This window comes from Gopherus flavomarginatus, chromosome 2, assembly GCF_025201925.1.
Source record: "Gopherus flavomarginatus isolate rGopFla2 chromosome 2, rGopFla2.mat.asm, whole genome shotgun sequence".
Taxonomy (NCBI): domain Eukaryota; kingdom Metazoa; phylum Chordata; order Testudines; family Testudinidae; genus Gopherus; species Gopherus flavomarginatus.
This window is the reverse complement of record NC_066618.1, coordinates 6,799,712-7,088,069: the sequence shown is the minus strand read 5'-3', so window position 1 is coordinate 7,088,069 and position 288,358 is coordinate 6,799,712. Positions and strand designations below refer to the sequence as shown.

Genomic DNA, 288,358 nt, shown 5'->3' with positions numbered 1-288,358 from the left:
AGTGGCTAGTATGTATACTGTATGTGCCATTGTTCTGGACAGAATCAGAGTGACTCAACTATGTGTCACAGGCCCTGTACTGCTAACAGAGATCTTCCTTCAGCTCAAGTGAGAGAGGCTTATGCTTTTGGAGCAGGAAGACCCTGCTGTTGTTGCAAAGTTCCAAACTGCAGTGGAGTGCGTCACAGTAACAGCCTCAGGTTCTAAGAAGCCACTGACTTGCTACCACACTTGCCTGCCTCATAGGGATTAATTCCTTAACGGCTGCAACTGTGTCTTCGCTGGCCAGAAGGGCAAGGTGAGGAGAAGACAGCAGGACGCTGCAGAAGGAAGAGCTCCCAATTTCTGAGGGGGTAAGATCTGCCCTCAGGAGTCTGCGGACAGCCTCGTCCCAGGGATAAAAATTGGATTCTGGAGGGAGGGAGTGAACTCACACGCTGTAAAGCAGCAAGTGCTTAAAGCCAGTGCCATAAATCCACCAAATTAGATGCTGGTGACATTATAGACCCGTTTTGTTAGTTTTTCCAGCTGAGCTGCCGACCACAGAAAATGATTTATACTCAGTGGTCCTGGCGGGAGGGGCGTGGGGCCCGAAGGGGAGTGGCCCACAATATTTTAATTTCTGATTAACTCACTTCTTCAGGAGGGAGAAACAGAGGAGCCTGTCCCCGCTGCCAGGGAGACGATCTCATCGGGGGTGGGGAAGAGGGGACGAGAGGTTTGCACTCGAGCCAACGTCTGAAAAGCAAACCCAGACAGTGGGAAGGGCGAGCCGGGGCCCGGGAGCACTGTCAATACAAGTGCTTCAGCAGACGAAACGCCTCCAGTGTTGCCACAGAAGGCAGCGCTGCTTCTGTGCGTGTGTGACTGGGAGCGGAGGGTGACCAGATGTGCCGATAAAATCGAGACTGTCCCGATATTTTTCCCTTTGTCCCGCGTCCTGATCAATGTACGATCCAGACACCATTTGTCTTCACCCCCTGCCCAGCAACAGGAAGTCACAAGATTGTGGCACCTGGCCTGTCAGCTAGAACAGATCCAGAGTCCTGGTTCCACAGCAAGCTCCTGTTTCAGTCTCCAAGCAGACCCAGAGCACCAATTTCCAAGTGGCTGTGGAGACCTAGGTTCAGAGAAGGCCCAGACCTCCCAGTTCCCGGGGGGCTCCAAGATTCTGGTTTTGGAGCAAGCCCATGTCGGTCAATGGTTCTGATCAGGGGTGTGCACAAGGGGGAGCAAGTAGAGGCACAGGCCCCTCCAATATTCATCTGAAAAAATATGTATTCCTACTCCAGCCCCGGACCCAGTCCCAGCCACTGCTCCAGCCTCGGTGGCTGAACACCATTCGCTGCCTCAGCCCTGGCCACTGATCCAGCCCCAGCCCTGGTTGCTGCTTCAGCCCCTGGCCGCTGATCCAGATCCCAGCCACTAACCCCGCCCCCGGCTGCTGCTGTAACATGCCCCTCTCCAAAAGCAGTCAAATTTAAGTCCTGTGCACGCCCCTGGTTCCGATCCCACATGCCGTGGTTGAGACTGAGTCTGACTTTGACATTTGGGGCCCGTTTGAAAACGGGGAGGAGATGGGTGAACCTGCCTGAGTGAGGATCACATGGATTCTGCCAAACTAAACCCATCAGGCTTTGCACAGCTCTTCTGATACGTACCGCGCCGCACAGGGGCCAAAGAGACAGGAAACCCTGGAAAGCACTAAGGACAGGAAAGAGCACAAGCCCCATGGCCGAGGCAGGGCAGCAGGTGTCAAGATTTTTAATGGCATCCACTGCACCCTTGAACTCAACCTAACAAGGTTCAAAGAAGCAACCACACTTTGGTACCCACTGGCTTATCCAAACTGCCTGAGGTCCATACTTCATTATGTCGTAGATGCTGCCCACTAGATCCCAATACACATAACGCCAGGTGCCACCCATAACCACACTCCTGCCTGGACACCCCAGGCACACTGCCTCCTCACTCCACTCCTCCCCAGCCAACCCTCCCAGTTGCCATAAAACTTTTCCTGTCTGGTGACCCATCTCCCTCTTGAGCAGGCAGAGAGCAGCCGGAGCAGATGCAGCATAGACCCTTCTGTTGACTTTGAGCAGCTTCCTCACAACATGCAGGAGGGAGACAAAGTCAAGATGACTTGCTCCTGATTTGATTGGGCCTACTGTTGAAATGATGCCATGCTTGTTATTTTCCACATTAGTCACCCTTTACTCCTGCCCACAGGTGTGGCCTTCATCATTGGCTGGGAATTCAGCTGCCCCTTCTCTGCTTTCTGCCTCAGGATTATTGAATGATACACTAGGCCCAGAAGGAAAAGGCATGAGGAGGGTGACTTCCTTTGCTCAGCTGCTAATTGTCAAACTTAAATATCCGAGTCACTTTCAAAACAGCTTTCAGTTCAAATGAGCTTTGGCAAGAGCCTCTCTTGCGCTGATTTTTTAAAAAACAATTGTTTTTCATTTATTGCTATACCTGAATCCAGATTAGCTACTTTTGCCGTCAGTTCATATTATTTTGGAAGGGATGGTAAACCTCGTGCGTCAGGGCTCAAGCCAATCTCTATCTACCAGGATGCGTCTTCACTTCAGAGTGAACTTGGGTGACTGGCAGGGGCGGCTCCAGGCACCAGCAGGCCAAGCGCGTGCCTGGGGCAGCAAGCCGCGGGGGGCACCCTGCCGGTCACCGCAAGGGCGGCAGGCAGGTTGCCTTCGGCGGCATGCCTGTGGAGGGTCCGCTGGTCCCGCGGTTTCGGCGGACCTTCCGCAGGTGGGCCGCTGAATCCGCCGGACCAGGGACCTCCTGCAGGCAAGCGCTGAAGACAGCCTGCCTGCCGTGCTTGGGGCAGCAAAATACCTCAAGCCGCCCCTGGTGACCGGCAACGGGGCTTGAGCCCCTGGTTGGTCTAACCCCACTGCAAAGCCCTCCTGGATCTACTATGCCCTCACTGGGGCTGTGCTCTCTTGTGTGTGTCGCTGGGACTTCTTTGCGCTGATTTCTTTGTGCTGCAGCAAGCTGAGCCACTCTGTGATTCTTTCCCAGTGATTTATGAGAGAATTTGTCTGTCCTTCTGGGCACATGGGGGAATTGTGGGAAGGTAATTGGAGGACTATTATCACCTGAGTGGTTTCACCTGCATCCACGCTGCAAAGTGGGTGGGCTTCCAGCTTAGGTGAAAGCAGGCTTTAGTCTAGAGCCCCACATGAGCCAGTGAGTCTGGTTTGAAAGCACTACCAAACTCCGGTGAGTGTTTTGTGTGTGGATGGGAAGGCCTATAGATGGCACCTGGGTAAAAGCTCAGGTCACCTCCGCAGTGAAGACATGCCCTATTTTAGGATAAAACTTTCATGGGGATCAGGTTAACCCCAACTGCCTAACACAGGGTTCTTTCACAATCATCTGAAGGATCAGGTGTTGACCCCAGTTAGACTGAATGGACTTCAGTTCTGACCCAGTGATGGCCATTCTAATGTTCCTAATAACGGTTTTGAATGTGGGATGGCTTGGTCATGGGTTGTCCTTCCAGGAGTCAGTGAATTGTGCCAAACAAAAAGCCTATTATGACCAGAAGAGCTGGTGCCAAACAGGTAATGAGATGAGAAGCTGAGCTTAATTCAATAAGCTAGACTGTGTTAAGCCAATTGCCAGCCAGTTTGAGATTGGCAGTCAGGCCAAACCCAAATGTTCCGAAATCATGAGTCAGGCTCCAGAACTCATGAAGTCAGCTTGAAAATTCTGAGGTTTTTTAAAAATAATAAATTGTCTCCTTTTTAGGTATGTCTGTGCCTTTAAGTTACACTCGGGTTGCATTTTCAAGGTGCAAAGGAAGTCATACTTAGGTGCAGAGGAAGTCATTTCCTGGGTGCAAAGGAAGTCACACTCCTTTTCTTTGCAACCCTGAGGGCTAGGAACATACTTGCTTTTAAAAGGAAAGCTGAGGTTCTCTCAGAATCACATGACACCAGAAGCTGGAGCAGTTCAGTTGAAACACAAACTATCATGAGATACGATCAGCTGGTAAAAGTTGGCAACACTGTTGCCAACTAACTCGATTTCAGTTGAACCCCAGCTCGCTTACATAAACAACGCCACCTTATCCATCACCCCCTGCCTTCTGTATCAGAATCTTTGTGCTTTGAAATTATGGCTTGACACTTCATCTTCATCTGTGTGGGATGGAACAGTTTTAATTTTATCACCCTGGCTGCTTTTCCTGACTCAGGCATCATCTGCCACTGCATATCAGTATCCTTCAAAGGCTTTCTCATGCTGTCTTAGTCCTTGTGCAAGGGACCATGGCCACGCACCCAGATACTACAGTCATCACCGAGGTTAGCAGGCAACATCTTGAGCATCACAAGCACAGACTTCCAGCCCCTGAGCTAAGAGACAGCTCCTTGAGTTGGGAGGAAGTGGTAGACTGTTGCTTATAGACACTAGAATGAGGCCCCTAGAGGGAATCAGGGTTGTGCACTAAGCAGGAAATTACACTTAAAAACCCATCAGTGGAACATGAGTGACTGCCTAGAGAGCACTTGCCACTAGCCATCTCCAAAGCACTAAAGCAAAGCCCTGGCAAGATCTTCACTCATCATTTAAATGTGGCACGTAGAGGTTCCGACCATGCTCAGAGCCCCATTGCACGAGGTCCCATACAGACACACAGGAAGAGACAACCCAGCCCCAGTGCTCTTGCAGTCTAAATGGCCATGACAGGCAAGGGAAGAATCTTTGTTTTACAGAACAGGGCACTAGAGCCAGACAGATAAAGTAATTTGCCCACAAGAAATAGAACCTAGCGTTCCTGGGTCCCAAGCTTTGGACACAAGACAGCACCGTGGGAAAGAGAAGGGATTGTTTTCCCTCTTCTTTTGCCAGATCTGTAACACAGGCTAATCTCTTGACCAGATTTCTGTGCAGGAATGTAATTTCCCTGTTAACTAGCTTTGCTCAGTTTAATTAAAAGCACAGTCTCAACCGCCTCTTATTTGACTGGGGAATATTGCCTAACCTAATCCTCTGTCCAGTGAAATCCCGACATTTCAGAACCCCCTTTCTTCAGGAATCCCACTCAACCTCCGAGCTTCAGCTTCACACTCAAACACACCCCCCCCTTTTTTTTGGCTCAAAAAAGCTTTAGAGGAGAGGAGATTTTCCTAAATCTCTCCCCTCCTCCACTCTCTCCCTGATCAGCAAACATTTCGTCTTCCACCTGCTTCTACCGAAACTAGCCATCTCCTCCTCACAGTCAAAGATCTACAACATTCAATTGATTACGTGTATTACAGTAGCACCAATTAAGGTCAGGACCCCATTGTGTTAGGTGCTGTACATATAATAAGAGGCACTCCTTGTCCCAAAGAGCAAACAGTTAAATAGAGAAGACAAACAAAAGAAGGCCTCTGACCTCCTTTTTGCAGGTGGGAAACTGAGGCAGAGAAAGAGTGACTTGCCCCAGATCACACCCAAAGTGTGTGGCAGAGCCAGGACTTGAACCTAATAAACCTAATACATTTTTGTGGGAATACCAAAAATTCACAAACATTTTCACCTCAAATTTATTTTCTGATGAAATTCAAAAAAATCAATAATTTCTGGTCATTTTGAATTTCATAAAATTTTAATCAGCTGGTCAGAAAATAGGACTTTTTTTTAAAAAAAAAGGACGAAAAGAATTTGTCATTTTTTGTCAAAATGTGAATTTGTAAAATTTCAGCCACTTCTAGACCCTACATTTATTTTGTCTCAGTCCAATGTCTTAACTACAAAACTATTTATACGCTCATGTAATGGTTTACATGATAGGGTCTCATCTGAGTCAGCAAGCTGACTCTGTCCAAAGCAAGCCAACCACTAGACACTGGTTTCAAATGTCCAAGTTTGATAGCTATATGGGGCCTGATCCACAAATTCCTCCATGCCTGTAGTTGTACGTTTAACAAATATATCGTATGCAATATACACAGAGAAACAGTCAATGAGATGCACAATTAGGTAAGACACATCCATAGCACAGAGACCAAATTTGCATGTGCAATTGTAATAATTGTGTGTGCAACTACAGGATCCTGCAACTGTCCAAAGAGTTTAAAAAGCAATCTTTTCCCTGCCTGTCTGTGCTTAGAGATGGCCAAAAATCAGGAGAAAACAGAGCTAAAATGTAAAAAAAAAGTTTCCATTTTTATCAGAATGTTGATACGGGAAAAAAATGCATTAAAATGGAGTCAAAATATTTCGGTTTGTTCTTTTTTCACAAAAATTCAAAATTTCAGTGTGATTTTTCATTGAAAAATCAATATTCAGAAGATTCTAACCAGCTCTTGTTGTAACCTACAAGCTTTGGGAACATGAGTGAGTGAGTCTGATGTTACCCTGTAATGCAAGGGTGTCAAACTCCTTCAAAGGACTGGGCCACATTCCGTGTCAATGGGCTGGGGTATAAACCGAGAATTATATACTCCCCACAGTTCGCTGCCGAAACCCCACTGACCTCAGAGGCAAATCTGGACAGTGATCAAAGGGACCATATTCGCCTTTATGTACTAATTAAACACACAGTTATTATTTGTTCAGTACTTTATTGCTACATTCACCACTCAGTGAGAAAACTCTGTTCCCCTTTAGCGCTCCATGGTATCTGCTTTGTTTTTTCTCTTCCTTCCCCATCCTTGTGTCCCCTCTCTGCCCTTCCCCTGCATTTCCTTCCCTGTAGCAACTCCCAATGCCCACCCCATGGGCTTCACATAAGAACATAAGCACGGCCGTACCGGGTCAGACCAAAGATCCATCTAGCCCAGTATCTGTCTACCGACAGTTGCCAATGCCAGGTGCCCCAGAGGGAGTGAAGCTAACAGGCAATGATCAAGTGATCTCTCTCCTGCCATCCATCTCCATCCTCTGATGAACAGAGGCTAGGGACAACATTCTTTACCCTTCCTGGCTAATAGCCATTTATGGACTTAGCCACCATGAATTTATCCAGTTCCCTTTTAAACACTCCTACCCCATCCCCATTCCATCCACCAGAATGATCACTGATTAAATAGTTAATGTTGACACTGAAGTGGCATAATTGGGCTTTCACGCTGTTACACGAATCAGCTGAAGAGTGAACAGGACAGTTCACACCTCTGAGTCATAGTCCTGGTCTACACTGGGGGGCTGGGAGGGATGTCGATCTAACTTGTGCAACTTCAGCTACGTCAATAACGTGAATAACGTGACTAACGTAGCTCTAAGTACATCAACTTCAGCTACTTACTGCGGAGTCTTCACTGCAGTAGGTCGACTGCTGCCACTCCCTTGTCAACTCCACCCATACTCCTCACCCCGGTGAAGTACCGGCATCAATGGGAGAGTGCTTGGTGGTTGATTTATTGCGTCTTAACTAGACGTGATAAATCAACCCCTGCTGGATTGATGGCTCCAGAGGTAAGTGTAGACATGCCCTTAGAATCATAGAAATGTAGGGCTGGAAGGGATCTCGAGAGGTCATCAAATCCAGGCCCCCAGTGCTGAGGAAGGACCAGGTAAACCTAGACCATCCCTAGCAGGTGTTTGCCCAACCTGTTCTTTAAAATTTCCAATGACAGGGATGCTACAACCTCCCTTGGAAGCCAATTCCAGAGCTTAACTACCTTTGTGTTAGAAAGTTTTTCCTAATATCTAACCTAAATCTCCCTTGCTATGGATTAAGCCATTGGTTCAGGCTGTCTGCAAATTCAAGCAGACACCATTGCCTGTTCAGAAGGTTCTCTCTGCAGCCATGAGGGCTAGAAAGTTACTTCAGAATAAAATTAAATTAAATTAAAAAGGAAGAAAGAAAGCTTAGATTGTGGAGAATCTGAATATATCTTATAGACTAAATAAATATATAATGAGGGCTGGATCCATCCTGCAGGCCACATGTTTGACACCCCAATCTAATGGCTGGACCCACAAAGAAAGCTAAAGGGCCCACTAATAGCGTTAACCAATGAGTTATCCTTTTGTGCAAATAGAAGAGACCAAAGACTGGGGTTCTAGACCCAGTTATCCCAGGGGATGGGTACAATTTATACAGTAATTGTGACTGTTGCCCAGAGAACATGGCTGGGTTAAGATCTGTCTCTGCTCTTACTCTAACACTTCCCCAGATCTGTGCTAGCAAGTCCAACTCATTAAAGGACTCTTGTGCCCCATAATATGCATCATTCATTAACCCCCAGTCCCATTTTAACCTGCTGATTTTCAGTAGAACTGGTTGGAAGGTGCCATTCAAACAAAAATGGGGGAGGGACACTGATAGTCTTGTGTCCCCCCCAACACACAAACGTACATGCACTTTCCAATCGTGTTCTAGTTCCCAGAGCCCCTCTCAAAAATTGGGTCACTCCTTTCTAATGGCAGTCAGGGGAATGGCTGCCTAGCTGTGAGTATGTTCACGCCTGCATGCCGTGCATGAATGTAAGCCCCTCTCATGTTATAAGCACACAGGCTGAGCCTACCTGGCCTTAACGGCTCTCCAGGGAATGCAGGGTAATAACTGTAACAAAGATCCTGCCATTCCCACTCTGTTCGCCCTGGTTACACATAACCTGACATGCTGGCCATTTCCCCACCATGAGCTTGGGAGGCCAACAAACCATTAGGAAACAGTGACCTCTGCTGGAGACCCTCGCTGTTGCAACACCAGGACATAAAAAAACGTGAAACCAGCCTCTGTCGGGTGGAATTTCCCTTCCAGGCTATTTGGGCAACAGGTTCTTGGTTCGGCTGCCAAGCACTGAAAATAATTTTTTAGGGACACTTTCTCAAAAGTACTAAGGGCTTGGGAGCTGCGAGGGCCCAGCCCCTAGTGGGTGAAGTGCATATGCCAGCCAAATTTTGGGTCCCCTGCCTCAGAGCTGTCTTCTGCTCTTTTCTGCATACCCTACCTCACCTTTTCTGCTCACCTTCCTCAGGTGTCTCTTTCCGGAAGCTGCATCTGTCTTTCTTCCACCCATGTGCATACTACTCAGGCTTCACCCGCCATCCTAAATTCTACCCCCAATCTCAAAAGATCTAATGTTTCTGTAGAAGGCCTTGTCTACATAGGGATGTTACATTGGATTTGTGTGTTTGCTCTAAATAGAGCAAATTAATGGTACTGAATATATCTGTTTATTATGCCAACGCAGGGTGCTTTCCTCATTAATCGCGGCATCCACAAGGCTCTGTGCTTGTTTAAACTAGCCCATCAGCATTTGGTGCAGATATCCCATGATGCAATGTTCCACCACTCAGCTCTGTGCTCTGAGATTTTTTTCTAGGGTTACTATCTTTGAAATGCCAACAACCTGGCACTGCACCTCATCCAATACACACACAAGGCAAGCCCACTGCAATCCCAACCACAAGACAATGCTACAAGCCAACCCACCCCCAATCTAGAGAGATAACACATATCGATGAGATTGGTAAAATCTCACATCTCCTCACCTGTCGCGTGACTCAAACCCTCTCTCACAAACACACGTGGTGTGCTTGGTGGTGGGCAGACAGCTGCTGTATTTTCAACAGTTGTGATCAGTGATCACTTAAACTGCGGAACTAGGAACACTGCAGCATCTTTAGTTGTTGGACGCAGAAACTTTTAACATTAGATCTCCTCATATAGTGTGATATTAATGCAAATCGTTATACCCACGTTAAAAACAAACAGCGGATTAAATTATTTTTCTGGTAAAGGGCAAATCCATAAGTAAACATCCAGGCTAGTCAAACACCAGTCCGGTGGCAATCTTATTTTTCTCACAGTGCATTGTGGGATGCCGACCAGAATGTACAGGAATTCTGGGGTTGGAGGTCAAACTAGAAACTCACCTGATTCCTCTCCTGGCATCCATTCACTTTGCCAATGCCAGTTCCAGAGGGCACTGAGGACATGCTGCTGAGCGCTGTGGTCATGGCAGTCATTAATACAAACAGGATGATGCATGTGCACTGACAGTCAGCCAGGTGGATGGATTTGGCTCAGTAGCGCATAGGGCTTTGGACATAGTGATATCCTACAAGTAAAAGAGGCGCAAGGAGATGAAATGAAGCATTTATGTCTGCAGAGCATTTATCTGGCTGGCTCTGGGCTTGGCCAACTAGCGGTGACTGGTAGGACAGCGTAGTGAGGCAGAATTGGGGCAATCAGCAGTGGCAGCAAAACTTCAGATGACAAAGGCCACTTTCTGGGAGACGTGTGCATTGCTCACCTCAGAGCTGCAATGGCAGAACACCAGCATGAGCATTCCCCTCAACATGGAGATGTGTGTAGTCATCCCCATCTGGAAGCTCGCCACCCCCCATTGCAACCAGACGGTAACTCACAAATTGGTAGCTTAGTTCTCAGGGCTGTTGTCATGGAGGTGTGCAAAGTTATTAAGAGGGGGCTACTGAGCCAGGTGGTAAAGCTTGGTAATGCACCAGAGATTATTGATGGATTTGCATGGACAGGGTCCCTGAACTGTATAGGGGTTAGCGATGGGACACAAGGGCCTGTTCTTTGTCATGCACACCAGACCAAAGACTTTATCAGCAAGAAAGAATATTTCTCCACGATGCCACAAGGCCTAACTGGTCACCAACAATATTGAAGGCTGAGCAGGAAAGGCAGGGGCGGCTCCAGGCACCAGCACGCCAAGCGCTTGCCTGGGGCGGCAAGCCGCGGGGGGCACTATAATAACCTTAGTCCCAGATTTGGACCTTAGCGTCCAAAATATGGGGGTTAGCATGAAAACCTCCAAGCTTAGTTACCAGCTTGGACCTGGTACTTGCTGCCACCACCCAAAAAATTAGAGTGTTTTGGGGCACTCTGGTCCCTCTGAAAAACCTTCCCTGGGGACCCCAAGACCCAAATCCCTTGAGTTTCACAACAAAGGGAAATAATTCTTTTTCCCTTCCCCCCTCCAGATGCTCCTGGAGAGATACACAGACATAAGCTCTGTGAAACTACACAGAGTGACTCCCCCTCTCTGTTTCCAGTCCTGGAAGCAAAAAGTACTTTCCTATTCCCCCAGAGGGAATGCAAAGTCAGGCTAGCAATCCAACACACAGATCTCCCCTTGACTTCTTCCTCCCACCAATTCCCTGGTGAGTACAGACTCAATTTCCCTGAAGTAAAGAAAAACTACAACAGGTCTTAAAAGAAAGCTTTATATAAAAAGAAAGAAAAATAAGTACAAATGTTCTCTCTGTATTAGATGATACAACACAGGGTCAATTGCTTAAAAGAATATTGAATAAACAGCCTTATTCCAAAAGAATACAAATCAAAGCACTCCAGCACTTATATTCATGCAAATACCAAAGAAAAGAAACCATATAACTTACTATCTGATCTCTTGGTCCTTACACTTAGAAACAGAAGATTAGAAAACAGAACTACTTCTCCAAAGCTCAGAGAAAGCAGCCAGCCAGAAAACAAAGACCTCAGACACTCAATTCCCTTTACCCAAAGTTGAAAAAAATCCGGTTTCCTGATTGGTCCTCTGGTCAGGTGCTTCAGGTGAAAGAGACATTAACCCTTAGCTATCTGTTTATGACAGGCACTCTGCCGGTTGCCACGAGGGCGGCAGGCAGGTTGCCTTGGGCGGCATGCCTGCAGAGGGTCCGCTGGTCCCGCGGCTTCAGCGGACCTCCCACAGGCGTGCCACCGAATCCATGGGACCCAGGACCTCCCGCAGGCAAGCTGCCGAAGGCCGCCTGCCTGCTGTGCTTGGAGCGGCAAAATTCCTAGAGCCGCCCCTGAGGAAAGGTCCATATTGCCCTGATTTTTAGAAACTCAGACTTGTTTGCTGGGACCTGTGAAGGAATGTTTGCTCTCCAGACCACACTGGACTTTAATAGAGTTATGATTCCTCCTGTCATGCTGGGAAACCCAGCTTACCCCTCTGTTTTCTTGGCTTATGAACCTTTCACTGGGCCCTTGGACAAGAGAAAGAAGCTGCTTAGTGTGGGTGGAGTGTGAATTTGGGAGATAGAAGGGAATGTGGTGGTGCCTCGTGACAGCACTGGATGCTTCTCATCCTTGTGGGGTAAGTACCTGTGCGAGCCAGAGAGCGAGTTTGGATGATGGGTGGGAGGTGGAGAGATTTTCTGAACAGTACAGGCAGCCGGACAGGGTACCACCGCAAAATGCCTCAAGAGGCCACGGTGACAGGATAAGGGGTGTATTGTGCTTCTACTTTGAGGCCTGGGGCAGTCATGGATGACGAGCAGCCTGTAACCAAGGAAACGCACTTATGTATTGATTTGATTAGGAATTGATACGAGGGAGTTTGGGGAAATGTTAGGCCATTTATGGGCTGAGCTGTACCTCAGTGACATTTTTCAGCCAAGTTATTCCAAAATAAATGTGCTGAGTTCACACAGCACCTAACTGTTTGAGGTGAAGTTGTGAATGTGTCTGTACCACGATACGAAGGAGACAAGATGGGTGAGGTAATCTTTTATGGGACCTTTTCTAGACCTGAATAAGAGCTCTGTGGAGCTCGAAATCTTGTCTCTTCCACCAACAGAAATTGGGCTATTAAAAGAATTTACCTCACTCACCTTCTCTCTTTCATATAACCTACTTAACGTCATATTTCTTGAATAAAACAATTAGCCCAGAATGTGGTGGAAACTTAAGATTGATGGAACTGAGGCCTGGCCAGACTATGGAGCGATCGCAAAGTCCCGTAAGTGACATGCTGGAAAGCATTCTTCCTCTCCATCCCCTGGCGAGCTGACTATGGTGCAAAGGGCCTGTAACTGATTGAAAGGGTATTATCAGTATGGTGAATTCTCTGTGGTTTGCAGGACATGGCAACACAGCATCATTCTTAGGTGCAGCGATGGCATCACTATAAATATGTGCTCCAGCTCCTCATGGCCTGGGCAAGTAGAGGGAGCATTGCTAAAGGTCCTGGTCTGGTCCCTTGTCTTCAGGTACTTCTTCTGGCGTGCCTTTGTTTGCTTCAGTACCAGGATCAGTTCCGGGAGATCCTCCTCTTCTTCATTTGCTCTGATTGTGTCTTGTAGGTGTCTGAATTTCAGTGACTCTTCTCCTGCTGGGACTGGAGGGCACAGCGACAGGCCTGTCCAGAAGGGAAGCGATGCAGTGTGGGATAGTAGTGTCATAAACTGCCAAAAGAGGAGTAGGAATGTGTCTACTCAAACTTTAAAGTGTCTACTCAAACCTCAAACAAACTCACTGCAAAAAGGAGTTACTCCTGTTCTAAGAAGGATTTATTACTGCGACCAAAGGGTATGTGTGGTGGGGTGGCCACCCGCTCCTGCCCTGAAGGGCATAAAACCAGCCCTGGGAGAGGGCTGTGGTAGGGGAAAACCTGGGCTAATTGGGGAAGTAGCCACAGCTGGGCCACGCCCCAATCAGGCCACAGCTGGCCCTCTAAAGAGGCTGCGGGCCAGGAGCACAGGCAGCCTCTCTCTAGGTGCAGAGAGAGAAGGGCCTGGCTGCCTGGGACTTGAGTAAGGCATCGGAGTAGAGCAGTGCTGGGGAATAGGGCAAGGGATCTGGGGAGCTCCTGCCTGGAAACCCCCCAGGCTGCAGGCCTAGCCAAAGGCCTGAAAAGGTACTAGGTTTTCAGGGGTACAGCCCGGAGGTAGGTGGAGGCAGCAGGTTCAACTCCCTCTTGCTGATGATGAGTGATATGGACTGCAGTCTGCCCCAGAGTATGGGGGCTAGATGAGGCCTGGCAGTGAATATTGAGGCAAGGTGGGGATAGAGGGTGGGGATTCCCCTGGGAGGGGAGCCCAGAGAGTGGGGGTACTGCCAGAGGACAGCACCCAAGGGAGTGGGGCACCGGGGTCCAGGAAGGACATGGGGCCAGCGACAAGTGTCTTGGCCTGCAGAGGGTGTTCCAATGGCTGGAACACTAATTCCCCAGGAGACCAGCAGGAGGCGCAACTGGGGTGAGTCTCGCATCGCTACAGTATGTCTACACTGTGAAAACATGACCTGCAGCAGCGATTCTCAGAGTCTACACATTTGGGCTCATGGGACTTGCACTATGGTGGTAACATTAGCCATATAGATGTTCCCTTTTGCACTGGAGCCCAAGCTCTGAAACCTGACAAGGGGGGCATCAGAGCCCAAGCTCCAGTCCAAGTGGGAATGTCTACACTGCCATTTTTAGTGCTGTAGTATGAGTCCTGCCAGCCCAAGTTAGTTGACCCTAAGACATCAAATAATTCACCTTACAAAAAGGTTATGTGTGGAAGCAAGGAGCTTTAAGGTAAGCAGACTGAAGTTACTGCAATTTAACATCCCCCTGCAGACAAGACAAAGTGCTAAGTTGTATAGTGATACACAGAGCAAGCTCACTTGTTACTGTTCCACTTGTCACCTCTCTCCTCCCCTTCTCTCCTATTGTTTATCACATTCACCCATTGCACCTCTTCTCCAACCTGAAATCCTCTCTTAGGGCTCTGAGTTCAGTGGGCTTTGTATCAGTCCCTACTGAGGCAACTGTCCATTGAAGTGGATTGAATTTCCAGTGAGGTCAAGACAACAAGGGGTCATCCAGTGAAGTGAAGATCTCATTGCATCTCCAACTCTTTGGAGGAGGTACTGTGTCCTCCTACGTGTTTGTAAAGTGCCAAGCACGATGAAGCCCCAAGCTGGATTGCAGTCTCTAGGCTCTACGGTTATACAAATAGTCAAAAATAATAACGAGTGAATGGAGTAGTTTGTGTTGACATTTAAAGAGCTCTAATTAGTCTTCAGAGTCAACAACCCCATTCAGGTTAATGGAGGCCGGTCACAGTTCTTGTGAGAATCTTATTTTTGTACATTGAGATTCAATTAATAATAATAAATAATTTTGTATATGGCAGAGTGCTGTTCAAATCCTCATCTATATTAATTGGATGTCTCCAGTTTAGGAGCCAGACTCTGAAATCCTTACTCATTTTTACTCTGCCTTTACTGACATAGGACCATGGGGATTGCCAGACTGGATCAGACTTGAGGTCCATCTACTCTAGTGTTCTGTCTCCCGACAGTGGCCGGCACCAGATGAAGGTGTAAGAACTTTGCAGTAGCAGATGTGGAATAATCAAGTCTCATCCTGGTCTCTCAGAGTTAGAGTTTGGCCTGAGCCATGAAGCAGGGCATTTAATCACCTCTCCAGAATTTACTGTTAGCATTGATTAGGAAAGCTCTGGATATTCTTGCTATCGGTAACAATGTGCAGTTCCCTTTGCAGCAGACTTCCTCTGTTCTTCGTCTTCAGGACCCCTTTACACACCCATTGCAGCCCTTCTGATGCATTCTATTGCCCTTTGCTTGGGGCTGCTTTAAAGACCGCAAACAGTTGCACCAATACAGTCCATTACTTCAATCCAAAGGTTCCTACTTACCTCTGACTTTTCTGAAATCCACACAGATCTTTTCCCCCACCATAGCATTGCTGCCTTTCCCTGGAGTTTAGCCTGCTGGCTCTGGCTTCCTTCTCTTGTCAGTGTCTCCCCTGTTTTGAGGGAGAAGATGCTCTATATACTGCCCTACTCCAGAAAGCTCCTCCTGATTGGCTGGAAGAGAGGCGACCTCTGCCCTGCTCCTGATCCTGCGATTTCCTAGGCCTTTCTTCATTCTAACTCCCGGTAATGGGGTCATCTGGCCTCCTCTCCATCTGGGCCAGTATACCTCATTGCACTATCCATATAAATGTCCAGTCCCTATTTGAATGTTGCTAACTTCTTGGCCTCAACAAATTCATGTGGCAATGAGTTCCACAGTCTAATTGAGCACTGTGTGAAAAAGGATTTCCTTTTATTGGTTTTTAATTTCCCACCTTTTAATTTATGTCATGGATCAAGACCCCATTGTGCGAGGGGCTGTACAGTTAAAGTGCTGTAGTATGAGCCCTGCCAGCCCAAGTCAGTTGACCTTAAGACATCAAATAATTCACTTTACAGAAAGATTATGTGTGGATGCAAGGTGCTTTAAGGTAAACAAACTGTATCATTATCCCTGGGGGGAGGGATAGCTCAGTGGTCTGAGCATTGGCCTGCTAAACCCAGGATTGTGAGTTCAATCCTTGAGGGGGCCACTTAGGAATCTAGGGCAAAAAAATCTGTCTGGGGATTGGTCCTGCTTTGAGCAGGGGGTTGGACTAGATACCTCCTGAGATCCCTTCTAACCCTGATATTCTATAAGCCTAAAGAATAAAGGCCCCAGTCCTCAAGTATATTTAGGTGCCATGAGGATCTGGTCCAAAAAGACAGTCTCTGCCCCAAAGAGCTTACAAATGTCATTGGATGACCCCTTGTTCTCTTGACCTCAACAGAAATTCCAACAACTTCAATGGACAGTTGCCTCTGTTCAAACTGATCCAAAGCCCAGTGAAGTCAGAGCCCAGAGAGAGGATTTCAGAATTTGATCCTGAGTGAAGAGAGACAGACTGAGCCTGGCCATCCCAGTGCATGGTTAACTTAGCTCCTCAAAGAGACCAATGGGCAACAGTAGCAGCTGGCAAAGGTAAGACAGGGAGCAAGAGCAGAGAGGGTGACAGCACATAGGTGTCCATCAGGAGAGCACAACCCATGCCCAGCAACTCTTTCCAGGCCAGTGTCCTTGATATTAAAACCCTGGGAACCAGAATATTTATTAGAACCAGATGCCAGAGAAGCCTTTTTCCACATGCCACATTACAAACGCACAGAGTGACTCACCAGGAGAGAGTTCTGTGTCAAGGAGACTGGGATCATACTGGGGCGATGAGACCGGATCATTAGCGGGGTTGGTGGGCGGGAGACATGGGAGCCATCGAATGGGAATGAGACCTGAGGAGGTGCATGGCTTCTAACTCCTCTGGTATCTATTGAGGGCTGTAAAGCTGCCAAGGCCACTCCGGAGGGTTCAGATAGGAGCTGGGCTTTAATCCCTCCATGACATGAAGGGGGGAGTACTGGTCCCAGAACTGGAGCAACGTCCAGAATTCTGACTCGGGGTAAACAAGTCAAACTGCCCATTGACTTTAATGGGAGTTACGTGCACCAGTGCCAGGGCTGAAATTGGCCTCTGGAGCCAGATACTGATCTCAGCGACCCTGCTGTTAACCTGGAGTAACTGCACTGAATTCAGTGGAGTTACACCACTGTCACTGAGACCAGAATCCAGACTCTGGTGTCTAAAATCCCTTTCATTTGTCCACAGCTGTTTCTGTTTTCTTCCATTGCAATACTGTGTGTGTGTGTGTATAAAGGAGGAGGACTTGTGTGATGGACTTGTGGCACTGATCTGAGCTAGCAGCCAGGGCACCGGGGAACAGAGTGTGGTTGATTAAAGCAGGAGCTAACTCCAAGATTGGGCATGATTGAAGCTTCCAGTTAGTTTTATTCCTGGCTCTTCCATCGATCTGCTGTGACACTTCGGGTCACTCACTTTACTGCCCCGTGTCTCAGTTTCCCTACTTGTCAATGGGGTTGAAAGCACTTCCTTCTAACATCGGGTGTTGTGAAAATGAATTAGTGCCTGCATGACACTTTGGGAGCCTACTATGAGAGGTGCTACGGCAGGCCCAGGCAGAGGTGAGGCAGACATACAGGCCTTGTAACTCCAATTTTAAATTCCAGTGGCTGCTTCATGCACCGCATGCTGGGTAAATAACACAATAAGGCTCCATTCTTAATGACCAAGTGAAGCAAGGCTCTGTACTCAACTTAAGGGCATTTCTCTGTAATGCACTAACTTGAAAGCTGCAACTGATCAATATCAAAATGTGTCACAGACCATTGATATGTAGCATTTCCTGTCCAAAGGCTTTAGTATGCCTCAAGAGGTCACCTGGGTATAACAAACAGGCTAAAAGTGGATTGCCATGCCAATATCCTCTCCGTTAGCTTCTCAACTCTGGCTGGTGCATCGCACAAGCTGAAAACTCGCACTTCAAATTGCCACAGGCCTCGAGGTGCTGTGAAGGCAGGTGCAGCGAAGGCAGTCTTTCCCCTGTCCTTTGCTGCCCTTTGCCAACACTCACTTTTAAGATTCTGTGTGGAACAAGCAGGCGGAACCTGCTACCGCATTTGTGGTGATGGATAAGAATCCTTCAAAGTGACTTCATTTTGTTTTCGGTAGCCCTCACAGAATCTGCTGCTGCCATCTTTTTTCTTTTCCAGCCCAAGGCTCAGTTATGCCTTCCTGAGACATTTCCTCAGTGACCTGCAGAGCCTCTTCCCTCTTTGCTCCTGCTAAATGGTGAGGTAGCCACTTAGTGGCCGATATTCTCCGGTATCCATCTTGTGCTAGACCTGTACACTACAGTCTATACATTTAATGGGACAGGAGAACAACTCCTGATTCCTAACCAGAAAGTCTCTTAGACTGTTCTACTGCTTCTCATAAGAACGACCATACTTGGTCAGACCAGTGGTCCATCTAGCCCAGTATCCTGTCTTCTGGCAATGGCCAATGCCAGGTGCATCAGAGGGAGTTAACAGAACAGGGCATTACTGAATGATCCATCGCCTGTTATCTAGTCCCAGCATTTTGCAGTTAGAGATTTAGGGACAACCAGAGCATGAGGCCACATCCCTGAGCATCTTGGCTAATAGCCTTTGATGGACCCATCCTCCATGAACTTATCTATTTATTTTCTGAGCCCAATTATACTTCTGGCCTTCACAACATCCCTTGGCAACGAGTTCCACTATGGGTTGGTTGCTAAATGTGTAGCATTGCACTGGAACAAGTCCAGCAGAAACTTTGGGATCTCACTTTCACTCCTTTCTCCCTTATAGTTTTCTTCTAGACCAGCATTTCCTAGATCCACTGGTTCACATTTTGCTGCTGGGTTTCCTTTTTTGATATTTGCTAGTTGTCAGAAACATTCAGCAGACAAACAGAATCCATTGCTGCTTCAGAGCCACAAGAACTTCAACAGCTGAGATTCCCCTGGGTCTAAAATCAGGTCTCAACCACTCCTCATCTTTCCTTTTCTGGAAAGCTGCCATCGCGTGTCGCTGCTAATAGGATTTCTGCCCCTGCAGGTAGGACGTCCTCACTGTAAAACAATTGCCTACAAACCATTTGCTTCAACTGGGCCACCCCTTTGAAGAGATTTCCACAGATTACATTTGTAGGACACCCTTTCTGGCACTGATTACACAGTTATTAGCCATAATGAAATCCAAGACAATTAACAGCTCATCCGCTATTTCGACACTCAGACAACTTGTGCCAATTCCAGATGTCCAATTTTCAAACACAGTTTTTGGATACGGCATGTTCCCCAGTCACTGTCTCCATTTGAGACCAATCAGATAGTTCAGTTTTAGAGCCTCTATTCCCTAGAATTTTTAGCAAGTTTGGTCTAGTAACTCTCTTGTCAGAGCCAATGTCCACTATTCCAGTGCAATTCATAGATCCTATTACACACTCAGTGGCCAAACACTCATGATTGTCGTCCAACTGCCCAGACCTAAACAAAACCTCCAGGCCTGACCCTTGTATCTCCAAGCTTTGGCCCCTTGGCTTGGTGTCCCTGTTTCCCAAACTGTGTGACGGGCTTCACACAGACACTCATGATTCTCTCTTCTGACCTGTCTTATATTTATAACAATCCTTTCTGTGGCCAGTTTTGCACAATACCAGCACTTAACTGAAGAGCTTCCCTTACTTTTTGCATTTTTACCAGTTTCCCTTATTTTACAAACTAGATTGATACTTTTCTAGTTGTTCAATAAGATCCTGAACCAGATTAGAATCTCTTCTTTCATGATACATATTACAGACAGAGCTGTACTTACTGGGCTCGACTTCCAGATTCCTCACTAGCGGCTGCTTCCTCTTCTGGTCCAATGCTGTAAGGAAAGCTTCAAGCTCCTGGGGAAATTCTACAGCTTCTCTTAATGTCTTTGGCCTCCTTTCCCAGTTCTTGATCTGCAAGTCCAAGCCTGGCAGAATGTCAATACATTGGTCCATTGCTGATGTATCCTGGAAATTCTTATTGGTAGCTGGGTGCACCAGGAACACAAGTCTACTCTCCCAGTTCAGCCTGGGTTTCTTCTTTCTCTCTCCTCTATAGGAAGCACTGATCATGCCCACCAGCTTCAATGAGGTTTCACCCAACCTCCATCATGTTCTATGACACTTACAGGGTCGCTATCACCATGGTGTCTGAGCACCTAACAATCTTTAACGTATTTATCCACACAGCACCCCTGGGAGGCAGGGCAGTGCTATTATCCCCATTTTACAGATGGGAAACTGAGGCACAGAGACACTAAGTGACTCGCCCATGGTCACACCGGAAGCTTGTGGTGGAGTGAGCAATTGATCCAGGTCTCCCAAGTTAGTGCCCTAACCACTGGATCATCCTTGCTCTCTATATTTAGTTCTCTTGCTGTCACTTAGGCCCCGACCCTGCAAAGATCTTGAGCACATGCTCCATTTTAAGCACGTGAGTGGTGCCACTGATTTCAGTGGAGCCACCAAACACATGCTTAAAAGTGCTTTTGCTGGAGCAGGTCCTGGAATCCCAAGAATCAAAGCTCAAGAAGGAAGTCTGGCTGCCTTAAAGACTTCTAGCCCACTGCAGAGCTAGCTAACCCACATTACCAGCTTTCTCAATGACATTGATACATCTCTTGACATAGTCTCCATTTTTTTCCTCCTGCCCCCCAAAATATGCTGTACAAATTTCACCTCCTTTTTGTGAGAGTGTATTCATTTTTATTTTCAATTGCTTTGATACGTTTCACGGGTTAGCTCTGCAGGAGATTTCACAAATTGGGCCCCAATGTTGTGGGATCTTTTTACTGACCCAATAAAAGTGCGTAAACTTCACCCCTGTTTTTTGCTCAGATGAAAGGCTGCCTGCAATTGCACCAATAACAAGCCGGAGTGGTGTTTCACTCTCCATTTCACAGCTCTCTAATGTCCCAAGACATGTTACCATCCCTGCACCATCTTTGGCATTGGTTAGAGCAGCCACAAAACTGCTCTTATTTATGCCAGCTGACTCCAGTACCCTACGGATTGTACACCAGCAGGGGATAAGCAGAAAGCCCTGTGTTCCGGGGGCGGCATGGGGAGCTGATCATGCCAACTTTACCTACATTGCAGTCCCCGGACTGGTGGAGTCCCCTCCGAGGGAGATACAGAGGCTGGCTTTCCTCTCTCTTTTTGCTGGAGGAGCAGTACAAGTGGAGCAGAGAAAAAAACAAGAATGGGGCCCATCACATTCGAGAGAGATTGGAATTCTCTCTGTAGGCTATTTTCAAGCCACCTATGGAATTCTAATGCAAGGCTATAATTCCCTATTTAATTATATAGGGTGGCTCAAAAACCAGTGCAAAGGGTTATCATTTTCTGTAACATTCTTTGGGACTTTAACACATGTGCTGCCCTCAGCGTCTGCTCCCAGCTGCTGGCAGATGTGATGAGAGACCAGGGGAAAATGGTTTCTTTTTTTTTTTTGACTAGCTCTTAAGGCTCAGCAATGTGTGTAGGAGTAGACTGCAAGGCTTGTGGCATTCTGTATTAAACTGGGTCACTCTTCCTTTAAATGGAGCTTATAACAGGCAGGGAGGTCACCCCCTAGTTCAGGTATAGCATGAATGAGGTTCAGTCCTGGGAGTGGCTGAGTCCCACTCCATCTGCTGCTGAAGTCAGTCAGGATTAGGCCCTGGTTCCATACAGCCTCTTTCACCCCAGCTAAGTAACAGAGTTACAATAGTGGAATTTAAAAAGAAAAGGTAGCAGCGGGCGAGTGAATTTTGAAAGAAGTTAAGGCAAGGAAAGAAAGCTCAGCTGAGATCTGGAATCCGGGTGAGGCAGAGAGAACCAGGAAGGACTTTGGTGGTGGAGGGAAAGGCAGAGAAGAAGGCTCTCACACCATGATGGTGGGATGGGACAGAGCAGAGGCTAGTGCTAGGAGCGTATTGCAGGAGCAAGGGAAGTTGCTGCTGATGGGTAAGACTAATGGCTAGAGTACTAGGCTGAGACTCAGGAGAGCTGGGTTCTGTTCCCAGTTCTGTCCCTGACCTGCTGGAGGAGCTTCAGCAAGTCACGTCCCCTCTCTCTGCCTCAGTTTCCCCTTCTGTAAAATGGGGATGCTGATGTTGCCCTGCTTTGCCAAACATTTGGAGATCTACTAATTAGGTATTATTATGGGGACCTTAGAAATGCCTAGAGCGTAATGGACAGAGCCACAGCTAAGCTCTGTGAGTTCGGCTGAAGCAAGCGGAAGGCTTGAAGAACCAATAGGGCCATTTTCAACTGGATCCTGAATGAGGATGTAGCCACTGGAGTTGCCCGGAAGATGAGGGAAGGGGTTATGTATTCCACAGTTCACATTTTGCTGCGGAATCTCAGCTTTCCTTTCAAACAAAAGACATTTGTGGTCCTTGTGCTTCTACAGAAAACCTTGAAAACACAAACCGAGTGTAAACCAGTGCAGTGGCATTTGCCTGAGTCTGCAGACAGCTTGAAAAAATAGCTCAGAGAGGTGCAAAGTGCCCCATACCTCTCAGTTAAGGCCTCCATGGACTCCACTGTTGCAGAATGTGGCCTTTTCCTGAATTCATCATTTTGCTGTTGATGGGTCCTCAGCACTTTGTCTTCTGTCACCCTGCCTGCCAGGACCAGCCTGTGGCTGCCTCTTACTTTCCAGCGTTCCCCACTTCATTACAGTGCATGTTACTTACACTGTTCCAGGAAGCTGGGCATCTGGGTGCTGCGGTACCAGAGCTGGAATCCAGCTTCCAGCTGGGAAGCAAGGAAGCCAGAAGCGGAGGGGTGCTGGGGAGATGAGTCACTGACGCCAGCTACAAGCTCCCCCATTCCCAGGCGTGGTGGGGAAGGAGGTGCTGAGCTCGCTACTAAGGTCTGTGGAGCTGCGTCGCTTGGAGAACATAAAAACCCCTTATCAAAACCCCCTCATCAGTGAGTGTTTCCAACTGAAGAGCCAAAGCAGCGTGTGTTTGCATTGGGATGGGGGAAGGGGAATGAAGTGCCCAAAGAAGTGAGCTTTGCTATGGAATTTAGGGGGTTCTTGCCACCCAATCTAAGGGTGTCTATAATTTGGGTCCCATTCTGCCTTGGGCCCCCCAGTTCTGTGCTACATATGAGATGGACAGCAGCAGTTTACACAGGCTGGGATATGGAGAGCTGGATGGTGAGGAGAAATCGGATCAGGTCAGAAGAGGGAATGGGAGAGCTTCAGAGAGCAAGAACCTTGCACTGTGCATTCCTTAAAATTCCGTGCCTTCTCGGCCAGGCAACAGGACAGATGCTATGCTGGGCCTGTCTCACTGGGATCCGTGTGGCAAAAGTGCCGACTCAAGGGATTTACAGTCTCCAAAAGGCATCAGAAGGGAGAAATTTCTGCAAGACAATCTGCTTTCTTGTTATTTAACATCTGTGGACACGTCCCAATGGCTGAGAGTCTGTGCCTCTCCATTTCATCCTTGGCCTGCTGATGAGGGTTCTAACAAATGCCAGTTGTTGGTGATGCAGACACCTGGGCTCAGTGGGCAGCTCTTTTCCCATAGGCCACTGACTGATTTGGGGATGGCAAAAATGTCCATTCACTGCAAGAGCTGATTTGAAAGCAGGACACCAGAGCTGAAAACCCCACCGAACTTTTAATCCAGGTAGGAATGTGGGGACTTAGGTATATTTCAGCAATGGGCCAAGACAGAAGTTTTGATGGGCACCACCATAGTCGAGAGGAAACTGAACTTGGAGTTAAGGAGAGCTGTGTTCTGCTCCTGACGTGTGCTCTCTGGTGAGCTATGCCTTCTGCCTCGGTTCCCCCATCTGTAAAATGGGGCTAACAATACTTATCTTCCTTTGTAAAGCACTTTGAGCTCTCTGGATGAGCAGATCTGAACTCCATCACTGGGACCCTTCTCTGTTCATTGTTGTGCCAATCTTTGCAGGGCAGAGGGGAAAGGTTTTCTGCCCCCATTACCTCTCAACCGAGCCATCCAGTCACAAAGCCATTTTATTTGGAAATCGTGACGGCTCCTGGCAAACAATATTTACAATTTATTTATTTATTTTGTTTATACTCCAGCTCCTGTGAAATTCCCTGACTTTACAATGCAGGTTTAATAAATGGGTTTCTATTCAGAACACGGGTATAGCTACTTCCTTTGAAATTTTTTTGGGTAGAAAATTTATTATTTCTTGGAGGTAAAATATTAAATACCATGGCAAAATATCAAGAGTAATTGGTCAAAATGGGAAGGCTTTTTTTTTTGTGTGTTCCCTAAACCACAAACGAAACAAAAATGCGCTTTATATTCATACCCATGTTTGTGTGTGTGTGTTTATAGATTTCTCTTATATTTGCCAGTTCAGTGATTTTTGGTTTCACGGCACTGCAGGTAATAACAATGTGGATGATAGAGCCCTTTTGTTTACTTTTGTTTTCCTTCCAGTCATGGCTTGAAGGGCTTTATTTTAACTAGGCTTTTATAATCCTTTAATGGGGCTTGTTGAAAATAAGGCCTGATGCTGCCAGGCACCGCTCGGAAAGAAGCTGCTTACTGCCAGATGTGCCTGGCACCGGAGAAGCTGGAAACTGGCTGATTTCACCTCCTGCTCTTTATTTGAATCCACGCCAGCATGAGCATGGGTTTCTCAGCTCAAGCTTCTGACAATGCAGAGCATGTCTGGCTTTAGAAGAAGATGCTGATCTTCCTCTGTCATCTCCGCAGCCGCCACAGCTGGACACTGGCCCCATGAAGATAGAGCAAATCCAGTCCACATCATCTGATCCAGATTAGGCTTTAAAAGAGGACACCTGGACCTGACAAAGAGAGACGCCCAGTGAGTCAGAGCTGGGAAGCTGCAAGAAGCAGGACTGCCAGAGTCTCTTGGGATGGGAGCTGGAGAGGTAAAGGTGAAAAGTCCCCTAGGGATTGGAGCCCAGGGTGAACTGGGCTTTGGTTGGTTGGTTGAAGTTGAGTCAGTAAAATTGCCTCTAAGAGAATGTAGGGTCTTTGTAAGTACTGCCTTGGGACACCCCTGTCGTAAGGGCGCAGGGGGCTAGGACGCAGCCTGGTGGAGCAAGGTACACCTAAAGTTCCCACATCACCACCAGGAGACCCTGCAATGCCACCTCCAAGGAGCACTGTGACAATCAGGCACCACCAATGGGGCCAAAGCAACAGCACCCTGTGGCCATCTGATTGGCCACTGCTCATTGTTTTACCCAGGATGGTGGACTAGGATGTTGTCTCAGCAATGGTGCAGACTCCTGGCTCATTGTGACTCCAGCCCTCACCTTGCTTCCGCAAGCCTGGTAACCCTCTCTGATCTCCAGTCTCTGACCCTGACTCGTACTTGTTGATCCCAGCTGCAGCAATTACTCCAATTGCTGCTCGATGGCTACTGCCCCGTGGCTGTCTTTGACTTGTGGACATCAGCCTAGCTGTGACTACTAGGCCAGACTGCCTATGCCCTGGTCCCTTACACCTGTTCTCTAGCGTGTGGCTTAGCTCATTGGCTCAAGCATGGGCTTGTGGTTGCAATGTTGGCAACTCATGTGATTTCCTGATGAGTCTAGTGTTTTTCTTAAAACCCAGTATCAGGTGATGATGTGAGGGAAAAAGGAATTTCTAGCTCAGAGCTGTGGAGAAAAAAAAAACCCCACACTGTCACCCATAGTGGCTCAGACACCAGGAGGCAAATCAAAGAACCCCAAACTTGTGACTTGGCTTAAAAATCATGATTTAAAAAAAAAATCTCATTATTTTTGAGGCATGACTGTTGAACACGTGGAGTTGGCGGTAACTGTTATAGCACTGGCTTAGCACTCCAAAGAGCTGGGGTCAGTTCCTGGCTCTGTTACAGATTCCCAGTGCACGTGTGGGCAAATCACGTAATCTTTTTGTGTCTCAATTCCTCAGCTGCCAAATGAAGATCATAAACTCCTTTTGGCTTGTCTACAGAGGGACATCCAGGAAAGTTAATCTGGATTAACTAAAGGTGTGAATTTGAAGTGGATTAGTTAAACTGCATTAAACCCCTGTGTGAATGCTCAGTTGGCTCCTCTAGGGAACATACCGCTCATAAGCGACCACCATATGTAAGTAGCAGGAGGTCAGATTCCTGAACTTTAGTCAAATGCTGCTAAATACGGATGAGAGCTCATCCCGGTGGGTGGAGAGAGGGTCTGGGCATCTGCTCCTAATTTCAATCCTAGCTATGGATGGTGACAATTAGGGGAAGAAATATGTTGGGTGGAGCCTGGAAATAAACCCCAGCCCACCACGGTGCCTCACTGCAACCCCCATCCTCACTCACTTCTCCCTCTCCTGTTGCTAATCATCTACCTTCCTCGAGGTATCACACTGTCCTTTGCCCAACACAGCCTCCTTCCCCACCCCCTTTCTTACCACCTATCAACCCCATCTCCAGCCTCTCTGTAACACTCATTCCTCAATGTTACCTCTCACCATCCCTCCTGGTTATGGTACTCTCTCTTGCTTGCATCATCCACTCATTGCCTTCATAATGTTGCCTCAACCCTGTTGCTCACCCCAGTGCGTAACACAATCTCTCTCTCTCAGCTGTAAAGCAACCTGCCGGCCTACAGACAAATGGTCTTGCAGTATAATATGGCATAAGACATGATAATAATGTAATGACTATAATCCAATGTCTGGGGTCAGGAAGGAATTGTGTTTCCTGATGTACAATTGCCCAGATGTATTCGGGGGGCGGAGGGTGGGGTGTTTTTTCATCTTCCTCTGAAGCATCCATGATTGGCCACAGCTGGAAGCAGGACACCGGATGGGATGGACCAGTGCTCTGAGGTGGTTCAGAGAGCCCTCTTTCCTAGTGCCTGGCTGCTGTGTCTTGCTCCCATGCTCAGGGTTTGCCAGATTTGGGATCAGAAAGGAATTTCCCCCCTCCCCAGGTCAGTCTAGCTGGGACCTTGCGGTATTTTGCCTTCCCCTACAGCCCGGAGTGTAGATCACCTAATCGCTTCCCCGCAATTGCAGAGGTCTCAGGCAATGGTGCACCTCAGTCTCTCCTGTCCTTTGCCTGTAGAACAACACTTTAGTCTCCTGGGGACTCTCAGACTTTATTTTAACTAAAGTCTTTGGACTCAATATCGGGCTAACTGGACATTACATGGCCTCTGTTATACAGACTAGGTGATCTGATGGTCCCAGCTGGTCTTCATCTCTGAAATTAATAAAATGTTCCTTGGCAAGTGTGTGTGTGTATCAGAGTTAACTAGTGAGTCTCTAGATGGAGTCCTAGGAGGAGATGGATCCTGTATTGGGAGCAGAAGGGCGGGAGGCAAGGGTGTGATGCTCCTTGCCCTGCCTTGTGCAGCCAGTGAGTGCAAATCATTACCTTGCTGATCTGGCAGCGTATTGTACCCACACGGCACATGATGCCACAAGGGGTGGACAACGGAGAATCTGCCCCTGAGAGTGGTATGGCAGGTTACAGAAGAGAGAACTGTCCTGACAGAGAGCAGGGTGAGGCACATGGAGGCTAAAGCGAGAGCTTGTGCATCAGCCACATCCCATAGTCGGCTGCCATAGTTTAGAGCAGCCTCGAGACTGCTCTGAATTATGCTGGGGACCAGATTGATGGAAAAACTGATCCTAGGACCAAAATGACGGCAGCTAGCTACTTTACACTCTCCCCAGCTGCCCCCAGTAGGCTAAGAATCACAGAAATCTGGGCCTGGATCTAGAGCTGTTCTGGTTCTTGCAGCCTACCAGTAACCGAAGCATCTGAGTGGTTGTAGGGGGTTAAGAATTATTATCGGGCTCAGTTCTGAAGTTCTGCCTCACTCAGGCAAACGTCCAATTGGAGTCAACGGGAATTTGCCTCAGTCCAGATCTCAGGATTGGCTACATTATTAAACGCACATAACGAGTGAAGATAATGATGAGCATGTCCCCCAGATGCTTGATAGCAGTTTGCACAAACAAGGCAGCATTCATTTCCAAGCAAGCACCTTTCTGAGTTGCCACTTCTGCTAATTCCCCTGAAGAGCACCTGATGGAAAACTCTGTTTACTTAAGCACATGCTGGCTGCAGTTCCATCTGGACCAGCACCCGGTGCGCACAGGGTTGGTTTCTGACAGCCAGCGATATGGAGACAGAAGGCTATTTGAGATCAAGGAGAAAGCACTCGCACGTCGAGTGGAAAGGTTAATCCATGAAAGAGAGCAGAACAAATAATTGCAGACCCAGGACTCTGCACTTAACCCCAGCCAGTGTGTGTGAAAGGAAGTTAACGTCGGCACATAGATACTCTTGTTTTTTTCATCATCGGTCACGAAAGCCCCACATGAGATGCAGCGAAGTGGAAGCAGCTTTGAATTGTACAGAGGAGAGGTAATCAGAGCGCAGCTCTCAAGAAACAGCATAACTTGTCACCTTATCAACTGACCCTTAGAAACCAGATGATCATTCCCTTCTAGTAGCGTTCGCTTTCTGTATGCACTTCCAATAGCCCGGATTTGTTTTTCTGAAGTCTACCCCAACTTGTACTCTGAAAAATGAGCACTGCCATCTGTATTTTGACATATGTGTTCCACGTCGGGACGGCAGACTCGACCACTGGTATTCTTTTTGGCCTCACTGGATAAGATTCAAGCCAAACACAGAACACTTGGCACATCCAATCTGACCCACTGCCTTTTGCAGTCTCACCATTTGAAAGTCACATTCTGTTGAGATTCTCAAACCTTATTTCCAGCTATCTGCAGAGAGGAAGATGCAAAAAAAAAACACCCAAAATAGAAAGAAAAACATTCTCATGAGCTCCCTATGGCCACTTCAGATGTTCTGTCCTCCTTTGAGTCATTTGGGTTCAAGGCATATCACCACGTCAGGGGACGTTTTGTCTACGTTAGAAAAGTTGTGCTGATTTAACTCAATCAATTTCAAAACAATCTAGTTACATTGAAGTGAACCTCTAACGTAGATAAATCTTAACTGGTTCAGCCCTTCTTAAATTGGTTTAGCTTACATCTGTAAATAAGCAAAAGCCATTTAATCCAATTTAAGTGTGTCTACAGCAGGGGTGTACAGCAGAGGTAACTACATTGATTTTTAAATCAGTGCAATTTTTCCAGTGAAGATCTGCTCTTCGAATAACCCTGATCCTGATGCTGTCCCCCGTGCTTCCACCGACCACGTGGAATTGTCACCTCTCCTGCATTTTGGTCTTGAGCAAAATGTTTAAATCCATGCTAGGTTCTGTTCTATCAGTGCAGTGTCTAATCCTGGAGGTTGGGTCTGAGCCTGTCTCTGTGGAACTGAATGGGAAATCGCCCACACGAGCAGGATGGAGGCTCTATCAGGTCACTTGTGTGTAATGAGCACAGCCGAAGAGCATTTGTGAAATCTAGATAAGCCCTCTCCACCGCTTCCTCTTTGCCTCTGAATTCAGCAGAGTGCTTGTACTTTCCATCCACGCCTGTCCAGTCAAGTGGGAACAATGACAAACCGGGGGGCCTCTGAGAGCTAGCCCAGCACACCTAGGAAAAACAAACAGGTGCGAGCGATAAAGGAAAATGTGAGGCCAGAGAGATAAGGAAAGGAGTCAAACACCCTCCCACACATGTCGCAGGGAGCCACAGAACTCCACAACATCCTACAGTACGAGCTTTGATTCAAGTGTAAGCTTATAGTTTCTGGGTGCACCTCTGTTATCCATGCTAATGCAATGTGCCTTTTCACACTTTTCACACTCGCTAGTGGCTGGATAGTCTACAGAAGAGGGTACGAGTTTACAACTCCTTGCTACGCCAGGGTATGTCTACACTGCAAAGGTAAACCCACAGCACCAAGTCTCAGAGCTCAGGTAAGCTGACAGGTTTGTGGGGCTCAGGCTGCAGGGGTAAGGATAGCAGTGTAGACATTCCAGCGTTGGCTGGAGCCCGGGCTCTGAGGCCCTCTCATCTTTGCCAGGCTTCAGAGCCCAGACTCCAGCCGGAGCCAGAGCACAGTGCACGGTCAACCTGTGGAACTCCTTGCCTGAGGAGGTTGTGAAGGCCAGGACTATAACAGGGTTTAAAAGAGAACTGGATACATTCATGAAGGTTAAGTCCATTAATGGCTTTGGGTAAGGAAAGGTGTCCCTAGCCTCTGTTTGTCAGAGGGTGGAGATGGATGGCAGGAGAGAGATCACTTGATCATTACCTGTAAGGTTCACTCCTTCTGGGTCACCTGGCATTGGCCACTGTTGGTAGACAGGATACTGGGCTGGATGGACCTTTGGTCTGACCCAGTGTGGCCGTTCTTATGATGTCTACACTACTATTTTAGCCCCTTTGATCTGGGCTCTGAGACGCAGCACTGTGGGTCTTTTATGGCAGTGTAGAAATACCCATAGTTACTACTGTTGCTCATGTGGTGGGGGTGTATAGTTCTGGTGCTGAAGATCCTGGGTTCAAACCCTGCTAATGGCCCACGCTGAGTTGTTTACACCATCCCGATAATTTTCCCTACTCAAAATTTCAACCTACTTCATTGCCCCTCCTAAGTACAATAAGGTACAGCAGCACCCCAGAGGGGACAGCATTTCATGCAGGGGAGGAAGGGATGCCTCTGTGAAGGTTTTAAGAATTCTTCTGGGGAAAAAAGGCACTTGGAGCTGATGTTCTGAAATCAGGACCCAAGACAGGCCTGTGATGCTAAATGTTGTACAAGCACGCAGCAAAAGCCAGTGACAATGCCCCACAGCTGCACCCAGCTTGTTGCTCCTCGCTGATTCAGCTAGTGAACCTGGCTTCCTGTGCAGCTGAAGACTTCAGCAGGCACAGCCTTAAACTTGGCAGCAGGCCTGGGTCCTTGCTAGGGTGACCCCCCTTTTCAAAAGGACACATGCAGGAGCCACGGCCCCTCTGTGGCCCTGCTCCCTGCCCCTCCTCTTCCTCCAAGGCTCTGCCCCTGTTCCTCCTCTTCCCCTTTGCCCAGGCCGGAAGCCGAAGCCAGGCCATGGTAAGAACCACCCAGGAAGCCCACGCTGCTGTGGGGAGCCCTGGACCCTCCATCCGCCCTTCTGGACAGGGGACAGGGCTACCCAAGAGCAGCTCCTGGCCCATGTCCTCACCCCCCAGGGCACCCCACAGCTGCATTTCTGGTCTTGCTTCCTGCTTCTGCTCTCAGCTCCCTCCTGCCTCTGGCTTCTTGTTCCTGGTTCCCACGCCTGGTCTCCTACTCCTTGCTCCCAATTCTTGGTCCCTGCTCCTGGCTCCTGCCCCTTCTTTGGCTGATACCCCAGTTCTGATTTCTGGCTCCAGCCTCTCAGCTCCATCTCGCTGCCTGGACTTGGTATTCGGTTCCTGACCCTGGCTCTGATCCTTGGCTCCTTCTTCCTGGCTCTCGACCTCAGCTCACTCCCTGGACTTGGTTACTCGGCTCCTGATTTGGGTTCTGGCCACTAGACCTGGTCACGCCTGTTCCAACCATTAGGCCAGCTTTCTGCCCTGACCACTAGGCAAGGCCATCCAAGGCCTGGTCTTTAACAACCAGTCCCCACTCAACAGAAGTCAAGAGGAGTTTCTATGAGTTAGGACTGAGCGAAAACCGGGGGCTACATTCTACCACCCTTTCTCTTGCCGTGTAGTACCTTATTCTGCAAGTAGTGCCACTGAAGAATAGTCAAAAAGTAAGGGAGTAAATGCTACTGATCCTATGTGTGCCTGTTATTCCCAGTGGAAGTTGCTGGTGCTTAGTAGCTGGAAAAGACCAAGGCTGTTGGTAATTATCACTATGTTTTAAAAATACATATCTTGGGAGGACTTACGTTGCCCACAGCCCCAGCACTGACCCTTCTGCACAGAGGTGACGTCCCTGTTAGTGTAGGCTGGAGCCAGGAGCTCCTAGAGATGGGAATGAATTGGTGGGAAAGTTACCAAGTCACATTTATACCTCAGGAAACACTCTGTTCGTGCTGGGGCCAAGCTGGGCGTGACAGCCTGTGGGGGCTTCTCTATCAGCTAGATCAGTGTGTCCATCCCTATTTGAAAATCAGGCCCTTCGGGGCTAGAAAGCCCAGGGACCACAAATTCGGCAAGTCCAGCCATTTAGGAGCATGAACTTGACATCCCGACCTATCTGGAAATGGAGCTGTTTGTATAGAGGGGGAGGGCTGCCATCTATTCTTCCTTAAATTGATCACTCTAATTAATATAGTATGTTGCAGAATAATAAGACTCCTATTAAGAAAGGCAGAATAAGTAAAGCCATGTTAACTCTGTCATTGCAGGACAAAATATTCACCCCTAGAATGCAGCCTTGAGTCACAGGAATTACTGGTGTAACCCTTCTGCCAGGCCGAGCTGATAGCAGCAAGGGCTGGGTCTTGTACATAGGAGTCCCCTCCCAACAACGTAATGCAAAACCAGCTCGAGCCCCTACCCAGTGACCTGGGAAAATCTTACATACATCCCTGAGTGCCTCAAAGAGGCAATACTTCCCCTCTCGCAAAGACAGAGTCTCAGTGTAGCAGAAAATTTTTAATAACATGAGGTAAACAACATCAGCATTAAATTGGGAAAACACCACAACTAGGGTTCATAGGCCAAACCATGAGCAAAGACCCACCCAGCAAATTGGGCTGTGTCCTTTCCTTTTGGTTCTTGAGTCCAGCAACCCAAAAATCACCCAAAGTCCCAAAAGTCCAACACCCCAAAAGTCTCTGTCCCTGGTCACTGCAGCCCCAGAGTTAAAAAGTTTATCTGCTGAGTTTTACTCCCCTAGCCTGGGTGGAAATGGAGAGGGGCGCACGGGGTGTTAAGGGGCACCTTACATGGTCCAAGGCCGACTGCTCCACCTCTCTGTGGGGTTCTGCTGCAGCCTTCACCGCAAGCTACTCCACTCCACCAGCCATCCCGCAAGCCAGTCCAAGCCATCCCATGAACTGCGCTGCTCTGCCAGCTGCTCTGCTCCACTCCACTCTTGGGTGATGTCAGCTTGTAGTAGGGGAACCCTACTGCTGCTACATCATTGGCCCAAAGTGAATTCAGCTCAGCAGCCTGTAACTAGATTCCTAATACAATCAAAATTAGGTCTGATACTCAACAGTAGAAAGAGGTGACAGTACAATTGGTGTTTCAGGCCCATGCCACCCAGTACAAATACCCATCCCATCCCATCCCTCAATTCACTGGGAATTGGAACCCATGTCCCTTGTCTAGCAAGTGCTCCTTAGTTGATGATGAGTCCGTCCGTCGTAAAACAGTTCCACTGGCCTTGATTCACACAATCAGGGTAGCAACACTTTATTCTTTCTGCCCCAATAATAGAGAAACTGGGGATCCCACAGCAGCGAAAGTGACCATTTGAGCTGCTGTGGGCTCCTGATAGGCGGGGTGGGTGTGCCTATGCAAACAAGATCAGCCCCTGAAGTTCTTTTGCACAACTTGCCACAATTCACCACCAGATGTCAGGGTAGAGCTCATCCTGACTCTGCTTACATCAGAAAGCCTTTTTGCTCATATAAATATGTAACTGACTCAGATTTCTAAATACACAGTGGTGCAACTCTGGAGTTAAGCCTATTGTCATAATTAGTTGGACAAGAACATAAGAACAGCCATACTGGGTCAGACCAAAGGTCTGTCTAGCCCTGTATCCTGTCTTCTGACAGTGGCCAATGCCAGGTGCCCCAGAGAGAATGAACAGAACAGGTCATCATCAGATGATCCATTCCTTGTCACTCATTCCCAGCTTCTGACAAACAGAGGCTAGGGACTATCCTGGCTAATAGCCATTGATGGACATATCCTCCATGAACTTATCTAGCTCTTTTTTTTAACACTGTTATAGTCCTGGCCTTCACAACATCCTCTGGAAGAGGACGGATAGTCTTGTGGGTAAGGCACAAGACTGGGACTCTGGAGATCTGCATTCAGCAAGATTTCTTGTGTGATGCTGGGCAAGTAATTTCATTTATTGTTTGTGTTACCTTAGCACCTAGATGCCCTAGCCACAGACCAGGATCTCATTGTGCTAGGCACTGTACAAATGCAGAACAAAAAGAGTTTAGTCTTCAGTTCCCCATCTGTAAAATGGAGTTCATAATTCCCCAGTATCTGTTTAGATCGCAAGTTCTTTGGGGCAGGGTTTGTCTACATGGTAGTGCCTAGTGCAATGAGACAGAATGCCATTCGTTGGTAAGAGTGCTCCTTCTGGTATCAGAAAAGGTGCTGAAAAAACCTCTGTTGGCAAAGAGTTCTGATCACTCGCTCTTGCTCTCTCTCTCTCTCTCTCTCTCTCTCTCTCGTGGTTTTTGGCAAACACATCTTACACTCTGCTTTCCCGCCACCAAAGAAAAACAAGCGCCGCTTTACTGCATCCAGCGTCAAATATAATCAGAGCAGGGTGTTAATAGCAAACAGGCACCACAGAATGAATGTTCTGCCTTGCAGATGGATCCCTGTGAAGCTGGCACGGCTGCCACAGGCCAGAAGAGAGCTGACTAGTGAAAAAGCACATTTTCCCCCCTGCAAATGGGACCCCAAGCCACAATTGAGCAATGAAGCAATTATGTTCTTTAAGCTGAGATTCTGACTCATGCAAAGGACTCTTAAAACTAGGAGAGGTTTTTTTTTTCCTGAGCTCTGCCAAAATCCCATGGTGACCCTCTTTATCCTTTCCTGCTTGTAGTTAAGTGGAATGACAGCTAAGGGTCAAGAAACATAAAATGATTCAACAAGTGGGGCTATGAGGAATAGAGCAGTGGGATCCAACAGAGATCACTATGACATGGGGAAATTCCTTACATTATTCACAACCATCTCTACTATCAATAGGGGTGCCACAAGGAAACATATTCACCTTTGCTTTAGTAATAGTAAGAAACATGGACCTGGGTCAAAATCTTTGGCTCCAAGCAGCACTTCGGTGCATTTGGATTTGGATCCAGCTCAGGCTTAAGAACCAAAGTCCAGCTCCAGGGCAGAGCACAAGTAAGATGGGGCATAGGAACAGGCATGCCAGATCAGAACAAAGGTCCATCTGGTCCAGTATTCTGTCTCCTAGAGCTGCCAGCATGAGATTCTTTAGAAAAAAGTGCAAGAAACTGCCTGGGAGATTAATTATACAGTAAAATGTCCAAAGAGAGAGAGAGTTTCTTCCCAACTCCGGTCAGTTAGTAGCTGGTTTACACTCTGAAGCATGATGGTGTCTATCTCTTATACATCTTAGACTATATAAAGTAACTGTGGAGCTCCTATCATCCACATAAATAGTTAATCCTTTAAAAAGTTCAACTACACTCTTAGTCTTGGCAATATCATGTGGCAGTGAGTTCCACAGTTTAAGCATGCATTGTATAAATGACAAAACAATTTAGACAGTAACCAGGCTGTGCACTGAGAATCCCCATGAGAGGTGTGGGGCAGTCCTCTCCCATGCTGGTACAGGGCAGGGGAACCGGTCTGCAGCTGCTGTGGCAGCATCAAGGGTGCAATGGCACATGGAGCACCTAGTGTGGGATTTAATGGCCTTTCTTACTTACAAAGTGACAGTGATCTGAAGGGTTTGGTTCACTTTGCCAACAAGATATTACAGCAGGATGATCCACCAGTGGCCTCACATGAATTTCAGGGCTTCCCTTACAGCAGCCCCTGGATTTAACCTACTCTGAAAAAATTTACAGACTTTGATAATGAGTGGTACCCTGTTCCTCCTTTACTGCAGCTCATGCCAGAATAGCAAAATGGTGTGATTGATTGAAAGTGGACTGGATGCATAGCTATAAGGTGAGGGTGAGTTAGTTACATCGGCATTGTGGGAGATTTTGTAGAAAGACATGGTATAGAGAGAGCAACTCCACTGGGGTGGGGGATGGTAGTTATTGTAGCCACCTGCATGGAACCTGGAGACAGCAGCACAGGTTGCAGAAGGAAAGAATTTGGAGAAGACATCAGAAGTCAGCCTGTGGGCACGTGAATACTGTCTGTAGCTGCAGCATCTTTACAAAAAGTCCTCTTACTAACGAGACATTTTGGAAACATGGAGTCCCCTCATGTTATTACCCAGCACCCAGTACATGGAAACAAGATAGTAGAGGTCAGCCCAGTGAGTCCCACAGCAAGGAAACGACTGTGATTAACAGAAAAACAAAGCTGCAACTAGAAACAGAGCAAGTGGGTAGCATGGAGGGACTCAGACTCTTGGGAAACCGGGATTTCCAGTCAAAACACCTTGCACAAGCATGGAAGCAAGAACTGAGTCTGTATATAGAGTTGACTATGGGGATAAAGATGAAAATATGAATGTAAAGCTTTTCTTTACTGTCTCATTGGGGTAAGAAGCATGAGTAGTGAGTGAAACACCGTTGCCAGGTGCCCAAAACACTGGAAGTGCTGATAAAAGTGTTTGAGTCGTCTGGGCCCAGATAAAATGAGACTGTAGAGAGAGACTGCTTTTTACCCAAAACTGAGAAACAGCGGAGGAAATGGTTATCTGACAGAGCTGTGAACTCTGGCACCCTCATGTAATTTCAGAGACATCACAGATTTTCTAATTAAAGACAGGATTGTTTGTGGGACGCATGACTGCAGCTTACGGGAGAGATTCTTGAAAGAAACAGCTCTAGCCCCAGAGAAACCCCTCCAAATAGCAAGGGTAGCTGAACTGCCCAGGGAAAAGATCAAAACAATGGCAAGTGCACCAGCTCAAGCTAAAGCAACCCAGGAACAAGACAGAAAGAGGCCAGTTGAGAATGGATGCATCATGGCCAAAGTACATACAGTGGAAAGCAATACGAAAGACAGAATGAAAAATACTCAGCCTCTGGGCAGTGCAGGAAAACAATCGTTTTATGTTCCAACGCTGCAGCTCCCCCAAAGGAGGAAAAAGCAACCATGCATGCAATGGTTGAGGACATGGAACTTCCAATGAAGAGGAAAGTATCTGGAGTGTGACTTTAGTGGATCAAAAGATGCTCAATGCTCACACAATGCAGAAGACGGTTGCCAGCCATTCAGCTGCCAGATTTGCAATTATGCTGTTAGACCAATGACCAATTTGATTCCCGCTGGATTGTGGTGTAAGTTGCAATGTAGCCCCAGCCACACTGAGAAGCAGTAATATTAGACTCAGTAAATGTGGTCAAGAGATGGTGATATACAATACAACCTTTCTGAGGCCAGTGAGCACATGCAGGCTGTTGATAAAAAACACATGGAACAAGAGACGTTATTGCCTGGAGTTTACAGTAGTTGACACCCAGAAGTATCAGCCACTGCTGGACAGCAGGGCTGCACAAGCCATGGATCTGATTGCAGTGAAACACCACAATATTCTCAGCATGAGAGAGGACAGAGAACAGTCACCCGGAGACCTGTCCAGCATTCTAACAGAATAGAAGGATCTAATTCAAGGAGATGGACATCTAGAGAGCAAGTTAAAATCAGACCTCAGCATGTACAGCCCACAAGATACCAAAACACAGAGTTCCATTAGCCCCAGAGTTGTGCCGCTACCAAAGAAGGAACTAACAGGCCTTCAAAGGAGAGACATCATTACACCTGTTGAAACTAGCACAGAGTGCATCAGTAGCTTAGTAGTGGTGAGAAAGCCTTCAGGTGAACTGAAGATCTGCACTGATGGAAAACCATTGAACAGAGCATTGAAAAGAAGTTGTTACCCATTATCGAAGACTGAGGATTTATCTAGGGCAAACGTTCACTGTTTGCAATGGCAAGAATGGGTTCTGGCATATTGAACTAGGTGAGCCATCCAGCCACCTGCCAACCTTCGCCACACCTCTTGGTAGACACTGCTGGGTATGAGTGCCTATGAGCATCCACTCAGCTTCAGAGGTGTTCCCATAAAAAGCAGGCACTAGAGGGACTGCTAGTCATCGAGACTGCAGCTTATGACATTACTGTTGCAGGAGAAGGAGATAAGGAAGAGGCAATCCAGGACTATAATACCAAGCTGTGACTACTACTAACCAGGTGCCAGGAGCAGCATATTAAGCTCAGTGCAGACAAGCTGAAGTTGAGAAGAATTGAGGTCCCCTACACTCAGAATCTGTTGACTTCTGAAGGACTCCGGCCAGATCTGAGAAATTGACAGCCATTAAGGAAATACCCAAACTCCAAGATGTATAGGGAGTCCAGATTCTGAGTACACTTATCAGAAGCCTGTGACCCCTTGAGAGAGTTAACACACTATGATGCAGCATGAAAATGGTCAGCGACCCAAGGACAGGCATTTGAAAGAGAGAAGAAAATGAGGCACGAGTCCTAAAGCACGACAACCGCGCAGTACAGTTAGAGCGAAGATGTGAGGCATAGGACGCAAAGCCAGTCACTCGTAGCATTGACTGATAGAGCCCTGACAGACACAGAGGCCAGGTCTACACTATAAAATCGATCCCCAATAGATCGATCACTACCCACCGATCCGGCAGGTAGCGTAGACATACCCAGAAAGGGGATGTACTCTTCGGAATGGAACAATTACATCCGTTCCCTTTGGGCATATCATCGACACGCAGTCCAATCACAAGCCTTTAGAAAGCCTCAGGAAGCCACTGCTGAATTCACCCAGGTGACCACAGTGCATGTTACTAAGATTCCAGTGCTAGCAGATGAGGATAAGGTACTGTCCAGGATTGTTACTACTGGTGGTAGATACACTGAGCAGGTTGCATCTTCGGAGTACAACACAGCTGGCCCTGTGGGACATGCTACAGTACCTTCGCTTCTGCATCAAACAGGAGAGGGTGCTGTGGGAAATAAAAAGATTCCTACTCCAGGGTTGGCCGAAGTGCAAGAAAAATATGTGGTAGGAGGACCCCCTTACAACCAGGAGAGGGATGAGTTGTGTGCACCGGGTGGGACTGTGTTTAAAGGGGATAGAGCAGTAATCCTAGCAGATTTAAGAGGTGACATCATGAGCCGGACACATGCCTGAAACCTGGCGATAGAGGTAAGGCTGAGATGAGCCAGGAAGTGTATCTACTGGCCAGGAATGAATGTCCAGTTGAGAGAATACAGGAAACAGTGCAAGGCGTGCAAAGACCATAGTGATCGGGAGACTCTACAACCTCATGAAATCCCAGCCCTACCCTGGGAAAAGGTCAGAACAGATCTGTTCACTTCTGATGACAGGCACTACATGGTCACAGTATATGACTTCTCCAATTTCTGGGTGGTGAATTATCAGGAGGACTCAGGCAAGAACTATGATCAGGGAACGGATGGCACATTTTCCAAAGTCTGGCATACCTGACAGTCTATGCTCAGACAAGGGACCTTAGCACGCTGCAGCAGAATTCAAACGATTCAGCACCTAATGAGAATTTGAGCAAAAGATGTCTTCCGCGGCGTACTTACAAAGCAATGGAAAGGCAGAGTTGGCAGTAAAGACAGCCAAGAGCCTGATGCTGAAGGCCACACACACAGGAAGGATCCTTACCTGTAGGGCAGATTAACACTCAAAATTGTTACAGTACAAAGCACATTTCAGAACCACTATGCACTTGACTCAAAGCTCAGAGAAGCCAGTGGACTTCTTTTCCCTGGGTTTTGCATCAGGCCTTCTTTCTTCTGGCTGGTTTCTGTTACAATGAGATGTCTATATTTATGGAAACAAGTAGCTAATAGATAAGTTGCCAGTAGATAGTGCTCAAGAAGATGGAGCATAGTTTCTGGGTGGTGTAGGATCAATAAAACATATTGTGCACCACAAATAGCTTCCTCTCTGCTGTCATGGGCATGGAACTCTTAACAACTTCTGCATTTATGCTCCAGAATCTATTACTTTTCCTGTCACACGTTGAGGGTCACAGGGGAAAAAAGAAGAAATATCAATAGAAGAAAAACGAGTACAAATATTAATGGGTGTTTATAATCAAATGGGCCCTCCCCAAGTTGTTTCTCCAAATTGTGTGTCATTCTTTATTAGGCCAATATATGGAACATGGAGTTCAAGATTAATGGAGTTATACGCCTGGGATGGTTTTGGTCTAGGGACTTTTCTGAAATGGATCCTGTATGTTGGATTGGCTTTTTTTGCTGTCTGGAAACAGACCATGTGCTGTGCTCGGTGATGTGATTTGGGGATGTGGGGGGACAGACCCAAGATTTGCTCCCAGGAAATCCAAGAGCAAAAGTCCTATTGACTTCAATGGGAACAAGAATGGACTCCAAATTTGCTCCCATTACCTTCTAAAAGGCAATCTTTTATCAGGCAAAAGAGAGTTAGGCCCAGATCCTTAGAAGTATTTAGGCATCTAACTCTCATTTATTTCCTTTTTGACCAGGGTTTCTCAAACAGGGGTCACCGCTTCTGTAGGGAAAGCCCCTGGCAGGCTGGGCCAGTGTGTTTACCTGCCCTGTCCACAGGTCCGGCCGATCGCGGCTCCCACTGGCCATGGATCGCTGCTCCGGGCCAATGGGAGCTGCTGAAAGCAGTGGCCAGTACATCCCTCGGCCTGCGTCACTTCCAGTAGCTCCCATTGTCCCGGAGCAGTGAACCGTGGCCAGTGGGAGCCGCGATCGGCTGGACCTGCGGACAGGGCAGGTAAACACACCGGCCCGGCCCGGCTCGCCAGGGGCTTTGCCTACAGAAGCGGCGACCCCTGTTTGAGAAACCTTGTTTTTGACAATCTAGACCAGTAGTTCTCAAACTTCTGTACTGGTGACCCCTTTCCCATAGCAAGCCTCTGAGTGTGACCCCCTCTTATAAATTAAAAACACTTTTTTATATATTTAAACCCATTATAAATGCTGGCTGCAAAGCAGGGTTTGGGGTAGAGGCTGACACCTTGCAGGGTTGTAGATCCCAGGCACCAGCCCAACCCCAAACATCTACACTGCAATTAAACAGCCCTGCCGCCTGAGTCAGCTGGCACGGGCCAGCTACAGGTTTTTACCTGCAGTGTAGACATACTTTGACTACATACCCAGAGTTCTGCGCAGGCTTGTGTAGCCTGTCCTCTGGTTTCACTGCTATTGTTATACGAGATAGCTATATCAAAGCCAGCTTGAGTATGTCTACAAGTGCTGGGGACAGGTCTACACTTAAAATGCTGCTCCAATGATGCTGTGCATGGGATGATTTAGTTGAGGATTGGCCCTGCTTTGAGCAGGGGGTTGGACTAGATGACCTCCTGAGGTCCCTTCCAATCCTGACATTCTATGATTCTATGATTCATAGTTAATCCACCTCCCCAAGAGGTGGTAGCGATGTTCAAAGAAGCCGTCCCATCGATAGCACTGTCTACATGGGGGAGTTAAGGTCAGTAGAACTACGTCACTTAGGAGTGTGGCTTTTTCATACCCCTGAGCAACACAGTTATGCTGACACAGGTCTGTAGTGTAGACCTGAGCTGAGTCACACTTTGATTGCAATGCCTGATCCTCCACTATCTGCTTTACCCAGTGTTCCTCCATTGACATCAGCTGGGTTATTCCAAATATACGCCAGTGCAGTCAAGACTATCAGTCCATAAACACTAAACCAAGGTAATCACCCTTCTCATTTCACACTTTAATGTGGTGCTGCCAGGAAGTTGTTACCCTGGGCGCACACCACACAGCTCCTGGTCCAACTACACCGCAGAGCGGCTTGCCCGATTATCACCTCATAAAAAGAGCGTTCTGCCTGATTTTCAAGGGACTGCCACCTCCTAAATCATACCTGCATCTGTGAGTGGATGGCTTGCCAGAGCCCGGGCATGATTATATCTGCTTAAAATAAAGAACCAGTGAGAAAGGCAGTTGCAATGTTCCACAGCCGGGGTGTGAAAGAGGCAAGCAGGAGTCTGCAAAGTATTAGTGCCGCTTGCTACTTACAGTGTCCTCCTTGTCAGAGCCCTGACTGTGCTGAGCTGAATTCTTAGAGTTGCAGTTGCCCCTAGAGACAGAGCTAAATCCTAAGAGCTGTAGAATATCTACAATTCCCACAGTAAAAGTACTGGCTTCGGTCCAGAGAATCCTGACACGAGTCACTAAATTACCCTGTCATAAACAGATAGTTAAGAGTTAATAGAACAAAAGTACTTCATATCTCTTTTGCTCGTAAAGGGTTAACAAAATCAGTGAGCCTGGCTGTCACCTGACCAGAGGACCAATCAGGGGACAGGATATTTTCAAATCTTGAGGGAGGGAAGTTTTTGTGTGTGCTGTTAGTTTTTGGTTGTTTCTCTCTGGGTTCTGAGAGTGACCAGACGTGCAACCAGGTTTCTCTCCAATCTCCCTGATACAGGTTCTTATAGATTCAAAATAGTAAGTACTAGGTGATAAGGCGAGTTAGGCTTATGTTTGTTTTCTTTATTTGCAAATGTGTATTTGGCTGGGAGGAGTTCAAATGTGTATTTGGTTGGAAGGATTTTAATTTGTACTTGTATACTTAGGCTGGGAGGGTATTCCCAGTGTCTATAGCTGAAAGACCCTGTAACATATTCCATCTGATATTTACAAAGATAATTTTTACTGTTTTTTCTTTCTTTAATTAAAAGCTTTTCTTGTTTAAGAACCTGATTGTTTTTTTATTCTGGTGAGACCCCAGGGGACGGGGTCTGGATCCATCAGGGAATTGGTGGGGAGAAAGGAGAGAAGGGGGAGAGAAAGGTTATTTTCTCTCTGTGTTAGGATTACTTTCTCTCTCAGGGAAAATCTGGGAGGGGGAGAGAGAAGGAGGGGGGAAGGTGAATTTTCCTCTCTGTTTTAAGATTCAAGGAGTTTGAATCACAGTGATCTTCCAGGGTAACCCAGGGAGGGGAAGCCTGGGAGAGACAACAGTGAGGGAAAGGGTTTACTTTCCTTGTGTTAAGATCCAGAGGGTCTGGGTCTTGGGGGTCCCCGGGCAAGGTTTTGGGGGGACTAGAGTGTACCAGGCACTGGAATTCCTGGTTGGTGGCAGCGCTACAAGCACTAAGCTGGTAATTGAGCTTAGAGGAATTCATCCTGGTACCCCATCTTTTAGACGCTAAGGTTCAGAGTGGGGGTTTATACCATAGACTCATAGATTTTAGGGTCAGAAAAGACCAATATGATCATCTAGTCTGACCTCCTGCACAAAGCAGGCCATAGAACCCTACCCATCCACTTCCATAACAAACCCCTAACCTATGTCTGAGTTATTGAAGTCTTCAAATTGTGGGTTGAAGACCTCAAGCTGCAGAGAATCCACCAGCATGACATACCCATATCCAGCAGTGAAATTCCTGGAGGGAGGACAGCAAGGGACCAAAGGTCCTGGAGCAGTTTGTACTGGGGGGGGGGGGCTGAGAGCCATTGAACCAAACTGTAAACCCTGCAGATGATGGAAACCACTTCAAGCCAGGGGGTGCGGCAGCACTCCCAGCACCCATGCAAAGGACCCAGAGGTCTCTGAGCTGCATACTGAGGTAAATTGCAGATTGGACTATATTTGCCAAGTGCTAATGCAGAGCCCAGAAAAGATAACATAGCACAAGTGGAAACAGATGGAGAATATCTTATTGCCTTTTTATGAATCCATGGTACACCCACATCTTGAATACTGCATACAGATGTGGTCTCCTCATCTCAACAAAGATATCCTGGCACTAGAAAAGGTTCAGAGAAGGGCAACTAAAGTGATTAGGGGTTTGGAACGGGTCCCATATGAGGAGAGATTAAAGAGGCTAGGACTTTTCAGCTTGGAAAAGAGGAGACTAAGGGGGGATATGATAGAGGTATATAAAATCATGAGTGGTATGGAAAAGCAGCAAAGAATCCTGTGGCACCTTATAGACTAACAGACGTTTTGGAGCATGAGCTTTCGTGTGTGAATACCCACTTCTTCAGATGCATGTGGTGGAAATTTCCAGGGGCAGGTATATATATGCTAGCAAGCAAGCTAGAGATAACGAGGTCAGTTCAATCAGGGAGGATGAGGCCCTGTTCTAGCAGTTGAGGTGTGAAAACCAAGAGGAGAAACTGGTTCTGTAGTTGGCAAGCCATTCACAGTCTTTGTTCAATCCTGAGCTGATGGTGTCAAATTTGCAGATGAACTGAAGCTCAACAGTTTTTCTTTGAAGTCTGGTCCTGAAGTTTTTTTGCTGCAGGATGGCCACCTTAAGGTCTGCAATAGTGTGGCCAGGGAGGTTGAAGTGCTCTCCTACAGGTTTTTGTATATTGCCATTCCTAATGTCTGATTTGTGTCCATTTATCCTTTTCCGTAGAGACTGTCCAGTTTGGCCGATGTACATAGCAGAGGGGCATTGCTGGTATATGATGGCGTATATTACATTGGTGGATGTGCAGGTGAATGAACCAGTGATGGTGTGGCTGATCTGGTTAGGTCCTGTGATGATGTCACTGGTGTAGATATGTGGGCAGAGTTGGCATCGAGGTTTGTTGCATGGATTGGTTCCTGAGCTAGAGTTATTATGGTGCGGTGTGCAGTTACTGGTGAGAATATGTTTCAGGTTGGCAGGTTATCTGTGGGCAAGGACTGGCCTGCCACCCAAGGCCTGTGAAAGTGTGGGATCATTGTCCAGGATGGGTTGTAGATCCTTGATGATGCGTTGGAGGGGTTTTAGCTGGGGGCTGTATGTGATGGCCAGTGGAGTCCTGTTGGTTTCTTTCTTGGGTTTGTCTTGCAGTAGGAGGCTTCTGGGTACACGTCTGGCTCTGTTGATCTGTTTCCTTATTTCCTCGTGCGGGTATTGTAGTTTTGAGAATGCTTGGTGGAGATTTTGTAGGTGTTGCTCTCTGTCTGAGGGGTTAGAGCAGATGCGGTTGTACCTCAGTGCTTGGCTGTAGACAGTGGATCGTGTGATGTGCCCGGGATGGAAGCTGGAGGCATGAAGGTAGGCATAGTGGTCGGTAGGTTTTCGATATAGGGTGGTGTTAATGTGACCATCACTTATTTGCACCGTGGTGTCAAGAAAGTGGACCTCCCGTGTAGATTGGTCCAGGCTGAGGTTGATGGTGGGGTGGAAGCTGTTGAAATCGTGGTGGAATTTTTCCAGAGTCTCCTTCCCATGGGTCCAGATGATGAAGATGTCATCAATGTAGCATAGGTAGAGAAGGGGTGTGAGTGGACGAAAGCTGAGGAAGCGTTGTTCCAGGTCGGCCATAAAGATATTGGCATATTGTGGGGCCATGCAGGTGCCCATAGCAGTGCCACTGCTCTGGAGATATATATTGTCATCAAATTTGAAATAGTTGTGTGTAAGTATAAAGGCACAGAGCTCAGCAGCCAGTTGTGCTGTGGCATCATCAAGGATAGTGTTCCTGACAGCTTGTATTCCATCTGTGTGTGGGATGTTTGTGTAGAGAGCCTCTACATCCATAGTGGCTAGGATGGTGTTTTCTGGGAGGTGACCAATGCATTGTAGTTTCCTCAGGAAATCAGTGGTGTCACGGAGATAGCTGGGAGTGCTGGTGGCATAGAGTCTGAGTAGAGAGTCCATATATCCAGACAGTCCTTCAGTGAGAGTGCCAATGCCCGAGATGATGGGGCGTCCAGGATTTCCGGGTTTGTGAATCTTGGGTAGTAGATAGAATAACCCTGGTCGGGGCTCTAGGGGTATGTTGATTTCTTCTGGTGTTAGTGTAGGGAGTGTCCTGAGTAGATGCTGTAGTTTCTTAGTGTATTCCTCAGTGGGATCTGAGGGAAGTGGCCTGTAGAATGGTATGGAGAGAGTGAATAAGGAAAAGTTATTTACTTGTTCCCATAACATAAAAACTAGGGGCCACCAAATGAAAATTAATGGGCAGCAGGTTTAAAACAAATAAAAGGAAGTTGTTCTTCACACAGCGCACAGTCAACCTGTGGAACTCCTTGCCTGAGGAGGTTATGAAGGCCAGGACTATAAAAGGGTTTAAAAGAGAACTGGATAAATTCATGGTTAAGTCCATTAATGGCTATTAGCCAGGATGGGTAAGGAATGGTCCCTAGCCTCTGTTTGTCAGAGGGTGGAGATGGATGGCAGGAAAGAGATCATTTGATTACTTGTTAGGTTCACTCCCTCTGGGACACCTGGCATTGGCCACTGTTGGAAGACAGGATACTGGGTGGGATGAATCTTTGGTCTGACCCAGTATGGTCATTTTATGTTCTTATGTGAGTGGAGCACAGGCTTACTATCACATCGGGGTATGCATTCACTGAAGAGTCAGCCCAGCAAATTAAACACACGTTAGCCACACTGCATGGCCCTATCCAATTTCCAGAGTTCTCACTGCTGCTGCTTTCCCCTGTGCGTGTTGCTAGGACCGTTGTGGGTACAATCCCACGGTTCTTTGTGTTGCACTGCTCCGTGATCGTTTCCCAGTGAGCTGTGGGAGAACTGGTCCCTCTTTCAGGCTATGTTGATGGGAAAGCTTTGGAAGACTATCAGCTCCCGAATGATTTAGCCTGTGTCCTCTCTGCCAAAGCGGGAGTGCCATCCTGGGCTGTAACCCACGTGCCAGCTAGTCCAGGTTTAAAACACCCCCACATGGAGATGAGTTGGGGTAAGAGCCTGGGCTAATGCTGCAGTCAAGGTGTACCTAGAGAAGACATGGGCTCAACTCCCGCGTTCACCACAGACTTTTTTCGTGTCTCATTGAATCTCTCTGTGTCTGTTTCCCCTCTGTGCTTCCACTGCCCTGAGCCCCCTCCCACACTCCAAACCCCTCATCATCAGCCCCACCCCACAGCCCTCACATTTTTACATTATTTTAAGAAATATATATTGGCTTACGATGCAGATGTGGGGGGATGGGACTTGGACCTGTTCTGGGCACCACCAAAAATTATACTAGCCTGCTGCCCCTGCACACTGACCCTGACCACTAGGCTATACACCCCAGCCGAACCAAGTAGTCATATTGACTCGGGTCATAGGTCCCACAGCCCTGTAGGCAGGGGCCGTCACCCTGACTCTGGCCATTGGGCCACACAACCTTGAGAGAGAGTGGCCATATTGACTTTTACCACTAGGCCACACTACCCCAAGACAATGGGTGGTCATAAAATTACAGCCATGGGGAAGTAATTACCCCCACCCCAGCCCAAGAGGGGATGGGGCACACTTGCCCCATGATAGCAAGGTAATGGGCTGGCATGGGTACTAGAGAGAGAATGTTAAATAAAACATCCACATCGAGTAATTGTTCTTAGAGTGAGAGAGCTCTCCAGACTTTAGTAGAGGAATCATATCTATGATTAATATTAAGCTGTTATATGAAGTGACTTAGGCACATTTGAAAATGGGACTTAGGTACTTTTGATCATTTTATCCACTATCTTTTTCACTGGGAACCATTTGCTCCATATTTACTTCATGAGTAAAGGCAGACTTGTCACCAGTTAGCCATCTTTATCCTACAGCTTTTATCCACCTCAGCATTGTCTCTTGCTGTAGTTGGAATGACACAAGACTTTTTTTTCTCTAGTGAAAATATTGTTTAAACTCTACATATATGTAAAAAGAAAATAAGCAATTCATAATCTGGTGCTGCATTAGAGAACGCTGGATTATACAAGACAGCAATTTCGTCAAAGTCCTCCTTTTTTATTGGATGAATAATGCAGAAGAACTTCACACAGGACGAGAACAAAAGATATTCATTATTCAGCTGACTCTTTTCATCTGTAAATCAAGTGAACTGGAGGTGATTTAATCATTTTATCTGAGGGGAAAAAAGCATGTGAAAGTATCATGTAAATTATGTAATTTTTTTGGGTGAATATACTTTACATTTAGGTCAAAAAATTTCTATTGCAATTTCTACTGCAACTTTTTTCTGGATGGAAAATTGCCTTTTCAAGCAAAACAAACGTTTTTGTGTCTGCAAAGTTCACTCTTCAAACTGAAGACTATTTTACTCTAATAGAAAAAAGGTTAGTCAGAGGCAATCCCCCCTGCACACACACACTAAACTAATTTTTTTTAAAATTATTTTGAGATTTTTTTCCATTGAAAAAACAAGAGTTCATGCAAAATGAAGAATGGAATGAAATGAAAAACTTTCATTTCTTTCAGTGTTTTCATGAAATATACTTATCAACCAACCAGCTCTGACTTTATTTTAAATTTAGAGAAGCCATCAGCATGAAAACACTAGCAAAGGCTGTTTCACCCTGTGCTGTCATGATAGCTTAGACAAATACCTGTCAGAAATGGTCTAGATAATACTTAGTCCCGCCATGAATGCAGGGGACTGGACTAGATGACCTCTCAAGGTCCCTTCCAGTTCTATGATTCATGGAATCAAAGATGTTCTTAAACAGGAGGCACTTATTAAAGAGAACAGCTACAACTACAGACCCAAGCAATCAGGCTTCCACTGTGCTTAAGCTCCAGCTTTGTCTCTCTCGTTTACCAGGAGTCACACCCTGTCTTCAACTGTACACACCACAGACACGCTGAATAATATACCTAATGGTTGAATAACATAACCACATCATATCTAAAATGATAGCATTTTCCAGCATACATCTCAAAGTGATTTCCAGATGTTAATGGGTTGAGTTGCAAGAACCCACTGAGGTAGGGAAGTAGTATTATCCCCATTTTTGAGGATGAGGAAACTCGAGTCCAGTAGAGTTTAGAGTCCAGTCCAACTCCCAGTGTTAGCCAAGGAGTCTATGGAAAAGACACAAATAAAAGTCCAGACCCTCAACTGCTGTCCTGACGTTAAGCACATGATCAGCCTACATATTTTTTTTTAAGGCTGCTTCAAATATCCAAGAATCAACACAGGAAAGACTTTTTCTTTCATGCTTTTAATTTTCAGTTGAATTCCATATATTTACTTACTGATAGTTGTGCCTCTCTCTCCCCAGGGAATTTAACACTGCTGAAAGGTGCTAGGAGTAAGTGAATTAAGTCCCCGAATCAGCCAGAGACAGGTAACGGCAGAGACTGCATCAAGGCATGTGTGATGCCCGCCACCTTGGCTTACACTGGGGACATCCAGAGAGAGAAGGATGAGTCTTTACAGCTTGAAGCTAAAGAGCCCTGTTGTGTGGCTATCACAGACTCCTCTCCTCTGCGAATCCCATGCAGAGAGGGACCCATAACACTCCCTGACCAGTGGATTTCACTAGATCCACCCCCCCACTCCAAAACACCACATATGTGCCATGACCTAGAGGGTCCAACTCTAGAAATGAGAGGATAATACAGTCTCCGCGCTCGGTCTATCCTTGGCCTCTCCCACAGTGCTTCTAACAGTGGGGAAAGAGTGATCTTGTACTTAAGCATATGACTGGAACTCTGGAGATACAGGTTCTATCTCCAGCTTTACTACAGAATGTTGGCCAAGTCCTTTTGTGCCTCATCTGTCCAATGCTTCCCTGCCTCACAGGAGTGTTGGGAGATAAAGCCATGAATGTAGGGGCAAAATCAGAAGGGCCAAGGCACAAAACAAGATTAAGCCAGCTAGGAACAGAAAGGTAATGAGACAACATTTTACAAATGCATTAGAAGTGAGAGGAAGACCAAGGCCAAGGTGGGTCCACCTCTCTCTGAGGAGGGAAAGCCAATAACAGAAAATGCAGCAGTGGCTGAAATGTTAAATGCCCTTTTTTGTTTCAGTTTTCATCAAAAAAGTTAGCAGTGATCAGATGACTAACATAGTGAACATCTGCGTAAATGGGGTAGAAGCTGAGGCTAAAATATTTAAATAGCAAATCAAGAATTACTTGGACAAGATAGATGTCTTCAAGTTGGCAGGGCTGCACAAAAATACATCCTAAAATATTTAAAGAACTGGCTGAAGAGATCTCTGAGCCATTAGCAATGCAATTTGAGAACTCGAGGCGGACAGGAGAGATCCCAGAGGACTGGAAAAGGGCAAATATAGTGCCTATCTATACAGATGCAAAAGAAAAGTGCATATCATTCTGGGATGTATTAGCAGGAGTGTTGTAAGCAAGACACAAGAAGTAATTCTTCCGCTCTACTCAGCACTGATAAGGGCTCAATTGGGTATTGTGTCCAGTTCTGGGCATCACACTTGGGAAAAGATGTGCACAAATTGGAGAAAGTCCAGAGGACAACAAAAGTGATTAAAGTCTGAAAAACATGAGCTATGAGAAAATATTGAAAAATTGGGTTTGTTTAGTCTGGCGAAGAGAAGACTGAGGGAGGGACATAAGTCTTCAGGTATGTAAGAATTTGTTCTAAACAGGAGGGTGATAAATCGTTCTCCTTATCCACTGAGGACAGGACAAGAAGCAATGGGTTTAAATTGCAGCAAGGGAGATTTAGGTTAGACATTAGGAAAAACTTCCTAACTGTATGAGTAGTTAAGCACTGGCACAAATTATCTAGGTTGTGGAATCTGTCGCTGGAGGCTTTTAAGAACTGATTAGACAACCACCTATCAGGGATGATCTAGACCAGGGGTGGGCAAACTTTTTGGCCTGAGGGCCACATCTGGATATGGAAATTTGTATGGCATGCCATGAACGCTCACAAAATTGGGAGCTGGAGTGCGGGAGGGGGTGAGGGCTCTGGGGTGGGGCCAGAAATGAGGAGCTCAGGGTGCAGGAGGGGGTGAGGGCTCTGGGTGGGGTTGCAGACTCTGGGGTGGAGCTGGGGATCAAGGGGTTGGGATGCAGGAGTGTGCTCTGGGCTGGGACCAAGGGGTTTGGAGGGCAGGAGGGAGATATGGGCTGGGGCAGATTGGGGGCATGGGAGGAGGTCAGGAGTGCAGACACTGGGTGGAGCTTACCTCAAGCAGCTCCCGGTAGTAGCAGAATGTCCCCCTTCCAGCTCCTATGTGGCAGTGTGGACACACAGCTCTATGCACTGCCCTGTCCACAGGTGCCACCCCTGCCGCTCCCATTGGCCGCGGTTTCTGGCCATTCGGAGTCACAGAGTTGGCACTTGGGGCAGTGTGCAGAGCCCCCTGGCTGCCCTTATGCGTAGGAGGCGGAGAGGGGACATGCTGCTGCTTCCAGAAGCCGCACGGAGCCATGGAATGTGCAGAGCAGGGAAAGCCCCTGACCCCACTCCCTGGCTGGAGCTCGAGGATCAGATGAAAAGGTCTGATGAGCCGTACCATAGTCTGCCCACCCCAATCTAGATAATAGTTACTTCCATGAATGCAGGGGACTGAACTAGATTACCTATTGAGGTCCCTTCCAGTCCTATGATTCTAATGTTTGCATCGTACTCAGATGTTAGTGATGGGAGGGACACATCAGAAATAGATGCTTTAGTCACAGTGATGGTACCTATGATCTGGATGTGGTGCTGGGGACTTGGGTAAAATTCTAGACCTATGTATCAAAGAAGAGTCTGGTAGGCTTCATGCTGGTAGAATGTTGTTAATAATCTGTTAAAATTAATATTGCGTAAGTAATAAAATTTAAATAGGTCATGTTTGGACTTTCCTAAATGCTGGTAAACAGATGATTAATACTCATGTGCTGATCTCTGCATTTCTCCTGTTAAGAGTAATATCTCTACATTTGTGTTACTGAACTCTCACTTGACTGGATCAGATCCCATGATAACAAGACACAAAAGTACGGCCATACTGGATCAAACCAATGGTCCATCTAGCTCAGTGTGCTGTCAGCTGACAGTAGCCAATGCCAGATGCTTCAGAAGGAATGAACAGAACAAGGCAATTATTAAGTGATCCCACTCCCAGCTTCTGGCAATCAGAGTTTTAGGGACACCCAGTTGCATCTGATGATGTAATAGTCACTGATGGACGTATCCTCCGTGATTAATTAATCATTGCTGAGATTCCTGCATAAAAAGGGTTACACATCTCAGGGGAAAGAAAGGTCAGATAATACCCATTAAAAAGCACATGTCCAGAGGAAACTTCTCAATAGAGCAGGAACAAACCTGTTTGCTGGACAATGGAGAAATGGAAACTTCCACCCAGGGATGAGTCGCACAAGATGACTTCACTGAAGACTTACCTCATGGATCACTCTCCCTTTTGCATCTGTGAGACTTGAAGAGTTACATGGCAGCGTTTTCAGATAAAACCTGTCTGGTGGAAGGAAACAGGGTTCTTTTTAAACAGACTTGTGCCTGAAGCAAGAACTTTGTCCACCTGGTAAAGGACACCCTAGCTGCTGAGGCTGGGATAAGCCTCAGAAGCTGAACCTATAAGACTTGATTATGTTAAACAAAAGTTGTATAAGATAATAACTTAAGTTTGTCTTTGTCCATCTGTGTCTTTAGTATCCTTAGTATTGTGCAAATATCTCTTTTCATTTTCATTTAATTAACAAAGCCTACATATGTTTAATACAGGATCGGACTGAGCATTGCTTTACTGGGTAAAAGAGAGATCTAAAGAGGACTGACCTAGGGGTTAATTAGCAGAGCAGTTAGCTGGTGTGTCTAAAGATCCACAGCGGGCACTGGGTTAAGTTCACCATTATTGAACTGTCTGCCCTGAAGTGAGACCCATGGGGAAGGCTTGTGGCCATGGCTGACCTGACATGTATTTGAACCAGCTAGCCCTGACGGGCTTGATGCCTATTCACTCCCGTTTCTCACATTGCTCCTTCTTGGTTCACTCCGGTGGCAACCTATCCTTACACCCTTGCTGCATGTTCTTCCCTACACAGCTCTAAGGCAGTGGCTTAGCCAGCGGAGGGAAGAGGGGGAGCAAGGAAAAAAAAAGGCGCCACCCGCTGCGGCACTTTTACGGACGTGGCAGCGCTCTGAATCTTCAGTGGTGGGACATTCGCTTGCTCCGCAGGTCTTTGGCGGCATTTCGGCGATGAAGCTTCAGTGCCGCCAAAGACACAGGAGTGAGGGTCCCGCTGCCGAAGTGCCGCCAAAGATGCAGAGCACCGCCCCATCAGTAAAAGCGCTGACTTTTTTCCGCTGAAGGGTGAGTAAAATTAAAAAGGTGCCACTTATGCTTGGTGGGGGAGCAGTTGCTCCCCCGCTACGCCACTGCTCTAAGGCCTGGTCTACACTAGGATGGGGGGATCGATCTAAGTTACGCAACTTCAGCTACGTGAATAATGTAGCTGAAGTCGACATACTTAGATCGACTTCCCATGGTGTCTTCACTGTGGTGAGTTGACTGTGGCCGTTCCCCCATCAACTCTGCCTGCGCCTCTCGTAACACTGGAGTACAGGAGTCAACGAGAGAGCACTCGGGGGGTTGATTTATCATGTCTAGAGTAGATGCAATAAATCAACCCTCGCTGGATCGATTGCTGCCCGCCGATCCGGCCAGTAGTGTAGACATACCCTAAGACAGTCACTCTGATGGTACTTAGGGAAGTAAAGCTGTTAATTATTGAAGCTGAGCGTGGCTCTCGAGTGGCCCAGCGGCAGCCCATCTGCTGGTGGTGAACACAAGATGCATCCAGGGGGAGAGTCATAGAATATCAGAGTTGGAAGGGATCTCAGGAGGTCATCTAGTCCCGAAGAGTCCCCCTACCTCAAACTTTCCCCCCTTATTTATACATTAGTAATTGAATGCCATGTCCCTTAAAGAAAACTTGTTAAGCAAGTAGTTTCAATGGTCAAGCAAGAGGTTCCTTCTGATTATTGATTAACCAGGTGTGGGTTTTTCCAGAGTTTGCAGCCTTGAGACCCTGTTAGACACATTCTTGAGGGGACATCCTGCTCCTTTAAAATGCATGTATCAGCAACTTCAACACAATTCTTATCAGGGAGGATGCAGGGTCAAGCTGCCCTTTCTGTGGCACCCAAACCCCGCTCCCCTCCTGCCTTGGTTAAGCTGAGCTTGCTGCATGGCCACTTTACGGTCTGCTGACTTGGCTGCTTTTAGCAATAGGCCATAGTGGCTCCAGGCACTTTACTGGTTTGCTGACATCTCCCTGTATGAAGCCAGCTCCTGTTTAGCCGTAAACATGAATCAGAGCCAGTGTGCAAAGGTCCCTGTTGCATTGTGCATTCTATTGCACTGCAGCAAATCAGTTTGACAGGCACCACAACATATTGTCTTGCTGCAGCTATGGGGAGCTTCCAATTGGTCTTTGTCTGTAGGTTTGGCTTAGAGAAACCTCCCACTGAATTCCTTAGGGATATCCCAGAATGCGTTAGAACATTTAGCATTAGATGGGTGAGATGGAAAAGAGCTATTACGTTGTTAATTATTATAGAATTGTATGACCAGAAGAGAGCTCAAGATGGGGTCTAGTCCATTGTCCCTGCGCAGAAGTAGGATTAAGAAACTGTCACGTTGAGCCCTACCAATAGATAGGTAACAGCTTCAGAGCATGCTGCAAAGCCACAGTCATCCTTCCAACTTTCAGAGCCCACTGCATACTAGCAATGGATCCTACACATTGAAGGTGGAGCTGGTGTCTCATCATGGTAACACCTGGGGGCCCTCAATCAGGGCTCAGGGCACCACTACGCTAGGTGTGTACATGCATATAACAAAAAGGCAGTTCCTGCCCCAAGGGGCTTATGATCTAAGTAAAAGATGAAAGACAACAGAGAGATACAGGTGGATTGGGGGAGTGCAAGGTGACAGTGAAACGGTTTTAATCCATGTGATAAGCAAGGTGAATCAGCTGCTTAAAAACTGTTAGGTATTTTGTGGGCATCGTGGGAGCGGCGAGTTTCAAGGAGAGATGTGATGGAAGATAATGTAGATACCTGGCGGATTTTTACAGGGCACTCTTCCCTGGTGTAAGGGATGGCCTGAGAGAAAACACAAAGTACCAACCCAGCAGGGAGAGATCGGCACCCCCTATCGAATCCTCAGCATTACTACCTGCAGCATGTAGTCCCTGGGAGCCACAACTGCTGTGAGGGGTGAGCTGCAGGGGACTCCTGGAGACACGAGGCATGAAGTGTGTGTAACTTAAAGTAAAGGGGTAGCCTACTTCATTTTATACCCATGTGATTGTTGCTTTTCTTTGTCCAGGCTCACTGCCAAACCCCTTTCTGTGTAAGTCACACTGGTTTTGCATACCCACAAAATGCCAAATCAGAGCATGTTACACTACTGGCTATTGGCCACACTTGCACCCACCTTCTGATCAACTTACACCCAAGGTATAATTTACAGCACTGCTGAATTTGGACTAGTGACATCCAGGAGGCTGGCCTCTGCTTACTCCATGCAGAACTGGGTCCCGATATTTAAACCTGTTTTTTAATTCCTAAAAATAAACGACATTCTCATCAGGTTAGTGCCAACATTATTATAGGTTTTTCAATGGATTCCACACTATGCCTTCAGTTGCAACATTAAAACAACCAGTTCGAAACAACAAGGATAATTGCAACATTCTGGTTCAGTGGTATCTTCCAGCTCATATCAAGCCAAGTTACTGTAAATATATCAAAATACATGGGATGCATAATGAATACAGCAAGGTCAAAACTAGAGTCATGAGGATCTATTGCTAATCATAGAACAGTAGGACTGGAAGGGACATCAAGAGGTCATCTAGTCCGGTCCCCTGCACTCATGGCAGGACTAAGTATTATCTAGGCCATCCCTGCCAGGTGTTCGTCTAACCGGCTCTTAAAAATCTCCAATGATGGAAATTCCATAATGTCCTTAGGCAATTTATTCCAGTGCTTAACCACCCTCACAGTTAGGAAGATTTTCCTAATGTCCAACCTAAATTGCCCTGGCTGCAATTTAAGCCCATTGCTTCTTGTCCTATACCCAGAGGTTAAGGAGAACATTTTTTCTCCCTCCTCCTTGTAATAGCCTTTTACGTGCTTGAAAACTGTTACCATGTCCCCTCTCAGTCTTCTCTTCTCCAGACCAAACAAACACAATTCTTTCAATCTTCCCTCATAGGTCATGTTTTCTAGACCTTTAATCATTTTGGTTGCTCTTCTCTGGACTTTCTCCAATTTGTCCACATCTTTCCTGAAATGTGGCACCAGAACTAGACACAATACTCCAGTTGAGGCCTAATCAGTGCGGAGAAGAGTGGAAGAATTACTTCTTGTGTTTTGCTTACAACACTCCTGCTAATACATCACAGGATGGTGTTTGCTTTTTTTGCCAGAGTATTACACTGTTGACTCATATTTAGCTAATGGGAGGGACTTTCATAGTATGCTACAAGGGAAACATTGTATCCTCTCCTCCTTTGCACATGTAAAGAAAACCAGGGTGGGAAATCAGACTGTGCAACATACCATAGAGTCCAGGATTAGTGTAACATACTGTCCAAGTGTGACTTTGTCCCCCTCTAATGTCTGGAGTATTAATCTGCTACAGCTTGCAAGGTAATGGAGCTGGTTTTAAGAACAGGAAAACACAACATTTGGAAGAGAGGGAGCTGCAACAAGAAGAGGCCAGAAAAATGACCCTTTGAGAGCTGTAGCTGCTTGACTCTGACAGATTTAAGGGGCCATACTCAAAAAGGCATGTTGGGGAAAAAAACAGTTCCTGCAAGATGCTACTCCTGCACTGGGACAAGGGGGTCCCAGAAGAGGATGCTCCTGTGGAAAGAGGGGCTTCTGTGTACAGCACAGTGTTCCTGTATCACAGGTACACACAAAACCTACTCTTACCAGGTGCTGACCCCTTCTGCTATGCTCACAGCAGCTGATAGCACTTAGCACCTTGCAGAAAAAAAAAGCCCTTGTCAAGGGTCAGCTGTGCACTCACGTCATGATATATGGAATCACAGTCCTTTTAAAATAGAAGGCATCTATTACTCAGAACAGCTATATGCTGCGCACACAACTTCACAGACAACGTGGACTTAAGGTTGCATGCACTCAGAAGCGCCTGGGCTCCACCAAACATGAGAGTTTAATGCCTATTTCGCAACACAGCTGTGCCACCTTAACGCTGCCCCTTTGGATCTTATTGCCATTCCACTGGGGACAGAGCTGAGGTTGCGTGGCTTAAACCCACTGCATCTCACTCCAGTGCATCAAGACGTTTTTGATGGAAAACTGGTTTTTCAACTAAACGAACGATTTTAGAGTCTGCTTTCCATGAAAAAAAAATTGATTTCCATGAACAAAAAATTGATTTTTCATCTAAGAACATAACATCCAAAATATTTTGGCCAAAAATGGAAAAAAATGTCACACAACTGTCTCCTAACCTCATTCTTCTGGACAGGCTGGGCTCCTTAGCCAAGCTACATTTCCCATGATGCATCATGGCCATGGACTCGCAGGATGTCACACCTCCCAAGTCCACCAGGGGAGAGCGTGGTGCCTCATGGGAGATGTAGTCTGAACAGAGAGCCAAACTTATCCAGGAGAATGGAAATACAAGCTAACTCAACTACAATTCCCTTGAAGCACTGCAGCAGATTTTCTGAATCAACATTTTTTTGGTTTTCAGATAAAACATTTCGATTTTTGAATTTTCACAGAAAATTTTTTTAAAAATCCATTATAAAAAATAAATGAAAATGCTTTACAATGTGCAGTAAGAAATACATCACACTTTAGATACCATATATAAATCTATGCGTGGGGGCATGGAGACTAAAGCATATGATATTCTGTGTTACTTATTTTGAAATAACTGATGTTTTTTCCCCTGTTTCCTTCCAAAATGAAATGATTTGTTTGTAACTCTTGCTGAGATTTGCGCCATTATAAGATTTCCTATGATCAGGTTGAACTATATGCTCCTATGTGATCTTGCTAGATTCATCCAAGCCATCAGCAGTCTTTTTATGGCCAGTGTTAACAACTGTAACAGAACACTTCTAATCATTTGATGGGGTTTTAATATTTCAGAAAACCTATGGATTTCTTTTTTTTTTTTTAAACAGGAGGGAGAATTTTAAAAGTGTCATAAATTTATATTGTGCTTGTAATAGACTTTGGAATTAATCAAGGTATATTCTGTGAGCCTGAAATATTAATTTTCAAAATTCTTAGCCCCCCCCCAAACACACTTTGGCATCAATCCTCTGTGGTGCTGAGTGCCTGAGCTTTCATTAGGCCTTACTCATATGAGTGAAGTTTGGGGGATCAGTCATTTTAATGGCAGAGCTGAGCACCTTCAGATGCTATTAAAGGACCTGATATTGCAGTCCTTGTACCTGTATGGTTTAGCAGGGTGGTAAGATGCAGGGTGGTAAGAATCATTCCAGTTTGTACAGCACCCAGCGCCAGGGAGACCCACTCCTTCAGGAGGCCTTTTGCCGATACTATAATATAAATCCATATTTACTAAGAATAATAATTAGCCCCTCAAGGGATCAGACCCTTAGCATCTGAACTGAAGCTCCATCAACCATGGTTTTCACCTTTGGCACTCCTTCCTCTCTTGTGCTTTAATGTTTCTTTTTTAACCAACCTTCCCCCCTCCACTGCAGCGTATAGCTATGAAGTGATGGAACAGAACTAGTTCTGAAAGTATTTTCTAGTGTATCTGGAGACTAGCGTCTCTTCACCTTAAAAGCTAAAATTAAAATCTTATTATAATGAAAGTGACTATAATCCTGGGGGAACCACATACCAAACATTAGCAAAAAACACCTTCTTAGGCATGCAAGGAAAATCATAAGGGAGAAGGGCATCTGTTATTAACATCCGAGTGCAAATTCTTTCCGCCTGTCATGGGCAGAGAGTCAAAAACCCTTCAACTTCTGCACAGCACTCAAGAAGCTGTAACATAGAGAGGACATTGTAAATACATTAAGTGACTTTCCATCATGGCCCGTATAGATGATATTTCAAAATCTCCCATCCACCAGTGCTAGAAAGGCAACTGGGGATGGTGGTTCAACTGACCACGTTGCATATTCCAGCAAGCGAGACAGAGCTGTGGAATGGTCTAATTTCCTGAGCAAAAATACATAGCGAAGCAGATAAGATCACTTATCAGAGCAAATGCAGCTGGTATATGGAAAGGAAAGCTAGAAGCAAAGGAGCAGAAATAAACCACCTTGCCAGCAAAAATGGCCTTTGGTCAGAGACCGAGAACTAGACGTTTGACAAACGTATTCATTGAGAGGCAGCGTGGTCCGATGGACAGGGCACTGAACTGGGACTTAGGAGCAGGGTTCTGCCATTAACCTGCTGAGCGAGTCTCTGTACCTGTTTCTCCTCCCACCTTTTGTCTGCCTTGTCTATTTACTTCTCAGTGCAGGGGCTGTCGCTTCCTATGTGTTTGTACAGAGCCTAGCAAATGGGCCTCAATCTCAGTTGGGGCTTTTAGGTTCACTGGTAACATAAATAATAGCACTCTTCTGTGTTTGCTGGAGGGGTTCCCAGCAGTGCTTGAGTCCTAGCAAAAGAAGAGCCTGAACTCACTTTTCCTTTGGAACCCTGCAGAATACCATGAACCCTCCCTGCTCTAAAACAAGGGGATGAAATAACAAAGCATTGACAGCACCTCAGCAAAACTCTAGGCAAAAAAGCCCTGCAAACTTTAAATCCCCCAGAAATTCGTAATCAAAGGGTAGAGAAGGCAGTGAACTTCTGTCCCAGGATCTATAATCTAGTGTTTGTTTGGTAGTTACAGCATTGCTAACGCCAAGCATTCAAAAACCCTAGTCAGGTCCCCAAAAATCACAAGTAGCTTAAAAATATTGGGATTTTAAATAATAATAAATAATAATAATAATTAGTTTGGGGTTTTTTTATTTGCCTTCTAGTCTTTCAACCTCTAGGGTTTATGTTTTCAAGCTTTTCTCTGCAACCAGGATTAAATATGGACTTAATTGTTTTAAATGGCAGCTGAGATTCTCACATCATCCCATGACTCCAGGAGCAGAGACTTTAAGGAAAATTCAACATATCATGAGATCTGTGAGGAAACTGCGAGCTGGCAACACAGTAGTTAGTAAAGTCTGCAAATGAGTTTCAATAAATGTCCTTTCCTGCTTGTAACTATAGAAAAAACTATATTTATATCTAAATTTGGGATACATGTTTGTTATGCTTTTATTCAAGCACAAAAGAGAAATTTTTAGGAGGTGAGAAAGGAAGATGTCTATTTATCTATAGCAGGGGTTCTCAAACTGAGGGTTGGGACCTCTCAGGGGGTCGTGAGGTTATTATGTGGAGGGGGGGGGGGTCGCAAGCTGTCAGCCTCCACTCCAAACCCTGCTTTGCCTCCAGCATTTATAATGGTGTTAAATATATAAACAAGTGTTTTTAATTTATAAGGGGGGGGGTCGCACTCAGAGGCTTGCTATGCGAAAGGAGTCATCAGTACAAAGGTTTGAGAATCACTGAACTATAGAGCTGGGCAAAATGTTCTGGACTAACAGTTCATTCAATGAAAAATGCAGTTTTGGTTGAGCCGAAACAATTCACAAATTTGACGTGAATCGTTTTGGCCATTCACAAAGCAGAGAAGAAGGAAGGGGGGCTGCTGACCTATCTCCTAAGCTTTTGTGGTTAGTGCAGTCACCTGGGATTTGGGAGACCTAGGTTTAAATCAGAGGGGTAGCTGTGTTAGTCTGGATCTGTAAAAGCAGCAAAGAATCCTGTGGCACCTTATAGACTAACAGAAGTTTTGGAGCATGAGCTTCCATGGGTGAATACCCACTTCGTCCTCACTCTGGAAAAGGCCTGAAATGGACTTTTTTCAATTCACCAAAAATTCCAAAAAAACTCAGATTCAGTTTGAACCATTTCCACTCCCAAGAACTGCCACCAAACTGAAAAATCAATTATTTGACCAGCTCTAGACTATCTAAGGTATGTATCTGACCTGCATTACTGTGGTATCTGAGGGCCTCACAATATTTAATGTATTTATCCTCACAACACCCTTGTAAGGTAGGACAGTGCTATCATCCCCATTGTACAGATGGGGACTGAGGCACAGAAAGACTATAGAGGCCAGATTTTTAAAGGTATTTAAGCATTTAAAGATGTACATAGGCACCTTGTGAGGTTTTCAACATTTTCATTAATGACTTGGATAATGCAGTAAAAAGTATGCTTATAAAATGTACGGATGACTCCACGCTGGCAGGGGTTGCAAGCACTTTTGATGGTGGGACTAGAATTCAGAACAACCTTGACAAATTGGAAAATTATCAACACTATGAACAATCAACAAGATGAAATTCAATAAAGGCAAGTGCAAAATATTTCACTCAGGAAGGAAAAATCAGATGCACAAAAACAAAACAGGGTTATAGTGGATCACAAATGGAATATGGATCACAAACCACATGATGCAACTGATGAAAAGGTTATCATCATTGTGGGGTATATTAACAGGATTGTTGAATGTAAGACATGGGAGGTAATTGTCAGTAATATTCGGCACTGGTGAGACCTCAGTTGAAGTACTGTGCCCAATTTTGGGACCCACACTTTAGGGAAGATGTGGACAAATTGAAGGGAGTCCAGAAGAGAGCAACAAAAATGATAAAAATTTAGAAAATCTGACTTCTGAGGAAAGGTTAAAATAATTTGCCATGTTAAGTCTTGAGAAAAGAAGGCTGAGGAGGGACCTACTAACAGGTTTCATATGTGTCAAGGGACCTTATAAAGAGGACTGTGTCAATTGTTCTCCAAGTCCACTGGAGGTAGGTCAAGAAGTGATGGGCTTAATTGGAAGCAAGGCTGATTTAGGTGAGATATCAGGAAAACTTAACTATAAGGATTGGTAAGATCTGGAACAGCCTTCCCAGGGAGGCTGTGAATCCCCATAATTGAAGGTTTTAAGAACAAGCTGGATAAACACCTGTCAGGGATGGTCTAAGTTTCTCTGGTCCTACCTCTACAGAGGGGGCAGGACCAGATGACCTCTTGAGGTCCCTTCCAGTCTGATATTTCTATGATCCTGTAAGATGATGTTTGTGGCAGAATCCTTACATCTGTGCAAAGCTCCATAGCCTTTAACAGGACTCTAATGGGCACCAGGGTCTGCCTGTGCAAATCCATTTGAAGGATTGAGCCCCAAGTCATTAAAAACCATTAGCTATTCCCATATCAGAAACCTTCTGGTAAACTGAAATGTATTTCATGTGCGAGCAATTCTGTCTTTACAACAAAACACAAGCTAGAGCTGGTCAGAACTGTTCAAACAAAAATGGTTTGCACTGAAATTTGGCCTTTATCAAATAATGGATTTTTTTTTTTTTTGGCTTTGCAAAACTTTTGTTTGTTCGTTTTAATGTTTTGTTCTTCAAAAAAAATCAATGGAAAATTGCGGCTTGAGTCTATTTGTTTTGTGACAGACAGGCAGACAAGCAGACTGATGGATAGAACCACGTTATTTTTCATATTGCCACTGTGTAACTTTTAATTGCTTACTTAGTGGTTCCCCCGCCCCCCAACTTGGAACTTTATGTTTTCAAATGATTGAGGTTACAAAGAGAAACGTTCTGTTTCTGTAAAGAAGTTCTGCAGAAAAACAGGTGATACAAACCACAGCAGGATAGACAATGCTTTTGACTTTGCCAAAACACCCATAGAAATTATTTCCTCCACATTTTCCACAATAAGCTCTTTAAAAAAAAAGGAGGAGGAGACCTCAGCAAAATCTCTCTGTTCAGCATATAAACAACTCGGATGCTATGGGCAGATGTTCAAAGGTTCTCAGAATTGGCTTAACTGTTCCCATTTGAAGTCAATGTCCCTCCTGAGCACTTCTGAATATCCTGCCCTACGTGACCTCCCCCTCAAAAACATCCCTCAGTGAAGAGCCAGATTCTGATTCCCAAGCACATGTGAATAACACCTTACTCCATGAATATTCCCATTAAAATCAATGCGGTAACTTACAGAGTTTGGCCGAGATTCTCAAAGGTGTTTATGCCGTGTCAAAGGGAGTTACGCGCCTAAATGCCTGGGAGGATCTGGGCCTTAGATGCTACCCAACATGAGTAAAGGGATCAGAATCTGGCCCTGAGAATAGAGATGGACCAGATCATCTGGGAATCAGAAACATCTGCAGCAGTGAGGGCCTCAAATGTCCCAGACACATACACTGGCCATTGTACTGTACCAGCAGCAAAGAATCCTGTGGCACCTTATAGACTAACAGACGTTTTGGAGCATGAGCTTTCGTGCGTGAATACCCACTTCGTCAGATGCATGTCATCTGAGGAAGTGGGTATTCACCCACGAAAGCTCATGCTCCAAAACGTCTGTTAGTCTATAAGGTGCCACAGGATTCTTTGCTGTTTTTACAGATCCAGACTAACACGACTACCCCTCTGATACTGTACTGTACCACACCTTCGAAAACTAACAGCCAGCAGCATGTGGTGGAAAACAATTCCATCCTTGAGGAAAACCTTTCACATCCACCAGCAAGGTTTTCTATATAATGTGACCAGCAGAAAAACGGGCCAATTATTTCCCCTCTCTTATTTGTGGTTTCCCACCTGACTTGTGGTGGTGAAGGTCATTCCTGGTTTTTTCGTAAGTATCAATTTGTTTCCCTTTTCTTTCTCTCTTTCCTTCCTAGGCATTGGCTCTGGATGATGAGCTAGACCCTGCGGTCAAAATTGCACATTCAGTCTTGCAAAAACCAAAGGCGAGCAAAACTGGAGATGCACTGGATTGGCTTAGATATGTGCAGACGTAAGGCGGCCTTGGGAAGCCTCCAGTGACCTGTGGGGAATTTACCACCTGTCATTATGGAGTTCAAACTCATTTATCGTCATCATGCCCACAAGGACATCGACTGGAAAGAACTATGCCATAGATTAGGAAATCTGTGTGTGATCACTGCGGGCTGAAGGGAGGTTTAAATCTGGAAAAGGGCCTGCTTGTTCATTGTCCAGCGAAGATGATTGTGTAGTCAATTGGTCTGAGCCTAGAGCACTGCTGCCTCGTTCCCTGCAGTTACTGCGTGGTCTCTAGTCCATGAAGCAAGCGGGGGGGAGGGTTGCCATAAGAGGAAGAATGGTCATATGGTTATAGTAATAGACTGGGAGGAAGCAGAAAGGGGTTCTGTTGCTGTTTCTATAGGACACTTCCTACTTTGGGTTTGATTCCCACCCGTCACCTCTTTCCCATGTGCCCTGGGGCAAGTCACTTTATGCCCCTGTGCCTCCACTCCCAGGCTGCAAAATGGGTATAACAGTGGTTCTCACTCCTGCGAGCTGGGTCCAATAAGTTATCCCGGTTTGTGAGGTTGTCTAGTGAGGGGTGCCATAGAAAAGGCTGCTCAGAAAAGAAACAAATTCTGTATGCAGGAAAAGATGTGGAGGGTGCATAACTGAATAGTGAGGATAGACAAATATCGAACACCTGCCTTATTCTCTAAGCATCGTCTGCCCTTTTCACTAAATGAGGCCGGGGTCCTGTGGACTAAGTAACCAGATCCTGTATATAAAGATGATCATAAATGATATGCATAAGAGGGTGACCTTTAATATTTGCCATGTTTTGCCTTTTGAATGCAATCTTAATGTTTTAAATATCATTTTTCATATGGAAAATACATTGATTTGTGCACCATGGGCTCAGTCCCACCCCTATTTCCCAGATTTTAAGTGTCAGTACGGACAGGTATCCAGACTACTCCAGGTATTCAGTGTTCCTTCTTGATGGGTGGGGAAGGTTTATGAAATTGTTTTGTAACCTGGCAATAATCCACCTAAGCCAAGTTCCAGCTATCACGTTCCTACAGAAATTTCCTTGAAAGATGCTGAATGAGAAATCAACGGTCACAGTTCAGGGCAACTGCACCTATGCTCCCCCTCTCTGATACAGCAAGGGCACCTACTCTAGCCTCCCAGCTTCTCAGTTATCACCTCTTTAGGGTGGAAACCTGCATCTCTCTCCCTCCAGACCAGATGTGATATCCCAGGTCTCGAATCCAGATCTGAGAGTCCCCAGACAGCAGCTGCATCCTGACCTCCACCCAAAGTCTTCTGAAAGCTAGTAGGCCGAGTAGCTAGTTCAACTATACCTCAGCCAAGGCACGACTCATGGGAGCCTTGATTGGAGGATTGCCCAGCTCCACTGATTGGTCCAACCATGCTATTTAAGCCAGGAGGCAGCACAGGAAAATTTGTCCGAGCAACAAGGTGATTTCCTATTGTGCCTGCATTGGACCCTGCTTGTGTCCAGAGCCGGCGCAACCCATTAGGCAACCTAGGCGGTTGCCTAGGGCACTAACATTTGGGAGGTGGTGACTGGATCTTTGGCCGCCCTGGTCGTCGTCGGTATTTCGGGGGCGGGACCTTCCGCCGCCTCTGTCAGGGGCACCATTTCAGGGACAGGACCTTCCGCCACCTAAGGCACCAAAAAAGCTGGCGGCGCTCCTGCTTGTGCCCTACTGCTGCACCCCACCCTGTTCCCGATTCCTGCTCCACTCCTGAGTCCTGCCTCACTCATAGACTCATAGACTCTAGGACTGGAAGGGACCTCGAGAGGTCATCGAGTCCAGTCCCCTGCCCTCATGGCAGGACCAAATACTGTCTAGACCATCCCTAATAGACATTTATCTAACCTACTCTTAAATATCTCCAGAGATGGAGATTCCACAACTTCCCTGGGCAATCTATTCCAGTGTTTAACTACCCTGACAGTTAGGAACTTTTTCCTAATGTCCAACCTAAATCTCCCTTGCTGCAGTTTAAGCCCATTGCTTCACCCCTGCCTTCATTTCTGTTCCCATCGTGCTTAATCCTCGCCTCTCCTCCAGTTCCTGCCCTTACACCTCACCTCCAGTTACCAGTCCTGGCTCTGATCCCGGTCCCCACTGACTCTGGCTTGACGCCTGGCTCTGGCATTTTGTATCTGACCTCGGCTCTGACCTGCAGCTTTGATTCCTGGTTCTGATTCTGGCTCGACCCCTGGTTCTGGCAATTGGAACTTAAACTAGTGCCGAAGCTTGACTTTGTTCACCAGTCTGGATATCTGCTCTACTCACTCGACTTGACTCCTGCTCTGACCACTAGGCCTGACCATCTACCTCCTCATCCACAACAGCAGCGTTTCTTCAGGCTACACAGCCTACACAGTTCCCTGCCTACACCATGAATTCAACAGCTAGTCAGCCTGCAAAAGCAGGCCTGCTTTGCTTTCTCCTTAGAGGCTACGAACAGGGTAATTGCCAAGAGGTACATGATACCACAGAACTCCATCTAAGCAAGCACAATGTAATGCTTTTACCTTAAGAATCAGAGAAAACATTAAAACAATAACAGAACCTACACACAAGCTGATAAGCTTACCAGAGATCACTCCAACTCCAGAAAGAGCTCTGGTAGGAGTCTGTCCTTCAAACCCCACAGAGGAGTTTTTCTGTTATTACAAGTTCATAAAAAGAACAAGAACCCCATGAATTGGAGAGCCATTCCTTTATACACTTTGGGTCGTTGATCCACAGAGGCAATGCCAGACAATGGTCCTTACCTCAGGGCAAAGCTTCAAAAGGCTGGAGCTTTGCATAACCGTAGGAGGTCATTTGCATTCCCCTCCCCTTAGGTATTTGCTAGGACCCCCACATAACTTTGAGAGGCTCATTGTTTAAATTAGTCCTTTGATGCTCATAACACTTCCCAAGGCTTACTTTGGTTATGTCTTCCCCAGAGAAAAGTTAAGAACATAGAATGGCCACAGTGGGTCAGACCAACAGTCCATCTAGCTCAGTATCCTGTCTTCCAACAGTGGCCAATGCCAGGTGCTTCAGAGGGAATGAACAGAACGGGTAACCATCAAGTGATCCATCCCTTGTTGTCCCTAGCTTGTTTGCCAGAAGCTGGGAGTGGACACCATCCCTGTCCATCCTGGCTAATAGCCATTGATGGGCTTATCCTCCATTCATTTATCTAGTTCTTTTTTTAACCCTGTTATAGTTTTGACCTGCACATCATCCTCTGGCAAAGAGTTCCACAGGTTGACTTTTGTTTGCTTTAACTCTGCTAACTATTAATTTCATTGAGTGACCCCTGGTTCTTGTGTTACGTGAAGGAGTAAGTAACACTTCCTTATGCACTTTCTCCACAGCAGTCAAGAATTTATAAACCAAATTACATACAATCCCACAATAACACATACACTTTTTATTATTAATAGAATGGACACTGAAGATACTTAACTTAATAAGGCAATAAAAATTTTCAGGGACGTTGCTGTATCTTTCACACCAGGGTTTAAAGGAAGTGAGGTGAGAAGGGAAATGTCAGAATGGAAAGCTGGGAATTTGTACACCAGTGTCATAGAGTTTACATTCAGAAGGGACCATTCCATCATCTAGTCTGACCTCCTGTATCTCACAGGGCATAACCACCACCTAGCACCTGCACACTAAACCCAACTAAGCTGAGTGATAGCAGAATTCTGGGGCCTTCTAAATTTGGCTTCCCAGTGGAGGAGAAATCAGTGACATAGAGGGTGAGGTATATTCTAAGTGTAACTTGCTTTACACACACCAGTTCCGAAATGAGACAGTCAAACAGCACACCAGGCAACCCCTTCTTCTAGGAATCTCAATCCAACACCAATGTCCAGTGAGCAACTCTGCCTCAAGAAATATTCAGAGCAGAGCCCAAGTCAGAGACCGAAGCTTCCCACTGCTACACCATTCCATCTCTCCCAAAGCCGCCAAGTCTAGGCAAATCTATGTGTAACCCAAAATCCAACACCTTCACCTCATGGCTTCACAGGAGTCAAAACTCCTTTGCAAACTAAGAAAAAGAAATTGGAAGATTGTGTAACAGCGCCACCCACTGACACCTGCCACAACACACACAAATTCTATCACTGCTCTCCACCCTTTTGAATTTCTTCCATTTATTTTAATTTTGCCTGGTAAATAAATCAGGTGAGGCAATGAACAACTCCTAATATTTTTGCGAAGTAACACTGTGTTAATACATCCGCCTTTCAACACAAACCCTTCTCCCGGGAACTAGTTTTGCACTGAGTCGAACAATACATGAGAATCTCGTTAAATACCAGGGATACAGGAGTCTTTGCTAAGTGAGTGGAATGTCTTTCAGGGGCCATATATTTTGATTTCCCCGCCTTACGTAGACAGGTGCCAAAGAGTTGCATGAAGTTTGAGGAAAGAAGAAATGAAAAATAAACTCAGAAGAATGGCTGTTAAAGGGAAGAGTGACCTTGCAGTTAAGGTGTTAACTTAGAAATCAGGAAATCTGGGTTCAGTTCCTGGCTCCGGCATTGGCTTGTTGAGAGAGTTTGGACAAGTCAATTCAATTTTCTGTCTCTCAGCTCGTCATCTGTAAAATAGAGATTATTATTGTTTATATTGCAGTAGCACCAAGAGGCCTCGACTGATATTGAAGCTCCATTATGCGAGGTACTGTACAAACACATAGTAAGAGAATTTCTGTCCCATACAGAATTTAAATAGACAAGGGATGTCCTATGACCCCCCAGTTAACTGATGGAGAACTGGGGCACAAAATTCTCGTGGAAGATCACACGAGGCGTCTGTGGCAAAGCTAGGGATTGAAATCAGATCTCTAGGGCCATAGTTACTTAAAGTATAAGCCCAGCCTTCTTCTCCCAGTAGCTAATACTTTCCTACCTCATTGGGGTGTTTGTGAAGCTTCGAGCTGATCACTGAGATCAACAGTGAGATCATTGGGTGGGAAGTATTATATAAATGCCAAGGACAGTATAAGTCAGATCCTGAAATTATAAGCAATAAGCAACAGCTGACTAAACTGTTTAGGATTTTCGCTATCTTTCCATTCATTGTATGAGCTGCAATACCCATATCTATGCCCAAACCGTCAGAGTAGGCAGCACGCACTAATTAGTCTTCAACAAAAATTAGCTGGCTAATACCATAAGTTTCAGCTTGGGGAAACAGTGTTTGAAGATTTAAAAACAAAATCTCCCCACCCCCAACCTAGTGAATACAGGAATTTAAAATAGCACCAGGTAATGACTTTACATGATCAGTCGCTTCTGGTACAAACAGCACCAGATTTCAGGTGCTGGTTATTGATATATATATATTTATGTAGGAAGATGGAGAATTGAGTTGATGCCCTGGGTAGCACATGGCTATGGCAGAATTTACCATCCATGAACATCCTCTAGCAAGTGGTGAGGATACAGAGCTGGGGGACTCCCAGGAAACTCTGTCATTTATTTTCTTTCCTCCTCTCTGTTCTTCTTCCTTTCATCTAGTCTTTGTGTCTGAGGAAGGAGAAACCAGATAAGAAGTGGCATTTAACACATGAGATGTGCCATGGCCATGGGGGTTGGACTCCATGCTTCCAAGAGGAGAGTATGAAGGTTGAGGGTCAGAAACAGTTCTTAGATCGTCTGTGACTCACAGAGTTCCTTGTTTCCTGTCACAGAGCCACAGTCTGAGAGATGTAGTTCTTCATTACAGGACAGGAAGGATGAAGTTATGGACAAAAATACAACACACAGGATCTGATTCTCATTCACATTAACACCATTTGCAATCATAACTGTTAATCCCATGTTACACAAACAACTGAACATATTTCAAGGCAGGTCTACTCTAGAGGCACTACACTGGTGCAGTTGCACAGATGCTTCCGTAGTGCATCTGGTGAAGACGCTCTGCGCTGATCGGAGAGCGCTCTCCCATCGGTATAATGACTCCACCTCCACGAGAGGCAGAAGTTATGTTGGCGGGAGAGCATCTCCCACCGACATAGCGTGGATGTGGACAGCACTTAAGTCACTCTAACTTGCGTCGCTTGTGGGTGTCTTTTTCACAACCCTGAGGGACACAAGTTACTGTGACTTAAGCGGTAGTGTAGACCTGCCCTAAGAACACAGTAGAGAGCTGGAATTTAGTAAAATCAGCTCTGAACTGGAATCTCCTTCTCAAGTCTAAAATATGATGGAAAAATATACTTGCAGCAGGATCACTTCCAATGGTCATGCAAGGCATGCGTATCTGACTGTTTCCTGGAAAGCGTCTAGTCAGACAATATACTGAGTACCAAGAAATGAAAGAACTAAAACTTAGATTCTAAGGTCAGAAGGGACCACTGTCATCATCTAGTCTGACCTCGGGTATAATACAGGCCATAGGACCTCCCTGAATTAATTCTTCCTTGAGCTGGAGCAGATCTTTTAGGGAAAAGAACACCCAGTCTTGATTTTACAATTGCCAGTGATGGGGAATGTGCTGCAGTTCTTAGTAAATTGTTCCAATGGTTAATTACTCCCACCTGTTAAAAATGTACACTTTATTTTCAGTCTGAATTTATCGAACTTCGGCTTTTGAAGTCAGTCTGGAATAACCCAAGGAGAGAATCAAAACTGGCTGGCACTGTGGGCCTCCCCAATCTGGAGACCTAGATTCTAAGCCTGGGGTAGCACTGACACACTTTTGGACGAGGGGCAAATTGCGCAGATTGACGTTTTCAAACTTGGGTGTCCAAATTTAGACATGCATCTAAGGGGTCTGATTTTCAGAGCTGCAGGTCCTCTGAAAACATCCGTTGGAATAGGTGGTGGATTCTTCATCACGTGGAGTCTTTCAACCATACTTCTTGATTCTGATTCTAGATGCCTTTCTAAGAGAGACACTCCAGCTCAACAAAGTTATGTGCTACTTCCAGGAACTACTTGGGAAAGTGAGTTATATTGGAAGTCAGGCTTGAGGAACTCAGTGGTCCCTTCTAGCTTTAAAACTGATGAGTCTGTGACAAAGCAGAACATTTATTCAGAAAACTACAAATTTAGATGCCTAACTTTAGGCACTGCCTGTGAGGATCCACAGGTCTTGAACCTGAGAATACAAGCAACTGCTGCATCCCCAACACCACCCGATGGCTCTTCTAGTGACCAGAGAATTGGGAGCTCTAAGGCCTTACTCTCCCCACCCACAGCGACCTGACTGGAGGGGCTCCAAGGTCTCTGATTGGGCCGGGTACATAATTTAAGACAGAAGGAGATACAGGAAGTTGTCTGTGCAGAAAGGCAGATACTGTCTTATTGCTGCTACAGACCCTGGCATCCATTATCTGATCCCCAGTCTCATCCCTGGTTCTTGACTTCAACCCTCCTGGTTCCAATCCCTCAACCCTGCCACCCTGGTTTCTGACTGCCCCGACCCTAGCCTACAGCTCTTTGGCATTCAACTCAGCACCAACCTTTGACTTCAGCTTGTTTCCTGATGGCCCTGGCTCCTGACCTGCCCATTGGCCTCTGGATCCTGACCACCATGCTGACCCGCAGGCCAGACAGAGCACCCATGTCTGGCCTCCCACAGACCCTGACTCCCCTCGATCTCTCTGTGCCTTAGTCACACCATCTGTGGAAAGGAGACCACACCTTTGAAAAGTGCTCTGAGACGGGCAGCTGAAAGTTGCTCTATTAACTACTATTCATATGGCCGTGGCACCTACAAGGCTCAGTCAAGGAGCAGGGCCCCATTGTGCTAAGCACTGTACATACATACATACACCCCCCCCCACCAATACAACATATATTTATACATTAAAAAAATTACAAGTTTGCGGTTTGGTTCTGTTTTTAACTAGACCTAACAGGCTAGGGGATGGTCATTCCTAAAGCAGCCTAATGGAGTCATTTCATAAGGAGTATTAGGGCCTGAAAGTTATTTTATTTAACACTGTTCCCTTTTCTGCCTCTGGCACATGGGGAGTTGGCAAGGCTGCACGCGCTGAACGGAGGTGCCGTAATGGAAGGGAGACCTTGGCACCGCTACCTACCCGCAATTACCTTCCCTGTCTCTATCTGTGACTTCATGGCCGTAAACAACGTTCACCACCATATAAAGCATTAAATTAAAAACACATGCAACGTGGAACAAATCAGAACATTTCCGAGTAGGCTTCCCTCCCCCCACCACCCTCAAAACCATAAGTCAACAGGACTAAAGAATTAATTCTTCACAGACGCTCCCACACTAAGCCGATAGACTCTTCGCCGCTCTAGATCAGTCCCACTCCGATAAACATTCATTTTCTAACCCCCCAGGTGCTGCCTGTGGACACGCTTAGGACAGAACGCTCAACTGAAGAGCTGAAGGATAGTCTCTAACACTTCGGCAATAAAGGTAGAAAAGATGGTCTAGTGGGCAGGGCACTAGAGTAGGCTGCAAAGGACCTCTGTTCAATTCCTCACTAAGCCTGATCTTTGGCAAGTCACTTAACTATTATGTGCTGCCCTTTGACCTTCTGTAAAATGGCGATACTGGCTTCCCTATCTCATAGGGTGTGGTCGGTGAGAATAATACCCATTCGTGGTTTCAAGACCCACAGATACAATGCTCATGTAAATACAAAGATGGGTCCTGCCTTAATTGGGTTATGGAAGCACTTACTCAAATGAGATTATTAATCTGTATTACCACAGCTCCTAGGAGCCCCTGGTCAAAGACCATTGTGCTAGGTGCTGTACACGCAGAACAAAAAGTCCCAAAGAGCTTACAGACCAAGTGTAAGACAAGGGACAACAGATGGACACAGACGGGCAGGGGAATATAAGGAAACAATGAGACAATATTGAACAGCATGACAGGCAGTGTTTTCCGCACACCACCAACCCAACCACTGACAAGTTTTTTGTAGGCTCCATTGTACTGGGCAATGCACAGTCCCATAGTAATAGATCATAAGCTCTTCTGAGCAGAGACTGCCTGAACGGATGTGACACACAAGGAAACTATTACTCCATTTTACAAATGGGCAGCTGAGGCAGAGACAGACAGAGAGAGCCACCTTCTGCGCCGGTGACTGGTCATAAGTAACTCACCCAAGGTCACACATGGAATCTATGACACAGTCAGAAATTAAATCCAGATCACCCATGCCTCCAGTCCAATACCTTAACTACAAAATCATCCTTCCTCACTCCATCCCACTCCCAGCTGCTGACCTTCTCTGAAGCAATCTGAGCCTATCTCCACTTTCCCATTAGACACCAGGGCTTCCTCCCTTTCCCCTTGACATCTCAAGACTGCTTTCTACCTCAACTCCCTCCTTGAGCTCCTGTCATGACTCACTTTCCTAAAGCTTCCTTAGAGAGTGTGGTCAGGAACCAGCCACAAAGGAATTAGTACAAACCGGAATTTAAGATTAATTCTGCTTCCCTGCTATGGGAAATGCTCCCTACATCGCAGGGGAAACCCCTACACCCCTTCCATGCATTACTCAAACCTCCAAGGTAACATCTTGATGGTTCAATGGCCAGCAGATAAGCTGTTATCTGAAAGGATGGGGGGACGGTTTCCAGCAGCACAGCTATTTCCTCTTGTAGGCGTTCAGATATTGCAACATGGAACAGTCACCCCATCTGGGGAGGATCCATGTCTAGTATGTAGGTGTCACAGCCATTTGGAAACGAGCCAGCATAAAGGCTAAGCAGCTGGCTTACAATGAAACCATCCAACAGCAACCAGATTGGACTGTTACATCATTAAACAAATGCTGCTCCACTTAAAACAGGAGGCAGGTTAGCTGCAGTGTGAACCCAGGTGCACATTCCGTCTCCAGCACCCTAGACCTCTCACAGCTGCACTACCAGCCTTGCTCATGCTGGGCTCACGAGCAACTTTGCCACGGTCCAGAGAGCAGCCTGATGGATGAAACCCAGCAGATCGTTTGTGTGGAACTGACAGCTTCTGTCCACATCGTTAAGGGAACATTGAAAGAACCCTGCTAGGGCAGAGAAACCATGCGCCTGGTCCAGACCCACTAGTTCCCAGGCCTCATGAGCTAGGCTAGCCAGAGCTTTTACTTGACAAACACTAGCGGTTGAACTTACCATTAGGCCAAGTTACGAAATTATTTTTCTTCACCAGGCTGAGGTTTGACATAATCCACACACGGTGAAAAGCAAGTGATGCTGCTGCTATGTTTTGCTATATTAAAAATGAATCAGGACAGTGATTTCAGCCAGTGTCTCCCTCAGCCAATGTTGTCATATGCAGCCTCAACAGCTGTGGGCAGACTTACTCCATTTCCTTCTACGGAGAACAACTTGGTGTTCTCAGAGCATGTAACCTTGGAAACACAGTGAGCTGTTGTGAGGCTCTAATTAACTGCTTGCAAAACTCCCTGCGATCCTCAGATAATAAGTGTAAAGTGTTGTGCTTATTACTGTAACGTTTCATTGAATCCATAGGAGTAAAATTAGTTTCTACATGAAAGCCGCAGGCTGTGGCTATATCCCGAAATCACTCAGTATGCCCAGGAACTTGAAAGCTGACTATTTATGCACCAAGCAATTAGGTAGTGTTCGAAGCGTGGTTTAAAAACCCGGCCGAAATAGAACAGACTCTTTTTCAGACTAGAACCCTTATTGTTCGATTATTGTTCTCTATTTAGATTAGGGATTTGGATTCCATCGTCTTTGGCATTGTACACTTAAGAAAAGAGTGTGTCTGGCCCCAAAAGTTTACAATCTATAAGGCACAACTTTTTAGAAATGTTTTAGACTATGTACAAAGGTTATTTCACTGAAGAATAAAAAAAATTACATTTCTTTTATGCATTGACCGCTGTATCTTTTCTCCTGTGACTTTATTATTTGCAATTTACATTAATTTTTGAAAAAAAAATGGCATTTTTGTCCAACATAAAAAACCTCTCTCACTGCTGGCAATGACAGCAGCTCAAGCGGCTCTTTTGTTGTTAGGGTAGCAGAACCTGATCAATAAAAATACATAAATCAATAATAATTAAAAAAAAACACATGCCAAGTAACCGTTCAAATAATTGAAAATTTGAGTACTGAGGCAGTTCTCCAGCCCACTGTCTAAGTATTCAGGAAGGTTCTGGGCATTACATCTGGGCAGAGTCTGCTCCTGGGACAGACTATTTGTTAGAATATATATATAGTGCAGATTTCCCCCCACAAATCCTTTGAATGGTCAGAAAGTGACGATGGCTGAACTCTGTATGGATTATGGTTCACTGTCAGGTATTTTTGCTGTTCTTTGGGTAGGAAGGAAGAGACCTGCAGTAAAGTAAAACCCTGAGGGTGTCTGAACAGGCTCGAGTGTTGCTTTAGGGATTACTGAAAAAGAGAGGAAGTAGAGATTTCCAAACTGCGGTCTAAAGACAGCTGTGATACACAGAGCATTTGCAGGTGGTCAGAAAAGAGCTACAGCGAGGATGGAATTGAAATGCAGAACATGAGAAGAGTGTGATTGACTTTTTTCCAAATGAGACAACACATTTATCGCACTAAAGAGACCTAAATACACATCAATTACTTTCCCATGTGAGCAATCACTGTAGTTGCCACAGAGATGTTATGTGATTACAAATGGGAGGGGAGGTGGCTGTAACTGGGTGGGCAGGCCTCCATGAGAGACACAATTAGTGGTCCATGCTACCAAAAAGACAATTGACAAAGCCCAGTACAAACAGAACAAAAAAAAAAAATTCACTATTTCAAGGTATTATTTTAATAAAAGTAAAGAACAAGTTACAGAATCAAAGTGAATTCCTGGCAGATGGAATTCAGCTAGACACAAAATGTACAGATCTAAAACTTTTTACTCTTATAATATTAAGGGTTTTTTTTGGCATGAACATGTTAGACCAAGGTAAACTACCGCATACAAACAGTAGTGAATTAAATGCCATAGCTAAAGCATAGCAATAAGTTATGACACAAAGAATGGTAAACTCAATCCAGTTAAGTGCAAGTTATTTGTTTTTGGCAACCATAGTCGAATTAATTAACGTTAGGAATCAGTTCTAAATCAGCACCTGGTCCAAATTTCTTCACACCAAAATGTGCATTTTGTGCAAAGTGTATTTCTAAACAAGTTTCATACAATAAATCGTTTTGTAAACATGTTTTCTCATCACATTAAGACAACAGTTACTTGGGATATTTCAAACTAAACCGGATGTGTGAGTTACACTGTGATACATTCTTTATGTATTTCATATAGCCTAAACATTACTACATTCAGAAATACTGAACAAGACACCAATGCATGCCAGTAACAGCTCAGATAGTGAACAAGTGACTTGCAGTGCAAAAAAACAAGACACTCAAAAATTATCCAGCTATTACATTGGAGAGATGTGCACTATATTGTTTTCAAGACTATTATCTCTAGGTCATTTCCCATATTCTGCTTCAATTGTAGTCCATATTACTCTAAAATGGAACAATCCCATGGCAGTTATCAGTGGGGTCCCCAGTTCAAAACTTCAGCTTTTAAAAAAGATTTTATCTGTAAAGTTACATGCTGACAATTCACTATCAGCTTATTATAAAACATTTTGAAATGACAAGGTTACAACAGTTTTCTTTAAAGCAAAATAACTAGTGAGCTGTAGTAGAGAAAACGAAAAGGGTAGTGGTAAGCAGAAATGAATCCCTGTCAAGTTCTCTGCTACAGGCTATCTGGAACCTATTCTAGACAATGGCTTTTATGGTAGGAGAGAAAAGTATACATTAAATCGTGTTTAACTGATATAAATTACATCCAAATTGTGAACTATGACTAAAATCAACGATGATAAAACAATAATAATAGTTTAGCTACATTTTTACAGCCACTCTCTTTTATTTTTGAAAGACAATGAACTAACCATGTAAGACTGGCTTTGAGAAGAAGTCTTGTCCCCACACATCTCATGATTTTTCTTTTAAATAACTGGAAGCGGGAGGGCTGTCTACCATGTTAGTTTCCATTAATACCAAGCGGCACACACAACATTTATAGTATTGATCAGGAGACACTCAATCCATAGGTCTGCAGTACAGCTACTAGGGTTTACATGGTCCCCGTGCAGCTCTGATGGAGTTCGTATCTGAGCAGTGCGAAGAGAACACCAATCACAAGTGTATTCCTCGGAAAATGAAGGAGTGCTAAGCAATTTATGGACCTGAGCCTCCCAGCATCCAGGAATGGTTACGGAAATGATATCAGTCATACCATGGAGAATCTGTGCCAGGTCATCATCAGATTTCTGAAGAGCTAAAACCTTTTAAGGACTTCAGCCAACCAGAGAGCATCTTATTCCAAAAATCTCATTATACATAAGCAAGGCTCTTTATGTATACAAGGTACTCCACGTGCTTTCAGAACAGACTTGTGTGCTTTAGGCAATCCTACTAAATCATCTCAATGACAGTATAGTGAACAACTAATCCTCTCCTGTACTTTTATTTCTACCACTGGTCATTCAGTATAAACGACAAAGCAGCTGCAATTGATCATCAAAGGATCAAGAATTCCCTTTTGGAAAATGAAAGTCTCCACTTTGCTTTGACACTTATTTTCAGTAAGCTACTTAAGTAGCAGGACACTTAGCCTGTGGCAACACTCAACTGCCCTCCTCACCGAGTGCAAATCTCACTAATTCACAGATACAGTGTCCGTTTCCATTTGCTTGCCAAAGATTTCACAACCAAAAGCTGTGGCAAGCTCTTGTATTACTAAGACTTCATTACATAAAACCTTTACTAGTACACTGTGATAGGAATCTTAAAACTACACTTGTACAATAAGTGAACTAAGTTCTTTTATCGTTAACAGTTAGGCATGTTCACTCAACCACTAATCAGTAAAATTCAGCAACTTGTAGTGGGATGCCTGGTGCTCAGTGTGAATTGGCCAACTTCTACTCTACCTCCGGTTTTGGAGAGAACTTGCAAGAATTTGGGGTACAATTATCTGGTATAAAGACAATTCATTGCTCCCTCATCTTCACTTGTTACGGAAAAGTTACTTTTCAAAAGCAGTAACTTAACATGTAGCATGGATGTCAACTCAGATGAAATCACAGTATTTTATATTTAAGGATCTTCTGTAGCAGGAATTTCGCAGTTGTCGTTTCCTCACAATTAACAGTTTAAGCCTTTTTAATTTTAAAATGCCTTTAAAAGTTATCCCAGTCTGGAAATGTTTCCACATTCCTTTCCCCACAATCCCCGCCAAAGTTCCACAGCAACATTCAAGACAGTATTAGAGATGGCTCCTGTACAATCAGAAAGTCTATAAATAGTCTGTTAAAGAAAAAATTGCACAATCCCTCTGGTTATCATCTTCGCTGGCTCATATTGGTGCTACGTTAGCTTCTTCATTCTCCGGTTCTGCTTGTCAATATTCAAAGTCGCCCGGTCTACAGAGGTGGTGATGACATCAAGAACTTCGTCCTGTCTCTCCAGTTCTGTGTCTGTTTCTAAGGCGAGGCTCTTAAGTTTCTTCAGGATCTGTCAGAAGAAGAAGAGATCAAGAGCTTTCGGTGAATGGCCTGGACAGACTTTTCAGTTATCTTCAGATGTGAAGAGCAACTGTAATATGCAAGTTTTGAATAATCAGATCCTACCTCCATATGTCCAGCAAAATGACAGGGCTAAGATTTCCACCATTTAATATTACAGTGCCCCAAAGTGGGCTCAATGCCTGATGGGACATGCAGAGATAATCTAATTGTAGACATGATGTAAATGGGGCTAGAACAACAGAAAGGACGGAGTGAGTAAGAGTGAGGGTTAGAGCAACAAGGTTACACTGTTTCTCAGTTTAGGCATTTGTGCTTCTAGCTGACTCAGTTATAACTGTAAAAAGCAACAAAGAGTCCTGTGGCACCTTATAGATTAACGGACGTAATGGAGCATAAGCTCACTACTTGTGAGCACTACGGAAGTAGAGAGTCTACAGGGACAATTTGAATGATCAGCACTGAGAAGACATTCCACTTGTGCAAAAAGTCCCAAGGTGGCTGCAGGAGAAGCGGACAAAGAGGGCACTAAAATGGGAATAGTCAGAGGAGCGAGAGAGGGGTCACACAGTGAAAGTTTGTATTGAATATTTGGGTAGAGTAGAGTTGAATAGGTCTTAGAAGGTAAAGGGACCAGTTTAAGCATGATGCAGTGAAGTAGGGGGACATGCAGGGATCTGAAGGGGAAGGAGGGTAACATGGTCAGAAGCAGTGGAGCAGGATCATATTAGATAGATGGGAGGGGAAGAATGTGGGTGTCAGGGATGTCAGAGAGACTACTTTGGGGTCATCAAGATGGGAAATAACAGATACACTGACTGCTACACTATCCCAGGCCACAAGCAAGAGGCCCACTCAAGCATTATATTACAAATAAACCAGTTAACACTACACTTAGCAAATTACCACTCCCTCATGTAACCATAAGCAAACACCCAGAGAGACTGCAAGGTAACTCCAGCGATCCTCTTTTATGTAGTGTTTGGAAAAGCCCATGAGCGTTGTTTTAGATAAGGAAGAAGCATCTGAGGTAAGTGTGAAAAAGCCAAATCAACACAAATTTAAGGCCGGAAGGTCCATTAAGATCATCTGCAATGACCTACTAGGCCTTTACCAGCTCTAATTTCTGTGATCACATATGGCTAACCCCCCAGATGGAGATCCAAATGGCGAAAGAGAAAGCTAAACTTCCTTGTGTGAACCTAGTGTGAACCAAAACCATTTGTCCAGCCTGGCTGATCTTCTGACAAGACTCAGCTACCTTTCCTGACAGATGTATAAGGAGGGGATTTGGAAAACCTGCCTCATATCACGGGGATGGAGAACTGCGCTTCTCAATTCCCCTCTACTAGAAAGTGGTTCCTTCTGCTGAGATGGTGGCCCATACATGTACTGATACTGAGTGCAACAACAGAACGTCACGACTCTCCTTGGCTAGAACAGGTGTTTATTCACGCCATCATAACAGAATCGGTGGAAAGACCACTCTCTTCTCTTTAGGTCCTTTTACTCTGCTTATCGCTATGATGTGGTGTACACCTAGACAAGACATTCCTATTTATGATTCTGCTGTCGACCCTTGAATGACACAGTGTTAATAACTAAAGGATAAACCATGCCTGTGTGGCTTCTGTAGTAACAAGAATAGTGAAGAGGAGGACAGTCGTTCTATTTTCTCTTCTAATACCTGGCACCACTATTATCTAGGGATTTCAAAGCTCTTTAAAAATATTAATTTATTAACCCTCTCAACACCTCCAGGGAGATACTGTAGGTAAAGAACATGGAGGTCACTTCACCCACACCTCAGATCAAATGCAGCAGCTGTCTAGCAGCATGCAACTACACTACACATCAGTCTGAAACAGGAAATGAGGATTACTCTATCCAATTGGAACTGGAGGAGAAATTTACAGACATAATTTAACTACCCAGACTGGAGATCAGCTAGGGCCCTTGGGGTTTTATAGATGGAGCTCCCATGGCACTTCTAGTAAATCACAAGTGGTCAGAAACTTAGTTTTACATCTGACTGGAAAGATGGCCTCTCCAACAGCACAGTGCCCCCAAATCCATGCTGAGGCACTGGTTTAGTGCAAAATCAGGTGGAGGAATTCCTCTATTGTCTCACCACCACTGTCTGCAGCAACCAGGCATTCAAACAAATCATCTTATTAATTTGTTAAGCATCAGTGAACTCAAGTATTGACCTGGCCTGACCTAGTTTAGCTTGTGAAATCAATTGAGATCACAGCACAAGGCAGTGGGGCTGCTGGTATGCCAAGTGGAGGCTCACACACATTTACAGATTAACAGGAGGTGGCACAAGAGAAGCCAGAAGGGAAAGAGAGGCACTTTCCCACTCCCCAAACAGAGTCACCAGTATAATTTACAAAATAAAAATGTGCAAAAACAAACTGGTTTATTATAACATCTGACCTATTAGTTTTAAACTTGATTAATATTGATGTGCTCTAGATTAATTCAAATGGGCTTAACATTTAAAATACCCAAGAAAGAACAATAGTTTTGAATAGTTTAAAATATGAACGCCACTAAAATGGAAACTGGGACAGCTACAATGCTCTGTTCATTTTACCTGCTCATTAGGGTCTGATTTGAAGATAAGGTGGTGATGTGGTTCCTGGTACAAACAAACAAAAAATTGCTAGTGGCTCATTTTCATCCACTAATTTCCTTTGTCGGCATACTGAGAGTCTGGTAACAATTTGCTTAACCCTTTGCCTGCTAGCTGCACTGCAAATTCAAGTTGTGTATGGGTGTGGTTTTCCTCGAAAGATGGTCTGACATAGTTAAAATGCTGCATCTACTGCTGCCCACATAAAGATGGTTGGAAAGATTACTAAAGTCAGTAGTCTGGCCAAACCTTAAAAATGGTTGCTACTTTTGCGGAGCAAAACAATGACAAGATGTCTAGTCATCAATGCACAAATTCTGCCAACCACTAAAAGATTGGATGCCTTCTGTGCCAAAACCTAATCTGGGCTGTGAATCAAGAGATGAAATCCCTCCTTTCTATTTACAACATGCAAGTACACATCAGAGGCAATACTAAGGACGGAAGTTATAAGACATCTTTCCTGACCACTTGCATTCAGAACGGATCAAACATATCAGTGGCCTCACAAATCTCCTGCCTTTCCAATTCCAGCAGTAAGAGGAAGCCACTGGCTGCAACTCAGAAAAACTGGTTCAACTCCCAATCCGGCTACAGATTTCCTGTTGGGGACTTTGGGAAAGTCACTTAATCTGTCTGTGCCTTAGTTCCCCAACTGTAAAGTGAGGATAATAATTCTTCACTTTCCCCAACTTTTATTTACTTAGACTATCAACTTTTCAAGATAGAAGTGTCCCTTTCTAGATATCTGTATTGCACTAGCATAACTATATTGTTCATTTGTATTATGGCAGAACATGCAGCCCGAACCCTACTGTGACAGCTGCAGTAACCTTTTTATAGCAGGGAGGAGGGATAGCTCAGTGGTTTGAGCATTGGCCTGCTAAACCCAGGGTTGTCAGTTCAATCCTTGAGGGGGCCACTTAGGGATCTGGGGCAAAATCAGTATTTGGGCCTGCTAGTGAAGGCAGGGGGCTGGACTCAGTGACCTTTCACAGTCCCTTTCAGCTCTGTGAGATAGGTATATCTTCATATATTGTTATATTATATTTATTAAAGTAAGACATGAGACAAATTTGGTCACACTGCATACAGGTATCTAACAGTAAAAACAAGCAAAATGCAGAAAGCGGCAGGTGTTAAGATGAACGCTCACTGCTCTGATATTGGCTTCCCTGAATTCCTCAAGGAGTCTACTCCACGGGCTCTGTGCGACAGAGAGGTGAGGCCTGACATCAAGGGAAGGATGTGTTTGTGTAAATGCACGTGCCCCTGATCCAGCAATGGCCCCTCCACTCAGCTCCTGCTCAGATAAATCTGAATCCTGGCATGTCTAAACTACATCCATGGGAACAGAAAGGCTATAGTATGTGGCTTGCCATTATACAGAGATTCATAAGGCTGCTTTTATGGGGATCATGTGCACCCATTTGGGGCAGCTGTGAAATGGGGCCTCTGGCATGTGCATGTAACTGCACAGTACCTAAGTCGTCAGGCACAAGTCACACGTGCACTCAAGCAGTGTACACATGTAGGCAGTGGTTCAGACTTCCTGGATACCCCAGAAGAGGATTTGTGGAGTTAGCGGAGTGCATCCTATGGCACAAAACTTCTGTGCATAGGACACAAATTAACAACACGATTGCTAGAATAGGTACACTAGATAGCACAGCAGGTGCATTCTGTCTGGCACATCTGACAACAATCAAGAGATCAGTTTTACAGGATTTGCTGGACTGGTTATTTGTTTCATCAAGCTTTAGGCATGCATAAGTTACAAAGAGAGCTATTCCAGCACACTCATGCTGTGGATGAATGGTTCCACAACTAAGCACTGCTTCTTTGACTTCATAACAGTTATGCTTTCCCAAGACAAAGTGTGAATGCAAGACAAAGGTAAATAAAGGCAGAGAAAAGTATCAGAGTGACATGACTAAACTAAACTAGAACAATCATATGACCAAAGAGGCACCGAGAAGCCACTGGAAAGATACACAATGAAATCCATGGATTTTTCACAAATGCTATGGCAATTAATTTCTTTATATAGTATCATCTGCTATATGGGATATGCAAACTGCAGATGTAGTAAACATAACGGTAATAGCTCCTTGGCAGGAAAGGTTTAACAGAGCGGAAATTAGAAAGCACTGAATTTATTTTGCCAAGCCAAATCTAGTGAACAGAATCCCACTCCCCCTCCTCTACCACAACCCTTGAGCTAATATTATCGTATCCCTTCCCACATCCAATGACATTATGTCAGCCATGGTCAGCCGGTAGACAGCGACTCAGCCACAGACCACAGGAACTCAGACTTCTTTCTGCAAATCTATAGCCCAGTTAATGGAACACTGCCCACACAACCACAAAATGCCATGTTTTAAACATGAACGCCTCATGGTGAAGTCCTGGCAAGTTCTTTCACTTAAGTACCCAATCACAATTCCAGACTATTAAGGGCTTCCGGCTCTAATGAAAGGTACTTAGTATTCAGTTCGCTGAGCTGCTGCTAGAAATGTGAGTAGCTTTGTGAAAGAACTTCACCTATGAATGTTTCTCCCCAGGCTTACCCTGTAGCTCAGATATTTCCCTATTAATTATCCATTCCCCTCGCATCTCACCGACCCTAAGATGGTCTGTTGGTCTTACTCATTCCACAAAGAGCTCTACAAAGCCCCGCACAGTCCGTACCAGTTCCAGTCCAGAACTAAAGATATTCCAAAAATAAAGAGCATAATCAATTTTCAAGAGAAACTCTTCAGGAAATACTGGTACTCAGCGCACAAGGGTCAGAATACCATGAAGCAATTTTCACAATGGTGGACACCACAGTTACAATACTGCCCTGCACACATTAACATTTTGTACTTAGTGCTTGTTTCGCCCTTAAGTCTTGACATGCTTGACAAACATGATCAACTACCATTCTTCTCATTTTACGGAGGGGAAAGCAGAGCCACAGTGAGCGAAGTCATTTGCTCAAAGTCACAGAGTCAGTCAACAGAAACCAAGGCTCCCGACTCCCAGTCCTACATCCTATTGACTAGTCAATGCTGCCTCCCAGTAATAACCTGGAGTACAGGACAAATCTAATGGAGATATTCAGGGCATTGAGAAGTTTGCCAGATACCTGCATGCCAGAAGCAAATATACGACACCCTGATTGCCTGCTCCATGACTGCAAGGTCCAGGAGCAGCACTTTGAAACACCAATCATCCTCAACAATAGTTGGAAGGGTTTGTACTGAATCTCCATGAAGGTGCCTGCGCCTGGACCCTAATACAAAGCTCACCCCACAGAAACAGATATACTTTGTACACCTGCCCCTTCAAGCAATCCTAGCAATTCTCTTCTTCCACATCCTCATACCTCCTTCCCTTCTAATCTATCCCACCACATTCCATCTCAAGAGGGAAGAAGGATGAGGTTTGCATAGATTCTCAATCGAGCTGTCTGACTCTGCTCCAGAGTTCTGGAGTAGACAGCAGATATGGTGCATGGAGAACTTCTGGGATCAGCAGCACTGAAGATGAGGCCCTCAATGCAGACAAGACAAATGTGGCTCTTCTTCAGCATGAGCTGCTGGGGGGACAAGCAGTCAGGATCACTTCTTAGTAAGGAGCGGCCTACACTCACCACTCATAACTGCACAGTGCCATACGAGTTTCCAGCCATTGAAATAGACTCATAGACTCATAGGACTGGAAGGGACCTCGAGAGGTCATCGAGTGCAGTCCCCTGCCCTCATGGCAGGATCAAATACTGTCTAGACCATCCCAGAGAGACATTTATCTAACCTACGCTTAAATATCTCCAGAGATGGGGATTCCACAACTTCCCTAGGCAATTTATTCCAGTGTTTAACTCCCCTGACAGTTAGGAACTTTTTCCTAATGTCCAACCTAAATCTCCCTTGCTGCAGTTTAAGCCCATTGCTTCTTGTTCTATCATTGGAGGCTAAGGCGAACAAGTTTTCTCCCTCCTCCTGATGACACCCTTTTAGATACCTGAAAACTGCTATCATGTATAGGCCATGTATTTGTCATGAATTGGCCCTGGAATAAAGAATTCCTCAAGAGCCTCTTCTAAGAGGTGCTGCAAAATATGTAGGCATCTTCAACAGCCCTCACAGCTCGTGGTCAACAGCCCTTCCTTTAACATTTTGGTTTTTATACTCTTTCTGTTACAACTGCAAAATCTAGTTCTGTAGTTATATTGCTGACAGATTAAGAGATAAACAAGTAACCCAGCTGAATGCATAAGAATTGCACAAGTGCAAGGTTGAACTGTAGAGAGGCATTAACTGCACTTATAAATTTCAGACTTTGCTTTTCATAAGCCTTGAAGTCCTCAAAAAAGGTCAACTCCATTTCAATTACTGCACATTTGGTCAGAAAGTTAAATGATTTGCATACTGATTTTGGGGGGTGTCACGGCATCCACTCATCGTAAGTGGTGCCTCTTGCTAGCCGTCCTGCGGATTAGCTATGCCAGCTTGCGCTCTCCTGCCAGTGTTGTCTTCTCCCATCTCGTCTCGTTCTACTGCCCTGCTGACTCGGATCTGCAGCTTCCTGCTGTGGCTTAGCCTTCAGGCCAAGTCACTAAAGTCCTCCCCTTCCAGGGAATTCATAGTCTTTCAAGACCTGTTGTCTGGCTAGTGCCTCCAATGCCCTTGCCACTTCCCAGGGGCTGGTGGGGGAACCCAGGCCCACCCTGTACACTGGGTTCCAGCCCAGGAACTCAATAACAAGCAGCCACAGTCTTTTACAGTCCTACCTCTTGCTTCTGTTTTCCTGGGCTTCTTCCTACACATCTGGCTTTCCTCCTTTCTGGGTTTGCCAGACTCCAACTCCCTCCACTCAAGGAGTGACTGCAGCCTACTACTCAGCAGTCTTTCCCAAGAGCACCAGCCCCGGACTGCAGCCACCTACCTGGCTTTATACAAGGCCTGCCTATTTCAACACAGGTGAGCCTGTTTCTAATTAGCTGCCTCCAACCTAACGCTCCCCTGCTTGCAGGCTAATTAGCTGACTGAGCTGGCCCAATGCAGCTCTTGCTGGGCTAGTATGAAGAGCACACCCAGTCCCAGGAGGACCATAATGCATTGTCCTAATTTACATTTCCACCTTTCCCCTCACCTTCTCTCAAAAGCAGACAGTCCTAGAAACTTCAATTGAGTTTAATGCATAAAGTCGTGAAATATAGTTTACAAGACCCATTTTTTTGTCCAGAGAGCTGTACTATGGAATTTATCCTTGGGTAAGGGAAGGAGGTGGGGTTATTTTGGGCGCCTCAATTATTGGGGGCACAACCTGAGGCAATTTACAGGGACCAGATTTTTCAGAAAGCAGGTGCTCAGTATTTCAGATTCAGTATCCAGGCCTCTCAATTTGGGTACTTGAAAATGGAGGTCTTCAAAATCAGACACTTTGGAAAATCTTGGTTGGGTGTATTAGGAATATTAGAATGGCCCCTTGAGGCCAAAGGGGCTCTGGTGAACTCTGAAATGATTAGTGGGACTTTCTCAGGGTTTTGTTTTGTTTTAAAAAAGATCTCTAGTCTGTTTCCCTGCAAAGACAACTTTTCAACTGTCTGGGTTTCTGTTAAGTCTAATCTTACTTCTGACATCCCTGAGGTGCTAGTAGTGATTTCTGTTAACTATAATGGTTTTTTTGCAAGGTTTTCATTTTTAGCCTCCTTAAAATTACTGCTGCGTACTTGTAAACTCAGGTCCAAATTAATTAAAAAGGAGTTCTGAGTCTGGCATTACGTGAGAGAAGGAGAAAGAACAACTACAGGCTGAAACAGAATAAGTGGCTATTTTACGACGCTATCATGAAACCACAAAAGCATCATTCAAGTGAGAGACAGGAAAAGGACAACGCCAGGAACACTCCCAATATATTCTTTACAAAATATTTTAAAGGGGAACAATTGGTTTGAAAGTCACATCTGTCTAAAAATATCGGGTTCATTACAGATATAAGTAACATGTAAGTTAGTGAAGATATATTCCTTTGGTTTTCCAGGTTGTTTACTTTGCGTACTTGACAGCACTCTGTGCATGGTCAGTCTCTCTGCTGCTGTAAAGGCAGCAACAACAGGAGAAAAATGTTTTATTTTATTTTTTAAGGAATTTAAAACAAATTCAGGACCTAATATTTTAAGGCAGCTGCAGTAGACTGGATTTTTTTTTAAAAAGTTAGCCTTTTTACTGCAACCTTGTCCCTGCCCCCACATTCCTCTGTCCAATCCACCAGTTGGATCTTGTATCTAAACTAGACTACGAGCTCTTGGGGGTAGGGACCGTTTCTACTATATGTTTTTACCACACACAGTGGAATGGCTCCCCCAGCTGTTACTGCAATACAGATAAATGATCGTTCAAAATCAAGTCAATGGCGTCTGTTTAAAGAGCTGTAAAACAGGGAAGGAGAAAGTATAAGTGGGCATAATGTGATCTGGAAAATCAGTATTGAAACATTTAATTTTCAGTGTAGCAGGGAGGTGGCATGAGCGTGCGACTTTTCAATGAATCAAAATCCCAGAGCTATTTTCACCGTGATGATAAATCCCCGATTTCTCAACAAAACAAGGCAAAAACCCCCAAACCAACAAAAGGAGGCGGAAAGCAAACTGAGGGTTGGATTTTTTTATGTTCATCCAGAGTTCCAGAGAAAGAGAGGATAAGGTGACCTAGGCTATGGTGAATGAAGAGCTTTGTGTATAAGACCTAGAGGTGAACCCTACCCCTCTTCAGAGAGTTTCTGTTTAGAGGGAGGGCCCAAGGAAAGGGCTTTGGTATATGCTGCTTTAACCTGGGCTCATTTTGACAGTACCTGTTTAAGTTCCTGAGTTTCTGACTCAGACACAATTTGTTTTTGCTTTTGCAGCTGAGCCTGCCCGCCTCCGCCTTCTCCCGATGAGGATCCAGGTTGCACCACGCTTGCTATGCGTCCAGTGGCTGTAAAGAGAAAATCAGACAGTTATTCAGTGACATCTGCTGGACCAGGTGGAGAATGCAGGATGTAAGACCAAGTGAAGAGTTTTATGGTTTGCACAGTGGAGGCTTCTGTTGGGATGCAAGAGGAACTCAAATGAGAATTATCACATTTAATGTGGGGAGGGACAGCTCAGTGGTTTGAGCATTGGCCCCTAAGGGAACGGGGGTAAAAATCTGTCTGGGGATTGGTCCTGCTTGGAGCAGAAGGTTGGACTAGATGACCTCCTGAGATCCCTTCCAACCCTCATATTCTATGACTCTTTCTCTGAAATAAAATCCATTATCTATGTAACACATCAGAGATCATGCGACAGTCATAACTACACAAACGACTTCTCAGGCTAGTCTGCAGAATGTACCAATTGGAAGGCCTGCTGTGCCCCAGACAAGCTACTTAGTACCAGGGGGCCAATTGCTAAAAGGTTAATTTTGGATCCCAAGCAGCCGTTTGAAGCAGACGACACTTCGGAGGCAAGGTGTTTGTTCCGTACAGGAAAAACGTAGGCTCTTTCTGCTTCCCCTTCACGCGTTAGTCAATTCAATTTGCAAAACACAGCTTGCCCTGGAGAACACCTGTGAATCCTGTCAGCTAGCCTCGGAACAAAAGGGCAATGCTGACGATAACAGCGCGCACAGAGCTAATCAGTGCACCAGCACGGATTTGACTTCTGAAGCAGCATGCCACCTGTCCTTTATTTAAAGCATCGGCTCCTATTGCAATATCTGATACCTCCTGTCCCAGAGAAGTGCTACGATTAAAGGCCATTATTTGTAATACAGATTGTCTCGGGTGTTTAGCACCACCCATATTTATGTATCAAGACACAACAAACATCCCAGAAGTGGTCCCACTGAAAGGGGCACTGAACGTCCACGGAAGTTGCCACTGCCTGCTATTGCACTGACCTAACACGGCACAGCGACAACAGCTGCTGGAGACATCAGGACAGAAAGCAAATAAGTCGGAAGCTGGAGCTCGCTCTGGATCCAAAGAACTGGTGCCAAGCTGGCTGGCTGCCTGACAGCACATACGCTACTACTTTGGATAGCGTTACTTCTTAATGAAAAAGGAGACAAAAGCTAAACTAAAAATACAAAAACCTAAATCCCTCACATGTAATTACTGCAACCTCATAATCCCCTGGAATGATTTGGTTATCAGGCTCTCCGTTACTTGACTCAGACAGTCAAGCTGTAAGATAAGCAAGTCATACACTGTGCTAGTACTATTTGTCCAACTTCCTCTTATATCCTCTCAGCCACTAAGTATCAAACACTATTTTTCTTTTAAAATACTGTTTGTAGTAAACTACTACTGCAATCTTGTTTAAAGGAACATGGAAAAACCTTCTGCCTATGGTTAGACAAGATTCTTTGGGTCTCTTACCAACTGAGTGCCATTTAAAACTAGTTAATTCATTAGAATATTCATATTCAGTATTCATTCACTACTTAATTCACTGGGAAATATACTCTGCCCTGTTTATCTTGATGAAAAGAGAAATAGGAAAGGACATGATAAAAGGTACACGAAATAATGAATGGACTACAGGAGGAGATTGGGCATATTTTATTTACTTAATAAAAAGGAGATTAATTAAACTGAAAGGCAGCAACATTTAAAGGCGATTAATGGAAATATGTTTTCTTCACCCAAATCACAATTGGCCCAGGGAACTCATTGCCACAAGTTATCATTGAGGTCAAGAGCTTAGCAGGCGTCAAAAAAGTATTGGACATTTATATGGATAACAAGAGAACCTAGTTATAATAGTAAGGATTAAAAATTCAGGAGTTTTGGAAGGGATGTAAAAAACTCTCATGCTGCAGGACATAAGCCAACCTCTAACTATTGGGGGTTAGGAGGACACTTTCCTTGGGGGAAGGCTACCCCATAGCTGTGCACTGTTGGATTTTTTGTACATTTCTCTGAAATAGCTTATTACTGGCCAGATAGTCTATGGGTCTGATGAAGTCCAGCAAAACCTCTCTTACATTAAGGCACAAGAACTAGATAATTGTAGGCTGTTGAACACCCTGTATGGGTTTGTCCAATGGGCTAAAGCTAGTAAGCAAATCTAGGCAATCAGACAATTTGTTTCAAGCAAACTAGAAGATACAGAATGTTTCAATGAGGGTTGTACTCGAACCCAAGTCAAAACTATGAGAAAAATATACATTCTGTATACATATATATGTTCTGTTAAAACCAAGGGAATGCCATGGGTTAGCATCTGCTGTTACAGAAAGTCTCAAATGTAAAGACCACTGTAGAAAAGATTATATGTGTCTTTTAGTTAGTGAATCAGAATTCAGCATCTGAAAAAAAAATTATTTTTTCCTTTAGAAAAAATCCATTTCCACCAGAGCTATGGAAAAACCCCATAGGTTAAATGCAGTCAGTGTCTGCCATCTTGTGGCAACAATATGTCACTGACACTGGATCTACAGAATGAACAAACAAGGGAAAGACATTTTGGTGGAGTCACAGACGTCATGATTTCCACAACCTCCAGTTTCTTCTATTGGTGTTTCCAACTTAAACAGTAAAAATGCAGGTGGGGATAGGACAGCAACTCGACTCACTGACTCAGCTCCAAACAGAGCAGAGCAGAGCACCGAGAAACGAAGCAAAATAAGGCTTTATAACCAATTATTTTATGTAACAAGCATTAAGTCTATCAGGAACTGAACACCAATTTGCTTGGATAATTCGGTGCTTGGAAATCAGCAGGTTGTTTTTCCTCTAAGTTGTTGTGCTTACATTTTAGTGCCAAGTGCCTAAGAGTTATTTCCTTAAACATTAACAAGCTTTTCCAAGCCCCGGTCCTTGAAGAGTGGTCAACAAGAGAACATTTTGTCCCTGCTGAAATCCAATTTTAGTTCAGTGCACAGAAAGCATGTTGGTTTCATCTGTTATTTTGCCATGTCAGCTCTCTATTGCTGCTCAGATTTTTAAATGCACTGAGAATATATCTTTTTAACTGGTTTGTTCCTCAGTCAACTGCCCATTAAAAAAAAACAAAAAACCATCCATATATCAGTACCAGTGTTGTCCTGCCACCTCTCACCATGCTATCTGAGTGCGTTGCAGGTTAAAATGGCAATAGTGAAATTCCGACTGGACTTCAAGGAAACACTAGCTCTTCTCCCATTGGGGGTTACGGAAAACGATGCTTGCAGATTTTTTTTTTATTATTATTCTTTTTTTGAGTGGATGGGGAAGGAGAATATTGATAGTGAATTTCATTCTGGTTGTGATGGAAAGGTTTTTAATTTTGCAGCATATCCTTAAAATGGCCATACTATGGATTCATCTACTCTCCTCTAGAACCAGTGGGTTCTCGTGCACAAATAATATGGTTCTAAAAACAAAATTACTTGGTATGGGAGCTGGGAGTAATAGGATTCTGCTGCTTTTTGGTCTGCTGTAATTTTAATCATTATTATTATTAATAGCATGTCCGTTGAAGTTGGTGTTTAACACCTTGGTCATTTGAAATCATGCAGGGATGAAAGTTAGCAGTTTTAAACAGGCTGTGATTAACTCAATGACAGGTTCAGTTCAGAACTACCTCTAGCTGTCATCAGCCACAAGAAAAAAAGCAATGACACACAACTCAAGCATGTGGGGGATGGGAACAGAAAGGGTGTGGATCTCAAAAGACCACTGTTAAAAGACAGGCACAAAATCCAATAGGGGCAAGAGAGCAAAGAGGTACTTAAAATGGAGGAAGGAACCTGAAGGAAACTCAGATCTAAACTAATCATTTTCAAAAGCTCAGCACTTTCTGAAAATCAGGCCCCTGTAAGATGTCTCAAGTTGGGCTCTTGCCGGAGGGCGGGGAGGAAGAGGGAGAGAATCAAGGTACTCATAGTGACTGACTGCTTTTGAAAATGTAGGCCTCGCGATATACAACCAAACCCAGGCAAAATTATGCTCAAGCTGGTAGGTAAATGCTTAACCCATCTCTCCATCCCCACCCCTTGCTCTCAGATATAGGTACCTGTCACTAGTGATGCTGGCTAATATTGCTCTCTTACGGTCAAAGATTACCTTTTATCATTTGCGTGGGCTCATCATCATTAGATTATTAAGGCAAGGAAGAGGACTTTCACTGTAAAACCTGCACAGGTTTTCTTCCAAATTTTGTGAAATGTTGAAGAACAGTTGCTACTCATGAACCAGCTTTGTGACTGATTGCTTCATTTCTGTCATTTACCTGATTGCCAAATGGAATTGCCCAGATCTGCCTGAGGAGATTTCCTTGCACCGAAAAATCCCAATGCATCTTCCAAAAACTGTATTTTCTTGCTAAACTGCATTTCCAAGACTGGGATTGCTTCTGGCATCTTTGCTGCCAACAGCCTGTAAGAGGTGTCTGGCTTCCCAATAAACCTCTGACGGATGCTGACCTCGTATGGCGTATGAACTTTGATATCATCTACGTCTTTCAGTTCAAACCGGTGAATGACCTGAGAATTGGAGTCACTGATTTCCAGGCCAGAAACCAGAAGTGTGAATTTTCCTGGCATGACATTAGAATTCGTTCCATGGGTGATGATAACTGGAATTTTGATTATTACTCCTTCCTGGTTCTTTGACCCTGAAATCGTGGCTTCTTCCTTCGGCTTTGCTTCCAATGGCCCTTTCCAGAGTTTGCCACGGAATGGCCACCAAGAAGGCGATTCAAGTTCCGTCAACAACCTAATGAGGAAGAGATGATATAAAAAGAGTGAAATCTAGCAGGAAGTCCCCACCATCCTCCTACCTCTGAACAAATTATCTTTCTTGATTAAGTAATAAACACTTGAAAACAAACTCTTCATTCCTCTAATCATTTAAAAGAACCCACTTTGCACTTCTAAAGCATATTGCATCCAGAGATCTCAAAGCACTTTAGAAATAGTAGGGAGAAACCCCAGCACCCCACTTGTTAAAGCAAGAGAAATAAGTGACTCATTCAAGCAAATCCAGGTCAGAGCTGGGAACCAAAACTCGGAATCAAGTCCCTTATTTTCACCATGAATATGCACCAGATGTTCAAGTTTATTATTTGTTACCTGGGCACTGAGGAAACATTGTGCTGTGTGCACAAATCTGGAACTTACTCATGGGGGAAATATGAGGGCTGATGTTCCTTGGTCATTTTCTGTCAGTGTCAGAAGCAATGTGAAACAGAGGATTTTGGGAGCTAGGAGCAATATATGAACTGAGCCTCCCCCCCACCACCCCCAAAAAATGACCACTAAGGAGAGGTCCAGAGGGAGTGAGGGAAGGTTGGAGAGCGAGCCCATCCCACATTCACTCTGCTGAGGCCAGCCCAGCTCCCTGCTCTGGGTGTTGCAACCTGGTTCACGGGGTCACAGCACGACTCGGGGTCGCCAGACCACACCTGAGTGGTACTGCGACCCTGTGAACCAGGCTGCGATGCCACTTGGTCTGGCGCCCTCTCTAATGGGAGGCCCATTGCATCCATCTCCCCCATCCCCCAAGACCAAACTGAAAAGTCTACAGCTCAACTGAAAGCAGAATGGGCATCTTTACATGAAAACTGTTTTACTTTGGATGTTACCTAGTAGTAGACGAGGGATCAGCAACCTTTGGCATGCAGCCCGTCAGGGAAATCCACTGGCGGGCTGGGCCAGTTTGTTTATGGGCAGCATCCGCAGGTTTGGCTGATCGCAACTCCCACTGGCCGCAGTTCGCCATTCCAGGCTAATGGGGGCTGCGGGAAGCGGCGTGGGCTGAGGGATGTGCTGGCCACTACTTCCTGCAGCTCTCATTGGCCTGGAATGGCAAACAGCAGCCAGAGGGAGCTGTGATCAGCCAAACCTGCAGACGCTGCAGGTAAACAAACTGGCCTGGCCCGCCAATGGATTTCCCTGACAGGCCGCGTGCCAAAGGCTAGAGATCCCTGTAGTAGACGCTTAGTTATTAATGTGATTTTCACTTTCTAGCTTCATTAGAAATGGACTTAGCAGATAAAGATAAAACAATTTAAAACAAACACCCTCGCACAACAAATGCCAGAATAGAGCGTCTTTACTTTTGTAAAAGCTCATTGAGAAATCTTGGCACAATAAGGTCCTTGTAGGAGTTTTCATGGTTTATGGGCATTTGTTGGAAAAGTTTGGCTTAATCCTGTTTGCATTTTCCATGCTCTAGAAAGGTACTACCCAATGCAATGATGCATCACATTGGCACGATCTTGCAAATAAGTAATTATAGGAGTATTAAAGCTGTTTTACATGAGATTCTGAGACCTCAAGATCCTGTTTAGTTTGGCTGCAAACACAGAATTTAATCTCAAAAGGAAGCTATACCAAATACACTTTCTTCATGAGCCATCAAAGTTCTGTACAAGGTTCAAACAGGCCTGCTAAAAGACATTCATCTACTTTGAAAAATAAAAGTAAGAAAGGCCAAAAAGAAATCAATTTGGGAACAAGCCAGTGAATTTATAATAATAGAGAAAAGCAGAATAAACTGCTTCAAGACCTTACTCCCAACTACAATATGAATATCAGTAATATCTTACATTACTCATGCAAGATGAGTAATGGCTCTGGAGCGGACTGCTGAGATCCTGTACTCTTCCTAAAAATGACAGGATGAGAATGATGGAGCAGAAACGTTTAAAAGAGAATTTTAAAGTGTCACATTATTGCTGCTTTAGGGCCCCATTCTGTAGCCATGAAGATCAACTGTAATTTTCGGGCATGGAGAAACTCTGAAAACCACACCCTGTAAGCATGCACCAAGGCAGCATTATGGGGCATGAACACCCTGGAGCAGTGGTTCTCAACCTATGGCCCAATCAGCACAGAGCTGCGGTCCACATGACATCTTCAGGGCCATATAGGTAGTATTGTATGCGGCCCACAATGGCAACTAGGTTGAGAACCACTGCCCTGGAGTCAGCTGAAAATGAGAAATTTAAAACAAATCTTTTAAAGCATTAAAAGTAACTAACTAGAAAGATGGGAACATATTTACATGGTCTGGTTTCTATACAAAGCACACTATGATAGTATTCTCCACTTCGTTTTTACTGAGGTTTATCCTTCTCTAATTCACTTCTTTACGCACCATGAGGCAGTGACATTTTGGTTGTGTTATCGGTCTGACTGATGACAAGATTTTGCAATTGCACAGACCCCTGAATGATCTTGCCAACTGACCTTGGCTTCCACGAAGCTCACAGGTCAAATAGCAGGATCAGGGTCTTTGGTTGTAAACTCCCAAGGCCAGGAAACTTGCGTCATGTGTATCTAAAGTGTCCTGCACATCAATGACATCATATCAACAGATTTATAAAACCGGGTAAGTCTGTTTTCATCTTAAGATTCAGTCGCACCAGACTCAATTTTGCTCATTGACACATCCATGCAATTCCAGTGCAAGGCAACTGGAAATGAGCTTGCAAACATGAGAGTAGGGTTCGGTACACTGTATATTAAGGTACACAGTACATATAGCATAATAATCCAAAACACTCCACAAGATAAGGCTATGCTGAGTTTTGAGCATTTAAAGATGTCAGTGTAATACAAAAGGTTACACTTTTGTATGTAATATTTAAATTTGTTTCTTAAATAAGGGGAAAATAGATTAAAACACTGATCTCTTGACTGATTTCACAGTGTACTTCTACCATCCCTAGCATGTACAAAAGTTTTTTCCACAAATCAGGTATGTTACATATCTTTAAAGGGTTTCTTATTAGTATCAATTCCTTTGTCTTGACCTATAGTTGAAGTAGCAAAAGACACAAGATTAACAACCAACTTATAATGGTCAGACTCCGTTCACACAGCCTGGCTTGAGTAGTGTCCACTGTATTTCCCAATCCCTTTGTGTACCATAGTAGGGGCTCAGACACAGATTCTCCTGCTTCTCAATTTAGGCATGTGTTTGACGTTTTGGCAAGGCAAGGGTGCACTGCAACCATGCCTGCCCTCAGCCCTTCCCTCTGGAATTTATTTGGGTTGGGCCCCAGCCACTTGAGAAGCTTCCCAAATGCAAAGATTTTCTTCCTCCTGCCTCGAAGAGAGAGTTTTATCTTTTACAAGCATAGCAGGAAGAGCATCTTTCAATGGAGTGCTTTGGATTGGAAAGACCCCCTCAGACACCTCACTCTCCCCTCCAGGACATCTGACCCCCCATTTTCCCTTAAAATCTGATCCACAGGTGAGGGGTCTGGCATTTCAGATGCAGAGCCTTCATCCTCCTCCTGGGGAAAAGCCTCCCTACAAAGTGTGGGCAGACCTTCCTGTTCCCCCTCACTTTCCGTCTGGACTTCCTCTCTGGGTTCCCTTCTGGGACAGACACTTCCCTGTCCCCCTACCACCGCACAATTGACCCTGATTCAGTCGTGGGCTCACAGCTACCAGCTATGACAGACCCTTCACTGGCCAGCAAAATCCCCCCCGCCCCCCATTTCACTCAGGTTGGGCTTGCTTCCAGCTACAGAGCCCTTGGGGTCTGTTCCCACCAAAGCTGTTGTCAGGACCTCAACTTCCATCTCCGGGATACATGTCTCTGTGCACCCTAGGGTAGGACTTGTCCCCTGCTGACCTGCAACTTTCTGGCAGCCAACAGCTGGGAAGGCCTCCCTGTTACAAAGTGGAGCATCCCCCTCTCCCAGGGAGATGATCACAGGCAGGAGCTGGCTCTATTCGGCCTTCTCGCAGGGACTTGCCTTGAGCCACGGGGCTACAAGAACTGGTTCCGACCATCCCTGCGAGTAACTTTAGATCATCAGGTATCGCAAAATAGAAAGCTGTAACAAACAAGTATGGTGAAATCGCTGTTGCCTGTTATTGCTAGCTTTGGATATTTTAGGATGAGAACATCAGCAGATGTTCCATTGCAAGAATGGCATGATAGCCAATTGGCACATATTGTAATAAGTTTGAGGTAAATGAAGTAACCTATGGGAAGAAACCCCCCAACCCTATTAGCATGAGGAAGTTAGGTTTTGGACAGAGAAGGCTGGACACTCTTATGAATATTCATGGCGGCCGTAAAACTCAATAACAGGGCTAACCATGGCCTATCGCATCGCAATCTTCTTGGCACACCAGATATAGGAGCCTCATGGATCACCTGTCCTAGGTCTCCGCAACAGACGGGGAGAGTACACAGCTACTCAGATGCTGGATATCTTGACTGTCCTGTATTACCTCTACCTACTTTGCTAGGTTGGAGAATCTGTGATTTTGCTAACTGTGCTCATAAAAACATTACAAGGTTAAGGGGCCTTTCCTAAGTGTGAGTGTCTCTCCTGCAGGGCTTTGAAGCGGAGCCTGGAGCTGGAGCGCAGAGCAGCTCTGGAGCAGTGAAGCTGCAGGTTTTTGCCTGGAGCAGAGCCCGAGCACAGCTCCAAAGCCCTGCTCTCCTGCGCTAATAATTCTGGTTCTGATTTGGCGGCAAAACTCTGCCAAACTTCAGAATGTTAATCTGGGAATTCTACCCAGGCTTAGAAGAGAAACTTTGCCTCAACCCTAACTGTAAAACATTTGCTACTGCAAACTAGTGCAGGCAGGAAAAGCTGGTATAATAATTTGTGGTCCTCTGGGCTATCTAATTGTAAGATCATGACAAAAATATACAAGCTAACATTTGACAGGTAATTAACAAGGTTCTACAAAGCCATGCTTCCCAAGCCTTTATAGAAAAGAAATCATACTACACAAATATCAACCAGCCAGGAGCGCAAGGGCAGTAAATAACTCCCAAGTATACAAATATACCCAAGACTGTATTATACTGCAGGAAGCCAAATGCTTCACGCACAGTCGCAAGGAATTATCTTCTACCCAGGGGTAATTTATTCTATTGCCATTCTATCAATTTCAGGTTGTAATCAGGCATCTATTATCGTGGTATATAATGGAGAGTCGTTTGCTATCCTTTTATTTATTTATTTTTAAATGCAATGAAGCCACTAGCTGAAGAGTTTAATGTGACTATTTCCCTGATCTATGCTAATTAAAGTAGGACTTTGGCACAATAGTTACAATAAAGTAAATTGATCAGTGTTCTAGTGCTATGAATTTATTTTTTTCCCCTCTGTACAGCAAATGTGACTTCAGCTTAAGAGGAGAAAGCTGTCACCATCAGCTGTTTGAAAAATAAATTAAAAATCCAAACAAGTAAAGTGCAAAGTCAAAACACCTCATTAAGCTAATGATTTCTGGGTACAGTTTTAGGCCATTTGCATGTCAGTTAATCCATAGATGCAGTGAATAAATAGAATCTCAATTAGCATTTGTCCAATGTCTTCCTTTATTCTACCCACTTGTAAATCAAAGCATCTAACTTTCTTCAGTTCCATGAAGACACATACTTCCCCATGTATCTGAATCTAAAACAAATGTTTCTTCAAAAAAAACAATGAATATTGACTTTCTGAATCATTGTTTATTGTCAGAGAACTTTAAAAGTTGCTACCGAAGTTTTTAGTCTCCTTGGCTTTTCATTAAAGGGTGTAGAAAATATAATCAGAATCATTGTAAAATCAACACCACTTGCTCACAGATGTTATACCCACTGAAAAATAGAAACTTTTCAAAAGAAATTAGTTTGAACTTCATTATATCTGTCCCAGATCCCAGAAGGAACCTTTCAGCTGTATATCTCTAACATATATCTATATTACAATATACTTACCTCTACAAGTCTACTTTATGCCACTGCTGGATTCTACTTGCAGCATCGAAACTCTTACAAAACAGATTACATTTGCCTTCCGTCTCAGTAACTGTTAAAAGCTTTATAGAGACAAAATGTTCAAATTTAGGTGCTGAGCTCCCGCTCCTCTCACTGACTTCAACGTGAGATGTGGGAACTCAGCATCTCTGAAAAACAGGCCACTTATTTTAGAGGCCTAAATACGGATTTAGGTGTATAACTCATACACCTAAATATCTTAAATGTTCTAAGATGAAGCACATGCAGCCTGGGATCTTTAAAAAAATCAGTATAGGTTTTCTGTTCCTTACAAGAAAAGTACTTTCTGCAGATACAGTTTAGCTGACATTTTGATCAATGTGGGCAAGACAAAACAGAACCCAGGAGCTCATGCTTCCACAGCTGTACTGATTCTGCTGGCATCTAATAGTAGGGAGCATATGTAATGAAAAGCAAGTGGTTGCACAATTTGAAAACACATGTAGAACAGAGAGGTGCCCTTTCTACAGTCATTTCCCCAACTACAGCTGCACTAAGGCCAAAATTCCCCCATCCAAAATTGCAGGCTGCATGCTCAACACCTGTGCAGGGAGGGGAAAGGACACCTCCTCTCATAGACTCATAGACTCTAGGACTGGAAGGGATCTCGAGAGGTCATCGAGTCCAGTCCCCTGCCCTCATGGCAGGACCAAATACTGTCTAGATCATCCCTGATAGACATTTATCTAACCTACTCTTAAATATCTCCAGAGATGGAGATTAGCTGCCCAGCTCTCACATGTCCCCTCTGCAGTGAAAAGATCCATCTAGCAGTGGATTTTCCATCTCTGTCCCGTACACTAGAGATGGGCAAACTACAGCCCGCGGGACCATCCTGCCCAGCCCCTGAGCACCTGGCCTGGGATACTAGCCCCTGGCCCCTCCCCTGCTGTCTCCTCTCCCCCGCAGCCTCAGCTCCCCGCACCTCCAGTGCTCTGGCCCACCGCTCCTGCCAGGAAGTGTGGCACTGTGGCTGGCTCAAGCCGAGCCTCGCGGCTGTGAGCTCCTGCTGCCCTGAGCAGCATAGTAAGGGGACGGGGGGGTTGGATAGGGGCAGGAGGTCCAGGGGCGCAGTCAGGGAGGTGGAGGTTCTGGGGGGTGGTGGTCAGGGGAGGGGGAACAGGGGGCGTTGGATAGGCATTGGAGTCCCAGGGGGCCTGTCAGGAGCGGAGGTGTGGATAGGGGTTGGGGTAGTCAGGGGACGGGAAGTTGGATAGGGGGTGCGGTCCTTTGGAGGCAGTTAGGGATTAAGGGTCTCGGGAGGGGGTGGTCAGGGGACAAGGGGCAGGGGTGGTTGGATGGGTCGGAGGTTCTGAGGGGGGCAGCCAAGAGGCAGGAAGTGGGAGGGGTGGATAGGGGGCAAGGACCAGGCTGTTTGGGGAGGCACAGACTTCCCTACCAGGTCCTCCATACAGTCTCACAACCCGGGTGTGGCCCTCGGGCCAAACAGTTTGCTCACCCCTGCCGTACAGGGGGGAGAGCTGAGCACAGTGCAATGGTTATGCAGCTCCTGAACAGACCCCTCCCTTATAGAGTAAAACCACAGCAGGGGTTCTTCACGTGCAAGGAGGAGGGGGTAAAATTTACCCCAAGTGAAAATTAGTTTGGTAAGTTCTCATGCTAGCCCTAGGAGAGAATTATCGACTTCACAAAATCACCAGGCCATCTGACATACTCAGCACTCCCTAATTAACACAAAACTGGAAGAATAAAAGCATTGCAACTTGAAAAAAGGAATATGGAAGGGAGTCACATGAGTACTGAACATGAAAATCTAAGGTTTCAGACATATACAACATGAACTATCAATTATTGTTCAGCTCCAGTTACGCTACTGTACCTGTCTGCTACATCCATTTCAGAGTCAATCTTGTTCAGTCCTTTCACGATGTTATCAAACTGTTCACCCTGATAGTGGAGCACCTTTGTTGTATCCTCCATACGTTTCTGGGACGCAGCCAGTAAACCAGTCAGTTCTTTCCCTTTCGTCATTTGCAGAGAATCTGCCTGGGCGCCAGCCCCTGGGCACAACAGCAGCTGCTCTCTCCAGAAGTGCTCAAGAATGTTGAAGACCACGTTTCTGTTGGGCTGGAGGGAACTGAACCAGTGCTTGGTGGTCTTCTCCAGAATTGTGAGGGAGCTGAATATTAAACTGGAGGACTCCTTCTTGATCTCACTGATGCTGGAAAGATGGAAGCTGACCAGAAGTTCTCTGGTCTTGTCAGCTGTAAACCTGACCGCAATAGGAGTCAGTGAGAGTCTGCCAGAGACCCATCGTTTCTCAGTGTCTAAGTAATAGGAACAGGGCCACGCATGGATACATATGTCTGCATTCATTAGCTCACTGTTAGACTCCTCTTCTATACTGATGACAGACCTGTCACCTTCAAAGTGAGAAAAAGAAAACAAGTAAACAAGGCAGAAAAATACATCTGAGGTGATTCTTGTAAATTAGGGTGCACAGATTAAGGATGTCCCCATAGGCACCATACTGGTGAGTAACTGATCTCAGGCACCAGCCATCTTTCAGTGTTGCCACTAGGTCATCTCAGGTATGCAGGTAACCAGGGTTTGGCTGTTGTGAGCTTTAGGGGGTAGAAGTGGCCACCTCTTCTGATCCATCTCCAATTTCACCTTGAAAAGATTCCTCTTTTAAAAAAAAAAGGTATTTTATTATTGTTTCCTCTGACAGCAACTCCAGCCTTCCCCAGCCTCTCCTCCCCATTCCCAAATGATCATATTTCACTGAAATACTCTTATATTGTATATTTATTATATTTGAATCATTAGTATATGGTTGTATTTTGATCATCTGTAGTGCTGTGGTGGTGCTTCATAAATAAAATACTTTTATATGCATGCTTTATTCAGCATTTTTTTTAAAAATGTACCAAAATAGAGTATAGTTAGTGAAAAATTCCAACTTTGTATAAACGACCCAGGCTTTCATTTCCATACACATCAATTAATAAATTATTGTAAACACATAAGGCATTAGCTGCCTATTCACCATGTCTCAAAGTGGTGCCCGGGGGCATTCAAAGGTTAAGAGAAGCAGAAATGATTTCTACTATACTAAGCACAAGAGACAACTTGTTTGATTTACCAAAAGATACCAGTGCAGCCCTCTGAACATTATAGAATTCTTCACTGTTTAGCATGAACATTGTATAGCTCTTTAAAAATCTTCTTTGGTCAAACATAAGCAAGTGGCCCTATAGCCTGCTCCTACCACAAAACACATGTGCTGCATAGGATCCAAACTCAAGCCATGCCTGGAGTTTCCTTTATTGTTGACATAAACATTCCGAGCTCAACTGTTCCTATGGCAACCCCTATGTCCCTAGTTCCCTTAGCCCAGAGGTGAGCAAACTACAGCCAATGGGTCACATCCGGCCCACCAGCTGATTTAATCCAACCCTTGAGCTCCTGCTGGGAAGTGTGGTCTGGGGCTTGCCCCGCTCCGCGCAGCTCCTGGAAGCAGCAGCATGCCCCCCCCCCCAGCTCCTACGTTTAAGGGCAGCCAGGGGGCTCCGTGCACTGCCCCTGCCCCAAGTGCTGCCCCTGCAGCTCCCCTTGGCCAGAACTGCAGCCAATGGGAGCTGCACGGGCGGTGCCTGTGGGCTGGGCAGCGCGCAGAGCCGCCTGACTGCGCCTCTACATAGGAGCCAGAGGGGGGACATGCCACTGCTTCTGCGAGCTGCTTGAGTAAGAGCCACCCAGAGCCTGCACCCCTGAACCTCTTCTGTGCCCCAAGCCCCTGCCCCAGCCCTTGTCCCCCTCCCACCCTCCGAATCCCAGGATTAAATCATATCCCTGAAAAATGGTTTGTTCATGTCAAAAACTCAAAGATGGAATCGTAATTTTAGTGCACACGTGTTTGGTGGAAAAGGAGAGAGGGAGACAAGAACACAGCTTCCAAAAAATACACTTGGACCATCTCCTGCTCTGGTAGTCCCCTGCTTCTTTCTTTTGTCCTGTGACCTACTTTGTTCCTCTAAATTCGTTTCATTTCCCCAGAATTTTAATGCTCAGATTGTATGAGTTTGTACATTCAAAAAGTTATATAACAGCGACATTGTGTTCCTTACTCATATTACATCTTGTGAGCAGGCACTGAATAATAGTGATTTAAATGATCATGGATTAATTATCTTATTGACGTCTTTGATGAATCATAACAAAAATTACAGATCCTCAGTGTTGCAACACAGGCTTAAGGTACTATGGTACTTTATTTGCTGTAAGCAATGAAAGGGTAGGTTATTTACACCGTGTGGCCTCCAAAGTCAAATTAATCTAGACAGCAATTTACGTTGTGACACTAATGACTAGTTTGATTTCAACTGTGATCTGCTTCCCCTTGTGAGAATTTTCAGGAATTCTAATACAAGCCAAAAAGTTCACAATCTTCTTGCTTTGAATGCCATCAGTCTGATTCTCCTTTGGCCCGCATGCTACAACTAGTCACCAGATCTTGTATATCTAAGCACATACATTCATATACACTCCTGGCACTGATATTCCTACCTGTGGATCTAACTTTGGTTACTCACACTACTAATCACTTTTATATCAACGGGCCTATTTGCATAAGGACTACTCACACAGGGCCAGAATCCGACACATTCAACTTCAGTACCTTACTCCACAGGTAGCCGCACTGAAAATAATGTGAGTAAGGGCACCAGAATCCAGCCCATAGCAGATGTTTGCAAGATGAATTGTCACTTTTTGTCCTAGCAGGATTACCATCCTACACACACATTACATTATCTCCTTTACAACAACTTCAAGTCAGCTACTTTTCGGGCTGAGGCAAAATAAACAAGGAAATCCAGTAAATCTAGATAGGCTAACACTATCGGATTTTTTTGATAAAATGTTTTTTGAGGAACAAACCTATCTAAAAATAGTTTTAATTAAGATATATCTTTGAGCTATAATGTCTTATCATGGAATAGGGACTATAAATTCTAATTCTATAGTATGAGACAACATATTCATGTAATGTTTAAGAAAAGTTTTGTAAATGAGTTCCAGTAGTTCATGGATTAGGGACCCAGTTTTATGGAGTTCCAGGGGCCTCTGTATAGATTATTTAGGTTAATCTTTCTATCTACCCAATGGGACTCAGTGCTCAGTCTAGAAGACACCGTCACTGAGAACTGCAAAACTAAGCATCAAACTGTGGATTTGTGTCTCTGGAGATAACATGCTTGTTAACAGCAAAAATGTTCTAAAATAAATAAATATACAGAGGTGAGAAATAACAGACCACAGTCCTATTAAAACAGCAAGGAGTCCGGTGGCACCTAAAAGACTAACAGATTTATTTGGGCATAAGCTTTTGTGGGTAAAAAACTTCACTTCTTCAGATGCAGCAGCCCTATTGTTCCTCTGCAAATCTGTGTACACAGAGTCAATCCCTTACCTCTCTCTGAAAGTGCAAAGTTTCAAAAAGTTCAATGAATAGAAGATTGGAGGGGGTGGAATAGATCTGGACAAGGAGAAGTCTGGAGATAAATGTCAGAAGGGAGGGATAGGCAGTAGAAACAAAACTGAAACTGGTTGAGCAGCATATTCCAGAATGCACTTTAATGTAGAAATCCACATCAGATCGAGTCTTCCTGACCACTAAATCCACACTGGTTAGCCAACAGACCAATCACAAGGCTGAGAACTAGGAGCAAGGAGTTCAAGCTAGCGATGCCATCGATTTGCTGTGTGACTTGAATAAGTTGCTAAAACATTTAGCCTCTATTTCTCCACCTATATATTGGTGATATTTCTCTACTTCACAAGAGTACTGTGAGGCTCAGAAAGAATTATCTCAAGGATTTTTTTTACTTACTATTGTTATATCTAATACATTACATTTATACCTGAAAGGTTTGAAGAGGAAAAAAAACCCAACTTATTTATCTGTTTTTCTAGTTTGTTTACTTTGGGCATGACACTACTTTGTGCTTAGTCAATTTTGTTGTTTCCTATGTACAGTCAGTCATTTTCTTTTGTTTGTGCGGGTCTTTCGCACAGAAAGATGGATGAGAAATAATTTTAAAGAACAGTGAAGTGTGACTGTAAAACAACAAAAATTAGCAGGGATACTCCAGAGCAGGTGCAGCACCTAACACTAAGGGTTTTGCAAGCACAGTTAAACCAGCAAAACCTTCCTGATACATAGAAGTCTTTATACAGGTATAGATTAAGTTGATTTGGCTAACAGACACAAGGTATGCTAGTATAAGCACAGTTCTAACATTATAATTATGTCCACACCAGGGCTTATAGCAGTATAACTTATGTTGGTTCCCTTAAGTTGTTTTTGTTTTTTTTAACTAATAACCCATTCCTGACTAGTAGAACTTTTAAGTGTAAACCAGACCTAACTTTTTGAAATGTACTAGATTTCAAATTGACTGTATACATTTAGTTACAGTTTGAACAACAATTTAAAGACCAATAAGTGTTTTTACCTTCTCTTTTATTTAAATGACTGAGATTATTTACCATTCTGGCATTTACCTCTAAGTACTTATTTAAAACAAATAAAATAGTTACACAGTACTTAGCTTCTGCCTCAAGAAACATTAACAATCATATCAGAGAGACAAGGTAGGCGAAGTAATATCTTTTAGAGGAGCAAAGTCTAGAAGATATAACAATATTAAGAAAATATATTATCTCAGTCACCTTGTCTATCACAAATATTAATACATTTCTCACAACACCTCCGTTAAGTAAGGGGATATCAGTCCCATTTTACAGATGAGGAGATTGAGGTACAGAACCATTAAGAGACTTGCCCAAGATCACATAGGAAGTTTGTGGCACAGCCTGAAAAATAACCAAGGTTTTCCAACTCCCAGCCCTGTGCCCTACCTACTGGAACAAGATGTTTCTCAGTTGTTAGCCCTTGTTAGTAATAATACATTCTCCTACTGTTTGGTATGGCCATTCTTCGCATTCTGTCTATAGGAACGTAAGGACAGTTTTGAATAAAGCAACTGATACTAAACTTTTGCCAGATCTCAGACTGGATATGAACCATTTCTTGGGTTTGGGAAAAAGTCCATAAGATCATCCTTCCTCTCACTGTAAACATCCAATAGCTTCCCATTCAAACAACATTTTCTCCCAGATCCTAAACATAATTAAACTAAAATCTCTGATGCAACCTTAACTATGGTCTTTCAACTGTGCCACCATAATTGGAATAATAAATATTATATATCAAGTTATTTACCTCTGTCTGCAGATTCAGGATTCTCAAGCAGCCTCAGGGCTGCCATCTTTGTAAGTTTTTCCTTTGTATTCAAGACAGCAGGTTAGTTTTTGTTTGTTTGTTTTCTCTTTCTATTTCTTAATGCCCAAAGCAAAAAAACAAATTAACTGTGGAAAGGGCAAAATCCTACTACACCTGATACCAAAAAGAAAAGGTCTAATGATAAATTTTCACTACTATCTTTATTCTTTAACTCTTGGCAGAAGGCAGACACCTGACGAAACTCCTCTCTCTCCAGTAGAAGAAAATAATCAGCTACTGGGGATTTACATATGCTATGTATTCTTGGGTCACATGACTTTTGACTCACTGAAGGCTATACATTCTTTATCTTGCTAGTCAGTTTCTCTCTGTGCCTGAAGACAGAATGCACAAGCAAGGATCTATTACTAATTGTGACTTCGGAAACTGTAATTGTCCATAGCTATTGCATATGCATTTTCCCCATGATATGCTTAATCATCATCTTCGTTCTATAGCAGGCTTTTTTGTCACAGAAGATCTCAGCGTACTTTAGAAATTGAAATGGTATATAAACTAGTCAGTCAGGAATCATTTAATTGAACAATGAAGCCACCAACCACACAGAATGTGGCAACTATTTAATAGCACGCAATACTACATAACAGTTGAAGTCAAGACGTCAAGAAGCATGATTAGCATAGGAGGACAGACCTGCCTCCCATCCCAAGCCTCCCCTCCCCCAAAAAAAGAGCAGGGAATGAATGCTGGAGGGGAAGGAATTAAACATATTTAAACATACAGTTCCAGACATAAACTGTTTACAGTGGTTATGCCAGTGGTGAGCTGTGATTACTTCTCCTTAGTTAAGAACCACCCGGATACTCCACCTGGTAGGACCAGAAGCAGCCAAAACAGAGACTGGGGAAAACAGAGCCCAGCCAGGGCCACCCTTGTCCTGGCACTCCCCTACACTCAGAACTGTGCAGCAGAGACAAACCGCTCCCCAGTCCATCCGTCCCCCCTGCACGCGCACACACACACACACACACACACACACACACACACACACTCCCTTGGAGGGAGGGGCTAAGACCTAAGCAGTGCTTGCCCTCCCCCAACCATGTGGGTTGCAGAGGACTCAGGAGCCAGCCAGAGACTCCACATGGTACAAAGAGAAGTAGCCAAATCAGGGACATTTGGACATTCCTGTCAAAACCATTGACTATTCTGACTTACTCTGCCCTGTGCACAGGGGCTATTTGCTTCACCTTCTTCTTCCCTCACAGGCCTGGTCTACACTATGAAAAATGTCACACTCTGTGCAATGTAGTTAAGCCAACCTAAGTCCCTGTGCCGATACTGTTAGGTCAAGGGTGGGTAACTTATGGCCCATGGGCCAGACTGGGCCCATTGGTTAATTTAATCTGGCCCACGGCGCCCTCCCCTGCTGGGCAGGAGCCACGAGCACCAGTTTGCCCTGCTGCAGGGGAAAGCCCTGAGCCCCCCTGGGCGAGTGAGTGGCTTGTGATTGATTTTTAATGTGGGTCAATGGCCCGTGACAGAAAATAGGTTCCCCCGGTACCCTGGTGTTAGGTCAACAGAAGAATTCTTCCATTGACCTAACTACCCTCTCTCCAAGAGATGGATTTACTACAGACCTTCCATCGCTGTAGTACATGTTCACATTTCAGCACTTCAGCTGTGGCGTTTCTAGTGTAGACAAACCCTGTTGCTTCACTCAGCTTCATTCCATTCCTGCTCTTCCTACCCTCTTCTCCCCTGTTCCCTTCCCTTTAGCTTATCCCCTCCTAATTAAACCCACTCCACCTCCCAAAAACATGGAATATAGATCCCTTTCCTCATCCTGTCTCTGTGGTCTCACTGTTTCCTTGTACTACTCCATCTAGCTATATCAATCTGATGTCTTATACTTGAATTGTACAGCACCCAGCACCGTGGGGTCCTAGTCCATACTAGAATACAAATAATAAATGATAATAAAATTATTTTGTTACCATCTCCCTTACCTCTATCACTGCCCACTTTTATCTCAATCACCAGTTATGTCTTGTCTTTTAGACTGTAAGCAATCTGAGGCAGGGACTGTCATTTACTATGTGTTTGTACATCACCCGATGCAACAGGGCCCTAATCCATTTGGCCTCTAGGTACTACGGCAATTTAAATGCAAATAACAATTGGTACAAATTAAATCATCATATAAGATGAAAGAGACCTATTATTTCATCCTATCTCCCAGAGTCCAGCTGTGATTGTTTCTTACACTGTATTTGCTAGTGTCTTGTCACTCTAGTTTTAAATATCCCAAGCAATGGTACTTCTGCTTTTACTCAGGGAGAATATTCCACAGCCAGACACATCCCACTGTTAGGAACCTTTGCTTGGATTCAGGCTACATTTTTGGGTTGTTTTTTTTTTAACTCCTGCCTCTTTTAATTTCAATACTACTAGTTATATCCCTGAGTATCAAACTAAATTCCACTCCACCCTCACGTTTTAACCCTTTAAATATCTGTACATCATCATGTCTCTCCCCAATCCTTTAATCACCACTTAATCAAGTCACATCTTTCACCCTTTCAATCTTTCCTGGCCCTCCAATTAGTTTTGTTGTTCTTCTCTGAACTCCTACCAATGTGTCAATATTCTTCTAGGATTGCAGCACCCAGAACTGAATTAGATATTCCAGGTGCAGTTGGACAAGACTTGTATGTGATCCAGGGGGTAGGATACCAGACTGGGAACCAAGAGACTTTGAGTCTCTCTCTGTCTCTGCCACCAATATTACTATGTAGCCTTAGGCAGGTCCCTTAATCGCTCCCTGACTCAGTTTCTGCTGCGATGATGAGGATGAGGTGATTCTTCCTCTTTTATAAAATGCACTGAGATCATCACCTGAAAAGCATTACATAAGTGACAAGTGTTCTTAATTTTTCCCAGTCTGTGACATCATGCTTCTACATATGCTGTTACATTACACATAGTTTAGCATCCACTTTCCATGTGCCTTCCCCCACCATCCCCAGCGTTAGAGCATCCCACTCTTGTTTCCCTCATTGAATGTCTTTCTCAGGTATTCCCCCATCCTGCAAGAATAAGCTGTATTTTCCAAGATAACTAATCTTCAGTTGCCCACTCATATTTCAAACCTCTCTTGGTACCACTATTTCGCTTCTGGCTTCACTGATGTTTGAAGCTTCTGCCCAGGTTAGTATCATGGACAGGCTAGTCTGAAATGCCCTGCACCCCACGTCCAGCAGTGCCCTCCCCACGCCTAGGGGGCCCTCCACACCCTGCTACTCCCCCCCTCGCAGCGGCCCCCACGCCTAGGGGGCCCTCCACACCCCGCTGCTCCCCCCCTCTCAGAGGCCCCCACGCCTAGGGGGCCCTCCACACCCCGCTGCTCCCCCCCTCGCAGCGGCCCCCACGCCTAGGGGGCCCTCCACACCCCGCTGCTCCCCCCCTCGCAGCGGCCCCCACGCCTAGGGGGCCCTCCACACCCCGCTGCTCCCCCCCTCGCAGCGGCCCCCACGCCTAGGGGGCCCTCCACACCCCGCTACTCCCCCCCCTCGCAGCGGCCCCTACGCCTAGGGGGCCCTCCACACCCCGCTGCTCCCCCCCTCGCAGAGGCCCCCACGCCTAGGGGGCCCTCCACACCCCGCTGCCCCGCAGCGGCCCCCACACCCCGCTGCTCCCCCCCGCAGCGCCCCCCACGCCTAGGGGGCCCTCCACACCCCGCTGCCCCCCCAGTGACCCCGGCAGGGATCTCTGCGTTCCCTCCCTCTGACAAAGCGGCCGTGGGGAGGGGGCACAAAGCACGAACGACTCACCTCCCCCAAGGAAAGGGGCCGGGGTTCACTCAGCGCCCACTACGCCGCCGCTGCCGTCCGCGCCTGCGCCTGCCGCGAACTTCCATTGGCCGAGCCGCCCCCACCCTGTCCTCCCCGATTTCTCTCCCCCCCGGGAGCGTGCGACCCCGCGCTCCAGGTTCCGGCCCTCGCCAGGCGCAGGCGCAACCCGGGTTCCCCCTCCTCGCCTTCCCCGCGCCCGCACCTAGGGAGCCGGGTCACGGGGTGCGTGCGTTGCCATAATGCGTCCGGGTAGCGGCGGGCGCACGGTGCGTGACCGGTCGGTCCCCTCACCCCCCCCCCCAAAGCTGGGATGCCGCATCCCCCTTCCCTGGTCCCCTCATCCCCCCCCCCAAAGCTGGGATGCCGCATCCCCCTTCCCTGGTCCCCTCATCCCCCATAGCGGGGAACCCGGACCCCTCCTTCCCTGGTCCCCTCACCCCCCCGCCAAAGGTGGGATGCCGCATCCCCCTTCCCTGGTCCCCTCACTCCCCCCATAGCGGGGAACCCGGACCCCCCCTTCCCGGGTCCCCTCATCCCCTATAACGGGGAACCCGCCCCCCCTTCCTGGTCCCCTCACCCCCCCCCAGCTGGGATGCCTCATCCGCCTTCCTGGGGCCCTTCACCCCCCCCCATAGCGGGAAACCTGCTCCTCCATCCCGGATCCTCTCACCCCCCATAGCGGGGAACCCGGACCCCCCATTCTAGGGCCCCTCACCCCCCCCCAGCTGGGATGCTGCATTTCCGATCCCGGAGGCCCTTGCCCCCCACCCCCCAGCGGGGAGCCCGAAGCCCCTCCAACTTTCCCGATAGCAGGAGCCCGGATTCCCCCTCCTCTCCAGAGGCCCCAGCCCCTACCCCTGATAGCAGGGGCCTGGACCCTGATCCTCTCCTGGGGATCCTCACTTCGTGTCTGCTGGGTCTCTCTCAGGGTGGGGCTTAGGGGTGAGTTTCAGGCTCTCGGGTTTCCCTTTAGATGCTGGGATTAAGGGGAGTTTGGGGATATGGGGAGGTGCCTTCCCTGCCCCATCATCTATCTCATTTCCCCCAGGCATCGCTGCTATCACTCCCTGTTCCCTTTCAACTCCCTTATTAATTTTTAATGATTGGGAGCTGCCTGTCCATTTGCAGCAGACAGAGCGGTGCAGGGAGTATGGAATAAATGCAGGAGCCCAGCTTGATTCCTGCAAGCTCTAACCTTTTAAAACTATCCTATTTAGTGTTTTCTTTACAGTCTGATAATCTTAGAATTGGACACATTTTATTTATTTGTTTGCTTGCAAAAGAAGCTTCTCTTTTTATTCACAGATCTGGGGAGAGAACCCCACCGAAATGAACATATCTGCTGTTTATTTCTAGAAACAGGCAAGTGGCCCTTCTCTTCTGCGACCTATTGAGAATGCCAAGCAAAAGCATGGGAATAATTTAATATGAACATTTAACTAGACTATCTACCATTGACATGAAAGATCTACAAGAATAGAGGCTTTGGTTACTGTGATTTGTTTGTAAAGTAGCCATTCGATCAAGGTGCATTGAAGGATGAAGAGCATTGAAGAATATTTCTAGCCCTATATGGTGAAACACAGATGGGAAGAACAAGGCTTTTCCTGCAAGATTTTATCTATATTTTGGAACTGGACATTTTTTTACTTGTGAGTTAATTTTCATAGATTTGAAAGATCCACTCAGATTAATGTACTGTACAACTGTTTATTTTATCTTAACTAAATATTGTCTGATCAGCACCTTCTCAGCTAAGTACCAGGAAAGTTATATAATCTGAATGGACAGAGCAGCATTTGCCTGCTCCACTGCATTCTTTCATGATTACAGCAGCGCATCTCATGATGCAGTCTGCCTGCCCCAGGGACATGTTGACTATATTGAAAAGGTAGAATCGTTCAGTTACTCCGATTTTTTCAGGGACTATCTGATTCCCAACCACCCATGTGTTTTCTCAGCTAAATTCACTGAGGGCTGGGGCAGCAGGAGGAATTGGGTGACTCGAGATGGGAAGCCTAACTTTGATTATCTACTGCAGCATTTTGGTAAGTGATTAAGTTTTTAATATGTCATTTAATATGAATGATAAAAGTCAAAGAGTTGTTAATAACAGGGCCTCTGCCAGTGACAACTATCCTCTGAGCCTTAAAGGGATCAGCCTCTCAGTTGATACATTAATTTATAAGAATATATAAAAATGGTGCATCTAGCCCAGTATCCCATCTTCTGAGAATAGCCGGTGCTAGATGCTTGAGAGGGAATGAACAGAACAAGACAGTTATCGAGTGATCCATCCCTTGTCATCCAGTCCTTGCTTCTGGAAGTCAGAGGTTTAGGGACATCCAGAGGATGGGGCTGCATTCCTGACCATCTTGTCTAACAGCAAATGATGGACCTATACTCCATGAATTTATCTAATTCCTTTTTTAATCCAGTTTCACAGCATCACCTGGCAATGAGTTCCACAGGTTGGCTGTGTTATGTGAAGAAGTACTTCCTTATGTTTGCTTTAAATTTGGGGCCTATTAATTTCATTGGATGACCCCTGGTTCTTGTGTTATGTGAAGGGGTAAATAACACTTCCCTATTCACAAGTTTCTACCCTCGTTCGTACCCTTTGCCAAGCTTTAATTTAGTATACAAATAAATCTGAACTCATTTAGGGCCCTATCGTGCAAATTTACACTCCTTCTTAACTTCACACACGTGGGTAATCCCAGGCACATGCTCAAGTCTATAGGATCTCTATTGGATGGATGCAAGCTTTGGCTGTTCTGGAAATCTAAGTCCCTCTTTATGCTGAGAGAGATTCTGAGTTTTGGCTACAGGCCATATCCCATTCCCAACACACTTAGCTTTGATGCAATTTGGGTGGTGTCATTGCTGCATGGCCTCATTCAGTTAACACTTCCATAAATCATGCTATGAATAATGTTGATCTAAGGTTTAGTGAAGGTATCAGGAAAGCGAGGCTGGCTAGAGACCATGTTTTCATAAGTGTGTGTACAGCACCTAGCACAATGGGGCCCAGATACTAGATGCTAACATACTATAAATATGGAAGGATTACAGTTTTGGCACCAGTTGTTCTGCTTCCCAATTGGCTCAAAAAGTTTATATTTCAGGGAAGGCTGTAGTACCTGTTGCCAACTGTGATGTCAAGGAATACAATTCTAATCCAAAGGAACAGATCCCTCTCAAGGAGTACATAAGTTATTGGAAAGAATACATTAAAAAAAACTACCATTCACCCCGGGGATGCCTCTACCTCAAAGATTGGCACTTGTACAGGTAAGAGAGCACTTTGGAATCCTCAGCATGCTGTAATACAGCAGTGAACTGCTGCTAAACCGTGACACTGATCTTTCGTTACCTGATGGTTTCACTGAAGGCACCTATCCACTGAAATATTTTTATTGCACTGTACTGATCTAAATGTGCCCCACACCAAAGAGTTCTTAAACATTTTCATAGTGTTGGCTCCAGAGGTGAAAGTAACTTAAGGGACTTACCAGTATACAGGGAGGCCAGGGTCCTGAGCAAGGTGTGTGTGTGTGGGGGGGGGAGAGTTGGGGGCAGAGGATCTCAACCAAAAGGGGCAAGGCCACAGGCAGAAAGAGTGGGGCTGGGCCAGATTCCCCTAGCTAGCCCTTCAGCATGGCATGGGGGCGATTTAAAGAGCCCGGGGCTCCCAGCCGCTGCTGCTAGCGCTACCGTGAGGCTCTGGCAGTGATTAACGGTGGCCGGGAACCCCAGGGCTCTGGCGGTGGTTTAAAGGACCAAGGGGCTCTGGCCACTGCCGGGAGCCCCGGGACCTTTTAAATTGCTGGGCCCCTGGGAAGCTGCCCACTGCTGCTGTGGTCGGCTGTGTACCACCTCTTATCGCTATACCGGTCCTGACCACTTACTTTCACCTCTGGTTGGCTTTTGCTTGGGCCTTTGGTTAGTAAGGTAAAAATCTTACCATTTTTAATTGTGTTTAATGCAATAAGCAGTCTTTCCTCTTTTAAATCAAAATAAATCATGAGAACTTTGCTCTTCATTTAATCTTCCCCTCCCATCTGCTCTGTTCCTATCTCCCGATGCACAAATTTCCCTGCTCCGTCTCTGCCCCGTGCATGCTGCCTGGATGCATCCTCCCCTTCTTGTCCTGCCCACCCATCTAGTGCTCCTCTCCCTCTGCTCTTGTATCCCATCTTCCTTGAATGGCTGCTGCTCGTGGCTGGCAGCTCTGCTGCTGATTCAAGTTTGCTACGAGTGAGTTCTGATTCTCCATCGGTGTGGCAGTGACTTCTCACAGAGGCATCTAGATAAGGCCTTTGCATATGTCTGTTTGTTTGTTCAGACATCTAGATGTTACTTTGCCATGGAGCACCTGGATGCCTGTAGAAGCAGCTGGACGGGACAGCTCTAGGTATTTTGCCGCCCCAAGCACGGCAGGCAGGCTGCCTTCGGCGGCTTGCTTGCGGGAGGTCCCCGGTCCCATGAATTCGGAGGCAGTCTGCGGGAGGTCCTCCAAAGCCGCGGGACCAGCGGACCCTCCACAGGCATGCCGCCAAAGGCAACCTGCCTACCGCTCTCGCGGCGACCGGCAGAGTGCCCCCTGCGGCTTGCTGCCCCAGGGACGCGCTTGGCGTGCTGGTGCCTGGAGCCGCCCCTGCAGATGGAAATGATGCGGCATCATAACATCGCCCAAACCTCCTCACACCTCAGTTGGAGAACCACTGCCAAACGCCATTGAAAAGCCTACGATCCAGCTTTGGCTTTTTTGAATGTGTTAACCAAGTGGGACGACTGACTAGTTGTGCAGACTTCTTACTGGAGTGGACATGTGTTTACTAAGAGGAATTTAGTTAACGCTCACAACTCTCCTGTGAGGTAGGAAAACACAGTTGCACCCATTTTGCAGCACCTAGGGCTAGATTCATGAGGGGGACTTAAGCATAACTGCCCCTTTAGATGCCTACATCCAACATTTAGATGCTGTTGGCATTCACAAAATCACTGCTGAGCTGTCACCTAACTCTGTAGGTGTCTAAAGTCCATAGGTTCCGTGAGATCCCACCCTACTCCGCATTTCCTGCTGGCTAGCTTACGTGGCTCCCTGCTCAGCATGCCGACTTTGAAAATCCCTTTTTGGGGTGTCTGACTCTTCCCAGGCATTGTATAGGGCTCCTGGACACCTGACGCAGGGTTGGGAATTCCACCAGGCGGCCTAAAAGTCGGGTGTTGCAAAGCCTTGTGACTCTAGCTCCAGGGGGGTTGGACTAGATGAGGGGTTTGGACTAGATGACCTCCTGAGGTGCCTTCCAACCCTGATATTCTGTGATTCTGAATGGCTTGTAGCGGATGACATAGCAAGGCAGTAATGGCCTCAATGAGACACTGCTCCAGCCACCTGACCAGTCTCTGCTGCTGAGCTTTGGGAAACGAGATGATGAATGTTTCTTTTCCCTGAAGCCTTTTTGCAATACTTTGTCTTTTTAAGGGCTTTCCCAGAGCAAGATGTTTATACAACCCCCATCTATTTCACTTCTGACTGGCTGAATGAATACTGGGATGCCATAGGTCTGGATGATTATCGATTTGTCTACATGGGACCTAAAGGTTCATGGTAAAGTAACTGATTTTTTTAAAATTCCGATGCACTGTTTTAAATAATTATTAGCATTACAGTAGTACTGCAAGCGGTGAGTTGTGACCAGGCACCACACAAGTATAACATAAGGCAGCCCTTTTCCCCGAAGGCACATGCAGTCTAAATAGGGACAACGTGTGACTGACAGGTATAAATCACAACAGGGGATGGGGGTGAGAGAAGGCGGCAGTGGGGACAGTCATAGGAATACTAAGGCTGCACGTATTACCTAAGTGTATAGTAAATGTGGCTAGATGATATTGCTTGATGGCACCGTTCTGTCCAACATCTCTCGCAATGACTCTAGTCATAAAACCCACAGAGTGAGCTGTGAAAGGGGAGCAGCCTGGCCAGTACAGGTCCCCATCCTGCATCCTTAACAGGAAGAATCTGGGGAGATTTGCCTGAGTGTGGGCTGCGGAATCTGATCTAAAGGTTGCAGCCAAGGCTAGTAAGGGATATACAGAGGTGAGAACTAGTCACTCACATTAGGTTCTCTGGCTCAGTGTATCCAGGGAGAAGAAAACAGGAGGGAGAACTTGGGAGTATTACTTAGAACTTGGACGTGACTGTGGTTGTATAGCACCTATCACAATGGGGTGCTGTTCCATGACTGGGGGTTCTAGGCACTACAGTAATACAAACAATTAATGATAATTGAACTCAGTATTAATGAAAGCACAGTGTATAAGCATCACTGGAGCTCCTTTATTTAGAGTACAGTACTGAAGGAATTCTTCAAACCTGCAGTGCCAGCTGCAGCCTCACGGGGGTGCTGACTAGTTGAGTGAGCACTTCTCAGATGGAAATCACTAAGGCCTGGTCTACACTAGCCTGTTATTTCAGAATTAGCTGAGTTAATTTGGGGAAAAAAAAAAATGATTCCGTCCACACGACCAAACCGTTTTTTTCGATTTAAAAGGCTCTTTAATCTGATTCCTGTACTCCAACCGGCAAGTGGAGTAGCGCTTAAATCGCGATCGCAATCCTGGGTTAAAGGTATTGTGGACACAATTTGACGTTATTGGCCTCCAGGAACTATCCCAGAATGCTCCCTTGTGACTGCTCTGGACAACACTCTCAACTCCGATGCACTAGCCAGGTGGGCAGGAAAAGCCCCAGGAACTTTTGAATTTCATTTCCTGTTTGGTCACCATCAGCACACTCCACCATCACAGGTGACCATGCAGAGTCCACCATCACAGGAGATCACGCAGTCCTGGATTCGCCGACGAGCTCCAGCATGGTCCGAATGGGAGGTACTGGATCTCATCACATGTTGGGGAGACAAGTCTGTTGTGGCAGAACTACGTTCCAAAAAAAGGAATGCAAATACACACGCTAAAGTCTCCAGGGCCATGACGGAAAGAGGCTACTCCAGGGACACAGAGCAGTGTCGTACAAAAATCAAGGAGCTCAGGCAAGCGTACCAAAAAGCCAGGGAGGCGAATGGCCATCTGGGTCACAGCCCCATACATTCCGCTTCTACCGTGAGCTGCATGCAATTGTAGGGGGTGATGCCACCACTACTCCACCACTGTCCATGGACACCTGCAAGGGGGGAGTTATACAGAGCGAGGAGGAAGAGTCGTTGGAGGATGAAGAGGAGGAGGAGGACAGTGCACAGGCGGCAAGTGGGGAATCCGCTTTCTCCCCTAGCCAGGAACTATTCTGAACGCTGGATCCAATAGCCTCCCCCCACTCAGACTCCCAGACCATGACCCTGGAGAAAATACTTCTGGTGAGTGAGAGCCTGATCTGAGCCACGCGGTGGGGGGCAGGAGGGAAACCGAGCCGTGCTGGGCTGTTCGCGTTTAAAGGGCTCATCCCTGCTCAGAGCCTCATCAGAGCCACGCGGGGTGTGTGTGTTGTGTGAAGCGATCATCCCAGAGAGCCTGCAGGCCCTCCTTTTATATGGCAAACCCACCAGGCATTGCTTGCTGTGGGAAAGGGGGCCCAGCCGTTCGGAAATATTGAAATGAACGTAGAAGCAGCAGAACCCCACGTGCCCCTAGGCTGCCTGCAAGCTGAATTCTGTTGCCCAGCCATGTGTCATGGCTCATTCACACCAGAGTGTCCCCTTTGTTCTCTGAAATGTATCTTTTAAAATGCTACCCTCCCTTTTTCTCCTCCCGCAGGTGCAAATGTTTCAACGCAGCCCCTATCTAGTCCGTCCCAGAGGCTGGTCCAGATTAGAAGGTGGAAAAAACGAACTTGGGATGACATTTTCGCCGAGCTCATGCAGTCCTCCCGCACTGATGGGGCCCGCTGAATGCGTGGAGGCAAACAGTTATGGAGTCCCGTAAAGCATTACAGGAACAGGAAGAGCGGAGGGAGACGTGTGATGAGAGCAGGCAGGACGCTATGGTCAAGCTCATAGGGGAGCAAACTGACATGCTCCGCTGTATGGTGGATCTAATGTGGGAAAGGCAGCAAGACCGCAGACTGCCGCTGCAGCCGCTGTATAACCGCCCTCCCTCCTCCCCAAGTTCCATAACCGCCTCACCCAGATGCCCAGGAACATGAGGGGGGAGGCTATGGGGACCCACACACTCAACCCCAGAGGATCGCCCAAGCAGCAGAAGGCTGGCATATGCGAACTTTTGATTTGGTTTCTTAACTTGTCCTTCTCTCCTCCTCCACCCCCCTAACCCAACCCCCCTACCCCCATTCTGCCTTCGGGTTTCTCTCAATGTGCTGTGCAACAAATAATAAAGAACAGTTTTTAAACAATTTTGACTTTATTTCCTTTCATATATATAGGGGGCAGGTAACTTCAAGAGAAACAAATACAACTGTCACACTGTACCTTGACCAGCCATGAAACTGGCTTTCAACGTTTCTCTGATGTGCAGCGTGCCCTGCTGCGCTCTTCTAATCTCCCTGTTGTGTGGCTATGTGAAATTGGCTGCCAGGCGTGTTGCCTCAACGTCCTACCCTGCCATAAATGCCTCTCCTTTACTCTCTCAGATATTGTGGAGCACACAACAAGCAGCAATTACAATTGGAATATGGTTGTGCTGAGATCTAAGCGAGTCAGTAAACTTTCAAACGTCCAAAAGCACATTCTACCACCATTCTGCACTTGCTCAGCCTGAAACCAATGATCGAAGGGGGGAGGTCAGTTGACTTACAGGGAAGTAGAGTCAACCAAGGGGGCAGGTTTCCTTCAAGCAGAAACAAAGAAAACTGTCACACTGTAGCCTGGACGGTCATTAAACTGGTTTTCAAAGCAGTTTAATGATGCGGAGGGTGCCCAGCTGTGCTATTCTATTTGCCCTAGTGTCTGGCTGTGTATAATTGGCCACCAAGTGATTTGCCTTAACCTCCCATCCTGCCATAAACATCTCCCCCTTACTCTCACAGATATTGTGGAGCAAGCAGCAATAACAAGGGGAGTATTGGTTTCGCTGAGGTCTAACCTAGTCATTAAACTGCGCCAGCAAGCTTTTAAATGTCCAAATGCACATTCTACCACCATTCTGCACTTGCTCAGCCTATAGTTGAATTTCTCTTTACTACTGTCCAGGGTGCCTGTGTATGGCTTCATAAGCCATGGCATTAAGGGGTAGGCTGGGTCCCCAAGGATAACTATAGGCATTTCAACATCTCCAATGGTAATTTTCTGGTCTGGGAAGTAAGTTCCTTCCTGCAGCTGTTCAAACAGACCAGAGTTCCTGAAGATGCGAGCGTCATGCACCTTTCCTGGCCATCCCACGTTGATGTCAGTGAAACATGCCTTGTGATCCACCAGTGCTTGCAGCACCATGGAAAAGTACCCCTTGCAGTTTATGTACTGGCTGCCCAAGTGTGCCGGGATATGCTTTCCGTCTATATTAAAGCCATCCACAATAGTCTGCACATTTCCCAAAGTCACTATCCTTGATAGCATCTAATCAGTGACTGCGTTGGCTACTTTCAGCACTGCAGCCCCCCACAGTAGATTTGCCCACTCCAAACTGATTCCTGACTGACTGGTAGCTGTCGGGTGTTGCAAGCTTCCATAGTGCTATGGCCACTCGCTTCTCAACTGTGAGGGCTGCTCTCATTTTGGTGTCTTTGCGCTTTAGGGCAGGGGACAGCAAGTCAAAGTTCCATGAAAGTGGCCCTATGCGTACAAAAGTTTCACAGCCACTGGGAATCATCCCAGACCTGCAACACTGTGTGGTCCCACCAGTCTGTGCTTGTTTCCCGGGCCCAGAATCGGCATTCCACGGCATGAGCCTGGCCCGATGCCACCATGATCTCCCAATCACCACGTGCTGTGCTTCTAGGAACGTCTGTGTCCATGTCCTCTTCAGTATAGTAATCGCACTGTTGTCGCTTCCTCGTCCGGTTTTGCAGGTACTGCACATACTGCTGGATAATGCACGAGGTATTTACAATGGTCAAAACTGCAGCGGCGATCTGAGCGGGCGCCATGATTGCCGCGCTATGGCGCCTGCGCGGGTAATCCTGGAAAAAGGACGCAAAATGGAGGAGGCCTGTTCGGTTCAAGATGGCCGAAAAAGGCGGTAAATGGTTGTCTCCTGTAGCTTTCACGGAGTCGGGAAGCTCACTAGAGCTGCAAGAGCAGGAGAGCAGAGTTTGCGGCGGAAGCTGTGCGGCTCAGGTCATGATGGCCGAAAAACGGCACGGAATTGTTGCCATCTGTAGCTTCAAAGTGAGCCCAGGGCAGAAAACATGGAAAAATTAACTAGCGACGCAAGAGCGGGAGAGCAGAGTTTGTGGCGGAAGCTGTGCTGCTTCGGTTCACGGTAACTGAAAAAAGGCGGGAAATGGTTAGATAAAAGAGTAGATAGAAAGACGAGGGGACATGCAAGGTGGATTCATAGTACCAGGAGACAGGCAGTGCACCGTACTGCACCATCTGCTGGCAGTATGGCGTCTGCTGTAGCTTTCACAGAGGGAGGAGCAAGTGACAGCACACACCCAGAAACAGTCGTGAGAATGTGTTTGCCCCATCATGCACTGGAAGCTTAACCCACAATTCCAATGAGCGGCAGGGACTGCGGGAACTGTGGGATAGCTTCCCACAGTGCACTGCTCCGACATTCAATGCTAGCCTCGGTACTGTGGATGCACTCTGCCGAATTCACGCACTTTAGTGGGGAGACACAACACCGAATGTATTCCGAAAATTCGAATAGAATAAGTTTGAATTAATTTCGTACTGTAGACGTACCCTAAGACTCAGAGCCACAAAGGTTTTTAGGCTTCTAACTTCCATTGAAATCAGTGGGAGTCTTTGTGGATCTGGGCCTGAGTCTAAAACGTTGCCATTCGGTGGCGATAAACCCGCCCTTTCAGTCTTAGCTTCAGCCTAAACTGCAGAATCTGTTGCCTTTGAAGTCTGAGGTTCAAACTGAAAACTAATACTTTAGCAGAGAAAAGTGTGACAAGGGGGTGTAGCTGACCTGCTCTCCCCCTCCCTCCAGTTTATTAATAGGGTGCTTTCTTGGCCCTTAACACATGACAATTGAAAACAGACCGACAGGGCCACACTCTGCCTTCAGCTATGCCTGCACAGCTCAAATTGATTCGTGTGGAAATATCCAAAGCCAGAATATGCCCACAGTCTTAACTTTACTTGATTTGTGCTTGTTTGCATCATATTTGCCTTTTGCGTCACATATGCTTAAACCTTTGACTTGGCCCGTAGGACTCCTTTTCACGCCGACGTCTTCCGCTCCTACAGCTGGTCTGCCAATATCTGCGGGAAAAAGAAATGGCTGCTCTATCCCCCTCGGCAGGAGTACCACCTTCGAGATCGCCATGGTAACTTGCCCTTCGATGTCACTGCGCCTGGTCTGCAGGACAGCAGCATTTACCCACGCTATGCCCAAAGCTGCCCCCCCGTTGAAATCATCCAGGAAGCAGGGGAGATAGTCTTCATCCCTAGTGGATGGCACCATCAGGTGTACAACCTGGTAAGATAATTGACAACTTAGATTTATATCAGTTAACTTCCTGAGAACCATCTGAAGAGTTGCCCTAACTAGCCAAGCCACCTCTTTGCAAGTGACAGTTGCGATCTATGGGAAATACACTCTCAGAACAGCAGCTTATGACCCCAAGTGTTATAGGATTAGCCTTATACCTGAAGCAGCTGGTCTGCTGAAAAGTGACTTGTGTAACACTAACAGCAGAGGATTCTAACCTAAGCAGACCAATTTCTAGATGTAGATCATCAATATACTTACACACTAGAAGCAAGAGAGAGACCAAGGACAGGGTGGGCCCATTACTGAATGAGGAGGGAAAGACAACAGAAAATGCAGCAGTGACCGAAGTGTTAAATGCCATTTTTGTTTCCGTTTTCACCAAAAGAATTAGCAGTGATCGGATAACTAACACATTTATATGATTCGTTAGCAGATCAAAAGGTTTTATGAAAGCAGTAAAGTTCTGCTGAGTCTTTAGCTAATTCTAAAGCAGGAAAAAAACCAGTTTACAATTTCTCACTGGGTTCCCATACTGTCCTGTCACAGGTTGCGTTTCTCAGCCTGGTCATGCCGGGAAGAAACTTCGAAGTTAGACCCAGGAGACCTAGTTTGCGTTTTGCAAAACCTTGGCCTTTGGATTTTGCAAAATCAAGGCATATTGGGTATATCAGATCAGTCTTCTGTTTAATCCACATCACCAAAACTTCAGCAGCTCTCCTAAAAACGTAATTCTAGGTTTGACCCATCTTTGGAAATTATAGCTTCTGCTGAAGCAAAACCTGCAAAATATAAGGAATGATAAGGGAAAGCCAGGGTAAATGTTTGGTAGCAGCAGAGAGAGACAAAGGCCCAGATCCTCAAAGGTGTTCATTTCAGTGGAAGTTAGGAGCTTAAGTATCTTTGAGGATCTGCATCAGAGTTCATAAGAAGAAGTTTAGATAGGGCTTTAAGAAACCAAGACCTCAATCCTGCACTCAGATCCCTTGTGCCCATGAGGATCCACTTGCAGGAGAGAAGCCCTGGAGGATAGTTTTGAATGGGATCCTGACATAAGTTGGGAGAGTTTTTTTGTTTTGTTTTGTTTTGTTTTTTTTTTGATAGTAGAGGAAAGTAACAGTATATCTGTGTGATGTTTGGTTTTAAATGCATTTCACAGTTGAGGGTTTGGTGCACATCAGAATCGATAGGCAGGTGCCTTTGGGGTTAGAGTCAGTTCAATCATTTCTGTACTATATGCACTGTCTTTCTGTTTGCACTGAGCAAAACAGTGTCCCAAATGATCAGTCTCTGCGGTAACTATATTGAAGTAACAGCAGGGAGTAACCCTGTCCCATTTTTAGACATAGCAAAAGATGCTTCTTACCACTTGATCATTTAGAAGACTAAGCAAAATAGCTAATTCTCATCTATATCCTGCACTGGTTGGGAAAGGATTGGATGACATAGGGGGATCTCAAACATCTGACTTACACTGCCACATACATTGTCCTCTTCAATATCAATAGTTCAGCTAATTTAATCTTCATTAAAGGTGTGGGCTGCAGTAGGGCACAGTACTGATTGTAGATGTGAGCACAACTGCCTAATGTCCGTGAGGAGGACTGAGTATGGGGGAAGCTTAGGAAGCAGATTTTGATTAGCAAGGGAGTTAAAAAGAGGTGGACACTGAAGATAGTTGAGGCCCAGAGAGGCCTTTCCAGTCATTGAGGATGAGGGATTTACTCTGGTTGGCACCAACTTTGTGGAATCAGTAATGGGGTCAGAGACATCACACCACACGCTCTTCTAGGCTGAGATGAATAATCAGTTGGATTCTGTGGTTTCTTCTAGGAGGATACCATTTCCATCAACCACAATTGGGTGAATGGCTGCAACGTGGCTATCATGTGGAGCTTCCTGCAGGATGAATTAGCAGCCGTCCAACGGGAAATCAGCGAATGGAAAGACACTATGGAGGACTGGCATCTACAATGCCAGGTATAACACCCAGTCAGTCAAGTGATGTGAACCCCCCTTTCCTTGGGCTACTGTAGTTCCTATGTAGTGCATTTCAGTGATACTGGACACTAAACTGATCCGTATTGAGAGGTCATGCTTTATTACAGGCTGGGAAATGAACAGTCCAATTTGTTAGGTGATAGCGAGAGACGTAAGGGATAATCCATCTCATTGATGCAACACTCAGTGTATATGCTACTGCTTGTACTTATTTGCTGCCTCCGCCAGGTCCTAAGAACAGAAGAATGGCCACACTGGGTCAGACCAAAGGTCAATCTAGCCCAGTATCCTGTCCTCCAACAGTGGCTAATGCCAGGCACCCCAGAGGGAATGAACAGAACAGGGAATCATCAAGTGATCCTTCCCCTGTTGCCCATTCCCAGCTTCTGGCAAACAGAGGCTGGGGACACCATCCCTGCCCATCCTGGCTAATAGCCATTGATGGACCTATCCTCCATTAATTTATCTAGTTCTTTTTTGAACTCTGTTAAAGTCTTGGCCTTCACAACATCCGCTGGCAAAGAGTTTCACAGGTTGACTGTGCGCTGTGTGAAGAAATACTTCCTTTTGTTTGTTTTCAACCTGCTGCCTATTCATTTCAGTTGGTGACCCCTAGTTCTTGTGTTATGAGAAGGCATAAGTAACACTTGCTTATTTACTTTCTCCACACCAGTCATGATTTTATAGACCTCCATCATATTCCCCCTTAGTCATCTCTTTTCCAAGCTCAAAAGTCCCAGTTTTATTAATCTCTCGTCATCTGGAAGCTGTTCCAAACCCCTAATCATTTTTGTTGCCCTTTTCTGAACTTTTTCCAATTCCAATGTATCTTTTTTGAGATGGGGTGACCACATCTGCACGCAGTATTCCAGTGCAGATGTGCCCTGAGGATTCTGGTACTGATGTGATACAAATATATTAAATAATAATAATAGGATTGGGATGAAGGTACATTTGTATTACTCCTGCTTTTATTTTTTCCTTGTTCCATATGTGGCAGCACTCTTAGTTCTCCAAAGGCAGGACTTTGCCATTACTTGCACAACTGTAATTTGCTTGGCAACCACCCTTTGCCTCTTGGTAACATGATTCCTGGTGTTTGAACCTACATCAACATCTGGTGTCCTACATGTTACCCAGGATCGATGGAATTTCCTTCAGCTGAAGGAATACCTTATTTCCATAAAGTTTTATAAAGGAAGTATCTTAATTATACCATAATAAAAGATGCATTATGGGAACAGGGTGGTAAATTGTGATTGTTTTCAAGGTCCATTTTTGGTAAGCAGCAGGTATATGACTGTGAAACCCTGATTTAGCTAGTCATCTTTTTATATGTTACATGATTCACAAATATTGGGGACGTTGAAATGTTAATAGAAACTCATTACTGATTGCCTCGCTAATCTGCAAGTGCTAAAGGTTAAAAGCAAGCCTGTGTGTCCCTTGTTTCTAAAATAGAGTTCTCAAGCTGTAAAAATAAAACCTTTCATATTCCCTCACTTTCTTGCTGATAATTGAACAATAGGTCTTTGAAGAACAAAGGGCCTCCAGTCCGATTATGATTGTGTAGAATGTGTGACTGAAGAAAATTGGTTTGTTAATCTGCATCTATTAAGTCAATTAGTGCTTGTTAGCTGTTTGTTTCATAGGAGATGCTGGGTATATTTCCCTGCGTGAGATCTCTCTACTGGAAATAGTAAGATCCTCTCTTACTGAGCTGGGGGAACCCCAGCCAGAAGAACTGGTCAGATAAAAGTTTAGGGGAAACTCTGGGGATACTGGGAAGGGTTTTGTTGGGACTAGTGAGATTTCCTGTCAATTAATGGATTTTACTGTTATTAGGCATCAGGAAATAGCAAACAGGAGTCACACACTGCAAAGAGTTTTCAGTTACTTACTGGTTTGATAAGGCAGCTGCTTTTAACTCTAACTATTGCCGTAAATAAGGAGTCAACGTTTAATGTGGTTTTTTTCTCCCTTAGGTAATCATGAAATCTTGCACAGGCATAAACTATAAGGAGTTCTACAACTTCCTTAAGGTAATCGCGGAGAACAGGATTTCTGTCTTAAACCACGTTCTAGATGAAGAAGCTTCCGCAAAGAACACTCACAGAGCTGCCACCTCCGCTCTGGGCATGCTCCACGCGGTGTTTGATTTAAAAAGGACTGTGCAAGTTTTAACATCCTTAAATGCTAATGAAGATTTCAAGAAACTGAACCCTAAATCGCTGTCCCCACCTCCTGAGGCATTACTACACCACCTGAAAGCCGCAATAGACACAGCACTGTTATAGTTCCATATTTATTCAAGTATTTGTACCTATTGCAACATAGCTGCATGTAGACAAATCATAAAAAGTCTCCCTATTTTCCCCCGTTAGAATTTAAGCACAATGAGCCTTAATGTGGATGGGGAGGACGCGGATATAGAATCAAGAGAAAAAGCATGTTAGGAAACTGAGTACACTACATTAAATTTCCTGTTTATATTGAAACCACTCTAAAAAGGGAAGAAATCTCCAGCAGAGTCAGAGATTAGATTCATTCCATGTAGCAGAAATGCAAGCAGCTCAACTGATCATAGCAGGAAGAAGTTATGCTCCTGAGAATCAGCCACGGAGGAAATTCAGCCATTGGAGTTGTCTAGAACCAAAAAGATGAACTTTTGAGATGTATCCTCTCAATTCTACACACCAAAGCATCTATAGTTCAGCAAGTTCACCTCTCTGTACTGAGATCACCTAGAGCCTGAATGAAAGAGAGTTCTAGAAAGGCAAAAACATGGAAGTCTGTATGGAGCTGTAGACAGTGTGTGAATGAAAGGAAGGGTATTAACACACTAAGAGCAGTGCTGTGTGGTTACATAGCACAACCTAGGAACTTAAGGGTAATACACATTGAAAATGACTGCAAGGGAAGTAGCCTCACAAGCATTTTCAGTTAAACTATAAAAAACACTCCCATTGCTGTTAGGGGTTTGCAGTAAGTTGTCTCCTAACAGAGAGTATGAGTAGTTTAATTCTAGCCACTAGTGCTTCTATTCAGATTATAGTTGAAGGTTTTTAAGCACTGAGCTGAAACGTAATCAGTCATTGACTTATGAAGTGACCAGTACAGGTGACCACTTAAAATTGCTGTTTTTAATATCGCACATTAAAATGTTTAAAAATGTCAAGGAACCTCTCATTCTTTCAAAGGTTGAAAAACTACACTTCAGAATTAGTATGTTAAACACGTCTTGCATGTGCTATTTAGTAATAGATGTTCTGGACTGCCACTGGGAACCTATACTCAATTATCCCATCTTCCATGCGAAGCTCTGAACATTTCTGGAAGAATCTGACTTTTCTTTCTTGGCTATGAAAAATGACTGGAAACTGCACAGGCTCAAGCAGGTGTTCTGGGAGCCTCTCTTTGGATTGGAAAGTTGCCACTTTTGAGCAATGATGAAAGTAGAACAATTCACAGCTGGTACTGAATAAGTTTTCCTTTCTCATGCAGCTAAGGGCAACTGTTTCTGCCCTTCATACTACTTCCTTCAGGGGCCTGACTGGGATCTGTCACGGTGGTGGCATTCCATTGGCTTCAGTGAAGCCATGCCTGATTTACACTAGTGTGAGAGCCAATTTTGGTCCACTAAGTCCTGCAACATACCAATTACTACCTTAGCTACCCAGCATTTCTAGCTCCCATTGAGTGCAGTGGGTGCTGAGCATCCAGTGCCTCCATGATGCAAGGCATATATTTGCCAAGTATCTTGGAAAGTAATGCTTCAGCACGAGCACCGATCCTCCCTCCTACAGTCTTTACCTTTGGTTGTGTTGTTGTTCTGTTCTACAGAAGTTCTTATTACCACGCTCACAGTAGCATGCAATAAGTGACATGACTAAACCCAGCTAGATTCATTTGCTATGGCTTAGGTGTGGATTTTCTTCACCCTGCCTGTGGGAATTAAGCATTCCAGGGAAGACTGTCCACACTAGAACTTGTCAGCTGCGCACACAGGGCTGTTCTAGCCACCAGAACCACAAATGCACCCCAAGGTCTCTGCTGGCTCCTGCCACAAGATGCTTTCTCAGCATGCCCAGGCCGCTGAGTCATCTTGTTATCTTCATGCCTCCAGAGAGGAAGGAAGCTTTGTTGGTGCTTAATTGGGTGTTAGCTGTGTGACACCACCAGTTTGTGAGGCACGCAAAGTATCTCTTGAAGCCCATGCCAGCCCTCACTTTGCTTTGCAGCTTAACAGGTGCAGCCTAGTCCCATTGAAGCATGCCCTGTCACCAGCTGTTCACAGAAATACCAGAGTTGCTGCACCCAAGGAGACAGCATGTACACTAGCTTGGTTGATTCAACTGAGGATCAGCTGTATAAACACACCAGCACTGACCTGTTTACTGTGCAAACACGTTTATCAAAGGCAACGAGTTGATTGTAAGGATAATGGAAACAGAAAGGTTACTAAACTAAATCAACACATGCTTTCTAGAGACTACACTTAACCATCTGCTGAAACACAGTCTATTCTTGCCTTGCAAGGTTTTCAACCCAGAAATATAATCATACTTCCTGACATGTAGGATAAAGAGGTCTTTGTGTCTTCCCCGTATGGTCCCCAATGTCAGTTTGTTCTCACAGTCAAGATGGCACCCTATGGTTTATTTCCTGGTGTGCTGACTTCACACCTTTCTGTTGAGTTTTATATGCAAACAGGGCTTCCAGTGTGTTGGCTCACAATGCTTAGTTCACCTGTTTGCCACGGTTCATAGGGCAATATACCGATATGCCCGTTGCTGCCAGAAACCTGTCAATCCTGCCTTGATTCAAACTTTTAGGAACATATTTGCAGTATCTCACACATGGTATTTGTGCATATAATTCACAATCATAGTAATGACAAGTGTGACCCTGGCTTTTATTGAAAACTTCTCATGACATGCTTTATGGCTAACTACCATGAAAGCATTGTGCTAGGTGGTGTGAGTTTGTCAGGCCTGTTAAGAGTTGCTATTACAGGACAGTGAAGCTGGTGGGATTTAGGTGTTCTTAGGGTCACGGTCTCCCAGACAGCATAGAGATTCTGCAATTGGCAGCATGATGAGTGATATACAGCTGAAGGGACTCCATGGTGGAAGTCACAGTGGCTTTGCAGGAGTAAGATCTGTGTGGTGTTTAGATGTGCTTGTAATTATTAGAACTGGGAGCACTGGCTGTTGGGAGGCTGAAAGGACAGCAAACAGGAAGGAAAGGGGAGGAGTTGAGGCTGAGTGAGAGTTACAGAGGGTGCAGTAGCAGCAGCTTGGTAAAGCGGGCCCCTGTACTCACCTGCAGCAGAAAGTGAAGTACTGGGGCTGGGGGAGGGGGAGCAGGCTGGGGCTGAGCTGCTCCACTTCTGCCACTGCTAGTGAATGGGGGGAGGTGGGGCAGGCGGGGGCAGGAGATCCCTTCCAAAGGCCCCTGCCCCCAGCAACACAGCTGGGGCAAGGGAAGCAGAGTGGGCTGCTCCCAGCCCCCCACTAATTCCCCAGGCCATTCTGGGACTGCAGGGCCCCCAAAAGTGCCCTCCTACAGCTCCTGCCCCCTAGATCCTGGGGGGAGCCCCTGACCACCTCCAAGCCCCTCTACCCCTTATCAAACACCCCAGGCTGGCCCCTCCCCTTTAACACGCTGTTCAGAGCAGCATGTCAGAGCTTACCACCTTGTGTATGAACCTGCTTTATGTCGGGTTACGTTATATTGGAGGTAGAGGTGTACTTCAAATGGTCCATTAGAGGTGGCTGAAAATCTCTGAACACTTCATCAGAAAATGCTGTTTCATTCAAATGGCTACTGGACCATGTCCATTTCAATAAAATTTAATGTGAAAGAGTCAAGTGAATCATTTCAGTAAAGTCAGAATGTTTTGACAGCCAATATTTGATGTGTTTCTGCATTGTCAAAGATTTAATGGTCCCGATCTAAATATTTTTGAAATTTTTCTTCTGCTGGACCCTGACCTTGTTCCAATTCAGAGTAAGATTTTAAAACGTCAGAATTTCCTGCAGGTTGGAAGTTGTGGTTTCCAACCCGCACTCGTCCTGCTCACAGCTGACTGACCAATGGCGCTCAGGGTCTATTATTAGATGACAGGGAAGCTCTTTCCCCATTTGCGGTGAATGTGGTGCCCACACAATACAACAAGTCGAGGGATTTTTCTATGAACGTGCCCCATTTCTGTAGTGCAAAGTGAACAGTGACCATTCTAACTCATCGCTGGAGGGATACTGAGGAAAATGAAGGCAATGCAGTCCAGTGGTTAGAGCACAGGACTCGGCCGAACTGGCTCCAATTGTCACTGGATCACCGTGACCAGCCCCAACCTCTTTTGTACCCAAGTTTCTCCAGCTTTAGACAATGGGTAATACTTACCAGGCTGCACAAAGTACGGACATGGGGAGGGGAAAACAAATTAGCATTTCTACTGCCTTACATTGATTACACTGGTACTGAGCAGGATCAGTTTTCTCCATATCTATTAATTATAAACGGGTGTTGATGATGGGTGCAAGAAAGACTCTTAAGGTTGCACTCTGGAAACCTTTAATCTGCAAACTGAATCCCTCCATACTTCTGCTCCAGCATGAAAATGAAGTCAGAGGATCTATTGGTTTTTGCAAAATAAAAAGTTGGATTCTGATCGGAATAATACAGCAGCAGCAATGAAACAGAACACAGAAGAGTCGAGAAATCCTGTAAATAATTTTGGGAGGCTTTCCGTTTAAAACAAAAGGTAACAGGTTTATTTAAATACAAAAGTTACTGTAAAAAACACAGCCCCAAATCGATATATTAACAATTGCATCCAGTGTACTCTTTAAAACATACTTGTGATAATTAAGTGCACTCTATAGTTTTATGTAGTTACAATATCAGACCAGCCCATATCTTAAAAAACAAAAAACAAACAATCAAGTTAAAACCCACCATTAAATTACTCTAAATTCTATAGCTTTTGTTCTCATATGCACCCCAGACAGACATCCATATATAGTGTATTTCAGTTTGAGTGCAACATTTAGATACAGTTTACCTTTTTAATAAAAAAAAATCACCACAGAAATAATGGGGTTGGAGTCTGTCCTATTTACACCCCATTGAGTCAGTAGGGTAGAATGTCAGCACCTAAAGACCATTTTAAGTAGATCCTGGCTTTTCCACAGGACCCGTAGTGCAGGACCACATTTGTTTTTGATTAAATTGCCTTGCAGCATTTCAGAGGTCTTTCAGTGCAAGGCAGTTCTAGTTCCCCTGATGCCATGTACGCCAGGTGAACTGAGTGGCCCTGATCTGCAACAAGGCATGGAAGTTTACAGAGTAACATCCCTGAGATTGAAGGATTCAGCAGGGTGTAAAAATATTGATAATTTACAGTTGAAGTAGTCTAAAAATCAAGTTAGTAAATAGCAGCTTTAAAATGTGACAGTGATGGCGCAGAGGGGATTTGGCTTGGCATGTCTAGCAAGGACAATGGGGCAAGATCCGTCACTCTGCATCTTCACTTCTCCGGGAAGAGGTTATTGGGGGGAAAATGGAAAAGAATTGCCCCTCTGTGCAGCTGATTCCATCAGACAGGACCATGCAGGCAAAGCAGATAGTTACATTTTGGTTTTAAGGGTTTTTATAAAAACATCCATCCCAGGGTATTTTGGCCTTGAAAAATAAATGCAAACAACAAAACAGGAGGAAGTTAAATGAGGTCATTTTACAAGTCTGCCACTGCTCCATGCAGAAAAACAGGATTAATCTGCAGGGTGGGAAGTTTTTGGCAAAGGCCACAAAAATGGTTTATTCTGAAAAATGGAAGCAGGGGTTTGCACAGAACATTAGCTGAAAATTGAAGATTTAACATCAATATCCAACTGTGATTATTCTAGTTGGGCTGTAATTTTATGCATATCATATCATAAAAACCAGATTTTGCTTTATTCACGTCAGAGCAGTGCAGGGCTATGTTTCGTCAAAGGCAAAAGATGTTAGAGAGAGGTTGAGGAAGGATCTTGCTCCTTGTAGATTGCAAGTGTCACCACAAGTCCAGACACTAGCTGTTTTGTATTTTAAAAAAAGCCTGGGTCTAGGAAAAAAACAAACATTCTTCCCATTGGAAAGTGAACTAGAACAGCAGTGACTCAATTCTCTTTTCATCTCCTAACAGTGTACAGTTATCAAAGTGCATGAACAAGACGTCTCTGGATTGTGAAGGTCAAGGATCACGTGACACATACCAGCTCTCCCTTTGATGCAGCCTCATATCTTTTTGAATGTGCTCGTAACACGACTGGAGAAGAAAGAGCAGAATCAGTAAGGAGAAGTGTGTGTGTTCACTGGATAGAGATCTTTTGGACAAAATTATGGTCTCATGAATGTACACAGAGGTCAGAACATCTCCCTAAAGTAAACAGACTAGAAGTGGAAGCTACAAAGAAGCACATTAAAACATGTCCACGCTGGGGCTGGTCAACAGGGCAAGGAGGGAAAATTGTTTAATTACCAACATCTACACATCAAATTAACGTACAGACCGTGGTCCACCAACACTTCTCCGGCTCAATAATAGCCAACTACTCCTGTGATCTGTGCAACTCACCCTGACGGCTGATCGGTCAATGCTCCAGGAGCAGACCTCCCCCCACAGGATTCCTGGCAGTGTGAGAGGAAGTTCTTTCAGACACCAGTTTTGAGGAGAAAAACTCAAATAACTCAATTCAGCCCCATGCATGTGAGCAGGAACCACCTTAATCTGATACAATAGCTGCCAGTCAGCTATCACAGTAAAGCTACTCTCACAACTTCTTTGGTCAAGAGGGCCATTACTTAATAGTTTCTTACTATTTAAGCAAGACTTGCCTGCTACAATCTAACTTAATTGTTACAAACCTCTTCCTTACCTCCAGTGCTGTTAACAGAAAGTCATACATCCCTCCTTCATTGGTAGGGTCCATCAAATCTCTGATCAGATGTATCTCAGCTCCTAGATGTTGTATTCTAGAGAACAAAAATAGTGGCCATCCTTCGAATGAATCTTCAGACATGAATACCTTGGATTTAGCATGCACCTTCCCCACAGGGCAGTGATGATCCAATAATCAGGGTCTGGTGTGAGAACTGGGATAAGAACCCAGTTCTAATTCACAGAACCAATTTCCTCTGTGGCCTTGAGCTAGTGGAGTCTGATTTCTGAAGGCGCAAAGCACCTGATATTTGGATGTTCAGAACCTAAGAAAATTCAAGCCCTTAACATTTGTGCCTCGGTTTCCCCATCTGCACTTGGAGACAATGCTTATCGTACCCACTTCAGGTGGGGGCAGCCTTATCAAATGTATGATCCTGTTTTTTCCCATCTCTAGGTCTCAGGACCAGAAACTGAGGTTCCCAAACCTTCTTGCTTTTGCGGCACACAGCACAATAGGGACCTGTAGCGTAACCAGGAAGCACAGACGTGTGCAAGGAGTGGAGAGAGAGTTCACTCGCAAACCTCCCAGAAAAGTGCAGCTCCATTCTTACCGAACCTGAACTGGTTCATTCAGCGCTAATGAAGACAGCGCAGGCAACAAGTGTCTCTTTACAGAAAACTAGTAATTTAAGACTTATTTCTATACCAGTAAAGCTTAATTTCTAGGCATTTCAGTGACACTTACCAGAGACAGAGTCCCTCAGAGCCATGAATTAGACCATAACACCCCAGTAAAGTAGGAAGTAGATCTATTTTACAGATTGGAACAGAGTCCCAGAAAGAGTTGGACTGCCCAAAGTCACACAAGAACTCAACTCAGTTCTCCTCATCTCTAGTCTGGTGCTGTAACTACAGCAGTCTTCTTCGGGCTCTTTCGTACCAGTGATTTTTGCTACGGAAGGCATGGGCTCTGAGGGTGAGCAGAAGGCCTTTTCCATCTGCAATGCAGTACGGGTTTTCAGTGGCATACAGAGACACTTCATAATTACAGTTGGTCAAAGCCTTTCATTTGTCAAAAAGTTTTCCTCTCACAATTGAATTTTTCTGTTTGGAAATGCTGTCAGTGCCTCATGGGAGTTGTAGTTCACATGCTTCATGCTCCCATTCTCCTCTATGGGTCAGGCTCCCTGGTGCATTATGGCAGATGTAGTCTGACCATGGTGTTCCCTCTTCCAGAGGGAGGTTGTCCATCATGCAAAATGTAGTCCAGCCAGAGAACCCAGCCCATACAGGAGAGGGACATGAGGTAACTGAACTACAACTCCCATGAGGAACTGCATCTCCAAATCTCAGTTTCAGGATGTTGGCCAAAATATTTTCCATGGAAAATTGATTTTTTTCCCAGTGTAAAAATAGACTTTACAAAATACTTCATTTAATCAAACCCCCAAATTTCCCATGAAAACGGTTTCAGCCAGCCCTAGTCCTAATGGAGCATATGTAACGCCAACAGACCCCAGCTGTTACAGGGACTTTTGGAGCTTACTGCATGAGCCTCTTCAGCATGAACTAAAATCCAACTAGCTGTTAGCTAACACTGTAGCGCAGACTCATTTTCTCTCTTAGCAGTCTCAGTGCCACCAGATGGGACAGAACAGCACACCCAGAAGGTGTGTGGGTTACACATACGCAAGAGATACTCTGCTTTATATTAGCAGTGGTAAACATGAAGCTCTCTCTTACCTGGCCCGCGATACAACATACATCAACAGCGGCAAGAGGTCATCCATTGGGAGTTTATAGTCCCTCTCCACTACTCGTGACACAGTGCTCTCTATCTCCTCATAGGTCTTCTGAAGGATCTCCAGCTTTTCCCGGGGGTCCACAGTAGTGCTGCCAATATAAAGATACACTGAGAAAGAAGCACAGCGCTACCCAGCTAAGAAGCGAGAAGTGGCATTATGGATATACCTCAAAGCAGAATAAGAGTGTCAGTCTTTTGAATGGATAAGGCCAGTTGCCTTAACTAAGACAAGACTTATAAGGGCTGTCAATCCTCAAGCTTCACGATATAAAGGGATCACCAGGATGAGGTCAGGAAGGTCTCTCCACTGTGTCATTGCACAAATAGAGCTTATGTCTTCTCAAGCTCTCAGCATTAGTCACTCGTCCCGTGTCTATGCTAATATTTTTCAGGAAGGATTTCCCCTAGGGCTAGCATAGACTGAGAGGTCAAGTATCTTAACCACCATGTCATCCAACCCTGCTTAGGTATGAGTAAGACATCGCAGAAGGCCACTTACATCAACTTTTGCAGACATTCCGTAGCAGAAAGGAAGCACTTGTCTTTGATAAGAGAATGTCTCTGAAAGGTAGATAAGTGTTTGCATTAGTACGCATGTAGTTGTGGCCGTGTCAGTTCCAGGATACTAGCAACACAAGGTGGAGGGAGGTCATATCTTTTGTTGGACCAATGTCTGTTGGTGAAAGAGACAAGTTTTTGAGCCACACAGAGCTGTCTGTGCTGGTACAGATATCTGGGAAGCTTAAGATGTCTTTGAAACCCCATGATTCAGCAAAGCACATGTTATAGAATAATTTCTATAGATTGCTGCTGATGAAGTCCTCTGGGAGGAAAGGCAATCTATTCACTAATGAAATGCAGTGACCCATGGAGCAGACATTGCAACATGACCTGACCCCAGCAGGACCCGACCCTTTGTGCGCTGATCAGAGTGCTATGGAGGGGAGGCACAGTGACTGGTCAGCACACTCACTCTGCAGTGCACAGTGCCAGATGGCAACAAACAGCTGGAGCGGGGCATGCAGCCACCAGCCTGACCCCGTGGGCAGAAGGCATCTGGAGAATGACTGTGGGCACAGGGAGCCCCCATCAGGCCAAGCCTCAAGGTCAGGTCAGCTCTGAAGACAACTCTCAGGTCAGCTGTGCTTGGCTCAGGTTTGGGTCCAGGCTGGATTTTAACATTTGGACCAAGCAAAACCTCTACAGAGTGGAATGAAGATGTTCAGCATCATACAGCAACCCTGTGCAACCATTTAGGACAGGAAGGAAATTAGTACTTAGCACTGGAGTATCTATGAACTGTCATAATACAGATAAATTCCTGCAACAGTGGCGCAATGCCTTCTACTTATAAGATAGACGTTTTATTGATAATACTGGAATATCTTTTGTGTATCCGGCATCTATTGGATCCAATGTGCTAGTGTCCATGATCTGCTACTGGTGTGTAATTTGAAGCATCTCTAAATACAAAGGCCCAGAACTTCACTGGATGTAATTTGGCCTGGCCCCATTCGTTTAAGCGCTTTCACTGTAGTTGGAACAGCTACTCCAGTTTACTCTGAGGATCCATCCCAGCACTGCTACTTACCTGATTGGTCGTTAGGGTGAGATCTTTGAGGGGCCACAGGTGTCTGAAATGAGATGGAAGACAGAGCAGTTACTTCATGCAGATCTACCCCATCCCCATGTCAGAGTCTAAATTCTCACTCACCCATTTGCCCTGACCAAGAGCAAGGGTTTGTGGAATCACCACCACGGACATAGGCTTATGAGTTCTGATTCTCCACTCTAGCACTGGCCTGGAACCAGTAACGGTTGGATTAACTGAACCAAAAGGAATGACTCCATTTTAAGAACTGGTTTTAACAGAGTGGAGAATCAGGCTTATGCCACAGCATGTTGCTCTTTTCAATTCTGAATCACCATTCTCCATATGCTGCTGTGGGACCCTTCAAACCTGAAGTAAACCATTCACTTGGTAAAGCAACTGGAAAGATCTCTTGCTCAAGAGAGACATCCAGAAAGGAAGGGAACAAGATCAGCATGGGAAATTAAAGTCCTGGCCTTTTAAGAGTACTCCTGACCTGTAAGAAAGTACTGTATATTATAGGAACTCCATCAAGGAATTGACATTGCTGCTCAGGAAGAGTTTAAGCACTAAGACTAATAACGGGTCCTAGAACCATAGGGTCCATTGGCGAGTTCTTGCTTCCCACCCCTATCAGAACTTTTCCCTGCAGAGAGCGTTCTCCCAGCTGTTTTGGGGATTCGTTCAGTGCTGTGTTACTCACTTCTGTACATCCAGGAACTCTAGCAGCTTAATGTCAGGAAATAAACTCAGGTCCACAATCCCCTGGCAGTAGAGATCGTCTTCCTTCTCATGATAGAGCATGTACAGCATGAAAAGCTCCGGATAGAAACAGGGCAGGATCAGAGGCAGAATCACTCCGTATGCATTCAGGTCACTGAGTTAGAGAGGAAAGCAAGAGATGAGCCCTACTGATTGTTGATGTCTGTCTGTCTGTTAAAGGTTGTGTCCACACAGGACACAAGTTAAGGCTCAACACCTTAAAAGATGTGTCCATCTTTCTCCCCACTCCCATCTTCCTAGAGTCCAATGCTGCAACTGGATAATTTTGCAACCAATATAGGATAGAGCATTTGTAGTAGTTAAGATCAGAGTAATGAGATCACAAGCTGCAGGACACAGTCTACAGAAGTCAGGAAGGAATCGTTCATCCCTTTTGCCCCACATAAAGCAATGCTCAACCAGGTGACTCATTTAGGTGTTGGGACAGGTTTTATTTCCTCTGATGTTTCAGAGCTGTCTCTCCTTCAGTGGTTTCTGAGCTCACATCCAATGTCAGAACTAACACAGCGTCTAATCCCTAAGGTAGGAACGAGTGAAAATGTGTTAGCACAGTTTTCCACCTAAGTGCAGCTACATCAGCTATTTGGATTTATTGCCACAACCAAAGGCTGGGAAACAGGATGGTCTCCATGCCCAGTGTTTCTTCAGAAGAGGTAAAACAGACATGGATTTAGAACCAAATGACCATTAATCCCAGCCACCTTTTCTCTCCATCTTCTGTCTTTGCCAGCGGTTGGCCTTTCTGCTCCAAGGCCAGATGTAGTAAACCCCTGAAAGGCAAGTAGAAGATTTAGCATCTCATTTTCAAGGGTAACTCAGTCATTTACTAATTAGCATTAGCCAGATCTTCTCTCCCTACAAAATTGGCAGCTATAACAGTTAACAGTACAGGAGAGGCAAACAGATTACTTAGTGCATTCAAAATGAGTGGATACTTTGTTTAAGGTGGAATAACTTGTTCTAGAGAATTATTTTAGCTCTTTGGACTAGGGGCACCCATACTTTGCACAGAAACCTCTGCTGGGAAGGGATTTAATACTTGAAGATACTCCGTAGGCTTAAGTGTCAGCTCCCAACAGATGAATATATTATATTGCTAGAATGAGTTTCCATATCACCAGCATCCATAAAGAATCCAACTGGAAAAGGATTAAGTCTCTAGAAGAGACAACATAACATAAGAACGGCTATACTGGGTCAGATCAATGGTCCATCTAGACCAGTATCCTGTCTTCTGACGGTGGCCAATGCTAAGTGCTTCTGAGGGAACAGACAGAAGAATGCAACCATTGAGTGATCCATCCCCTCTCATCCACTCCCATATTCTGGCGAACAGAGGCTAGGACACTCAGAGCATGGGGTTGCATCCCTGCCCATCTTGACTAATAGCCAGTGATGGACCCATTCTCCATGAACTTATCTAGTTTTTTGAACCCACTATACTTTTGGCCTTCACGTCATCCCCTGGCAAAAAGTTCCACAGGTTGATTGTGCATTGTGTGAAGCACTGCCTTGCGTTTGTTTTAAACCTGCTGCCTGTTCATTTCATTGGTGACTCCTAGTTCTTGTTATTTACTCCTCGTAACATTTCCCTTATTCACTTTCTCCACACCAGTCAAGATTTTATAGGCCTCCATCATAACCCCCTTAGCAGCCTCTTTTCCAAGCTGAAGAGTCCCAGTCTTTTTAATCTCTCCTCATATGGAAGCCCATTTTAGTTGCCCTTTTCTGAACCTTTTCCAGTTCCACTTCAGTGCTTTCCCAAGGCACTTTAATGCCGTCTAAAGCGATCCTACGTGTAGTGCTGCCACAGTGGAAAGTGCAACACCTCTCTCAGATCAGCAATAGCTCTGTGTTTCCCTAGACAGTATATGGGCTCAAGGAATAAGATGCCCCAAAGCTTCTTGTTCTGGATAATTCCTCAGTTCACCTGTCAGCCTAACAGGTCCATTGCAAAAGAGACACATTTAAAGTGCAGTTCTACTCTGAAAGGCAACTAAAAATGGCATCGTGGGACTCCTGTCTCAATATATGTCCTAAGCCAAGTCGGTTCCATGTACAGTTAGAGGGTTTTCAAGTGGCCAGCCCTGGATACAGCCAACCAAGGTTGTTCCTCCTCACCCATCACCAGTATGCAAGGTTCTGAAGATGAAGTTAGGCCATTTTCTGTTCAGTGGGTTCACACAGCCCTATCAGAGTGGATCTTAGGAAGCCAGCCTGCTGACGCACAAGGAGGAACAGAGTCCAACCCATTCTGCAAGTTGTGTTGGCTCTGCCAGTTGCAAAGGAGTAAGACAAAAAACTGCTTTTCTGAAGGCATTAGGGTGAAGAGATACACCCTCGAATACACAAAACAGGTCGGTTGATTAAGACAGAGCTATTTTTTTCCCCCATTGCCATTTTTCACAATAGTACTTCCTTCAGCTATAGTTCATGAGACTTCATGGGGGCAGATTACCCCACATCTGCCCACTATGGCATTTCTCACCCCTTCCTCTGAAGTATCTGTTGCCAGTCACTGCCAGAGAAGAAATTGTCTAGATGGACCATGCATCTGATCCAGGCTGGCAAGTCCTATGTTGCTAAGATTGTATATGGAGTAAAAGGGAAGAAGTTTTCCCAGCTACTACAGTGATGAGGGTCATCGGCACGAACACCCAAAGAGAGAAACCTTGGAAGTAAGCTTTTGGATGGAAAGAAACTGAATTGCATCGAAGTACTGGATGCAGTAATCCAAGGCCAAGCCCTCCAAGGAATGAATTCGATTGCCTATCTAGCAAGTGTTCCTCACTAGCATACAATTGCATGGAAGCCAATTACACACTGGACTTACTGGTAAAACTCCCATATTTTCTTGGCATAGTACTTGACCTCCTCTTGGGCCATGTTCAGTAGGTGCTTGTTTGCCCCGATCCCAGAGTATGTAGCCTGAAAAGCGAATGTCAGGGCCTTCAACAGCTTTCCTAGCGGGTGCAGAGAAGACTTAAAAGCCTGCAAGACAGTAGAGGAAAGTTCTGCATTTAAGGGATGAATCGCCAGGGTGTGTCCTCCCTTCAGACTGGCAGGGGAAGACCTTCAAAACCAAACTGTAGATTAGGCAGTAAGACAGTTCAGCCTAGGGAAGATGAGCCAATGGCCTTGGTCCATATCCGGGCAAATCCCAAAGGGACGTAGCCTCCATGTGGATGGAGAGCCACCCAGCTCGATCTCTAGGTAGGGCTTTCATATAGCCTGGCAGGATACCGTTTAGGTCCATATCCTACTGGAAAATGCAGCTATTCTCTTGACCCAATCCTGCTCGCACTGAAGGGTAGCAATTGGTGCCTCCAGGCACCATGGCTATACAAATGGCATTTTGCCATTGACTTTCAGTGGGAAGCAAGGTCAGGCTCTCTCAGCAGAGATCAAGGGATGGAGGAGACTGAACTGGGCTGGTCCTTCTAGCACAACAGTAGACTTGTACTGCCACTGCCTGTGCTGGGATTTTAGATGTGAACCTTCAGTCTCCAAGGCAGCCCAGCTAACCCTTTTCTTCACCAGCACCACAGCTCGCATAGCGCTCAGAAGAGAAAACGGTCTCTTACTGGCTGCGGATTGGTTAGAGTTCCTGGTTTTCCCAGTCGCTGGAGAAAAGAGTGGTTGTTTCAGGGGGAGCTACATAAGAAGGGGTCTCTAGGTACTACTTCAGGCATGGCCGAGTTATGTCTTCACACTCGGCTCTCAGGTTGCAGGGACTCAGCAGCCAGCGAGCTGAATTTTACTTGAAGGGGAGGAAAAACAACCGAGTGATCATAAGCCTCTGAAACGTGTCTGCACCTGACACAGCAGCCACAGGAGCGAATTGTCACCTCGTCCTTCCTGTCCCACCCCCACCCCAGCTCTTCTGTTTAGGACCCTCACTTATGTTACACTAGCTCCATCCCAGCTCAGTGTAGATCCAGTGACACTTCACCTGCATGGACAGTTTGCAGGACTGGAGCCCTAATGTGTTCTACAGGACAGGGACCATGTTCCTTTTGAGTGCTGGGCTCCTCACATTTCTGGGTGCTTCAGAGCTTTGGCGCACAGTGCATTTTGAGGGGTACCTTTTGTAAATAACATTGGAGCGACTCCAGCTCCCGATGCTGAACTAGTTCTTCAAGGACATCTTCTATCTTCCCGGAGACATCCTCTGGCCCCCTGCGAGGGAGGAAAACAAGTACAAGGGTGATGACGGAGTTGTTGTTCACCCCTTGCGCTCTGTGTAATCATGGTGTTACCCTTCCGAGTCGGTAGCCCTTGGCACAGTATGAACAGATTCACAAGGCAGAGGAGAGTCAACTCCCACCCTTTGTGTTCATGGTCTCTCTCAATGACTCTCTTCCCAGATAACTCCATGTAAACAAAGTAATTTTTCCACCTTTCCCACCCCGTCTGAAGCATAGTCTAATTGCTAAGCCATTCTTAGGGGGCTTAAAGCAGCCATTGAGGCACCAGGATCCCTCCCAATACCATATCCTGCAGCCTATAAGACAAACTTGACCAGCTGAATCTCTCGAATTCTCTCCCCTGAGAAGCACCGTTGTGTTTGGTGAACACCGGCATTGGACAGTATAAGCTGCACAGTCATCATGAGCAAGTGTCAGGTTCTAGCCTGCCGGAACACACCTGCCCCAGAGAGGCACCACCACCCCCAGACAGGCTCGCAGGAGCGACTGAACAACCCAAGGTCAAGACTTGAACCCCAAAATTGAATGCACTAGCCCAGGGGTCGGCAACCTTTCAGAAGTGCTGTGCCGAGTCTTCATTTATTCACTCTAAAGAAGGTTTTGAGTGCCAGTCATACATTCTAACGTTTTTAGAAGCTCTCTTTCTATAAGTCTATAATATAACTAAACTATTGTTGTATGTAAAGTAAATAAGGTTTTTTTAAAAAATGTTTAAGCAGCTTCAATTTAAAATTAAATTAAAACGCAGAGCCCCCTGGGCCAGTGGCCAGGACCCAGGCACTGAGTGCCACTGCAAATCAGCTCGCGTGCCACCTTTGGCATGCGTGCCATACATTGCCTACCCCTGCACTAGCCCATTGCACCACCACGCCCCTCTGCACTGGCACAAGCCCGTTGTCACCTTTGGCAGAAGAGGTACTCCTGAGACTTGCGCAACTCCTTGCTTGTCTGTATATGGAACCCGGTGAAGGACTCCTCCATTTCTTCTTTGCAGCCAGAGTGGAGGAAATCCAGGAACTGGTCATAGATACCCTGCCACCTCTTCTCCACCGGGAACTCATCAAGACCCAGCTGACTGCACAACAAAGATGAAGTTATTCCTCGCTTCCATCCCCACACCTACATTGCCACCGACCGCCCCTTCTAATCATGTCATGAACGTGTTTTCTCCCGCCCCAGCCACCAGCACAAACACCACCGGGGCAGAGAAATTTAGGAGCATCCTAGAGGAAGTAACAAGGAGCAAAGTTCAGCAGAGGTCAACTTAGAATTATTCTGCTGGCAATGAGGTGCATTTGGCCAGGGGGTCCCAAAGCGTGGGACATGGACTATTGGTGGTCTAGTGTAGACTAGGCATGTGTTGGGCGCTCTCCTTGCTCACAGCTGCTTCTGCAGAAATAGAGGCTCTTCACTTAAGACCCTCAAGAAGCAGCTGGTAGCAGAGCCAGGCCAGCTACCTCTGCTAGTAGCTGCTGCTACACAAGCAGAGGAAACAGGACTGGCTCACGTGGCGTGGAGGCACCAGCCAGAAATGGAGAGGAAGCATCCTGGGGAGAAGGAAATGGTGTAGCTGGGCTGCATGTCCAGGAATTCATCTCAGGGGAAGGTTGGCGAAATTCCAACTGCTGCTGTAATTCATGGGTTATATCAAGAGAAGTCAGCTTGGGAACCGTGTGGCTGAGACTGATCCAGAACTTCTCTCCTACAATGTGCATCACCCAGCTGCCTCAGCCACTCCCAGTTGGGATGCAATGGCTACATATGGGTCTCCCCGGTGGAGAGGGAGGTTGTGGGCATCTCACACCCCTCTCCAGAGGACTCTGCTGCTGGGGGCCTTGCAACAGGCTCTGTGCTATAGGAATCCAGCCATTGGGTTCAAGTCAGAATTACTTTCGCCTGCTTTCATGTTGTCACCTGTGAGAACGCGACTGCTGCATAGGAAAATAGAGCTCTGACCACCCAGTAAGATATTTCAGCCTACCCATAGTGCTTCCTAATTCGAGCTAGCCATGCCCTGCTAAGCAATTCACGTGCTGTCGGTCTGTCCTTGGATCACTGTCCCTTCTAACTCCTTACCACATGTGGCAATACACTGCAAGCCTGAGCATCAAGAATATTGGACCCCTCCCTCTTTTTTTGTGAATCATAGACATGCAGTGGGGGGAGGGGAGGAAGGGATCCTCAAGACCTCACCTACTCCAAGACCAAGTATACCTAGGCCATCTCTGCCAGGTGTTTAGCATGTTCTTAAAAACCTTCAGTGACAGAGATTCCACAGCCTCCCTAGGCAACCTGCTCCAATGCTTAACAATCCTTCTGGGTAGCAAGCTTTTCCTAATGGGATGTACGACTAGAAACTGTGCCTCCAAAAAACCCTCACGACTTTGAGGAAAGGATGCTCTTGTGCTTAAGGCACTGGATTGGACTCAAGAAGGGATCAAATCCTGGCTCTTCCTCAGGTGCCGTAGGTGGCTTAGGAAAGTCAATTCATCTGCACATCAGAGCCTCATCAGTAAAGTAGGGGAGGGTTCTCTTTCTCCTTTGGCCATCCTTGCTTATTTAGACTTCGCTCTCCAGGGTAGGGGCTGTCTTATTTAGATGTACAGAGCCTAGCGCAGTGGGGACTCAGTCAGTGCTAATGGAACACAAAATCACAGCCCACGGAGTTATTTACGGCCACTCACACTTTGGTTATCGAGGCATCTTGCTGGTCACCGGAAGTGTTCAAGATTCCTTGCGTCTGAAGCCCTTGGCTTGATTTGTTACTAAAAGTGCCCTCCAGAGTGAAGCCATTGGAAAAGGTCAGCTTTCCCTGAAACAAAAAAATAAAGGGGTTATTTTATCAAACTCCCACTTGTCAGGAGGTTGGATAAGGTTCCAACCCCCCTCTCGTGAAGCCCACAAGCAGGAACAATCTCTAAAAGGAAGTCTAAGGTGGTTATTTCCACTAGAAGGGCTCTACACTGAAAGCACTCCCGATGCCAGAGAACGTCCCAAAGACGGGAGATCCCAGGAGCCAAGACACAGAAGTCCATTTGACTTGAGTGACGACACTGCCCCTACTTATAGGGCTCTGGATGTGGAAATCCAGCTAGAAATGCAAAGTACAGGTCCAATACAGCAAGCAGGACTAGGTGTTAGTCATTGCGTCTGTGCCCTGAAGTTCCTGGCTTAAACCTAGAGAGATGGCTCAATCACCAAGATACAGTGAATATACAACCTGGAAATGTAATTCTTGTTGAGTTTCTCCCCTGTTCCTTAAGGCACCAGTGGGCTTGGCATCATTGGCGCAGTGGGGCGAGCACAGGAAAATGCATACATGTGCGCCTGGAAAGCTTGCAAAAATGGATCCCTTTTGAATGCTTTTTACTACCCAGGTAAGCCCTGTTCTGTGAGACAAGGTCTCTGGATTCTGCAGCACTCTGGGATGGCAGATGGGAAGTTCTGGATTCAAGCTAGGAGGTTTAATGAGCTAAGAAACTAAGTAATTCAGTAGAGCCAGCCCTTCTTAGGATGTGAACCAGGGACCAAGGCCTGCTGGATCCCAAGCATGGACCTTTTCAAACCCAAGATTAATTTCAGTGGTACTTGTGCCTTAGGAAAACTCAACCCTAGTACTCTAGCTGTAAGATGTGGCAGATCCATCAACCTCTTGTGGACTAGCCACTAGGAGGACACAAAGATCCATGCTTAGCATGCGTTATTGAGCACCACTATGCGGATTGTAAGTCACTATATTAAAATCCTGGTGATACTACCCTCCCATTCCTTGTTTGACCTGGCACTGACTTGTATAACAAGCTGGAGGATTCTGGAGAAGCGCATTAGCTGTATATTTGTTCATGCTCAACAGTGAAATGCTTTAACGTGTTGATTTAAATGGTCACCTTCACATTTCAAAAGTGAAGCCATTGAAACAAATGGGGCGGCTCACACCTCTGAGCTATTGTTGCAGGCTAGTGCAGACTCTGGTACCAAAGCATTGTGTTTGCACTGTTCCAGTTTGTGAGGTTCTCTAAGCCACCAGCAAGGCTAGGGACTTAAAAAAAACAAAAAGGTTGCATCTGATTTTGCAGCTGTAGAACCACAGAAAACATGGGGCCATGCTAACCCTTTGTTGTAAAATTTCTAGTGTGATAAAAGGAGCTGTAACTAATAGGAAAAAAAAGGTATGAACTTTGATGGACAGGAGTGCCAGCTGTCCTGAAAGTTAGCAGTAACACAGCAGGGTTGAGCATATGCAAGCAGCTCACCTTTCCAACAAATGTCAGATCTCTTGTGAAGTTGCCTTCATAAACGGAGTCATCTTCTAAGAGGAGAATCCCAGAACCCTAAGGATCGAAGAACAGACATCGAGTGCAGAGTGGGGAATGAGACAGGTTGGCTTCTGTTAAGTTATTTCATTTTGTTCAACACATGGGCACACCGACACATACCATTTGTGGAGCGCAGTGTGTATGGCAAGTTATAGTGGGGAGGGAGATCATGTATTAACATAAGTCTAACAGGCACTAGGTGGGAAAGGAGTTTTCTTGCAAGGAAGTGGGTGTAAGAAGGGTGCTTCATACAGGAATCCTGGTTACAGACTGATTTCCTATCCCGAGCATCTGACTGAAGTGACCAGTGAAACAATAGAAACCAAGGAATTACCACACATATCAAGCCAGTAGTCCTAGTTCCGGATTCCTTCTCTGACCGTGGCCAATAATGTAACAAGCATGACTCCACTACATATCCCCATACCCATTAAAGACTGGTGTCAGCATCGACAAAATCCAAAGGTTACAGTGGTGCATGCTTTAGAGGAAGCAGCAAGAAACTCTGGAGTGACCAAACATTGAATACTGTGCCCACGGGGAAGTTGCTTCCTAACTCCTGTCACTGTTTGTTTAGGCACTGAAACCGAAAGGACGGATGGACGTGCACACGAGATCATTTTTAGAGCTGGTTGGGAATCTGCCAGCAGAATGATTTCCCCATCGAAAATGCTCTGTTTGCAAAATTAAATATTTCTGAGGGAAAAAGTGAGGTGACAGCTGCCCATCTAATAGGGTCTTGTCAATTTCACTTTCAAGCATCTTCCAGGTTTGGAAGCCAGGTAGCGTGACCAGACATCCCGATAAAATCGGGACTGTGCCGATATTTAGGGGTTTGTCCAGCTTCCCGACTGATATTTCGCTCCGCCGGCAGCAGTCTGCTTTTTTTTTTTTGCGCTCCGCCGGCGAACCACCCCCATGTGTCCTGATATTTTCTCCCTCTCATCTGGTCACCTTACAGCCAGGAACAAATTCCCTTTCAGTTCTCAGGAAAAAGGGTCATGTTTTTGGACTTTGTCCTGATTCAGGATAAAATTGCTGTGTTAAGAGATTTGTGTTTTCTGCCCCTCCAGTCAGTCATTTGCTAGTGAAACTGGTTTCTCATTATCCATACAACTGGACAGTCCTTTTATTAATATTACTAAATGCTTGGCCTCTATGGAAAACCTTGTGGCAACAACTTCCACATGTTAATTGTTACTTTGCCTGCACCCTGAAGAGTTTACAGGTCAGCTTGTTACAAGCCTGTACAGCACTTAGAATAATGGGGCCCAGTTTCATGGTAGGGTCTCCTAGGGAGTGCTGTAATACAGATATGTAGGTTTCCTTTCAATTTCTCTTGTTCTAGTATCACCAGCAAGTAGTGATGCTCCTTATGTACCAGTACAGATGTGGGTGCACTTTAGGGAGGTAGTGAAAAATGCAAAGCCTGGGGCTGCAGGTGGTTATGAGGTAGTCCCATCACATGAAGTGTTCTGGGCTTCCCTTCAAGTTAAGTGATGATCTTGTGGTAAGAAACCAGTGCTTAAGTCCTACTGCTTCCTACACATCTGAAAGATTCTTACTTTAATAAGAGAGTGTTCTCATCTTTTTCTCATTCCCTGGATAAGCGATTCTGTAGTCTATTGACTAACGTATCCACAGGAAAGTTATTTACTCACCACCATTTTATCCACATGAAATGTTCTTTGGTAGCACACGCCTGACTGGGTCACCACAATGCCTTGTCCATGCCTGTGGTCATCTTGCCATATCCCAATGTACCTCTCCCCTCTGGAACACAAGACAGGAGGCCCTCATACACCACCATTGGAGAACTTTGCACAAGACCATTGAGAACTAAGACAATGAGCCAGCTTCACACCAGGTAAAAGAAGGTGCTTGCTTACACCTGCTGTGAGTTTGATCCTTATACTGTGGACAGCTTCTGAAAGACGTCAGGGATTGTTTGAACGTCCACTTCATTTAAAAGTGTGAATTAGAGACATATTTAGTAAGTTGGGAAAGGCAGACTGGATGGCTCTGGTGACTCGCTATCCAGAGTGGTGCCACCGGTCAGGTCTCTTTATCTCATGTGTGTCAGACCCTTCCCCCCCAACCTTTTAATGTTAGCCCAGATGTCACCCATCAGTGTAGCTGCACAGGTGAAAGCCTCTCTACAGTATATACAATGGAAGCCACTATTTACTCTCCTGATGCTTTCCCCTGTTTCAAAAAACTCTACTTGACAGCAGAAAAGCAAGGCTAAAATTCCAGCATAGATAAAGCCTGAACGTCCACTAGGGCATACATTTCCTGCGATGCAGCCAATGGGGTTGTTTCTCCTCCAGGCTTCCCCCCAGCTGTCACACGGTTCTGTGCAGACTGGGGCAAAAGGAACAGTTTCTATGGGTTAAAAGCATTGGTAAGGATTTTGATATCCCCTCCCGGTTAACCACACCCAGCCCAGAGACAAGGTAGAATCTTCTAGAGAGCTCTGGTACCCAAGGAGGATGATCTGCTCTGAATGAGGCAGCTCTAAGTCTTACATCTTGGTAGGAAGGCAACAGGGACCAACCTTAACCTGAAGGAAGTACTGACTGGACTATGATCATGGCCTACTCAACACTCCTACCCGACGAACAGCAAAAGACTAGATCCTAGTGTCCCCTTTGTAAGTGGAACCAGAGAACATCAGCTTACAAGCCCATGAGTGACTGAGGGACAGGATATAGTCCAGCAAGCTAGAGCTGTCCACACATGGCAAGTCCTCCCATCTTGGCGACATGCTAAAGATTTCCTACACAAACCCTTATCAGCAGGTCAGTTGATTGTGCAGGAAGCCTTTGGAAAGCCAGGGAGATCTTTTGCTGATCAAAGCTTGAAGCTCAGTCCACATACTGTTGATCTAACAATGCCACTTTTCAATGTTCGTTGACCCTACATCAGTAACATACTTAACCATCCAGCCACAACACACAGATATACATTTCCATTTTCCAGAAAAAAAGTGTCATGCATGCAAGGAGCCCCCACTTTCTACAGCCATCCTGCACACAACTTGCAGAACATTAGTCGTCCTGACATCATTGCAACTCAGACACTGCTATTGCTGCAAGGGATTTGGCTGCAAGGGGCACTCATGGTTCTAAACTTGATATTCTCACATCATTACATTGTTCCAAGGCAGTCATATGGGTCAGCACACCCACATCCATATCAGGTCATTTCAGGTGTTACCGCTAGAGGCTAAACTTTGATGGAACCCTTTATCTGTTGGAAAGTGCAGTTCCATCAAAATCTAGTCACCTTGCAAACTTGAGTCAATTTTCATTTTGGAGAACAACTAGAAAGGAGTTCCAACCACCTCTATGTCCCACTTCAGGATTTTCAAATGAAGGATTTCAATTTTTTGCTTTGAAAAAAATTGGTTTGGAAAATTTTAGTTTTCAAAACAGAAATAAGGTTGAAATCAAAATGATGCGTTTCAATCGACCCAAAATTAGGGTTTTCTAAAATGTTTCTTGCATGGAGAATTTCAAAGTGTTGGGGGTTTGTTCTAAATTGGAATGAAACCCAGTTTAAAATCCTTTGTGAAACAGAATTCCCAACCCTCAGCACAGCTCAAACTTTGCATAAACTTTGCCCATCTCAAGCTCACGTTGAATATGCTTCAGACCAAGGAATGCTGAAAACCCAAGTGTTGTGAACATTTCCTCAGCTCCCTTCCATAGCATTACCTGTCCTTGTCATCCCAGACTCCATATCCATTCTTCTTGTCATTATCCCATTGCCCTGTGTACTTAAATGGCTGCTCCGCTGAAGCGTTTTCCAGGATGCCAAATCCTTGACGCAGATTATCGTTAAAGTACCCTTTGTAAACCATCTCATTTCCATACCTAGAGAGAGAGAGAATGGACAGCATCATCATCTTTAAGATCAATAGGCACTACCTATTTCTCTTGCTGTTGCCCTTGCTTGGTGCTAGAGGACTTCAGTTTCCTGGCAGCAGAGTAACAGCGGTGCAGGCTTTCCTAACAGCATGCGTCAAGCCTGCCCTATGAGGCACCACTTACAGCAACAAGAGTAGATGGGCCTAGACAACCGGAACCCCAAATCTAAACCTTGAATTTGGATGCTCCTCTAAGGGGGGGTAGTTCAGTCCTTAACCTCTCAATGGAGACTGCCAACAAGGGTACCGGAGTGTGTTATATCAACACCTGTTCGCTAGGAACTGGGATTGAAACCCACCTGGTTTCACTCAGGTTCGCAGCCAACTAGGCAGATGGCAACTACTGGGTCTCTCCTATCCTCAGCTGGATTGGAGATAGTATAGAGCCTCTTATGTTTTGTTTCTAAACCCACCAGCCACCCAGGCTTCAGAGAACATAGGCTGGGGAATAAGCCAGCCCCTAGTCCTAATTCTTATACATGCCAATGCTTCTCCCTCTGCCTCTAGAAAGGAAACAATGAGGAGAGTTACAGGGCTACTGTGAAGGTTAGATGATGTTATGCTCTGAACATGAGATACACTATGCAAGTGGTATAGCTGAGTTCCCCTTATATGGCCTATTTGTAATCTAAAACGATTAACCTTTGAATGTAGTTAGAAAACTGTTGCTATGTGTCTCAGTCCAGTCAACAATGCAGGTATATTCTGCAGAACATTATGAACCTAGACATTAAAAGCCAGCATTAAAAGAGCCTACCATAGTATTTGCCACTTTCGCTCACTCCATCAACTACCCTTTCCCCAGAAGGGGCAAGTACTTGCTGCTTCAAATGCTGGCAAACCCAGAATGCATTTGGCCAACTGAGCAGTGTTCGACATGGAGACGCTCCTTGCGGATTCCTGGGAACGTCTTTCATTCTAAAGCATGATTTGATAGCCCAATTCAGCCTGCGTAACTAGACGTCATCACAGGAAATCCAGCAGAGTCACACAATAGGTCTGACTCCCACTCCAGAGACCTAAGTTGTATTCTCTACTGCCACCAATCTGAGAGGGTCAGAGCAAGGTTGGCTAGAGCTGAGACGGCAGAGGCATTGGTGGGTATTTAAAAAATTAACTATGTCAGGATCAGAATAGCCAAGTTTGTATTACAGAAGCACCAACAGCTCTACAGCAAGGATCAGGGTTCCACTGTGCAAGGTGCTATACAAACAAGAGAATATGGCCCCTGTCCCCATCAGTCAACCTGGGCTGGAAGTTAGAGGGTTATGTACAACCACATTCCAGTTGAGAAGGCCTGTTTTGGAGTCCTGTGTTTGCTGAACAAGGATGACGGGGCATTACGATGCAGAATATGGGTGTTTCCCTTGCTTGGATCCTTTTAGTCTGGGGTCCACCCAGCTCTCCTATAGTTCAGGGACAGCAAACCCTGTAGTGGAGCAGGAAAAGGGTGGCACGAACCTAACACCTCTCAATGGGAAACACTTATAGGAAACCCAGTCAGAACTGATGTTACCCTCTATTCCAGTGTTTCACTTGACAGGACTCCAGGTCCGTGAGTCCTCCCGGAAACCAGATCCAAGAGCCCACTGCTACGCCAACCACCCTGTTTGCTTCAGCGGTCTGGGAGAACAATTACAGCCCTGCCTTCCGAAGGTGAAGGTGCACATTTAGCCCACACAGCATGCCAGGCAAAAGAGACAGGAGAAAACTGTGTGTGTCATTAAGATCATCAAGGAGTGATGCTCTCAGTGATGCACACACAGCACGCACAGGCTAAACAGAGGACAAGACACCAAGATTGTTCTAGAAAGTAGCTGACAGACCCCAAAACGCTAGTCCTATCATGGTACAGAGAACCTGCAGTGTCCCATGGCCGCTGCTACCTATGTTAAGGCCCACAGGCCGGGAAACCGGACCAGGGCCCTGTGATATTCCCAGGTCAGGGTGGGCAAACTTTTTGGTCGGAGGGCCACATTTGGGTTCTAAAACTGTATGGAGGGCTGGGTAGGGAAGGTTGTGCCCCCCCCCCCACCCCCTATCTGGCCCCTCCCATTTCCTGCCCCCTGACACCCTCCTCAGAACCCCTGACCCATCCAACCCGCCCTGCTCCTTGTCCCCTAACTGACCCCCTGGGACCACACCTCCTATCTAACCCCCCTGCTCCCTGTCCCCTGACCCCTATCCACACCCCTTCCCCCAGCCAGGCCCATGGGACCCCACCCCCTATCCAACCCCCCCTGCTTCTTGTCTCCTACCTGCCCCCTCCCAGGATGCCCTGCCCCTAACTGGCCCCCCGGGACCCCACCCCACACCCCAAGCCCTCTTTCAAATGCGTCCCTGTGAACGCGGGTGGAGGACTCAGGAGGAGCAGGGGCAACCATGCAGCCGGAGAGAAGCAGCGGTTTCCCCTTCAAAGCGTCGCTTCTCTCAGGACGACACCAGGCGGCCGCACAGCCGGCCAGACAGAAGCAGTGGTTCTGCCGGGGGTCTTCCTGAGTCTTCCAGCCATGTTCCCACCACCCGCACCGCCTGCCTGCTCCCTGGAGGCTGCAGGCGAGCCTCCCTCCCTGCTCTCTTGCCCAGCAGGCCCCCACGGTATGGCAAGGTGAGGCTGTGGTGAAGGGGGGACAGCTGGGGGTGTGGGGGGCTAGGGGCTAGCCTCTCCGGCTGAGAGCTCAGGGGCCAGGCAGGACAGTCCCATGGGCTGTAGTTTGCCCATGTCTGTCCTAGACATAAGATTTTAGATCTGTGAATCAATCACTCAATCAGCCACTCCACCCTGCCCCTCCAACCCCATGCTGCTGCAAAACAAGGCAGTGTGGAGCCAGGCCTTGGGGCAGCAAGAACGGTAGATTCCTTTCATGGCCTGCCCTGTGGTATGTTCTTCTGTGACTGAGGGGTGAGCAGCCACCCGCAAAGCAGTCAGGAACGTGTGCTCCCTGGAGGCCGTGCTCTGAGCACTACTTACTCACAGATTCCATAGCCTCTCATTTTGCCTTCACACCAGTGGCATTTGTAGCAGTCATACTTGTCTTCGGAGATGAGTGGGATAAGGCAGATTCCAAACCTAGAGCGCAGACAGGAGACTTCAGCATAAGGGTGGTGCGAGAGGGGGAAGAATAGCTACAGCAGAAGAATTTCCATAGAATCTCAGGGTTGGAAGGGACCTCAGGAGGTCATCTAGTCTGACCCCCTGCTCAAAGCAGGACCAATCCCCAACTATTTTTTTGTTGTTGCCCCAGATCCCTAAATGGCCCCTTCAAGGACTGAACTCTCAACCCTGGGTTTAGCAGGCCAATGCTCAAACCACTGAGCTATCCCTCCCCATTTTTTTTTAAACAGGTGTCACTCCACTACCATCTATACCAGGGGAGGGCAAACTACGGTCTGTGGGCCAGATCCAGCCCATCAGAGCTTTCAATCCAGCCTGCGGGACTACCAGTCCCGTGGTGCAGCAGGGCTAAGGCAGGCTCCCTGCCTGCCCTGTCCCCTTGCCACACCCAGAAGCGGCCGGCACCTTGTCCCTGCAGCCCCTGGGGGAGAAGGGGCAGAGGGCTTCATACGCTGCCCTCGCCTTCAGGCAGCGCCTCCCGCAGCTCCCATTGGCCAGGAACAGAGAACTGTGGCCAAGGGGAACTTCTAGGGTGGTACCCGCAGGCAAGGGTAGTGTGCAGATGGGCCACCTGCCCCACCCCACCCCCAGGAGCCACTGCCGGACATGCTGATCACTTCTGGGAGCCTGCCTTAGCCCCACTGCATGCTGCTGCCACCCCGGAGCCGCTCGAAGTAAGCAGCGCCAAGCTGGAGCCTGCTCCCAGACCCCCTCCTGTACCCCAACCCTCTAAGCCCCCTCCTGTACTCTGCAGCCCTCCTGCTCCCCAAGCCCTTGCCCTGAGACCCTTTCTGCACACCACACACCCCTTCCTGCACCTCAACCCCCTGCCCCAGCCCTACATTCATGGCCCTACATACAATTTCCCCACGCAGATGGGGCCCTCGAGCCAAAAAGGTTTGCCCACCCTGGATCTACACACACAGGGTCAAATCCATCTCTCTAAGTTTCAGTGGATTAACCTCAGGGATGAACTTGGCCCAGATCATCTCCCATTACTCCACTTCATAGGTGAGAGGGGAAAGTGACTGACGCCCGCCCCCAGCTGTAACTATTTGAGCAACAACAACATGTGTTATCCTGTCAATGAGGCAACACATTCCACGTGGGTGCTCTGACAGCTGGGGCTCTAACCCAGGACTGTCTGCGCTAAGTATTGCTTGGCTCAAACAGGAGCTCCCATTAGCTGGCAGCTGTAGTAGACTCTTATTCTCATAACGCCATGTTTCTCTAGAGAGACTGGGCGAGAAAACTCATGCTTTAGAGTTCCACGTCCGCTGACCCTTTAACAGCCAGTCCCCCTGCACTTGTGTTTATAAGCAAGGGAAGCCAGCTTTATAAAAGCTTACCCATGTTCCAGGCCCTCTTTGAAATCCCCAACATGGTTCCGGCCATCAGGCCACTTCAGTGTCCCCCTGCAATTCAAAGCAAGTATAATAAGAAGCAGATCAAGAACAGTTGCAGTTTCTCGAAGTATGCTAGAGCATTAAGAGTTTTTAATACCCATGCTTCTAGCAGAGTCCACTCCTCAACTAAGGTCAGGAAATCCTCCACCCCGGCCCCATAGTATAATTGCATGGAGGGAGTGTCCTAGACCCAAGAGGTGATTGATTGTGCTCCTGGGCATGGATAACGATACCAGGTATGTCTACACGCACAAAAAAAACCATGTTCTTAACTCTGGTTAGCAGCGGAGGTCGACCGCAGGCTCCCCTATAGACTAACAAGCCGCTAGCCCAAGTTAAAAGCAGAGTTGCCGTGTCTTCACTGCTATTTTAACCCAAGTTAAGAGCACCCTTTTTTGTGTGTGCGCAGTGAATACATACGCCAAGTCTGTGCACTCTGGAGCAGAGTTAAGGAATTAATGGGGGATTTATATTAATTGAGGCATTTTGCATAGCCATTGGTTCGTTCAGCTTTGGCAATTCATACAGTTCTATTCCAAGCAGAGAGAAACAGGTCATGGAGATGGTCAAATAAAATGAAGTGATTGTGTCTTCTGACTGGTGCAAATCTGACCCTCAGAATGAGGTAGTTGTGACAAAGCTGGTATCCTGTTATTTCAACTTTTTCTTCCCAAGGTAGAACTAGCACTGGGTAGAAAAGAAAGGTTTTGACAACGTATTTATAAAGATAGATTTTTTTTTCAGAAACTTGTCCACACTAATTGGATCAAAAACCACCCAACATTGCAAAATATTGGAAAAAAGGTTTTCTGCAAAATCTTTCGCATCAAAATTTGGACAAGTAAAAAACGGGTTTCAACCAGCTCCAAGTACTGGCCATGGAGCCAGATTCACTCCATGACTCCCAGGAGGGCACATTCCCCTTACAAGTAGTTCACAAGACTTCAGTGTCTGGCCAACATATCCAACCCACAAAGCATACGCAAAACCCTTTGAGATTTTTCTGCCCTACAAATTAACTGCTCACAGTAGATTACTACTGAGACCAGGACTAGGAGAGCTGGGTTTATTCCTGGTTCTGCTACTAGCCTATAGATTGACCTTGGACAACTCACTGCACTGCCTCGTGCCTCAGTTTTCCCATCTGTAAAATGGGGGTAATGGTACTGACTTCCTTTGTAAAGTGCTTTGAGACTGTACAGCTCCAAGGTTCCCAGTCATGAACCAGGACCCCCAGAATGCTAGGTGTTATACAAACAAAGACAGCCCCTGCCCCAAAGAGCTGACAATCCAAGTATAAAAACCAACACATGAAAACAGACAGGGATTCTGGGTTCCAGCCCCTTGCTAGGTGGGAGGGTCCTAGAGCCTGGATCCATCCCAAGCCTGAATCCCTACACTGCAATTAAACAGCCCCTTTGCCTGAGTCAGCTGGCATGGGTCAGCCACGGGTTTTCAAACTGCAATGTAAACATACCCTCAGTGTCTGTGCCAAAGTGACTCCTGGGTAACACCAGGATAATACTTCCCTTCCTCCCACCTGTGTCTCATCTGGCTAGACGAAAAGCACACTGGGGAAGGACAGTGTTTTACCGTGTGTAAGTAGCACACTACCGTCCTGATCTCATTTAGAAGTTGTGGGTGCTACTAACACAAATCTCCCATTTGGTGCAATCCAAGGGAAAACCATTTGCTCTTCCAAAAGCGACTCATGAACCCAGGGATAAGTTCTCTGTCAGGGATGATTCAGTAATACCCAGGTGGCCGTTTTACCAATGAATCTCCCAGCACCTCACCACCCCATTCTACGATCACTGGCAATATAGTCCCCGTTTTCTGGTGCAAGTTTCACGGCTTCTGTCATTGTGCAGTCAGACAAGGGAATCTATGAATTGTTAGATGTGTAGACACAAAACTAGGGCAGTGTTTGGGGCTCGTAACAAAAAGGGCTTGTGAGTGGAGAGGACATCAATTCTACTGACCCACTCAGCCAGGGCAGGCCAGGTCCAGTCAGCATGTATAATATTTTCTTGTTACCCAGAGGACGTGTTTGCTGATGGAGTTCAGGTCTGGTAAGCATTCAGGGCTCTGTCAGACACGTGTCTTTATAACCATGTGATGCTTTCAACAGCCCTTAGCCACATCCCTAGCTTAGTACCCGGCAGTTTACAGCACAAGCCAGTACTACTAGTAGTACCTAGCGAAGAGGCCCAAGATGGGTCACACACCAGGACTGACTCTGGCAAAGCCAGACGAAGGGAGGCGGCTATATTGCCTGCCTGGTCCCAGCCAGCCTCACTCCCTGAGAACGATAGGTGGCCTCAAAGTTTACACACAGAATTGGAAACACAAGCTGAGGTTCTTACTTGCCATGTGGTTTCCCCCAGTACCATTCACCTTCGTACGCGGCGTTCTTGAATCTACCCTCTGCTCGGAAGACGTACTTGAAGCAGCGATGGAAAGGAGGCTCGCTTCCCTCCCCGGCCTCGCCCCACAAGGGGAAATCTCTCTTCCCATTCAGTGCCTGGCGCACGGCTTGATTCAGCTTCCATTGCCAGACTGCCTGGGGGCACAAAGGGACCAGAGGATTCAGGCAGGAGGTGGGAATGGGAGAAGAACAAATGGCTCCTGACAAGTTAAGTTCCAGGGAAACAGGCAGGCGGCCACCAGCAGGGTCCAATATTACTCGTTTATCTACCCACCACCATGTAATCATGTTGGATCACTGCTCCCACACTAGGAAATTCCTGCCGCCATTTACTCATCTGGGAGCTCAGGTTTCAAGCCGACGGCCTTTTAGCACAACATCCAATAACCACAGTGGAGCATCCCAATCTGGATTTAGGCAGATACATGGCCACCTAATACTTCTAATCAGGACGTGAGCAAGGACTGGACATCCCAAGAATCAGCCTACGAACAAAAGGTGGCACTGGAGTGTTTTGCATCAAAACGTAAGTGCAGTTTTTAGCATTTAAAGCTTTGATGTCTTCTCATTATTCCAACAGCCAGGACGGCCCTGGTATTGCACACAATGAATCTACAGAACGCTGCTGTCACTTCAACTCACCTTCATCTGTAGCTCCTTGGCAGAGAGGAAGAACGCTTCTTCTGGTGTGACGATATGGAGTGCATGCCTGCTAAGCGGAAAGGCAATATTAGGGAGGTGGGGAAAAGCGAGAGCTCTCTCTACAGGCAGTCCAGAGCAAGACTTTACTGCCCTTTTCTGACTACTTTGTACTCAACTTCTGGTTTATGTGCCTAAAAACTCATGGTTCAGGGCATCAGCCACCCACCCACAGGGGTCAGGAAGGGATTTCTCACTCTTCCTCCCCCCAGTGTATTCTGGGAGGTTTATCTCCTTCCTCTGAAGGATCAGGGATGGCCACAGCTGGAGATGAGACACTGGGCAGGGTGGGTCAGGGCTCTGGGGTGGCACTGAGCATTCTTTCTCCAGTGCTTGGCTGGCTGGTTCTTGCTCATATCCTCAGGGAGTAACTGAACGCCACGCTTGGGGTGGGAAGGAACGGTCCCCCAGGTCAGATTGGCAATGATCTTGGCAGGGTTTTTTGCCCCTCTTTGCCACATGTGGGTGCAAATCACTTGGCAGGATTATCTGAGCATCTCACTCAACTCCGCTATTGCAGGGGGCCTTGGGCACTGGTGCACCGTGGTCCCTCCTATTCTCTGCCGGTGGCAGATGACAATCCAGTCTCCTGTGACCTATGATACTTGGGTTGTTGCGTTTGGTGAGGAGATGCTGGGCACGTTAGTGGCCTGTGACAGACAGGAGGTCAGAGGATGATCTGATAGACCCTTCTGGCCTTCAACTCTATGAACATATTTCAGAGACTGACCCATCAGCCAAGTAATTGCCACTTGGATTCAAAGATTTTTAAGACCAGAAGGGATCATTATGACCATCTAGTCTGACCTCCTGAATCACACAGGCCAGAGAGCTCCAGTTGCTTACCCCTGGATTGAGCCCAACAACTTAGATTTGGCTCAAAAACGTCTTCCAAAAAAAGCCACCAGTCTTGGTCCAAAGACATCAAGAGATGGAGAATCCATCACTTCCTTTGGTAGCGTGTTCCATGGGTTAAATCACCCTCATGGTTAGAAGTTTGTTCCTTGTCTTTAATGTAAATTTGTCGGGTTTCTGTTTCCACCCATAAGTTCCTACTATACCTCTCTCCACTACTTTGAAGAGCCCTTTAATGCCTGGTATTTTCCCCCCAGGACAGTACTTACACCCTATATCCGAGTTTTGTCTTTTGAGAAACTAACTAGATAGTGACCGATTTAAGGAGTTCAAAGACAGTTTGAGAATCATCAGTAATAAAATATCAGTAAAACCAGCAGTACACATCTGAACTTCCTGAGAAGGGTCTAAGACAGGATCATGAATAGCCCATAAGTCAACTCCTGCTCACGCAGCCATCAGTTGAGTGACCAGACATCCCAATTTTAGGGGACTTGCCTGCGTCCCGACCTTACATCGGTCAGGATGCCCTTTGTCCCGATATTGGGGACCGTCTGGACCGCAGCCATGGCACCACCACTTGCCACTGCTGGGGCAGCTCCCGGCACCTGCCCGCCAGCAGGATCGCTGCGTGCTGCAGGGGTGGGGCTTGCAGGTGTCAGGAGCAGGCAGAGAGCCCTCCACTCACCCAACCCACGACCCTAGGAGCCAAAAGGGACCAACTTGCCAGATGCTTCCCAGGATAAGAGCCGCCCCAGGTAAGCACCACCAGGACTCCCCACCTTGCCCCCTGGCAGGTCCCTCTGGCTCTTTGGGTGCGGGGGTTCTGTGTGTTGCCAGCGCCTGCAAGCCCCACTCCATGTCTCCAGCAGCTCCCATTGGTGCTTTTCCTGGACAATGGGAGCCACAGACCTCACGCTTGTGGTGGGTGCAGCACGTGGAGAGTCTGGCGACTCCCCTTGCCGCTCTCACCCTAGGAGCCAGGGACCTCTCAGGAGGGCTGGTGAGTGGAGCCAGGGAAGGGGGCAGGGTGTGATGGAGTGAGTGTCTGGGAGGTATGTGGGGGGTGCTGGGAAGTGAGGGTGTGAAGGGCGCTGGGCAGTGGGGGAGGTTTGTGTGTGTCAGGGCACTGGGCAGTGCAGGTCTGTGTGGGGCATTGTGTAGTTGTGGTGGGGCTGTGGGGAAGGGCACTGGGAGGGAGGGGAAATCTTTGTGTAGTGGGAAAATAGCGAGTGGGGGGTTCCGTGTGGGGTGCTGGGCAGCTGTGGTGGGGCTGTGGGCAGGGGGGTGCTGGGCAGGGTGTACGCATACAGCACTGTGCATTTGTGGTGGAAGGCTCCCAGGGGTCTCTGGGCATTGTGGATCCCGGGGGTGCTGGGCAGGGGAGCTGTGTGGCGCAGCATGGGCCCACCCTCAACAGGAAGGGGCACGCTGGTAGCACAGGGCCAGATGGACCAGTGTACTCTGGCTCTGGTCGGGGCTCTGCACCTGTGTCTGTCTCTTCCCCTGCCCCCACTCGCCCAATATGTCCTGATATGTCACTCTTGCGATCTGGTCACCCTACCATCAGTAAGGGGAAGGAGACTGATCCCAAAGTGAATGATTTGAAATATGTGGAGTTGAACCTGTTTTCAAAGCGAAAGTATTTCACATACTTCTCCGGGTCTGGCTTTTCACTGCCGGATCCATCGACCCACACAAGCTTCAGATCAAAACTCTGGCAGTTGTTCCCCTAAAAAGCAGACAGAAAGATGAGCAGTTTGAGAAGAGCAGGTATTACATACCCAGATATTAGCATTGGTCAGGTGATCCAGGGGACAGATTTTTGCATGTAGAGCTGGATGATGACATTTTTTGGCTGAATTTGGGGAGGGCGGGGGGAGAAGCAAGGCAGATTTGGTAACTCCAAAACTTTGAGAATGTCTGTCAGTGTCACCAAATTATTTGTGTCAAAACAAAAGATTCCAAAAGTCTAAATATTTTGTTGTGATACCTTCTAAACCAAAATGTTTTGATTTCCCAGTTTTAAATGGACCGTTTTGACATTTCCTTCACATTAAGAATTCAGAATCCCTTAAATTGCTCAAAATTCAAACAAAATGTTTCACTCAGCCCAATCTTTTTTCCATTCCAGAATTGCCAGCAACCCAAAATAACTGTTATTCACACAGCTCTAGTAGCATTTGACAGCAGTGCATGCATCCCGTGCGGCCCATCCCAATACGATTCCAAGCTGAGCCCCCATTGCTCCCTGCACTGATGTGGGGTAGGGGTGGCAGCAAGGGATGCAGAGAAAGGAAATGCCTTTGAAAGGTGCAGTAGTTCTGGCTACAACTCTGTTCCATGCTTTATTACTTAAAATTTTCCAAACCCTTCTTCCCATCCAGAGTCTATTCGGTCCTGCAAGCATGTAACCACGTGCGTAAGTATTGGCAGGTTGAGGCTTTAGCCTAATCCCCTCAGTTCAAGGGCCTCTCAATCTCATAAGAAAAAAAAAAAAGCTAAGTACACTTCCAACCATGGACATTAAGTAGCATGGATTTGTTATGATGGCACAAGTGTACTAGGAAAGAAAGTTATGCTAGGCCTCTTCTCCCTCCCTACCCAGCTTTCTTCTCTTAATCTCCATTGAAAGTCAAAAACATACATGGATCTGAGCTGGAGCATTTCAAGCTACAGCCAGACTCCACTATGGTATTTGAACCAAAGTGGTGTCACTTTCAGCAGGACTGAGCCTTTCACGATGACGATGTTAGCTCTTTATCCTTCTCCCAGGACCGACTCACCTGAATCAGCACTAGGATGTCATCAAAGAGCAGAACCCGACTGGTTCGGCCCACGCTGGCGAAGATCGGAAGGTTTTTGCTGTCTTCCAGCAGCCTGCGCTCGGGAACACAGAGCCACTCCTGCCAAGGGAACCAAGGAAGTATGTGATGGTGAAAGAGCTCATGGATTCCCAAAAAGAGAAGCACCTGAAGGAATGGGTACAGTGCATCTCACTCTGATCACCTCAGAGAGAGACTAGCTGACTGCCAACGTTAGAGAGCTATAGGGGCAGAAGAAGCCAAACAGAAGTTTCCTCAAACTAGAGCTTCAACCACGCAAGGTTTCTAGTGGTGGAGAATCCTGGGAAGCCTCCAAGGATGCACCCTGGAAGCAGGAGACCTAGATAAGTCTTCATTGAGTCTACGTCTGTTTTTGTCCCCAAGAACATTTGGGTTCCATACGCTTGAATGGGGCCTGGTTCAAGTAAGCTTATAGTCACGTCTGAACCAGTCAGTCACACACCCCTAAAGACGACTGGAATGTAGGAGTAATACTAAACTTTGCCTCCCCAGGAAGAGAGGGGTGGAAGGAAGCAGATAATGTAGGAAGCCTACTGAACTCTTGCCTACTTTTGGAACAAAAAACTGAAGACACTGCAGTTGAGGTGTTTGGATAAATGTTCTCTCACTTCTGGTGGGGACAAGCACTTGGGAAGTGCCATGGAAGAGGAGTTATAGCCAGAGCTGGATGCTGCTCCCAGGTAAAGGAACATGAGACAGACCCCTACAAGCCTCAGACTGGGGGACCAGAAGGGTTGGTCACCCCCAGGTAGAGGATTAGGGAGGCAATGTATATTTTGTAGGCTTCAAGACACCAACAGAAGCTTGGCCACTATTACTTGCACCTTAAGGAGAAAGGATGCTGAAGGAATAGCAGGCAGCAGGGCCCCTGCTCAGAGATTACAGTGCCACCTCCAGATAGGCAGAACACAGGCCTCCTAGGGCGGGAGGGCAGTGGGGATTTGTACAGACTGAAAAGGCAGTGTTTGGGGATCTGATCGAGGCAGTTGTGTGGTGGTCTGAGGCAGGAGTGAGGGTTTTGTAGCATTTGAGGGGGGCTTAGAAATTTGGCTAGTCAATTAAGACACACTGACCCCTGAATATTTTAGGGGTCACCATTCTTTGGTGAAGGGGATGTTGAACAGCCTCTGTGAATGAGCCCATTATGGAACCTAACCTAAGAATACAAGACCTGGGGCCCGCTGTATGGCTCTCCAGAGCCACGGGGGAGGCGTTGGAATGGCCAGCCCTTTGGTAAAGTGGATCCATGAGGACCTGTCTAGTTCCCAGTACAATGCATGCTCTGGAATCTCTTGTCCTGGGCCATCAGCATGACCATGAAGGACCGCAGACCGGAGGGCCACCGAGGTGGCGTTTCTGACTCACCGTGAGTTTGTTTCCCAAGGACTTCCACAGGGCTTTGGTCAGGCAGGCTTCATCCAGCACTTGGCTAATGAAAGACTGCAGTTTGGCATATTGCTTGGCCACACTGGTGACGAGTTCTTGGTCAGGGCACTGTCAACAGGAGAATGCGCTTTTAGGAATGTTTCAGTTAGACCTGTACCAGATCTCCATCTCTTCCTACATCACAACTGTAGGAGAGACATGGCAGATCTGAATTCATTGTGCTGGCCCTAAGTACTAGTGTGTCAACTGCTGATTTATTACAAGCTCTGATCTAGGAATTATTTTGGGGGAGTTCTCTGGCCTGTATTATACAGGTAGTCACAGACATCCCTTTTGATCTTGGCATCTGTCATTCTATTGTCTAATGCAGGGGTTCTCAAACTGGAGGTCAGGACCCCTCAGGGGGTTGCAAAGTTATTACATAGGGGGTCGCAAGCTGTCAAGCTCCACCTCAAATTCCGCTTTGCTTCCAGCATTTATAATGGTGTTAAATATATAAAAAAGTGTTTTTAATTTATAAGGGGGAGGGGGTCGCAGTCAGAGGCTTGCTATGTGAAAGGGGTCACCAGTAAAATAAGTTTGAGAGCCACTGGTTAGTGGTTCGAGCATATTACAGCTTCAAGCCTCTGAGATCTATTCCTCTGCTTACTGGGTGAATCTGGGCCAGTTACTTCCCCTCTGTATACCTGGCTGTATTATGGGTGGCCTGCATTATGTTGCCATTTAAGATGGACAAATAGTGGATTTTTCTATACATGGGCAATTCCAAAACAAAACAAAAAGCTTCACATCAAGTCAAACCAAAAATGAAATTGAGATTTTTTTGGTGCATAGGAAAGTCAAATAACTTCAACTCAGGTCAAAAAAGTGTTTCATTTGGACATTTCCAAAACACGGATTTTTTTGATTCAGGTCAACCAAGAGCACACTTTTTGGTGAACAAGCTATTTGCAACTAGAGCTGGCAGAAAGTTTTGGCAATGCCTAATGATTTTACAGAGAAGTGTTTTAGAGTCTTTAGATGAAGGAATCTGCACCAACACGGCCCCCTACCACCGCCTGCCTGTTACACACATTTTCCTTACAGCATACGGTGGTTTCAGTATCACAATACTCCAGAGCTCTGTGTATGGAATACCAAGACTGGTTGTCAAATACCAGTATGAACAGTCTAGTTACCTTGCCAATGGCCTCGCTCAGCCTGGTAAGGATGAGGGCATATTGCTGCACATGATCCCGGAGAGGTTTATGGAGTACTGTATGCAGGGCCACCGGAATGGAAGTCTCAGATGTGAAATCTGCAAGGAATTGCTTCAGTGCGGTCTTGTGTGTCTTCCAGAATTCACTGCAAGGTTTCCAGTCAACAAGACACAGTTCGTTACTGGGCACGTGTCCCCACGCTTAGTGGTGTCTAACCTGCTTCTCTTAATGAGGCAGCTTTTCACAACTGCCCATCTGCTCAGCCAAACAAACGTTCAGTCACACCCATGCTACACAGCAACTTTGCTGACAGGACACAGGTGACTCCCAGACAGGGATGTCAGTAACTATGGCCAATGCAGAAGTGTGGTCTAGTGGGGTAGTCATTGGACTGGGAGATCGTATACCAGAGCTTGATTCCACACCTGCCACTGGCCTGCTACGTGACCTTGGCAAAAACCACTCACTGTTCTTGTGAAGTACACATAAAGGAGTATGGTGTTACAGTCACACTGCTGGACTGACACTAGACACAATACACTAGTGGACCGATTCAGATAAAAGCCCCAAACTACTGTCTTGTCTGTTCAATATCCTTTTCCACAGGACTCGTTACGGTAAGGACCGGCAACAAACAGTGCAAGAAAAGCTACTGAAATGAAGTTCCTGGCCCAGTTTTACAGACCCAAATTTGGATGAAAACCGCAAAGTTTGAATATTTACCTTAAACATGTGAGGTTCCCCTACCACTAAGGCACACAGCCCTCGCCCCCAACTCTGTCTTTATATTAATATCATTATGTGCTGGCTACCATCCAAAGCCGTTCAGTGTTGAAATGCAGTCATTGGACTACAGATCTGTTACATGTAGTAACTCACTGAGTGAAACTGATCAGGAATTAAGAGAAGGAAGTTACTTTTGCAGCATCTAGGCCAGTGGTTTTCAACCTTTTTCATTTGAGAACCCCTAAAAATTTCAAATGGTGGTGTGGAGCCCTTTGGAAATCTTAGGTTGAAAACCACTGATCTAGAAAGAGCAAGCTGACAGCACAGCCAGCAGCTCTGCTATTCTCCTTGGCAAGTCTACAAAAATCTTTCAAATAGCAGAGAAAACGTTGTGTATAGTATGTGCAAATTTCCAGGCCTTCCAGTTCTGACTGGAAATTAAATGCTTCTCTGAACACTTCTAACAGGACAAATCCTCCAGCAGCTCTGATTTTATCTGCTCTTTACTTGAGCTATTTTGCAATTCGGCAGTGGTTACTCGTGCCTAATTATGAGCAGGCTTTTGAATGTTCTATTCAAATGGCAGTTTGCATAGTCTGTCTCCACTACGCACCCGAGAAATTGCACAAGATGTGATTCCGTGGAGCTGAAATGGAGCTTCTGCCAGATACTGAGGTCTCTGACCTTTTCAGTGCTTGCCTCTCTTTACCTCAGTGACTCTCTCCCCTCTTTGTTTCCCAGCAAGATCTGCTGGAAGGGGCTGGGAGAGCAAATCACATGGAATCCCTCCTCACTTTGAGTTAAGGACCATCTCAGAATCCATCAAGATCATGAGAGAGAGCAGCAGCGGCTCTGGTTCTAGGAGACTACCTAACCTGAAATTGGTGTTCTGCTCAGATTGCTCCAATCCCAAAGCTATGAAGCCGTGCCAGTGCATTTCTGCACGGGTGGGTCCTGGGGGGGACAAGGTTCCAGGATGACTTGTACAGCCTGCCCTACAACGCATGCTACTGCAGATTCACTGCCATTAGTGCTCGAGCTAGGTCAGGCCTGTTTACACATGCTGCCATCACACCTCATGACTTCAGTGTAGACATACCTTAAAAAGTAGCTGCACTCTTTGGTTTACATGCTGCGACACACAAAGCAGCACATTCTGGTCCTGTTTTGCTCACCTTCCTGCCAAGGATCTAAGCACTCAGTTCAGTCACTATTAGAGCTGAGCAAATCACCGATTTTTTGGTTCACCAGCAGTTCCAAGACGGGGTTGGGTTCAAATCCAAAAAAGCAGAGACATTTCAGCAGTTCAACCTAACAGACACCCCTGCTTGATTTAAAGAAGTGGTTTGACGCAAAGCCTTTGTTTCCTGGCATTTTTAAAGGGCCAGATTCAAAGTCAGTGAAGGAGGTGGTGGTACCTCCCCATATAACTTTTAGCCTAGTGGTTAGGGTGTAACCTGGCATCGTGGCCTCCACTGAAGCTGGAAGCAGCCTGCATTGTAGGTCTGCAACCCAGCCATGAAGTAGAGATTACTCAGTGCCGTCTTGTTACCACGCTGGCTGGATTACTAGAGCGATGAGGCACTTTCTGGCCAGCATATCACTGTAGCAGGGCCAGCTCCCATAAGCCAGCGGACTCTAGGACCTGCTTGAAGCCTCACTCCTTTAGCTTTCCATCATGCAGACAGGGTTATTCCCTCAGGCTGAACAGGACACTGGAGGGTCTGAAGCCACTAACCTTTTATTCTTTGCCGCCTGGTCAAAGCCCTGGACCACAACACAGTTTGCAAAGGTGACAAAGTATCTGTAGGTAAAGAGAAAGAGGCTGAGTTTGGGTCAAGTGGTAGCTACCAGGTTTAAGAGGCACTGGGAGACTCTTGTGGCTCGTTTGAAAGCCTATCATGTCTGTTACCTTTTTTGCCCGGGGTGTCAGAGATGGAGACTAAGCCCATAGACTATTCCCTCCATGCATGTTCCCTACAGAATGCTCTCCAATGCCTTGTATAACTTCACTTGGGAGATTATCAATAGGGAACATTCTCCATAGGCTGTTTACCAGGAAAGTACCTTAAGATCCACTTTGCTTAGGCAACAGCAGCCCTGGAGGGTCAGTCTGCAGGGACTGAACCCAAGACCGGTGATTTAACCCTATGGGCTTCTACTGACACACAGAACCAGGTCTGCTAGACAAAACCCCGTACATGATCTCACCACCAGAAGCAGACAGCCCAATGTCAGCATGTGCTCTGCTCCATTTTGTCTAATTCCTTGAAACCATCAGGTGTTCTGCTGGGGGCAGGTTGTTATATCATTTGTAACCCCCCTGCCTCGCCACCCACAGGTTGCTTCTCCCCGGAACCATAAGAGAGAGATGGCTTTGGTATGGATGTGCCTCTCTCCCCCACCATTAACACAACAGTATGCACCTGCAGAGTCAGATCACCCTGCATGCTAAACATGTGACACTGCAGGATGGGGACTAGGGTGTGTAGGCAATCCAATCTGCTAGCACAGGACCTGACACCCGTGCGGAGGTCAGCCTACACAGAGAGCAAGGTGTGATATCCAGCATCCCGAGTTTGGGATGATTGCGTTTCTAAGGAACGGCAGAGCAACTATAAGCTGCCGGTTATCCCAGATTTTAAGGGGTCTATAGCACACCAGAGCCCAATCCTGAAAACACTCCTGCACAGGAGCAGTCTCCTTGGCAGTTGTGCTTTAATAGATTCGAATGACTGTGACATGTTCCTTTTTCCACTCCGTGTCCAGTGAGGTCTGCTTGCTTCCCCGCACCCCACCCCGATCTAGACACAAGTCCTCCCATCCTGATCACAGCACAAACTCGGGTTGCATATAACCCAGTCATGGCTTATAGCCCCACCCTCCACTCCTGTAAAGCTTCTAAATATCAGAGTGCACCAGTCTTCTTCTTAAACCTCTTCAGAGGAAAAAAAAAAAAAATCACAGCCACAGGTAGGGAAACGATACCAACTAGACACCAGGGGTTCTCAAACTTCGCTGCACAGTGACCCCTTTTGACATCACAAATTACTATATGACCCCAGAAGGGGGGACCGAAGCTTGAGCCTGCCTGAGCCCCACTGCCCCAAGTGGAGAGGCCAAAGCCCGAGCCCCACCGCTCCAGGCAAGGGGGCCAAAGCTGGAGTCCAAAAGCTTCAGCCTCAGGCAGGGGCCTGTAACCTGAGCCCCACTGGCCAGAGCTGAATCCCCGGGCCCCAGCAAGTCTAAGTCATCCCTGGCGACCTCATTCATATGGGCCCCTGACCCACATTGGGGTCCAGACCCACAGCTTGAGAACCGCTGAGATAGACGAAGATTTAATCCTGATCCTCTAATAGGTTTGCTTCAGTAATCAACATTATAGTGTCTTTGTACTTACTGGATGTAGATACTGAGAAACAGGTCTCCCTTCCATAGGATGTAGAGGTCTTGGAGGCAGAGCGACGGGGAGATGCTGAACTTCTCTTTCAGCATCCGGTGGTTTTCCTCAGTCAGGTCCCAGAGAGCGTGGAAGCGGTCGTTCAAAAGCAGCAACAGTTTCAAGTTATCCTTTCCTTTCTGCTCATAAGGCTCTTTGAAAGAGACCAAGAAGAGATGACACTACAAAGTCACAGAACGATAGAAGTGCAGGACTGGAAGGGACCTCGAGATGTCTTCTAGTCCAGTCCCCTGCACTCAAGGCAGGACTCGGTGATGAGCCTCAAGTAGTCTCCTGGGAGACACATGGTGCAGTGCATCACTTTGGTATTGTATTTTCACATATACATGAATCTGAGACATTCTACAGAGAGAAGAGCTGATGGCTAGCATGTGTGGACACCCTCTACCTTAAGAAGTTGTGTGGATCACATACTCAGCTGATGTGTATTGGTGTTGCTCCATTGAAGTCAATGGAGCGGCACCAACATACACCAGCTGAGGATCTGGCTGCACAAGTTCTATTTGCTAAGAGCTGGGTGGTCACTGCTATCAAGAGGAAAAGGCAGGAGGAGCACAGCAGCTTGGGGGCCTAGGCAAGGGAGTGAGAACCATTCCAACTTCACTCCTTCGTGCTGAAACAAGCTTGCAAGTGGATACAAGATTGGAGGCTTGGTTTTCAAAGAATGGAAAGTAGCACCAGTTTAGGTCTATTACGGGTCCGACTCTCTTCTCACACCAGTAGGAATCTGGATTTACTGCAAGGAAACAGCCGTCAATGATCCAAGCCGACGTCTTGGACGAGAGGTCACATGCAACCTCGTAGAGTATGTACTAGGATAGCACCCTTTGCATGGGGTTAAGTAGCAGTGTAGACAGCAAGGCACAGCTTAGGCAAGTAGAGCATAGACACACTTGAAGAGTGTGGTTATGCCCCTGAATACAGGCCCTACACGGCTCCCTACTTACCCAAGCCTCGCCTTCCCCATTTAACATTGCTATTTTAGCCGTGTCGTGTTCTGCCATCTCTCAGCTACTTGTGCCCTTCCCCCTCTGTGAGGAAAGGAGCCTTTCCCTGCTGCCTCCCTCACCTGAGCTTTTCGCTGACACATGTATCTACATATCACAGGATGGACACAGCTTGTTTCTTCACCGTGCCAGGGGTGCTACACATCGCTACACACCGCTTTTGGTGGTGTGTAGTGTAGACGTAGCTTTAGAGCTCCGATTAATCTGAACTAGGTTTAGATTCCATTTCCCCAGGTTAGAACATCTTCCAATACGCCTGCCTCAGTTCCCACCGAAGCCTAAGGACTGCATCGATCAGATGCCGGGAAGCAGAGATTCACAAGCAGGTGGCTACATTCTCGTCTGTGGGCTTACCCGCCTGGAGCAGGGGCTCGAGAACGATGGTATTGATACGTGCTAGACATGCAGAGAAGGTTTCTTCTGATTGTAGGAGCGACTCTGCTGCTTCAGTGGCACACATGTCCTAGATGCAAACAGAGTTAAAGCCATTCACTATAAAGAACCCTACACCACAGCATGGCCTCCAGGCCCCCAAATTGGGCCCTCCTGGTGCTTGGTGCTGCACACACAGCGAGAGACGTGCCCAGTACAAAAGAACAATCTAAAGAGAGAAAAGTGGGAGGGGAATTAGAGGGACAGAGGTGAAGTGACTTGCCCAAGGTCACACTGCAAGGTCAGTGGCAGAGCTGGGAACAGAGCCCAGTTTCCCTTCTCCAAACACTAATTCTCAGACCACTGCTTTTGTCAACAGACCATGCTGCCTCCTTACAAGACTTCAGCAAGCATCAGAGCTTTCAGAAGAAGTCCTTGAGCTTTTCTAATACTGAATTAATGCCCCAAGAGCTGGACTCGCTTTCCTGAAGGAAGCCACTTTATGCCAAAAGGACGTACGGCAAGGACAGGGTTAGTTCAAACTTCCTCCACCATTAGCATTGTGCCAACGAGCCTCAACGAGCCCCCAGTGGCAGCAAAATATGTTGTATGCTGCCACCAAGCTACCCACCATAACAGCTGCTCTGACCACATCCACCCCAAGGGAGCAGAAAGTCGTAACTGGACAGCCAGGGCAATCTATCAGCCCTCACTGCTGCACAGAACGGAAGTGCTTTAGTAATATTGCTTGTGTTCACAGGCCAACCAACAAACTCCTATTGCTTCCTCTTTAAAAGGAGAAAAAGATACTAACCCAAGTGCAGCTAGCGTGCGTCACGGAGAGCCACGGTGGAAAGAACCCAAGCAGTGAAGAAAATCAAGGGCAGGGTGAATGTGGTTTGGAGATCCCGCTAACAGAAAACGTGCCACTGTAACTAAGACTACAAACAAGACTTTCTGAGGCTCTCTGTGATAGCCGTGGGCACTTAACTTCCCTAAATTACAGGGTTATGAAATTCCGTAACGTTGGAACAGTGTGCATGACTTAAAAGGCTGGTTTTTGCAAGAACATTGGGACAGGAAATGCCTGCGCATCACAATAAAAATCAAGACAAGACAGGCATCTTAACCCCACTCACCTTCCAAGTTCCAGACTGCACAAGTGCACAGGATAATGAACCAGAAAGCAGAAGTGAAAAAAAGTCAAAGACAGCAAGAAGACTGTAGGTGTCTAAACAATTTTGGTTTTAGGTGCATTTATCCCACTGCCTGTGGACATGAAGATGAAATTTCTCCTCACTCAGATCTTTACAATCTTACATGCTTCCCCCCACCCCAATATTGGGATTGGCGCCTTACCATTTAATGCAAGGATAAATGCAACACCTCGATGAACTAAGGAAATATCATTCCTACTTTACAGGCTGGCAAATGAGGCACAGAGAAACAGAGATAGATATCCAAAGGTAGTAAGAACCTAACGATGCTATAGGCATCTAGGGCAGGGGTAGGCAACCTGTGGCACGCGTGCTGAAGGTGGCACTCACACTGCCTGGGTCCTGGCCACCGGTCCGGGGGGCTCTGCATTTTAATTTAATTTTAAACAAATCTTAAACATTTTAAAAATCTTATTTCCTTTACATACAACAGTTTAGTTCTATATTATAGACTTATAGAAAGAGACCTTCTAAAAACATTAAAATGTATGACTGGCACGTGAAACCTTAAATTAGAGTGAATAAATGAAGACTTGGCACACCACTTCTGAAAGGTTGCTGACCCCTGATCTAGGGAAAATTTTCAAAAGCACCTAAATGGGTTCTGTTCCCAGCTAAGTGCAACTGAAAAAAATCCACTAGGCATCCAGCATTATCTTTAGAGGCCTTTGAAAATCTAGTCTTAACTGACTTGGCCAAGCTCACAAGAAATCTTTGGCAGAGCAGGACTTTGAACCCAGAGCTCCAAAATCCCAAGCTTGCAACCTGATCACTGAATCATAAGCATTTAAACATGTTCCCTAGCTGTAGGAAGAAGGGTTTTCCTTAATCAGGGTTAGCGTGCAAGCTAGCTGGTGCATGGCAGTGTCAACTAATCTGATAGCATTCTTTGATAGGATAACGAGCCTTGTGGATGAGGGAGAAGCGGTGGATGTGATATACCTAGACTTTAGTAAGGCATTTGATACAGTCTCGCATGATATTCTTATAGATAAGCTAGGAAAGTACAATTTAGATGGGGCTACTATAAGGTGGGTGCATAACTGGCTGGATAACCGTACTCAGAGAGTAGTTGTTAATGGCTCCCAATCCTGCTGGAAAGGCATAACAAGTGGGGTTCCGCAGGGTTCTGTTTTGGGACCAGTTCTGTTCAATATCTTCATCAACGATTTAGATGTTGGCATAGAAAGTACGCTTATTAAGTTTGCGGACGATACCAAACTGGGAGGGATTGCAACTGCTTTGGAGGACAGGGTCAAAATTCAAAATGATCTGGACAAGTTGGAGAAATGGTCTGAGGTAAACAGGATGAAGTTCAATAAAGATAAATGCAAAGTGCTCCACTTAGGAAGGAACAATCAGTTTCACGCATACAGAATGGGAAGAGATTGTCTAGGAAGGAGTATGGCAGAAAGAGATCTAGGGGTTATAGTGGACCACAAGCTTAATATGAGTCAACAGTGTGATACTGTTGCAAAAAAAGCAAACATGATTCTGGGATGCATTAACAGGTGTGTTGTAAACAAGACACGAGAAGTCATTCTTCCGCTTTACTCTGCGCTGGTTAGGCCTCAACTGGAGTATTGTGTCCAGTTCTGGGCACCACAATTCAAGAAAGACGTGGAGAAATTGGAGAGGGTCCAGAGAAGAGCAACAAGAATGATTAAAGGTCTTGAGAACATGACCTATGAAGGAAGGCTGAAGGAATTGGGTTTGTTTAGTTTGGAAAAGAGAAGACTGAGAGGGGACATGATAGCAGTTTTCAGGTATCTAAAAGGGTGTCATCAGGAGGAGGGAGTAAACTTGTTCACCTTAGCCTCCAATGATAGAACAAGAAGCAATGGGCTTAAACTGCAGCAAGGGAGATTTAGGTTGGACATTAGGAAAAAGTTCTTAACTGTCAGGGTAGTTAAACACTGGAATAGATTGCCTAGGGAAGTTGTGGCATCTCCATCTCTGGAGATATTTAAGAGTAGGTTAGATAAATGTCTATTAGGGATGATCTAGACAGTATTTGGTCCTGCCATGAGGGCAGGGGACTGGACTCGATGACCTCTCGAGGTCCCTTCCAGTCCTAGAGTCTATGAGACAGCTTATTTTGCCTTCTAATTTGGTATGGCTGAAGAAAGCAGTCAGAGACCTATTATATCCACAGAGAACACAAAGTTAGATCAGGCTGAAATCTGACATTTTGAAATTGATAGAAATGTTAGGGTTTTTTTTGTTTTGCTTTGTTTTTGGGGTTTTTTTTTGGGGGGGGGAGCGTTTCGCTGAAATGTCACCCTTTCACCAGCTTTGCTCTTCACAAAATTCCCACCCTGGGCTCCTTCCCACATTCCTAATCACCTACTCACTTCTGATGCAGGCAGTGTGCATTAGGAATGCTTTCTTCTGACATCAGGGTCAGGCCACTAGAGACAGGATGAATGACTTCTCTAATCCAGTTCTCTCTCAACCCCTATGCCACACACTGCCTTGCTAAAAGCTTTTGTGATCGGTTTTCGCTTTCACTGGAAGGCTGCCTACTAACTCCAGTACTCAAAATTACAGTCATCGGTTGACATCACTTATTACATAATCAAGCACTCAGACTTTTAAAATAGCATTTGATACAACATCCATGACATCTTGCTATACCACATGATCCAATGAGGCATAGTGGGGTAAGGGCAGAATTTTCTCCTGATTTCCCTGCTCTGTTGACAAGCTCTTTACCCAGACAGTTCTTTGAATAGATAGCGTGTCTATACACCCAGAATCAGATAGCATTAAGGAGAGGTAAAATCGGTCACCTATTGAACAAGGTTGATGCTGATTCAGGGCTGCAGGCTTTAAATAACCCACATGAGGCAAGGGCAAGCACAGGTCGCTGCGTGCGCTCATGTGAGGAACTGAATGCAAACTGCAGCAGTGCAGTAGAGTGGGAGGACTGAACTTTACCAGTAGTCACAGGGTCCCCCTGGACAGCAGTTTCACAAGACTCAGTTGTTTTCTCCACGTAAGTTTGTTGGATCCATAAAAACAGCACAGGTACAATCTGCCCACTCTGGAAAAAAGTCTGCTCCCACTCTTAATACTGAGCCTATGCACACACCGATCTTTGGCACCCCTGGATCAAGACACTTTAAAAAGCAAAGCTGCCAAGTTCTGTGCAGATCTGACATTATGTACAAGTTAACTTCTTAGTTTGCATTAACCATAATCTCTAGCTTTAAAAGCTGTGTGGATTTAGCACTGGCAAGAGGAGTCAAACAGGCTGCCTGGAGAAACAAAGCCCTCTGCTAATCTACAGGACAGCCATAGGACAAACTTCCAACACACTGCCCTGCCAGCATGCTTAACATCCAGTTTCAGAACGCGGGGGTGGGGGGCTTGGAAAATGTCTTCTAGGGAAGTGTTTCTCAATGACTCATCCATGGACTGGTGCCACTCCCTGAAACAGTTCAGGAAGGCGGCGAGCCGGTCTCTGGTATCAAAAAGGGCGAGAAACACTGCTCTAGGTAATGAATAATTGTCTCCATGGCCCCACCAAGATCTAAGCCTCCACCAGGTAGCCCAAAGCCCAGTGATAAGTGACATGTGAAAGCCAAATCCAAGATCTTCCCACTCCAAACTCATCGCACACAAACCAAACTTCCATTAGAAGGGAACCACCTTTAATCCCAGCTGAGTGGGCGGATTATCTGTGGTAACAAGGCCTAAAGCATAAAAGCTGCCAAATAAGCACCCCACAAAATGCACAGACCTAGGCACGTCTTTAAGAAATGAGAAAGTATAATTTCCATTGGACGATAGGAATGAACAGACTCCACAGGTTAGTTGACTTGTCCAGTGTAAGAGCTGGGAATTCGGCTTGGTAAGCCAGCTAATTGTCTGGTAAAATAAAATTCAGTGTCACTACAATCAAATACTGTCAAATATTAAAGCAAGAATGGTCTGACATAGGTGGCAGCCTACCTTTTCCATGGCTTCATGGTGCCATTCTCTCATTTTCTAGAACGTCATCGTTTCATATTTTTCCTCAGTGAACTCAGTTAAGGAATTTATGTGTAACAACAAAATATAAAACCCAAGTATCTAAGGCTAAGCCTATTGGAGGCCAGTCTTCTTTTTTGTTACCCTTCTAATAAGTTAGTGCTTTAAAATATTTGACCACTTATTTTTGGACTGGTCAAAGGCTCAACCCAAGTGGGAGTAGAACCCAATTCTAACTTGCAGTCCTATGCCCTACACTCACTTATTTAATCAGAATGACCATTGATGGAAAAGTCTCTTACATGTTAGGCATGACTCAACGTCTCCTGTAGAAGAGTGGGTTAGATCATGGCCAGTTTACGAAATACATTGCAAATGAGATGGTAATGGAACCTTTAACATGACTATTAATTTCCAGCAGGAGATACTGGGTTAGAGCTTAGGTTTTTCTTTTACGTAGCTCAGTAACCAACCAACTCTGCAGTGAGGATGCAGGCTAAGTCACTCAAGTGCTGACAGTCCCCCAGTGCCTTCCCACAATTCCCCTGGGGACCTAGATGGACCAACAAGTTCTCCCACAATTCCCTGGGAAAGAAAGAATACGAGAGTCGTTCAGCTTGCTACAGGACTAAAGATGTGCCCCCAGAAGTCCTAGCAACACACAAGGGAGCACAGCACCAGACCCAGGCTAACTCTGCAGTGAAGACACCCCTAATAAGGGTACTTTTGGTGCCTTTCACCTCAACAGTTTACCATGGGGCTCCATCATTTCATCTCTGGCACGCTTCTCTCCAGAGGCGGCTGCAAACACGCCATCAAACGTCAAGGGAGACAGAAGAGTTTTCACAAGAACATTGGGGCTGACCTTAATTTTCAGGTCCATGAAATCTTTAGCATCCACGCAGGAGAGACAGGAGCCCCTCCATCTCTGTACAACACAATCGGGAGTTGCTGAGTGCAGCAAAGGGCAGCAAGAAATATCCCTGGTAAATGTAGGCAAGTCCTGGTTTTTATTATTCATAATACTATTGGGAGAATGGGTGGGGCAGGGATGCTAAGAAAACAGATCCTTATATTTTTAAGCATCATGTTGGCAACCCTCCAAAACGTTCTCAAACACAGTGGTGCACTTTGGAAAACCAAGTTGGTTTTGCACTTGTGGTGCTGTGGAATCAAGGCATTTTGAGGCCAATATTCAGGCTGCTCGGGCTCGTACAGCATTTCTAGTGGAGCTGAACACCACAATGCAGAATCTTGGGTAACATAGCAATGGGTGGCATCAAAATCTCAAGATCAGCATTTCAGAAAAGTCTGGTTATTAAGGGACTTAAGCAGCCCTACAAGTACCACTAGTGGTTGGATGGATACAAGTTTGAACCATAAGAACGGCCATATTGGGTCAGACCAAAAGGTCCATCAGCCCAGTATCTTGTCTGCCGACAGTGGCCAATGCCAGGTGCCCCTGAGGGAATGAACACAACAGGTAATCATCAAGTGATCCATCCCCCGTCGCCCATTCCCAACTTCTAGCAAACAGTGACCAGGGACACCATTCTTGCCTATCTTGGCTAATTGCCATTGCTGGACCTATCCTCCATGAACTTATCTAATTCTTTTTTGAACTCTGTTATAGTCTTGGCCTTCACAACATCCTCTGACAAAGGAGTTCCACAAACTGTCTGTGCATTGTATGAAAAAAATACATACTTACTTTTTTTGTTTTAAATCTGCTGCCTATTAATTTCATTTGGTGACCCCTAGTTCTTCTGTTATAAGGAGTAACCAACACTTCTTTATTTACTTTCTCCACACCAGTCATGATTTTATAGACCTCTATTATATTTCCCCCTCACTCCCATTAGTTTTCAGCTTGCAAAAGAGACAGGACCCAATCTTATTAATCTCTTCTCATATGGAAGCCGTTCCATACCCCTCAATTTTTGTTGCCCTTTTCTGAACCTTTTCCAAGTCCAATATCTATTTTTTGAGATGGGGCGACCACAGCTGCACCATAATGGAACTTTCTAGTAATGGGTTCTGAGATGGTCTTTTCTAGTCACCACATGTTCTGAGTTTTCCACAGATGTATTTAAGACTGGTCCAGAAAGCCAATTCCAGGAGTCTTGGGAAAGGCTCTGATTTGGTCTATTGTTCTTTCTTCTTTAAACATTAAGCCACGTTTCTAGTCCATGCAACTGTGATAAGCCACATCCCAGCATTGTAATATGCTGCAGTGTCTGCATTCAGACTAGAATCCCAACAGAGATCTTTTCATCTCATGAGGAAAAAATAGGCCCAAGCCTTATTTTGGCCAATAGACACTCTGAAGCAAGCTCTTCACACCAGACTTTCACACAGCATATTGTGTTAGTGTCGGGGTGGATTTGATTTAAATCATTAGTCAAGACGACTCCATTTAATCATGGTTTTCTACATAAAAGTGCATTCTTGTTGCTTGTTATAACCTTAAAACATATTCTTCACAACTCAGAGATAGACGTAGGTTTCATTTTTAGAAGGTATACACGATACATTTTTAAACAATGATTTATTTTGAAAACTTTTCAGATTATTTACCAGAAAAATGAATTATTTGGTTATTTAATTTACCAAATGTAATTGAACCAGATAGTTCCACCTCCCAATGACTTCATGAATATCTCCAGTTCAACAGGTTAATCATTAATATTTGGAGGATTTTCTTGCCATGCTGTCATTAAGTGGTCTGGATTTTTTTCTTCAACAGCAAACATAATAATTTTAACAAAACAAGCATGTGTCCCTTGCCTCTCACATACATTTCCAGATTTTTTTCTCCTTGCCCAGATCTATCCTGCCCCCAGCAATCTTCAATTCATTGAACTTTTTGAACCTTTGCATTTTGAGAGGTAAGGGATTGACTCTGCATACACAAGTTGCAGAGGGACAATAGGGTTGAGGTCTGTTTTTTCTCACCTCTATATATTAGTTTATTTAAAAACATTTTTTCTGTTAACAAGCATGTTACCACTGGAGAGACAAATCCACAATCTGAGAACTGCAAAACTGACGGGATCTTCAAAACTGAGCACTGAGTCCCACTGAGTAGATCAAAAGATTAACCTAAATAATCGATACAGAAGCTTACGGAACCCCATAAATTGGGTCCCTAATCCATGAACTATTGGAACTCATTTACAAAACTTTTCTTAAACATTACATGAATATATTGTCTCATACTACAGAATTACAATTTATAATCCTATTCCATGATGAGATATATGAGCTATAATGTATCTATCTTTAGATATGCTTTTCGAGGAAAAAGCGTTTTATAAAAAAATCCAATATAAATAAAAAAACCCAGAGTTTTATCCAGCCTGCTTAGTGTACAATGGATTTAACGCCAGGGAAGCAGATGGGAACACAGTAAAGAAAATAAAGAGAGTAGAGAGAAAATGAAAGAAAACCCAAGACAGTCCTGATTGGCAAGAAGGGAACAGGCAAAGGATTTTGCTTTGTCATCTATTTGAATCAGTTTTTACTGTAGTTATAAGAGGAGTCTCCAATAGGAGTGTAACTTTAGCGCTCTCGTGGCTAGGATGGAGTCTGCTCTGCAAGCAGCTCTGGCCAAGAGAAGGCGCGCGCAGGAATGCAGCAGGAGAAATCCTTTCCACCCCAGGGGCACCTGTTCCAAACCCCTCAGAGTGAACACACCCACCCACTGGAAAAGTACAATGGATGTAACAAAGGGAGATATTTATTTACAGAGGGAAATCAAACAAGGAGAAATACAGGGGGAGCAGTAGAACAGGGCTGCATCCAAGCCAAGGCCCCAGGGGCCCAGTGGGAGCACAGTCTGGAAGGGCAGATGTCAAGCAATGTGTCTGCACACAGAGTTCAGGAGTCCTGAACACAGTTCCAGTCCAGTGCTGAGTCTTGGGTACTCCTGGTCGTCTTCGGTGCCAGTGAACTCTCCCCAGCAAACCCCTGGGGTGCCCTCTTCTGCCAATCTCTGCAAAGCCACACAGAGCGACCACCTCCCACTTAACTAGCTACAGCCTCCCTCCTTGTTCCCAATGCAGAGTCACAAGTCCCAGTACTCTCAGCCCCATGCAGCTCTGGGCAGCCATGAAACTGGGTCCAGCTCCGGCCTGTCCTTCTCGGGCAATTTCTCCCTGGCCCAGTGCTCCTCCTGGCTCCTGTTCTGGGGTGACCCCGATCGGCCGCCCTGTCCTTCCCAGGCTTCAGGCAGGTTCTCTGCTGCTTCCTTTGCAAGGGTCTGCAGCCCTTCTCTCTCCAGCTCCAGAGCTACCTCCTGGAGTTTCCCTCCATTCTCTCACTGCTCCCCCTCTCCTCTTAGGAAAAAGTTTTAAAGGGGCCCTGCTCTCTAAACCCCAAAGGGGTTACAGGAGATTGAAAGCCTGTTGAAGGAATTTAAGGGTCCCCTCTTGGAGTTTGTTCTAATAGAGGGGGAGGTTGTAGGGGCAGAAAGGCCTACAAAAAACATGACAACAGCAAAGCTGAGACGACTATCTATTCTGCTGATTGACATGGTCTCACTGTTTCCTTGTGCTCTCCCATTTGTCCGTATCCATGTGTTGTCTCTTGTCTTCGATTATAAACTCTTTGGGACAGGGACTGTCTTTTTGATTTGTGTTTGTACAGCACCTAACACAGTGCGGTCCTGCTCCATGACTAAGGCTGCCAGGGCTTTACATTAATATAAAAGTGAGACAGTAAAAGTGCTGAAGTCATGTGAACTCAGGAGAATCAGGTAAGTACTATTATGGACCTAGTAATAGTTAAGGAGAATTAAAGGTCAGGTTGGCAACACTTTTCTTGATCTTGACCTATCAAGTTTGGTAAATCTAGGAGAGAGATGCTAGGAAGGTTAGCATTGCCTAGAGCTGGTCCCAAGAGTGGGCAGTATTTTCTGGTTTCAGAGTAGCAGCTGTGTTAGTCTGTATCTGCAAAAAGAACAGGAGCACTCATGGCACCTTAGAGACTAACAAATTTATTTGAGCATAAGCTTTCGTGGACTAAAACCCACTTCATTGGATGCATAGAATGGAAGACACAGAAAGAAGATATTTATACGTACAGAGAACATTTTCTGCAGTGTCAAAAGCACTTTCTTTTCAAGTGTGATGCATCAAACCCCAGAGAGATGATCGGTTTTCAGATTTGTCCTCCCCAACACCACCAGAAATGGGGGAGAGGAGGGAAGCCACAAAAACCACGTGTTTATTTTGATTTGACCAAAAGAAAAAAAAAAGTTTTGAAAAACCCAAATGTTTTCTGCAGGAGCATTTGTATTATTTGAACAGGCTTCCTTCCAAAAAAAAAAAAAAAAAAAAAAAAAAAAAAAAAAAAAAGCTAAGGGGCAAAATTATGATAACTAACTGAGCTACTTCTATCCCCTTCAATGCATAAGTGAAATCCTGGGCCCACTGACAAAAACTCCAATGGTCTTAAAAGAGGCAGAATCCTGGGCTCTAGGAGTCTAATGAGGAAGTTACAGATCCCGGGGGTAGGGGGAAGAGGGTCAAGAGCAGTAAATCAGCAGGACTATATGGCGCTTAGTCAGTGGTTTCAACACCAGTGACACATAAGCAGAGTATGTGGGGGAAGCACAACCAGTCCAAGTTGGCAGCATCTCTCTCACTTTGCATGGAGCTAAACAGGCAACAATGGAATCTGAAATGTCTAGTTATGGAGTTATTGGATGAAATCCTCTCAGGCTGATCGTTCCCCTCTATTCGACATTGGTGAGGCCTCATCTGGAGTACTGTGTCCAGTTTTGGACCTCACACACCAAGAAGGATGTGGAAAATTGGAAAGAGTCCAACGGAGGGCAACAAAAATGATTAGGGGGCTGGAGCACATGACTTATGAGGAGAGGCTGAGGGAACTGGGATTGTTTAATCTGCAGAAGAGAAGAATGAGGGGGGATTTAAACAGCTGCTTTCAACTACCTGAAAGGGGGTTCCAAAGAGGATGGATTTAGACTGTTCTCAGTGGTTCCTGATGACAGAACAAGGAGCAATGGTCTCAAGTTGCAGTGGGGGAGGTTTAGGCTGGATATTAGGAAACACTATTTCACTAGGGGGGTGGTGAAGCACTGGAATGTGTTACCTAGGGAAGTGAATCTCCTTCTTAAGAGGTTTTTTAAGGTCAAGGTTGACAAAGCCCTGGCTGGGATGATTTAGTTGGGGATTGGTCCTGCTTTGAGCAGGGGGTTGGACTAGATGACCTCCTAAAGTCCCTTCCAACTCTGATATTCTATGAACCCCAGTACACAACAACTTCTACGGGTTCACTGCATGGACCACGGACCTCTGACACTCCCCAGGACTTGAGAAATAGTAGGCAGGTCAGAAGAGCAGGAGATCACAGCAACTGCCATGATTGCTCATGGACTGCAGCTGGGGTTGTCAACATTGTATTTCAAAAATAACGGACTTTTTTCTGAACACCCTTATGGGTGAGGAGTACCCTGTACCCAAAGGTGCCACGGGTGGGGTGCCCAGTACCAGAGGGGGTGGGGAGTACTAGCCATGTGGAAATTGAGGAAACCTTCTACTCCATGCAGCAGTCAGGCAGTCTTGGCTACTGGGACCCAGCTCCCTGCCCACCTGGCTCCTCACCTGCACAGGGGAAGTGAACAGGGCAGCACTACAGGGCCCAGGAGGGGAGTGGAAAGATGCACCCGGGAGTACTGACCCCCTGCTGGGCAGGTCCCCCTCCTGACTATAGCCCTCGAGTATGGCCCGGTCTGCTTTCCCTGCACCAGCTCTGTCTGGCAGGGTAAGTGGATCGGGCTGCATGCCCTGGAGCTGCACTGAAGGGCCAGTTCTCAGGAAGGGGCTATCTGGCAGAGGGCTCGGTACTCCTGGGGTGTTGTCTTCTGTTCCCCACTCACAGAGTGCCCACCAACATCCCCAGTAGAGGAGCATAACTGCTAGTTGGTGGCTGCTGTGGCAGGCAGGGAACATGGCGGGCAGGGCAGGGCGCCTGGTCCTGTCAGCTGAGACCACCAGCACAGAGCCCTGTCCATTTCCCCTGCCGGACAGAGCCCGGTCCCGACTCCAACCTTTCAGCATGGCCCCATCAGGTCTCCGTGCCCCCTGCAATAAACTTATCTCACACACCTGGGGGTGGGGGTGCCCCATAGTTTGAGAACCACTGCCCTATAGGTACATTGGTTCAGTAAGTCACAGGACCGATTCTGCATTGTACAATTAGACAGTGCAGTAAACTTTATATCCTTGGACACTATGTAATAATAAGACTGACTTTACATCAGGATAATAGTTTTAATATATTGAAATACAGGATAAAAGGCATCCGGTGAGGATTTAGTACAGGAAAAGCAATTTTCTATTTAAATAAGTGACATCCCTTGTAATACAGGACTGTTGACAACCCTAGAGCCTGCAGTCCACCTGCCCGGATACCAGGGTCGAGCTTTTGTGTTGGACAGTGGAAGGAGAGGATTCCAACCCCCCTCGAGCCAGGCCTGCTCCCCATCTGGTCCCTACACAAAATTTGCCTGCGCTGCTCTTGCTGAGGGAACTAGGATCTCAGCGTAGCCTTTGAAAGCAACATCTGTTCTCAAAGGCTGGAGAGAGGCAGAGCGTCTGGGCCAGAGCCAGAGCCCGCTGAAGTTGGTTGAAAGTCTTTCCATAAACAAGATGCTTTGGATCAGTCCCTGAACGACTTCTCTCCAAAGAATGAAGCCTGTGAACTGCAGATGGGCGAGAACTTCCCCTGGGTGCCACGGAAAGCAATTCAGAGCAGTTAAGCCTATTACAACAGTGGCCCGTCTCCCCTGCGCCTCACGCTATATCTTGGCTTCTCTCCTGTCCTTAAAAGGAAGGCAGGTAAGATGAGCACGAACCTTAGCAGCAGCAGCAAGTGCCAGTCAGGTGCCAGCAATCTGTGAGGCAGTGGTCTCTGCTGCCCATCAAACCCCACCAGTGACCCATGGAGGGGCTGCTAATCCACCTACCCTGAACTGCCTTCTTCCCACAGCTCTATCTCATCTCTCCGCTGTTCGTTCCTGCTATAGCAGGGCTGGCCAAACTGGCTGACAAGCCACATGCGGTTATTTTACAGTTAAAAGTGCAACTCACGGCACCCCCGCCCCCAATTCTCCACCTACCAAGCTACAGGGGGAATGGGGGAGCTCGGGACACCTGCCTTGCAGTGGGGTGGTGGGCTAGCGGCTTCTACCCCGTGGGGAGTAGGGTCTGAGGGCTTCTGCCCAGCAGGGCACAGCTGCCAGGGCTTGGGACTTCAGCAGGAGTGCGGCTGAAGCCATGACCCACAAGACTGCCGTATGTAAGTTTGGCCAGCCCTATGCTATAGCTCCAGAGCATTGAGTCCATGACACAGAACTGTGCTACTTAAGATACTTATATGGCACCCATCACCATTGCATCCCCGTGCTTCATAACACGGAGTATTTATCCTCACTACCCCACTGTGAGGCAGACAGGGAATGCAGACCCCAAGAATAAGAAATCTGCCCAAGGTCCTGCAGGAAGCCTGTGGCATGAACGTGAACCCAAGTCCTAGGCTAGTGTCTCAACCACTGGGCCATCCACCCTCTGCTATGTGTCAGACCTCTAAACTCATCAGCACGGGAACGAGCCACTTAGTACAGGACTAGTAACACCGATCCCCTTCTTGTCCAGAGAAGAATTAGACCACCCTCCATTTGGACGAGAGCTCACCAGGTGTCTATACAGCACCTAGCACAACAGGCCACTTTGGGGTTTTGAGGAGACCTCAGAGCTACTGGACTGCAAATAAAGTCAATGCAATCGAGCAAGACAGTTTACCCACAGTCAGCATTTGGAGAGGCTTTTAAGATACCAAAGTCCACCTGCATTCCAAAATGCTCCAGCCGAGCTTGCAATCACACCAGGCTAGTCTAAAACTCTGCAGTGAACTCATCAGGAGAATGACAGCAATTGTGCCATTTGCAGAGCACCCAGGCATGCTCTTCCACCGTGACTAATAAGCCTGGTATGTTTTTTTGCTCAGCCAGGGAGGCTCCAAACCTGAGCTGCACGCAGAGTTCTGAATCTGGCTTCACCAAGCTACTGATCCCAGGTAAAATTGGTGCTTCCTGCCTTGTCCGGGTCTGTCTCATTCGATACAGGAACAAGTTCCCACACAAACAGGCTCCAATCTGCTGAGGAAAGGTGGCTCCAGCTAGATTCTCCCCCTTCCTTTTGCCAGGGTCATCTTGCGTTTCTCCTAAGAGATCTCAAGGCTCCTATTTTAACCTTGGGACACTGCTGAGGATCAATTCTCTCTCAGTGCTTCTATATCTCACATTCACCAGTAGCACCAATATCCACCCCATTCCCCCCACGCCCCTAATTAAGACACCTTGAGCCTTCCCTCCCCTTGATAAGAAAGCAGAATGCCCATAAACGCCGCCTGTGGCAGACAGATACTCCCAGAAAATGCACTGAATTCTACCACCACGGGCACAATTGAAGGGCTCTCCACTTCAAAAAGTTTTCAGCTGCATTGTACCGTATCTATTTAATCTGGGGAGAGTAGCCTTAAACACTCCCTCATGCAATCTGGCCATTTAAGGTCAAGCGTAGCCAGCTTCAACGTGCACACTGGTGGCTAAAATAACTTACTTTACATAAGATGAACAATCATGTTTTCCTTGGGCTGCTGCGGCTTCAGTTCCTCTGGGCTTCTGAGCGCTGAACTACCAGTCTCTCTGATCACCACACCCACAGCTCCCTTCCTCCCTCCCACAGCAAGTTGCCTACTTGGCTGAAACAGAGATCCAGGCCTGTGCACTGGGCGAGAGACACAGGGCCCAGAGATAGAATTACCAAACCCTCCAAGGGAAGCTAGGCATTGGCTGCTCATTACCTTTGTTCTTCAGTTGCTTAGAAACAACCCCCCCCCTGTCGCTTCAATCCAATGGGTCAATTACTGTTACACGCATGTTAGAAGCATGTAAAATAGAAGTAGGATTTAAAGGGAAAGTCATGGAATGAATTCCTCTCCATTAGGTTACATCCCCAGAATCACCACATCCAATATCTCCCCAGCAAGGTATTGCTCCCTCCTCCTGTGTATTTCGGGGCTTTCCATGAGCCTCCACCAGCTGGGTTCCTTGCATCATTTACCTTGTGCTGCAATTTTCACACTTGCCTGGCTTATGCTGTTAAGAACAGCATGAGAGTCAGATCAAAGCACTGGAAAACAGGAGAGCCACTGCTACTCAAAACACACAGTGCACATAGCATGTTTAGCGTGCAAACGACTATAGATATGTGTGTTCCCCACTGCAGCACAGAAGCCACTACACTTTCATGCGGTCACAGGCAAGGGAAGATGTTTTTAACCACACCTCCTCACCCCACCAGCCACCTGCCTCCAGCTGCCCTTCAACCTACCAGAGCCCTCTGCCCAAAAGCCCTTCAGCTTTTCTAATCAATCCACCCATAATTAACAAATCCCTGCAATCCTGCAGCAAGCCTACCCCATGAGTGCTGCTAAACAAAGCCCCGCACTGTCCCAGCCTGCTTCAGGGAGCGCCGGAGAGCAGGAACAAAGCCACATTCTCTGATTCCCCAGACGCACCGACACTACAATTCACTGGCTTTCCTCCCCAGCTGGACAATTTTGAGGAGCTTTACACGCTGCAGGAACTTACTAGCGCAGGAGGTTCAGGGCGCATCAGGCCATCGCTCAGAGGATGCTCACTGCACAAAGGAGAGCAGAGGGGTGTCCAGGCTGGGGGAGCTTTTGTTGAGAGTGATTTATTACACTGACTTTCTCCCTGCATCCCTGGAATTCCATGGCCCTTTTCAGCATGGCACCTGCACCATAATTCACTGGCCACTTCAGCAAGGGTGACTTGCCCAGCTCGGCTGTGCAGCAAGCCAGTCCAAACAAGGCATGCAGGTATATACACAGCAGGGAACAATCCTATACAACAAAATAGGCCCCTTCTCTTTTCCAGCCTCTTAGGTCCTTAATGTCACCCTCAGATTTGATCCATAAGCTTATGGCAAGATGAAGCGGCTTGTGGTTCAATGTAGGCTCCAAACCAAGAAATCTAGGTCTTATTCTTGGCTCTGCCATGTTTCCTGTTAAGTGACTTGACCAAGGTTACATCTGTGCCTCAGTTTTCCATCTTTAAAATGGGGAGAACACTCCTAATTAAAAGGTGGATAAAGAGATTTTGCTGCAAGGTGCAATGGGCCGACAGGGTATCATAAGCAGCATGGCTCTTCTTAGATGGAAACTTGTTTCCTGTTTTCACTTGCTCAGGAAGTCCAAGGCTGGAGCGTAGGGAGCTACATTTGCCTTGGACCAACTTCTAGGAGCTGCTTTTGAAACATTCAACTGACCTTTTTGGTCCGCGGCTTGAAGATAAATCACTTTCCCTGGTGGTACACCACAGAGCAGAAGTCGTCTTTCTGGTACACAGCACAAGGGGTTGCTTTATTTACAGGGCTGTTGTGTTCCATGCTCCATGTATAATCACATTTCTCTCAGGCAGGGCTGGGCGGGGATCTGAACCCAACAGAAACCAATCTAAACTTCCAAGAGCAGAGCCAGCTGGTACTTTTAATCAGAGAATCTCAAAGCTCACAGCATTAGCATGCCCCACCACTAGGGGGGCCGCCAACTGTCTAATGGCACAAACCCAAACATCCTTGCCCTGCCCCCTTCCTCAAGGCCCCGTCCCTTCTTTGAGGTCCTGTCCTCGCTCGGTCCCCACCCTCACTCACTTTCACCAGGTTGGGGCAGGGGGTTGCGGTGCAGGAGGAGTGCGGGCTCTGGGCTGGGACAAGGGGTTGGGATGTGGTGGCGCTTACCTCGGGGGGGCTTGCGAAAGTACCTGCACATCCCTCTGGCAGTGGCTCCAAGGCGGGGGGGAGGGAGCTCCACCCCATACCCCTGCCTGCAGGCACTACCCCCGCAGGTCCCAATTGGCCAATGGGAGCTGTGGAGTTGGCGCTTGGGGCAGGGGCAGTGCACAGATACCCCCGACCCTCCCTTTCTCAGAGGCTACAGGGATAGTGCCGTTGCTGGCTGCTTCCAGGTGTGGAGCGGAGCGAGGGCAGGCAGAAGCCTGCCTTAGCCCCGCTGTATCGCCGGACAGTTGGTGCCCGGTTTGGCTGCAGTAGCGTCTGGGAGATAGGGCCTGATTCTGGGAGACTCCCGGGGAAACCAGGAGGGTTGGCAACCCTACCCACCACACCCCCTAGGCCCCAGGGGAATCATTCTCCGCTACTTTACAAGCAGATGTTAGGAACACCCATTCTCTTCAGAGCTCAATGAACTTTGGACTCATCCAGTGCGCTAAGTGCCTCAATAAACACATGGGTGCAGCCAAAATACCTGCAGGTGCACACTTCCAAAACAATCAGGCTACAGCCAATCTCAGTTCTCATTTTCAAAGGGAACCAGCAAAAACACCTTAAAAAGAATAGCCTGGAAGCTTAAACTCATAACTCCGCTAGACACTAAAAATCATGGACTGTTTAGAGATACTGATTTATGGCTTATTACAAACAAACAATCTAACAGCCCGTCCCCACCAAGCTGCCTTCCCCCTCCCCCCTATCACTGGCAAGGGTGTTAATAGGCCACTTCCTCTTGAATGGTCCCGTGAAATGTGTTAACCACTTATGCAAAAGAATCTGTTCCACCCTGTACTGAGCTGTGATGCTGTGGGTAGGTTTACACTGCAGTTAGGCACCTGCCACTGACTCGGGCTAAGGGGCTTTTTAATTTCAGCATAGACCAGACCTGCACAACTCGTAAAGCGGTGAGGGCCATATTACTCCAAAGAAAACAGCTGAGGGCTGAACCCTCCTGCCAGCACCGCCCAGCCCCCCCAAAACACAACCGCCTCCAGCGCTGCCCGCCCTGCGAAAACATCCCCCCCCCACACACACACGCCACCCAGCCCCGCTCCCCCCCCGACCCCCAAGCACCTCCCACCCTGCGGAAACAAACCCTTCTTCCCCAGGGCCGCCCTGCCGAAACAGCAGTATTGAACCTTGGTAATATGTTATAGCGGGCCTCTAAGGTAGTATAATTAAGGTAAAAGAAATGGCTTTTTGCTAGAAGTAGAATAAGCTCTTTCCCCGCACTTTGTAGTCAAGTGCCCCGTTGAATGAATGAGGAAGGCAGCACCTCCAGACAGCTGCAACCCTTGGAGAGGGGATGGGAGCCAGACCAGCTCAGTAGAACGGGTCAGCCAGGGACTGGTAGCTTGTCTCCTCAGCCCTCTACAGCCAACTCGCCTCCCAACCTCTGCCACCACTTCGCCCCCCCACCGCCCGCTCAGCCTCCCTCTCTCACCTGCGGGCCGCACAGTGGCCCATATGTTGTGCAGGCATGGCATAGACAGAGACATTTGGGCTGGGGTTCCGGGACTCTCTCCCCTCGCAGGGTCCTAAAGCCCAGATTCCTGCCTGAGCCTGAATGTCTACACCACAGTTAAACAGCCCCCCAGCCCAAGCCAGCTGGATGACTAATTACAAAGTGGACATAACCTGGGAGTACATTTCCCAGCCCTGAAGAAGACCAACAGAAGTTGGTCCAATAAAAAAAAAAAAAAAAAAAAGTTCTCACCCACCTGGTCTCTAACATCTGGGACACTGGTGCTGGAACAGAGGGTGAGGGGGCCATGGCCCAGGCCCTCCCTCTTTTTGAAAAGGGATGGGCCTGTCCTGTCCATTTTTCTCCACAGCAGACCCTGCTCCCTTCCCCACTTCTTCCCCGCTGAGGCCCCAGCCCCTCCTCAGCCCAGCCAGCAGCTGGTGGAACCTGTGCAGTTGTGGGAGCCATGAGGACCCTCTGCCTGCCTGTGGTGTGGGGGGCCTGAGAGCAGCTCCCAGCCCGTGTCCTCATCACCCAGGGCGGATGGAGGGTCTGCACCACGGCTCCCCACAGCTGCTCGCATGGCTCTTACCATAGCCAGGCTGCAGCTCTGAGCCCCTATCCTCTAGCCAGAGCCGGGTCAGGGCAAGAACCATGTGAAGAGCTGCAGGGAGCCTGGGTCCCTCCATGTGCCCTGGGCAGTGGGCCGGGGGGGCGGTAGAGAGACAGGGGGCTGCTCTTGCACCCCACCACCACCTAGGGCAGGAGGCAGGGCCTCCAAGGGAAGAGGAGGGGTGTTGGGGAATGAGGAGGGGGGCCCCTGACCCCCCACTTTTGGAAAGGCTCTGCCACCCCTGCTCTGGGACCAGCACTGCTACAACACTGCATCCAAAATGAATACGACATTCTGATGTTCCAAATGGAAAACAAACAAAAACTACTTCTCAGCAACATACAGATGTCCATCATTCCTGAACAGCTCATGCAGGAAGTTGATGGCACAGCCAGAAATAGACCCCAGACATTCGGATTTGACCTGGTCCTGTCTTTCAGCCATGAGACTCACCATCCACCCTGTACGACTGGCCATGGCAGACAGTCACCACCATGACACAACACTAATTCCTAGTACCCTCCCATTAGTTCTCAGCGGTGCCTTTACTCCCACTGTCCACCTCCCTTTCTTCCCCAGGCCTGGTTTCACTCCTCTACCACTCACTCCCCACACATCACCACGCCACAGTTACACAAGCTTTGCACCCACCCATCCTCCCAGGTCTTCAGCCATTCCTGGATTTGAAGACTCCAGGATGAAGGATTTAATGTCGTCCTCACTCCAGGCCTGTACTCTGGTATCGTGGATAAGGCCCTGGCCTGTGTCCTATCCCTGGTTCTGCCACTAGCCTGCTGTGTCACCTTGGCAAAGTCCCTTAACTTCTCTGCCTCTGCTTCCCCTCCCACCTTTTCTAGCTAATCTCTTCAGTGTCTCCTGCTATATGTACATTCATTTCCTAGCACAACAGCACTCTGCAATCTCAGTTGCAGTCTCTAGTCATAATACAAGTAGCTACCAGGCTCCCCTCCTCGCCCAGCCAGATGGGAGTGCAGGAAAACAGGGAGATCCTTGCTAAAATGCCGCCTAGTTCTGAATCCTTTTCTATCAAGGCCTTTGGAGCAGCACATTTGCCTGGAACATCTCCTGCCTATCAAAGGGCATCCCAGGGTACCCAGCCTTCAAGGCACCTTGCTGCACCTGCCTTAAGTGCGGGGAAGTGTTACCTGTAGCTGCCAGGGCTCAGCTCTCTGGCTCTCCCAGCCTCCTGAAGCATAAGCACCCTCCACTTAGCCTAGCAGGCTTTGCTGTCCCTCAGGAAGGCCAGATACAGGGACTGGAGTGTGCTTGGGTCCTCCCAGCACCTCCCTGTGGTGTCCAGCCCCTTATCCACTGGGCACAGAATTATCAGGCTTGTGGTTCCCCAAGGAACAGGACACCGCAGCCTACACACCTTAGCACACAGCTCCGCACGCAGTACTTTGAGCTGTTTATAGAGAAAGGAAGAGGAAGTTTATTCAACAAAGAACAGATTCATACGATTGCAAACAAATACTTGGAACAAAGGAAAGGTTTGAAAGAGCAAATTCACAACACGGGCTAGAGCTCAAACTCAGCTAAGATGACGCCTGGTTGTCTAATAAGGCTCTGCTTACCCCCAAGTCCTCCTTCACAGTGTCTTTCCCCCAGAATGGCTAAGACCCTGGTTTTGTGAGGCCAAGCCCCCTGGCAGCTTGCTTCTCCCTGACAGATGGCCACTGCCCAGGTTTCTTTCTGCACCCTCAGAGGTATCAGCTGAGAGCTTTCGTCTCCTCCCTTCTGCCCTCAGGCTGTTTACCTCTTCTGGCTAGTTTTCCTTTTCAAGTCTCCACAAGCTGTAAATTAGCATTTGACTTCATATGCTAATAGACTTCTATTGTAGGACACACAATACACAACCTTCCAGATGAGGGTCTCCCACCTCTGGTCAAGAGAAGTCTGTCTCAAATCATGGTACCTTGAACTACAAGGCCTTTAGCATATACATTTCCTACCCACATCTTAGGCATTCTCCACATATACATTTTGCAAAGACTACGCTGACCGGTGCGCTGAAAACCTACCTGACACTCTTTGGTGAGCTAACACCCACCGGATCCCTGTACCTCATATGCCCCTCACCAGTTGGCATCAAGGAGGTCCTTGGGTCACAAAGGCATTTACAGCTCTAGAAACATGGGATGGCCTCTGAGCTTGACAGCAGGTAATGGAAAATCTGATCCAACTGCCACATGTTCATGATTTTAGCAACGGACACCACAGGCCAGAACCTCCAAGGGAACTAGTCTGATTTGCATCCGCTCAGGATGTGGCTCTGTGGCCCCAAAGAGGGTTTTCGGTAATGACGGAATTATTTTCCCCTCCATCTCCAGTTGGGGCTTTAAGGAAGTTGGTTTATAGCTCAAGTTCCTCTGTTCTGTAGGAGTGTAGAAACTCATTCTTCTCTGCCCTGGGACAGGGGGAGGGAGGGAGAAAGAGGTGTCAAGGCGGCTGGTGACGTGCTGAGTCAGCACCAGAGGGAGTGGTTTGCAGACAATCCAGGGGCAGCGCCAACTTATCTTACAGAAACTGTTGGTTATTTTAAGTTTTAGTTCGGGGTGATTTATTGGTTTCTAGGAATAACCTTCCCTTAAGACAATGCATCACTGCTTCAGCTGAAGGCAGCACTGAAGTCTAGAGCTGTACAGAGCCATCCCCAGCAGCTCACACTTGGGATTACCTCAGTGCATTCACAAAGCCTCAGCCCTGCTCAGGTCACAACAATGGAGAAGCCTTGCCGCTCCTCACTATAAGTAACGTTTCATCATCCACCCTTCCCAGGGCCGGTGCTTCCACTAGGCGATCCTAGGCGGTCGCCTACGGTGGCAGGATTTCGGGGGCGCCATCTTGCTGCCCTCGGTGGAAATTTGGTGGTGGTGGTGGGAGTCCTTCTGCTCCAGGTCTTTGGCGAAAATTCGGTGGCGGGTCTTTCACTTGCTCCGGGACCCACCACCGTAGTGTCCCAAAGACTAGAAGCGGAAGGACCCCTACCGCCGAATGCTCAGAGGAGGAATGTTGCTGCCTAGGGTGGCAAAAAACATGGCGCCGCTCCTGACTCTTCCTTCCAGAATGCTTCTGAAGAATGAGGGGTGTCCCCGGAGTATCTAGGGATGGGGGAGAAGAGATGTCATTCCCGTGTCAGATTATGAATCCTGCCTGGTTAGTGTAATAACCCATGCCAAGAAGCTTATGCGAAATAATGCATACTGGAAAAAACAATCCCCACTATACGGACAGAATGATGGGGTCTAAATTAGCTGTTACCACTCAAGAAAGATCTTGGAGTCATTGTGGATAGTTCTCTGAAAACATCCACTCAATGTGCAGCAGCAGTCAAAAAAGTAAACAATGTTAGGAACCATTAGGAAAGGGATAGATAATAAGACAGTAAATATCATATTGCCACTATATAAATCCACAGTACACCCACATCTTGAATGCAGTGTGCAGTTCCGGTCATTCCCGTCTCAAAAAGCCATAGTAGAATTAGAAGAGATGTAGAGAAGGGCAACAAAAATTATAGGGTCACAGAATAGCTTCCCTATGCAGAGAAGCTAAAGAGACTAGGAGTGTTCAGCTTGGAAAAGAGACGACTAAGGAGGGATATGATAGAGGTCTATAAAATCATGACTGATGGGGAGAAAATATTATTTACCCCTTCTCATAATACAAGGACCAGAGATCACCAAATTAAATTAATAGGCAGCAGGTTTAAAACAAACATAAGGCAGTACTTCACACAAAACAGGGTCAACCTGTGGAACTCATTGCCAGGGGATGTTGTGAAAGCCAAAAGTACAGTGGGTTCAAAAAAACTAGATAAGTTTATGAAGGATAGATCCATGAATGGCTATTAGCCAGGATGGTCAGGGACAACCCCATGCTCTGGGTGTTCCTAAGCCTCTGACTACCAGCCAGATGCTGTGACTGGATGACAGGGGATGGATCACTTGATAATTGCCCTGTTCTGTTCATTCCCTCGTACCAGCTACTGCTGAAGACAGGATACTAGGCTAGATGGACCATTGGTTTCATCCAATCTGGCTATTCTTACGCTACTGCCTCCAAGCGAATGGAGTTTGCTTTTAGATCCAGGTGTCTCAGGTTCAGTTCCCACAGAGGACCTGCCAGGTGCATTGTTACATTAGCAGAACCTTAGTGCACACCACAGTTCAATAATACTGTATTTAAGAAGACAGGGATGAACTCATTCAAAGAAAACTAACCCACACCTTGGTCCAATGTTTTTTTCCAAATGAGCTACCTCCTAGCCTTGCTGAAATGTATCTCAGGAGGTTAGGCTAAGTCCCAGTGCTTCCCTGTGTTTTTAATCAGCCAGTGCATTCTGGTTCATCTCTCATTTGAAGCAGCCCCAGAATGATGTGGCTTTGAAGACAGCAGTTCTCAGGGGACTTGAGATCCCAAGCCAGACCTTCTCCTTCACAAATGGAATCAGATCTCAGAAATACGTGCAAAGGAAAGGGGAATTATCGAAGCCCCTAAAGTTGTTTACTTGTATTCCTGTTTTATGCAAACCTCTCTGTCCTGCCCTTGACAAAGAAGAAGTAGTTCTTCCGCTCTACTCCACACTGATTAGGCCTCAGCTGGAGAATTGTGTCCAGTTCTAGGCACCACATTTCAGGAAAGATGTGGATAAATTGGAGAAAGTCCAGAGAAGACCCACAAAAAATGGTCTAGAAAACATGTCCTTTGAGGGAAGACTGAAAAAATTGAGTTTCTTTAGTCTGGAGAAGAGAAGACTGAGAGGGGACATGATAACAGTTTTCAAGTACATAAAAGGTTGTTACAAGGAAGAGGGAGAAAAATGGTTCTCCTTAACTTCTGGGTATAGGAAAAGAAGCAATGGTCTTAAATTGCAGCCAGGGCGGCTTAGGTTGGACATTAGGGAAAACTTCCTGACTGTCAGGTGGTTAAGCACTGGAATAAATTGCTTAAGGAGGTTGTAGAATCTCCATCTTTGGGGATTTTTAAGAGCAGGTTGGACAAACACCTGCCAAGGATGGTCTAGATAATACTTAGTCTCTCCTTGAGTGCAGGGGACTGGATTAGATGACTTCTCAAGGTCCCTTCCAGTTCTATAAAGGGATGTGCTGTGAATTTCCTATCGCAACCTGAAGCCAAGCCAAGCAAAGCTTAAGTGCGAACTGATCATGAGCCAAGTATGAGGAAAAGCTCCTCATAACATCAGTCAACTGGGGGATGCATTTGCACAAGTCAAGTCATGTTCTAGGATGCTGACAGAATTTGATGAGTTTGATCCTAATGAAGGAGCAAAATTTGGTAGTTTTCATTGGGTTCAGGAGATTATTTTTAGTTCATTCAAATGCAACCCTTGTGAGATTTAAGGTGAGACAGGAGGACAGACTCCAGTGAACTGAAACAGCAGTTTTCCAGGACTGGAATTGCTACCTGGCAGAATATAATCCAGAGCATAGGTAAATCAAATCAATAACAGATCTATAGATCCCAGGGCCAGAAGGGACCATTGTGATCATCTAGTCTGACCTCCTGTAGGATGCCGGCCAGAGAACTTCCCCCAAACAGTTCCTAGAGCCCATCATTTAGAAAAACATCTAGTCTTGATTTTAAAATGGTCAGTGATGGCAAATCTACCACAACCTTTGGTAAATTGTTCAAATGGTTAATTACCTTCACCATTAAAAGTTACACCTTATATCTGTCTGAATTTGTCTAGCTTCAATTTCCAGTCACTGGACAGTGTTAAACCTTTCTCTGCTAGACTGAAGGCCTAGGTGAATACACTTACTCATCTTAAAATGCAAGTTGTTTGCTTTTGCCCAGTTTACTGAGCAATCCAGATTGCTCTGAATCAGTGTCCTGCCCTTGACATTATTTAGCAATTCCCCAATTTTGGGGTCATCTGCAGATTTTATCAGTGAGGACTATGTGTTGCCTTCCAGGTCAGTGATAAAAATATTGACTTGCATATGGCCTAGAACCAGTCCCTGCAGGACCCCACTGGAAACATACCTGCTCAATGATAATTCCCCATTTACAATTATATTTTAAAGACCAGCCAACTGTTAATCCATTTATTGTGTCCATGTTAATTTTATATCTTGCTAGTTTTTTTTAAATCAAAATGTCACGCAGTATCAAGTCAAGCACCTTACAGAAGCCTAAGTATATTACATCAAACACTATTACCTTCAATCAGACTTGTTTTAAAAAAATATATATATCAAGTTAGTTTGATGAGGTCTATTTTCAATAAACCCACATTGATTGGCACTAGTCCTGTATCAGCTGCTCCATTATCTTCCCTGGGATTGGTGTCAGACTGACAGGTCTAGAATTACTCAGGTCACTCCAGAACTGGGAACAGAAGCAGCCATTTCAGCAGAGTTGAGGGTTTTAGGAGATTAGAGAGGGGCCGTTTAAGGAGCTCACATGCACACACATACTGGCAGCCTGGGAGAAAGCATGAAATACAATGGACTAGTAACTAGTGGGCAGCAGAGGCAGAAGGGATGTGGGTCAGGACTCGCAGAAGGCACAAAGCCTGGTCCACATCTCCCTCTGGCACAGGTCAATGTTACATGCATCTCCCTGCTTCTCTTCTACTGCTTGCCCCCATGCCTTTTGTCAGGCAGAAATCAATAGGGCACCAACTTGTGTAAAAGGAGAGTGTTAGTTCCTGGTACAGTATTTATTGTGAGGATGGGCTGGATGGACTAGCGGATAAAATACTAGACCGGGGCTTAGGAGAGGTGTGGTCTGTTCCCGGCTTGGCCACTGTCTTCCTGTGTGACCTTGGCTACTGTGCCTCAGTTTCTCCTTCCACCTCGCCTCCCCAAATCTGTAAGATATGTATAGCACTTCCCTACTTCCCAGAGAATGGTGAGGTTAGAAGGCATTAGTGACTGGGAGGTGCTGAGCTTTTATGGTGTGATCATACAAGTACACAGAGAGGCAATGCAAGAGAAAAAGTGTATTATTTGACAAGATTATTATCAAATTACTATGTTACTGCCTTCCTAGGCTTTTGAAGGGCTTTTGGAACGTGAGTGGATTTCACCTCAACACACCCAGGAAATAAGCAGTGTCCTCGTTTTATAGTTGGGCAAATAAAGATGACAGTTTCCTCAAGGCTGCAGCCTGGCTGACAGAACAGGTTCTATCCCTGACTCCTTGTCTTGTGCCTGATGTAGGATCCCTCCCACACAGCACCACTCTCCCACACAGCTGTAAGGAGATATTTGGCCACAGGAGTGACCCAACCCTTCTGAAAAATGTAGCTCCCTCCTGGGACAATCCACTCTGTTTCCTAAAATATCACTTGACTAGCAGCCTAGCTAGATTTTGTCCTAAATCAGAGTCACGCTAGCCGAAATGGAGCGAGACGCATTCCTTACCAGGGTGCGGGTTATCAGCCTGACCATGCAGCTCCATGGACTAGAGAGAGAAGTTGCTGACAGGAGCTGCTTGTTTTGATTTTTCAGCTACTTTATTTACTAGCTTTAAAAAAAACAAACACAAACACATACAACCAAGAAGTCACGGTCTTATCCCAAGGTGCACTGCAAAACATTCCCCGTCAACATGGAAACCGCTGGCAGGCGGCCCGAGCTTGGCAGGACTCCACATTAATGTTTAAACAAGTAACTTGACGCTCGAGTTGCTTTTTGGGAATTTAAAAGGAAAGCGTATCTACAGGACACAGAATATTTGGGGTTTCTGTATAAATAGACAGGGAAGTGATTCTGCCCTGACACAGAGATGTTATCATACTTCTGTGGTTAGTTAGAGAAGGAAACTGTCGCTGTGGTATAGATAGCTTAGCAGGGTCATAATTTGACTAATGAAGACAAGCAATACGATGTACGGTCGCTATACTGCTCCTCCAGCGGACTCATTTCAGGTTAAATCCATCACTGGGGCACAGCCTGCCTTCAATTGCCAATACTCTTCCTCCTGCATTTTAATTATGTAATTGCCATTTATTTCTGTTGGTCTAGAGAGCATACTTTGCTGCCCCTGCCCCAGTGCCTGAGCTCCTCTGCCTTTATTCTCACAGTGCCCGTGAGAGAAAGCAATGCTATTATCCCCACTGCTCAGAAGGGAAACTGAGGCACAAACAAGCTAAGTGGCTTGCCCCTAGGTCACACATTTAGCTAGGCTTGGCAAAATTTGTTTATTATTTCAATAAATATCAATGTTAGGGAAAAATGCTTAAAATAATCTATCAATTTAAAATTTCCAAGTTGCAAGAGATTATGAGTAGGGTCTACTACAGCTGTGAACACAAGTAATGGACCAAGACAGCTGATCTTCTGTGTATTTTTACCCGATACAATGGTAAAAATACACAGCCTCTCTGAAACCGGGGGTCTTGACCCAAAAGAGGGTTGCAAGTCTATTGTGGGGGAGGGGTCACAATATTGCCACCCTCCCTTCTGTACTGCCTTCAGAGCTGGGTGGCAAGAGAGCTGTGGCTGCTGGCCGGGTGCCCGGCTCTGAAGGCAGCACTGCTCCCAGCAGCAGTGCAGAAATAAACGAGGCCTGGAATATACAACTGTATGAACACAGCCGCAAAATCTGCCATTGATGCCCTGACCAACTCGCGAAAAATGTGTTATTTCGGAGATCTAAGTAGACCCCTAATTATGAGTCAGACAATAACTCATGACAGTAGATGCTGACATTCAAAGTTAAAGCCTTATAGCCATTAAAACACGTCATCATCACATGTCAAAATATATAAAGTAAATATCCTTACATCAAACTCATAAGTCCTCAGCAGCATTTTTCTTACTTTGCTGATCATTAAATTTCTATCCTCTTCAATGGAAATGTCTCAAGGTGGGTACAACGAAATTGGCATTTGCCAATAAAAATCCAATCCTATCTACAGCAGAAGAGGGACTTGACTCTGGTCCAGACTGCCTCATTTTCTCTTGAGGGTATCTAAATCCCAGCTTAATCTTTATAAGATAATGTGGTATTATCTGGTAGGAGGTAGAGCTGGCTGGAAGATCGCCAGTGGAACAAACATTTTTCGATCAGAGAATAAAAAAGTGTCAGAAACCAAAACATCACACACAGACTGCCAGCTCAGCTAGTTCACATGCCCAGCTCCTCAGCAGTCCACCTGGGAAAGTGACTGGACTTCCAGGCTCTCCTCCCAGGCTTCTCCTCCATTCACCCTGTGGGCTGCCAAGCTCTCACTCCCCCAGACCCTCCCACCCTGGGCACACCGATCCCATGGCAGCCCCGATTCCCAGTGTCCACAGCTCTGTGGCAGCCCACCAGGTGAACTACCCCGAGCTGAGGCTCCAGTCCTTTTTGTGACAGATTTCAAAATCTGGGTTTTATTCAGAATCGTATTGAAACCCAACTTCGGAAATATTAAAATCCTCCGTGAACTGGAATTCCCTTTCTCTGCACAGTGCCAAGGCTGGTTGGTAAATATATTTATTTGGTAAGATGAAGGCAGAGTGACCAGACAGCAAGTGTGAAAAAAATCAGGACAGGGGGTGGAGGGTAATAGAAGCCTATATAAGAGAAAGACCCAAAAATCAAAACTGTCCCTATAAAATCAGGACATCTGGTCACCCTTGATGAAGGACATGTCCTTTATTTTTTCAAGAGGTTACCAAAGATTCAAGATACAACAGCAAGTTGAGTAGCCTCTGTGGTTTCACTAAAACAACATGCTACTCATCTTAATGAGGGCTCCCAGAAGAGTTCCCATTGGGCTGTGATAAAGCCCAGTCAAAGGGGGTGGAACGAGTGGGAGATCTATACCTTTGTTTTCCTTAGTTACATAAAGCCACTTTCTCCAAACTCACACAAGGAGCTGGAACAACTTGTATAGTGGGTGTACCGAGAGCCATTTAACCAAAGTAAACCCTGGATATAATGGAAACCACTTAAGACCAGGGCATGTTGCAGTTCCAGCACCTATGAACTCACAAGTCCTGCAATATTCCCCAAAGCTTCAGCTTCTGGAGTCAGGGGATCCCATAAGAATCAGCTCTCAGGTGAAGCAAGAAGTTTCTAGCCCTCAGGGCTGTACAGAAAAGCTGGAGAATCATGAATCCTCTAAAGACTTGAAAATCAAAAGGCAAATAAGGAAAACCCCAACTTTTTTTTTAAATCTCATTTTGGGGGCCCTAGCTTGTTATTTTGGAATCTTTGGAAATGGCAATACTGCTTTTCAAAGACCGCAGCCAAAGGCAGCCCTTGGTAAACAAGCGTCCAAGTGCATTTGCTGCAAAGATCTCAAGTTTGGTCCCTGAAAACTTTACCAGTGTACGAATACCACAAATACAGCTGTGGTGGCGAAGATCTCGACTAGGGAGTATGCTCTCCAGGAAATTTGAAGATCGCTGCCATTCATCAAGCTTTCCAGGAGTAGGCCATCTCTTACAAAGTTTGTACAGCACCAAGCACACTTGATGTTGCTTGTCCAGAAGCATTTTTAGGAGTCCTGAGGATACGTTCTCTGGTGGCAGGGCTAATTTAACAGTACCCAGGGAAGGGATAACTCCCTGAGACCCCAGCAAACCAACCTCACACTCCCTTCAGTTTGGAAATTGGGGGGGTTGCTGGAAAAAGATATGAACTGCACTAAAAAGGGCAGCTCTTCCGTGCCATAAATAAGACAGTAGTAGGTGTCTATTGCATTCCACCTGGGTGTAGCAAAACAAAGTTTGATAAAGATACATACAGTAGGTCCATTTTATTGTTATTCTAACAGATTTGGAGTCTAGCTGAGACTTTTTTTGTCCCTTTTTTTAAAAAAAAGGGATTATTAGGACTAGTTTAGTTATTCTACCCCAAGGGTTCATAAACCCCATTTGGAATCTGGGAAAAAAGGACGAGCCTTTGACCACTGCCGCAGCTCCTGTATTATTTCCTGCCTCCTCACTGCCACCTCATGGCTTCTCTTTGTAAGGCAGGGAAATGTACGAACAGAGGATTTCCCACTATTACTATGTCTGTCCAGGACACTGAATCAGCTGGCAGCATGGGAAGGGTCAGCATTTAGGCTTTAATGGGTGGTTTTCTCTAATGTTATACTTAGAGATTTCCCTCCTCCACTGCTCCCAGCGCCATAGGCTGATCACTAATGGGGACACAGGCAGACCAGCTTTGCCTAGACTGTTTGTAACTCACCATATATACAGGAAATATTTCCTTTTGTGCTTGATCTATAATCAGGGACTTGCGTAAAGCAACTAACCCATGATACACGTGGCTACAACACCTGGGGAGAACAGCAGATTTGAGAATCTCCACCTTCCTCCCTGTTCTTTATTGTTGGGGAGGTGATCCCACAAGGTGATCCCGTCCTCCAAGAACAAGCATATGTCCTTGCCTGACTCCTGGCCAGACATGACCGGATCCCCTCAGAGAAAAAGAGCTACAGAGGGCAGGATGTAGCTACTAGTACAAGCATTCAAAAATCGTCATAGGCCCCATAAAATCCTGAGTGACTTAAAAATATAAAACAAGTTTGGGGTCTTCATTGACTGTTTCCGAGCTGGGGGATGGAGGTGTGGGGGAAAGGTGGGGGCACAGTTTAAGCTTTTCCTCACAGCTCACATGTTAGAAGCTTATTTGAAGGTGAAAGCCTAGATTGCCCTATACAACATGCCTCCAGGAGCTGGGGCTTCAAGATGACAAAATATCACAAGACACAGGATTAAAAAAAAAAAAAAAAAAAAAAAATCACTTGAGCTGGTAAGCCTGAATTACCCCGAGGGAACGTGTCTAGAGCATTGGCTTTTGACTACTGCTGGTTGGGAATTTGTCCTGGAAGTTGTTGTGTTTTTTTGTTTTTTTTTTTAAATAAACTGGAAAATGCTGATTTGTTGAAACAAACGTGTTATGGGACCAGATTGGTGTCAAAGGAAAACACTTTCACTGGGAAGGTCTCAGGTCCAGGATGGAATTTTTGGTCAAAAATGAGACTGAATGGCCAATAGGCTGATCGCAAGGGAGAGCCCCCTACACCCAGTCAATCCCTGCTGGCATCAGAATTTCTTACCTCCCATCACTCTGAATCAGGAGGAGAAGGGAATTGAGCCTGAAGCTCCCACATCCCAGGTGAAGGCCCTGATCGCTGGGCTATTTGCTATTGCAGGGTGCAGTCTGCACCATTAAAAGGTATCATTTGTTCTGCATTAGAAAGAAGCCAAATTTGTCATGAAATGGAATTCTTCGTTTTCCCGCCAGCCCCAACTTTAACAACCTTATTGCTAACACACCTTGGTATCCCTTTCATCTGCATGATGGGGCCTGTAACAATCCAGCACCCCAGGGCGTTGATTTAGTATCAACTCCTCCGATAGTTTCCCCTACTAACTCAGCAGCCCGCCCAGCTTCTTGTAGTAGCTGGGAGTTCCGGGAAGGTTTTTGGTCCAAGTCATCTCTTTGATCAAACCTACTTCAGGCTCATTTACATCAGAACGTTCACCAGCAGCTCTGTACTCCTATAGTTCTACCTAGACAACACCCGCTGGGGATATTCTTAGTCCAGAGTAAGTGTCTTTTTCCAGCTTAGTTCAAACCGCTTTCAAAGTGGCACAGACTTGAGATCAGATAAGGCCTGATAGCATGACTGCAAAGCCTTCTGGGATGAAAGATGCCTGATAAATGTAGCACATTAAAAACTCCTCTCTGCAGTTATTGACCCTGCCGGTATTAGCTAGCTACAACATGGATTACACATAGCTTGGCTTGCTGCCAGTCCCGGGTTTACAATGGCTCCAGCGGCACCACAGAGTCGGGCCCATGCTCAGAGGGCACCCTGGCCTACTTCGCTTGCACTGCGCCCCGAGACCCCTCTGGCTCCCCCATGCCCACCACCTGTTCCTCTCGGCCAGCCAGTGGGCAGGCCAAGGGCTCCTCTCCACTCCCAGCCCCACCCCGATCCTCTCAGCCCCCTGGCCGGACGCCAGTGCACCTCTGGCTCTGGGCAGTCTCTATTTCCCCACCATCTGTGGGGCCCTGCCTGTCAGCTGAGTGGCCCAGACTGGTGCAGAAGCCTGGCCAGTCTCAGCCAGGCGTGTGTGGGGGAGACAGCGTGGCTGGCTTGGCTGGGCCCCTCCAGGCAAATGCATCTTGAGGGACCCCAGTCAGGGCAGGTCCTGGCCTAGCTGATTGCGCCACTCCTGAGGGGCCGGAGCAATTCCCGGCCCTGGGACCGGCACTGGCTGTGCTGCTGGCTCAGCCTGGCGGACAGTCACCTCCCAGCAGGGCCGGTCAGTGCAGCCTGGAGGCAGGGCTTCGGGGATTGGGTCTGTGGGGCGTATGGTGTGTGTGTGGGGGGATCTGGGCTGTGAAGGGGCAGGGAGGATGTGTGTGTTGGGGCATTAGGAACTGGGGGTTCTGTGGGGGGTGCCGGGCACTTGTGGTGGGGCTGTGGGCAGGGGTGGTATTGTGCAAGGCGCTGTGCATTTGTGGGTGGGTCCGGGGGAGTCTCTGGCCATAAGGAGTCAGGGGGCATTGGGTGGGGTGGGGCGGGGCTGTGTGGTGTGGCATAGGCCCACCCCTGAAGGAAAGGGGCAGGCTGGCAGCACAGGGCCAGGCAGGCCACTGTGTGTCTGGCAACGGCCAGTTTGTAACTAGTGCCCTCGCATTGGGTGGAGCGGGGACGCCCCTGCCATGCCCCATTCCCCCTGGCTGGCCCCTCACTCCAGGTACCAACCCCTTCACGCCATGCTCCATTGCCTCCATGGGGGCCCACAAAGATGTTTGGCACTGAGCCCACAAAAGGTTAATCCGGCCCCGCTTGCCACCCTTCTGGTTAGGGAAGAGATATTGCTATCGACCAGCCAGGAGAAAACAAGAGAGGAGAGCTGGAATCAGTCATTAGCTGCACGGATGCAGGGCTGTAATAAGTAAATAGCTTCTATTTCCGGGGAGTGGGGTCTGGTTTCTAGTCGCCACCTTGCTGGCAATGTTAGAGCTCAGAGCACTGCCACCCCTCGGCCCAGAGCATTCTGTAAGCGACACCGATCTAATTAATTAATGACTCCCCAAGGCTGGCGCTGTGACTGCTGGACTGGAAAGCAAGGAGTGGAAAGGACCGTACAGGGTAGCTTCTGGCAGATGCCGAGCACGCTGCTGGAAGCTAACTGGCTATCAATCACCCTTCCTGCTTGGGCTCCAGTACAGACAGCAAGCAAGAGAGAGAGACAGACAGAGGAAATAAGATGGCGCGGGATCAGCATCCTCTCTGCCGGCAAAGGTGCTCTGCCCTCCTGCTGTCTTACTCCAGAGCAGCCATGAGCCAGTTAATAGAGGTAAGAGACCTCCCCTACTTGGACTGGGAGAAGGGGGGCTACTGGTGGTGCAGAGGGCAGGTGGTATGTAGCTTGTTTTCTTTGCATGTTACCCAGAGAGGACCAATGTGGAAAGTGGCGAATTTAAGGTAGCTTGGAGGAGTTAGAGGTTTGCTTAGCTGAAGCTTGTTGCTTGCAGCAGGCCTGTGCTCGAGGGATGCATCTGGATACTATTGTACATTTAAGGTGGTTAACAGTCAAGTAAAGGCAGCCAATAGTTAGGAGTCATTTTACAGTGGCTAATGGCTATGACAGACTGTACCTCTGACTTCCCTTATCCCCTCTCATGCATCCAAAGTGGTGCTACCAAGAGCATCTTTCCACACCCATCCTCCTCACTCCCTCCACTGGTTTCCTCTCCTGCATCACACGCTAGCGCCTTCTCCTTCCCTTCAGCCCCCTGCACAATTTCACCCTGCCTGCATCTCATCCCACTAGCCCTAGCCACACCACCCTCTAACCCATCTCCTTGGCGCCATTCCTTCTCCTCTGAGGCATCACACCTTCCTCCATGTGGCCCTCTCCTCTGAGCCCTTCACAATTCACCCGGCCAGCTCATTCGCCTCTCAGCACCCAGGGGCAAGTCCCCCACGCTGAACCCTTCCAAGCTCTGTCAGCAGCCCTCTGCTAGGCCCTTGGGCTCCCTGATAGGCCTCCCTTCTGCATTCAGCCCTCAGGCTGTTCACAGCACCTTCTACTGGGCAGGTATTCACCTGGGCAAACGGCCCTCTGAGCTCCCTGTGGAAGACGCGGTGTCCTCTAGGTCACCCTCAGCCCAGCTGAGGGGGGAGGAGAACACATCGAGGAAACTTCATGGCTCATTACTACAAACTGGCAGGCAGTGGCTATAACTTCTTAGTTCAGAACAGAATCCTGCACTAAAGCAATAGCAAAAAAACCAACAACTACTGCCATAATCACTGTATCTAGCCCAGCAGTTCCCTCCCAGACCTTAGTCTGGCCAGAGGCGACTGGGATCAGTCTATGCCTACTGCCTCCCATTCTCAAAGGATGCTGGGATGCAGAGCAAGCCAGTTTCCCCAGTGGGTCAGGCGATAGTTGCTGTGGAGGTGGTAGCCTAACACACCAGGGACCTCTAAAGCTTTCAGGCTTGAGCTACAAGATCTAGGGTCCAGACCGGGGGGCTGTTACAGAGGGACACATTGACTAGTGGGTGACACCTCACTGAGTGGGAGATTAGCAACACCAGCACAGCAGAAGAAAGAGAAACCCGAGTGCTGTATCAGCATGACATGGGAGCCAGCGATTAACAGTCTGTTTCTATCCTCCAGGTCACCTTGGCTGGGAACTTCACAACATGTGGGCCGCAGGTTTTAGTAGTTAGCCGCTAGGTGACAGCTAGCTTGAGCTTTAGATCACAATAGGGACTCCCAGACTGTGACCTGAGCTTTGCCACTGACTCACTATATGCCCTTGGTCAAGTCACTTAGACCAGTGTATTCGAATGGGTCCACTAAACTTCACATGTCAAGCTGGACATGCCTAGGGCTATTGCACCTGCAGCCTCCATTGAAACCAATGGGAACAACCACCCCATCTGAACACCAGGCCACAAGGGTCAGACTCTTCAGAGTGCTTCGCACTCAAAGCTGACATGTTTCACAGAGATGCAGCAATTTCCAAGGGAAGGTTTTAATGCTTCCAGGTCACTTCCCCAGACAGACACCCCAACTGAAAGCCAGACATCTCCAAACCAAAAACCAGCCATTTCTGGCCATGCCGATTTCTAAAGTTTTTGTCTCCATGTCAGTGTGGAGCAAAGACACGTTTCGAAACCTTGAAATTTGCCCTAAGACTGAACTGTCAGCCTCCAGCCAGCTCTTCTCATGGCAACACATGCGGCCGGATGTTCAGAAGCCTCAGCAAGCAACAGTCTGAGCCCTCTGGAAAATCTGACTGCATATGGTGCCTCGAGAAGAGCAGAAGTCTTTTGAAAGCGCGACCTCTGTTGTGGGTGCTGGATTCTTAAAACTCTGGTACTGTCCCCCCAAGTCGGGCACCCAGAAGGCAAAGCACTCAAGCTCCGTGAGCACATTTCAGCTACTGGCCTTACCATGAGCGGGTGGCGCCTCTCTTTGGCCAGGCTAGCCCCCAGCTCTTTCCCTTCCACCTATGCCCCATGGCCAGAGCCCCAAGAACCCCCTGCCCCTGGGCTGGAGAAGCACTGAGCACCCCCTTCCCCACCCCCCACCACCAACGGCCAGACGGGCATCAAGCCTCCCCTCCCCAGACCCAACCCGCCCAGGGGAAAGCGTTTATTAGAAGATGTTTTTAATATGTCCCATGCAGGTTCCAGGACAGCTGAGGAGGGGATATATGCCTCAGCCACCCCGGAACCTGCATGGGGCATAATAAAGCAAAATCTTTGCTGACAAACCCTGCAACCAGGGCTCCCGTGGCCACGGCACAGCCTCCCCTGGCCTATTATACCCACTGCCCATGGGCCTTAGTCTCAGTCTCCGTTTATAAAGGCTGCGTAATTACAGGCTGTTCCAAACCCCCGCAACCGCTAAGTGGTGTTACCTCAAATGACTCACTGGGCCTCAACGGTGCGATCGAGAGATGGAAAACTGAGAGACCCAGCACCTTTAATTCATGCTAAGCTAAGCTGTTTGAATGAACCCTGCAAAGATGAAAAGGATTAAGCAGCAAAATGTTTCACCGAGCGCAAGAGAGCCCCTTATGCAGGGGTGGCAAGTTGTACGGGCCCATGTAACACCGACAGATCCTGGGACCTCTGGCGCTTACCGCATGAGCCTTGACTGTATGAGCTAAAAGCCACCTGGCTGTTAGCGAAGGCTGCAGAGCAAACTCATTAATCTCTTTTCAGAGCAGTAGCCCTGTTAGTCTGTATCAGCAAAAACAACAAGGAGTACTTGTAGCACTTTAGAAACTAGCAAATGCACATGTCCCATGAAGTGGGTTTTGGGCATAAGCTTTCCTGGGCTACAGCCCACTTCATTGGCTGCATGCATTTGTTAGTCTCTAAAGCGCCACAAGTACTCATTCTTTTTTCATTAATCTCTGTCAAGACAGAACCCCCATACCCAGAACGCGTGTGGGTTACACCAGGGCTCCAGCAAATTCAAGGCCCGGGGGCGGGGGACCCAGCTCACCAATATTTGGGGCCAGGTCTCTCCCCCAGCCCCACCCCCATGCGCCTCTCCTGAGCATCTGCCCCCTGCAGCTCCGCACTGTGCTCCCTCACCGGCCGCTGCTGCAGTCGGCTACAAGGGAGCGATGCCGGGGGCAAGTGGAGGCAGTGCCTGTGGAGGAAGGAGGTGCACGGCACACCCCTACACCCTCCAGCAGGCAACTGAGTCATCTCCGGGGGTCTTATCCTGGCTGGACCTCCTGAGCAGCAGCTGGTGGGGGGTTGGGTGAGTAGCATGCCGGGGTGGGGAGGCAGGGAGGCCCCCATTTGCTACTGCCAGCAGAGAGAGGGCTGGGAGTCATCGTCCTCTCTGGCCCCAAGCCCTGGGACAGCCTGCCTGCCACACCCCAAACCCCCTCCTGCACCCCAGCCCTATCCCAGCCCAAAGCCCACACCCAGCACCCAAACTCCCTCCCAGAGCCCGCAGCCCTACCGCACCCAAACTCTCTCTCTCTCAGAACCTGCACCCCAAACCCCCTCCTGCACCCCAACCCTCTGCCCCATCCCAGAGCCTGCACCCAGCACCCAAACTCTGTCTCAGAGACTCGCATCCCTCCACCTCACACCCCTCGGGCATGCAAACTTCCTCCCAGAGCCTCCACCCCAAGCCCCCTCCCAGAGCCTTAGGTAGGTGGGGGGGGGGGCGGGAAGAGACTTGGACTCGATCTGGGCACCACCAAAAATTATACAAACCTGCGGCCCCTGCCCTTATGGAAGGGCAGAAGGATGGTCTGGGGGTTAGTGAGGCTTCCCGAGGCTTTGGAGATCTCAGTTCAAGTCCCTACACTTGTTAATTCCCCATATGCCTTGGGCAAGTCACTTAGCCGCTATACTCCCACATGCAGGGATAATAGCACTGCCCAGCCTCCCAGGGCTGTTGGTAGGATAAATATATTCCTGGTTGTGAATCACTTTGATCCTATGAGAACGAGGGGGGACAGATGGAGACCTCAGCTCGATGGAAAGGCTGTCTTCAGAACACAAGACAGGGGTCCAGAAAGAAAGTCAAGACCAAGGCCTATGGGGACACTGGCAATTGAACAACAAAAGATGTTGTCGCTCAGAGCTACTTATTCCCCCAAAAGACAAAAATTTTGTGTCAGCACAAACAGCATGATGCCATCAGGAGTGCTCTCCTGTCGAGAGCCGGTCCTTGGGGATGGAAGTAGGGTGACCAGACAGCAAATGTGAAAAATTGGGACTGGGGGGGGGTGGTAATACGAGCCTATATAAGAAAAAGGCCCAAAAATCGGGACATCTGGTCACCCTGGCTGGAAGTATTTTGTCAGCAAAATAGCAGCTACACTGCCCGACTATTAGCAACACAGCTGTCTCTCTAAAAGCTGCATAGCATAGACAAAGCCTGAAGGATTGTCAGGATCGTATAGATACTTTCCTACAGCCAGGAGAGGAGCTCAGATAGCTACAGTGAGTCAGCTTCCATGCAAATATCAGGGTTGGAAGGGACCTCAGGAGGTCATCTAGTCCAACCCCCTGCTCAAAGCAGGACCAACCCTCAGACAGACTTTTCCCCCAGATCCCTATATGGCCCCCTCAAGGACTGAACTCACAACCCTGGGTTTAGCAGGCCAGTGCTCAAACCACTGAGCTATCCATTACACTGCACCCATTTAAAGCCACTTTGTGTCTGCATCATTTCTCCATCCCCCTGGTCCACACTTACAAGGGGCAAGCTGGTAACAGCCTGCCCCATGGTGCTTTGCCTACCAACATGAGAGGCTGAGAGCACTGAAGAGACCCTAGAACAGGGTGGGGCAGGCATGCCTTACATCACTGCCTACAACCACCTCAGGGGTCTGAATCACCTCTCAGACATCAGCATTAACATCAAGGGAGTCAGTCCACATTTATACTAGCACAGAGTGTCATCCCCTTTGTGTTTCAGGGCCACTCACGGCTAGGCTACGAAAACATAGCTAGTTGTAGAACAAGAGACTCAAAGCTTTGCTTCAGAAAAAGTATAGAGAAGTCTCTGTCCTAGGGTGACCAGATATCCCAATTTTATAGGGACAGTCCTGATATTTGGGTGTTTTGTTTTTTTTTAAATATGGGCTCCTATTACTCCCCACCCCATCCCCATTTTTCATGCTTGCTATCTAGTCACCCTGCTATCCTTACCTGATCCTCTTGCTGCTACAAACTTAGCCTACTCAAATGCTAGTGGATCAGTCTGTGTGTTTCCCTGATCACTCCCATATTATCCTGCTGTTACATAAAGGATTTGCACATTCACCTTTTTATTCCCCTCCCAGGGCTTTTTCCACCCTCTTATTCTTTTTACCTGGACTTTGTCTTCTGCTAAAACACTTCCGTCTTGTGCTCTGGGCCTGCGTCCTTACACTTTGAAGAGGCAAAGCAGCCCAGATGAAAACAAGAACTGGCCTGAGAAACAGAACCCTCAGCTCTGCTTCCTTTTATTGAAGCACCCTCCCCCACCATTTTAGGGTGGAGTTTATAGCCATCAAACCAATGGTTGAAGAGTTTCAACAGCAGGTTTAACTCCACCCTAATGAGGAGAAGCAGTAAGAAAGACCTCCTTAAAAAGGCCTGGGTCGGGTGGAGGTGTCAGAGGGCTAGAAGGTTCACCAGGTGTTTTGCATTCAGTGGATGGTTCAGTCAGTTCAACCCCTCTTAAAGTGTTGGTGTTGTGTTGTTTGAGGAGAGTCCTAGCATTCTTGGTGTGAACTCTTGCCAATTCAAATACACACCTGGAGCTGAATTCTATCCTGTTTAGTCTTCAGGTGTTTAGAGCCAGAGGTACAAAGGGATTTAGGCACCTACATCTCAGTTTTAGGCACCTCTGCAATCCAAACCCCCCCTGCTCAGCTGCCACCTAATCCTGTAAAAGCTTACACTCACTGGGCACCTAACTGCTGTAAATGTTGCCCCACAGCTTAAGTTTCTGCCTCTGCTCATGCACCCTGTCTCACCCCTAAACACCAGCACAAACCAGGAAAGATGAACATTTCTCTGCTCGCCTTCCTCAATGAGGAAGGAGAAGAGATTTGAACAGGGATCCCCCCTGCCTCTCAGTACAGTGCTCTAACCACCGATCTACAGAGTGAGTCTCGTGCTGTGTCTGGCCCAATTACTATTTAATTATTTAATTGGAGTAGCCTGGCTTCAACAGGAAAAACTGATAAAGCCCCACCAAAGAATACCAAAGTGTTCACCCAAGACGCGGGGGGTTCTGTATCCAAATCCTGTCCCCTCAGCAGGTTGAGGGGAATTGCACCAGAGTCTCCTACAGTCTAACTAGCTATTCTAACCACAAGGCTAATGGTTAGACACTAGGGCAGGGGTGGTCAATTATGTTTTGTCAAGGTCCAAATTTCTTGGTCCAGGTATAGGCAAGTTGCTGACCCCAGAGACAATTTGAAAAAAACCAAAACACACCACCACCAGTAATGGTAATGGGTAAATAAAAAGACTTCAGGGTCCATTCAAAAGCATCTGGCAGTCCAGATTTGGCCCCCAGTCTGCCTAGTCACTAACCCTGAGCTAGGGCTCCTGCTTCTTTCTTTTCCCATCCCCTGCTCCCAGCAGGAGCCTAACTCATTCTCACAAGAAGCAACTTAGGAGCCCAAGTCACCTGCCTCCAGGGGAGGGTTTCCCAGCTAGAGATTGCAAGAAGAACAAGGCACCTTGCTGCAGTCCGGGCTTAGACATCAAACCAGGGGAGCTGAAGCCCTCCCAAAAGTGGGGGGAGGGTGGCTCACCCTCTGAGGCCCTGGCCCTGGCCAAACTAGAAGCCAGAGCAGGGCCGGGAGCCCACCCCATGGTGGGCAAAAGCAGCTCCCTGCTCATGTCTCAGGCCCACCATCCAAGGCAGGAGGAGGGACCTAGGCTTCCCACAGCTGCCAGTGCGGCTCTCCCAGACCCAGTTCCGGCCAGGTGCAGGGATGCCTCAGAGCCACAGCCCAGGTTAGGTGGAGGGTCCGTGACTCCCCAGCTCCTCGCAGCTGCCTGTGCAGCTCTTCCATGACCGGGGTGCAGCTCCGAGTCCCACCCCCTGCCAGAGCCAGGTCAGGGATTGCTGTGCAGGTAGCTGTGGGGACCAGCATGGAGTCGTGGACCCTCCACCTGTCCTGGGCCAGGTGGGGACACGGGCCAGGGGCTGCTCTCAGTCCCCCCTGCACTGCGGGCAGGTGGAGGGTCTGCCATGGCTCCCCACAGCAGGGGTCCACTCTGGCCTGGCCGGGGAGTGGGGCCTCGGGGAAAAGAGGAGGTCCACCCTGGGGAAAAGTGGACGGGCCAGTCTACTTTCAAAAAGTGCATGGGTCCTGCCCCACCCCAGTTCTGTCACCATATACCCAGGAAAGGGGCAGGATTACAACACAGCCCTCTCAGCAGCATTTCCCATTGGCTGCCCTAGTCAACCCTCTACCTAGCATGCTGCCTGTTGGGGATCCCATAGTTAGCCACCTCTCTCTCCCCATTCATCTCCCAGATGCCTAACTCAGGCGTTAGAGATCCCAATGTTGCTCCAGTGATTTTTCCAGGCTCCTAAAAATTAGGAACGCTCAGAGTTGCAACACCAAGGTCCCTTCGTGGATCCGGGTCTTCCCGTCTGTTGCTTTTTGCTGTTACACTCTGTTTAGACCAGGCATTTGGAGCCGTCCAATGGGCAAAAAAAAAGTCTTCACCAGGAAATGATGCCCCAGACCGTGACCCCTCCTTACAACAAATAAACAAGACTCCCCTCCCCGGAAGCCATAAAGTAATAGACTCCTTGAAAGCTGTTTGTGAGCCCTAGGTCATGAACCCTGGTCCTACCCCCAGAAAAGCGTCCTGCTTCTGGCCCACCAGCCTGCAGTGTCATTAATGTGTGAGCAGCCTGGATCTGAGAATGAAGGGAGCCCTCTTGTCTGCCAATTAGAAAAGAAGCACAGTTACCCACTCAGTTTAAGGCACACAGCCTATACCCTACCGAGGGTTCAAGGCCTGGTCAATTTAGGTCCCTGCCTTTCCCAGGGGGCTCAGGGCTCTACGGGACTGCGGAACCTTTTCCCAGTGAAAGAGCCTTACACAGCTGTGCTCTAAACATCTATTTATTAGCAACACACAGAACACAAATACCAAGCAAATCTCTTATCCTCACCACTCACAATATACAGACAAAATTCACCCAACGGCCAATCAGGATCCTCTCGTCTGGGGGTTTCCGGCGATGCCTCCGCAAGTCATGGTCATGCAGAGGGGTCAGAGTTCTAGCAGCTTGCTGTTAAATTCCAGTCCGGAGATGGTTCCCAAAGAGCATTGTTTTTTGTTACATTATATAGGTAAAACTCGCTATCTCCTTTAACTTCACTAAACCGATCACATTATTCAGTACCCCAGGTAACAACATTTAACCAATCACACACTGGCACCTATGTTTTCTCCTCCCTGCTCAACCCTTTTTACATTTTATCTTTCATGTCCAAATTGTCACTTATTTTTGACCTTCTTTCTTTGTGCAGATGGTCAGCATAAATCCACTGGACAGAATTTATCTTATCTATTTTACCAATTCTTGGGGACTTTCTGTTTCCTCCCTAAACTTCCCAGCACCTGGGTGTCTCTACTTTACAACCCTTGGTGTTTTAACTCCTGTTAGGGACATTCCTGAGGTGGGAGCACCTTAGCAGCAGTGGAGCATTTTTTCTTAATTTTGGTGGTGAAATCCTTGGGTTTCACCCAAGGCTGGTTGAGTATAGGGGGAGTTAAATCTCAGACCTACAGCACCGTCCCAGTGATGTGAAGCAAACCTGATCAGTCTTCAGAGAAAGGGGGCAGAAAGCTGAGGACTCCTTAAAAGGACTTTCCTGGGTGAGATAAGGAGACAGCTTCAGATGTCACTTACTCTTCCAGAATCTTCCTTGTTTGAATCACCATAGCTTGATAGACCTCTGTGCTCTCTGCTTGATCTGTATGGGATATGCTTAGCAGGAAGTGCACATTACTCTTGGATGTAAGTATTGAGGAGCATTTGTAACCTTCACGGGCTGCGTGTTCCCGTGGATGTCCATTATATGAAGGCGCAGGAGATCTCTTGGCATCCCTTGTAACTTTCATAGATGAAGCCACGGTATACTTCAGCAATTTACCATTCTCGGGTCTTCTTATGCTAACCATAGTCTAGACTGGAGGTCTGTCATGTAGCAAGCAGCAGTTTGTTATGAACAAAATAACAGTGAGAGTAAGGATCCCTGCACAACACTTCACCCCATGTGCAAAGACTCCCCTTTCCAGGGAACAAGGGAGTCTGTGTTGCATAATATTGTGATCCATTTAATTTATTATTACAGTCAGTAAACTGAGAGGCCATCTGATTGGCTAGTTAGTCTTGGTTGTATTACAATAGTCAGGAAGGGTCTTTAATGAGTGCGAGGTCCAATGAGCTAAACTTGACACTTGCAGCTTCTGGTCCTGATCCTTCAGTTCTCATTAAAGATGCTTCACACCTGGGGCTTTCTTTCAGGTTAACATGGACTGAAGGCTGTATAATCCTGCAAGATCAGTCTTAAGGTGGGTGTCTTTTGTTAGAGCTCACCTCCATTAAAGCTTGTAAGGTAGAATCATTGGCAAGCTTGGAGAATAGCAGAGAACAGGGAAGAAGTTTCTCCTTAACCATGGGAGCTTATCAAGGTAGAGTTTTCCTTCTGATTTTTTTAAATTAGAGGTTGGGCCAAGGCCTGACAGTCTGGATTTCAGGTGATTCACATTATTTGGCTCTGGACTGGAAGAGAAGAAGAGTTTGTGATTATAAACACCAGAGGAAAATCTAGTTTCAGTCCTAACACTGCTAAAAACTTCCTGTGTGATCTTGGACAAGTCACATAATGTCTCTGTGCCTCAGTTTCCTTACCGGCAAACTGGGCATAATACATCTTTTCTTGCAGTCTTTGTTTGCCTTCTCTGTTTAGGTTGTGAGGCCTTTAGGTAAAGGACTGTCTCTCACTATGTGAATGTACAATGGAGCTTTTGGTGCTAGTGTAAGACTCTCACAGTATATTAGCTGGTTATAATGACAGCAAATGGGAAGCAGCTACATAGAAGCAAGGTAATATTTTTAAATGTTGGCTCCAGAGTGGGGTTTCGATGCCAGATGCCCTCCAGTCACATATGGTGCTCCAATTTGGGAGCATAGTCTGGACTCAACCCTGGTTTTAAAATAAACTTGCACTGAGACCTCGATAGATTTAGTGATGGAACCACTTTGGAGAAATCAGCTCCCCCTGTTCTAAACAGCCAATATGCTCATAGTAAGTTTTTGAACAGGATTGTAAGACAGGGATGGCTGGGACCGGACTCAGTGACCCAAGAGGTCTCTTTTAACTCATCTTCGAGCCAGTCTAAGCACAATAGCAGGGCCCTCCAGCACAGAAAGCAGGAATCTCCACAGCTCGTGCTACAAAGCTGGGTCTGTGCCAGACTCGTGTGCTCTGTGGATTGGGCACAGAGAGGGACACAACATACAGTGGCTAGTGGGTTACACATGCAGAAGGCAGTGGAGGACAATGTAAGGGCTGTGTGAGAAGAACATTGCTCTCTCCAGTCTTTCGTCTCCTCGGCCATTCTGGGGGGCTACCCATGAAGTCACTGAAACCCACTGAACGCTTTGGACCTCATCCTGCAATCACCCCAGGCTGGTGGACTCCCTATACCCATACAAAGCTTCATAGGTCTCTGTAGGAGTCCGCCTTCTTGGAGTTCATTTGGTCTGCCTGTTGCCCTCCTGTTACTTACAGGCTGGCAACGTGAGTGTGTGTGTTTAAAGCCTAGTCTCCCAGAACAGCCTGTGACTTATAGAATATCAGGGTTGGAAGGGACCTCAGGAGGTCATCTAGTCCAGGGGTTCTCAAACTGGGGATTGGGACCCCTCAGGGGGTCGTAAGGTTATTATATGAGGGGTCATAAGTTGTCAGCCTCCACCCCAAAAGCCGCTTTGCCGCCAGCATCTATAATGGTGTTAAATATATAAAAAGGTGTTTTTAATTTATGAAGCGGGGTCGCACTCAGAGGCTTGCTGGGTGAAAGGGGTCACCAGTACAATAGTTTGAGAACCACTGATCTAGTCCAACCTCCTGCTCAAAGCAGGACCAAGATATGCCTAATCCCATGCAATTAGTAATAAATGTTGTTTGTTCTCCAAAGCAGGCGAGTTGTAAGCACAGCATCCATCTGGGCTAATTACATGAGACATTTTAAAAGGACAGAGAGGAGTGATGTCTTCTAAGTTTTCTTTCTGCTCCATTGTGTAATGCTGCAAATAAAGCTTCTGTCCCTTCTAGCTATCTCTTTTTCTATTTGGATGAATATGATCTCGCCACCCTGCCCTTTGTCCGTTTCTGATGAATCAGAAATTAACAAGGGTGTTTCTTTTGTGGTTTGTTGTGTTTTTTTTTTTTTTTTTTACTTAGAAGGAGCAGCGTCAAATAGTTCTGACCTAAAACATGAACTGCTCGCAAATGATTTAATGCTCTAGACTCTGGTCAGCACTTTACAGTCCAGATCGTTATATTCTAATTGAAGTTCCACTTCAAACCCTGAGGGATAGGTTCTGCACCCCAATTCCTGCAGTTTATAGGTGCCATAAAGACCCCACAAGGGGCTGGGGGACTGAGAGGTCACTATGTTTCCCCTTCCCTGTCCCTCCAAGACCCTGCATAGAGGGTGGGAAGGAGGTGGATCAGGACAGGCCCATAACCCATGATGCTATGGGGAGTCTAGCTTATACTTCAGCCCGAGAGAGGCTGTTGAAAATTACAGTAGCCAGACACTGCTGAAACTTACACCCGAGGCCATTCCAGACCCTAGAGTAGCCCAGAATCCAGAAGCAAACTTTGCCCCATGCCCTGTGCACCAGCTTTCCTGCTGCGCTCCCTAGACTGCAGCATAGAATTGGACTCTCAGGTTACAGCTTCACAGCCAACCCCCTCCTCCCCCCCCAAACAACCCTTAAACACCCCATGATATGGAGTCTGAGAGCCCGGGTCAACTGACTTTTTACAACTCTTTTTGCATTTGATCTTTCGTGCCCAAATTGTCACTTATTTATAACCTTCTTTGTTTGTGCAGAAGCTCTGACCAGTGAATTTATGTTGACCATATCTTATCTGTTTTACCAATTCTTGAGGGCTTTCATAGAATATCAGGATTGGAAGGGACCTCAGGAGGTCATCTAGTCCAACCCGCTGCTCAAAGCAGGACCAATCCCCAACTAAATCATCCCAGCCAGGGCTTTGTCAAGCTTGACCTTAAAAACCTCTAAGGAAGGAGATTCCACCACCTCCCTAGGTAACCCATTCCCATAACCCCTTACTGTTTCCTCCTTAAACTTCTCAGCACCTGAGTGTCTCTGCTTTACAACCCTTAGTGTTATAACTCTTGTTAGGGGCATTCCTAAGGTGGGGGCACCTTAGCAACAGTGGAGCATTCCCCTCCCCCTTAATTTTAGTGTTGGAAATCCTTAAGATTCACCCAAGACTGATTTGGTATGGGGTGAGTTAAATCTCAGGCCTACACCTAGGAGTCAGAGGTCGCAAAAAGAAACACTATCCACCCCAAATGGAGGCTAATGGAACCCTGCATGAAAGGAAGCATGCCAGTGTGATGGGAATTGCTCTGAATCAGTCATCTTCATTAGGAAAGGACTGAAATATCTGTCGCCCAAAGAGAGGTGTAATCTGAGAGCGGCTCCGAGCTGAGTTCTCCTCTCTGGTGTTTGTTGCAGCTGTGTTAGAACTGCAGTTTCAGTGAAGACACTACCTGTGCTGATGGGAGTACTGTGTCCAGTTTTAGGCCCCACACTACAAGAAGGATGTGGAAAAATTGGAAAGAGTCCAGCGGAGGGCAACAAAACTGATTAGGGGGTTGGAGCACATGACTTACGAGTAGATGCTGAGAACTGGGATTGTTTATTCTGCAGAAGAGAAGAATGAGGGGAGATTTGATAGTTGCTACCTGAAAGGGGGTTCCAAAGACTGTTCTCAGTAGTACCAGATGACAGAACAAGGAGTAATGGTCTCAAGTTGCAGTGGGGGAGGTCTAGGCTGGATATTAGGAAACACTATTTCACTGGAATCAGTTACCTAGGGAGGTGATGGAATCTCCTTCCTTAAAGGTTTTTAAGGTCAGGCTTGACAAAGCCTTGGCTGGGATGATTTAGTTGGGGATTGGTCCTGCTTTGAGAGATTAGGTGACCCCTGAGGTCCCTTCCAACCCTGATATTCTATGATAGGCAATCCACCTCCTGGAAAGGTGGTAATTAGGTCAATGGAAGAATTCTTCCTTCAGCCTAATGTTGCCTACACTGGGGGTTAGGAGTGTGAATTTTTAATGCCCTTGAGCGACGTAGGTATACCAACCTAATTCCCTAGTGTAGACCAGCCCTAAGTAAGACAATGTGAGTGAGGTAATATCTTTTATTAGACCAACTTCTGTTGGTGAGAGAGAAAATATCTAGTAAAGTTATGAATTTAAGCTCACAGGTGTTGAGGATGGGGACTGGGAGGCCAGATATAGAGTGATCGCTTTGTGAAAAGCGTTTGCCCACCGATGATATGGTCTTTTTATAATTTTTCTGTCTGAGTTCATTCAAGAGTGCAGGGTTTATCTGTCTGTTGTTATTGGGACAGTTAGTACTTTGGATGAGGTACACCCAGGGGCGGCTCCAGGCCCCAGCATGCTAAGCGCGTGCTTGGAGTGGCAAGTTGCGGGGGGCGCTCTGCCGGCACCGCAAGGGCAGCAGGCAGGCTGCCTTCCGCGGCTTGCCTGCGGAGGGTGCGCTGGTCCCGCGGCTTCAGAGGATCTCCCGCCGAAGCTGCAGGACCAGCGGACCCTCCGCAGGCAAACCGCGGGATGCAGCCTGCCTGCCGTGCTTGGGGCGGCAAAATCCCTAGAGCCGCCCCTGGGTACACCACAGGCCGTGATAGGGATGTGTCGGACTTCTGGATCTTGAAAGGTGGGTTGTGGAGGGTGTTGATCCTTGTAGCAGTGGAGACATGTTGACAGGTTTTGCATCCATTGTTCTGGGAGGGTCTGGTGCCACTTTGAATTGGTGTGTCCTGCTCTCTGGGGATCTTGCTTATGATGATAGCTTGGGCAGAGGGGGAGGGTTGTCTGAAGGCCAAAAGAAGGTGTCCAGGAAAGATTTATTTAAGAATGACAGCTCTAATTACAACTCATACTTGATGGGGACCACATTTAATTGCAGTTAACTCCTGCGATTAACCCCAAAAATTAATCGTGATTAAAAAAAATAATCGCACTTATAACAATAGAATACCAATTGAAATTTATTAAATATTTTTGGATGTTTTTTCTACATTTTCAATATTAATTTCAATTCAAACACAGAATACAAAGTGCACAGTGCTCACTTTGTATTTTTATTTTTGATAGCAAATACTTGCACTGTAAAAATGATAAACAAAAGAAATGGGTATTTTTCAATTCATTTCATACAAGCACTAAAGTGCAATCTCTTTCTTGTGAAAGGGTAACTTACAAATGCAGATTTCTTTTGGTCACATAACTGCACTCAAAAACAAAACAATGTAAAACTTTAGAGCCTACAAGTCCACTCAGTCCTGTTCTTATTCTGCCAATTGCTAAGACAAACAAGTTTGTTTACATTGATGGGAGATAATGCTGCCTGCTTCTTATTTACAATGTCACCTGAAAGCGAGAGCAGGCATTTGCATGGCACTTTTGTAGCCAGCATTGCAAGGTATTTACGTGCCAGCTATCCTAAACATTCATATGCCCCTTCCATGCTTTGACCACTGTTCCAGAGGACATGCTTCCATGCTCATGATGCTCATTAAAAAAATGATGCATCAATTAAATTTGTGACTGTACTCCTTGAGGGGGGAGAACTGTATATCTCCTGCTCTCTTTTACCCGCATTCTGCATATATTTCATGTTATAGCAGTCTCGGATGATGACCCAACACATGTTCGTTTTAAGAACACTTTCACAGCAGATTTGACAAAACACAAAGAAGGTATCGATCTGAGATTTCTAAAAATAGCTACAGCACTTGACCCAAGGTTTGAGAATCTGAAGTGCCTTCCAAAATCTGAGAGGGACGAGGTGTGGAGTATGCTTTTAGAAGTCTTAAAAGAGCAACACTCTGATGCGGAAACTACAGAACCCAAACTACCAAAAAGAAAATCAACCTTCTGCTGGTGGCATCTGATTCAGAGGATGAAAATGAACATGAGTCAGTCTGCACTGCTTTGGATCGTTATCAAGAAGAACCCATCTCATCAGCATGGAAGCATGTCCTCTGGGATGGTGGTTGAAGCATGAAGGGACATATGAATCTTTAGCGCATCTGGCACATAAATATCTTGCAACGTCAGCTACAACAGTGCCATGCGAACACCTGTTCTCACTTTCAGGTGACATTGTAAGCAAGAAGCAGGCAGCATTATTTCCTGCAAATTGTAACCAACTTTGTTTGTCTGAGTGGATTGGCTGACCAAAAAGTAGGACTGAGTGGACTTATAGGCTCTAAAGTTTTACATTGTTTCATTTTTGAATGCAGGTTTTTTTGTACATAATTCTATATTTGTAAGTTCAACTTCCATGATAAAGAGATTGCACTACAGTACTTGTATGAGGTTAATTGAAATTTTTTTTTGTTTTTTTACAGTGCAAATATTTGTAATAAGAAATAAAGTGAGCACTGTACACTTTGTATTCTGTGTTATAACTGAAATTAATATATTTGAAAATGTAGTAAACATTAAAATATTTAAAATAAATGGTATTCTATTTTTTAATCGCACAATTAATCACGATTGGTTTTTTTTAAATTTCTTGACAGCCCTAAGTTGTAATTGCTTGTTTAATGATACCCCGTATGGTTTCCAGTGTGCTAAATGACAGCTAGGGTATGCGGTTGGAGGGGTTTTATTCTGTATTGAAGCAGGTTCTCCTGGAGTATTTGCTTGGCCTGTTCGCGAGGTGAGCTACTTCTCTGGTGGAGTGTTCTTGTTAGGTGAAGACAGTTTAAATTGTGTTAAGATGTATATCCCAGACTTCCTCCTTGCAGCATATTGTGTGGTATTTGAGAGCCTGGCAGTAGAAGACAGATGTCTTGGTGTGTTTGGGGTGGTTACTGGATCTGTGAAGATAGCTGTGGTGATCCGTGGGTTTCTTGTATATAGTCGTTTGTTGGGTTCCATTGCTGAAGCTGATTGTGCTGTCCAGGAAGTTGATGCTAGTGTGGGAGTGTTCTAGACCAGTGGTTCTCAAACTAGGGCCACCGCTTGTTCAGGGAAAGCCCCTGGCGGGCCAGGCCGGTTTGTTTACCTGCTTTGTCCACAGGTTCGGCTGATAGCGGCTCCCACTGTCCACGGTTCGCCGCGATTGGCCAGACCTGCAGACGCGGCAGGTAAACAAACCAGCCTGGCCCACCAAGGGCTTTCCCTGAACAAGCGGCGGCCCTAGTTTGAGAACCACTGGTCTAGAACAAGTTTAATGGATCGTTGTTGAAGTTGGGTGGAAATCTAGGAGGGAGTTTAGGTCGTCTGTCCAGAGCATGAAAATATCATCGCTGTGTCTCAGGTATATCATTGGTTTTGTGGTGCATTTATCCTGAAATTCTTCTTTGGTGTTGTCATACTGGGGAGCCATCCTAGTGCCCATGACTGTTCCCCTGGTTTGGACAAAGTGTTTGTTGTAACATTGTGATGGGTGAGGATGAAAGGGATGAGTGTGGTGATGTGTTTGGCATGGATGTCTGAGTGTTGCCTATTGTATGGTAGGTATTTGATGCAGGTAGCAATGACGTCATTGTAGGGTATGTTGGTGTATAGGGAGATGACACCTGTGGTGGTGAGACTGGTGTCTGAAGAGAGGTTGTTAATGCTGTGGAGTATCTGGAGGAAGTCGGTTGTGTCCTGGAGGATACTGATAAGTGGTCTAACGATGGGTTCTATGACTCCCGATTATCTTTCTAAATGAAGCTTTTGCAGGATTATGAACACATGCAGTCTACACTAAGGGGCACCAGGGTAAACTAGTCTCCAGCTCCTTGATCTTCTTAAACACATGCCTAATCTCAAGCACGTGAGCAAACCTGCTGTGTTTACCCTTAAACACAATAGGACCACATGAATAACAGCCGACAGGAGCTTAAGTATCTTGCTGGATCGAGGACTAAGAGACTTGGCTTCTATTTCCTGGTATGATAATGACTCATGGGCCCAGATCCTCAGCTGGTGTAAATCAGCATGGCTCCACTGACATCCAGATATCCCAGCTGAGAATCTGTCAACCTGCTGCACATCTGTGGAAGAGGGTAACAATGCCTGCCCCTGTCAGTGCTTCAAGTCATCCAGCTGCAGGGCACTGTGTACAAGGCAGAATTAGGATAGTCTTCCCCCAGTGCCTGTTAAGGAGCCCCCTGAAGAGAGAATTGGTAGACAGCTTGACTCCCTGGTGAAGTCACTGTCAGATCTTGAAATTTCCTGCTGTAAAGCAAATTCAGTTATCTCAGAGCACAAATTATTGATGAGCTGATGCTTGCTGTGAGGCTGCCTTCTGACCTGACCCTGGCTGTAGCAGTGTGATCTGTAACTGAGCCGCTTGGCAGTCCAGGCATGAACCGCTGTTAGAGGCTGAAGTACATCTAGACTAACAGTACCAGGGGGTTGTGACTTACGGGACTAAAACTCCACCCAGAAAGGTCACCAGTAAACCATGCCAGGAAAGTTCAAGGCAGAACGGCACCAGATGCAATTGTTGACCCTCCACTTCTGCTGATGTCTCTGGTCTCACTTTCTCACCTCCCCTTCTCCTAACTAATCTTTTCATCTCTGCCCCTGTAACAGGGTGGTCACTGCACCTTGCTAGGTTCAGCCTCCTGGCCCAGCTCCCCAATGAGTCAGGGCCACTACAAGCTGGTGCAACACCCATGCTCTTTATTCCTGTGTCCAGGCCCCACCACCAAGCTCTAACTATGTACAGATTATTTACAGGTTTGGCCTAGCACAGGCCTCAGTGGCAACAGAGGAGCAGGCTCCTGGCTCCTTCTGAGCCTGCTTTCCCGCCCTGGTCTCTGCCCCCCAAACCCCACCTTGGACTTGCTTCCTCCCAAGCTTTTAGCCCCTGTTAATGAGGCTGGCAGGTGTGGCCAGTTTCCAGGCCAGTCCTAGCTCGTGGCCCAGCTGTGTGGTTTTGGACTGAAACAGCCGGTCGAAAAGGAATCCTGATGGCTCCGGCCAGCACAGCTGACAGGGCCGTTGAATGAATGTCTGGTTCTCAGTGCCGCACCGTGGCTCACGCGGCTCCCGGCTTCTAGTCTCAGGGACTGCCATGGGGGGTCCGCATGCTGCCCCACCTCCTGCCCTCAGGAGCAGCTCTCATTGGCTAGCTCAGGGCAGGGGAGGAACTAGCACCACGAGTGAGTGCAGAGGAGGCGGCTGTTGAGGGGTCGCGTGGCCCCTTCTCGTCGTGTGGCTGGGCTAGAACTGCGGCACGTGCCCTGCGGAAAATCACCGTCTGTCTGTCGGCCCATCGCCGGCACCAGGAGTTGGAGGTGTGTGTATCCCTGTCTGCGAGTGCTGGGAATGGGGCTGCACCCCATCCTGCTCATTCGATCCCTCCTTGTCCCAACCCCCTACACCCCCATCCCCCTCGCTCCATCCCTCCCCATCCCAACCCCCCAACCTCATCTCCCCTCACTGCATCCCTCCACGTCCCAACCCCTACACCCCCATCCCCCTCACTGCATCCATCCCCATTCCAACCCTTCTGCATCCCCATCCCCCTCACTCAATCCCTCCCCTTCCCGACCCCCCCACACCCCATCCCACTCACTCAATCCCAACCCCCCAACCCCATCTCCCCTCACTGCATCCCTCCACGTCCCAACCCCTACACCCCCATCCCCCTCACTGCATCCATCCCCATTCCAACCCCTCTGCATCCCCATCCCCCTCACTCAATCCCTCCCCTTCCTGACCCCCCTTACACCCCATCCCACTCACTCAATCCCAACCCCCCAACCCCATCTCCCCTCACTGCATCCCTCCACGTCCCAACCCCTACACCCCCATCCCCCTGACATTGTAAAATTTCCCTGTTTGGGCCTTGGAGTGAAAATGTTCATGTGAGAGAGGGTCGGGGGAGAGCAAGCAATGGAGGGGGTGGGATGGGGATGGAGCGAGCGGAGGGCGGGACCTAAATGCAAGGGCGGGGCCTCAGGGAAGGGGCGGGGCAAGGGTGTTCAGTTTTCGGGAATTAGAAAGTTGGCAGCCCTAGGCCCATCCCCAGCCCATTTCCCCTGAGTGGGGCTAGAGTGGCAGGAGCTGATTAGGGCTTCCCCTGCAGCATCCTGCCACAGCCCCTCTCACTTGGCTCCGTGCTGCTGTTCCATAAGCTTGGGAAAAAACTCCTACTTCCTGAGTGTCAAACAAACCCCCTTGCTTTAGTGAAATTATTTCTTTTCAGAGATTCAGAGAATTTAAAGCCAGAAGGGACCATTATGATCCTCTAAGCCCAAACTTTTCAGGTTACCTCTCCCTTAGTCCTGTCCATGCCCCCACCCCCAGAGTCAGGGCCGGGTCACAGCTCCTGGTAGGGGGCGGGGGTGGGACATGGACAGGGGTCAAGGAGCTGAGGCTAGGGGCGAGGCCAGAGCAGAGCTGGGAATGGAGTGGGGCTGGGTGGTGCCTCCCTCCAGACCTTTGGGGGCTAACCTTGGCCCCATTGCACCCCCTGAATATTTCTCCATGCTCCTCTAGGGAGGCACGCCCCACAGTTTGGGGACTTCTACTCAAGTCTGGCCTCCTAGCAAGAGAGGCCAGAGAATTTCATCTGGTTATGCCTGTTTTAATCCCAATAACTTGGGTTTGACTAAAGAATATCTTCCAAAGAAAGGAATCCAGTCTTGATCTGAAGTAATCAAGACATGGATAAGCCTTAAAGCAATTTCTTCCATCAGACTTATCATCAGTGATCCACTAGAGAAACAGATTCAAAACGCAGAGCCGGCAGCTGCTCCATCATTAGGTTTGCAACATGGGTTTTGTTCACTATACAGCCAGATTTGCCACTTTGCTCTCTCAAATCTACAAACCAAAGGAGATGGCCTCAAAACTGGAATGTTCGATTAATTCAATTCATGGGCAGAAGGGACCATTATGGTAGTTTTACCTGACCTGAGACGAGTGGGGATGGTTAATGAAAAGGAGTGACCCAGGTGAAGCAGGAACCCATTGCTCCATCCATGACCACATGCTACCTGAGGTCCCCACAGTTATTGCTAGGGCTGGGGCGGTCTTATCAACTTGTCTGTATCTTAAAATTGTGCAGTGTAAATCCATGAAATCCCTAATCTGTATTTATTTAGGAGTAAATGATCCACCTCAGCTGACACTGGACGTGATATGGGAAGAGCGTAGTCTACACCTCATGAGATGTCCTCTGAAATGCACATTCCCTGAGCTCCTTACAATGGCTGTGAGGGGGGCCCTCCTCTTCTGGACAGTTTAAGAAGCCAGTGGGAGGCCAGGCAGTGGACTGAGTGACTGATAATCTGTTCTGCAGCTGGCCCAACATCAGTTGCTGTCCAGTCTCCTCCTTGTTGTGAGAGTTAGTGTGGATACAAACCTGCAGTCACATGAGCAGAGGAGAGGGTGCTGGCTCCTTAGAATCATAGAATCTCAGGGGTTGAAGGGACCTCAGGAGATCATCTAGTCCAACCCCCTGCTCAAAGCAGGACCAATTCCCCAGACAGATTTATGCCCCAGATCCCTAAATGGCCCCCCTCAAGGATTGAGTTCCCAACTCTGGGTTTAGCAGGCCATTCCCTCCCCCCGTAGCTCTGCAGGGCTCTGCATACAGGCCTGTGCCTCAGTGCTCACTATAGGGTCTTGCCTTGTGCTCCCCCTGAGGGGTAGATATCTGTGCGCAGAGGAGCTAGACAGGACTGGTGAAGGGGAGTATGCATCCAGTCCCTCCTTCCCACCCACATCCACATGTCTGACCCTGTTTGCACACGGGAGTGATACCTGCACCAGGTCTAGGGGGACAGGAGGGATGGTTACCTGTTGGAAGCAACATTGGCCAGTGTCAAGGTTCCTTCCCCGCTGTGAACTTTAGCGTACAAATGTGAGGACCTGCATGGACACTTCTAAGCTTAATTATTAACTTAGATCTGATAACTCTGCCACCATCCAGAAATTTCAATGTCTGGAGCACTTCTTGTCCCTCCCAAAACCTTCCCCTCCTTGGGCAGCCCTGAGAGGCTTCACCAATTCCCTGGTGAGTCCAGATCCAATCCCCTTGGATCTTAAAACAAGGGGAAATCAATCAGGTTCTTAAAAAAGAAAGCTTTTAATTAAAGAAAGAAAAGTAAAAAATCATCTCTGTAAAATCAGGATGGAAAATACTTTACAGGGTAATTAGATTCATATAGCCCAGAGGAACCCCCTCTAGCCTTAGGTTCAAAGTTACAGCAAACAGAGGCAAAATCCTCTCAGCAAAAAGGGACATTTACAAATTGAGAAAACAAAAATAAAACTACTCCGCCTTGCCTGGCTGTTAATTACAATTTTGAAACATGAGAGACTGTTTCAGAAAGATTTGGATAGCCTGGATTGACGTCTGGTCCCTCTTAGTCCCAAGAGCGAACAACACCCAAAACAAAGAGCACAAACAAAGACTTCCCTCCACCAAGATTTGAAAGTATCTTGTCCCCTTATTGGTCCTCTGGTCAGGTGTCAGCCAGGTTTACTGAGCTTCTTAACCCTTTACAGGTAAAAGAGACATTAACCTTTATCTGTTTATGACAGCCAGCGTCAAAGACACAGCCCTATGTGTCAGGAGACTTGCTTCCATTCTTGGCTGTGACACTTGCATGCTGGGTGACCTTGGGTAAGTCACGTTCCTGCTCTGTGCCTCAGTTTCCCCACCTGTAACATGGGGATAATGATCCTGACCCTCCTTTCTACAGGACTTTTGAGAGCTACAAGAGAAAATTGTCCCTGAGGGTGACAGAGGTAGTAGTGGGAAGAAGGGCCCCATGGGTCAAAGTAGCATAAGTTATGGCAGACTTGGGGGGGCATCAGCTTTTGGTTAGATCCAGAGAAACCAAGGACATCTTAGCTACAGACGCCACCGTAATTAGCCGGCAGCCCATGACACAGGGTTTCCGTTCAGTCCCCATCACCAAAACACTCACCCCAATTGTTAGTCACTGCATGGGCCACGCAGACTGAAATCGTCTCTAGATGTTCTTCCTCCAGCGTGGGCCTGTGCGTGTGCGCCAGAGGAGAGCAGCTCACAGTGCTGCTGTGCAGATCAGATCTGCATTGTGGAGCAGGGATCTTTCGGTCTCCAGCGCTGGTCACCTGGTGCCTTTCGCCAGCATGGCAAACTCTCGCTCAGCTGTGGTATAATAACGCTGGCAGCCGGCCCACTCTAGGGCACCCCAGCTGTTGTCTGAATTAATTAAGGCAGCTGTGATTGCTTGCCACATAGATTTCGACCACAGGGGTGCCGCACTAGCTGCTCCCAGAAATTCAAGAGCTGCCGGTGAGGTGTAAGGAAGGGTAAGCAACGATGCTGGGTGATTTCTTAGGCTGGGAAATGGGAGGTATATTCGTTTTCTCACAGCTGAGAAGATCCACAGCGCAAGAGTCCCTTCCACAGCTCTGCCAGTGTACTTCAGTCCTGAGCTACAGCATCGTCTGCTGTGAGAGTAGCTGGCCCCTCCGACAGGTTTAGAACCTGATCTGCAGCACCGTGCTCATTAAGTCTTGGACCATCTGGGCTCCCGGGGGCTGTGGGGTGGAACCAGGACTTTTTATTGCCTGTGCTACTTCCTAGGCAATGTAGAGTATTTATATCCCCCCCACCCTGCACACACACACTCCTATACACTAACTCCTCACTTAACATTGTAGTTCTATTCGTGAAAAATGTGACTTTAAGTGAATCCAATTTCCCCATAAAAATTAATGTAAATGGGGGGGGGTTAGGTTCCAGGGACATTTTTTTTCAACACACACACACACACACACACACTCTCTCTCTCTCTCTCTCTCTCTCTCTCTCTCTAAGTTTTAAACAATTTAATACTGTGCACAGCCATGATGATTGTGAAGCTGGGTTGAGGTGGTGAAGTCAAAGGGTGGGATATTTCCCAGGGAATGCCTTGCTGCTAACTGATGAACTAGCACTCTGCTGAGCCCTCAAGGGTTAACTCATTGTTGTTGATGTAGCCTCACACTCTACAAGGCAGCACGAATGGAGGGAGGGGAGACAGCATGGCAGACAGAGACAGACACACACCCTGTGTGTGGGAGAGAGAGATGTGCATTGCCCCTTTAAGTACGCTGACCCCACTCTAAGTATATTGCCTTTTTAAGTAGATCAGCAAGTTGAGACAGCAGCTGCTGCCAACGAGCTCCCTCCATCCTGAGCCCTGTCGTGTCTGTGTCCCCCCTCATCCCCGCTCTGTGGAGATGGAATAAAGGATCAGGGGGAGGGGGACACCCTGACAGTAGCACTGATCTTCTCCCCTACCCCCATCCCTGCGCAGCAAGCAGGAGGCTCTGGAGAGCAGCTCCAAAGCAGAGGGCAAGAGCAGCACAGGGCAGTGTAGGGGAGGGACAGCTGAACTGTCGGCAACTGGGTAGCCTGCTGGGCGGCTGCTGCACAGGGAACTTACGGGAGGGGGGAGCTGATGGGGGGCTGCCAGTCCACCCTGGTTCCAAATCCCACCAGCTAGCTGCAACGATCTGCTCTTCCTGCAAGCAGTGGACAAAGCAGGCAGTTGCCAAATGACCATGTAAGGGAGCATTGCACAACTTTAAATGAGCATGTTCCCTAACTGATCAGCAACATAACAATGTTAACCGGGACAACTTTAAGTGAGGAGTTACTGTACTCTCTGAGCACCTCGCAACCTTTACCCTACGGACCCTCCTAACCACCCAGTGAGGTAGGTCAGTACTGTTTCCCCCATTGAACAGAGGGGGAACGGAGGCACAAAGACCCTTCAAGGCATTTAGGGTCTCAACTCACATTAATTTCAATGAAAATTAGGAGCCTAAGTACTTTAAGGATCTGGGCCAGAGAGACTGAGCCACTGTCCCACAGTCATAGAGAGTCTGAGACAGAGTAGGGAACTCAACCCTGGTCTCCCAGGTTGGTGCCCTAACCAGGGGACCATCTCTCCTCTTGATTGCTTCCTCTGAGTCCCTCTAATTGCACCAGACTAAGACTGGGCAAAGCACTCCGGGGAAGTATATGCACAACCCCACTAGGCAGCACCTCAGGGCAGAGCCGTAACAAGGGCAAGGCGAGTAAAGCACTTGCCTTGGGCGCGCAAAACAGAGGGGCGCAGCTGTACCGCAATCAGCGATGCTTCAGTGGCAGCAATTCAGTGGCGGGTTCCTGAGTTCCTCTCGGAGGGAAGGACCTGCCACCGAATTGCCGTCACCACTTCATTCATTCTTCGGCGGCAATCCTTCTCTCCGAGAGGGACTCAGGGATCCGCCGCTGAATTGCCACCGAAGAAAGAATGAAGCAGCGAGGGCAATTCGGCAGCAAGTCTTTCCCTCCAACAGGGACTCAGGGACCTGCTGCTAAAGAGCCTGGACCCGGCCCTTGCCTTGGGCGCAAAAAATTCCTTGTTACAGCTCTACCTCAGGGAAACCTCACCAAGAAGAGACGATCCGTGCCCACCTGGCAATAACAGAGTGGCGCCTGCGGAGGGGAGGATGGTCCCTTTAGAGCAGCAACAGCAGAGCAAGGGGCCATGTGCATTGTACAGCAGAATCATGTTTCACAACAGCGAGGGCTAGAAAGATAATTTATTTAAAAACAAGGGTCGAGAAGCTGATGTCATCGTGTGAGTGCAGGAGACAGAGCCCTGGCTACAGGACGTTAGTGTCTGTGCCTTCATCCACCTCTGTACATAGCTGTACTTTCCCTATGGGTAGAAATCGGGGATGTTTTGTGACCCATCCTCACTCCCGGGTGAACATTTTTGACCCGAGCTTTTTTTGCTGGCAAAAAAGATCCAGCTTCGGCAACACCAAAAAGTGTCCCAGCTTCATGCCAGTTTTGCCAGATGGTCTCGGTTGAGAAAAAACACCAAGAATTCTGAAAAATTTGAAACGTTTCCTTTGGACATTTTGGAAACAAAACACTTGAATTTTTCATGCAACATAACTTTGGGGGGTTTCAGGCTGGCTTTTAACTGTATTAAGCAACAAGCAAAACCACTGAAAAACAAGCAAAACTGAAACAAAACGCGACGATGTTGTCAAAACAAAATGTTTCATTTGACCTGAAATGGAAATGTATTTTCCAAAACTTTTCAATTCACTGAAAATTTCAATTTTGGTTCAACCAGAAACTCCGCCCCCTCTTGGAATTGACAGCAGACCTGGCAATCCATTATTCACCCAACTCTACTTGTGAGGCCTCATCAAGAACTCAGACTGCTCCTCTCAGTGCTGGAGCGGTGGCATGTTGTAGCAGGGACCCCATTTTGAACCTTTTACCTTTGCACTGAGTGGAAGCTGTATGACCTCTGTACGGGGTGGAGAAGGGGGGGGGCTATGCTCTAGGGCACTATCCTGGCAATGTACTTGACTTTCAGACACTTACAAGCCAAACAAATAAATAACTAGCGAGCCCAAAACTGTCACAAGGGTTAGCTACAAAGTACGTCTGCTGGAGTGTTACTATCACCAGGTGCTGCCCAGTGCATGAAACTCATCCTCAGTACATCAAATATTGATTCTCTGATGGTTACTAGAACAGGGCCAGATCTTTAGCTGGTGTAAATAGTCAGCTTACACCAGTTGATGATCTGGCGCAAAGCATTTATTCTTTGAAACCAGATATTTTAGCCCATATAATAATGCTTTCCAGCCATTGATCTCAAAGCAGCTTACAGGGATAGGAAAGTATCGTTATCCCTCCTCTTTTACAAATGGGGGAAACTGAGGCACAGGGCATTGCAGTGACTTGTCCAAGATGACACAGACAAAGCTGGATATAGAAACAAGATCTCCTGACAGTAAGTTTCAAGCGGTGCCCACTGGGACACTGTCTGTCTACTTATCTGCCCCTCCCCCATCGCCATAACATCTGATTAAACATTAACACAAATACCCCGTGAAGTAGTATTACCTCACTTTAGAGATGGAGAAATAGAGATGAAGTGACTTTCGGCAAAGGCAGGAAGCAAAACCAGTACTCAGAAGTCCTGGATCAGTGCGTTAGCCACAAGACCTTCCTTTAACCTTAAACTCAGATTTCATGCCCTAGTCCAGGGGTGGCCAACCAGTGGCACCAGAGCCACATGTGGCTCTTCAGAAGTTAATATGCGGCTCCTTGTATAGGTACCAACTCTGGGACTGGAGCTACAGGCGCCAACTTTCCAGTGTGCTTGGGGGTGCTCACTGCTCAACCCCTGGCTCTGCCACAGGCCTTGCCCCCACTCCACCCCTTCCCCTGAGCCTGCTGTGCCCTCTTTCCCCCTTCCCCTCCCCGAGCTTCCTGCATGCCACAAAACAGCTGATCGGAAAGTGCGGGCAGGGAAGGGGAGGCACGGATCAGAGGGGCTTTTGGTGGGCAGGAGGCACTGGGAACAGGTGGGGGAGCGGATAGGGGGCTGCTGATATATTATTGTGGCTCTTTGGCAATGTACATTGGCAAATTCTGGCTCCTTCTCTGGCTCAGCTTGGCCATCCCTGCCCTAGCTGTAGGACAGGCCTGTCTCTCTAGCCAGACTTCACACCAAGACCAGCGCTTATTAGAGCACATTAAGAAACGTGAAAGAAAACTAGTGGCCACACTTGATGCCATTGATTAAAATGTTCTACCTAATTTTTTGGTCTGCCTCAATTCTTATTTGGTGCATGGCCATCTAAATCCTATCTGAGTGATCTTGCAGTTCTCGTGCCGAATTTCCATGGGCGTTTGGGCAGGTGAGTGGGATGCCATGTGGACGTCTCCTCTAGATTCCAGACCAAAGCAATGGAATAACCAATGAAGAGACTTCTCTTCGCCGCCAGATAACTCAGACCGTGTTTTACACTGAGCTCAGTTCCCTCTTTGACAGAACTTGGGGAATTCAGCGTGTGCTGAGCCGATCCCATGCAGAACAGTCTGGATAGCTATGTACCTTACAGTCATACTAGGGGACATGCAGAGGAACCAAAGTTTGGCTGCTTTTGGAGGGACACTTTTTGTGCCCACCATGGCTGGAGGAGCTTCCTAGCCTCTTCCCCCTCTGCCTCTCCCTGCTGCATCCCCGAGGTCAAGGTCGGTGGAGCTGTCTCTCCTTCTCTCCCCCTGAAGCCCAAGGGCTGGAGGAGCTGCCATCTCTTACCCCCGGCCCAGGAGCTCACTCTCCCCTCTATGGCCCTGGAGAAGCTCTGTGTCCCCACTGATGGGGGGTGCCTTTGCCCTTGCTTGCTCTCCTCCTTGTGCATGCCATTATCAGTCATGCCTCCAAGCCTCAGTGCTTTGACAGGAGTTCTCATTTTCCCTTTAAAGTAAAGCTCAGTTTTTTGCATCATCCCATGACTCCGGGAGCTGGGACTTTCAGAAAACCTCCTCCACAAAAGATCGCGAGACTTGCTGTAAAATCATGAGAGTTGGCAACACTGCCCGCACACTCAATGAAGCCCACAGTGCTGCGCCTTGCAAGCTAGCCTCCATGCGCTGATTTAAGGAGTTCTCGATCATTGGGAGATGCAGCTCCATGGGTGAGGCCCATTGGTTTCAGTGCTGCGGGTGGAGAACCTGTCTTCCTCAGTCACTGAAGGGTTTCTGCTGTGTTATAGTGACCTTTGCAAGTCATTAACCGCTCTTCTCCCTCCTCCAGGCCACCACTGAACCCCCTAAAAAGAAACCGGACCCCGTCACTTCTGAGACTGTGGTTTTTTGGGGGCTACGCCTCTGGCAGGTGATTGGAATCTTTGCCATCTTTGTCCTGGCAGTCAGTAAGTCACAATTCTCTGCCCTCCACCCCCGCACTTAGGACCATATCCGGCTCCCTTCAGAGCCAAGGGCAACACTGCTGTGGGTGTCGATAACTATAGGATTGGGACCTTCTTCCTGATAATTTGCAGCGTCCGCCTGCAACACGAGCCTGGGCTGGATTTTCACAGACACCCATTTCACAGGGAATTAGGTGCCCCTGGATATGCCCATGTTATGCTAGCGGTCAGCCTAGCTGATCATAATTGAGGCTAAGATGTAGTCATAGGTATTTTTAGTTAAAGTCACGGACAGGTCATGGGCAATAAACAAAAATTGATGGCCCCGTGACCTGTCCATGACTTGTACTATATACCCCTGACTAAATCTCTGGTCTTCTGGGGACTCTGGGGGAGCAGCTGCTGCTCTGAAGAGGGGGGTGGCTCTTGGGCACCCACTGGTGCTGGGGTGGGGCAGCCTTTTTTATTGAATGCAGTTATTTTTTTGGTACATAATTCTACATTTAAGTTCAACTTTCATGATAAAGAGATTGCACTGCAGTACTTGTCTTAGGTGAATTGAAATATACTATTTCTTTTGTTTTTTACAGTGCAAATATTTGTAATAAAAATATATATATAAAGTGAGCACTGTACCCTTTGTATTCTGTGTTGTAATTGGTATCAGAGGGGTAGCCGTGTTAGTCTGGATCTGTAAAAAGCAACAAAGAGTCCTGAGGCATCGTATAGACTAACAAATGTATTGGAGCATAAGCTTTTGTGGGTGAATATGCACGCGTCTGACAAAGTGGGTATTCACCCACAAAAGCTTATGCTCCAATACATCTGTTAGTCTATAGGGTGCCACAGGCCTCTTTGTTGTGTTGTAACTGAAATCAATATATTTGAAAATGTAGAAAACATCCAAAAACATTTAAGTACATGGTATTCTATTATTGTTTAACAGTGTAATTAGCTGTGCGATTAATGGTGATTAATTTTTTTAATCGCTTGACAACCCTAAGATAAAGGTTAGCCAAAGCTTTTATGAGGTCATCTTTTTACCATTTTTAAAGAACAAGGCTAAAAGTAATTTAACTCCTGATACAAAACTAGATTGACATAAATGCTGTAAATAAAGAAATCTACAGGCATGTTCCCTTTGATTGATATTTTAAAAGTTTATTTGTTGAAGAATTCCTTGCTTTAATGATGTTTAGATTGAAAAAATATTAGGAAAGAAAAAAAAGTGTCTGTGGTGGGAAAAAAATAGCCCCCTTATCTCTGGTATAAAGTGTTAACTTTTTACATAGGCTAGTCTGTGTGCGTTTTGTATAGGTCTAAAGCCTTCTTTACGATAGTTTTCTGTTAGGCAAAATTTAAAGACAATCCATTTGCAAACACCTAGAAGCAGAGGCAACACATGGGTGCGGGGGTGTCACATGATGTGTGCCAAGAAGGCTAATGGCATATTGGGCTGCATTAGTAGGAGCATTGCCAACAGATCAAGGGAAGTGATTATTCCCCTCTATTTGGCACTGATGAGGCCACACCTGGAGTATTGTGTCCAGTTTTGGGTCCCCAACTACAGAAAGGATGTGGACAAATTGAGGAGAGTCCAGTGGAGGGCAACGAAAATGATTAGGGGTTGGGGCACATGATTTATGAGGAGAGGCTGAGGGAACTGGGCTTATTTAGTCTGCAGAAGAGAAGAATGAGAGGGGATTCGATAGAAGCCTTCAACTATTTGAAAGGGGGTTCCAAAGAGGATGGATCTAGACTGTTCTCAGTGGTACCAGATGACAGAACAAGGAGTAATGGTCTCAAGTTGCAGTGGGGGAGGTTTAGGTTGGATATTAGGAATCACTATTTCACTAGGAGGGTGGTGAAGCACTGGAATGGGTTACTTAGGGAGATGGTGGAATCTTAGAGATTTTTAAGGCCCAGCTTGACAAAGCGTTTGCTGAGATGATTTAATTGGTGTTGGTCCTGCCTTGAGCAGGGGGCTGGACTAGATGACCTCCTGACGTGTCTTACAAACCTAATATTCTATGATTCTGTGTGGCCGGGTCCCCTCCCTGAGGTTAGCTGAGCGAGAGACCCAGGCAGGGAGTGACAGAGGCAGGAGGAACAGCTGGAAGCTGGAGAAAGGGGTCGCTGCTTTCCAGGAGGGGGAACTGCCTGTGGGGGTTGTGACTCCAGCTGTTCTGGGGTTGTGTCCCCTCCCGATCAGCAGACACAGGTCATCTGTGCCTAGAAGATCATAGGTGATAACAACGAGGAGACCTTGTAGCACCTTAGAGACTAACAAATTTATTTGGGCACAAGCTTCTGTGGGCTAAAACCCACTTCATCAGATGCATAGAGTGGAAAATACAGTAGCAGGTATAAATACACAGTACATGAAAAGATGGGAGTTGCCTTACCAAGTGTGGAGTCAATGCTAACGAGACAATTCAATTAACAGTAGAATACCAAGAGAGGAAAAATCACTTTTGTAGTGGTAATGCAGGTGGCCCTTTTCAAACAGTTAACAAGAAGGTGTGAGTAACAGTAGGGGGAAATTAGTACGGGGGAAATTAGGTTTAGGTTTTGTAATGACCCATCCACTCCCAGTCTTTATTCAGGCCTAATTTGATGGTGTCCAGTTTGCAAATTAATTCCAGTTCTGCAGTTTCTCGTTGGAGTCTGTTCTTGAAGTTTTTTGTTGAAAAATTGCCACTTTTAGGTCTGTTATTGAGTGACCAGGGAGACTGAAGTGCTCTCCGAGTGGTTTTTGAATGTTGTAATTCCTGATGTCAGATTTGTGTCCATTTATTCTTTTACATAGAGACTGTCCGGTTTGTCCAATGCACATGGCAGAGGGGCATTGCTGGCACATGATGGCATGTATCACATTGGTGGATGTGCAGGTGGATGAGCCACTGAAGGTGTGTGGCTAGGTCCTATGATGGTGTCCCTGTCACCACATACGGTGATAAGTAACAGTCACTCTGGATTTGTCAAGAACGAATCACGTCAAACCAACCTAACAGCTTTCTTTGACAGGGTAACAAGCCTTGTGGATAGGGAGGAAGCAAGGGGCTTCGGACCCTGATCCCAGCTGCCACTGCCCCTCTTAAATCAGTGGAAGTACCCCTGGTGAGGATGCTCACACCGATAGAAGAGTGTGGACATGCCCCACTGCACTAAATGCTGCAGCGGCTGTAAGTCAACCTAATGTAGATGGACTTGGGTTTGTAGTGTAGACGTACTCCGTGAGGGCCTGCGTGCTGCAGTTCTGCTCGCTGAAGCTCCAGACACACACACCCTGTCACTCTTCTTGTTCCCTCTCCCCCAAAACAGCACTTCCTCTTCCCGGAACAATCAGCCCTTCCTGCCCTCAGCACAAAGATTTAAAGGGGCGATGCTTGCTAAACTCCAACGGGGTTACACATGGTTACCAGTAGACGAACGCATCAGTGTCTAGTGGCAAGGAATGGCTCCATCATCAACGGCCATTGTACAGGGGGCTGCCGCCTCATCTGCCCAATCTCCCACCCCACAGTCCCATTCCCCGTGCACCCAGAACGCCCCCAACGAGCTCTGGTGCATTCAGATCTCCCTTGCTCCCAGACTCCCCATCAAGCTGCCTGCACCCAGATTGCCCCTCACAGAACCTTCTCACCCCACACCTGAACCCTCCCATACTAAGCCCCTCCACTCTTGGATCCTGCTGTTCTGAGCCTGCCCGCCCCACACCTGGACTGGGGGACAGGGCTGGGCCTGTGTGCGAGACCCTCACTTGCTATTGCAGCATGCCCGACGGGGAGTAGCAGGACCCCAGGGTGTTTCTGGGGCAGGCCTAACTCTTATGCTGTGGCAGGGTTGGGTGCAGAGTCCGTGTCCCTTGGGGTGGGGGCCTGCAGGGCAATCCCCCGCCTCTCTGCAGCCAGTGACCTGCTGTGCTGGATCCTCCACTCCCATTGCCTTTCTAATGTATTGCCGGCAACGATTTCCATTCTAGTCCAGTGACGGTGCGGTGACCTGCTGAGGGCTAATCCGCCATGTCATCCTCTAAGGCCCCAATCTGGCAGAGCATTGGTTTCAATGGGGATACTCAGGTGCTTTACTTTATGCACTGTGACAAAGTTCCTCCTCTATCTTGTTGGGTCCTGTGCTTATTGGTGGATATGTTCACCTCAGAGATTTACCATGTGGGTCAGGAAACAGCCCAGAGACCTTCCCTTCTGATAGAACCCCCAGTCCAGGTTAATTCCTCCTGTGTCTGATCAGGAGTTGGGAGGTTTGGGGGGAACCCGGGCCCGCCTTCTACCCAGGTTCCAGCCCAGGGCCCTGTGGACTGCAGCTGTCTAGAGTGCCTCCTGGAACAGCTGCATAACAGCTACAACTCCATGGGCTACTTCCCCATGGCCTCCTCCAAACACCTTCTTTATCCTCACCACAGGACATTTCTTCTGGTGTCGATAATGCTTGTACTCCTCAGTCCTCCAGCAATACACCTCCTCACTCTCAGCTCTGAGTGCCTCTTGCTCCCAGCTCCTCGCACGCACACTGCAAACTGAAGTGAGGTCTTTTTTAAACTCAGGTGCCCTGATTAGCCAGCCTGTCTTAACTGATTCTAGCAGTTTCTTCTTAACTGGCTCCAGGTGTCCTAATTAGCCTGCTTGAATTGGTTCCATCAAGTTCCTGCTTGTTCTGGAACTGCCCCTGTTACCTTACTCAGGGAAAAAGAATCTACTTAATCTGGGACTAATATCTCTGCCTTCTAACACTCTCTTGTAGCTATCTGGCCGGACCCTGTCACAGCACGTATGTAAGTGCTGGGCCAAATCATGACCCATCTTCACTCCTAAGGATGTGCTGCCCTTTGGGTATATCCACACAGCAAAGAAAAACCCGCAGCTGGCCCGTGCGAGCCAACTCAGGCTCACGGGGCTTGTGCTGCGGGGCTGTTTCATTCCTATGTGGGCTTCCGGACTGGGGCTGGAGCCCGGATTCTAGGATCCTTCAGGGTGTGAGGGTCCCAGAGCTCCAGCTCTAGTCCAAGCCCCAGACGTCTGCACAGCAATGAAATGACCCTGCAGCATGACCCTCACGAGCCCAAGTCAGCTGCTGCCAGCCGCAGGTTTTTCTTTGGTTTGTAGTGTAGATGTACCCTTAAAATCTTCTGTGCTTGACATACAATGGAAATATTAGTATTGCCACCTTGCTCTGTGGAGCCATAGAGATGTGCTAATATGCCTAATACGGAATCTACTACAACAGTTTTCCATTAGGCAAAACTTGAAAGACAATCAGTTTACAAACACCTAGAAGCAGAGGTGACCGGGGGGTGGGGTGAGGCATGCAGGGTTACATACCCCCCTCCAGGTTGATCATCACATGGTGCGCCCGACCCCCTCCCTGTGGGGCAGCTGAATGGAGTTGGACTGGGCAGGGAGAGGCAGAGGCAGGATGAACAGCTGGGAGCTGCATGGAGTGGTCACATCTTTCAAGGGGTGTGTGTATGCTGCTTTCCGGGGGAGGGAGTGCAGGGGAGTGGCTGCCTGTGTGGGGGTAGCGACTCAAAGTGTTCTGGGATTGTGCTCCCTCATTATGAGCATGCACGGGTCATCTCTGCCTAGAAGATAATAAGGTGATAAGCAACAGCATGAATTTGTCAAGAACGAATCACGTCAAACCAACCTAACCGCTTTCTTTGATAGGGTAACAAGCCTTGTGGCTGGGGGGAACTGATATCTGTGGTATATCTTGGCTTTCATAAGGCTTTTCATAATGTCTTGCATGACCTTCTGATAAAATAACTAGGGAAATACAACCCAAATGAAGCTTCTATAAGGTAGTGTGTAACTGGCTGGAAAACCATTCCCATGCAGTACTTATCAGTGGTTAGGGTGACCAGATAGCAAGTGTGAAAAATCAGGACGGGGATGGGGGGTAATAGGATCCCATATAAAAATAAAGCCCCAAATATCAGGACTGTGCCTATAAAATTGAGACATCTGGTCACCCTATCAGTGGTTCATAGTCAAGCTGGAAGGGCATAATGAGTGGGGGTCCTGCAGGGATCAGTTCTGGGTCCGGTTCTTTTCAATATCTTCATCAATTATTTAGATCATGGCATAGAGAGTACACTTTTATAAAGTTTGCGGACAATACCAAGCTGGGAGGGGTTGCAACTGCTTTGGCAGATAGGATTAAAATTCAAAATGATCTGTACAAACTGGAGAAATGGCCGGAAGTAAATAAGATGAAATTCTATGCAAAGTACTCGACTTAGGAAGGAACAATCAGTTGCACACATACAAAATGGGAAGGAGTTTGGCAGAAAGGGATCTGGGGTCACAGTGGTTCACAAGCTAAATATGAGCTAATAGTGTAACAATGTTCCAAAAAAAGCAAACATCATTCTGGGACATACCGTAACTCCTCACTTAAAGTCGTCCTGCTTAATGTTGTTTCATTGCTGATCAATTAGGGAACATGCTCATTTAAAGTTGTGCAATGCTCCACTCTTACATTGTTTGGCTGCCTGATTTCTCCACAGCTGGCAGCCTCTCCAAGCCCCCTCCCCACACACAGTGCCTCCTGCCTGCTGGCAGACTCCACGGATCAGCGCCTTCCCCTCCTCCCTCCGCCTCCTGCCTGCAGCAATCAGCTGGCTTGCGGTGTTGTGGAGGCAGGAGGGAGGGGGGAGGAGCGAGGACTCCATGTGCCTCCCCCCTCCCTCCCCTGCCTCCCGAACGAGGCAATCAGCTGGCGGGTTGCATTTAGAAGGGAGGGGAAGGAGAGAGGAGGAGCCAGGATGCAACATGTGAAGTAAAGGGGAAGGAGGTGGGGCGGGAGAAGAGCGGGTCAAGGGTGGGAGTTTGGGGGAAGATGTAGAGTGGGCAGGCTGAGAGTTGAGCCCCTTGCCCCTGGCGCTTGCAGAGTAGGGGAAGCTGCCCTGGGACCTAACCTCCGCCCCCATTTACTTTAATTCTTATGGGGAAATTGGATTTGCTTAACATCGTTTCACTTAAAGTCACATTTTTCAGGAACATAACTACAGATTTAAAGGAGGAGTTACTGTATTAGCAGGAGTGTTGTAAGCAAGACACAAGAAGTAATTCTTTCATTCTACTCCACACTGATTAGGCCTCAAGTCAAATATTGTGTCCAGTTCTGGGCACCACATTTCAGGAAAGATGTGGACAAAGTGGAGGAAGTTCAGAGAAGAGCAACAAAAATGATTAAAGGTCTAAAAAACATGAGCTATGAGGGAAGATGGAAAAAATTAGGTTTATTTAGTCTGGAGAAGAGAAGACTGAGGTGAGGGACAATTCTTCAAGCAAGTACAGAAAAGGTTGTTACAATGAGGAGGGAGAAAAAATTTTCTCCTTAACCTCTGAGGATGGGACAAGAAGCAATGGGCTTAAATTGCATCAAGGGCCGTTTAGGTTGGACATTCGGAAAATCTTTCTAACTGTCAGGGTGGTTCAGCACTAGAATAAATTGCCTAGAGAGGCTGTGCAATCTCCATCTTTGGGGATTTTCAAGAGCAGGTTAGACAAACACCTGTCAAGGATGGTCTAGATAATACTTACTCCTGCCTTGAATACAAGAGGCTGTACTAGATGACTTCTCAAGGTCCTTTCCAGACTTTCAGCCCTATGATTCTATCTTTATAGAGGCTACAGGCATGATTCTGATCTGAACACAAGAGTAGCCTCACCAACTTCAATGGAGTCACTCTGGATTTACTTAAGAGCAGAGTCTGGCCCTGCTTGATTCAGTCTTTCCTGTGTTTTAGAACTAGGGTGACCACATGTCCAAATTTTATAGAGACAGTCCCAATTTTTGGGTCTTTTTCTTATATAGGTTCCTATTGCCCCCCACCCTCTGTCCCGATTTTTCACACTTGCTGTCTGGTCACCTTATCTAGAACGGTCACTTTTCCACTATCCCAAGCTTAACAGTGATGAATGCTATCGAGTGGTTATCATTAATCTACAGTCAAGTAATGGAACTTCTCACAAGAATTAGCACACAAAGACAACTAAGATATTGAACACGTTGGCCTTGTAAGATTCACACAGGTGCTCTCAATTCAAACACACACGCTTATATTCTAACTGAAGTGGACTCTCGTGTCAGTCTAATACAGGACATATATTTACAGGTAAAGGAAGTTATTTAACAGGAATTCACTGGTTTTCAACTAGATAACACCTTGCTCCCATCAGTGGCAAATTGATACGTAATTGGTTTAAGCCAAAGAGGTGTACGTGGGGATCCAGTTTAGGGGTCCACTTCTCTTATTCTGCAGAAAACCATCTCTTTTGTCTGGGAAAGATTTTTCTTTCAGAAATAAACAGGATGGTTTGAAGGCATTTATATTTTTTCCACTTAACCTAGGTAATTTAATTGATCTTATGACAGTAAGGGACAATACCAGAAAAGCAGCTGTTAGATTAGATATTAGGAAAAAACTTTCTAACTAAGGATAGTTAAGCACTGGAATAGGCCTCCAAGAAAGGCTGTAGAATCCTAGTCATTGGAGGTTTTTAAGAACAGGTTAGAAAAACACCCATCACGGATGGTCTAGATATAACCTGGTCCTGCCTCAGCAGAGGAGGCTGGACTAAATGACCTCTAGAGATCCCTTCCATCCCCACATTTCTGGGATTCCATGATTCTCCTTAACTAGCACAGTTTAAGATCAGAACCAGAGAGATTTCAGATCTTAGTAAAACTAGCTTATGTCTAAGCAACATAAAATTTGCAAATGATTAGCTATGTAATTATGTAATCTAAATATTAAAAAAAGGTTGTAATTAGCAAAAAAACCTATGTAAAATTAACAATGTCTAAGCTCATAACCAGAGAGACACTGTTTAAAGCTTAGTAAAATTAGCTTAAATCTGAGATTTTGTCATCAGTCTATGGCAACTTCGTGTCTTTGTCCAGGGAAGTTTCCCTCTTCTTTGGGTTCTGGGTTCAGAACTGGCCGCTGGTTCCCCAGGTTAGGAGAAGGAGAAGTCACAGCTTTGAGTGGGTCTGTGCCACTCTTTCTTAATTGAGCCCCAAGACCTGCCCTTTGGGGTCTTGGTTTTGCTCCAGATCACACAGCAGGGCTCGCTGTTTTCAGCCAGGAAGACAATTCAGGGTGTGTTTCCCATTCTTTAGCTGGAATTCAGGGTCACAGGCAGCTTGGGGGTTTTATTTAGCTTTAAACTTCTTGGGTCCTAGTATGTTTCCAGAAGCATCAACTCACTGGCCAGAAGAGAATTGTAGCAAAAATCTCTAATCTTACTCAGAGGAAGAGCATCTTTCATAGGGTGGGTTTCTTCAGGGTTTTGGAGGAGTGTCTGGGTAGGGCCTGGCCCAGCTCCTGTGGGTTTGACAGTCAGACCTGTTTAGCAGGTGACAGCTTTTAGTGTACTGGTTTCTGATGTGTGTTCCTCACAGTAACCAGGAGGTGGCAGCCTTGTATTACAAATGTGTTTCAGTTCTTGTTTCAGTGGATGACAGCAGGGTGACAGAGTCCAACAATCCAGCCTGGTTAAATTCCAAGGATTAATGAAAAAGAACATTTCACTTCTTTCTGTCTCAGACATACTCTATCCATCAATTGATATGGACATCAAGGCTATCCAGAGATAGGATAATTTGTGATAAAATGTTTTGGAAGGGCTCTTTAGCCTCTTGCTTCAGGGTTTAAGACAAGCTCTAACAACTAATGGACAGCAGGATGAGAACTCATGTGAGATGCAGTGTTGGTATAGCTGTGTTGGTCTCAGGATATTAGACACACAAGTGAGGTCATATCTTATTGGACCAACTTCTGTTGGGGAGAGAGACCAGCTTTCAAAGAAGAGGTCAGTACAAAAAATGAGGAAGTTAGTTAAACAGAAATTAAAAGGTACAGTGCCAAAACTGAAATCTCTGCAAGCTGCATGGAAACTTTTTAAAGACACCATAATAGAGGCTAAGCTTAAATGTATACCCCAAATTAAAAAAGATAGTAAGAGAACCAAAAATTGCATACTGTGGCTAAACAACAAAGTAAAAGAAGCAGAGAGGCAAAAAGGCATCCTTTTAAAAAATGAAAGTTAAATCCTAGTGAGGAAAATAGAAAGGAGCATAAATTCTGGCAAGTGAAGTGTAAAAATATAATTAGGAAGGCCAAAAAAGAATTTGAAGAACAGTTAGCCAAAGACTCAAAAAGTAATAGCAAATTTTTTAAAGTACATCAGAAGCTGGAAGCCAGCTAAACAACCAGTAGGGACACTGGACAATCAAGATGCTAAAGAAGCACTCAAGGATGATAAGGCCATTGTAAAGAAACTAAATGAATTTTTGCTTTGGTCTTCATGGTTGAGGATTTGAGGGAGATTCCCAAACCTGAGCCATTCTTTTTAGGTGACAAATCTGAGGAACCGTCCCATCTTGAGGTGTCATTAGAGGAGATTTTGGAACAAATTGATAAATTAAACAGCAATAAGTCATCAGGACTCGATGGTATTCATCCAAGAGTTATAAAGGAACTCAAATGTGAAATTGCAGAACTACTAACTGTGTTTGTCACCTATCATTTAAACCAGCTTCTGAACCAAATGACTGGAGGATTGCTAATGTGAGGTTAATTTCTAAAAAGGGCTCCAGAGGTGATCCTGGCAATTACAAGCCAGCAAGCCTGACTTCAGTACTGGGGAAATTGGTTGAAATTATAGTAAAGAACAGAATTGTCAGATACATAGATGAACATAATTTGTTAGGGAAGAATCAACCTGGTTTTTTTAACTGGAAATCATGCCTCACCAATCTACTAGAATTCTTTGAGGGGGTCATCAAGCATATGGAGTAGAGTGGTCCAATCAAGGTAGTGTATTTGGACTTTCAGAAAGTATTGACAAGGTACCCCACCAAAGGCTCTTGAGCAAACTAAGTAGTCATGGAATGAGAGGGAAGGTTGTTCCATGGCCCCCTAACCGGTTAACAGATAGGAAACAGTAGGAATAAATAGTCAGTTTTCACAAGTGAAAGAGGTATATAGAAGAGTCCCCTCAAGGATCTGTATCGGTCTATGTATGATCTAGAAAAGAGGGTAAACAGCAAAATGGTAAAATTTGCAGATGATACAAAATTGCTCAAGGTTATTAAGTTCAAAGCTGATTGTGAAGAGTTACAAAGAGGTCTCAAAAATTGGGTGAGTGGGCAAAAAAACAAAACGGCTGATGAAATCCAATGTAGATAAATGCAAAGTAATGCCCAGTGGAAAATATATTCCTCACTATATATTCAGAATGATGGGGCCTAAATTAGCCGTTACTACTCAAGAGAGAGATCTTGAAGTCATTGTGGATAGTTCTTAAAAACATCCACTCAGTGTGCAGCAGCAGTGAGAATCCTTAGAGAACGTTAGGAACTACAAGCAAAGAAGTCGATAAAACAGAAAATATTATAATGCCGCTGTATAAATCCATGGTATGCCCACACCATGAATTCTGCATGCAGTTCTGGTTGCCCCATTTCGAAAAAGATATTTTAGAATTGGAAAAGACACAGAGAAGGACAATAAAAATGATTAGGGGTATGGAACAGCTTCCTCATGACGGAAAATTAAAGAGACTGGAACTGTTCAGATTAGAAGAGAGATGACTGAGGGAGGGATATGATAAAAGTCTATAAAATCATGACTGGTTTGGAGAAAATGAATAGGGGAGTGTTATTTACCCCCTTCACATAACACAAGAACCAGGGGTCACCTAATGAAATGAATAGGTAGCAGGTTTTAATAGCCATAAGAAACTACTTCACACAACACATAGTCAACCTGTGGAACCGTCACCATGGGGTGTTGTGAAGGCCAAAAGTATACTGGTTTCAAAGAAGAATTAGATAAGTTCATGGAGGCTAAGTCCATCTGTGGCCATTAGCCAAGATGCTAATAGCTCCAGGTGTCCCTAAGCCTCTGACTGCCAGATGCTGAAAGTGGATGACAGGGGAGGGATCACGCAATAATTTCCCTGTTCTGTTCATTCCCTCTGAAGCATCTGGAAGGGGCCACTGTCAGAAGACAGGATACTGGGCTAGGTGGACCATTAGTCTGACCCAGTATGGCCTTTCTTATCCTTCTGCATCACTTAGTTCACTCTGGAGTGAGAAGAGGAAGTGATCCCGGGGGAAGATGGGGGAGCAACATCTGGGAGAGGGCTTGAGATGAGCTAGCGTGAGGAGGAGGGCATAAGAAGAAGCCCATGTTGTGAAGAAGCAGCAGTGCCTCCTCATAACCAATCCTGACCTGTACTGAGCCACCATCACAACCCACCATGTAGAAGGAAGATGGGGTTAAGAGAGCTATGCAGCAGGGAGAAGCTCCATCTCCTAACTACCAGGTTTTGAAAGCTTACCCAGGCAAAGTCGAGTATCAGGATTTTGGCTGAATGGGGTGGGGTGGGTCAGGCATTGAAAAGGCAACATGATGCCAAACCCTGCCTGTCTCCATGGTGATTTATTGGGCTACGTACGGGGGAGGCTTTGATTTCTCCGCTATCCGTATTGGCAAATGCTGAGCTGTTAATGGCAGCCATTGGAACCGGGAGAGCCTAACTCACTATGGAACTAGGCCCGATCCAAACCCTGCTGCTATGGGAACAGGGTTAGCGCCTGCTCTGCTGCAGGGTGAAGCTCACATGGCTGACTGGGAAGTGGATCATGGCAGGATGCCGGGGGTCAACGGAGAAGCTCATCGTAGGAGGATGAGGCCTGATTTTGAGCTTCTTTGGCCTGGTCTTGCCCACCACTTCAGTGGAGCTATTTCTGATTTACACCGGCATCAGATGAGAATTGAGCCCAGGCCAAAGAAGCTGGCCCATTGGCTTTAGCATCAAAATGGCCAAGAGTGTCTGTGCTACTGAGGCAAAAATGAGCAATGAAACCTTGCGAAAGGGCCGCTCCAGTATGAGAAACAGAGGGTGAAATTTACCCCTGCTCTGGCCCCTCTATGCAGAAGTGAATTTCAGCTCCACAGTGCCGTACTAGCCACAAAAGCCTTTAGTATCAGAATATCAGCACATGTAGCAGTGGTTGGGAACCACAGTAATAAGATACAGTGCTATTTTGATCTATCTTCTGGCCTTTCTACACTGGGAGACATTACATTGAAGTCCCTGCGGTTGCACTGGTGTAAAAGTAGTGAGAGATGAAATAGGGACTCATTTATTATAACTGAACACATATGTTCACAGGAATCAGCTATTATTTAACAGGCATTAACAAAGCTATTACAGTTAAATTGCACGCACAGTTAATTCAGTTCTAGGATGCTTCATCTGCAGCATTATGGCTTTAATTTACCTCCTCGCCGCTGGCATTGAAGTATAAATGCCAGGCAGGAGATTTCCACCATTAAATGAGCATTACTTTGTGGAAGGTAAAAACGGCTAGGCCAGATGTTTCTGCCAATGTGCAGAATTCCATTGAGCCATGAAGAACGGAAGATGGCTTAAGGATGTTTTACGTGGGACTTGGGAATGGAGATTTTATATAGTCAAGTGCTGATGCAGCAGCAGCAGAAAAAGCCTTGCTAAGTTAAAGTGCACTGTAACCGTGGAAACACTGAGTTGAAAGTACTACAGTACAGAGTGTACTGATGGCATTGCTTGTGTGCATTTGCAGTTGTGTGCGCACTCTTGCCTTCTACTGGCTGGAATGTTAGACATGCTCACATGGGTGGGGGTGGCTATGCATAGGCTGGAGGCCTGCAGCGGGGCTATAACCTCAAATACCACTGATGCTAAGGGGGATGCTCAAGACAGATTTGCAGAAGTGCCTAGGAAATGTTACCTGTGTGCTGGCCCCGCTTTGCTTTCATTCCCCATTTGCTCAAGTCGTCGAGGGCTGTGGGTTTTGATTTGATTGGAGCAGGGTTCTATTCTGATTGACCCACGCAGGCAGTACAGCAGACGGACACAACCTATGGATGAACTGTAATCTGTGCATAGCAGCAGCACAAGGTCTATATACCACTTAAGAGCCATTAACACAGGTGTTGGCATTGTGCTGGCCTCCTGACGGGTGAATTTCACTTTTGTGGGCCAGATCCTCAGATGGTGTAAATCAGTTTAGCTACCAGAGCTATTTACACCAGCTGAGGATCTTGACCTAGGGGAGTATGGGACCACACTCACTTACAAGACGTCAGTTTGGTTGGGATAGACGTGGGTGCAACTGGGTCTGGGTCTGGTTACGATCTTCCCCAGGTTGGTAAGCGTTTGGGCTCAGGATTTTTGCCCCCTCTGGAGGTTAGAGTGTCAGTTATTAGCAACTTTTAAAAACTAATTCAGCTAAGTCTCAAACATGCTGACTGTTTGCTTGATAAGTTCCTGGTTGCTAGCTCTGTCACGTATGTGCATTTTTCCTGATAGCCAAAGGATCATAGATCCTGCATCATAATGTTACAGTGTTTGTGCCTTGATGCGCTGTCATCGAGTAGTGATGCAACATCACAGCACTCGCCCTCAGCAGAGGACTCTGATCCTCTTGGGGATGCAGGACAAATTGATGAAAATTCAGGAAAAGTAGTAAACTTCCTGGCAAAATAATGCATGTGAGTTAGGAGACGTAAAACAAAGTGCCTTGCAAATAAAGTATCTGCTTGTTTCCAGTTTGCTTCAGCTGCCCAGGGCAGCTAAGTCATCCTCAGCATGAAACAATGTCTTGTTTTGCAGTATTCTGTTTTTCATAAATCCATAGATTCCAAGGCGAGAAGGGACAATTGTGATCATATAGTTTGACCTTCTGTATAACATATGACAAAGAAGTTCCCTAAAATAATTCCTATTGCGTATTTAAAGCATATTTCAAGTCTGTCTGCCTACAACTGCTCAGTGAACTGGATTCTAGAGCAAACTTTCTTCTTTAATAAGCTGAGATCAGTTTTTTATTTTGCAACTTTGTTGTGGATTTTGAAACTAGAATTTAACATCATGATGATTCTTTTCCCAGTTAAAAGCATATGATAAATAACCCAGCCAATACATTTGAATGCTGTCACCTATTTATTATTATAGTTGCCCTTGCAAATTGTAACTAGAGATAGTTGACATATTTCCCGTGGAAAGTTTTCCTGACGAGAAAATACAGTTTTGTCCCAAAGCGGAAATCTTCCCAGGAAAATGTCCAGTTTGATAAAAGCAAATATTCTCCAGTGTAAAACGTAGAAGTGAAAATTCTCATTTCATTTCAATTTAAAGTGATTTTGGTTTCTTCTGTGTTGTGAAAAATACCAAAACACCATTCTAAATCAAACCTAAATGAATTCATTTTGTCTCCAAAACACTGATTCCAAACGAAAATTATCCTGTCAAATCAGTTTGAAACTACAACATTTTTCAGCTGAAATTTTGAGCAAAGATTTATCATTACAAATTTCTCGCCGAAAATGTTTTGGTGTTCTGACCTGTTCTGGCCTCAATTGAGATCTGGGTCCTATCATGCTGGTTGCTGAACAGACTGTGAGAGGCAGTCTCACCTACCTGGAAGAGTTTACAATCTAAACAGATAAGTTGGATAAAGGGCAAAAGAAAGGGTGTTTTTTAAATCTAAACCCAGATACAGAGAGATAGCAGATTGGGATCAAATACCCCTCTATCGTGATATAATGCAGTCCTCGGGCAACAAAAAACTCACCATATAGGTGAGATCGCGTTATATCAAACTTGCTTTGGCCTCCCTGTTCCTTGTTCCCTGACCGCCCCCTCCAGAGACTCCTGTCCCTAATCACCCCCAGGATCCCCCCCTGTACCCAGCCTCCATGTTCCCTGATTGCTCCGACCTCTATCCACACTCCCCTGTCCTCAACAAGCACGCATCGGCAGTGGCAGGAAGTGGAGCAATGCAGCCCCAGCCTGCTCCACTTCACCACCTCCCAGCCACTGTGCTCCACTTCCCGCCGCCGGTGAGTGCAGGGAGGTTGGGGAAAGGATGCCACCTGTACTCACCTACAGCGGGAGGCTGAGCACTGTGGCTGGGAGCTGGCGGAGCGGGCTGGGTCTGGGCTGCTTCACTTCCGCCACTGCCAGTGAGTGCGGGGGGGGGATCCCTTCCCCCAAACTCCCTCCCCCGAGTGACACGGCTGGGGCCGGGCCTGAGGAGTTCGGTGTGCAGGAAAGGGCTCTGGGTTTGGGGGTGGGTCTCAGGGCTGGGGCAGGGGATTGGGGCATGGGGTTGGAGTGCGGGCTTACTTCCGGTGTCTCCTGATCAGTAGGGCAGCGGGGGTGCTAAGACAGGCTTCTTGCCTTTCCTGGCACCACTGGGGCACAGCGCAGTGTCAGAACAGGTAGGGACTAGCCTGCCTTAGCTGGCAGCACTGCCAACGGGACTTTTAATGGCCCGGTTGGTGGCGCTGACCAGAGCCGCCACCACCCAGTCCCTGACATTCTGCGACCCAGGGTCGAGATCTGCAGTTTGAAAACCACTGCTCTACACTGCAATCAAGAGACGTGAGTGCAGCAGGTATGGACATACCTGACTTAGCTTTCAAGCTGGCTCTCTAAAAATAGCAGAGAAGCTGCTGCATCAGAGGTTAGCCACCCAAGATCTTGGGTATGTGCTCAGGCAGCTAGGCCATGATGCTGTGGCTTCCCTGATCCAATCATTCCAGTTAGCAATAGCCACACTGGTTTGCGAATATCTAGACTTGCTTCAAATGCACCTCTGGACTGCAGCACAGATGTACCCTAAGGGATAACAACTGTAGGGGATGTGTACCCTGCGCTCTCAGAGGAATGTCTCTTCTCTGTGTGGGTTTTTGCCTGTCTGGCATATCCTGGCCTTTAAGTGAGAAACAGCTACTATCCGTAGCTACGCTGGGCTGTAGAAAACCTGTGATTAGTTCCCCACTGTGTCATTCTTAGTGTGTGATTTCTAAGAAGGGCCCGATTTTTAAAGGTTTAGAGAAGAGCCACATGGGATTATTAGAAGACCCTGTCTGTATCTCAGTTCCCATCTGTAAAATGGGGAAACCACTTCTCTCTCTCATTAACTACTGTGAGATGCTCCAATGCAAATTTCAAATGACAAATTACCTTAAAGTGCCTTAAACAGATGTAATTAACCAGGCAGCCCAGGGGTATGTACCCATCTTCGTGTGAATGTAATGAACGAGGAACCTGGGTCTTTCAACAACATCTTTAAATAAGGTTGCTGCCATTAACTTGCTTGAATAAATCTGTATTAATTGCTAATGTTATTAGCAACGGAAAGCCTTCTTAATTGATTCAGTGCAGCACAGGCTACTTCATTAAACATTAATTAAATACTCCATTGATTGTCTACGGCTTGGAGGGGGGAGAAACCCTAAGGTGTCTTTCAGTCACTTAATTCAGTTAATTAGTGGAACTGCTTGGTTTTCATTCATAAGCTAGTTACTAAATTATAACAAATGCTGTCTGGCCCGGAGTCTTCGTTTACATGCTTCCTTACCCTTAATAAATCTGATTCTCTTGTCACTTACTGGTGAATCAGGAGCAACTCCATTGCAATTGAGGGGATAAACTGGTGTGAGAAGAGAATAGGGCCCAATAAATTTAAGGGGTGACTTTATCACAGTCTATAAGTACTTATGTGGGGAACAAATGCTTGATAAGGGGTCTTCAGTCTAGCGGACAAAGATCTAACACAATTAAATGGCTGGAATTTGAAGCCAGACAAATTTGGACAGGAAATAAGGCGTAAATTTTTAACAATGAAGGTAGTTAACCACTGGAACAATTTACCAAGTGTAATGGAGTCTCCATCATGGGCAATTTTTAAATCAGTTGGATTTTTATAAAAAGATCTGTTCTTATTCAAAAAGGAATTATTGGGGGAGTGGGGGAGGGAACGGTCTATAGCCTGTGTTATACAGGAGTCGATAGCTGAAATTTTTTCTTAAAGTTCCAGCTCCTGGAGTCACATGAATACATGAGTCTCAGGTCTCATTTAAAAAGAATCATTGTGGTCCCTTCTGGACTTGGAATCTACAAAAGTAATTGATGTCATAAATGCAGAGGAAAATTTCAGAGGCATTTTTAGCCTCTGCTATTTTAGAACATTAGCTGCTAATCAGATCAGCTCTCTGAAATGTCTGTATCCCTTAGTGTTTGCATATCCCTAGGAATTGTCTGTAACAGAAATTAAGGGTAAGCCAACAGGTTCAAAACAATTCGATGCCCTCTGCCCCAATGCCAGGAGCTCAGATAGTTTGGCAATGGCAGTTTTGCTAATCTCCAGTGTTAAAAAAATAACCATGAGACTGGCCCCCAGAAAATCATGAAATTTAAAATAAGTTAAATGAATGTTGGGTTCTTTTTGTCTGCCTTGTGCTTATTGAGATTTTCAGACGTTTTCAAGCTTTTGCTCTGCAGCTATGAGGCCTATATACTTCTTTTTAAATGAGACCCGAGAGTCTCGTGTAATCATGTGACTCTAGGACCCAACACTTTAAGAAAAAGCAGCAGCTATTGTGAGAGTCACAATACAATTGTAGGACCTGGCAATCCTGGGGTAGGTGAGAACCTGAATAAAACTGAAGCGATAGCTGAATTTGAAGTAGATTTTATGAAAAATATTCTGAAGTGGTGGAACCCTGTGATGTTCCATGCCCCATCTTTGGTGTGAAAGTCTGACTCCACAGAAGTCAAGGGGAGCTTTGCATTGACTTCTTAGGGTCAGGATTTTGATCCCAGTCCCTAGCCAGCTGGCAGCAGAACCCACCAGAAAGGTTGTTCCTGCCATACTGCACTTCCCATTCTCAGGATGCTTCTGGGATTGGAAGCAGAAATATCCTGAGAAAGCTTGTACTTCAAAGGGCCGGTCTTCACTACCCGCCAGATCGGTGGGTAGTGATCGATCTATCAGGGGTCGATTTATCGCGTCTAGTGTAGACGCAATAAAATCGATCCCCGATCATGCTCCCTGTCAACTCCGGAACTTCAGCTCATGAGAGGCGGAAGCGGAGTCGATGGGGGAGCGGCAGCAGTCGACTCGCCGCCATCCTCACGGCCTGCTAAGTCGATCTCAGATACGCCAACTTCAGCTACGCTATTTGCATAGCTGAAGTTGTGTATCTTTGGTCGACCCCTCCCCCCCACCCCCCGCTCATGTAGACCTGGGCAAAGATTCCTGACCCAATTCTACAGGTCCAAAAGGTTCAGATAATGGGAACAATATTTGCTGGCTTCTACCCACTGTCTGTCTTGTTTGTCTAGACTGTCACCTCTCCAGGGTAGGACTGTCTCTTCCTGTGGTTTTGCACCACCTAATACAAACCTGATCTCAGTTATGATGCTACTACAATATGCATAATCAATCACAGAATCATAGAATATCAGGTTTGGAAGAGACCTCAGGAGGTCATCTAGTCCACCCCTTGCTCAAAGCAGGACCAACACCAACAAAATCATCCCAGCCAGGGTTTTGTCAAGCTGGGCCTTAAAAACCTCTAAGGATGGAGATTCCACCATCTCCCTAGGTAACCCATTCCAGTGCTTCACCACCCTCCTAGTGAAATAGTGTTTCCTAATATCTAACTTAGGCCTCCCTCACTGCAACTTGAGACCATTGCTTCTTGTTCTGTCATCTGCCACCACTGAGAACAGCTGAGTTCCATCCTCTTTGGAAAGCCCCTTCAGCAGAACCGGTGCTAGGGTTTTGACGGCAATTTCGCTGCCCCACGCGCTGGTCCTGCGGCTCCGGTGGAGCTGCCGCAGTGGTGTCTGCGGGAGGTCCACCGGAGCTGCGCGAGCAGCCGACCGTCCACAGGCACGACTGCGGCAGCTCCACGGGAGCTGCCTGCCGCCCCCTCCAGACACCCTGGGCTGCCGGCTGCCACGGCAGCGCCCTGTCCCAGGGGACACCCTGGGCTGCTGGCTGCCGCGGCGGCGCCCTGACCCAGGATCAGTGCACCTCCGCGGCAACCGGCAGCCCGGAGTTTCCCTGGGCCAGGGGATCCCTGCCCCTGGGCTGCCGGTTGCCGTGGCGGTGCGCTGACCCAGGGGACCCCCTGGGCTGCGGGCTGCTGCGGCGGCGCACTGACCCAGGGGACACCCTGGACTGCTGGCTGCCGCCAGCAGCTCAGACTCCCTCTCTGTCCCAGCAGCAGCGGCTGCTCAACCATTTAAAAAAAAATTGGGGGGCGCTTTTTGGTGCCTCAAATCTCGGCACCCTAGGCAACCGCCTAGTCCGCCTAAATGGTTGCACCGGCTCTGCCCTTCAGGTAGTTGAAGACTGCTATCAAATCCCCCCACCCCCCGCCCCACTCTTCTCTTCTGCAGACTAAATAACCCCAGTTTCTTCAGCCTCTCCTCATAAGTCATAATAAAAAATAACTTAGCTTCAGGGTACCTGTCATAACTTAGGCTCTGGCTGAGCCTTTTGGGTATGGCTGTCTGTTGCTTCTGCCAGTTTTGGCTCGTTGGCGCCCTCTGGCTTTGAGTTTGAAGATGTGGTTGCACTTGCTGGTGCTGGTTGCTGTGCCAGTTCCGGGCCGGGGACTGGAGGTGTTGTGGCTGTTTCAGTGGTTGGCATGGAATCCGGGTCCACTACCTCTGTCTGGGTCTCTGGTAACCCAGACGGGGCCTCTGTGGACGGCTCAGGAACAGGAATGGGTCTGGAAGCTTGCCTGGTTTGGCTACGTGTAACCATTCCCACTCGCTTGGCCCGCCTCACCTGGTTGGCCAAGTCTTCCCCCAGTAGCATGGGGATAGGATAATTGTTATAGACTGCAAAAGTCCACATTCCTGACCAGCCTTTGTACTGGACAGGCAGTTCAGCTGTAGGCAAGTCTACAGCTTGTGACATGAAGGGGTAAATTGTAACTGTGGCCTTTGGGTTGATGAATTTGGGGTCAACGAAGGATTGGTGGATAGCTGACACTTATGCCCCCGTGTCTCTCCACGCAGTAACCTTCTTTCCGCCCACTCTCAAATTTTCCCTTCGCTCCAAGGGTATTTGAGAGGCATCCAGGCCTGGGGATCTTTGGTGTGATGGTGGTGTAATGAATTGCACTCGCATGGTGTTCTTTGGACAGTTGGCCTTGATATGTCCCAGTTCATTACACTTAAAGCATCTTCCATCTGATGGGTCACTGGGCCGAGGTGAGTTACTGGAGACTGGTGAGGTGGAAGAATAGGGTGTCTGTGGCTTTACTTGGGTTGTATGTGGGGTCTTTGGCTGTCCTCGGTTGTAGGGTTTATGGTCGGTGTGCCCCCTGGGGTATTCGTTCCCCTTGACAGTAGCTTTCTTGCTTTCTGCCACTTCCATCCATTTGGCTCCAATCTCCCCCGCCTCAGCGAGATCTTTGGGTTTTCCATCTTGTATGTACCGTGTGATGTCTTCAGGAACACCATCCAAGAACTGCTCCATTTGTATGAGGAGGTGCAGTTCTTCCAAGGTTTGAACGTTGTGTCCTGTTATCCAGGCCTCATAGTTTTTTGCAACGTAGTAGGCGTGTTTGGGAAATGACACATCTGGTTTCCACTTTTGGGTTCTGAAGCGCCGACGGGCATGATCTGGGGTTATCCCCATTCTGTATCTGGCCTTGGTTTGAAAAAGTTTATAGTCATTCATTTGCTGCTTAGGCATTTCAGCTGCCACCTCTGCTAAAGGTCCACTGAGCTGTGACCTTAATTCTACCATGTACTGGTCTTCGGGGATGCTGTACCCAAGACAGGCTCTTTCAAAATTTTCCAAGAAGGCCTCGGTGTCATCACCTGCCTTGTAGGTGGGAAATTTCCTGTGCTGTGGAGCAATAATTGGCGATGGGTTGTTAGGATTGGCTGGAGTCTGTTGCTTAGCCTTTTCTAATTCCATGGCCTGTTGGTGGGCTTCCCTCTGGAGTTCTATCTGTCTTCTGTGGGCTGCCTCTTCTTCTTCTTGTTTCCTTCGGTGGGCCACCTCTTCTTCTTCTAGTTTTCTTTTGTGTGCTGCCTCTTTGGCTGCCTGTTCTCTTTGGTAGGCTGCCAGTTTGATGCTTTTTTCCTTTTCTTTCAGCTCCACCTCTTTTTGTCTTTTTTCCAGTTGTCGCCTGTGTTCAGCTTCTTTGATTTGTCCTTCGGCCTCCATTTTTGTCTTGGTAGACATGGTTCCTGTTTTCTTGTGTTGGGGTGCCCTCCGGTGTTTATATTCTGAACTGCAGGCTCTGTTGCCTCCTGGAGTCTGCCTAGCAACAGAGCCTTTAGCTAATCTTCAATGTTAAGTAAACCTGAAAAACCACTTTATTTGCATGCATATAGTGCTGGAACTTGCCTCCTAATGGGAGGGCTATTGCATCACAAAAGACCCTTAACAGTCTGGTAATGGCTTCTTGCTTAACATGCAAGACACAAACTGCCAGAGAGAGCAGAAAAAAAAAATTCTCTCTGGTTCCCTTTTAAAACCAACTGTTTCTCTCTCTGCTAAAAAGCCCTTAGCAGAGAAAAGAAAAATATAATATTCCTACTGGCTTCTGGATTCTGTCTATATCCCAACCGCTGCACACCATATCATAACCTTAGTCCCAGATTTGGACCTTAGCGTCCAAAATATGGGGGTTAGCATGAAAACCTCCAAGCTTAGTTACCAGCTTGGACCTGGTACTTGCTGCCACCACCCAAAAAATTAGAGTGTTTTGGGGCACTCTGGTCCCCCTGAAAAACCTTCCCTGGGGACCCCAAGACCCAAATCCCTTGAGTCTCACAACAAAGGGAAATAATCCTTTTTCCCTTCCCCCCTCCAGGTGCTCCTGGAGAGATACACAGACACAAGCTCTGTGAATCCAAACAGAGTGACTCCTCCTCTCCGTTCCCAGTCCTGGAAACAAAAGCACTTTCCTCTTCACCCAGAGGGAATGCAAAATCAGGCTAGCAAATCCAACACACACAGATCTCCCCCTGAATTCTTCCTCCCACCAATTCCCTGGTGAGTACAGACTCAATTTCCCTGAAATTTCCCAGAAAAGAAAACTCCAACAGGTCTTAAAAGAAAGCTTTATATAAAAAAGAAAGAAAAAATACATACAAATGGTCTCTCTGTATTAAAGTGACAAAATACAGGGTCAATTGCTTAAAAGAATATTGAATAAACAGCCTTATTCAAAAAGAATACAAATCAAAGCACTCCAGCACTTATATTCATGCAAATACCAAAGAAAAGAAACCATATAACTTACTCTCTGATCTCTTTGTCCTTACACTTAGAAACAGAAGATTAGAAAACAGAAACTACTTCTCCAAAGCTCAGAGAAAGCAGGCAGACAGACAAAAGACTCAGACACAAACTTTCCTCCACCCAGAGTTGAAAAAAAAATCCGGTTTTCTGATTGGTCCTCTGGTCAGGTGCTTCAGGTGAAAGAGACATTAACCCTTAGCTATCTGTTTATGACAGTACCAAAACCCCCCTGAGCCCAAAAATGTTTTGAGGCTCTCCCATGACTCAAACATACTCTCAAATGTTCATTTCAAGCGCCTAGCATCTTCTGATCTTTCTTGCCTGGCTAAAAAAGCATGAACAATAGAGAGAACTTAGAATCCCCATAATTGCATCTTGGCTGTATTGCACCAGGACAGAAGAAATCAGACCAGGATAGAAATGGCGTGGACCAAATTCATCACTGGTTGTAACTCCACTGGCTTCGCTAGAGTTACAACAGGGGTGATTTCAGTATCATTTCTGGGACAGTGAGTGGTGAGCATAGAAGGGTTCTCTCTCCAGCAAGGGGAGCTAGAAACCAGTTCTGAACTGGCAGGCCGGACCTGGATACGAAAGGTTGCTGCCACTTACCTGCAGAGAGCTATGGAAACACTATGGGGATCCAGGCATGACCAGTTTGCTCCTTCCCCCCGCTACTGCCTTCATCCCTCACCTATCCCAGAGTAGCAACTTGGTCATGTCCCCCTCTACCCAACAGCACTTTCCAACCCACCGAGCTCCAAAGTGTGCAGACATGGGGCAAAAGAGAAGGCTAGGAGAAACCACATCCAACAGCACCTGGCTCCTCACCCCCTAGCTCCCCAGTCCACAGCACCAGGCCCCTCCAGCCCTGCAACCCAGCTGCACTAACCCCTGTACTTCAGCAGCTCTCCACCCCAGGAGCTCTAACCTCCCCATCCTATAAGTCACCCACCCAGCAGAATCTGCCCCCCCCACACACACCTTTTTTTGACCCAAAACAAGTCTGAAAATAAATTATCCCATGATGAACCAAATCCCATCATCCTTTGTGTTCGTAATGGATTGTGGGATTTGGGTCATTAAATGATGTCATTTCAGCCACGTGGTGGGTTGTCGACCCCAAGAGACCAAGAGTAGTGGAGCTAAGAAGAGCTTCATGCCCATGGTAAGAAATCACACTGGATTCACGAGGAAGCTGCTGTGGGGCAAATTGTCCAGCTAATCAGCCCCTTATACCTTTTTAACCCTTCCCAGGTACAGCTCGCTGCTCAGACACATTCTGTCCAAGCATCAGCAGTAACTGCAATACAGCTATTCTTCTGTTAAACCTTAAGTGGCTATTATATTATTTCTCGCCATTCTGCATTTGTACCATAGGAGCAGCTAGAGGTCTCTCCACTGGATGCTGTACAGAGTAAATGACTGAGAAGCGGTTACAGGCTAAGAGACATGATGTAACAGGTGGACGAGATACACAACGGTGCAGGATGTGTGTGGGGGGGGGAAGAAGATAACAAAAATAGGATGTGTGTGCAATTCTTAGCCAATCAGGGGCAGCCATCGCATCCTGCATTTGCCTCCCCACAATCAGGTTGAAGTTTGCTGGCTGCATTCCAGAAGAGGTGAGTTTGAGGAGGGACATGAAGAAGGACAAGGCGGTGGCTTTGGATTGGGAGTTTTCCCCATGCGGGGGCCAGAGGGAGAGTATTTAGGGCCTGAATTTCATAGATTATAAAGGCAGAAGCATGGGTGGTGGGTGTAAGAGGCCCGGGGAGGCTAATAAGCCTCTCCATACCCAAGTCATGTTCCCTCCTTCGCTCCTCCTCTCCACCGAAGCCAGTAGGGGCTTAGCTTGGGGCTTGGCCAGCTGGGGGCAAGGGCAGCCAGGGCGGCTGGGGCTGGCGGGAGCCCCAGGGCTCAGAGCAACTAGGAGAGGCAGGCTGGTGCTTGGGATGGCTGGGGCTGATGTCCTGGGACTTGAGGAGGCTGGTACGGCTGGGACAGGCCAACCAGCAGCCTGGGGCGTGGGGTGGCTGGGGCGGGCGGCCCAGTGCCCGAGGTGGTTCAGCTGGGGCTCCCCTGGCCATGGGGGGTGGGGGGGAGACTCAGGTCTCTGGAGAGAGAGGGGGGCGGAAGGGACAGGATAGGGCTGGGCCTCAGGCCAAAGAGTCAGGGCCGGGGGGCTCGCCTCCCTGATGGGAGGGTTCATGTGCCACCCTTGGCTGAAGGGCCACCTCATCTCATCTGACCTCCTGTGTAACATCCCCTGAATTAATTCCTCTTTGAATTACAGAGTAGCTTTCAGAAAAAAAAATCCAATCTTAATTTAAAAATTAGTTTCCATGGAGTGTCCACCATTGCAGCCGATCATTTTTGGTGGAGTCAAATCTCAGGCCGTCGCACGACTTGTCGCACTGCCCTATGAGTAATCTTTCCCCTTTGAAGTCTGTGTCTCTTTAGAAATAACGAAAAAAGTTAAGTTCTTCTTCGAGTGATTGCTCATATCCATTCCAGTTAGGTGTGCGCGCCACGTGTGTACGTTCGTCGGAAACTTTTTACCCTAGCAACTCCAGTGGGCCGGCAGGTCGCCCCCTAGAGTGGCGCTGCCATGGCGCTTGATATATACCCCTGCTGGCCCGCCCGCTCCTCAGTTCCTTCTTACCGCCGTGTCGGTCGTTGGAACTGTGGAGAGCAGCATTGCTGTCTTCCACGTCCCTAGCTCTCCTTCGTTTTACAGTTCATAGTTGTAGTTAGTAGTAAATAGTTGTTAAGTATAGTCAGTTAATTGTTGTATTGTAAATAGTTGTAAATATTTGTTAGCGGGTTTGGGCCGTAGCCCTTCTCGGCACCCGGCACTGGGCCCATGCCTGGTTCGCCGGGCTTCAAACAATGCACGGCCTGTAAGAAGCCGATGCCGACCAGCGATCCCAACGACACGTGCCTAAAGTGCCTGGGGGAATCGCACATTTTGGACAAGTGCCGCATTTGCACGGCTTTTAAGCCTAGGACAAAAAAGGAGAGGGACCAGAGATTAAGGACTCTCCTTATGGAAGCGGCACTCAACCCGGCAGCTTCACAGACCGTCAACTCTACACCAGCACCGGACCGCGCCGGCACCGGAAAGACACCCCGGCACCGTCCTTCCCCGGCACCGGGACCCGAAGCAAGGCCCTCGAAGTCTGCGACTCCATCCAGGAAGACTCGAGTGGAATGCCCGGCACCTACCTTGGCCACGGCACCACCAGCAGGGATCCCGTCGACTCCGGGCCTGGAGGGTCCATCGAGTCCGGTCCCTCATATCTCCCCCATAAGATCTGGGGTTGAGCTATTGGTCCCATCGACGCCAGAGACTTTTGCTTCGGCATGGGACCTGATCACTCTTACAGAGCCAACCCAGCCTCCATCCCCGGTACCCCCGGTGCGGGTTGTGTCCAGAGGCAAGCCGACGATGACAGCGCCGTCTCGGGACTCACGTTCGCTGTCGAGGCCCCGTCACCGTGGACGCTCCCGCTCCCGGCGCCGCTCGCAGTCCCGGCACCGCTCCCCTCGGCGGTACCGGTCGCACTCGCGGCGCCGGTCATCCTCCAAACAGTCCCAGTCTGGTTCAAGTCACCGCTACTAGCACCGGGACTCTAGGAGCCGTTCCCACCGGTGATCAACTCCCCGGTCGACCTCCCGGCACTGAGCTGGTGGCAGGTCCCAGTCCCGGTCGACCTCCCGGCACCGTGTCAGTGGCAGGTCCCGGTTCCGATCCCGGCACCGAGTCGGAGGCAGGTACCAGTCCCGATCTCGGCACCGAGTCGAAGGCAGGCCCTGGTCCCGATCCCGGCACCGGTATGATTCCCGGTACCGGTCCCCGGCACCGAGAACATCTTCGGCGTCAGGACGAAGGGATCCCTACCAGCTGCGTTCGGCCCCTCCATGGCCTTCCAGACAGCCGTCTGTGTCGTCACAGGCAGACAGTGTTTATGCGCTGGACACAGACAGGCACGCGGCCCTTTTTCAGGACTCTCCTCTGCAGGACCAAGGGCCGCAGCAGTGGGGGTTCTGGACACCCTGGGCGTACCACCAAGCCCAGGGCCCCCAGCAACTTCCTCCTAGGCCTGCGACGGCTGAGCACAGGGCGCCGGAGGCATTGCTGTCTCGCCCCCCTCCTTCTCCGGACGGGGAGGACAGGTCCAAACAGCAGGACCTTGAGCTCCCTCCGGAGTCAGAGGCGTGGGCTCAGACAGACCCCCCCATGGACGCTCTCTTGCCAGGGGTCTCCTCATCGTCCTCTCCCGATGAGGCAGTGGCAGGCACATCTTCCACCAGCCCTCCCCCACTCGACCTCAGGGCGCACCAGGACCTCCTCAGGTGCGTAGCGCAGAACTTAAACCTGCAAGCCGAGGAGGTCTCCGAGATCAAAGATCCCGTGGTGAGCATCCTTTCCTCAGATGCTCCCACCAGGGTCGCCCTGCCCTTTATTCGGACTATCCAGGCCAACGCCAATATGATCTGGCAGTCGCCGGCCTCCATCCCCCCTGCTGCACGAGGCGTGGAGCGTAAGTACATGGCTCCCTCCAGGGGCTATGAGTACCTCTATCTTCACCCGACACCGTGCTCCCTCGTAGTGCAGTCGGTGAACGAGAGGGAGCGTCATGGACAAAAGGCCCCAGCACCCAAGTCCAAGGAGGCCAGGCGTATGGACCTCCTTGGCCGCAAGGTCTATTCGGCGGGGGACCTTCAGCTCAGGGTTTCCAACCAACAAGCCCTCCTTAGCCGCTACGCCTTTAACTCCTGGGTGGCAGCGGATAAGTTTAAGGAGCTGTTGCCACAGGAGGCGCGTCAAGAATTTGCGGCAATTCTTGACGAGGGCAAGAAGGTCGCAAGAACCTCGTTGCAGGCCTCCTTGGACGCAGCAGACTCGGCCGCTCGTACCCTCGCCTCAGGGGTTACAATGCGCCACATCTCCTGACTTCAGGTTTCTGGCCTTCCACCGGAGCTCCAATATACCATCCAGGACCTCCCGTTCGAAGGTCAGGGCCTGTTCTCGGAGAAGACAGACCCCAGGCTAAAAAGTCTGAAGGACAATCGGGTCATCATGCTCTCCCTTGGGATGCACACGCCCGGGACACAACGCAGACCCTTCCGGCCGCAACAACAGCAGCAGCGCCGGCCGTACCCCCAGTTCCGCCAGCGGCAGGACCTCAATAGGCGCCGTGGCAGGAATGGCAGGCGCAGACAGTCGGGCAACCAAGGGGGGCAGAACCAGAGCTCCTCCAAAGCCCCACCTGGGCCCAAACCTTCGTTTTGAAGGTGCGCCCGAGGGCGCAGTACCAGTTTCCCCCACGGATCCTTCCCCCTCATTTTCCAACCACCTTTTGTTTTTCCTCCAGGCGTGGACCCAAATAACATCTGACCGCTGGGTCTTATGCACTGTGCAGACGGGATACCATCTGCAGTTTACGTCTTTCCCTCCCTCCCGCCCCCCACCCTCGTCCCTCTTCAGGGACCTCTCTCACGAGCAATTCCTCCGCCAGGAGGTGCAGACGCTCCTCGACAAAGGAGCCATAGAGGCGGTTCCGGAGAACAAGAAGGGCAAGGGGTTTTATTCCCGCTACTTCCTGATCCACAAGGCCAAGGGAGGCCTCAGACCTATCCTCGACCTGCGGGAACTCAACTAACATATGGTGAAGTTGAAGTTCCGCATGGTATCCCTGGGGACCATTATCCCATCTCTGGATCCTGGAGACTGGTACGCCGCCCTCGACATGCAAGACGCTTACTTTCATATCGCCATATTGCCACAACACAGACGTTTCCTTCGTTTCGTGGTCGACCGCCATCATTACCAATTTGTGGTCCTCCCGTTTGGCCTCTCCACGGCCCCGAGGGTATTCACCAAATGCATGGCCGTCGTCGTCACATATCTTCGGCGCAGTCGCATTCACATGTTCCCTTACCTCGACGATTGGCTGATTCGGGGCACATCAGAACTGCAGGTCCGCAACCACGTCTGCAGGATCAGCGGCCTCTTTACTACCCTGGGCCTCATTATCAACGTGGACAAGTCCACTCTGCTCCCCACGCAGAGGATAGAGTTCATCGGGGCTGTTCTGGACTCCACCTTGGCCAGGGCCCTTCTGCCGTTGCCCAGGTTCCAGTCGCTGTCAGCCATCATTCAACGCTTGCAGGCGGCCCCCCTGACCTCTATAAGGACATGCCTAACCCTCTTAGGCCACATGGCGGCCTGCACATTTGTGACAGGTTATGCGCGGCTCCGCATGAGGCCCCTCCAATCCTGGCTCATCGTGCAGTACTGGCCGACCAGACATTCGCTGGACACAGTTGTCACCATCCCCCAGGGGGTATTGGATTCCCTCCGGTGGTGGCTAGACCAGTCCGTCGTGTGTGCAGGGCTCCCGTTTCATCCGCCCCAACCCTCGGTGTCCCTAACAACGGATGCCTCAGACCTGGGCTGGGGGGCTCACCTGGGAACCCTGAGGACACAGGGCCTGTGGTCCCCTCAGGAAGTGGATCTCCACATCAACATACGGGAGTTGAGAGCGGTCCGTCTTGCTTGTCAAGCGTTCTCCCATCAGCTTCGAGGTCGTTGTGTCGCGGTGTTCACCGACAACACGACGACCATGTACTATATCAACAAGCAGGGCGGCACGAGATCCTCTCCCCTATGTCAGGAGGCGATGCGGCTCTGGGACTTTTGTATAGCCCACTCCATTCACCTCATGGCTTCCTTCCTCCCCGGAGTACGGAACACGCTGGAGGACCGCCTAAGCAGATCCTTCCTCTCACACGAGTGGTCCCTTCACCCGGACGTCGCCCTCTCACTCTTCCGGAGGTGGGGTTGTCCCCGGGTGGACCTCTTCGCGTCCAGGGGGAACAGGAAATGCCAGGTGTTCTGCTCCTTTCAGGGCTGGGAACCCGGGTCGGTAGCGGACGCCTTCCTTATCCCGTGGACCACCCACTTGTTCTACGCGTTCCCTCCATTCCCACTGGTCCACAAGGTCCTTCTGAAGGTGCACAAGGACAGGGCCCGCGTGATTATGGTAGCTCCAGCATGGCCCAGGCAACATTGGTACCCCATGTTGCTGGACCTGGCCATAGCCGACCCAGTCCCCCTGCCCCTTCACCAGGACCTGATCACCCAGGACCACGGCAGATTCTGTCACCCGGACCTCCAGTCACTACACCTTGCGGCGTGGCTCCTGCGTGGCTGACCAGATCCGAATTACGCTGCTCTACCCCGGTACGTGAAGTACTCCTGGGCAGCAGGAAGCCTTCCACCAGAGCGACGTACTCGGCCAAGTGGAAGCGTTTCTCGTGTTGGTGCACAGAGAGGGGTTTCCTCCCTATGGAGGTTTCTGTCACCAATATTTTGGACTACATCTGGTCCCTCAAGCAACAGGGTCTGGCGATATCGTCCCTTCGGGTTCACCTGACGGCTATCTCCACCTTTCATCCGGGTGGGGATGGCCGCTCGGTTTTCTCTCACCCGACGGTGACTAGATTCCTGAAGGGACTAGAACGTCTTTACCCCAACGTCCGACCCCCTGCCCCTACCTGGGATCTCAACCTGGTTCTGGCTCGGCTCATGGGGCCTCCTTTTGAGCCGTTAGTGACTTGTTCCCTGCTCTATCTTTCCTGGAAGACTGCCTTTCTAGTGGCCATCACCTCAGCTAGACGGGTGTCGGAACTCCGGGCCCTTACGGTAGATCCCCCGTATACGGTCTTCCATAAAGATAAGGTACAGCTGAGACCGCACCCTGCCTTTCTCCCCAAGATGGTCTCAGCCTTTCACGTCAACCAGGAGATCTTCTTCCCCGTCTTTTTCCCGAAGCCTCATTCATCACGCAGGGAGCAACAACTCCACTCGCTTGATGTCCGTCGGGCTCTCGCGTTTTATGTGTACAGAACCAAGCCGTTCCGCAAATCCCCCCAGCTTTTCGTGGCAGTAGCGGACCGAATTAAGGGGCTTTCCATTTCCTTGCAGAGGTTGTCCTCGTGGGTAACGTCCTGTATCAGGACCTGCTATGACTTGGCTCACGTCCCTACGGGCCGTGTGACTGCGCACTCTACCAGGGCGCAGGCGTCGTCCCTGGCTTTCCTCACCCGCGTGCCCATCCAAGAGATATGTCGGGCAGCGACCTGGTCATCGGTCCACACCTTTGATTCCCACTACGCCCTGGTCCAGCAGTCCAGAGATGACGTGGCCTTCGGCTCTGCAGTGCTCCATGCCGCGACTTCTCACTCTGACCCCACCGCCTAGGTAAGGCTTGGGATTCACCTAACTGGAATGGATATGAGCAATCACTCGAAGAAGAAAAGACGGTTACTCACCTTTGTAACTGTTGTTCTTCGAGATGTGTTGCTCATATCCATTCCACACCCGCCCTCTTCCCCACTGTCGGAGTAGCCGGAAAGAAGAAACTGAGGAGCGAGCGGATGGGCCGGCAGGGGTATATATCAAGTGCCATGGTGGCGCCACTCTAGGAGGCGACCTGCCGGCCCACTGGAGTTGCTAGGGTAAAAAATTTCTGACGAACGTGCACGCGCGGCACGCACATCTAACTGGAATGGATATGAGCCACACATCTCGAAGAATAACAGTTACAAAGGTGAGTAACCGTCTTATTCAGGAAGGAGCAAATGCATTCACGAATCCCATCAATTCCTATGCTCAAATCTTCCAGGATTGTGATAAGAAAAGAAAAGCGTGCCAATCGTTTTAGCTCCTTTGCTGTAATACACGCTTCTTTGGGCCTATGTTTGAATCCGTATTTAATAAAAGAACAAAAAGTAGCTTGTTGTCAAAATTACACTTCCCTTTCCCAGCAGTGAAAAGTGATTTAGCACTTTGATGATCTGAGAGCTGAACGTAGAACGAAAACATCAAAAGCGGGATCAGAGCTGATTTTTAATTGAAAAGGGAGATTTTTTTCAGAGGAGGTGGCTGCATTCAATGGTATGTGTCAGGGAACTGGAAAAGATGGTTTTCAGAAGCCAAATAGCAAAGAAGCCAACAGTGTGTTAATGCAAAGATAAGGCAGAGATTTAAATAGCACACAGAGGGGGGAATATTTGTTATTTACAAGAGTGATTCTCAACCAGGGGTCCGGGCCAAGAGCAGATTTCGGGGGGCGGGGGGCGCCAAGCAGGGCCAACATTAGTCTTGCTGGGGCACAGGGCAGAAAGCCAAAATCCCACCACATGGGGCTGAAGCCAGAGCAATGTAGCAGTCCCTTATGGCAAGGGCCCCAGGCAGTTGCCCTGCTTGCTACCCCCTAATGCAGAAAACAAATTATTGTGACACAGGTGGTCTGTGGAGTTTTTATAGCATGTGGGTGGTGGGGCTCAGAAGAAAAAGGCTGAGAACCCCTGATTTGCAAGGTGTCACCAGTTAGTCACTGGCAGGCCAGGATCTGCCCATGGCACAGGAGGCAGGGAAAAGGAGGATGGACCAGTTCTTAAGGCCCCATGGGTATTTATTTCACTAGCACTTGCATTCACTCCCACAGCCCTGTAAGTTTTCAGTGTACTCACAGTCTGTTCCCATCAGAGGAGCCCCTTGTCGCTACATAGACAAGCCACAGCCTGTGTGAGCCCATAGTCCAGATCCAGTCCCTTCTTTCCAGGCTCTGCCATGCTTCACTGTGCCACCACAGGCTGATCTGGTGCTGCCTTGAGCTCCGGGAGGCCATTTCTCTCTCCTTTCCCTCACACTGCTTTACTGGCACACATTTCGCCAGTGCCATCAGCCCTCCAAGTCAGAGGAGCCTGTATTTTATAGAGCCACAGGCTCCTCCCCCTTCCAGCATGCTTTGCTGAAAGCATATTAATAGCCAGGGCTCCCTTGCCCAGCTCTATCAGAGGATGAAACCAGCTGGATTGGGCCAGAGCCAGGTAGGTACAAGGCTACTTCCTGCTAAGTTTGGCTTCTCAAAGGGTATTTTTTCCTTCTTCCACTATGACAGTCATTTTGTCACTCCAGGGCTCTGTCCGTCTCCTTCCTTTTCCTGATGCTATAGCAGATCAGTTTCATGAAGCTATAGAAGTCTATATGATGCACTATTACAGAGTTAAATTTTGGGGTGGGGAGGGGAGACAGACATGTTATTTCTGCCTTCACCCACTGCATAAGTGCCACCTACTTGAGACAGAGCCCTCTCAGTTACCTGCAAATGTTCAAACTATGATCACATGGATTGTGCTGGGCTTCACTCCCCTTCAGTGGGATTTTTCTACATCCATGTGGTTCCCTCCAGATGTGGCTTCTCCTTAGTGGTGTTCCATTGATCCCCTGGGCTCAGCTCCCCTCCCCTCATTGGGGCATGGCTGTTCTGCCAGGCTCCTTGGAATTAGCTTCTTCAGGGCTGGTTTAAAAGAAACCAAATGGTAGCTTTCTTCTAAGTAGCCCCTGCTCAGGATATGAAAATGAGCTGTCACTCACATTACGTGGTGCAGCTCTCCAGAACCTTAGCCTCTCCTTTCTCACCGGCTTTGATCCCCACAGAAAGAGTGAGCAATGCTGATGTTTAAATTGTCACCATTGAACATCCATGCCCACACACCGGGGAAATGAACGAGGGAGCTGACACCTGTCGGAACTCTTGTCTCAGGCACTCTGCAAACTCAGGCAGGCGTTACTGCAAGAGTTTGAAAGAGGTAACGGTACATCCTACTGCCCTGTAAGTCAGTGAGGAATTACCAGCCTTGCTTTATTAACCCAAAAGGATCCAGCTAAATGCACAGTGACTCAAACTACTCTCAACCACTTAGTCAAGATTTTACTCAGCCATCATCTTCCCCCACAATAAGCTGAAGCTATTCATAATATAGTTCAAAAGATGGTCTATGACCTGGGGGTGGGGGGGAGTTTTTAGGTCCTCCCAAACAACTACATTTCCCAGAATGCCTCCTGTTAAAGGGCCCAAGAGCTACAACAGGTGCACTGGGGTTCATACCTGTGCCCTAAAGCCCTGTCACATGGCCCAGCACTAATCCTGCCCAGGTGTGGGAATAGATACAACAAAAGATTAAAATGCTGACATAAAGGATAAGTATAAAACCTTGCATTGTGAGATCTCTCAGGCCTATGGGGAAATGATACAATCTTCTACACAGACAGAGGACTGTGTATTAACTAATAGCTTAGATTTCCAGGTGATCTTCACAATGAAAAAGGTTGGAAACTTTCCATTCCAAGCTGACGTTAACTTAGGCATTTAGAGAATCCCAGAATGCTTTGCTTTGATTTCTTGTGTGATGGTGGAACAGCAAGATATGCGGGAAATGCAATTACATCAGACTGGTTTGAAGGGGGCAAGCCATAAAATACATGTTAGTTATAGCAGAAATTGTCCTGAAATGCACCCATCCCTGCCCTAATAAGCAGCCCAGGCTCTCACTCTTATTAAAAGAGAAAATGGATCACACAGAGTCCAGAGTGAAAGGAGGCAGAGTACAGCATGTGTAATTACTTCCCATGAGCAAAGAAGAAATACAGACTCATCTTGCTGCAGTGCTCTGATGTACCTGATCCCAGATTTTATTCATCTGCCTAGTCCTCATTTTGCAGCTAATAATAATAGTAATATTTAATAATCACCCCTAGCATGTGACAACATCACAGGACCCAATCCTCAGTTGTGACTAGTGCTTGGCAGAGCTTGGGTTTGGGGGACTTTTTGTTACCCGTCTCTGGCTCTGGGCTGGAGTCAGTTCAGTTCAGCTCCCAGCACTATATACTCATGCCTTGCTGCAGTAGCCTCCAAGTGGCTATTCCTCCTGCTCTGGTTAACAAAATGGGTCCCAAAACGTTTTGCAATGTCACATGTGAGCTGAGAGGCAGGATTGGAACTGTGATACAGCATTGTGCATGGAGTGCTGTGTGAAGTTTGTACACACCTTCCTCTGACAGCCATCCGTAGCCAGGCTGCAGTGTGGTCTAGTTGCTCGTGAACTGGAGTAGGGTGCAGAAGACCTGGGTACTATATCTGACTCTGTGACCTAAGCCAAGTCTCTGTGCCTCAGTTTCCCCACCTGTAAAATGGGGGTAATGATACTGTCCTTCTTGATAAAGTGCTACGAATGAAAAGTGTGAGATAATTACTAGGTGTTCTTATAAACCGTCTTCTGGGACCGAATCCTTTATAGCAACCAACCATGAACTAAAGAACTAGGGTCCAGATCCTCAAAGGTGTTGGTAACTCTCACTGATTTCCCTAGTCCCATGGTCCTGGGCCAAACACCACTATGTTAAGGAGAGGCTTTTCACTGATTACAAAGGGCCCTAAGCCCTCTGCCTGGGAGGCAGGGTCAGGCACCAAGAGAACTGCATATCCTACACTGAACAGTGTTACCATCACCCGTGTGCTTTGTAGGTGTGGTCAATCACCTACCCACCGGTCAGCAACATCATAAAGACACATTCCAGTCTCTCATCCTAAGATGAGCAAAGCTCAGTCACCTGTGGTCTATGCTGACAGCACAAAAGGATAAAGGATAAAAGCATCTAGATAATGGCTCTGCTTAGAGCACGATGCCAGCAAAATGTTTTACAGTCCTTAATGCTTACCTGCAATTAACCTTTGCTTCAGATTTCTCCTTCCCTTTGACTTGCCAGTGACCCTGGATGCTAGTGAGATTCCATTATGATTTCTCTGCCGTTAATTGTTTAAAGGGATCGATAGTTTCTGCAACACACTCCAGAAGCAGGAGCAGTTGTTCCAGTTTCAGTGACAGCCCAACATGAATGAGGATGAAGGCACTGGAAATAATCACACACCCCTGCTCTGCTCGGTGAAATGAAGGAGTGTCCCTCTGGAACCCTTTACTTTTTGTCAAAGCGACCTCCCTCCTCAGGGGAGGCCAGACTGATGTAGCACAAACTCTTCCCCTGGGGTGAAATTCACCTTTGCAAAAAGCCTGTGAACTACTCGAGTCCTGTTTTGAAGGTTTAAGGGGGACATACGTGATGCTGAGGTACTTTCCTGGCTCTCTGCACAGGGATAAATTCCACCCATAGTGAATGAGAAGTGCCAAGCAGCCTATGGAGAGGGGAGTGGAATCTGACTCCTCTCTCTTCCCCCATCTCCCCAGGTTAGCATGCAGGCCCTGATTGTGAACTCACAGCAGCATAATCCATTGATCCTGATCCTCCAGTGCTGAGGAAGGTAGATCAGACGCTCCTACTGACCCTCATAATATAAGGGGGCATCTGGTTAAAACGAAAGGCTGCAAATTTAAAATGGAGCAAAGGGAATCCTTTTATACGCAGCCCATGGAACTCATTGCCACAAGATGTCATTGAAGCCAAGAGCAAAGCAGGAGTCGAAAAAAGATTGGATGTTTGGGTGCGGCGAATGGTCAGAGTTACATTAGAAAGGGTTAGGGAAAAGAACCTCAGAAGTTTCAAAGGGATACAAACCCTCGTGCTTCTGGGGATAAACTAATTGGAGAGTAGGAGGAAACTATCCCTGTGGGCATGGTATTTTATAATTGCCTGCTTTGGTGCTTTTTGCATCTTCCTCTGAAGCAGCTGATGCTGGCCACTGTCAGAGACAAGGCACAGGGCTAGATAGATCATAGGTCTGATCAGGTATGGAATTTCCCTTGTTCTAGGCAATTATACACTAATGAGAAACTCTGGAGTCCTAGAGATGAGAGGAAAATTCTCATCAGATGTAAAGACCCGAGGCCAAATCATCAGCTGGTGTCAACCAGCATAGCTCAAGGTGCGGTCCTCTTTAACCACCCGCCAGTTCGCCTGTCTTCTAGATGCCCTGTATAGTCACTTTTGCCAGCACAGGAGAGGATGATGGAATCTGCTTGGCATAATGAGTGGACAGTGATGACAGTCGTTAATCACTCTCTCATCACCAACCCAACCATCTGCCCACTAGGTTTTGACCTGCCAAGACACAAGTGGCTATTTCTGAACCAGTTTCGAACAGGACAGAACAATTGTATGGCCAATCTCTTCAGAGGTTTTTTCTAACGACACATGGTGCAGCTGCGGTCGACTTCAGACTATGTCGCGTCTCCTTGACGAGCGCCCACTGACTGACTTCGACAGTGGGCTGCCGGCTCTCCACCTGGCTGGGCACACTGCGCATACGCTGAGAGAGAGGGGTTAGAGCAACGGGCTGGGAGTCAGGAGATTTGAGTTTACTTCTAGGCTCCGCTACAAACTCCCTGTGTGGTTTTTGGTCAAGTCACTTAATCTGCCTTGTTCCTCAGCTGTGAAATGGGGATGCTACTAACCTATCTCATGGGGAGCCTGTGAGGGTAAAATCAGTTGAGCGTAGTGAGGAGCTCAGATTCTGTGATGATGAAGGGGAGATAACAACCTAGACAGACGGTTCTAGTGAAGTCATTGGGGCTGGATTCCCAACTAGCGCAGCTGCATTGAGATGTGCATTCTCCCACTAATATCTGCTGGCTGTGATCTGGTGAACCTTTTACTTGTGCTAGCAAAGTTAACTGAGATCAGCTCTCTCCTCTCTCCCAGTTATAACCCTGTGCTGTATCTTCAAGTGCCGGATTCCGCGGACAAAGAAAGAGATCGAGGCCCGGTATGCCCAGCGGCAGGCAGCCAAGACCTATGCAGACAAACTGGAGACCGTACCACCACTCAACGAGCTGACGGAGATCCCTGGAGGTACAGCCACACCCCCGTCTCTTCTCCCTGGGTTTCTTCCTGCATGCCCAAAGTGCCAGATTGTCTGCAGGCACAAATCTGTGTTGCTCCAGGCAGTTCAATGGCAATTTGCACCCATGGAAGATCTGGCCCTGTAATTTACTGTGCAAAGCTCCTCTGCTTTGCATGCACACTTTATATCATTTAACTTTCATGGCAGAAAGCACTATCGTTAAGATCAAAGGGCCAGATCCACAGCTGGTGTCAATCTGCATAGCTCCATTGAAGGCAGTTGGCCCAGATCCTCAGCTGGTGTCAATGATCACAGTTCTACAGAAACCAACAATTTAAACTAACTGAGGATCTGGCCCCACTACTTTTCCATGCTGAAGGCCAGATTCTGAGGTGATGCCCAAGGGGTAGCAAATAAGTTGTTAACTAGAGTTGGGCAAAAATTGTCTTGATGAATATTAACGTCACTGAAAAAAATGCATTTTTTTCAGGTCACAGAAACAATTTGAGAATTTGGGTTGAATTTGGCAAACAGTCAGCCAAAAAAAAGGTGGAAGAAAAATGTTGAAAAAGTCAAAACGGTTCATTTCTGCCACTTTCATTTCAGCTTTTCGTTTTGAAATGGCACTTAGTCTAGAAATTTTGCTTTTTTTTCCCAAAAAGGAGGGATAAAATACCCAAGAGACTGAAAACGAAAAGAAACTGGAAAAAAGTTCATTTGGGGTTGATCAAAGCATTTTGTTTGACCCAAAATGATTATTCTTTGGGGCGGGGTTCAGCCACCGAACTGAAAAATCAGTTTTTCACTCAGCTCTATTAACATTTCCGCTGCTCCTTAAGTGGCCTGCCAGTCCGTACTGCCAAGTGCCTCTCTGTCACTGTGATCTTGTTATGGTTTCCTCTCCTGTCATTCACCTCTCGTAATTCTATACTCTAGGCTCTACTGAAAGCCTCCCAACTCTCTCTGGTCATGTCCAGTCCAGACCTCTCAACTCTCTGCCTGTGGTGAAGGAAGAAGATGAAATGGCCCTACAAGGAAATTAGGGGGAATGTCTGTCTGTCTGTCTCTTTGGCGTCTCCTTTCCATGGCTTCGCAGAGGAGATGTGGACTTTGGAACTCACCGTTCTCCTTTCCTTTCCTATGTTTCACCTTCACTCTATCTTCTTCCGAAGGGTTTTCTTTTTAACATTGCTCTGGAAGCCCAACCAGTGGTCAGTAGGCTTTAGAGGAGACTTATTGCCTCAAGCCTAGATCTTCAAAGGTCTTTAAATTGCCTAACTTCCATTGACTTCAATGAGAGTTAGGTGCCTAAATATGTCTGAGGATCTAGGTCTCCTAGTATCACAATCCAGGATATGGAGGGGCGTGGCAAGGCAGATAAGGAAACAGAAGGAATTCAGGCCCAGATCCAGAAAAACCACTACGAACATGTCCAACTTTAAGCACAGAAGGTCTGCTCCAAGGCCCACCGAAGCCAATGGAATGATTATAGGCTAAATTCCATGAGTCTCCCCATTTCGGTCAATGGGTCAGATCCTCAGCTGCTATAGCTCTATGCCTGTGAACCTGGCTTCATGGGGTTGCTCATGTGCTCGAGTGCTTTGCTGGGCTGTGGCCTTAATGGGTCAGCACAAATTCAACAGACGCTGGGTCACACCCCATTCCTCGTTACCTCATGGAAGTCAATGGGCCGAATCCAACCTCAGAGCAAGCCCAGTGAAATCAAGGGATGCATTTGGTCCAGTGGGGTTGGATGGGTCTGAGTGAGAGCAGAACTGGGCTAGTCACGGAAGTAGGAAATCATACTGAAACATGGCTTTGGCTGCATTATTAATTACACCTGAGATCATTACAATGGGAAGATAGGAAATGTCCAGGACACAGTTATCTGCTACTTTGCAGCTGGTGTCAGCATTTAAAGCTAGGTGAAGAGAGTGTAAAATCCTACAATGCCACCTTCGCAGTGTTTTACACCTAACCTGCCCATGTAGATATGATTTCTTCATTCGTTCAGTATCATTGCTTATTCATTTGCTTTGCTGTAGCACCTGAACATAGATCAGGACCCCATTGTGCTAGGTGGAGTGGAAACAAAAATACAAGTTCCTGTTTTGTACATACAATTGATGTCACAAGCTGCAGGGCAGGGAGGAATCAGGCCCTCCTGTTTGTTTTTCCACTTTTTAGGCTGTGCGTATTCTCTTCTTCTCCTTTGCATTTCACTCAAGTTACCAGAATAAGTGGTCTGATCAGGTGCACTTTCTGAACCACATCCTTGGCTGTGTAAATTGATGTAGCTCCATTGACTTCAAGATTGGGCCCTTTTAATCTACCAAATGGTAAGACGGGAGATTTGCTCTACTCACTGCCATGGAACAATACTGATTTATACCAGCTGGGGAGCTGGCCCTAAATGGGTGAAATTTACCTTTGTGTGCAAAGGTCCTGATCGAGGTTTATGCACCACTTAAGTTTTGTGGAGTTAATCTGGTTTCACGCTGACTTAACAGAGCAAAATTTAGCCCCAGTATATGTAGGAACAAATCCTCAAGGGGTATATATTAGTATAGCCTCACTGAAGTCAAAGACCCATGTCAGATTGCACCAGATGACCTTCTGCCATGTAGTTTGGTGGTGCATTTATTCTTGTGAACAGACAATAGAAAGAAGTAGTTATTTTAATGAATGGATGGTCATTAAGTGCTGTGAAGTTGGAAATTGCTACTTAAGTACTAAGTGCCAATCTCATTATGATTATTAAATATTATTAACCATTATTACTTGTTGTTGTTTGAACCTTTCCATCCCACCGTTACTGCTATCATGGAATGTTCCAACTGATGGCTGGTTCTCTGAGGACTTCTTTATTGGACACCATGGGGTGACATCTCTTCTGGACAAAAACAAGGGATGACATCAGACTGTCTTCAGACTTGCACAATGATGTAGTTTGGCAAAGTGTTGTATTCTCCCCCCTCCCCCCCACAGACATGTGAAATTTGATCTTAAATTGAATGTTATTTCATAATTTGAAATAGAAATTCAAAATGTCAAACTTTGTGCTCAAAAACCCAGGGGAGAAAAACAATCCCATTTTCTTTTAAAGAAAATTGTTCATTATTAAACCCTTTGGCAGAATTAGTGAAGGGTGACACATCTCATACTTAAGGGCCAAATTGTGACACTCTTACTCCTGATGAACAGTAGCCTACTTTATTATAGTAACACTGAGATTCTTCAGCCAAGGTGAGGACCTCATTGTGCTAGGTGCTGTACAAACACATAGTAACAGTTCCTGCCTTGGAGCTCTTACCATATAAACAGGCTCAGAGAAATGAAGTGATTTGCCCAAGGCCACACAGTAGGTCAGTACCAGAGTCACAAGTACTAGCCAGGTCTCCTAACTCCCAATCCAGTGCCCTTTCCAATAAACCACACTGTTTGTGGCATGAGGTGCCACTTGAGATGAGTAAGGGTCTCCGAGTCTGAGCCTAAATAAATAAGAGACATAAGGCAGAGATTTGCAGTTCCTGCTCTTTCCCTGGACTATAGTCGGCAAGGAGGACTCCAGAGAAGCAGTACCCATAAAGTGTTAACCAAAGACCACCCTGGGTTCCCCGAGACCTTCTGCTTTATCTTACTGTTAAGACACTGAACAAAACAGGGCCAAACCTTCAGTTGGTGTCAATTGCGTTAACCCCAATGAAATCAGTGGAGCTATGCTGATTTAAACCAGCTGAGGATTTGACCCAAGGTAACTTTTTATGCAGTGCTTCATTTGTAATGAAAGAGGTGCTGGTTTGTTTACATTCATAACGGATGCAGCAGACCTCGAGGCGTCGGGGTATGAACTGCCAAGCCTAGAGGTGCTGGGGCTCGGCCTGGACAAGCCTTGGCACAAATTAAGTAGCTATAGTTAACTCACCTCTCTGTCTGGATTCCTAGTTAGAACTACTAAGGAGACAGGGAAGAGATATGAATGTTTCATTGTTATGATTAGTTTAAATGGCAGAAGTGATACAGGGTAGTCAGCAACGCAGCTGGGCAGGAACCAGATTATCACGACAAGGGAGATTCTGTGATTTAACTATTTATACTACTACATAATAATTCTATTCCAAAAGGGAACAAAAACAAGTGACATTTCCTGCGAAACAACTTTCTGAAATTTTCATTGCATGTCACTCAAAACATTTTCTTTTCATAAAATGGAAACATTTTGTTCTGATTTTTAGCTTTTATGTAAATATTTTATATAAAAATAGCGAGTTTGATTTTCAGAACCTGTTTTGAAACAAACAAAGAAAAAATCAAAACATTCTGTTCCAAAAATGTCAGCGTCCTTGGAATCCTTCATTTTGGGGGTTTGGAATGAAATGTCGTCCCAATTGAAATGTTTTTCTAAACAGCAATTTTCACTGAAAAATGGTCTGGATTAAAAAAAATCCACAGTCAGCTGTAGCTGGACCAGCTCATGCAATCCATTCCAGGGTTGTTTGCCCCGGGCCAGTAACACCATGCAGGGCAAGTCTTGTTCGTCACTCTGCAATGCACCATTGAGGCTGTCTGTCTACCTGCTCAGCATAGTAAAGATTCTTCCTATATTCACAACAGCCAAGGCCAGTCTCTTCTCTTCTGCAAGGGACACGCCACCCCTCAAGAAAAAACCCAGTCTGGTTTTCAAACAAACCAAACAATGGGGGTTCTGCTGCTTCTCCTGGGACACTTTCCACATTAGGCCTTGCGGTTAGGGAATGCTCCTTGATTGTCTTCAGTCCCAGTCCCGTTCAAAACAAGGGGATTTTTTTGCCACTGATTTCAGTGAAGCCAGGATTAAGATTAGCTTTATCCCATTCTTCCTAATATACCTGTAGATTAACAAACTGATGTTGAAATGCAGCAAACGGGGAGCCAATAAGAAATATGGAGGGTGTTGGATTGTTAGATTAAGGTGATTTCTGATCTCCCTGATTTGCATGTGGGCTGCAGGAATTGTATCTCTTATGGTGAAAGCTACCCCAAAGTAACTTACTTTGTTTTCTTTCCCCCTTCAATCCCTACAGCTCACGTGGCAGAAGAGAAGAAAGAGGAGGTGCCCACCGTCTCAGGGAAAGTGGACAGGGCCCAAGGCAAGAAAGAAGTTTCCAAGGGATCCAAGAAGAAAGAGGGCAAAAGGGAGCAGAGAGAAGGGTCCAAGAAAGAAGGGAAAGATGAGAGCAGAAAGAAGGAAGGAGGCAAGGGTGCAGGTGAAAAGAAGCAAGGAGGTAGAAGGAAAGGTGAGAAGGAGACGGACAGAGCAAAGGCAGGAGGCAGCACCAAAGCTGGCAGCAAAGCTGGGGGCAACGCCAAGTCCTCAGCAAGAAAACCTCAGCAAAAGAAGTGACCAGACCAACAGTGGTGCTGCTGACATCCCCTTCCCCAAGCACATGCAATGCTGCAGGCCTGCCGTGGGGAGAGCAGTGCCAATGCCTTGGAACTGGCGTGGTGGGAACAGGGAAGAGGTGAAGAACCTCCTGAATCTGAGGTTATCTGGAGCTACTTGATCGATTTCTTTAAAAGCAAAATCGCCATTTCCACAGAGGTGATGTTTCCGCCAAAGGAGAACCTGTCTCATTCGTTAGAAAGTTACCTGTGAACAGAATGCCCTGTACGGTGCTGATTGTGTTCCAGCGTGCAGGGTGGAGTGAGAAATAGGAGCAGAGATGGACTCATTGCAGCACAGAGCTGCCCAGAGCCAGGATATCCGGCGTGTGTCTATATTGCAATCAGAGGTGTGACTGCAGCATGTATAGACACACCCGAGTTAGCTTCGATTTAGCTGGCTCGAGAACCAGTCGCAGCAAAACTGCAGCAGCGTGCGGCTGTACAACCCTGCCTGGGAGCCTGGGTATATACTCAAACGGCAAGCCCAGACTGCTGCCCACACTGCTGCAGCTTCACTGCTTTTGGTGCCCGAACTGGACAGATCAGAGCGGGTTCAGGTATGGCTACATGTGCTGCAGTACATCTCTGACTGCAGCATAGATGTGCCCTGGAGAGCACTTGGCCCATTCCAGGTAAGATCAAGATACTCGACAAGCATTAGCTAGGCCTCACACCAGTCTTCTGGGGTATGTGGCATTCCAGAGAGGGCTTGGGCAGCGGGTATCACAGGCCGGGGAGGCTGAGCCTCCCAAAACAGCCAGGCGTGGCCCCGCCCACGATCCACCCCAAGTGTCCTCCTGCTTCCGGCTCTTCCCCCATGGCCCAGGCTGTGCCCGGGACTCAGGGCAGCTGGGGTCAGTGCCAGTGCCATGCGCAGCTGGGGGCTGTGCCACCCAATGCTCCAGGACTGGGGGCGTTTGGGCAGCTTTGGGCTCTGGTACAGGGGGGAGGAGGCAGGGGCGGCTCTAAACATTTCGCCGCCCCAAGCACGGTGGCATGCTGCGGGGGGCGCTCTGCCGGTCGCTGGTCCCGCAGCTCCAGTGGACCTCCTGCAGGCGTGCCTATGGAGGGTCCGCTGGTCCCGCGGCTCCACCGAAGCCGCAGGACCAGCGGACCCTCCGCAAGCACGCCTGCGGGAGGTCCACTGGAGCCGCAGGACCAGCGGACCTTCCGCAGGCAAGCTGCCGAAGGCTGGCTACCTGCCGCCCTCCCAGCAACTAGCAGAGCGCCCCCCGCGGCATGCCGCCCCAAGCAAGCAGTTGGCTTGCTGGGGCCTGGAGCCGCCTCTGGGAGGAGGGGCCTTAGACAGAAGGGGCTGGGCTTCAGGCTAGCCTCCTCGAGTGGGTGATTCACACGCTGCCCAGGGTAGAGGGCTAAACTCAGGCATCAAATAATTGCTGGAAGGCACAACCCATAGGATGGAGCTCTCTAATCTATGATTATATTAAAGAGATCTTGGGAGAAGGCTTTTCTTCCCCGTGAATCTCTTCTTAACTGTTTGGTGATTTGCTCTGTCTCAGAGATGCTGACAGAAGCACTTTCCTGACATCAACTAAACACACTTTCCAAAAGCCTTATCCTCTGTTTTTTACAAAAAGTGTCATATAAATGAAGCTGTATGCCAAATATAGAATAAAGAACCACACATCCTTTGGATGCAGATGATGCTGTCTTCAGTTCTTCAAGTCGTACTCATCCTGGGTGTGATGCTGGCAGACCAGCCAGCCATTCCAGAGCCCCAGGCCAATTCGCTTGTGTATTGGTATAGGTCAAAGTGATTGTTCAATGTATAAGAGTGTATTTGGTGTTTAAACTTCCTGAAAAGTGGTGGGATCTTATTTGCAATGTTTTCACTTGTCTGGATCCTGTGCTAATGTATTAGCAAACATTTACATTGTGTCTGCCCCTGTAACCAAATAACCCACTGAACAAGAAAGAAGCCTTGTGGAATGCAAATGAGGAACTCTGACAGAAAAGTGCTCATTTCAAAGCAAGCGGTCATTGTGGGTGATGACTGGAGGTCAAAGACTCCAAATGCATTCCTCACTCTCTGTCATCGGAGTGACATCCTCAGAAGAAGGTATAAATATGGATTCCAGGAAGGCACGTGCGTCTCTGGGCTGTTTGGACTCTTACAGGGAAAGCAAATCAGATGCAAAGCAAAGCCCCAAAGACAATCTGCGTACCCTGAAAAGGCTTTTGGGAAACTGGAAGTTTATTACATCACTGCCACCATTTGGAATTACAAACTGTGACTCACCCGTGAATATATTTTACCTGCTTTAACCTCTCAGTAACTCTCACTTCCTTTTCTTAGCTAACAAATCTTTAGTTAGTTAGTTTACTATAGAATTGGCTGCCAGCATTGTCTTTGGCTAGAGTTCACTTCATTTCCCATCTCCAGTGCCTTAAAAAAAACCCAACTCCCATAGAAAGTAGCTGGAGACCCAGAGATTAGTGTCTTAAGGATTTTCAGGAAGGATTGCACAGAGTCAACCTTCCCACATTCAAGTCCCAGAAGGAACTAAAGAATGAATTTAATTAAGGAACTTTATAAAATCTTATGATAAAGAAACAAATAATAAGCTAATTTTTACAGCATGACGTGGCTATTTTATAACCCACAGACATTACTGTCACAGTTATACATAAACGTAAAAAAAGAAAACAAATTAAAATCTGAACAGTTCAGTCCCCACAGAAATTCAGTGAGAACAAATTGAAAGTTCCTCAAAGCTTAGGTTTTGTTCACCTAAGTCTCAGAGACTTTGATCACCAAATCTAAAACATCTTCCCTCCACTTACTTGCAGGAATCTTCAGTTGGAATCCATGCAGACTCTTCCTCTGTGGAAATCACTGCTAGCCAGTCAGCGAACTGATTAACCAACCACTCAGTTACGTGCAGGGGTTAATGTAACTTAAAGGACTTACCGGTACGCCGGAGTCCTGAGTAGGGTGACCAGATGTCCCGATTTTATAGGAACAGTCCCGATTTTTGGGTCCTTTGCTTAGATAGATTCCTATTACCCCCCCACCCCCTATCCTGATTTTTCACACTTGCTGTCTGGTCACCCTAGTCCTGAGCAGGGGCTTGGCCTCAACCGGAAGAAGCTTGGCCTCAACTGGAAGAGGGGGGCCTTTAAATCACCCCCACAGGTATCAGCTGCAGAGGCGGCTGCGAGCTCCGGAGCTCCTGGGTGATTTAAAGGATCTGGGGCTGCAGCCACCGCTACCACAGCAGAGCTCTGGGCCCTTTAAATCACGAACAGAGCCCTGCCGCTGCTCCAGTAGCCGGACTAGGGTGTCCCTTTAAAGGGCCCGGGCTTCTTGCAGCGGCCAGAGCCCTGCAGTCACTACCCCGGGGCTCTGGCAGCCAGGGTCAGGAGGAAAATTAAAGGGCCTGGGGCTCTGACCACTGCAGGGAGCCCCAGGCCCTTTAAATCCCCAGCCTGGGGAATTTGGTCCGGTCGGGCATGGCATACTGGCTCTTGCCAGTATGCTGTACTGTACTGTACCAGCTTACTTTCACCTCTGGTTACATGTCTAGATTTAAAGAAAACCCTGCTGCAAAAATGCTTCCACGTTAGGGACGCCAGCCTGCTTCCTGCTCCTGGGATCAGCTTCTCCCAACTCACACAGGGCACATGGCCTGACTGCTTGCCCCCATGGAGTCTGACCCCAGCAACAGGGAACCTGTTGGAGCAGCCCCAAAACTACCACCCCCAATTTGAAAAGATGTGGAGTGCTAAATCCGTCTAGCAACAGTGACCCAGACACAACTCACTCCTGCCTCCTCCCCATGGGTCTCTTAAAGGGATACCTCCCTATTAGGTCCATGGGTTAAATAAGATCTGTAGTACCACTTGATCTGGGGGCAAGGGTCTGGTCTCTTGGGACTGGAAGCAACCTAAATGTGATGCGATTTTTGGTATAGGTGGTCTTTTATCCCAAAGCCCAGATTGTCTGGGTGACAAGACTGGGGAGTCTAAGGGGACTGGCTGTGACTTCACAGTAAGACAGGTGTAGTGATGCAGGTGTTCACTTTTGTCACAGGCTTCTTGAAATCGAATGATAAAACACACCTCCAGTTTGGGGTCGCTGCTGTATTCTGACAGTCTGCCCTGAGGCCGGCGCTCACAGTCGTAAGACAAGCGGGCCCAGTCCTGTGAGCCTCCAGGTGACAAGTGCCACTAATTCCCACTGAAGTCAAAGGTGGTTGTGGTCGGTCAGCCTTTCAGGGCAGCGGGCTATGTGTGGACAAAGCGTACACTTACTCGCTCGCGCTCTCTGTGGCTAGGCTAGTCTTTTTGTGCCAGTTTTAACTTGTTGGCTGATTACCAATTTCTGCCTGTTAGCAGACACATTTGTAAACACCAGGCTAGACGCTCCGCAAACGTTTGTGTCCCGAAACAGGTGTTTGCGGAGCATCTGGACTGGCATTTACAAACACATGAGCTAATTGGAGTCAGTTGGCACATAGTTAACATGAGATAAAAAGAACCTAAAGCTAACACCCTCTCTAGTACACACACACACACACACTGTGTCAGAGAGAAATCATGCTGGAAATCCAACCACCGCTTCAAAATATGCACCCAGCGTATTTCCCAGTTGTCACTGCTTGACTGCCCTCTGATTAAGCTTGTGTAGGGGCTGAAAGTAGCATCTTTAGCGAGATGTCCCAGGAACTCACAAGTAGGTACCATTCCCATTCAGCCTTCTCGTCAATCTGCATCTTGTGCAAGATATCGGCTGGAAAAAAGATTTGGCTTTCATTCTGCAATTAGAGCTTCAGCACTGGGCTTCCTGCTGGCTTGTATAAAACATCCCACGTCTCTCGCTGGTTACCTAGATCCCCCCCCCCCCTCACGACCACAACTGAGTGCCTCACAAACATCAGTGTATAAAGTCTCACCACCACCCTGTGTCAGGATCACAACAAGGGCAGTCAGAGCCAAGGGTCAAAGCAGGGGAAAACCTGAGGCTAGGAGTAGCCAAGGAGTTCATAGGCAGTTCCAGGCCAGGGTCAATCCCAAGAGTGAGAGTCCAAGTGAGGTTTCAGGATCTTAGTCAAGAGGCAAAGTCCAAAACAAGCCGAGGTCAAGCCAGGAGTTCAGGAGCACAGAACAGGGTCAGTCATGACAGTTACAGAAGATTTAAAAGTTTATTAGAAAATGTTTAAAAATAGATGATACAGAGAGTTTGAAATGTCAGTTCTTCTTCGAGTGATTGCTCACATCCATTCCAGTTAGGTGTGCGCGCCGCGCGTGCACGTTCGTCGGAAACTTTTTACCCTAGCAACTCCAGTGGGCCGGCAGGTCGCCCCCTGGAGTGGCGCCGCCATGGCGCCCAATATATATCCCTGCCGGCCCACCCGCTCCTCAGTTCCTTCTTACCGCCGTGTCGGTCGTTGGAACTGTGGAGCGCGGCATAGCTGTCCTCCACGTCCCTAGCTCTCCTTGTTCTCTATCGTTATCTCTAGCACTATTGTAGTTGTTAATTAGATTGTTAAGTGTAGATAGTAGTAGTTAAGTAGTTTGTAAATAGTTCTTCGCCGGGGGCTTAGCCCTTCCCGGCACCCGGCACCAGGCTCATGCCTGGTTCGCCGGGCTTCAAGCAGTGTGCGGCCTGCAAGAAGCCCATGCCTACCAGCGATCCCCACGACGCGTGCCTGAAGTGCCTGGGGGAATCGCACAGATCCGACAAGTGCCGCATCTGCAAGGCTTTTAAGCCAAGGACAAAGAAGGAGAGGGATCAAAGGCTCCGGACTCTCCTTATGGAGGCGGCACTTGACCCGGCGGCTTCGCAGGCCGTGATCTCGGCGCCGGCACCGGATCGCACCGGCACCGAGAAGACTCCCCGGCACCGACCTTCTCCGGCACCGGGGACAGAGCCTAGGCCGTCGAAGTCTATTACTCCGGCCAGGCAGACCCGACTGGAGCGCCCGGCCTCAACATCGGCCGCGGCGCCGCCGGCACCGTCGACTCCGGGCCCGGCGGGTCCGTCGAGTCCGGTGCCGCCAAGCTCCCCCATGACATCTGGGGTTGAGATAGTGGTGCCATCCACACCAGAGACCTTCGCCTCGGCACGGGACCTCATAGCCATGACTGAGCCCACTCAGCTGCCACCCCCGGTACCTCCGGTGCGGGTCGTGTCCAGAGGCAAGCCTATGATGTCGGCACCGTCTCGGGACTCACGTTCTCGATCCAGGTCCCGATGCCACGGTCGCTCCAGATCCCGCCACCGCTCGCAGTCCCGGCACCGCTCCCCTCAGCGGTACCGGTCGCACTCGTGGCGCCGGTCGACATCAAGACGATCGCGGTCGGTCTCCAGCCGCCGATACCGGCACCGCGATTCCAGGAGCCGATCCAGACATCATTCGCCGCACCGGTCGACCTCCCGGCACCGAGCTGGTGGTAGGTCCCGGTCCCGGTCGACCTCCCGGCACCGAGCTGGTGGCAGGTCCCGATCCCGGCACTGAAGCGGCGCCCGGTACCGGTCCAGATCCCGGCACCGTGACAGAACCCGGTCCCGGTCCCGGCACCGATATGACTCCCGGCACCGGTCCCCGGCACCGAGAAGATCGTCCGTGCCGGCCCGCGCAGACCCTTACCATCCAGGGTCCGCCCCGCCATGGCCCTCTAGACAGCCGTCCGTATCTTCGCTAACGGACAGTGGGTATGCGCTGGGCACCGACCGGCAGGCGGCGCTGTTCAGCGATCCGCCACAGCAGGACCAAGGCCCGCAACAATGGGGATTCTGGACACCCTGGGCATATCATCAGGCCCAGGGCCCCCAACAGCTCCCTGCTAGGCCGGCGACTGCGGAGCGCAGGGCACCTGAAGCCTCGTTGTCTCGCCCCCCTCCCTCCCCGGATGGGGAGGAAAGGTCCAAGCATCAAGACTCCGCTTTGGCTCCTGAGACAGAGGCGAGGGCCGAAGGAGACCTGCCATTAGACACTCTCTTGCCGGGGGTCTCCTCATCCTCCTCCCCGGATGAAGCGGTGGCTGGGACCTCCTCCAACAGCCCCCCCCCGCTGGACCTCAGGGCGCACCAGGACCTCCTCAGGCGAGTAGCTCAAAATCTGAGTCTGCAAGCCGAGGAGGTCTCGGAGATAGAGGATCCAATTGTGACCATCCTCTCGGCAGACGCTCCCACCAGAGTCGCCCTGCCGTTCGTACGAACCATCCAGGCCAACGCCAACACCATCTGGCAGTCTCCGGCCTCCATTCCTCCCACTGCGAAGGGCGTCGAGAGGAAGTACATGGCTCCTTCTAAGGGCTACGAGTACCTCCACGTGCACCCGACTCCGTGTTCCCTGGTGGTCCAATCGGTAAACGATAAAGAGCGTCACGGCCAGGAGGCTCCAGCCCCCAAATCCAGGGAGGCCAGGCGGATGGACCTCCTCGGCCGTAAGGTGTACTCGGCTGGGGCGCTGCAGCTCAGGGTCTCCAACCAGCAGGCCCTGCTGAGCAGATACGCCTTCAACTCCTGGGTGGCAGCAGATAAATTCAAGGAGCTGCTGCCACAAGATGCTCGCCAAGAGTTTACGGCCATCTTGGAGGAAGGCAAGAAGGTCGCACGCACGTCCTTGCAAGCCTCTTTGGACGCTGCGGACTCGGCTGCCCGTACCCTCGCGTCAGGGGTAACAATGCGTCGCCTCTCCTGGCTGCAGGTTTCTGGCCTTCCGCCGGAGCTCCAGCACACTATACAGGACCTTCCTTTCGAAGGCCAAGGCTTATTCTCGGACAAGACAGACCCCAGACTCAAGAGTCTGAAAGACAACCGAGTTATCATGCGGTCACTCGGGATGCACACACCAGTGACACAACGCAGACCCTTCCGGCCGCAGCAACAACAACAACAGCGCAGGCCGTATTCCCAGTTCCGCCAGCGGCAGGACCTTAACAGGCGCCGCGGCAGGAACGGAAGGCGCAGGCACTCGGGGAACCAAGGGGGGCAGAACCAAGGCTCCTCTAAGCCCCCGCCTGGACCTAAGCCTTCATTTTGAAGGTGCGCCCGAGGGCGCAGTAACAGTTTCCCCAATGGATCCTTCCCCCCCGTTTTCCAACCGCCTTTCGTTTTTCCTCCCAGCGTGGTCCCTAATAACATCAGACCGCTGGGTCTTACGCACGGTGCAGTCGGGATACCGCCTGCAGTTTGTTTCATTTCCTCCTCCCCGCCCCCCTTCCTCGTCCCTCTTCAGGGACCCCTCTCACGAGCAATTCCTTCGGCAGGAGGTGCAGACGCTCCTCGGCAAAGGAGCTATAGAGGCGGTGCCGGAGAACGAGAAAGGCAAGGGGTTTTATTCCCGCTACTTCCTGATCCCCAAGGCCAAGGGGGGCCTCAGGCCTATCCTCGACCTGCGAGAGCTCAACAAGTACCTGGTGAAGTTGAAGTTCCGCATGGTATCCTTGGGGATCATTATCCCATCCCTGGATCCGGGAGACTGGTACGCCGCCCTCGACATGCAGGACGCGTATTTTCACATTGCCATCTGGCCACGTCACAGACGTTTCCTTCGCTTCGTTGTGGGGTCTCTTCATTATCAATTTGCAGTCCTCCCATTTGGCTTGTCCACGGCCCCGAGGGTGTTTACGAAATGCATGGCAGTTGTTGTGGCGCAGCTTCGGCGCAGTCGTATCCACGTGTTTCCGTATCTGGACGATTGGTTGATTCGGGGCACGTCGGAACAACAAGTCTGCAGCCATGTCCGCGTGATCACCGACATGTTCGCCACTCTGGGCCTCTTGGTAAACACAGACAAGTCCACCCTGGTTCCCACACAAAGGGTGGAATTCATCGGGGCCGTCCTGGACGCCACTGTGGGCAGGGCCTTGCTGCCATTGCAGCGGTTCCAGGCCTTGTCGGCGATCGTGCAACGGCTGCGGACAGCCCCCTTAACGTCAGTGAGGACATGTCTAACCCTGTTAGGCCACATGGCGGCTTGTACTTTTGTGACCGATTACGCTCGGCTCCGCATGAGGCCTCTCCAGTTGTGGCTCATCAGTCATTACAGGCCGACAAGACAGCCGCTAGATATGTTAATCACAATCCCCCAGAGGGTCTTAGATTCTCTCGGCTGGTGGCTAGACCAGGCAGTGTTATGTGCGGGTCTCCCCTTCCACCCATCTCAGCCCTCGGTGTCCCTAACAACGGATGCCTCAGATCTCGGCTGGGGGGCCCACCTAGGGACCCTGAGGACGCAGGGCCTGTGGTCCCAGGAGGAGGTGGGGCTACACATCAACATGCGGGAGTTGAGAGCGGTCCGTCTTGCTTGTCAAACGTTCTGTCATCAGCTTCAGGGTCGCTGTGTCGCGGTGTTCACCGACAACACGACGACCATGTATTATATCAACAAGCAGGGCGGCACCAGATCCTCCTCCCTGTGCCACGAGGCGATACGACTCTGGGACTTTTGTGTAGCCCACTCCATTCACCTCATGGCTTCCTTCCTCCCCGGAGTACGGAACACGCTGGCGGATCGATTGAGCAGATCCTTCCTGTCACACGAGTGGTCCCTTCGCCCAGACGTCGCCCTCTCCATCTTCCGGAGGTGGGGTTATCCCCGTGTGGACCTCTTCGCGTCCAAGGGAAACAGGAAGTGCCAAGCGTTCTGCTCCTTTCAGGGCAGGGAGCCCGGGTCGATAGCGGATGCCTTCCTCATCCAGTGGTCGACCCACCTGTACTATGCGTTTCCCCCATTCCCCTTGGTCCACAGGGTCCTTCTGAAGGTGCGCAGGGACAGGGCTCACGTGATCATGGTAGCCCCGGCATGGCCCAGACAGCACTGGTACTCCATGCTGCTGGACCTGACCATAGCCGACCCAGTTCCCCTGCCCCTTCATCCGGACCTGATTACCCAGGAGCACGGGACCCTCTGTCACCCGGACCTGCAGTCGCTGCACCTAGCGGCGTGGCTCCTGCGTGGCTGACTGGCTCTGAGCTGCGCTGTTCCACGCCGGTGAGGGAGGTGCTCTTGGGCAGCAGGAAGCCGTCCACAAGAGCGACATATTTGGCCAAATGGAAGCGCTTCTCCTGTTGGTGCGTGGAGAGAAATCTCCGCCCTATTGAAGTTTCGGTAGCCGACATCTTAGACTACATTTGGTCCCTCAAAGGGCAAGGTCTGGCCATATCGTCGTTGCGAGTCCACCTAGCAGCTGTCTCCACCTTTCACCCGGGTGCGGATGGTCGCTCTGTTTTTTCTCACCCGACGGTGTCTAGATTCCTTAAGGGGCTGGAACGTTTATACCCTAACGTCCGTCCCCCTGCTCCAACCTGGGACCTTAACCTGGTGTTGTCCCGGCTCATGGGGCCCCCCTTTGAGCCGTTAGCTACTTGCTCCCTGCTTTACCTCTCTTGGAAGACGGCCTTTCTAGTAGCTATCACCTCAGCTAGACGGGTGTCGGAACTCCGGGCTCTTGTGGTAGACCCCCCATATACGGTCTTCCACAAGGACAAGGTGCAGCTGAGACCACACCCTGCTTTTCTCCCCAAGGTGGTCTCAGCCTTCCACGTCAACCAAGAGATATTCCTCCCGGTTTTTTTCCCGAAACCTCACTCCTCAGGCAGGGAGCAGCAGCTCCACTCGCTTGATGTCCGTAGGGCTCTCGCGTTCTACGTGGAGAGGACCAAGCCCTTCCGCAAATCCCCCCAGCTTTTCGTGGCAGTAGCGGACCGCATGAAAGGGCTTCCTATCTCCTCCCAGAGGTTGTCCTCTTGGGTAACGTCCTGCATCAGGACCTGCTATGACTTGGCCCATGTCCCTACGGGCCGTGTGACTGCGCATTCTACCAGGGCGCAGGCGTCGTCGCTGGCTTTCCTCGCCCGTGTGCCCATCCAGGAAATCTGTCGGGCAGCGACCTGGTCATCGGTCCACACCTTTGCTTCCCACTACGCCCTGGTCCAGCAGTCAAGAGAGGATGCGGCCTTCGGATCTGCAGTGCTCCATGCCGCGACTTCTCGCTCCGACCCCACCGCCTAGGTATGGCTTGGGATTCACCTAACTGGAATGGATGTGAGCAATCACTCGAAGAAGAAAAGACGGTTACTCACCTTTGTAACTGTTGTTCTTCGAGATGTGTTGCTCACATCCATTCCACACCCGCCCTCCTTCCCCACTGTCGGAGTAGCCGGCAAGAAGGAACCGAGGAGCGGGTGGGCCGGCAGGGATATATATTGGGCGCCATGGCGGCGCCACTCCAGGGGGCGACCTGCCGGCCCACTGGAGTTGCTAGGGTAAAAAGTTTCCGACGAACGTGCACGCGCGGCGCGCACACCTAACTGGAATGGATGTGAGCAACACATCTCGAAGAACAACAGTTACAAAGGTGAGTAACCGTCTTTTTTTGGTCATCGGGGGTAACATACAGAGTATAGGGGGATGCTAGTATTTTGGTATTGGACAGCACATAACATATACAGTCGGCAATGTCCCCAGTGGGCGGGTATACGGTGAGTGAGATCGAAATACAGTCAGCAAGCAGTGAGGGCACATCACATACCAAAAGTTACAGACAGTCATGGCTATAAATAAGTGGGCTGGGGAATGGGGATAAGATGACCCTCACATGGTGGAGTTCAGTTCGGTTCGGTGGGTTCAGGGCTCAGGGGATAAAGTCCTGCAGGGGAGGTTTACAGGTCTCTTCCCCCTTGTGGGTGCACAAAGTCACGCCGGCTCACTCTTGGTATTGGTGGCGGCCAGTGATGTGCTCTGTGTAAATGTGTCTAGACCATTGAATAGTGTCTAAGACCATTAGGCGTCTCATGAGCCGTGCCTAGCGACGGCCCACCCCACAGGTCCTCAGTACGTGTTCATTACAGGGGTCCCAGGCACTCAGGGCCCCAACGATCAGAGCGTCGGTGTAAACCTCGTAGCCCTTTGTCCACAGGGTGTCAGCCAAGGGGGCATACTTTTCAAGTTTGCGGGATCGGGCTTCTCGGAAGGCCAAGGTCCTATTCTCAAACGGGATCGTCACGTCAACAAGGATGATCTTTTTCTGATCCTCATCCGTGACAACGATGTCCAGGCGCAGCGGGCTGTCGGTGTCGGGGATGGCATGAGTGATGGAGAGCTCTCCCAGTTATGGGGCAATGGCCTTCACTAGGTGGTCCTGGACGGCATTGTGGCGCAGCTGCCAGGCTACACTATTGACTAGACGCTTCCTGGAACACCTGTTGGATTTATATAGGACAGGGAGCCAATCAGAAGCCACGGGGCTGCTGCTTGTCCAACTCTTGAGGTGGAACTTCCCAGGGTCTGTGTCCACGGGAGCTCATGAGAAATGGAGAGGAGAGAGACTATAGGTGCTGCAGAGTGGTAGATGGGAGCTGTTCACTAGCTCTGTAGGCCTGGATTCTAGACCCGTGGGGCCTTACACCTTGTGAGGCAGTAGGTACTGATGGGCAAGATCCTCATTGTACTGTAAATCGCTGTGAGTCATTTGAGCTATGCTGAGAGACACCAGTTGTCAGCAGGCAGGATTGAATCTGGGGTCTCTGGAACAAATGCAGGAGCTAAAAGCCACATGGCTCTTAGTCAAGGCTGTAGCACACTCATTAATCTCTAGATGGTCTAGATACTACTAGAGGGGGATAAATGCCACACCAAGCAGGTCTGGGTTACGCTGACCCACACCAGCTGGGGTTCTGGCCTATTATGTCTGTTTTACAGCTGACCAACTGAGGCACAGAGAGATTAAGTGGCTTGTTTACATCACACAGGAAGTCTGAGAGCAAAGCTTGGAACTGAATGTAGATCTCCACTTTCATATTACAGACATACTACTATTCCAGTGCCCCTGAGAACAGGATCACACCCAGAGGAAATAACATAAAGCACTCAGTGGTAATCTTATGTTCCATCGGCAGGGACAGCAGCTCGGTTTAGGAAGCAACCTATATTTGGAAGGATGACATTTTTAATCAGTAAATGTCGGTAAACATCGATTTCACTGTATGAACATGGAAAAAATATTTCCCTCGATAATAAAAGAATTTTACAGACGGGCAAAGTCAGAAATACACTGCTTAAGAACTTACTGGCATTTGATTCAAGGATCTTTGCTTTGTATATTTTGACACGTGATGTAGACAATTTGTGTTTTAACGATGATAACGCTTTAACTTTTTGAATCTCAACATCTACTGTCGTTCAATAATTGTTTACCCGACCCCCCCCTTTTAATTTCCCCCAAAGGTGAAAATGTTGATCTATGAAAATAATTTTAAAAGCAGCTTAAATGCCATGCTTTTGCACTACTGCAAACAATTAAATAGATACATCCAGAAAAAAAGGCTTAAAAATAAACATTATCTGTTGAAATTATAAGAAAATTAACATCGAATTCCGCCAAGTTTACCCAAATTCCTAGCTCCTGTAGGCAGTCAGCGGTGATCGATGGTACTTCCCAGGGATGCCCTGATTGTGAATATGAAGTAGCAGTAGCTATAGTCTACCCCAAAGACTTTCATTTAACCAACTTCATTTTCAAGGAGCGGGAAAAATACAATTAAAAAGGTCTGATTCTGCAGACCTTACTCACAAGGAGCCAGATCCTCAGCTAGTGTGAATAGGTGTAGCTCCATTGGCTCTACACCAATTTACACCAATTAGTATCTAGCCTATGGTGCCTTTTGAGGGCTTAGGTGATGTGCAGAGGTGTTGTGAATTTCACCCCATGGGCATAAGGGCTGCAGAATGTGGCTGCTCATTCTAGTCTTCAGCTGTGCTCCTAGGTAGCTAAAGATTCAGGGGAACCTGGTGAAACCCAGCAAAATACCACTGATGAAGCTTTGTTCAATGTACACCTACTGAAGATCTGGTCCTGAGCTAAGTGCTAAGTATGTGTGTCACAAAGCATCCCTCAGAATATATTTTCTTCCCTTCAAAAAAACCAAAACAAAATCTGGGACTACTGAGGCTTTTGCATATGCCTGTGATTTTGAAATAAATATTCATTATTAGGCCAAGCTTAGCAGGAACACACGTTTAGAACACAACTTGTTAGGGCATATTAATTTTGTTTCCTGTCTGGTGCAACACAAACAAGCTGTGATGTTAATTTCAAAGTGATGTCTCTCCTTTGAGAAGAACCAAACCTGGACCACCCGGGGATAAATCCCAGAATGCTTCATTCTATCAATCAGTTTGTGTCTTGTTAGTGGGAGCGAGAGCATGTGGGCAGGTTGATGTATATGTAGCCGCACAGTTCTCAAATCAGAATGAACATTGCTCTTAATGAAACTTTTCATTAACTTTAAAAACTCTCTTCTTAAAAGATTGGAAAGGGACATGAAATCAAAGGAGCGGCCCATCTAGCTGTCTTCCTGGCATCACAGGCGTTTAGTTATACTCTATGGCACTGCTCATTTACAAAAGCTTAGGATCTGCCCCTGAGCATCAATGTGAGATTGCAAAAAAATGCACAAACAAAGCTTTGTAAAATTGATCATTAATTTAAAAAAAATCACAGATCCGTTTAATTCAATGAAAATTAAAGCATTAATTGTCCCAATAAATTGAGGTCAAGAGTTTAGTGGGCTTTAATCCAAAAAGGATCAGACACCTGTGTGGCTAGTGGAAAAATCTATAGCTACATTAGACAGGGTTGAAAAACAACAACCCTGGAAGGAATATAAACTCCAATGCTTCAGAGCACTAGCCTCCCTTAATTGATGGCAATCTGGAAGAACCTTCTCCCATCAGCATGTTATTCCATAATTGCCCACTAGAGGGTTTCTTGTTCTTTCTCAGTTCTATCTGCTCCGAGCAAGGTTTAGCCCTGGTTTCTGCTGAACAGTTTGCCTTACAGGTGAAGTGAAACAATGCCCAGTGCCGGCTTAGCTGCACCTGATGTGGAGGCTCTAGAGGCCTGGGGCCTGCCTGAGAGACGGTTTCTTTCTCCCAGTGCAATGCCGCCAGCTGGGATCAATGCAGATCCATGAGCGGGAACCTGGGGGCTGCTGGCAGGACAATTTTCACAAGAGGGATTGTCAGCTTTAGCATTCAAAGGAATGCTAGAGGGACAGACCCAAGGCTCCCATTGACTTTAATGGGTGTTGAATCAGGCTGAAGTGGTGCTAGTGGGGTGACCCGTAGGGCTTGCTGACAGCTGGTGGGCTGGAGTAGTGGGGCTTGGTTTCCGTTCTCGCTTGGTTATTTTCTGGTTTGGGAAGGAGGGCCCCATATAGTGACTCAAAAGCGTAGCCAGTTGTTTGACTACACTTGTGGCTCGTGATTAAGAATGTCCAAGAGACCAGCTAACCATGCTTAGCCAAATGTACGGCCTAAAGGCATAACAGTACATGCGGAGTGATTCTTACCCCCTTTAAAACTGATTTACAAACCATTTCACCTACC

General features: G+C 47.2%; 4 protein-coding genes and 1 long non-coding RNA gene across 23 annotated transcripts in view; 3 read left to right on the top strand and 2 right to left on the bottom strand.

Moving 5' to 3' along the window:
• Positions 1–109,499, bottom strand: part of SNAP47 (synaptosome associated protein 47) — a 115,643-nt gene extending 6,144 nt beyond the window's left edge. Inside the window, exons 1-8 of one of the 10 annotated variants that reach the window (XR_007772840.1) lie at positions 109,401–109,499; positions 100,138–100,681; positions 91,783–92,267; positions 87,396–87,520; positions 70,847–71,007; positions 69,044–69,091; positions 68,785–68,903; positions 66,779–67,972 (exon numbers count right to left, since the gene is read on the bottom strand). Coding sequence is in view for 8 of the 10 variants with exons in the window: in XM_050942688.1 (XP_050798645.1) it covers positions 29,227–29,487; positions 87,396–87,520; positions 91,783–92,267; positions 100,138–100,634 (1,368 nt within the window). In the remaining 2 variants the exon portion in view is untranslated. The other 9 variants (XR_007772839.1, XM_050942688.1, XM_050942693.1 and 6 more) reach the window with 9 other exon arrangements.
• Positions 109,500–109,566: 67 nt separating this feature from the next.
• Positions 109,567–126,183, top strand: JMJD4 (jumonji domain containing 4). 7 transcript variants are annotated; one of them, XM_050942715.1, is made up of 8 exons: positions 110,134–110,363; positions 110,727–111,073; positions 111,345–111,469; positions 112,550–112,715; positions 114,913–115,038; positions 120,725–120,992; positions 122,838–122,984; positions 124,991–126,183. In XM_050942715.1, the coding sequence occupies exons 2-8, from the start codon at positions 110,994–110,996 to the stop codon at positions 125,300–125,302; spliced, it is 1,224 nt and encodes a 407-aa protein (XP_050798672.1). In that variant the 5' UTR covers positions 110,134–110,363; positions 110,727–110,993; the 3' UTR covers positions 125,303–126,183. The 7 variants fall into 7 exon arrangements, with proteins under 7 accessions (XP_050798671.1, XP_050798670.1, XP_050798669.1 ...); XM_050942714.1 differs by lacking the exon at positions 110,134–110,363 and adding an exon at positions 109,567–109,643 and having other exon boundaries at positions 110,778–111,469; XM_050942713.1 differs by lacking the exon at positions 110,134–110,363 and adding an exon at positions 109,601–109,687 and having other exon boundaries at positions 110,778–111,469.
• Positions 115,689–117,795, top strand: LOC127045952 (uncharacterized). The gene is made up of 2 exons (XR_007772861.1): positions 115,689–116,803; positions 117,201–117,795. It is a non-coding gene; the product is annotated as an uncharacterized LOC127045952 (long non-coding RNA).
• Positions 126,184–129,761: 3,578 nt separating the features above from the next.
• Positions 129,762–194,749, bottom strand: ALS2CL (ALS2 C-terminal like). 4 transcript variants are annotated; one of them, XM_050942472.1, is made up of 26 exons: positions 194,655–194,749; positions 168,049–168,157; positions 166,628–166,820; positions 164,966–165,031; positions 162,481–162,646; positions 161,282–161,410; positions 159,857–159,976; positions 158,726–158,802; positions 156,159–156,228; positions 155,455–155,651; positions 153,032–153,097; positions 151,539–151,637; positions 148,356–148,514; positions 146,298–146,409; positions 144,574–144,651; positions 143,005–143,132; positions 141,222–141,395; positions 140,198–140,291; positions 138,946–139,103; positions 136,814–136,882; positions 136,033–136,206; positions 135,330–135,372; positions 134,238–134,299; positions 133,678–133,827; positions 131,930–132,026; positions 129,762–131,319 (listed from the first exon to the last, which is right to left on the bottom strand). In XM_050942472.1, the coding sequence occupies exons 1-26, from the start codon at positions 194,679–194,681 to the stop codon at positions 131,245–131,247; spliced, it is 2,892 nt and encodes a 963-aa protein (XP_050798429.1). In that variant the 5' UTR covers positions 194,682–194,749; the 3' UTR covers positions 129,762–131,244. The 4 variants fall into 4 exon arrangements, with proteins under 4 accessions (XP_050798429.1, XP_050798430.1, XP_050798432.1 ...); XM_050942473.1 differs by having other exon boundaries at positions 156,159–156,225; XM_050942475.1 differs by lacking the exon at positions 194,655–194,749 and adding an exon at positions 189,282–189,610.
• A 6,632-nt stretch (positions 194,750–201,381) lies between these two features.
• On the top strand, positions 201,382–273,019 carry TMIE (transmembrane inner ear). Its single transcript, XM_050942816.1, has 4 exons — positions 201,382–201,554; positions 229,647–229,764; positions 267,431–267,580; positions 272,636–273,019. Exons 1-4 carry the CDS (start codon positions 201,465–201,467, stop codon positions 272,953–272,955), a joined length of 678 nt encoding a protein of 225 aa, XP_050798773.1. The 5' UTR covers positions 201,382–201,464; the 3' UTR covers positions 272,956–273,019.
• Positions 273,020–288,358: the final 15,339 nt, after the last annotated feature.

Bases quoted from the DNA above. Each gene is read 5' to 3' on its own strand.
- ALS2CL (XM_050942472.1), bottom strand. From the start codon at position 194,681: ATGGTCAGGCTGATAACCCGCACCCTG. The intron at 144,652-146,297 runs GTGAGTAAATAA...TTCGATCCTTAG, and splicing joins TTCATGTGGATAAAATGGTG to GGTTCTGGGATTCTCCTCTT. The intron at 143,133-144,573 runs GTGAGCTGCTTG...TTTTTGTTTCAG, and splicing joins ATCTGACATTTGTTGGAAAG to GGAAAGCTGACCTTTTCCAA.
- TMIE (XM_050942816.1), top strand. From the start codon at position 201,465: ATGGCGCGGGATCAGCATCCTCTCTGCCGGCAAAGGTGCTCTGCCCTC. The intron at 201,555-229,646 runs GTAAGAGACCTC...TCCCTCCTCCAG, and splicing joins CCATGAGCCAGTTAATAGAG to GCCACCACTGAACCCCCTAA. The intron at 229,765-267,430 runs GTAAGTCACAAT...CCTCTCTCCCAG, and splicing joins CATCTTTGTCCTGGCAGTCA to TTATAACCCTGTGCTGTATC.
- JMJD4 (XM_050942714.1), top strand. From the start codon at position 111,205: ATGGACAGAGCAGCATTTGCCTGCTCCACTGCATTCTTTCATGATTAC. The intron at 112,716-114,912 runs GTAAGAGAGCAC...TGTCTTTTTAAG, and splicing joins AAAGATTGGCACTTGTACAG to GGCTTTCCCAGAGCAAGATG. The intron at 120,993-122,837 runs GTAAGATAATTG...GGTTTCTTCTAG, and splicing joins ACCATCAGGTGTACAACCTG to GAGGATACCATTTCCATCAA.